The 281677-nt window shown below is 46.8% G+C and overlaps 11 protein-coding genes and 2 long non-coding RNA genes across 18 annotated transcripts; 7 read left to right on the top strand and 6 right to left on the bottom strand.

Annotated features, from left to right (window-relative positions):
* Positions 1-3326: 3326 nt before the first annotated feature.
* LOC137471585 (TOG array regulator of axonemal microtubules protein 2-like) lies at positions 3327-24708 on the bottom strand. 2 transcript variants are annotated; one of them, XR_010997701.1, is made up of 15 exons: positions 24626-24708; positions 23501-23651; positions 22233-22394; positions 19979-20111; positions 18185-18290; positions 17207-17442; positions 15531-15683; positions 14266-14383; positions 13780-13824; positions 13211-13314; positions 11617-11821; positions 10216-10432; positions 9056-9142; positions 6017-6676; positions 3327-5569 (listed from the first exon to the last, which is right to left on the bottom strand). XR_010997701.1 is itself a non-coding variant. In XM_068186029.1 (13 exons), exons 1-13 carry the CDS (start codon positions 24686-24688, stop codon positions 6441-6443), a joined length of 1971 nt encoding a protein of 656 aa, XP_068042130.1. In that variant the 5' UTR covers positions 24689-24705; the 3' UTR covers positions 6426-6440. The 2 variants fall into 2 exon arrangements, 1 of the variants encoding a protein (XP_068042130.1); XM_068186029.1 differs by lacking the exons at positions 3327-5569; positions 13780-13824 and having other exon boundaries at positions 6426-6676; positions 24626-24705.
* Positions 24709-27322: 2614 nt separating this feature from the next.
* On the bottom strand, positions 27323-30794 carry LOC137471584 (uncharacterized). Its single transcript, XR_010997700.1, has 3 exons — positions 30253-30794; positions 28557-28717; positions 27323-28086 (listed from the first exon to the last, which is right to left on the bottom strand). It is a non-coding gene; the product is annotated as an uncharacterized lncRNA (long non-coding RNA).
* Positions 30795-39134: 8340 nt separating this feature from the next.
* ACSS1 (acyl-CoA synthetase short chain family member 1) lies at positions 39135-70010 on the bottom strand. The gene is made up of 14 exons (XM_068186027.1): positions 69691-70010; positions 66410-66506; positions 58082-58281; positions 56788-56963; positions 54715-54867; positions 52958-53105; positions 52538-52675; positions 51860-51952; positions 48030-48142; positions 47518-47644; positions 45892-46019; positions 44367-44430; positions 43670-43788; positions 39135-42282 (listed from the first exon to the last, which is right to left on the bottom strand). The coding sequence occupies exons 1-14, from the start codon at positions 69983-69985 to the stop codon at positions 42112-42114; spliced, it is 2022 nt and encodes a 673-aa protein (XP_068042128.1). The 5' UTR covers positions 69986-70010; the 3' UTR covers positions 39135-42111.
* Positions 70011-76032: 6022 nt separating this feature from the next.
* Positions 76033-185252, top strand: TTBK1 (tau tubulin kinase 1). 4 transcript variants are annotated; one of them, XM_068186024.1, is made up of 15 exons: positions 76033-76275; positions 103432-103590; positions 109158-109305; positions 122924-122997; positions 125796-125936; positions 127184-127288; positions 142668-142733; positions 144353-144445; positions 145134-145259; positions 151192-151346; positions 152065-152284; positions 155671-155846; positions 156495-157053; positions 180300-181903; positions 182654-185252. In XM_068186024.1, exons 2-15 carry the CDS (start codon positions 103483-103485, stop codon positions 183078-183080), a joined length of 4002 nt encoding a protein of 1333 aa, XP_068042125.1. In that variant the 5' UTR covers positions 76033-76275; positions 103432-103482; the 3' UTR covers positions 183081-185252. The 4 variants fall into 4 exon arrangements, with proteins under 4 accessions (XP_068042125.1, XP_068042124.1, XP_068042126.1 ...); XM_068186023.1 differs by lacking the exon at positions 76033-76275 and adding an exon at positions 102484-103295; XM_068186026.1 differs by lacking the exons at positions 76033-76275; positions 103432-103590; positions 109158-109305; ... (1 more) ...; positions 125796-125936; positions 127184-127288 and adding exons at positions 137720-137917; positions 138514-138594.
* Positions 185253-195151: 9899 nt separating this feature from the next.
* SLC22A7 (solute carrier family 22 member 7) lies at positions 195152-210171 on the top strand. The gene is given in 11 exon segments (XM_068186022.1): positions 195152-195865; positions 195867-196112; positions 198562-198665; positions 202661-202815; positions 204183-204351; positions 206102-206219; positions 207060-207169; positions 207264-207478; positions 207946-208054; positions 209410-209616; positions 209800-210171. Coding segments are annotated over 11 exon segments (1629 nt in total). The 5' UTR covers positions 195152-195733; the 3' UTR covers positions 209864-210171.
* A 1617-nt stretch (positions 210172-211788) lies between these two features.
* Positions 211789-224738, top strand: TTL (tubulin tyrosine ligase). Its single transcript, XM_068186021.1, has 7 exons — positions 211789-212198; positions 215830-215908; positions 217586-217818; positions 220505-220640; positions 220733-221002; positions 221882-222025; positions 224311-224738. The coding sequence occupies exons 1-7, from the start codon at positions 212042-212044 to the stop codon at positions 224426-224428; spliced, it is 1137 nt and encodes a 378-aa protein (XP_068042122.1). The 5' UTR covers positions 211789-212041; the 3' UTR covers positions 224429-224738.
* Positions 224739-227825: 3087 nt separating this feature from the next.
* POLR1B (RNA polymerase I subunit B) lies at positions 227826-242085 on the top strand. Its single transcript, XM_068186020.1, has 15 exons — positions 227826-227991; positions 228069-228236; positions 230256-230402; positions 231240-231372; positions 232392-232528; positions 233005-233228; positions 233964-234135; positions 235011-235182; positions 235970-236251; positions 236824-236957; positions 237378-237548; positions 238136-238292; positions 238889-239085; positions 239462-239715; positions 240543-242085. Exons 1-15 carry the CDS (start codon positions 227848-227850, stop codon positions 241420-241422), a joined length of 3372 nt encoding a protein of 1123 aa, XP_068042121.1. The 5' UTR covers positions 227826-227847; the 3' UTR covers positions 241423-242085.
* LOC137471578 (uncharacterized) lies at positions 238152-239475 on the bottom strand. The gene is made up of 2 exons (XR_010997699.1): positions 239394-239475; positions 238152-238507 (listed from the first exon to the last, which is right to left on the bottom strand). It is a non-coding gene; the product is annotated as an uncharacterized lncRNA (long non-coding RNA).
* Positions 242086-242575: 490 nt separating the features above from the next.
* On the top strand, positions 242576-245157 carry PTCRA (pre T cell antigen receptor alpha). Its single transcript, XM_068183012.1, has 5 exons — positions 242576-242627; positions 242772-243083; positions 243322-243357; positions 243688-243826; positions 244947-245157. The coding sequence occupies exons 1-4, from the start codon at positions 242576-242578 to the stop codon at positions 243795-243797; spliced, it is 510 nt and encodes a 169-aa protein (XP_068039113.1). The 3' UTR covers positions 243798-243826; positions 244947-245157.
* CNPY3 (canopy FGF signaling regulator 3) lies at positions 244314-247934 on the top strand. The gene is made up of 6 exons (XM_068186017.1): positions 244314-244467; positions 246158-246281; positions 246417-246513; positions 246915-247037; positions 247223-247340; positions 247450-247934. The coding sequence occupies exons 1-6, from the start codon at positions 244365-244367 to the stop codon at positions 247653-247655; spliced, it is 771 nt and encodes a 256-aa protein (XP_068042118.1). The 5' UTR covers positions 244314-244364; the 3' UTR covers positions 247656-247934.
* Positions 247935-248223: 289 nt separating this feature from the next.
* On the top strand, positions 248224-250547 carry GNMT (glycine N-methyltransferase). Its single transcript, XM_068186016.1, has 6 exons — positions 248224-248524; positions 248680-248807; positions 249122-249235; positions 249733-249875; positions 250027-250148; positions 250243-250547. Exons 1-6 carry the CDS (start codon positions 248319-248321, stop codon positions 250412-250414), a joined length of 885 nt encoding a protein of 294 aa, XP_068042117.1. The 5' UTR covers positions 248224-248318; the 3' UTR covers positions 250415-250547.
* A 1349-nt stretch (positions 250548-251896) lies between these two features.
* On the bottom strand, positions 251897-265845 carry PEX6 (peroxisomal biogenesis factor 6). The gene is made up of 17 exons (XM_068186014.1): positions 264953-265845; positions 264716-264876; positions 263942-264025; positions 263166-263268; positions 262857-262993; positions 262668-262779; positions 259865-260073; positions 259529-259721; positions 259104-259180; positions 258877-259009; positions 256476-256681; positions 256317-256378; positions 255775-255883; positions 254944-255060; positions 254270-254347; positions 252816-252955; positions 251897-252518 (listed from the first exon to the last, which is right to left on the bottom strand). Exons 1-17 carry the CDS (start codon positions 265814-265816, stop codon positions 252382-252384), a joined length of 2922 nt encoding a protein of 973 aa, XP_068042115.1. The 5' UTR covers positions 265817-265845; the 3' UTR covers positions 251897-252381.
* A 3080-nt stretch (positions 265846-268925) lies between these two features.
* On the bottom strand, positions 268926-273110 carry VSX1 (visual system homeobox 1). 2 transcript variants are annotated; one of them, XM_068186013.1, is made up of 5 exons: positions 272673-273110; positions 272225-272303; positions 271842-271965; positions 270777-270945; positions 268926-270150 (listed from the first exon to the last, which is right to left on the bottom strand). In XM_068186013.1, exons 1-5 carry the CDS (start codon positions 273040-273042, stop codon positions 269885-269887), a joined length of 1008 nt encoding a protein of 335 aa, XP_068042114.1. In that variant the 5' UTR covers positions 273043-273110; the 3' UTR covers positions 268926-269884. The 2 variants fall into 2 exon arrangements, with proteins under 2 accessions (XP_068042114.1, XP_068042113.1); XM_068186012.1 differs by having other exon boundaries at positions 270777-270957; positions 272673-273106.
* Between the last annotated feature and the right edge of the window lie 8567 nt (positions 273111-281677).

Below are 281677 nucleotides of genomic sequence, written 5' to 3'. Positions count from 1 at the left end.
TTCCAGCCACTCTGCCCCCAGCCCTTGTGAAACTGGAGCTGGCGCGGCTCTGGCTGGTGTCGTGCCCTGGCTTCCGCGGCGTCGTGCGGCTCCTGGACTGGTTTGAGCTGCCCAGCGGCTTCACACTGGTCACAGAGCGTCCGCAGCTGGCTGTTCCAGTCTAATGCAACTAATTTCCCTGCAGAGGTCCTAAATAGTCCCTCTAAATAAACCCACTGTTTCCCCTTTATCACCTAATTACTCTTGGCAGTTACAAATTCCCAGGAATCAGGTCCAAACCACTGGGAGAGAAGGACTCCTTCCATCCATCTTGCAAAGGCTGGGACAACCACAATCCTGCAACCCTCTCATACGCCTTTGCTCTTTCCTTAAAACACACTTTACAGCAAACCCTAAGAACAATACTCACAGCAAGCAAAGCCAAACAAACCTTATAGACAGCACTTCAAAGTAAAGCGTAAAAACCCTTAAAGCAACCCGGCAAGCAACACCAAACAAGCCCTAAAGACAGCACATGGTAAAAGAGAATATGCAAGGTAAAACAGCCCCCACCCCTTTTGCCGGTGCACAGGGCAGTTTGCTGCAATCATAACTTTTCACACAGGATGGCAGTAATACCTCAAAAATACACCACAGCTTCACTTGGCACCAAGGCGTGGCTCAGGCACAGACAACAACCAAATACAACACAGGTCCGAACTTTTAAGACTCACACACACAACCAAAATAGCAGCAATCAAACAGGAATTCGCTCGGTCCACCCCTAGAACGGCTAGCGGCCGCTTCACCGGTGAGTGAATCCCTTCCCCTGCTGGACACATATCAGACCAACAGGTGATTGCAAGCCCAAACCCACCAGGACCCTCTCTGTGCACTCAGACGTCTCTGAGCAGCTTATCAGTGGTCCCTACGGGGGGCCCCTTTTTAATAGAAATACATACCATTCCTCCACTGCTCAGGAGGTGCAGGAGGTCTGTCCCCAGAGTGAGCGATCCAAGAAGCGGAATCCGTTCCAGGGAAAATCCCAGGAACGTGACTTAAGAAATCTGCCGCTCAGTCAGTCCTGTGGCTGGCAGAGTACATCACATCTGGATTGCCAAAATTATATGCAGAAAGACTCTAAAACTCAAAGACAAAATGAGTTATAAAATAGATATCTATTTTCAGCCGGACAGATGTAGGATTTCTCTGCAAAGGCATGCGTATCTACCTGCTCTCAGCGTTCTTTTTTATTCTCTAAAATGTTACATATACATTAGGTTTTGCAATACATTTATGCATATTCATTTTCTGCCTCCACCTTGTCCTGCTTTGTATGCAAATTAAATTGTCAGCCCTTGCACCTGTGAACTTGTCTCTGGTGGTCCTCTTTGGGGTCCTTGGGGGTCACAGGGTGATGAAGTAAGTAGTCTTCATCAGAGCTGACCTTCTCAACCCCTCTTCTTCTGCATGCTTACTGATCCTTTTGTCACAGTCCAAACCATGAGGTTGGTTTGATCTCCTTCGGCGGTCCATATATAATAAGGAACACAGGCCAACAGCAATTGTTGCTTGGTCCAGAATGGTCTCTCTTAGCGAATTACTAATGCAAACTAACATCCCTGAAGCCCAACCAGCCTGCACTTCTTTCCTAAAGCCATCCTTTGAGGGTTGGATGACATGGTTGCAAAGGCAAGCACACACCAGGGCCAGAATGCAAAGGGATCTGACTGGAATATTAGGGACAGGGCTGGGAGTTCTAAACGGAATTGATTCAGAAATATTAGTGAATAAATTGGCCACTGCTGCAAGTAGGCCAACAACATTAAAACAGCCCTGACAATCATCTTTGTTGGCATCAAGAACCAGTCAGTGGCAGGTTTCAGAAGTGTTACCCAGTTGGGAAAAAGCGAAGGACAAAGACCACGGGTTAATCACAGATGCACTTGCTTATGGCTCAGAGTGATGTATCTTTGGCTTTTAGCTGTATACAGGCACAATTATGATTGCAGTCAACAACTGCCTTAATTATAAGAGAAAGAAGTGAAAGAGCCTTTCCAATTGAAATTCCAAAAGCTGTCTGGGACAATGCTACTGATTTTGAAAAGAAATTTCAATCTTGGTGGACTTTGGTAAATTTTACTTACGATCCTATTGCTAATGTGGCTACTGCCTTTGTACTCACTATACACAATGCCACAGTTTATGTTATTCACCCCATTCTAGCATTAGAATTAAATCATGAGAGCTCTATCCTTTGGAATACAGAGCATGGGCACAGAGAGGGGATGAGAAATGGCAAACTGTGAATCTATAATCCTGTGTTACCTGGAAACAACAAGGGTTTATTTGTGAAAGCAACACAATTGATGCTCAAGACATGTCTTGATACTGAGCAAAGCATTTGCCACTTTGAGATTCACCCAGTTACGAGTCAAAGAACCGTACTTGTATATATTGGTCAGGGCTGTGTGTGTTTGAGGGCTTCATGTACTTTTGTAGAAATAGACAAAGATAATGTAACTTTACTCAGTAATAATCATCCTAGCTTTTGTGCTTGTCATTTTGTTAAGATTGTTGGATGTGACTTTCTGTATTTAGCACCAGTTGTATCCCACCAGCTAATTGGGTCTAACCCCACAGTGTATCACAAATTGTTACCTACACCTGTTGAAAAAAACCTGCAACTGTTGGAAAAAATCCCAACAGTTTATTAACAAGCAGAATGCCTACAAAGCAAGAAAAAAGGCCATTAACTTCTAGATCTCAAACTGTCAGGCCTCACCGTCCCCCCACTGGAACAAAGACCAAAAATGCCGGAGGAAAATCTCCCCGTGACACGCATTGCAAGATGGCGCCGTGTTCTCTCTCGGGAACCCGGTAACCCGGGAACTCAGGAGCTATCACGGAGTAGTTCCAGCAGCAGATGAAAGTTTGGTGGCTCATCCAGCATCAACTTTCTCCCAGTTGCCAAGCTCTATGGAACATTTATGGTAGGTGAAGCAGCCAGGCTGGATCCCCTCAGTGTCTTTTCTCCCCGGTGTGGCTCAGCTCACAGACTTGGGCTGGGAGCAGGGCTGCTCTGCTTCTGCTGGCATGATGTCCATGGGCTTGGGCAAACAGTTTTCTGCTAGGAGAGCCCTGCAGACTATTTCACATATCTCTCATAAAGGCCCAAACCAGCTCCAAACACTCCAGCTACAGCAGCTTTTCAGAAAGGGCTGCAGAAATCCAGGACAGCTGCAAGTATGTGTCAAAAGGCTTTTGTCTTGTTCTTGCCAGGAGAATTCTTGATGATCTGATGCAATTTTATTCAGATGTAACATGAGAACTGAGATTTTTAATAAAATATTTCATGATGAGTAACAAGCCTTGGGAGCATGAGGTACAGGACTGAAGTGTGAAGGCATATCCTCCAAAGTGACCAGTTTAATTGTCCATTTTATTACTCTTGTATTTATTCCACACTAATAAGCAAAATCAAGCTTTGCTTGGAGATAAAAGAGGCATGGGATACACTACGGTCCCCTGCAGGGTCATCAGGGCTGGCAGTGACAAAGCAGGCAATCTGCTTCATTGTGAACCACTACAGAGCTACATCCCAGAGTGTTTTTAAGTAGTACTGTATTACTAAGAGGTCCTTTTCTGCATGAGATACAAAAAGAAGGTCCCAAATTATATTCATGCAAGCATGCAGTAAAGTGATCCTGCTATCCTAATGAAGCTTTGGCTTTGGCAGTTACACTCTTCCCATTCATCTTTTGACACAGACACTTCAGGTTTTCCCCCACATCCTTGCAAGGCTGGCAGTCACTGTCTCCCATTTACTGTTCTTCCCTAGAGCTGGTACAGTGGCTGGTTTGAGACAAAAAGCCCTGAGATCTGGATACCTTGAAGGAGCATGAAATGCTAATTAAATGTTCACACTGGTAATACCCAGGTCTGCACTTCCCAGAGCTCTGAAGCAGCAGCAGGAGGACCATGCATCATTCCTGTTTGTGGATGTTCATGTTTCTGGTGTGCAAGAGCAATGGCTTTGAGGAGGGACAAGAATGCCCCTATTCAAACAGTGGCTGTGCAAGGAGATGTGAAGTTTCACTGCCATTTCTAGGATATTTTTAAAATATCTAAGAGAATATTGTGGCATGGAGCAGGTCCCTGATTTTCTCTCCAGAGAAATCCCCAAAGGACACATTCACTCTGCTGCTGATGGCAACCCCATAAACTCACAGACTAGTTTTCCCTGCAATATGCCACCCTGCCTGGGCTTTACTAGACCATGACTAGACCCATAGCTAAGCAAACATGCAGCCATGTGACAGAGTTTTTCCTTCAGAAAACCTAATTAACACAATCACATGCAGTTTCTTCTGTAACATCAGAAGCTGGCAACCATGAGGACTTTGCTTTCAAAAGATAACAGTTTGCACTGTGCCCAGAAGTGTTTTTCCCTAAGGAAAAGCAAATTGAAATGTGAAGTTTAAAAGCTTCAAATGACTATGAAAGGAAACTGTGGAATAATTTCTGGAAAGGCAGAATTGTCAATCATCATGCAACCCACCAAGAGCTGGAGCTGAATCCAGAATTGCTTGTTCCAGCTATGCAGGAATTCATTATCCTGGCAAGCACTGGTCCATGGGAACAAATGATCCCATAGCCCTGGGCTGAATGGCACCTAGGCTGCGGTATAGATTTCAGGAACCCTTGTCACTTTTTATTGGCCTCACAGTCCACTCATCCTTCTGCAAACAAGTTGCAAACAACACAGTTCGACTGCTGTCCTGGGTAAATATACACAAAGATGTCTTTTCCAAAGCAGTGCATCTTTTCCCAGTGAAATACATGACCTCTTCTCACCCATGAAATTGTGATTGAAGACACCTGTGAGCCAGATCTGTGTGAGACTGCAAAGGAGCAAAGCTTTGGCATTTGGGCACACTCCTCTTGATTTCTTTGCTCAGGCCTTTGGTGAGCACAGAATACATCTACATGGAAAACTTTTGACTATACAGGATCTTTTTGGTCCATTGTCCCCCAGACATGTCAATGGGTGGCCCTGTTGTAATGCCAAATAACAAAGAGCAGCGCAAATGACACAAAGAAAAATGGCAAAAGAGGAAGAGAGGCCCAGTGATGAAAGCAGGTGGTGAGACACTGGCACATCGAGTGAGCTGCACTCCCATAACCTCTAGGCTAGCAGGTCCTGGTCTCACATTCTCCTTTTTGTTTATATACATTTTATTTAGTTACTTTTTCTAAAATCATCAAAATAAAATATATCCAATTAAAAAGATGTCTTCAAAATTTAAATATACAATCAAAACACATTTATTCAAAACAATGAGAACATATGTACAAAAGTAACTATTCTAAAAATATTCTATAAAATTCTATAGAATTCTAAAAATGCTATAAATCCTATTCTTGAAATATTCTTCAGACAGTCGGTAGCTTCTTTCTGAGCTTCTGAGCTTTCCTCCTTCTGAGGAGGAAAGAGAGGTCTTCAGGACTGGAGGCAAGGACTTTGAAGATAAGGGAACAAAGGAAGTGTCCAGAGAAATCTTCTTGGTAATAGTGTAGCCAGTCAGATCTGCAAAGTGGAGAGACCAAGTGTAACTAAGGCCGCAATGCAAAACTAAAGCATATAAAGCTCCATAATTCATGGGACACATTTCCTGGAACCTTCTAAACAGCTGCACAGGGAAGCATGCTCCTGCTGGCAGCCCTTTGAAGCAGCCCACGGGGAAAACCCTGACCCACCTCCACAGAGCTGCCACAGGAACAGCCTGGCCTCTGGGCTGCCCTGGGACAGCAGGGAGCCCAGAGCCCTGTGCTTTCCAGGAATGGCTCAGCTGCACATGCACCCTCCTGCTCCTCTCCCTGCCCCTCAGCTGAGCAGCCCTACAGCTCCACGGGGCACTGGGTGAGCACAGGGGGCACATGCAGGGCACAACTGTTCCCTGGCAATGTGCACAGGCTCTCTGGGCTGGCACAAGACCCTTCCTCCCGCCAGAGATCGGCCCAGCTCCCACCTCACCTCTGTCTGAGGCTGATCCATGCTTGGCCTTCACCTTGTCCTCAGTCCTCAAGGGAATTCCTTCAGGCTCCCCCATGTCACAACTAGGAAGGGCGATGGAGAGAGCGGGGGCAGATGCACACCCTTCCTTAGTATTTTGTCATTTTTGGTACAGCTAAAAAGTCACATCCGGAGGTGTCCAACTCAGCATTTTGTCAGCTTTCTGGAGAGCATCAAACCTTCACCAGCCCAAAATGTTGGAGAGGTTTTCCTGTATGTGTGGAGGCTTGCAGGATGCACACTTCTTCAGCTTGCTGCCCATCACCGTGTGGAGGAACAGAGGCAAGCCTGGTGACAACACTGCGGATGTTGGCGCTTCGGACGGGCAGCACCTTGTTCTCTTGGAAGGACCAAAGCATGGGCAGGGCATAGCGCTGGACAACCTTCACCAGCCCAAAATGTTGGAGAGGTTTTCCTGTATGTGTGGAGGCTTGCAGGCTGCACACTTCTTCAGCTTGCTGCCCATCACCGTGTGTAGGACAGAGGCAAGCCTGGTGACCACACTGCGGATGTTGGCGCTTCGGACGGGCAGCACCTTGTTCTCTAGGAAGGTCCAGAGCACGGGCAGGGCATAGCGCTGGACAACTTCAGGGCTCCTGGGATAAACCCATTCCACAAGCACTGCCAGGAGAGAGACACAGCTTCTTACCCACCAACCTCAATGCAAACAAGGATCTACCTCTAGTTTTGCTTCTTGGAAGCCTTTCTGGCTAAGATTAGTGAAGTAGCACACAGCCCCATGACCCAGAAATGGGCAAAGCAGCTGGTGATCCTTGAAACAGAACCACCAACCCCTCAGGACTAATTTCTCCAACCAGAGCCTTGTACCTGTGGCAGACTTTGTACCTTTACTAAATCATTTCACAATCTGTTTCTGCATGAACAATGAATGAAATGTCAAATTGCCTTTTATTTCCATTAGGAAGTTCTCTAAACCCACACTGAAGATTTGGAAATGCACCATAGGGAGGCAATTGAGTGATTTCTAATAAAAGGGTGATTCAGTTTTTGTAACTTTGATGTCAAGTGCCAAAAATCTAATCTGCCTCTTCCCTTTGCTCAGTGGCACACAGCAAAGGGCACTATTAGAACACACTTCAAAACTCCAGCCCACCAGAGATGGCTGCTGCTCGACAGCTGGATTAGAAACATCAGTGACTAGCTGGTATCTTTGGCAGAATGCTTTTGTGGCTCCCAACAAAGAGCTGTTTCAAACCTCAGCATGTCTTAGAGAATTACCCAGACTCCATTGCCATGGCATTTGAGCATCTTCACGTTTTAATGGCATTTCCCCTCCCAATGTTAATGGCATTTTTTCTTATAATGTCCACTGAAATAGGGACATAGAGAAAGAAAAATGCTACACAGGGGCCTGAAATTTAACCAAAACACAAGTGTTTTCTCACATTGTCCCTGAAATCTGCTCTCTGCTCATTTTCTGAACTCTATCAAACACATACAAAAAATTACTAACAAAAGGCTCCTTGCATGGCAGATTTGGCTGCAAGATCAAAACCTGAAATGCTCTGGAGATCATTCTTATTTTCTGATCAGGTGATCAGGCAAAGTGTTATGTAGTAGCTACTTATTATTCTGCGGTGGAAGAGAATTCATTTTTTTTATGCTGTTAATCCACCAGCAGTCATCAACTCTGAAACAGCTCCTGAAAGTACCCAAAACCAATTCTACTAAGCAGGAAAAGGATTATGGTACACATTTCAAAATGGGAGTTCATTTGAGTTTAAATGCAATTAAAGACATTGGTCACTATGGAACTTGAGAAGAGAAAGAACTGTCTGCTCCCACTAAACCTCAGAGATTACATTAAAACCAATTCTACTAAGCAGGAAAAGGATTATGGTACACATTTCAAAATGGGAGTTCATTTGAGTTTAAATGCAATTAAAGACATTGGTCACTATGGAACTTGAGAAGAGAAAGAACTGTCTGCTCCCACTAAACCTCAGAGATTACATTTGGCCTTTTTAAGTAGTCCTAATTTATGTTCATTCCTTTCTTTGAAAAAGAGATCAAAATAACTGCTAAACTAAATTCCCTGTTCCTGGAGATCTACTTTATTCAAATGCTCTTTTGTGGTGGTTTTAAAGAGCCTTTGACATTCCCAATCACTGAACATGCCCTTTTGAGATTCATAATGAAGACACAAAGTGTATTACACCTTGCATTTAAAGATGCTGGCATAATTAGCAGTGGGTTTAGCCCCAGTTAATGCGAGGCTATCAGTCGTCTTCCCTACTATATACTGAGATTATCATTTTTCCATTCCTTGGCTACTGCTGACATAGCAAGCTCCTCTGAGGAATCAATTATCAGCTGCATTTGTAGCATTTTGGACAGTGCTGACACAGGAAGACACTGTTTGCACACCCTGAAATGCTCAGTCCAATGCCACTTGGGCAGCACCCGCAGGCAGCCTCAGCACTCTGCTTCTGCCCCTGTGCCCCCAAAGGCTGCCTTGTACTAAATCCGTGCAAGGATACGTGTAATAGAATCTGTTAGAGTATCTGATAGAGTGTGACACACTGTGTGGTGAGTTTTGACCTAAGCTGTGACCCCCGGGCTCTGCATGGTTCAGCCTCAAAACTTTTCAAGAGCAAAACAAGAATTCTGTGAGAACAAAACAAACTGATCCCCTGGAACAGCATTTGCTACCATTTTTCCTAAAAGATCACAGATGTCCCTGAGCTTCCAAGAGAGGAGCCAGCTGCGGTATTTTTAGCCCCTCCCGTTCCTGGAGGTGGGTTCTGAGATGCCCCAGTGAGAGCTCAGCCCCGAAGCCGAGCACTGCCCCCATCTCAGATGCTGCACAGCTCTGCAGCAGGCAGGGAAAGCCTGCCAAATACCCCTGCCCTGGCTATTGGGCAGGAGGGACAAGCTCAGCACCTCCTGATGTGGAGGAGCTACTCTACTGTCTATTCCCAGGCATTCCCTGTAAATGCTCCCTTGGAAGACCTCTTGGCTTAGAAGGGGAGGCCATACCTGTGATACGCTCCGTGACTTCCAGCAGAGCTTCACCACTCAGTTGGCTCCATTGGTGGCTGAGTTCTTTCATCAGTGATACTTTATCTACAAGTGAAAGACATGTTTCTGCTGACTCTTCTGCGGTCATAGGAGAAAGGACAATGGGGAGGGAAAGGGCAGGGGCCATCCTATTTTACAAAATAAAGTAATAGTCTGCTGATTTTTGTATCCTTTTCTTCTTTCCTTCCAGCCTACTTGGCAGGGTTTAAAATTCCAAAAGAAAAGCTCTCCTTTCACATTTGTAAATCCAAAGTTGTCTGCGGTACCAGGAGCTATGTTAAAACATTTCACATCAGAGACCTCAAGAGTTCAGTCACATGTAAGCAGTGAAAAGGTTTTGCATCCCAGAGCAAAAAGAAAGAAGCCCATATTTGAGACACAGAGTTAGACATTTCATGAGTTCACAGAGCAGCTGAGATGGAGAAAGTGGAAACTCCCCTTGAAGACCTGCCTCTTCAACACTTCATCTTTCAGGCGTATTACTCCAGTGTGGCATTTTCAGAGCCGACATAAATCTGTGTGGCAAAGGAATTTAGAGCAGCCCTTGCCTAAGTAGGTATTTGCTGGAGTCATCTTGCCCCATGCAAAACAACATGTGGAACAGGCATCATTGACAGCTGGATTTAGACCTGTTTGTTTTAAAGATATTAACTTGGTGAATCATAAGTTCCCCTTTAAAAAAAGAAGACAAAGAAGAAAGGTGGAAAATAGGCAGCTAATGCCTACAATGTAGAGCCTTCCAGGTTGCTGCTCTGGAGAAGCTCTGATGGGCCGGTGTCCCTTCATGCCAACAGCAAAGCTGTTGATTTGGGAAGGCAAACAGGGTTCAAGCAAACTCTAAAACCCCTTCGCCTCTGAATTGCAGGAAAGCTGTAGTCCAGGACTTTCTCTTCAGACCAGCAGTACGGAGCCAAGGGAGCGTGGGACTTTTGGGAAATGCTGATCAGATTCAATCCTGTTGGGGGACTGGTGCATAAGGACTGCAGCTCCACAGCTTCTGGTGGGTGTCAGCTGAAGTGTTCCACAGACAACAACAGTTATCAAGGCACTCAGCATTCTGTTGTGTTGGAGAGACAGAGACACAGTTGAGGAGAGTCCATGCCAGGGCTCAGCCTTACCTAAATGAGCAACGGATTCTTCTAGTGCATTCACAGCTGTGGCATGAACCCCGGGATCCTTTGAGTTTAGGTTCTTTGTTATCCCTTCCACCAAACGAATGATCACCGGGTTCAGGGCATCTTCCAGGAGGCCTATGATTTCTGCCAGCACGTCCAGCGCCTTCTGCTTGACTTTCTTATGTGTGTCCAATATTGTCAGGACAAAATAATCAAAAATCTGTGAAGAGAACAAACAACATGAAATCTGGATTAAAATGACCTTGTTTGAAGAGGGGATGTAGAAATGAGCACTCAGCAATGTAAAAGATGAAAGTGATCCTTTCTGTCAGGTCAGCCCTTGCTTGCACAATTTCAAAGTTTTCCTGTGGGCCACTCACTGGAATGGTTGTGCAACCTCATGCTGGTTGAAAGATTTTCATCTGTTTTTAGAGGTTTGGTTGGGGACAGAATAGTTCCTATGGTATTTCTCTCCACCTATAAATCATTAAATCAATTCCATTTATTAATGCAAAAGGCTACCTTTGCTTTACAAGTATGGAATCAGATATTTACAATGCCCAGTTTTCTATAGAGTTGTCTCAAGTACTGAGGGCAATTATGATTTTGCCAAAACTATGGCTGGAGGAGATCTAAGTTTTATTTTATCTGTCTCAGAACCTGTGTTTGGAGAAGGGCAGGGCTCTGATCAACTCTTCCAGGATTCAGACAATTTCTCTAACTAACAGGTAGACTTCTGAAATGTAATGTGCTGTCCAGCTCTCATTACAGCAGGTTCAGTCCCTTGACAGCCCCATTATCAGGCACCATTTTCTGGAAGAAGGGAAAAAGCATCTACTGGGAGGAGAAAGGATAGATCTGTCCTTAGCTGTTTTCCTCCTTTTCCAAAGAGAAAAAAAGGCCCCCAAGAAGGGTGAGCACCATCTTTACCAAGAGGAATAAGGACAAGGATGGAAATGAGTAGCCAGAGTTGTGCCTGTGCCAGACAAGATGGAGTTTACAGAAGTATCCTTTCAAAAACATTTAGTTGAAACCAACTCAGCCTGAAACTTCTCTTCCCCACACAAACCCATTTTTTCTCTAGAGAATAATTGCCATTATTGCTTTCAATGGCTGGATTCCCTTCACTTAACCCAAATGGGAGTAGGAAACAGCAGCAGTTACACCAGCATAAAATTCTGTTACCATCTGATCAACAGCATCAATAGACACTTGCCAGGCAAATACAGCTGGACTGAAATAACTTGTCCTGAAGCCTGGACCTGAATTAAATTTCTCTGGGAAAGAGCGACCAGCCTGTCCCAAACAGCCAGCATGTACTGCCAAGACACACCAAATTAACTTTACTTCTACAGGCTTGGGAAAGGAGCTAAAGGAAAGGAACAATGAAGATACCCTACATACTTGGACAATGTTAGTGGAAATGAGCCGGGGTTTGGTTTTGGACAGGTCTAGGAGGAGTGCCACTCCTTCCATCCGTGTCTGAAACCCCTTGGCTTGCAGCAGATGGTAAAGCTTCTGAAGCGGCTCCATCTCTTCCACAGCTGCAGGTAACGTGACCTGGGCTTTTGAACGGTGTAGGAGGCGTCCATCAGAGGTAGACTTCACCCTGGAAAATAAAACCAAATTAGGACCTGTTGATAATACCTTCAGTTAATTGTGAGCAAAACATCTTGAGGAGCTTTCCTAACGATGTGATTTCAAGCTAGAAAATCATGAGGTTCTGAAGAACAACATGGACTTTATGACAATAATTACGGGATACAATCTGCAAGTAACATTCTCCCAGTGCTCACTCAGGAAAACCAAGGATGAGATGCATCTGATCTATCTTCAGATGGCTTCCAAGGCACACAGGTCACATTGCTTAGTGGGGAAAGAGAGACACTACTTCCAAGTTTAAATGTCTCCTCATATGGGATGTGTGTGTCTTAGAATAAGGAAACACATCATTCTGGAGAAGTGCCTCTAAAACCAGGCATGACAATCTGGAAAAGTAGCTCCAATGCATCTGAACAGATGAACAGGGGCATATCTGAAGGATCCAGAAAATCAGTAACAGAGATAAAAACAGAAGCCAGACATGCCAGAACTATGCTCACATTTCATTTTTTTCCCTGGAGAATAGATCCACAGCTTAACAAACCCACTGGGAACAATTCTCCTGGATCAACCTGTCTCTTCCATGACCATGGGAATGTGCTAGCCATGCTACTGAGGCATGTGGTCACTTTCCTGCCCCCGCTGAGCATGACAGAGCTAAATAAATCTCCTCTGTTATCAGAGGAGAACAGGTACTAGTAGCTCTGCCACTGGCATGAAGAGACAGCAAGGACCAAATTCCTGTCTTAAATGCTGATTGCAGCACACAAGGAAATAAACCAAACATGCTGTCCATCAAGTAAACTACATGAAGAACAGGAATATCAAGGCAAAAAGTCCAAATTGAGACACCTGTCAAGCAAAACTGCTCAGGAATTGCCTTGCTACTTACTACTCAAACTTCATACTGTTTGACGGTAAAAAAAAACATGAATCAGCCAGGCAAAACGACGTGGATGAGAACTGCATCTCTGGGGAATGGCATCTTGCTTCAAGACTGGGACTTCTCATTAAAATACCCATCTAAAAAAGACAAAAGACTCCACTCGGATGAAAAAAACCCTGGTTGAATTTACTTGTCCCAAGTCAGGCAGCAGAAACTTGGCCCTCTCCTAGCCTCTACAGCACTGCCCTTGCCTCTGCACTGGATCATCTGAGCTGCTACCAGTGGGTATTTTTTTTGTCATCCAATTTTTGAGGAAAGCCCTCCAGAGAAGTTGTGTTCAGCGTAATGCAGAAATAGACATTTTTTATCCTAGAACATTTGTAGGGAAAGGAAAAAATCTCTGGCACTGGTCATCTCCACCAGCAAGATTTTCCTGAGTAAGAGGCATGTAAGGCACATGTCATGTGCTTCGTCACATCTAACAAAAGTGTTCACATTTGACCAATGTACCATTTACTAGAAGGCGATGTGGCCTGGGGGTTCTTTGAGCCATCGTTCCTCTTCTTCACCAGGTTCTTGACAGATGGGCATTCACCCTTCTGGTTTTCCATCCCCTACAAAGACATCAAGAAACTCCATGAATCTTTAAAATATAAAATAGGAAATCCCCTGATTAAAACACAAGTTAGAATCAGGATCACTGCTACCAAGGCTTAGGGAAACATTTCCTAACTTACAAAAATAAATGGACCAGAGATTCAGTGATGACAACTCTTTGTTTACAATAGCCCAAGGCAGGTTATGGGTGCTATCATACTGAGCAGCAGTCTAAAATCCCAAATTCATTAGTCTTGAGCATAAATGGGAATAATGCAAAGTGGTAGGCAACAAGTGCTCTTAAAGGAAGCAGCAGATTTGGACTCTTTGGGGGTTGGCCCACTGTGTTGGAAGTTGATTTGGTTCAACACTTACTCTCCCTGCTCCTGCACAAAGGCACACTCCCTGCCATAATGTAGATAAAAAGAAAAAAATCCCCCCAAACAAACAAATTATTTTCCACTAGATGCTGCTGAATTCACCAAGCTTCTTTCAGCTCCACAGGGCTTGACAGCAGGGCAGTATTCCCAAAACACAGACAATAATTGCAGTAATTAGGATTGACTTGGACATCTTTTGTATATTTGGAAATTTTCTTGGCAATACTACTTCCAGTGTCTTTTGCAAAGCCTCTGTTATCTTCAGAAGCACTATTCTCACTTAATTGCTTTACTGGGGTCAGAGCAGGGAGAGCAAAGTGGGGCCTTACCCTTGAATGTAAACCCATTTTCTCCGCTTTCCCTTTCCCCTTTGTGATATTCAAAGAATTCAAAACCCCACTTTTTCCCTAGTAATATCAGTTCCTCTCTGGTCTGCAGATGAACAGGCTGAGGATTAACAGCTCATTCCCAGGTGCAAAATGATGCAGCAGAAGAGGAATGAGATAAAGACACATTGGGTATGTTTGATCTCATATTAGCAGTGGCAATACTTGCACAAAGGAAATACTTCTTCTGCCAAGCACTTACTTTCTTCTTAATTCTTGTCAGGATATCTTCCAGGTCATGGGTGGAAAGAGATTGTTCCAAAAGCTTTTTAAATTTTTGATTATTCAGCAACATCTTCACCATCTCCTGTCCATAATGCCTAAGGAAGGAAGGAAGGAAATGAAAGAAAAGTGAACAAAGGAAGAGTGTTAACAGAAGAGGCTGATGCCTTTAACTCATCAGGTGCAATGCTTGCATGAGAAGGCATTACCTACTTAGCAAAGAGGGAGATTTACTTCACTCTACACTGCACAGTGTTGTCAGCTAAACATAAGAGGCAAGAGGAGAATGTGGGGCCACAGAAAAATATTTCACTCTGAAACTGTGGGTGTGCTTGTGTGGGATCAAAGTATCCCAGGGAACAAGCAAAACACATCTGCTTTGTTGTCAGAGCCTATTAGCAGTGTCCTTCCGGCATTGCACAATAATTTGCATTTCTTTTACTGGCAGGGAAGCCTGAACAAAACACCTCATGATTGCTGTTGATTATTCTATACTATATGTATGCACAGGGGCAGCCAGTTACTCTGGTGTTCTTGGCAGCTATTAATGGGAATTTAATCATCAAAGTAAGGAGATTTTGGTGGTTTGGGTTGATTTTGCCACTAGGAAACCACAGTTTTCTTCAAGAAGAAATTTGGAGGTCACTGAGCCACAGACAACAGCATTCTAGAAATCTGCAGAAGAAGTTTAGAAAGACTGAATACATTGGCTAAAGACCTTTGGAGTATTTCTAGGGAAGTCTTAAGTTAATGAGAAACAGATGTTTGGGATCCTTCGGTGATGAACATTAGCCAACACTTTGGCTTTATCTTGTGCATCTAAGGCAATCAAAACTGACTGGCTAATCAGAGCTCTTCTGATCTCAGTAAAGAATCCTTCAAGTCACAGGAAGTTGGCAATGCTCCTTCTTGGTGGCCAACCTCAGGTTACCCAGTACAGTCATTTCCCCAGGCAACCCAGAGCAGTGGTCACAGCACCAAGGCTGACAGAGATCAAGAAGTGTATGGACATTTCTCTCAGGCACATAAAGTAACTCTTAGGGTGTCCTGCACACAACCAGGAGCTGAACTTGATGACCCTGATGGGTCCTTTCAAACTCAGCATATTCCATGATTCTATGACCCTTATCCACACAGTGAGGGAACTTATTATTTCCTTCAGTTTCCACTCTTTTGTGGTTTTATGTTTTATAGCCAGTCACAAAACTGTTTTCCCGTTTTAGGAGGTGAAATGAAGATCATTACCTTGTGTCCTGGTGACAGTCCTGTGCAAGTGTCCCTGCCACGTGTGCCAGCATTTCAGCCCTAGGTGTGCCTGCGAGCTTCGTGACTCCCATTTTCTCCATCAAGGACAGGAGGAGTTCGGCTGCACACTTCCGCACCTGGACATAGCGGCTCCTGGGAGGAAGAGAGCAAACCCTGGGGCACAGGGAGAAGGAGCAACAGCAGCACAGGCCTTGGCCAGAGCCTGCTCCCTGTCCTTGCTGGGGGAAGGAGCCTGGGTTCTCCCTGCAACTTCAGACATCTGTTGAAGGTTCTGTCCTCAGATAAACACAAAGTTAGCACTGTACAGCAGGACTGCCTGGAAGGAAGAGGGAGGAATTCAGTCTCCCTGCACTATCTGATACTCAATTTCTCTCCCAAAATTTACTCGGAGTAAGATTAAAGGAATTGATTACATATGAATTATTTAGAAATTAAGGACAATTCATGCTGACCCATTAGAAGGCCCCCACTGCACAGAGCTGCAGCAGGACTGAGGCTCTTTCCACCCATTCATCCCCAAATCTGCAGACCTTTGGAAAAAAACAAATGCAGGGAAAACTCGCTGTGCAGCGTGAAATTGTGGAATATCCAGCAATGCAGCCTGTTTCTTTTCTAAAGCTTGGTAAGGGTTACGTCTGAGTGTTTTTACCCTATTGCAAAGCTGAGGAAAGGGTGGCAGTCAGTTTAGCCAGGTTATCCTGTTCTAGAGAGTGTCTCTCGGGAATTATCAGGCCCAGCACCAATACTTAAGGCAGCATTTGCTTCAGAGGTCCCATTGCACTCAGCCTGTGAAGGTGCCTGTAAAGTGATTCATCATCTCAAGGCTAACATGAAACATCAGTTTGAATAGAAAGTAGAGCTCTAAAGCCAGGACAGTCATACAAGTCCTCCTTTTGGCAGGAGCTGCACCTGCTGTGCAGGCTGTGCCACACCCAGCACATTCTGCCCCATGTGCTCCATGCCCCAGCAAGTACTCTCCTTATTTCTCAGGTTAATGGCATCATGAGGATATGTGGTTTTCCCCAGGGCCTCTGTGCTTAGTGCTGTGAAATACCAAAGAGCGCTCACAGCTGCAATTGCAATTGTCCCTCTTCCCACAAAAACACAAGGCTCTATCCTTGGCCTTTGCAGGCACTTTCACTTCCCCACCGTTCACCACGTCTAGGAAAATCTGACAGACTGGGAGAACTCCAGGAAGCAGCAGGAAGCTGAGTCAGAGGAGTTTCAGTTTGGATATCAGGAAAAAGTTTTTCACCCAGAGGGTGCTTGGGCACTGAAACAGGCTCCCCAGGGTAGTGGTCACAGCACCAAGCCTGACAGAGGTGAAGCATTTGGACAACAATCTCAGGCACTTGGTGTGACCCTTGGGCTGTTCTGTGAAGGCCAGGAGCTGGATTTGATGGTCCTTATGGGCCCCTTCCAACTCCCCATATTCTACAGTTCTGTGATTCTGAGAACTAATAGGCTGCAGGAGGGCAGAAATACGTGACAAGAGGAAAGAAATGAGGTTGATCGGAGAATCAAATCCCTGAGTTCACAGAAGATACAGGAGGATACAGGACCCTTCCCTCCCACTATTCCCATTCTCTCTCTCATCCCTCTCCCCACCCACACACTAGAAGGTGAAGAATATCACTAAAAGAGGAAGAACCTACTTGACTCCACTGTCCATGAGAACAGTCATTGCTCGTGCAGGAGTCACATTCTCCACCATGCTCCCCAGGGCCTGACAGGCTGCCTTCTGAACAAACGCTGGGGAGTTCCACACCATGTGAAGAAGTACCGGAGCAATCTCATCCACCTCGGAATCCATGTCCTTCCTCAAGATCGCAAACAGCTCTCCCAGAGTTATCATTGCATAGTAGGACACCTTTGACCGGAGGTTGGTCACCTGGGGAAGTCATGAGGGGAAACATAAGAATCACCTTGAAAAGAAAACCAGTTTCCTTGGACAAAACTCCCGGGAAATGACAACACGTCTCACTGTGTCCAGAGGAACATAAAAGCACAGTAAGAGGAGAAGAGCCCAAGCACAGAAGGGTACTTACTCTGGCACCAATTTCTGCTCTCAGTCCTGCTTACTGCAGGCATAAAAATATATATTTCACTAAAGTGTTCTACTTTACCCTTCTATAATGTCAACTGCTTTGATTTTAGGGCCCATCGTTTGAAAAACAAAGAAGCAAAATAAAGCAAGGGCTGCTTTCAAACCATAAAGGCATAAGTCATAAAGATAAAAGACTCAGGTGCTCCTGTTCAAAAAGCAACACCTGTAGTTCAAGCACAGCCAGGAAACAGAAAACACAGGCTCAGGTCTACAGACTAATTTGCAGTGTTGAATTACAGCTTGGGCAGTGATTGGGACTCTGGCATATAAGGTCATTAGTGTCTCAGTTTCTGCATTGCATTATAATGGTACCACACTCAAAGATAAGTGTCAGATACCCCACCTACCAGTAAATACAGCTCCATGTACACACAGATCCTACAGATAGCTCACAGACATTAGAAATAGAAGGTCTAAAACCAGAAATGAAGGCAATCCCTGAGCACACATGGAGACGAACAAGCACATACCTACTCTACAGACCCATGTATGAAGATTGGGGAACAATTCAGAACAATGTTCTCACCTCGCTGGTAACTGCCAAACAAATCTCACGAAGTCGACAAAGCAGGACTTCTGAATGGGACTCAGCCAGGTCTTTGATGATGACGAGTGCCTTCTCCTTCACCTCCCTGAAAGGCAAGTAACAAAAATATTGATTTTTTTCTCTACCCAAGAACTAGGCAGCACCCTCTGAAATGACCAGGCTGGCAGCTCAGTCAAACCATGGGAGATGCTTTTCAAGGAGTATTTAATGAAATGGTAAAACATGTTGCCACAGGATGCTGTGGCTGTCAAAAGCATACAAAAATCCAAAAGGCAAAGAGAGGGGTTTGAGAATTTTCATTTGTGGCCTTTCTGAAAATCTCTGGCACATGAAGTCCCTTTGTCACTACTTCCTAGAAGCTGTGAGGCCAGGCCATGCTGTTGTTTCTTGTCACCTCCCTGTACCTGTCCCTGAGACACAGTCCCATTGGGCTGTTACTGGGACATTTTCCTTCTTTGTCAGCCCCAGCAGGCAGTTCAGCAGTGAGAGTCTGCGCTGCCACTCTGGAGCCGAGTTTCCACTCTGTAATCTAGGCCTCTATAATCTACCCACTCCACTGCACTGCACACTTTCCCCAAAAAAGCAGCAGAGTGTCCCAGAAGATTCCACACCTGGGCAAGAACTGTTGAAACTCTGTCTTTTCCCAAAAAACTCCTACCTAAAACAACCCCCACAACAGCAACATGTTATTTAAAAGGTGCAAACAACTCTGTCTCTCAGTACTTGCTTTGTGCAGGCCCTCAGCTACAGGAAGGTATGTGAGGCATCAGGGCTGCAGCACAGGGCTGGTGACTGATCCCACAGGCACCCCTGGGTGTCATCTGGACCCCCCACACCTGCAGAAGCTCTCTGTACCTCACAAGGCACCAAAGAGAAATGGGAAGAGAAATAAGAAGAGAAAGGGCAGAGCAAAGGCGACTGCACAAGGAGATGCATCGTGGCTGATTATTCATGCTTATCCCAGTGTGAATGGAGTCCTTATCCCTGTGCGAATGAAGCATCCCCCAGGGAGTTGGATGCTAACCCAGACATCAAAAAGACAACCAATATCACCTGACATTTGTAGAGGTATCACCTCTGGGTCTCCTTCTGTTTGTGTAGAATTTTGGGACACATTGTGAGTATTGACAAAACATCTCAGGCCCATATGAAGCAGTGAGAAGGAAAAAGTTGAATTCTAAAAATGCAAGATTCCTAGAGGATTTTATTTCTTTTTCCTTCTCTTCTGCCATGAGCCCTTCACGAGTAATGACAGGCTGAGGGACTTGAAAGCACAACTCAGTCCATTTCGCAGAAAGAGGAACTCCCTGGAGCTACTTCTGGGACTTACATGCAGGAGGTCACAGGGAGACCCTGTCGCCTGCCATTGCCATTGTCAGCAGCAGGATCAGAGAGGAATCTTACTCAATCCCACTGGCCTAGTGGCCCAAGGCATCTAAATCTCTACACTCAAAACTGCTGCCATCCTGCTTCTGCCTTCAGTCAAATCATCTCATTCCACAGCTTTCTCTCTTCCCTCAAGATTGCCTTTGCAGCTGCATAGAGCAGCAGGCAAAGCGAGGAAACAGCACGGACCTGCTGCAGCTGGAGCACTGCTGCAGAGCCAGGCCAAGAAAAGGCTGCTCTCAAATCTTTATCCTCTCACTGCTCTGCAGAGCTTTCACCAGTGCCCTTTGGCCCTCTGGGCTCTCGGGGCTCAGAGGCACTAGCAAGACACGCTTCTAACCTGCCTTAACGCTAAGAGGGACACAGAGTGAACGGGGCCTTTCTTACCAGTCATCGCTGCCGAGCAAGGAGAGTGCCTCCTGCAAGGACTGCTGTGGGTCTGATGAGGCGGTGTCCTTCTGCCACTTCCCACGACGCGGCTGATCTCGGCGCTCAGCACCAGTGGCCGTCTGCAAGGTCACTGTAAGGAGAGGGTCGGCCATGGGTGCTGCGGCCCCGGGCAAGGCACGCCGCTATGGAGCGGCCTGCAGCCCCATCTCCCAGCCAGGGTTCTGTGTGGTGCACACTGGCACTGGGTCAGACAATTCCCTGCTGTCTGGCTCCTGGGGCTCCTTGCTTTCTCCCAGCCTCCCCCAGCTGGGCACAGCTCCAGGCTAAACCTGACAACTGCCCCCACGGCGCCAGCTCCCAAGTGCCACAGGTGCCGCAGCCAGCGGCAGGTTCCTGAGGCCGCAGAGCTCCCGCTCCCTGCCAGACAGTGCCGACAGCAGGTCTGACTATCCCAGGAGGGAACCCCTCAGGTGCCTCTCTTGTCTCAGAGCCCTGATTTCCCCTAGCCCTGAGGATGGGGGCACTCTGAAACTCCCTGAGGAAAGACCAGCAGCTGCCTCACGACAGCACCGAGCCCAGCCTGAACAGCCCAGCCCTGCTGGGCCCGGCTCAATCCCCATGGAGCAACGACCAGGGAACAGCGATACCTGACCCTTCACACCTGACAGCGCCTCTGTTTCCACTGACTTCTAATATTCTAGACAGCAGGCAGCTGAGTGTACATACATTTAGCCTACTATTGGGAAGGGAGTAGTTTATGGATTTTGTTTTTTCCAAGCATCATGAACCTTTACTCTTTCAGAGGTGCACACTGGCTGTATTTCAAAGATGCTGAGGTGAAATTTATTTGTCATCAAATGGATGTGTTTGCATACTTTGCAATGCCTAAGATTTCTCTTGCAATTTCCAGTCTAGATGCTTGATAAAAAAGCCTTCCAAATGCAAACTGGGGAAAAAAGCATGCAAATACCGATGCAAATTGTTAGCAGATTCACTCTCTTGATAATCAGTTGTCCTGGGTTTGCTTTAATTGAATATTTGGTAAGGAAAAAAATGTACAAGGTATGAGAAAAATCAGATGATAAATGCATTTCTTATGAAACCCATTTGTTGTCAAAAGCACTGTCAATCAAAAATTTCATGTTGTGCACTCAAAAGCTCATTTTCTAATGTGTAGATGAATACATTTGAGCTGTCTAAAATGATGGAGTATAAATATTGCATAGAATCTTGATGAACTACTCTAGACTGTGTAGGGTTTTTTGCTACCTTGCATGTTCTTACAAAGTATGGAAGAACCATGACATCAAAAATATTCAGACAGGAGCTAATCTAGGTGCCACTGATGTACCCCACTCACTGACATCAGTGATGGCACTGCAGAAGTATGTAGATATACACATCTAGATTTACTGTGAATGGAGAGCCACATCAGGCTAGTTCTGGTCAATTCTGAACATGGAAGTAGCGTCACTAGAAAAGAGCATTCCAAGTATCATTCCTAGCTTCCTTCTTCTTATCTCACCCTACTTGGGATCACAGCACAGGCAGGCTACCCACAAAGGAGAGACAAGAGCCACTAGGGACTATCTGCTGAGTATTTCCTGCAGGCAGCAAACAGCCTGGGAGCACCAGGCAGCCCCTCCTGGCTGTCATCTACTACACACAGCTGCTGTATTTGGATGGGTGACATAGGAGGCACTGCTTGTTCCCTCTTGGCATTGCAGGCCATGAGATGGCGGCAGCGAGGAGCCATTGGGCACTTCTGGGAGCAGAGGCGCAACTGCACCAAGCCGCTGACAGCCATGCAGACACAACCCTTGGTGGGATAGCAGAAAAGCTGCCTGTGGAGCCAGACAGCAGCACGGGCAGAGGGCCTAGATGGTAAATGAGCAACTGATTGTGTTGGCACTCGTAGGTGCACAGTGAGCACACCCTGGCAGACTGCCCCACAGTTCATCCCTGCAGTCACAGCTGCTTCCTGGCTGTAGTTTAGATTATCAGGATGGGCAAAAGCCAGAGCTTGGGCCTTTATCACGGCTTTATTCAGCTCAGCTTTCCAATGGATTTCTAAGAACCAACTGTTCCAGTACTACCAAGCTGGAGTAACTCCAAAGTAGATTTGCTGTTCATTCTCAGGACAGACTATGGACCCAAGATCCCAGCTGTGCTGGCTCAGGCAGGAGGCAGTTTGTGCTCCTTGTGCAAGGAAAAACCCATGCGGGAAAAAGCTGCCACAGAGCAGGCTTACCTGAGGAGTTGCGTGGGAAGCTGCCACCCCCATGGATGATGGGCTTATTGGGCAGTAAGGGCACGTTGTCCTGCTTCCTCATGACCTTCTTCTTCAAGGCACTACCTGGGTGTTTTCTCTGCACACTAGGAGTTGTGCCATCGACAAGTGGTAGGCTAAAGGCTGTAGGGACCAAAGAGGAGCTTGTAAGTGGAGGGTGCTGGACAGGGTGACAATAGAAAGCACCAGGAAACTTGCCGGAGGTGGGTAACATCTCTTTGTTATCCCAAAGAACTCCAAGTATAACAATGGCACACTAACATGGGACAGTGATCACAGAATCACAGAATATTAGAAGAGTTTGGATTGGAAGGCACCGTTAAGCACGACCTAATCCAACCCCTATGAGCAGAGACATCCTAATCTAGATCAGGTTCCTCAGAGTCCCATGTAAACTGGCCTTGAACACCTTCAAGGATGGACCAACAACAGCTTCTCTGGGCAAACCCTTCCGGCTTTTCATCCCCTTCAATTAAAAAAAACATCTCCCTAATATATAATCTAAATCTACACTCTTCTAGCTTAAAACCAAATTGCAGTGATGCTTCCCCTAAGAAACAAGGAAAACCCAGTATTGCTTTGCATTTGTTTTCCTGTTCCAGAGGCTGTCAGGGGAAGTTACCAAAAGAAAGTGGAGATAACCTTGCGTGATACCCTCGGGCTGAGTGCTGCCTCCTAAGGGCCCTGCTGCTACCCTTGAGGCAGTGCTCACAGCCCTGCAGTCAGAGCCCCTCAGCCGGGATTCAGTCAGAATGCTGCTTGCTCCTGGGGCTACAACAGAAGCAGTGGCTCGGGCCTTCAGCACAGCTCTACACTGCGAGCTCCTCAGTAGGGAGCAACAGGAGAAGGATCTCTGGTGTTTTCATTAGAAGGAGTTGAATTTTGTTTCTTCCAGGTTGCAGCCTGGTTGAAAAGCATTCTTTTGGACTCACCTTCCCTGGAGACTACTCTCCAGGAGAGAGTCTGAAGCCCCCGTGTACTTTGCAAGACTGAATTTTCTACTCTGAAAGACTTTAGAGGTGAAGGTGGGAAGCCGATATTCTTTTGCTAACTCAGTGAGGCCATGAGCAAGACACTTCATGCCTCTGTGTTTTTCTTTGGGAAACAGAAATAAATCCTATGCAAGCTTCCACTCAAATGCAAGCTAAACATCCCCCCAGTCTGATTGCAACACTGTGCAAAGGGCAAGCAAGTGGTCAAAAAGGACCACAAGTGTAGCCATCACTTACTTGCTTCAGCTGCATCCCCAGGCTTAACTGTCTGAGAAGGAAGCTGCAAGGATGTTTCATTTTGTCTCCTTCTCTTCAACTCTTTCTGCAAAAGCTCAATTTTCTTCCGCTCTAAGTTCTTTTGAGCCAACTTGCACAATGCAGGACGGACCTAGGTGCAATGGAAATACATCACAGACTGTAAGCAGAGACACACAAACCAGACACAACATCTCATCATGAGTACAGAGTCCGTAGAGTGCCATAGGCTTTAATGCAGCTCCATATACATTCCAATAGTTCCAGAGGAATGTCTTCCGTCCTCAGCTTGGCAATTACACACAGTGAGGTGAAACACTTCAGTGCCACAACCTTTTAGTGCTGCAACTGCAATCTATGTCAGGAAGCCCTGCTTGAAGCATGAAAGTCATAGGAATGCTCCAAGACAGATGAAGAGCTCACATGACAGTGAGCAGTCAGTTCAGTTCCTACAGGCCATGGCAGGAGAATAAAAACCATGTGCAATACCCAGCAAGGAGAGGTAATTAGCTGTTACTTAACACTCGTGGCCAGGAATTGCAGATGTTTCTCACTTCCCACTGGCTTCTGAAGGACTCAGCTCTGAAGGACTCTGAAGGACTTGGTCTCTGAGACTGCGAGACCAAAAGGAGGAGTCATGTGAAAACAAGTTGCAGAAGCACTGATGTTAATGAGCAGAAAACTTGAGAATGAGAGGGCTGTGAGATACAGCCAGAAAGGTAACCAGGAAAAATCAAACTCTCCCATTTTATTTTGCAGTCTTGCTTACACCATTCAACATTAGAATCATTGCTTCTCTGCTTCCGAGGATGCACTTTGCCCACGGTCACTGATGTGTAGCTTGCTCTGCCATTCAGAACTTCTCTAAAACAGCCTTTGCACATAAAGAATGTTTCTGACATGACCTTAGCACCATCTCCAAACCAGTGACATTGGCACCACTGGAAATAGCCAAGCAATTGCTCTGTCGCTATCAAATATATTCCCAAGATAATCCCCATCCCCATCTCCCAAGAGTGGAAGATTATGATTTTCAGTGACATTTTGGGCCAAGCACTAAACAGCCACTGGAAAGGAAGTCTGCTTATCCCTGTCCTTATCCCTTACCCTTCCAAAGCTGTCCCTCAGGTCACTGTCACTCATAAGACCAGGACTGGTGGGATGATCCATCTCCTTGGCTTGGCTTGGTGGGAGGCCTGGTAATGGAAGCAAAAGTTCATGTAAATCTCTGTCAGACTTCAAGCCCCCAAAAACATAATGCAGGGCAATAGCAAGACAGGTTCCAGATTGCAGAGACTGGGATTGAGAGCAGCAAGGTACATATGCCTAGACGCTCTCCCAAAGGATTGGGCTACTGGCAGCAGACATGACATTACTCTGTTGGCCGGCAGACTGAAACCTGCTGCATGATGAAGACCACAGCCCCTGGATGCTGGAGAGCCTCTGTGTTTGATAAAGAAGGGCAGAGATGGAGATTGCTCTTGACAGAGATTCTTATCTGCCCTTATTCATGCTGATTCTAGGAAACATGTTCTTTCCAGTTCCTGAAAGAAGTCCTGGGTTCTAATACCTGTATCCATTTATATCAACATTTTCTTCTCTTTGTTAGAATATTTTAGAGGATGTTGAAAGAAAAGCCTAGGGTTGCAGGAGTGATACTCAAATGTAAATTGTGTTCTTGACCCTAGATAATTAATTTTCTCCAAGGATTTTCCTTCTAAATGGTATGAGATTGGGCCACTTTGTGGCCAGCCTGACGAAAGGCTGATTTTCTTAATGCAAGTAGAAAATGGAGCTCATTCTGGAATACTCTTAAGGAGCTGTTAAAATTGAGATAATTCCTCATTCAATACAACAGTTTCACAGAGGATAGAATCATGTCGCAGCACAGGAGAAATAAAACAATATCATAAAGCATGATTTTTTCACCCCTGCAGAATGTCCAGCTTAATTATAATGGAGAGTAAGATATGGGCTTTGAGGAAGGAAGGCAAATCTCAATGGAAGGAAAGGCCTTGGAAGGAAAGAGCATGTGGGAAGTTGACAGGGAAACTACAGACCCCAGGGTAACCTCCTTGGGAACACTGCAGTCAATCAGGTCAGAAAAATGGAGATACAAATGGTATCAGAGGCTGCGAAGAAAATCTAAAGCATCTGAAGCTCTGTACTTCATGGGACACATTTCCTGGAACCTTCTAAACAGCTGCACAGGGAAGCATGCTCCTGCTGGCAGCCCTTTGAAGCAGCCCACGGGGAAAACCCTGACCCACCTCCACAGAGCTGCCACAGGAACAGCCTGGCCTCTGGGCTGCCCTGGGACAGCAGGGAGCCCAGAGCCCTGTGCTTTCCAGGAATGGCTCAGCTGCACATGCACCCTCCTGCTCCACGGGGCACATGCTCCTCTCCCAGCTCCACGGGGCACTGGGTGAGCACAGGGGGCACATGCAGGGCACAACTGTTCCCTGGCAATGTGCACAGGCTCTCTGGGCTGGCACAAGACCCTTCCTCCCACCAGAGATCGGCCCAGCTCCCGCCTCACCTCTGTCTGAGGCTGAGCCATGCTCTCAAGGGAAGCAGTGAGTTAGGTGAAGTCCCACCTTTACAATCAATCCATGTAATGGATGAGGCGTCCAAGGGGGTTTTTTATTATTCAGATGATCACTCTGTTTCTATTTTTCATGAAACTAGCATCACTACAATTCCTTTAAACTGTATGGAGCTGGCAAGCCAGGGGAGAAAGCTTCTACAGCTTTGCTGATGTGTTGATCATTGCCAGTCCCCTAATTAGGAATAGCTTTCCTTCCAAACTGTTGGCAATCCACACTGGTCACTGGAATTTGACAATTACACCTAGGAAGTGATTGCTTTCCAATGCTAGTTTTCTTGGCCTTTGTATCTCTAACTCCCACTCAGTTCTGAGTTGGCTTTGGTTGGTTGCTTTTCCTTCTCTTCAAAACAAATGAAGTGCTGGCTCATGAACAATGGCACCTCATGTTAGAAGAAGCTTTGCAATCCACATTACATATCCCCAGTATTCAAGGAGTCACTATCTGCAGGGGAAAAAAACTGGCCATCCAATTGTAAATTGCCACTTTTGCTCTGCTTCGTTGTTCCCCAGGTTTTTTTCCCTGCTTTCTTTCCTGCAGCGACACCCAAAAGCAACATGAAACATGACCTGCCGCAAAACATTTCTGATCTTGGCTAATACTGACAATTCAAAATTTTCTTAATGGAAAGAGTGGAGGGCAGGTCATTCTGAAAAACGCTCCAACAGAGCTGTTAACACTCAGAGAACTTATTCTTTACATGGCTTCACAGAGGATAAAATCATGTGGCATCCAAGCTGTAAGAGATGAAGATGTGTCTTAAAACTGGATTTCCTACCTACTCTCAAATAGTAAGGCCAGTAATAAAACAGAGACAGGTAATGATTAATGAGATAGCTCATTCCTAGTCCAGAATTAATCCAGAAAAAATGTCACTTTGCTTAGTGAGCAGTATTTCTCCCTAGGTGCATTAAGCATTCCAGCTGCATATCAGCAATTAAGGAGTCATTCCAAAGGGGCCGTACCAGGATTTGGCAGAACTAACCCTGAGCAAAGGGACCAGGGGATCTGATCCCTTTTTCTGCATCAGCAGAATTATTTCTTCAAGCCTCATCTCTCCTATCATTACACGCCCAGAGATGGCAAAGGAACAACAACAGTGTCATGGAGGCTTTCAACTTGATAGCATTGGCTGACCCAGATGCACCAGAGGCCGCATTTTGTCTGGCACAATTCCGCTTGTCAGGGATCGGGCAAGGCAGGGACAGGGACAAGGCAGAAGGCATCTCCTCCCCCCGCCTCAGCCTGCAACTCTGACACAGGCAGAGACAGCCAGGGAAGAGATTTGTCATTGTGAACCTGCCATAGGGGGCTTGGGGTTGTGCTGGCAGAGGAGGACAAACTCAGACCCTGCCTAGGCTGCATCCACTGGGAAGTCTCCTTCTCCTTCACTGGAGAATTCCAAAGGACTTTCTGTCACAGGAGGTTTCCCTGTTTCTGCCAGTGCAAAACCAGGCAATGTCCATCAATCTCCTTCACATCTCAAAGGGTTCACCTGAGAAACTGCCCCAAGGAAAGGTTTTCTGCTTCAAAAGCAGGAGGAAGGAGTGGGAACATTTCTCATTTCATGTTAAACGCCTTCCTATTCTCTACTAATTTTGACTCTAGAAAGGCTGTAGGGAGATAAAAGACATGTGCAGGATGGAGACGAATGTTTCCTTTTCCTGCACTGCATTTCCAGGGCCGCAAGGTACCACTCCAGCTCCCGCCACTCAGCAATTCACACTGGAGGAATTTTCACTGCACCACCAGAGAACACTCCCAGTGACTGGGCTTTGGGAGACTCCACGGATCCCATCAAGGAATTGAAATTAATTTAAAGAAATTTTCAAAGGAATGGGATTGAACCAAGCTTTCCAAATGACAACTCTGAGTCTGCAATCGTCATTTTAGCACAGACGTGCCCTTTACCTACCTGAATGGTCAGAGTCTTTCTCTTGTCTTCTGCTGCTGGATCCTGGCCTGCAGAAAAAGGAGGACAAAGGAACACATGAGGAGGTAGAAAGAGAAGGGAGGGATTGGGCGTACCATGAAAGGAGGCAAACCTTCTTAGCATGGTAACTGTGATGAAGGAGGAAACACAACACATAAACCCAAGCAGATGCAAAGCTGATTAAATGTCCTTAAGCTTTCAGTTGCTGGATTCACACAGAAGTGGCCAAGCTCTGGGTGAGATAAGAACCATGTCCAGCAGAGGACCCATCTTGAGGTGCTTTGAAGCCCTGCCTCCTCTTCCCCACCACCACCACCACCTCTGCTCTTGGGGCATGGGTGTAGGGTTTCACACCGTGCTGGATCATCATAGATGGGCAAAAAGGCAAATACACAGAGGTTTGCCTAAATACATGGGACAGCTGACTGCGCAAAATAACCACATGAGATGGGAAAAGCGAGGGGAACAGCACACTGGAGCAGCAGGCACCTTGGCTTACCTCATCTCCAGGGACTCCTGGAAATCCAGCTGGAGACAGATTCGCAGAGACCCGGCAGCACTGCTAACAAGGGGTCTTCCTGCCTTGCATATTGGAGACTTCAAAGGCTGTCCCAATGACCCCTTCTTCATATCCCCTTCAGTGGAATGCACCAAGGAAGCCTGGAAAGAGTAGAACAGAGTGCTCAGACCAAGCATCCAGCCTTGCCTCCATTCCTGCCTCAAGACATTTAGCCATGCTATTATGTGGCACCTGGCAGGAAAAGACAAGTCAGACAGAGGGAGCAACTTGGCCCAGGATGGGGAATGCAAAGGGAACTGGTGAGGGAGAGACCGTGTCACACATTCCCCAGCACTCCCCTCCTTCTCACTTCGGTGCAAGTGTGGCTGCATTCCCAGCTGGCATCCACATGTTTGACGTCAAGATGTTCTGAGGTAGCACTACCTCCACTGGCCTTTTGGATGGCATGGGAGTGGGTATAGATCACTATTCTCTCCCTGCCCCTAAGCTACCTAACAGCCAGTGCTGATCTCCAGCCAAGTCCCCACAAAGCCGTTCTGCAGGATGTCAAGGCCTGCTTTTCTCAAGCCCCTCGTTTCTTCTGCTGCTGCCCTTCCCTCCTACCGTTCCCCAGCAGCCTTTGAGCCCACATGCTGCTGAGCTCTCAGGATGCTCGCTGCTCTCCAGCTCCCACACAACCATCACCTCAGGCTCACTGGCATTTAGGAAGTTCAGCAGAGCTCCCTGTCCTGCTGCCCTCTGCAAGGTCTCTGCTGCCTGCCCAAGCTCTTCCAGGGCCCCCATGCCATGGCCAGGAAGGGGGGTGGAGGCAGCGGGGTAAATGCACACCCATCCTTAGTATCCCAGCATTTCTGGGCCAGCTAAAGAGCCAAATCAGGACGTGTTCAAACTGCAGTGAAAGGCTCAGCTCCTGCCAGGGACACATTGGGCCCTTTCTCAGCAAGGCTGAAATCAAGTACCCCAGCCTTTGATTGGACATTCTGCCTATCAAAGATGTTGTTCATCTGCCTCCTCCTGCACCCCACAGCAAACCCAGAACAAGTGCAGGTCCTGGCCCTGCTGCAAAGGCAATCGTGGGTCTGGGCTCTGGGCTGCTTTCCCCACAGCCACCTCCCACTCCTTCCCTCTGGACAAAGCCATGCCAGAGCACACAGCTGCTCAGAAGCTGATGGAACCTTGGAATAGCAGCAGAGACAATTGTGCAGAGGGCATGGCTGTACCACTCAAAAGCTGAGACAAACCTGACTTTGCAGGACTGCCTGTTCCAGCAAAGACCTTTTTCCATCCACAGCAGACACGGCTGACAGAAAACACCACCAAGACATGGAGGTGGTTCACAGATACATGTGGGTTACTAAAGGGAGAAGGATTGCTTTTCCAGAGTGGCCAACTTCAGCTGCTCTGACTGCTTGTTGGTGTTTTCTCAGCCATAAGACAGAGGAGGAACCATGACACAGCCCAGAAACCATTCAGTGACCTCTCCTGTTATTGATGCGTGCTGAGGACATGAAGTCTGCACTACACACCCATGGCAAAGGCATCCTGAAGTGCAGTGTCCAGCTGAGCTCTTCCTTGGCTCAGCTGCCTCCCTGGGCTCACACCACAGGAAAAGGTCTCCAAGCACTGCCTACAGCACTTTAACAGAAAATCTCCCATCTTAGCTTGGTCTCCTTACCTTACAGCTTTCTCCATCTGAGCTCAGCTCCTGGCTGTTTCTTCTGATATCTTTGTAGCCAGTGCTAGCTTTACATTTCTCCTTCTCTTCATTATACATCTTGCTTGGCTTGAAGGAAGAAGATCTCTCTGGGGAGCCAGGAGAGGGCTTCGAGGGAAGGAGTGAAGAGGGACGTATCTGGGGAAGATTCTTGGCAATAGGGTAGCCAGTCAGGCCTGCAAAGTGGAGACACAAAACGTAACAGAGTCCACCAGGTAAATCTAAAGCATCTGAAGCTCTGTACTTCATGGGACACATTTCCTGGAACCTTCTAAACAGCTGCACAGGGAAGCATGCTCCTGCTGGCAGCCCTTTGAAGCAGCCCACGGGGAAAACCCTGACCCACCTCCACAGAGCTGCCACAGGAACAGCCTGGCCTCTGGGCTGCCCTGGGACAGCAGGGAGCCCAGAGCCCTGTGCTTTCCAGGAATGGCTCAGCTGCACATGCACCCTCCTGCTCCTCTCCCTGCCCCTCAGCTGAGCAGCCCTACAGCTCCACGGGGCACTGGGTGAGCACAGGGGGCACATGCAGGGCACAACTGTTCCCTGGCAATGTGCACAGGCTCTCTGGGCTGGCACAAGACCCTTCCTCCCGCCAGAGATCGGCCCAGCTCCCGCCTCACCTCTGAGGCCGAGCCATGCTCTCAAGGGAAGCAGTGAGTTAGGTGAAGTCCCACATTTTTCATCAACACATCTAATGGGTGTGGTACTCAAGGGGAATAATTTTAATTATTGAGAAAATTTATTTGTTTTTATTTTTCAGGAACCAGCCTGTGTTTAATTCCTGTGAGCAGTATTGAGTTAGCAAGTCTGAAGAGAAAGGTGGAGGGATCCAATGATAAGAGGGGAAAAAAAATTCCTTCTTCAGGCTGGCCTTCTGTGAATCCACAGGAAAAACCCACAGAGCTGTGACTGCTATTTCTGCAAACCACAAAGACCTCTCTGTAAGCAGGCAGGCCTCATTGGTGTTTCTATGGCACTGTAATACCATCCTCAATGTTGGGCCCAATCAGCAAGGAGAGGAAGAAGGAGAAATTTATCTGTTGTGACACCCAACATTGATGGCAAAGAAAGCAACAGGACTTGCATCTCATGACCATGTCCAGTTTGTGGTAAGCTGTGGCCACAGTCCCTGTCCTGGCTGTCAGTGTGAGTGATTTGGCCACTGTCAAAAAGGAGAAAGCAGAGTAAACTAATGATAGAATGTTGTGATGCCATGGGTGTCCTTGCAGGGTCATCTGTAGCTGTCAGCCACCTACTCTGACACAGAGCCAGCACTGACCACCATGGACCAGTTTTCCCTGAAATCTGGGGGGATATTTTTCCATTTGGCATCAGCCTTTCAGCTCCTTTCTATCCTCACCTTTTCCTTCAGTGGCCTTTCCTTTTCGGGTAAAGTCCATCTTTGAACCCGTGCTTCTGCCTCGCAGAAGTACCTGGGTTTGAATTTGGGATCGCTCTCAGAGTTGACAGCAATGGGAGCTTGGTACCCAGCCTTAGAACAAGGTTGGGTAACTCCAATCGCCAGCACTCAGCACAGAGAGGCAGAGCCAGATGTGTCTCCTGCCACTGTGGCTGTGTCAACCACAACCATCACAACCCCAGTGTGGGGCTGCCCCTTTGTGATGCAATGGCCCATGGCTCTCCTGTTTCCATGGCTGCAAAACCCCACCCCAACTCCATCCCTTTCCCTTCCCCAGGGCAACCAGCCCTAAGCCCAGCTAGGCCCAGCCTGAGGGGTTTACACTGTCTAGGAAGAAGACCCTTTCCAAAGCTACTTTTCAAGGCCTTTATTTCTGTAATTCCCACTCAGTTCTGGGTTGCAGCTTGTTGGCGTGGGATTTTGTTTATTTCCCTTCACATCAAACAAAGTGGTGGGAAACAATCAATGGCACTAGGTGGTGGAAGTAAAAGAAGCTTTGCACTCCCCAGTAGATGACCCCAGAATTCAGTTGGCCAAGAGCTGTAGGGAACAAATTGACCATCCAAACATTCCACTTTTGCTCTGCTTCATTGTTCCAGGGGTTTATTCCTGGGTTTATTGCAGAGACACCCAAACCCAACATAAATATCATCTGCCTCAAAACATTTCTGATCTTGGCAGTTCCTGACAATTCAAAATTTTCTTAATGGAAATAGCACAGGGCAGGTCGTACTGAAATACTCCCCAACAGAGCAGATAAACCTAATCATGCTTGATTTGGCAGAACTAACCCTGAGCAAAGGGACCAGTGGGTCTCATCCCTTTTTCTGCATCTGCAAAATTATTTCTTCAAGTCTCATCTCTCCTATCTATTTAAAGAGGCTTTGCACTCTGCATTAGATGCCCCCAGTGTTCAGTGGGCTAATACGATCAGTGTATCTGTAGGGTGTAAATTGGCCATGCAAAGTTCTCCTTCATTGTGGCAGGGCTTTACTCCTGCTTTCTTTCCTGCAGACACACCCAAACCCAACATTACAACACCTGCCTCAAAACAATTCTCATTTTGACTGTCCCTGAAAAATCAAAACTATACTCAGAACGTTTCCCAATCAGGTGATGTCAAATACCATCAAATATGTTCAAACGATGCATTTTCCACATTCTGGCAAAATCATGGCTATACAGTCCACATGTTGGAGGCAGACTGCTGTTGGCAGAATGGGGGAAGCCCCAGCAGCTGCTCTCCCCATGGCTGGATGGCCATGGCAGCAGAGGCAAGTCTCTCACTGTGCCCACTGCTGTGGGACCCAGTGCTTTGGAGCTGTTCCCAGTGAACTCAGGCTGCTGCTACAGCAGCAACAGCACCTCACATATTTGATAACAAACAGCTGGAATGGCAGAGAGCGCTTGGCCCAAGAGCTACAAAAAAATTCAAAAATGGGGAGGGTGCAGGGGAGTTAGAATTGTTTGCTCCTTTTTAAAACTAGCGTACCTGGATTTGTGCAGGGACGCTGGGATAATCATACTGGGGACTGGTTTGTAAGCCTTGTCTCTAGCAATTCCCACCAGTTTGCAAGCATTTTTCAGTACAAAGGGGTAGATAAGATTTTACAACACATCCATGAGCATGTCTGAGCCAGAAGTCAAAGCACAAGACAAATACTCCCAAATTTGCCACCCATGGGGAAAGGAAGCAGAAAATCAGATGTAAAGGAGCCTTTGCAGCTAAATTGACTGCATTTATCTCATGGTCCAACCTTTCTGTGCAAAAGCACCTCAATTCAAACATACAGCTTAAGATCAAGGAATAAAGTGTTTTGAGAGCATTAAAATTTAAATGATTACTATTACTTTCAAGGAAACGTCAATGCTCAATTCCTTAAAAACACAAATGCAGGCCTATTTGGGACTGCATCCTTCAAAAGCAGGAATGGACGTTTAGAATTGCAGACCTTTTTCCATTGGAAAAGACCTTTAAGACCATAGAGTCCTTCCAATAACCTGAGACCACTGACACTGCCAAGGCCACCACTAAATCATATCCCAGGACGGGATTCTATTGGCCTTCTTGGCCACCTGGGCACACACTGGCTCACATTCAGCCACTGCCAACCAGCAACCCCAGGTCCTCTTCTGCTGGGCGGCTTTCCAGCCACTCTGCCCCCAGCCCTTGTGAACCTGGAGCTGGCGCGGCTCTGGCTGGTGTTGTGCCCTGGCTTCCGCGGCGTCGTGCGGCTCCTGGACTGGTTTGAGCTGCCCAGCGGCTTCGCGCTGGTCACAGAGCGTCCGCAGCGCTGTCAGGACCTCTGCAACTTCTGGCCGAGCAGGGGCTCCTGACGGAGCCCGTGGCGCGGGGGCTGTTCCGCCAGACGCTGGAGGCTGTGCGGCACCGCACCTGCTGCGGCGTCCTGCACCGCGACATCGAGGCCGAGAACGTCCTCGTCGACCTGGCCACCGGCGAGGCGAAGCTCATCGACTTCGGGTGCGGCACGATCCTCCAGGACACGTTCTACACCCGGCTGTCAGGTGAGCCCAAAGCCAGGGCCCAGCCGTGCAGCAGAGGTTCCCCGCTTTGCTGGCACAGGGGGAAGAGGGGGGAAGAGGGGGAACAGGAAGGGAGGCAGGAAGGGAGGGAGGGAGGGAGGGAGGGAGAGAATGAGAGAGGGAGAGAGGGAGGGGGAAGAGGGAGGGAGGGGGAATGCTCCTTCAGCCGGCTGCAGCCAAGTTGCTTTTCGGCGGGGCAGGGGCTGGCTCTTGTGGAATGGGAGCTGGCTGGGAGGGAGGGAGGGAGCAGCATCGGCCTGATGAGCTGTGCCCATGTCCCATAGGAACACTGGAGTACAGCCACCGGAGTGGATCCCCTTCAGCTGCTGCCGTGGCCAGCCAGCCACCATCCGGTCCCTGAGCATCCTGCTCTATGACCTGGTCTGTGGGCACCTTCCTTTCCACACCAATGAGGACATCATCTGGGGCCAGCTCTTCTTCCCACCCCAGGTGTCTCAAGGTGGCGATGCTCATTCAAGGCACAGGAGGAAGAACGGGGTTGGGAGATGGCAGCTGGCACATAAGCGTCCTGCTCTTGCAGCTAGGGGGGAAGTTGATCTCTTGGGCTTAGCTGGAGGAGGTGGCACATGTGCCTCTGTGCTGCTCTCCTGCAGAAGGGAAGATCGATGAGAAGCTTTTGGGTGCAGCTCCGAGCACTCCTAATGTGGCCTGGGCAGCAGAGAGCATGGAATCCAGGAGAGCATGGAAATGAACCTTGTCTGCTGACCAGCAGTTTCTGGTTTGTCTCTGCAGAGTGCCAGCACCTCGTCAGGTAGTGTTTATCCATGGAGCCCACAGACAGGCCATCCTTGGAAGACCTTTTTGAGCATTCTTGGCTGCAGGACCCCCATGTGGCCCAGGAGACAGCTGAGATCCGTCCCTCTGCACAGTCGGATCCAGGAGCCCAGCAAGTACCAGCTGCACACATCTCGTAGCGCTGGAAGAAAACCCCAGAGCGTTTCCCTGCGTCTGCGGAATGGAGGAGAGAGCGCAGCCGAGGAGATGCTTCCCCTGGTCCCCAGTGAGTTGTGGAGGGAGTGGCTCAGTGCTCCCTGTCCTATTGGAGAACAGGTGGCAGTGCGGTGAAGTTGCCCCGGAATGGGAAAGGGGAAGCATCCCCCTGCAGCTCAATGGCATCGTGATGTCCCCGCAAGCTGAGGCACAGCTGGTGTGTTCTTCTGGAGCACAACGTGGAGCTGGGAACACCATCCTCGAGTTGGCCACTGGCAGGGCAAAGCCAATTGGCTTTGGATGCGGCCCCTTCCCAGAGGACATCTGTGCCCCAATGAAATCAAGATGAATCCCCAGCTGGCAGAGGGGCAGGGGGATGCTCATGCTTCCAGGCATGGCAGGGCTCGGCCTGGCCATGCCCCAGAAGTTCTCAGCTCAGCAATGGTGGGAAATATTTTTCTCATGTCCGCTAAGCTGCTTTTTAGCAGGACAGGGGATGGATGGTGTGGAAGGGGAGTCAGCTCCTGGCCTTGCTGACAGCTTCTGCCAGCCAGCCTGGTGCAGGCTGGAGCAGGGGCAGCCAGCCTGACAAAAGCATCCATCCATGTGGATGGGGGGCAGCAGAGGGGGATCGATTCCAAAGCCATGCCCCAGCTGGTCTGCTTTGCAGGCCCTTGAGGAAGGGTGGGTTTGCAGGTGGGAAAGATGGGGTTTTTCCCCACCCATGGGAGATATAATTCTCACATGGAGTGGTCAGACCCTCCCCAGGCCTGTCATACAGTGATAACCTTTGATACATTTTCTTGTCTTGTTTTGAATTGACTTTCATGCAATTGTTCTTTGCTTTTCCCAGGAAGATTACACCTGATGCCAGGATCAGACGGGGAAGCACCTGCACCGTTCATGGAGCACGTCCTGAGCCAGTGCTGCTCCGGGGGGCCACAGTCTGCGGGGACATCCTCTTCAATAAGGATGAGGACCTTGTGAGGGATCAGCTCCTCTCCTGGCAGCAGTCTCCAGAGGTGGGTACCTGGCTCCATAGCTCAGCTGGCAGAAGGGCTTTGGGCAGACAGCAGTGGGCACAGGGGCTCTTACAGCTGCTGAGGAGGTTGCTGTGCCGTGCTTAAGTGGAGGAGGTGGAACGTGTCCTGCCACGCTGCTCTTCTCTAAAAACAGAGAATGGGTTGGGATGTTTGGGCTCTGAGCACAGCCAGAAGCCTGGCCTGGGCACAGGCCATGGTGGGACAGGGGGACAGGAGCCTTCTGCAAGTGACCGTGGCTCTCTGGTTTCTCTCTCCAGGCTACCAGCACCTCATGCCATGGAAATGGCAACATTCAGCCTGCCAATCTGAGAGGGCTGGAGGGTGGCAGGTGTCCATTTGCTGTCAAAAATAAACTGTTTTGTTGTTGTCATCGTCATCATCAAAGCATTTCTTTCATCCCTTCATCGCCGGGGCAGCAGGGAGGGGTGGCACTGAAGGGTAGCACAGGGTGCATTTCCCCTGAGCAGGCAGGCGGGCAAGCGGTGGGGAAAGGCACCCCGGGGAGAAGAGCAGGCAGAAAGGCCCCGGGTCTCTGGAATTTGGGTGGCCAATCGCCAATTGCTACCTCCTGGAACCACTATCAGGGCCTGTGAGCTGCCAGAGGTGCCAGGCTTTGGTAGTTTATCCCCTTCAGCCGCTTGTACAAATTAACCCAGATGCAAGTGTGACACCCACGCCTCTGTCCCTGTCAGCCCACAGGCTCCCAGAACATCCCCTTTGCTCCTTTCTTGGCCTCTGGGTAATACAATGTATTGAGATTTTTCTATCTTCTTTGCCTTGGTGCTACAGAAAGGATCCTCGGTGTCCCTGCCGAGAGTGGAACCACGGATTTGTTAACTCTAAAAAACCCCATTTTTTAGCAAGAGCAGCTCAATAGACAAGGGCTGGCTGGAACAAGGGAGCCCCGCAGCTGCCTGCTGCCAAGGAATGTGAAAGGCTATCTGGCATCTTGCGTAATAACAAAATGTGTGGGCCTTCCACAGAGAGGGTCTCTAGGTAGCAAAGGGAGGCATGGCAGCAGGGGCCTTTTCTCTGTGCTCTGGCTGAGTTCAGGCAAAAGGCCCAGCAGCTGTAAATGAGGTTGGCAGCACTGATCCCTTAAGACATCCATTTTCCTGAACAACCAGCTCACCCCAGAACCTTGGGACCTCTATTCCATGACCCCATCTGACTGCTGTGAGGTTGTCATTCTTGGGAATGCAGACGACCTTGGTCTTCTGCAGAGAAAAGTAAAATCACATCCCCAAAATTCAATCGGTATAAAAAGAAATTCGAGTCTTCTGCATGCCAGGCGCAGGATGAACACTAAAAAGCACTGGGTTCTACTCTCCCAGCCCCAACATACCCAAAAGCCAAAGTAAGCTGTCAGCTCAGACACCAGGAGTCAAGGCAGATACACAATAGCTATAGAGAAATAGAAGCAAGAGTAAGAATGATCTGCCACAGCAGATTTTATTGCCACTGTTTGTAGGCTGGTAATTTTTGCATAGCCATGATAATTTCCACTGCAAAAGGTGGTTATGTCCCCAAATCCTCCTATCCCAGACAAAAGAGGGCTGGGGTCACTGCCATGAAAAACATGCTTCACCTCTAGAATCAGCCAGAAGACAATTCCATGTCCAAAACTGTCTGTTTTCAAGATGGAAAGGGATCATCTGCTCCTGTGTAATTTAAAACCAGAAAGCTGTTGCTGGAATCAATTTCTGTGGCTTTAATTGGTCACAGAGACAGCCCTTAAATATAATTGTGTTAGACCAGAAAATAGTCTCCATTTTCACCAGTAAATTATCAGTAATAGATCAGAGCAGCTGTAACATTGAGAGACAAAGTGAGGAGATGGACACCTGCTTTTCTGTCTAGTCCTTTCTGTGACTTGCCAGAGGGTTGCAAGAGCTAGAGTGGCACTGGAACCTTTCCAAAAGCAGCTGCTGGAGATAAAAGGCAAACGGTGTTCATCCCCTCATTACACCTATTGTTTTATCCACGGGGTAGGTAGAGGGTGAAACTCAGTCGTTCTCACTTCTTAATGGTCAAGAAGTCCTGCAGAGGATGTGTTTTCTGTCACTTACAAATGATCCAAGGCACCTGGAAAGAAATTCCTTCTCATCTGCTTGACTCTAGAACAGCTATATACTTTCTACACAATGCTGTCTCTCATGTTGCCCACACACACCCTGCTTTCACTCCCTTTCTACTTGTGCAAGGTATGCACAAAGCAAAGAGCTGAACTATCCATAAACAACTAATGGTAATTAAATATTCCCACTCCTTATTCTCTGTTTGCATCACACAGTAAAAAGTGTAAAGCAGTGGGATCTCGGGATTTATAGGAGACGTGCAGCTTATTGACATTCAAACGTTCTTCAACTTTGCTCTTTTTTGCAGCGGCAGTTTTCTGGTATTAACTCATTTCCTCTGAGCTACTGCTTAGAGAAAAGGAGCAAAGCAAAACAGCAGTTTGGATCACAATTCATTCTAATCTCAAACTCCTTTGCCTTTCTTTGAAAGTTCAGAGTACTGAGGAAGTCCCAGCTCCTTGACAGGATAGAAGGTCTGACATCTACAGTGGAAAGCCAACCCATCACACCTACTTCCTTTACTGAAAATATGAATATAGAAATCAATGAAGACACTGGTTTTGGTAAAGGACAAGAAATGTGTTTAAAGCATGATTACAAGTAAATAAAATTCAATTAAAGGCTTAACATTAGACTGTACAAAGCATACTTCTGGACAGATGGTGCTTTCCCTTTACAAAACTGGAAAAAACATGGTCTGTGTCTCCACCTGGGGGGAAAAGCACCATGACCAGGTTTTACTGGCAAACTGAGTGGGGAAGCAAAAGCATACTGGCCCTTTGCAATAAATAGCAACAGGTAAAATTGACTTTGGATCTCTTTTAATGAAGCTACAAAGGCAATCTGACAAACAACCCATACATCACTCATGAACACAAAAAGGTTTAGAAAAATTCAACAACTCTGCTATTCTAAATTAAGCACTTGCCCCCAAGTTTGTCCCACAATCCCAATGATATCTGACCACTGATTGGTGAAGATCAGCTTGTCTTAAGAGCCTTGCTAAGTTTCTGGAGTACCTCAGAAACTTCCTCCTTCCTGGCATTTCAGGTACTGAGGAAACCAGTTCCAATTCTGTGGGCTGAATCCCTCCCTGAGCCACAAGCCTGCTGCATATGAAGTAGAAAGCACTGTCACCACACACCAGTGCTGTTGTTGATGAAAATGCAAAGCTCAGTTTAAACTTGCAGTGAACAAACAACTGCTGCAGCTAGCAGACATAGTGGGTAGAAAGAAGAAATGGGGACTTCTCTGGACAGAAACTTTAAACTCTGGAAGGAAAATGTAAAATTTCGATTTCAATGTAAAGCTTTCTACAAGTAGCCTACTCAGTAAAGCACAGTATCCTTCTTTTCATAAGAAGTGCTCTTTGCAAGCCCTGCCTATCTCTGTTTTTATCAGACTCAGGGTGCCATTGCATGGGCTGGGCACAGGCTGTCAGCTCCAAGAGCCCATGCTGGCACACTGGCAGAAGTGCAGTTTTACCCAGAGACTGAGGCTGCCCAGCACAAGCTGTGTCCACTGCAGAACACCATGTGGGCAGCACAGCAGCACCACGTGCTCTCTTGGAATACCCCAAGCAAACCTCTGAGCAGATGGGCATCCCAAGCACCACAGGTCAGCTGTGGAAATGAGGTTCGTATGGAAAGGACCTCAAGGATCATCTAGTTAAATCCCCTTGCCATGGGCAGGGACACCTTCCACTAGACCAGGCTGCTCACAGCTCCCTCCAATCTGGCCTTCACATTTTCAGGGATGGGACATCCACAACTTTCTGTCTCCACCAGAGCTGTGAATTTATTGTGCTTCTGCAGCTTCCTGGAAGTTCCAGTTAGCTTGGAATCTCCCTGGCAGCCATAGTCCCTAAGCCCATGCAAATTGAGACAACAGGGATGCAGGTGAGGGAGTGCACCCATCTTTCATTTTTCCTGAGCAGAGGAATTGGATGACAAATGTCCCAATGCACCAAAGCACATGGCTCCTCACACAGTGTTTGTGAGACAGTTCAGATTAATTAAATCATGGGTCTGTGTCCACTGGGACAACATACAGGGAAATTTCAAGTCAACAAGCAAGTTCTATGTCCATAATATAAGAAATGCTTTCTTGATTAAAAGGAAAGTGCGTAATCTTGTTCAAAAGTAATTTTCTTCCTCCACGCTGTTATTTCAGACTGTGTGGAGACAACTTGTTTAAAGAAGTGAGTGTATTTTTTCTGTCAAAAACATTAACTCTTGTCTGCCTCCCACCTGAAAATTACTTAAGGAAGCAGGTTGTTTGTTTGTTGTTTTTTTTTTCATTGCAATGGCAATAAAGTAGTCTCTATCTCCTAAAATATCAACATTCTGTCAAACCTTGAAACCTTCTGATCTCCAACTTCCCAGAAGTCCACAGGGTGTCTACTTACCTTATGTAAAATGCATTTCAGTCAGAAGGATAGGATATTTAACAAAGCATGTATTCCTTACTGTATTATTCAGTCCCTAGAGACATTTAAAATAATTTTTTTAAAAAAGAAAATGCAGCTGGTGTCCTCGGAGGAACTCTGGGATCTAAGACAACACACCTGTCTTTAAGAACATATCATACTTCAAGCATCTTGCTTCCCATTGTGGTACCAGAATCTCTGCTGGCCAAAAAACTCCACACACCTTTCCCAGTCCTACAGATCACCTACCCATTTCCCTCCTGCCTTTCCTGCCTCCAGTTAGGTGCACAAATTGTGCTTCTGGAAAAAGCAGTGTTGCTCCAATTAAATTCAGGAATTTACTACTAGCAAATTCTTCTGTACAGCCCAAATGTAAGGAGCGCTTCAAATGGAATGTGGACATGATAAAATGAATCCAGAAATAAAACACTGACTACATTAATTGCAATTCTGAAAGCACAGGAAAGACAAAGGCTGTTCTTCCCTGCTGTTCTATTCTAAGGTTGCTGGTCTAGAATGCTGCTATCACTTTTGAAAAGGCAAGAGGCACTTATTTTAGTGTCCTGTGCAGTTTGTGGGTACCCACATGGCACTTAACTCTTTGGTAAATCAGCATGGCAGCAATGCACTGAGGATATGTAGGAAGTCCAGTCATGGGCTTTGTGGCTCCTTTTTGCAGCTGCAGGTGCTGGTGATGGGTTACGTAGGTGGGACATGAAGGGTCACAGGCTCACCATCTCTGGGAAGTCCCAGGACACATGGTGGTAGGAAAAAATCCATATGAGGAAAGCCAAAGGAGATATTAGAATAATGGGTAAAGTCAAGGAAGAATTATCAGACTAGCCATGTCCTTCTCATGTTCCTATTAATGCATATGAAACATCTACTAGAATACCCAGAATTGCTGAAAAGGCACCACAGTTGCAGTGAAATACAGATGCTTAGACCCAAGCTGAAGGAAAAGACTGAAGAAGTGTTTTCCAGGGCTTCTTTTAAAACAGCAAGAAGTATTGTGTAAAAAACATTTCCCTGTACAGTAACATTAAAAAAGGAACATTCAAAAGAGCATCTGCATCTTGCTTTAGCTCATGTTAAATTTCAGCATAGTTCATGGAAACCACCACCATCTGCTCTACAACAGCCCTGAGTGCAAGGAAAAGGAGTTCACTGATGGTGGAAAACTGCAGACTGCTTCTAGCCTTGTGCCATCTTAAAAAATGTCATGGAGTGGAAAATCTTCTTCCCCCAGAAGGAAACAGTTTTTTAAAAAATCACCAAGAGAGAACTATGTTGTTTGCCTGGTTATTTGAGACCTTCCACATTTCCGAAGGAGAGAAATTCCAGAGCTGCCTGTTATGAGGAACTCTTCTTGTATTTCTGGTAAGCATCCAGTATCTCCTTGACAACACTTGGATCATCAAGTGTGGTGACATCTCCCATGTTGCTTGATTGTTCAGTGACTACTTTCCTCAGCAGCCTTCTCATGATCTTCCCCGATCGGGTTTTAGGGAGGCGCTTTACCACCTGCAAAGAAGGGAAGGATGAACCTTTAACAGAACTTGAGTCCTGCTGGAAACCACAAGGAAATCTGACTGGATTATCCTAAGCCTGGCACACTATTTCATGGCCACAGCTCCCTTGAGGCTCCTGGGAAATAGATCGTGGAGCACACTAGATTATATCCAAGGAAAGGAGTGTCACTAGCCATATATTTTATTCTTATTTTAAGTGGACTTTGTTCCCCACTGCCATGCCCAGACTGCATGCTGCAGGATGCACAGTTCTTTTAGGAATCAGGTCCTGAATATCCTGTTAACTATTAAAATCTAATTACACGCGAAAACTTAGGCACAAATGGTGACACAAATCTCAATGCATTACCAGAACAGACAGAAATATAAATATATATTCAGCTTTACAGAGCAGGAATATAAAGCAAAACAATTCTGCACATCAGCTGCAGGGTCTCCTGCTCAAGGGATATCTCCAGTCTGCTGATGTTTCTCTCTGCCTGGTATCTGTCAGCCTACACACCTTCCTTCATAACCAGAACAACCTTAAATGCCTTGGCTATGCCTCCTGGGATGGACTCAGCAGCAAATTCAAAGGCTTTAGCATAAATGTGAGCATGATGAAGAGTTCTCAGGCACTGAGCAGAGACACCAACAGGTCTCACATTTTGCTACTCAATCAGACCAGTAGGCTACAAAATGCTATAGCATTAACTGACATGCAAGGAAAGAGTTAGAGGACTTCTCTGCAGGACTACTCCAAAACACAGGGAAATGGAGGCATTCCCTTGCACACCTGCAAGCTCTGGAAGCTTCTCCAATCCACTGAGGATATCCTGGGCTGTTCCAAGTTGAAGGAGCCACTCTTGGCTGCTCCTGTTGTATTCTGTTGCCTGTGCCTTGGTGTCCACCTTACATGCATGTGGCTAAAGCAGAGCCCCTCCAAGAAGTATCTAGTCACTGCTTCCAAGAAGAGAGAGATGGATGCAGGCACACCTTGGGGGACAGCTAAGGAGCAGCTTTGTGAACTCTCCCCTAACATATAAAGGGAGCTGCTGAAAGGTGAGGAGGCTTGAGACAGAGCTTGGAGCTCATCAGTGCTTTCAGGGCCAGGCCTGTTGTGCAACAGAAACAGTCAGTGTGCTTTGAGGTCTGATGTTGATTCTAATTATCACTGCAAGCTGGCTGGGCAGTGTCACTGCCTCTCAGTGCCTCTCTCACATGCAGACAGACCACTGCACCTGCCCTCCCCTCCGTGGATCCCTCCAGTCAGCTCTGTTTTCCTGCCTCTTTATCCTGCCAGATCAGGACAACAGCAGCACTGCAGGGTTGCTCGAGGGTGAGGGTTGCTCCATGTGACCATTTCCTGTTGCTGGTACCAGTTTCGGTCTCCCACTTACCAGAATGTGGTCAGGAACAGCATACTTTGCTATCTTGGAAGCCACTATGGTTTTGAGCTCTTCTTTGATATGCTCTACACGAGCTGTCTGCTCCTTTAGCACTATGAAAGCAAAGGCACCTGGAAGGCAAATGAGCAGAAGCCACAAACATCATATTAGATACTGGAAAGATACTTGGTCTGGAAAGACCAAGGACGCTCATTTGTATGCCAAGGAAGGTTTCAAATCATTCCTATGCACAATCTGGAGAGTGACAAGAAAAACATTGATTTTTTTTTTACAAAAGCAAGTCAGACTGCAGCCCTCAAATGATGGCCCAGCCTTTTCTTGGCACCTGTGACTGATGTCAGTGACAATAACAAGTCAACATAAATTACCAAAGTGTTACTGGGATCAAAGGTTGGCCAATGTAAATCAGTTATTCCCCTTCTGTTCAAAGGACATTTCTAAGCACAATCCTATAAAAGTAAGCTCTACCATATACATGAACAATGTATGAAAACAGTTTAGGGAGTAACACCCAGGTTAGGAACATGTAGGTATTTTCATGGCTGTCTTTGTCTCTTGGGGCTGCAGTGCTAGTCAGCCTAAGGATAACTGCCCTCCCATTCCCTCAGCAACTCCTAACATGCAGCCTGAGTTAGAATTTAAGGGAAATATATGCAGATATCATGTCAGGACACTGCTTTTCACATACCTTCTCCTTTGATCTTATGTGGATACCCAACCACAGCTGTCTCAGGGACCTCAGGGTGATCAGCCTTTACAAAAAGTCAAGCAAAAATACACAAATCAGAACTGCTTCAAGCCCAACAGATTTTGTGCCAGTTGCTCTACAAACAAAACTTGCCATATCTTGCTCTCCCCTTGACAGATCCTGCTGAAAGTACAACAGGAAAGCTGGATGCCAACCTCCTGCTGCAGGGTCAGATGGTGGCCATGGCCACAGCCACGTCTCAGGGAGTAACTCTGTACTGGCCCTGCTTTTATACACAAAAATAACTACTCCTAATGCACTGCTAAGCCCACTGCACACCAAGCTGGATTTGCAACAGCTGGAAACCCTCCTTCTCTTTCTTTGTTCATGACTATGGTGTCAAATGGCAACTGGTCACTGCCAAATCACAAGCAAAACAAGTCTTGCAGTGCTCAGTGCTACAGAGAACTGTGGCCAGCAGAAGTAAAAAGTTAAGTTGCCAACATCACAGTCCACACTGGACTTGCATTTATACATGCCCAAAGCACACCAGAAGGCAGAAAGAATTGTATTTCTTCATTCCCTAACCCAAATGCATTTTTGTTACTACGCTACACAACAGTGATTACTTCTGTTGCACTGCGGAGTTTAATTTAACATTATTCTGCAGTAAGAAGCGCACAGACCAGAAAAAAACATATATCTGCATCCCACACCCAAGAATGGATTATGTTACCTTAAATTAGATTAAAATATGAAAGTAAATATCATAGAACAATCTAGGCATATAAATATATTTTCTTTTACACATGTATACACATACATAGATTGTGAGAGGAACTGGATCCTATAGCTATGATCAGCAACTTGCACAGACAAAAAGAATTACTCACAGAGGATGAAGTAGGATCCTGTATTCCATGTGAACACAACTCAGGTTCATCAGATGTCACATTTAAGTGCCATTTGCAAGCAAGGCACATAATACAGAAATAAATATACAGGTCAATTTTTAAATATTCACCCTCTGAGGACTTTTTGTTTTCAATTCCCAGAGATAATATTATTTTCCTCAAAACGACAGGCTAGCTTTGCAGCTGACATAAACCAGTGTTGCTTTATGTTTAACACTGCTGAATTCTCAGGCATACTCAGGTAGTTCGTAAGTAGGAACCACAGGTTTAGGAATCCGAGGTCAGCAGAGGGGAAGGAAGAAATAGGAGAGACCCTTATGAAGTGTCCACCAGCATCCAAAATGCCAACTGCATCACTGAGAGGAAACACAGCTCTGACAGCTCAGTTGCAGGGACTGCCCACAGTGTGGCTCCCCTCACTTGCTCAATTGTTGTCTGCTCAATAAGGGAGCTGTTTCCTCTTGCACCTTTGCTATTCATTGTGCATCAAGCTGTGTCTATGCAGGGGCAGAGGTTCAAAGGCAAGAGACAAGAGACAAAGCTGCTTTGAAAGGGTCACCCTACCCCACAGATATGCCCTGTCAAGGGACCTCCACCTGCTTGGAACTTACCATTGCATCTTCTATTTCTGCCGTCCCCAGCCTGTGTCCACTTATGTTAATGACATCATCCATGCGCCCCGTTATCTGGTAATAGCCTTTCTGGCTCCTGTAAGCACCATCCCCTGTGAAGTAGTAACCTGCAGTGAAGACACAGGGCTGATCAGCAGCAGCAAGTGTGCCACTTTTGGGCTCTGGTGCAGGACAGACCATGCTGTAGGATGGCAAGTTAGGGCAGGGTGCTTCGGGCAGCTCGCCGGCCTTCGCAAGCTCAGAGCTGTGTGACCTGCCTCCCACCATTTCCCACTCCCCTCTGCCATCTCTGCTCTACCTGGGCTGTGCTGGCTCCTAATAAGCACCTGAATAGCACCAAGGTGGTGAAGTTCAGGTCTCTGCCAAGACTGTAGGCAAAGAGCAGCAACCAGTGGCTGTCATTCTGTAGTAAAACCCAGCCCAGCGACACAACCCAGCCGTGCTCAGCTGGATTTACAAGACCAAGAGGGGCTCTCTGATCTCTCTAGGCTGTGCATGCCTACATCTGCACAGCAGTTGTGTGCTCACACCTCTTGGTGCACACAGTACTAAGGGAAAACCACTTCAAATGACATTTGCCATCATGCCACAGGCTACTGGTCAAGCTCAGAACTGCTGCTGGCAGCACAAAGTGGAAAACTACAGCTGTTCAGCTGAAAGGGAGCAGGTCTGTTACACTTTGTACATGGGAACACTGCCAGTTTTTTTTATCACTTACACTAGGATGGATGAAAAGCCATTTTCCCTCCCAGCTAACGAAGATTCAGATCCCAGATAACAGTCACCATCTAGCATGTAAAAGTGAGAGAAACACTGCTAATCAGATTAGCTAAAAAATCCAAACCACCCCGTGATAAGCATGGAGGGTCTAAAACATTTGATGGAAACTGGAAAAGGCCCAGGGTTTCCTCGAAACTCCAGGGTCACTGAGGAACAACCTGTAACACAGATTGTGTTGGCTCTTCACCAAGCCCATGTCTGGATCTGAATTGTTCCAGTGGCACATCTGAGAAGCAGCAGGCATATCAACAAGACATCAGATGCAAATGTAGTGAGTAATAAGAGACTATGTGGTATTCAATTTCTTGCACCAGTTTCCCATTCTTATTATCCAGCTCATTTTGTACAATTTTCAGGATTGCCTGTCTAATTCTTGCCTACGCTGTAGCTTTCAAATCCTTTTCAGTTTCTTCTCCTGAGTGAAGGCAGTTTTCTTGTTGAATGTCCTACTAAAAATGTTTCCCTGCCACTTCTAGTTATTTACCAGACAACTTGACCATATTTTAAAGAGGAAGGTTGTAACACAGACTTAAGATTCAGTGACGCAGGAGGTATTTCCCATCCAATATGTCTTTTTCCAAATGAGATACAAAGCTCCAGAGAAAAGGTACTTGGACTTTAAAGCTTGGGCATTAAAGTTTTCTAGAAAATACATCCCCTTTGACACCTAGAAAGATCAACACTACCTAAAATCATCAGGGCATGCTTGCAACCTGTGACAAGCACCCCAAGCCACCATGGTACAGAAACAGCAGAAAGTACTGCTGAAAATATTCAGTGTGCTTATACTGCAGTGAAACTGCCTTCCTTTGGCACTTTCCTTACCTGGGTAGGCTTTGAAATAGGCATCAATAAAGCGCTGGTGATCGCCATGGATTGTTCTTGCCATGCCAGGCCATGGCTGGGCAATGCAGAGTGCACCAGACACGTCATTGCCCTCTATAACCTTTCCCTGTAGGTTCAAGCACAGGAAGGATGAACAGGTGAACAAAAGAGGAATAATAAAGAGCTTCTGTGTCATTGATCCAGCAAGAGTCACCCTGCTGCTCACTGCAGACTGCCAGTGGGGGGTCACAAGTGGAGAAAATAAATGCAAACAACTCTTCAAGATACTTGCAATGCCCTGTTGGTAAATCTGTACGGACAACTGAGATATGCTCTCTCTCTCTCTATATATATATATATTTATATATAAATATATATTGCTCATCTATTCTACCATTTTTAAGGAGAAACAAGCATCCCTCTGGATCCTGGTCCTTTGCCATCCAAACGGTGATTAAAGCAGAAACACACACCAGCTTCTCATTTGGGCACCCAGCACAGCTCCAACTCACATTCTCATCCATGAGCACAGGCACAATCCCAAAGAAAGGTCTCATAGCCATAGTTGGAACGATCTCAGCTTTCTCCTCTGAGGGCCGTGGGGCAATGCAGATGCCACCAGTTTCTGGAAGAAAAATGAAAAACAAAATATATGTAGTCCATCCACTGCTGGGTGAAAGCAAGTTCCAGCTCTTCTTAGGTCAAGAAGAAAACAGTGAAGCCACCTTGCAAGAAAGTGCCACTGGCAAGAAGCACAGACATTTGAAAGCAGCACAGGCCTGGCATAGGCAGTACTCAGCAGCCCCACTTCCTACCCAGAAGTGACTTTACAGGGAAAACATAAGCATGTCAGGGGATTTATCTCCCTCTAGTGTTTCTACAGCTGTCTAAGGTTAGCAGGAAAAGCACTTCAGGAGTCTGAATTACTGTTATTATAGAGTATGAGATTAACCCACCCCTTACAGGCAGGTTCAACTTATCTTCCAGTCAAAATTGAACCTTTTAATTATCCTTCTTCATTCCTGCTGGGATAAACATTAAATCACTTAATGAGGTCTTTTCTATTCTAAATCTAATTCAGAAACACAAGAGAGAAACAAAAACAAAGGAGAATAAGGCTTTTAAAAATATAGCTCTATAAATAAAGGTATGTTCTGCTACACAGTGAGTGCATTCCTCTATCAGCTTTGCTGAGCTTGTGAAAATTGAAACCGGGGTTGGAATGGCTGATTTTGACCCTGAATTTGCACCCATCTCTGAAGAAGGGCATCTGATGGCCTTAAGCTTTAGATCTGTAGCAAATGGTTTCGCATGTGGCTTACACATAGAAGTATTTCCCATTTCATCGATAGGCATGCATTCACTTCATGTTTCTGTAAATTTTGAAAAGGGGAGCTTGAATTGCTCCAGGAAGAAGCACTCCAGACACCTGCTGTCCTCTGTTTGCACAGAAAAAACCTGCATCAGAACAGGGACCCTGACTGAACTGAAGGTTGCTCTTGCTAAGCCAGCACTCATCCTACACACAGCCCTGAGAGCTGTGTTTCAACATGTTTGCCACATCCTCCACATCCTGCAGCCAGCCACACACCAGGTAGTAAAGTCTCACTCCTGAGGGAGCTGCACGGTAGCAAAGGTGCCTTAAAAACTATTTGCATGGTGAAGATCTATTATAAATTGGTTTAGACATACCAATTTTAGCCACTGACAGATGACATCAAGCAAAACTTCTAGGCTCTACCCTGCCCTTATGAAGCCTTTCTATTCAGAGGCAGAGCTGGCAGAGAAAAGCTGTGTTTCCACATTACCTGTGCCTACACTGTCAACACAGTACAAACCCACCCAGACTTTGGGCAAGGACAGCAGAGTCTGAGCAGGGGATGGGTGTTTTGAACAAGGCACCCCTCTGCCATGGAGAGATCCCATCTGGCAGCAAAGTAGAGCAAGTGCCCCCTGCCACCACAGATAGATTGGAGTGATTGCTTTGGGGGGAATCTGTTCCAGAAGCACCAGCCCAGTCCAAATCAGTGTGAAACAATGCCAACAACAAAAGCTTCCGGAGCATATTCAGAGATGTCTTTCAAAACCAGCTTATCTTCATGGCTGGGTTTTTTCTTTTTTTGTGAAATCAGTGACAAAAGTGAAAATACCTAGTGTCTTTTCTGCATCATGAAGAACTACACCTAAAACTCAAACACAGCTTTGATTCTATTGTTGTCAATCACAATCTGGTATATCAACAACAAGATCCATAGGAATTTTTCATCTGCACACAGCTCACTCTTAAAATTACTTCTCATAATTGCTCTCTCACTCATTCGCCTCATCCAAAGACTTTAAAGTGGATTCTTAAATCACCATTTGAAGATGCCTGCCAGGCTTTATTAGCTGGCAACAGGTTGCTGCTTCGGGGAGCAGTGTCCCGTGGAGGACACTGCACACAGCAGCACAATTAACCAGCTATTCTGAAACTGTATAGGAAAGGTGATACTGAAAGACTACAGCCAGAATCCATTACAATGCTCCTGTGATCTCTTCCCACGCTCCTTTTACGTTTAAATGGCATATATAATCTTTCCAAGATTAAATTGGCTTCCTCTTTATTAAAGTGTCAACTGTAAAAAAAGATTGATTACACTTTCTAATAAAATCAATGTAATGAATATTTATCATTAATTATGCTTCCAGGAGCTGGTAACTGTTTACCTACAAAACTATGCCTGGTTCAAGGCAAGACCAAGTACTCAGCACTAAGAGACTATCCAGTGAGTGTTTTTTAACCTCTCACCTGACAAAATTCCAGCAAAGATACAGTTTAATACAAGATGTAATGCTGTACTTCAGAGGAAATGGACAACACAGCGTGAATACTGCATGCACCAGTTAAATAAACCAAAAAGTGTTAGGGCAAAACTGGATTCTTCTCAATTACATCAATGTGCAGTAATCAACTACTTCTCCATGGTGTTTTCTTTCAGAGCAGTGAGGAAGAAAGCATATGATGAGGAAAGATCTAGCCAGTCATCTTTCCTTCTCCTCATCTTGTAGGAACCCAAAAGATTTAAGAAATCAGTAGGTGACGTAGATAGTTAACATTTGTTAACATCTGAATTCTGAAGAGGCTTTACTTCAAATCTGAAAATTAAAAAAAAAGAGCCTGCAGGTCTGGTCTGGATTAAATGGAACTTGGTTGTATGCCAGAAGAAAATTTATCACACTGAGATAGAGAGCCTGCTAGCAGGAATAAGGATGAAATCGGGAGCAGCTTGACTGGAAAGAGAATGAATATGCTGCTCAATGGTAGTTTAAGACTATTTTTCAGCAGAGGCAGAATGCCAGCAGCTGTGCTCCTGTCTCCATGGCAAACTGGATCTCACAACTTGAGAAGGACATATTGCAAGACACCTCTAGCAACTCCTGAGTGCTGGTGCCCAGAAAAGAGAGGACTGAGTGCTGAGGAAGGAGCCAGGAAGGAGCTGCAAGAATTCTTCAAGCAGAGGGCCCCACCAGGCAGTACAACCCCACTTTGGGTACAGCATGTGGCCTCTCCCTGCTGCTGGCCAGGGAGGCCAGGAGGAAGAGACCAGCTCTGCTCCAACTGGACTGGAGACAGCCAGTCACTGTGTCCAGCAGCTTGTACACAGCAAAAAAACCTCAACTGATGCACACAGATGGGCCTAGCATGTTGCCAATACACAAGTGCATCCCTTCTGAGGCATCAGAGCTCCAGGGCCAACGCAACTACAGAATATCAATTCAATCATGGGAGAAGGTGCTCTTCAGCAGCCCTGCTGGGTGATGGCCACTGTCCTCCAGCCACCTGATGGGCAGCCAGCAAGTCTCCACTCACTCCCTTCCAATCTGCCAGAGCAGTTGCACCAGGTCCCTTTGACTACACAGCTTAGTTTTCCATGCTCCCCCAATCATTCCCAGAAATGAGAACAAAGCACACCTAAATACAGATTGTGGCTATGTGCTGACTATTGCCAGCTTTGCCCAGAAGTTCAGTCTCTGCCTCATATTTCTAGCAGCAATTGGCATTTTCCAGCACTGAAAATATCAAAGAACATTTAGAGGAAAACAAAAAACCCAACACTGCTATTGCTTTTACATGTTGTAAAAGATATTCTGCACATAACATTGCTGTTATGTGCAGAAACCCCCCAGTGACTTTCAAAAGCTTATCCAAAACTCCCCAGTGACTTTCAAAAGCTTATCCAAATGCCAGGAGGGTTTTTTTGACAGACTTGTTGGATAAAATTGAAATGTGTTAGTCCCTCTCTCCCCACCAGCAACCTGTCAATGGTCAGGGTCCCCTATGCCCCCCAAAGCTGCCTCTTACCTGTCTGCCACCACGTGTCCACGAGGGTACAGCGCCCTTCTCCCACCACCTGGTAGAACCACTGCCAAGCTTCCTTGTTGATGGGCTCTCCCACTAGACCAAAACCAGAAAGCAAACAACCTGAGACCCAGGAGACTGCAGGCAGTTCATTCTCCCTCTTGGTGCACAACGAGCTGAACGCATGATCTCCAAGCAGAACGCTCACCACACCTTTCCTGGGATGCACAAAGGATTGCGCTGCACTCATGTAACTGAGGACTGACTTTTTCCAGAAGGACCAAAAGGCAAGCAATGAATATCACTGAAAGTAACTAATCTATGCTGGTCATGTAATAAGAACCTCCAGAATAGAAAATAATGCAAGAAAATGCTTCTTGGGTCACCTATGCCAGTAAAATTCAAAGTGATACCCTTTAACATTAGGTAAATCTTTTTAGTCAAGAATGTGATCCTGCAAAATAATCTAGGAAACAGGCAGTCATACAAAAGTTCAATGGTCCCAAAATGTGATTTTGTTGCTTCTTCTGCTGAGAAAATATTTGAAAAGCCAGACACAGAGCCTGCTTTATCATCTTTTTTCTAACCACATCCCATGTGATCAGGTGAGCTCCTCTGGCATCTTAATTTCACCAGATAGAACCCTTTGTCTTTTTCAGATGAAGATTTCTTGTCCCTTACCTGAACCCAAAACCTTCAAGGAAGATCTGTCATATTTCTTCACCCACTCTTCTCCATAATTCAGCAGCAGGCGTATTGCTGTAGGTGCTCCGTAGAACTGATTAATTTTCAACCTTTGCACCACTTCCCAGTAACGACCTGCAAAATCACAAACCGGCTTTTTATCCTTCCAGCACTGACATACTGCTGCAAATGCTCAGCTGAAAGGTTAACAACCAAAGCTGGAGCTGTTACTACTGTAAGTTCAAAGCAAAAGCAATGACAGCTTTTTTTTCTTACCCTGGATTCACAGATGTTCCAGAATGTTGTATACACATGATCCAAAGCAATGGAGCTTACCTCTCCTGAGCAGTCACGCTGGACAGGTCTCTAAACCTCTTTTGCCACATCTAGCCAAACCTCTTCCCACCACTTCCTCACCTGGGTCAGGGTACACTGGAGTGCTTTCAAACAGGACAGAGGTGGCTCCATTGCAGAGTGGTCCATACACAACATAGCTGTGTCCTGTGATCCAGCCAATGTCAGCCACACAGCCAAAAACATCTCCTTGCTGGTAGTCAAACACATACTGCAAAGATAAATGTAAGGCCAGCTGATTTCCTGATGGCAGGTGCTCACAGGAAAGGTGCTGGACTGGGCATCCAGGTGGGAGCAGGAGAGTGCACGGGGAAAGTGGAGCCACGGCCACATGAAGACGAGCCTGAGGTGAGGAAGCAAGTCAGAGGGACCGGTACCAGGGCTCCCAGTCTCCTGGCACATTTGCAAACATACAGGAAGCACAGCTGTACCAGCAGCTGCTCAGCTGGAGCAACAAAGCTACAACCAAAGCTCAGAGCCTTGGATACCTAAGGTAGCCTCCTCCAGGTGGTCCACGCAGTAGAGCTGATTCTGAGTCACAGGGAAACTGCAGACCACTGAGTCTCAGACCCTTTACCAATATCAACAGATTTCAATGAGAGATCTGGAGGAACTCATAGGTGCCCATAAAACATTTCCTGAGAAATATTCTTAGCTGCTCAGCTTCTCTATATGAGTGCATCGCTTTCCAGATGCTACCTTCTCCTTGCTCATCAAATTCAAGATGAAGATCTTGGAGAACTCATTATCTTCTCTTGGATATGGCAAATGCTTCCCACTGTAAATCTAACTCCTCTACCATATGGTGAAGAGGTCCTGACTCATAAGGAGTCAGGTTTATGGATCAGAACTAAAAAAACCCCATGAGTGTGCGACAAGAGTGTCACATGTGAGTGTGCAAAGACCAGAGATCACACAGGTCAGCTGATCCCTCTACCTAGAAAAGACAATTCTCACCTTACTTTTCCAAGTGCCCTTCCCTCTCATGCACTCTGCAGGTGGAGAAAATGCAGCAGGGTGCAGACCTTCCTTCTGGACTAAGAAAGAGATGCCTTGGTGCTTATACTAGCACTTAGAAAAGCTGATGTAAAAAATGCCCTTCATGCAGAGAAGTCTGACACTTAAACATTCAAATCTTCTAAAAATTCAACCATGTCCGCCAAAAGAAAGAAAACTTTCACATGAATTGTGTGTGATTACAAACAGGGTGATACCACTAAAGCCAGATGGAGATTTTTCACCACAGTCCTCTCCTCATTTCACTGTTACTTTTTAAAATGCAGACCTCAAACCAGAAGCTTCAAGAAGCAGTGCCTTGACTCTTTCCATCTTCATGAGAAAGGAGGTTAAAATGTTTTCCCTAGATCACCCAGAAAAGCAGAACAGAAGTGCAACCACAAGAGGAGAAATACAATTTTTGTTCTTCAGACAAGTACTATGTGAAGGGGCTGTTTTAAGAGTCCAGATCCTCTCTGAAATAAAAAAGTCCAGCATCCCAATGCAAAATACTACAATAATATCCACATTACTAATGCCAGTAAGATACTTTCCAGAGCCAAAATTGACACATTTTAAATGCAAGAGCAGCACTGCCATTTCCTTGCTTTCGTAATTCTATGTTCAGGTTTGCATAGTATCATATTCCTCAGAACAAATCCTGAAGATTAATTACACAGTTCAGATGTTTTCCAGCTTGTTTACAACCAATAAGCCAACTGGGCAGCAAGCAGAGAACACAGCATTCCTCCCTGATCCAGGTCTCTCTTGTCAGCACTGCTAAAAGCTAAGTAAACCTTTCTCAGAGGAGGCAGCTGAGTTACCTTGTGTGTGAAAGCAGCATACAGCAGGTATCCAGCCTGGGTGTGAACGATTCCTTTGGGCTTCCCAGTGCTGCCTGAGGTGTACAGCATGAAGAGCATGTCTTCACTGTCCATGATCTCTGGAGTGCAGACAGAATCTGCCTTGGTCATCTCCTAAGAAAGAAAACGTGGTAATAACAGAAAGACTGGTTATATGGAGCCAACCACCACTCCTTCTGTAAGCAAGGCAACAGTCCAGAGACAGGAGCCACCATTGCTGTTGCCCCTCACAAATGTCCATGGATATAACATAGCTTATATGGGCTCACCTTGTGGAAAGGTTCCTGTGGGTGCATAGCATCTAACATTTCCACCAGTACCTCTGCTGGGCAGAGAAGTCAAGGAGAACTGGCCAGATAAAATAACATTTCTGGGGGGAAATGGTAAGTCATAGCTGCTTAGATATCAAGCCTTTGCAAGCTGCTGCTAGAAATCCAAAATGTGGCTGCAAACACTTGACAGCAGCAGCAGCAAGGCTGACTGGGTACTGCTTTGTACCTTCTTTTCCTCTAAAACCTGCGGTGCTACAGTTGAACTGCATGTTCATCTCCCTTCCCTGGCCCCAGCAGTGGATGACTGTCCTGTCCATTTGATCCTCAAATTCTAATTTTTCTACCCAGAAGAAGAGTGCTTTACTGTCCTGCCTCTGTCACTCTCTTCATACTCCCCTGTTTGGCCATCTGGATGAGATCCTCTCCTCACCCCCACAGTCAGAACCGCAGGAGGGAATAATGCAATGCCCTGCTAGGTCAGAGCCTCTCTCCAGCTCTGTACTGTCTTGATGAATAATTACTGCAAGAATTACTAGGTGGCTCCTTGGAGAAATTTCTTGGTACTGCCTTTTTATGAGAATACACTGTAAACACACTGTATTTACAAGTGAACATTACCATCAGTAGGTCCAGTTGTTTAAAAGTGTCTGACAAAGCTTAATAAAATATGAAGAGTTCACAAAATGCAATTCTTAGCCTCTGAGTTACAGCCCTGTTGCTCATCTCAGGTATTTCTCATGACATTTCAGCACTGCCAATTCAGGTTGACTTGTCAGTTTTTGAAACAAAGATGGAATCCTCATATGCTCCATTGCAACATGAGCTTAAATTTTGCAGTAAGCCATTGCACAAGAGCTGGAAAGTACAGCTGCTGTAAAGATCAGTAAGGACAGTTAACACCAGTAACTGTTTAATTCTTGTTTCGTTTCAGATCCCAAAACTGACAATGGGATGAGCTTAGCTCTTGGATCACTAAAGTACCTCAGGGTGTTTGCAAGGAAAATAATCAGAATGTCCTTTGTGGAGTAAGGAGTAAGACAAACCTGAGTAAACCTTGTCTTCTCTGTTTAACTTACACTAGTACTTCTTCCTATCTCACGTGACCAGCACAGCGACTCTTGAGCAATTATCTTGCCAGCAGATTAGCTTTTTCCAGGCATTATTGGCATGAGTAGTTCCTGTTTACTGCTGCCAGCAAACTGATAAAACTACTTCTGCATTAGGCTGGAATCCCATGTGTGCCAGCTAAACACATAAAAACAACTGCTGTTTTCTTCCCCAGGAAGCACAGGCTCTAAATATTCCTAAGCCATCACTATTCTCCACCATGGGACAACCACAACACTGTTCATGGCTGGATGAAGCCTCTCTAGGAACTTCATTATTTCTGCACTGCCTTTCAGCAGTGTCCAGTCTGAGTGCACATGCAACCATAACACAGTGTCTGAACACAGTAAAATAACAACAGCCACAATGGTCTCCGTGGCCTCTGGGTCTCAGGAAACACTCCTTAAATCTCAGCACTGTTTGCAAGACTTGTGAAATGGAGCAGCATAACCCCTGCCCATGCTGAGATAAACCAGACATAGATTGAGCTGCTTCGACTCACAATCCGAGCAGACTGTAAATACAGGCAGTCCATTTGAGGATGAAGATCCAGATGCTGTAAGGAGCAGAACTCAGGTCCCAAAAGCACTTATGGAGAAAAAGATTATCCTAGCCAACACTCAGACCTAAAAGGAGTTATCCAACAACAACATACCTCTTCAAGGGGAATATCACGGTCACCCATCTGGACTTTGTTATCTGTCCTCTGAGCCACAAACACATGTTTGATGCTTGGACAGTTCTTCACAGCTTCATCCACAGTTGCCTTCAGCTCTATGGTTCGGCCTCCCCTGACTCCCTGGTTGTATGTGATAACTGCTTTGCATCCAGCTAAAAGGAGAAAGAATTAGCAGACATGCCAGCCTGTCTTCCAGGCTAGTATGCACACCCAGCTTTCATTACTTTGGGGGCGATGCATAAGACATGTGTGACAAATAGAACTTCTGTCAGTCAAAACCAGTCAGTGTCACTGATGAAAACACTTTAAATCTGAGACACACAGAGATTAAGGGCAGCTGGGACCTCCATAGGTAATCCAGTCCATCTCCCCCACCTCAAGGCAGGGTCTCCTTCAGCTAAACCACTCCTGACAGCTATCCCTTCCACCTTCCTAAGACACTCCAATGGCATTTACTCTACCCTCTCCCCAGCAGTCCGCTCCAATGCCTATCATGAACGTGAGGAAGTCTTTCCCAACATCCAGCCCAAGTGTCACTCACTGCAGTTTAAATCATCCATCCCTGCCTTGCAAAGCTCATACACAGAACAGCTTCTTCCCATTTCCCTGTGTGAGGGATAGCTAAAACATGTACTTGCTCTCTGCAGATCAATTCCACTAAAAAGAAAAGAACATTACAATTTCTGTAAAACTCATTCCCTCACACTAGCCACAAAGAAACTGATGTGACTGCTAGGACATGAGCCACTGGCTATTTCCCTCTTCTGTTGCTATTTTTAGCATCACTTTTTACCTAATCACAATATACAAGTACATTGGTGCTGAGAACAGCTTTGTCTGCTGGTAGAAGGGCTCACAGAGCAGGGGCAGGCTGCCAGCACTTCCAGTACTATACATAAATCACAGGATCCCAATTGAGAATGCAGAATTAGTTCTGTCCAAGAGTATGAAACAAACACTGCAATTATTCTGCAAAACAACAAATCAGGCCCTATCCCTAAGCTCTGGTTTTCCTTCCAGTTTCATTGCTGTCAAGCAATAACCCAGTGCACACTGAATGTTAAGCAATTTATTAAGTATTCTAAGGCCAGAGGACACTGCACGTGTCACTCAGGAAAAGGCTTCTCACTGCACTCTGCAGGGGAGAGTGAACTGCCCTGCTAGGCGAGAATGAACCAAGAAAACTCTTTCTGCCAAGACGCCACAGGGCTGGGATATGCCTTGGAGCACTGAAACAGAGGCATTTGTTCCCCAGTCTGCATCTACTCACAGTCCATGATTCTCCCAGCCAAGGACTCAGCGCTGAATCCAGCGAAGACCACGGTGTGAACAGCACCAATCCTGGCACAAGCCAGCATGGCTGCCACTGACAAGGGGGACACAGACATATAGATGGCCACCCTGTCCCCTTTCTGGATCCCATATTTCTTCAGGGTGTTGGCAAGGCGGCAAGTCAGATCCTGAAGTTCCCTGTGGCACAGAAGGAACGTTGTCATGTGACTGCACAACCTGATTTACACGGGTGAGCAAAGAAAAGATGAACTTGGGCAGTGTGAGGCTTCATGATCACCTCTGCACCGCATCTCAGCAGTACAGGGCATCTTAAAGAAGGATGGCATGCTGGTAGCCAGGCTGCTCCTGCCATTGTGGAGAGAAGAAGAAAGGGCAGAGTGGTACTTGCTGCAGAAGGACAGGAGAGAAAGCTGCAGGCACTGTCCAGAGCTGCCGGGCTGTAATGTGGCCACAGCAGCCAGCAAGCCAGGTGCTGTCATGCTGCCTCCAGAAATCAGGGTTCACTTCAGTCACTCCTGATGCCTTTTTAACCCATGAGGCTCAGTCAGAAGCCACTGGGAACACAAGTGGGATAAACACAAGGTGAAATGGAAGTGTTGTCCAAAGACTCGTCGCACTGTTTAAGCTGGGCAACAGCTGGAAGTACTCCACTACCAGGAGCTTCTCTTTAAATTGCAAGGGTAAGCAACGCATTTGCATGCACAAGGAAAGAAAGGAGAAGTCTGGAGGCACTTGTATGAGGGACAGATTTTACAGCTGGATCACCTGCAGGCCAACAGCATTTCAGAGCACAAGTACTGCTGCCACTCTTGCACAGAGAAATTCAGGAACATCAAGAACAGGAACAAAGTCTCTTTTCATGGGACTCTGCTATGACATGGTGACAATAGCAAAAATGTTCCTCTAAGGAAAGAAAAAGCACTTTGTGGGCAAGGACTTGCACATTCCCCTATTCTGATGCCTGCACAGGGGATAACACAATCACAGGTACACCTGGGACCAAGATGCTGCCATGGACTGAACAGCTCTGTAGGCCTGCAGTGGAAGGGCCTTGGGAACAAGGGATACTGTGCCAGTTGACGAGTGGTCTCATGCCAAGGGAGGAGGTGCAGCACAGGGTGCTGACAAGGGGCAGCAGAGCACTCCTTGGGGTGCCAATCATCAGCTCAGAGGAGCAGACTGGCAGAATCTGCCAGGAATTGTCCTCTCACAGGGTTCACGGAGTCTGTGAGTACAAAGGCCCAGAGAAGAGAGACATCTTCTACTCTCCACAATGGTCATCATCAACCTCCCACCGTGAACCCTTAGGGGTTCCAAGCTACACCACCAGGGACCCCCATAACTTTTAACAATGAAACTAATTTTGGTGAGTTGCATTCCCTAATAAGCTGTAAAGCATGAATCCTTAAGTATCCTCTTGTCCCAGAACTGGCAATAGATGCAAAAAAAACCCCAATTTCCAACTGGTGGCTAAGCTGCAAATAAAATGAAAAGTTGTTTCTGGTTCATCAAAAATTCTTTTGTTCCTTTTTTAAACCACTGCAGGATGGAAATAAAAGCTGAAGTGCTCTGCTTTGGAAATATCAAAACTATGGGCTGAGAATATGTAATTTATGGAGTGTCCACCCCTTAACTTGTCTTAAACCAAGAGAGAAGACAAGGAAAATGAGACAAATCCAAGGCACAGCACTTCATATTATTTATTCTAAGACTATTCCTGTAGCATCAAGTAAATAGTCCATTTCTGAACTTGGAGAGGTGACCAGATGTGTTCAGTGGCTGTTCTCTGGCAGTATCTGGTAACAGCTACCCCTGCAGAGTGACCACAAGCCTGTAAAAAGCAGGGATGGAGTAGCTGCACCAAAGGCTGATTTCTCCCTAATCCCTTATAGTGGAAGATCAGCCTGAACTCCAAAGCACAACATTGAAGACCTCTTCCCAAGCCCCTCATGACCATGGAAGTGCATAGTCAGTTAGATTTATTATTTTGCTTTTACTGAGTTCATGAGCAATAATGAATTCCCACCCAACTACTGATTTGGTGCCTTGTCCTAAACGGCCACATTTTCAGGTCTGGAATTTACCTGATGCTGCACTGAAGAAAAATTTCAATGTGGATAAATAACAAAGAGGCAAAACAAAAGCTGCTCAGCTACAAAGCACATGAAGGGAAGCAAGCCCCAGAGAGAGAGCTGTGAGAAAGTAAAGTGAAAATTTCTTATCTGCAATGGAAAATACTCAAGTGCTTTCTGAGCTGCAGCCTCTTTCTCCTATACAGAAATGCCAGAGTATCTCTAGCTAAGGTGTGTTTTCTGAGCAACTCCATGATTCTTCTTGTTCCTTTTGCTTATTCAGGACTTGGTGACCACAATGGCAGAAGCTCTCATTGTTTTTTATAATTAACCCCAATTTAACATTTGCTTAATGAGCATGTGAAAGTAAGGTGATAGACAACATGGATCAGTCTTTACCCATAGATCTATTTGCCTCTTCTTTGTATGCTGAAATGCTGGGATAGAAAGGCCTTGGAGGTCCCTTGGAGCTGCAGCACATGGAGGAATGGACACAAAAGCAAGGAAAAGGTGAAGCCAAGAACTCCAATAAAGACATCCACAAATTCCTGAGCAGCAGGTATGTCTTTTGGCTCCTGTGGCAGCAAGTCAGGCTTGCTCTCCAGTTCAAGAAAGCGAGTTAGCAGAAACACTGTGTCAGAAATCCTTCCCTTGACTCCTTCAAGCACATTTTTTTATCTAACAGGCAGGCAGTTGGTACAGGCCAGCAGCGAGTTACACACTGACAGTCCTCAACCCAAACACATCCTGGGGAGGAATGAGCACTGTGCAGAGTCAATGCACCTAAACAAACTGAGTAGGAGGAGACCACAGCCATCATCACCCTTCTCATCTGCTACTACTGCCAAGATTGGCATTGTAGCTCCTCCATCACACAAGGTCAGAAGAGCCAAGAGTAACTGAAACCCTAAAACCCAGCAGTCCCCCACCCCTGACACAGAGGCAATGGCATGGAATGCTGGCCAGGAGGTGCACTGGTAGCATGGCACATCCACCTGCTGCCTGCATTCCCAAGGATTTCAGTGCAGCCACTCAGAGCAGGGCACTGCACTCAGCAGAGGGAGACAGGAATAACCAGCAGAGAGGAACAAAGCCATGGGGCACACAGAGAGTCCTGGAGCACTCAGCTCCCTCTGTGTAAGCAGGGCAGACAGCAGGAGGATCTCAGCAGAGCCACTGCAGGAGAAGGAAATGTGCTGCAAGCAAAGGGAAGTGCCCAGCCCCTCCTGACAGAGACAGACGAGAAACTGAGAAACCACAGAGTCAATTCATAGCACAATAGCCTGAGGATCCTCTGCAAAAGCAAACTGTAAGAGCTGTGAGCAAATAAGAGAATAAATTGGACAAGAAAACACTGCTCCAGTGGGTAAAGTGCCAGAGCAGAGAGGACAAACGGGAACACAGCAACCAGAAGGGGAGACCATTTGCTAAGGAGAAAGAGCAATAGATCTAGTCTGAGCATTTAGAACTAAGCAAGCCAGGAAGATGGCAGAGGCATTAATGAACACAGACAAAGCACCAGAAAGAGACATGTGGACCCACTGCTGGACAAATGTGGGTATCAGTGGTAACCACCAGAACCTATTCCTTTCTGTATGATTTAGGATTTGAGTAAGATTAGAGTGTTAAGGGCTAAAACTAATAATTAACTCTTGTGTCTCCCTCTATAAGGTGTGCTTCCATTTTGTCCATAGATAAGGCTTTGAGCCTGTTGTCTTCCTGACTCATCACTCACAATGCAAGCCTCTCCTCTGCTACCACAGCATCACTTCTAAGCACAAGACCTACAAGGCTGAATCTAACAGACAGCATTCCTCTCCCAGTCCTTACATCTCTGTTCAGGAACTGACAGACCATACTTCTCCCAGATCTCTCCCCAAATACAGCTTCCAGAGCCCATTGCTCAGTGCAGTGTCTGGAACAACTTCTGTAAAACCCATCAGCACCACATGGCACTTCTCTGACGCACTTGAGGGACGCTTTGCAGAAACAGCCTTCCAGTAAGTCTGATGCTACCTTTTGCCACAGCGAGACAGCGTACAGCTTTCTAAACAAAGGAAGACAGTTCCTTTTACATTAAAAAAAAACTGCATCAAGACCTTCTTTGGGAAGCAGCCTTTTGCAAAATTATTCTAGACTTTTTCTTAATACATTCAATGCCATATACAGGCTTTGACAGTACTTGGTTTAGAGCCTTAGCCCAAGCCATGTTCTCTGCTGTCATGGCACAAAAGCTGGGTTGAGTATTTCTTGCAGAAATCAGTTTATTTCCTAGAACCATAGTTTGGATTAGGCTGAAACTGTTTGAAAATTCAGGTCAAGTGTCCAAACTGGGCATTAGAGAAAAAGTGACCAGCCTTCCTGCAGACTTCCTGAACCCAAGACAAGGGAAACCCCTTGTAACCATTTTTAGGTGAGAAAGTGAAAAATCCATGAGCTGTCTTGGATGGGGAAAGCCTGGGCAAGATTTACTTGCAACCTCAACTTACAAAGGCAGCTCTGGAAAAGAGTTTTGCTGCCAATGGTAAGTACCATCATGGCTTCCAGCCACAGTCTTTACTGTGATCTCTAATACAATTTCACCTATTTTAGCTCAGGCTGAGGAATCCATTGGCTTTTTAAAGGCATAGCTGTTATGTTGTTCATGATGTCCAACCACTTCTCTCCCCACCTACCTAGGACCTTTATTTCTGGTCCTTTAGCTTTCCTCTCTCCCTACTTTGTCTTTTGTATTTTGAACTTTCCCTCTGGCAGCAATGTTTTCTGCACCAAAGTGATCACCCTTCTTTTGAGACCTGGAACCTTTTTGAAAAACAGGTTAGCTAAGGCATTCTGCTGGCCAATTCCCATAACTCCCACTGACAACAGCCATGAGATTTTGCACATCCACTGAGTCACAGGTGGATAAACTGTAGAGACCATGGTAAACCAGGGAACACCAGAGAGAATAACTAACTCCATGTCAGACTGGGGGAGGGCTGGCATAACTTTAGCTGCTGTCTTCAACACCTCCTGTCATTGAACTTACAGAGGCTGCAACCCAACAGCTCTGGCCACCAACTCCACCTGCTTTTATAAGGCACAGCTCCTTTAAAAACCCAGGCTCGGCAATGCACTGGGGAATTCCTCTGCAAGGTTTCAAAGGCCCTGAGCCCCGACAATATCCACTGAGCAGGACAAAACACTCCTGGTTTGGTTGGACCCTTCTGACAATAAATTCAGCTGTCAGACCACAGCACCACAGAGCTGCTAAGCCACTGCCTTACCAATGAGCTTTTGGTGGCTTAGCCTCTGGAGAGCCAGAGAGCCTCTTGATAACTGATTTGCATGACCTGTCCCCACTTTGCTGACTGCAGCCACCAAAGCCCAAGAAGGTTGTATCCCCTGTTGTTACAAAGCAGTAAAAAACCAAGTCTCTTGCCTTCCCATTCAAAACCAGAGACAATTTGAAACTCAGCTAAATTTCTACTTGATAGAAATGAAACCCACAGGGAAGAAAAGCAAGAATGGCCAGTGAACTTTTTTTTTCCCAAAAGGCTGAATTGCATCAGCTAGAGAGACAGGACAAAACTCAGCAGTGAAAAAGATCATCACAACTGAGCTTGTAAGGGCAGCCATCATTTCCTGGTGCTAAATCAAAATGTTTCACCTATGGCTTTGGGTATCTTTGTCTACCAGCAGATGTTTGAATTCTTCCCCTAGCACACAGCACTTGAGCTCTACTGCACAAACACAACCCACCTTGCTGACAAGTGTGCACAGGGATTTGGGCTGGCTGACGGCACAGCCCACCAGCTCTTTGCCCACAGCAGAGGCAAACTGAGGCTTTTATTTCTGCCAAGGATGAGCTAGGTGGGATAGCACTTTCCAGTGCAGCTGTGTTTCCTGCCAGTGCATGGAGGACATCCCACTGATGAAGGTTCTTCCCCTTCCTCAGGGAGGAGAAAGCCTGTTCCAGCCCTTTTCCTGCACATCCACCTTCTTCCTTTGGAGGCTGTGATGGGAACAAGGCCAGCACTCAGCTGTTTTCTTGTCCCTGACAACTCCCCAGAGGAGAGGGCAGAGGACCAAGTCAGCAGCTCCATCTTTCCTTGTGTTGCCCAGGGCTTATCTCTGAGGAGAAGCAGCTCACAGCAGCAAGCTTTGCAGAGTAGATAATGCAGAAAACCGGAGCCTAGCAATGTTGCACATAAGCCCTGGACAGCTCTCTCCCAGCTGAATCCACGACCTCGCTCAAAGCTGGTCCATAAGGCAGGGCCCAAATAAAGTCTTTGTTTTCCTACAGGGCTAAGTCCTTACTCTAAGGCCACTGTGCCATTAACAGGGCATCCAGATGCTAAGGAAAGGGGCATCTCTGTTCTGCCAAGACATGTCCAGCATCCCTCTCATTCCCCCCTTTACCCTGAGGCTGTATGTGCTACAGAAGGCTCACCAAGACTACCAGCATCCCAGCTTCCGGGCCACTTCCTTCTCTGATTTGCTTGCCCTCACAAAATTTCTAGCTCAAATAAGGCACTACTGCAAAAGGTTTTCAACTAAGCTCTGTCTCAAAGGGAAGTCAATGCTAACACACTGTAGGAAAAGCTTCCTGACCCATTTAAAGCCTGAAAAAATGTAGTCCAAAGACCATAGAAAAGGCAAAATACTCAGAGACTATTGCTGTTTTCAACAAAGCTATTCCTGCCTTAATGAGATAAGCAGAGAACCAAGTGACCTGTTTTACCACGTGGTAGGACCAAAGTCTCTTGAGAAACTCAAATGCAATCACATCTAACCCGCAGTATCAGGCACATGGCTCTCAAATACAGGCAGAAGTTTGAAAATAGAGATTGCCAATACATCTTTCACTTGGATGTTCTCCTTTCTGGTACCAGTTACTGTATCTCTGTAAGGCTGCACAAAGAAGGGTTCGGCTTTCAGATATAGGTTACTTGTCTTCATGTCACAGCAATCACAATTCCACAGGCTGAAAATACACTTTCTTTCAAATGCGCTTGGGCATGGCCAGGGGAAAAAAACAGTCCTGTTGCTGCTCAGAAAAGCCTGTCCCTTATCTCCAGAGATTGCAGATAAGATGTTTGAGTGTCTGCAGCAGCTCAGTACATTTCAAGTAGCAGCCTAAGGGGGAGGTTAGAGCTGCCTTGAATGAGGCTGCGCTGTCTGTTGGGCTTATCATGTTCATCTGAGCACAACTGTCACCTCTTTCTTACCCCTTGTTTTCATGCCTGAGGTATAAAGAGAGAGGTAAAAGTGCACAAACCTGGGAGAAAAACATAACATACATAACATAATCTGGGAGAAACCTTTGGTTTCATCTCCATGTTTGCCACCAGAAAGGCAAAATACAAAAGCACTTAGCCAAGCTACCCAGCTCATTACAACATATTTATATCATAACAGGCCTAAACACCCTGCCAAATAACAATACCAAGATTAAAACCAATGCACTCCTTTCACAGATTTATATCAGACAGTGTTTATTTCTGTTGTATGGAGCACTAACCTCTCAAAGTTATTTCTACACCTACTCCTGCCTGCTGACCACTTTCCTCACTTGAATGAATAATGTCTCCAGGAGCTTTCATAAATTTTGGAGATTAATCAGACCACTAGAACATTTTCAGACCCAAGGAGCTCTAGGAATCCCAGCAAGTTCCAGAAAACATTCTGTAAAAGTCTGATACTAGGGACATTCTTCATCTCCTCTGCTTTCTGATCTAGCAGAACAAACATCTGGCTCCCTAAGATTCAGCAGCTCAAAGATTTGGCTCCCTAAAACATGCACTGAGGAACATACAAGTCTGGGAAACACTTAAATCTCATTAGAGACAGAGATGATGTAAAAGGCAGGACTGTCTCCTAAACCAGAGCACATAGCAAGCAGAAGAGAAATATGCTTAAACCTGCCATATTCTAACAAATCCTGCAATCTATAGCATCAATTGCAAGTCAGTGTCAATCAGAGCAGCCTCAAGGTTGTTCTGAACTGCAGTGAGGATGGGAAGAGAAACATGGAGAGCTTAAAATCCCCTTCAGCCAGGGCTCAGTATCAAACAGTTTACCATCAACACAAGATGTCTGCACCAAGACATTTGCTATTCTTCTGAAACCAGAAGCTATGCACAGAAATTTTCCCCTGTGTATCTCCAGCAAGCAAAAAGCAAACTGTCAGGTGAAAAAATCCCATTTCCTGTGTCCCCCACACTGCCAGGCATAGTGAGAAGGTGCCATACCTGTATGTGACATGCACTGCAGTGCCAGGTTCATCTCTCTCCCAAATCAAAGCCACTCTGTTTGGAGACTTTTCGACGTGCTGATCCAAGCAATTTACTGTAAAAAAACCCAAAGGTTTAAACAAAGCCTGAACATACAAATGGTGCTTTGTAAACCTAGCTTGGTCAAGTGCAACAGCAAGCAAGTGCAAGACGAAACATCAGTTTTTGGGTTGCTAGACACACGCTAATGTGTAATAGGGGAACTGAAAGCATTTGCATCTCCAGTAAAGCTATACAAGAAATTCTACACTTAATTGGCACAGTGGCCTTAGAGATGGATACCCATGAGAGGCCATGGCAAATTCAGATACGGGCTGAATTCATGGCTCAATTCAGCCATTTAGCTCCACTGGCTAAACTTAAGCCAGGCCAAATCCTTCCCCTGCTCCCAGCAGCACAAAGGCAAGGCACTCTTTTGATGTTTTTGCTCCCCAGAGCAGCATTTCACTACAGAACTCAGACAGTCTTCCCCAGCTGGCATATTTAGCACTGCACCGTTTGGATTTTCTAATTAAAGCTCATGTGAAACATTTTTATTCCAGGGTATAAAAAAGAGCTGGACCTCAGCTAACTGAAAATGTCCAAAACTGTAGGATCTATAGTAAACTCAAAATTCAGACATCTACAAGTTATCAGACCCATGGGAAAGATTAGTGTGTCTCAGGCTGTGTATCCCACCTCCTAAAATTTAAAGGTATAAAATTCCCTTTTAAAGGTGCACTCTCCCCCGCAGCATCTTGAAGTGGAGGACTTAGGGAGAGCACCCAATCTGAAGAAATTTATAGAATCCACAAAAGAAACGTGCTTGCATGTCCAGTAGCAAGTCACCTGATAGTCTGAGAACATCCTTGTTAAGTATTAATTCCAAGCCTATATGACACTTACTTATTGCATTGTAATCTTTCAAAGGCAGTTACTTTATTTCAACAGGCAACTAGTCAGGGACGCTGCTGTATAACTCAGAGAAAACCTTTTTAAAAATTGCTGGATTTCAGATCATATTTTCTGGAAATATTAATACTGATGGAAAAGGGTTTCATTTTTCCAGATATATTAAAAGAAAACTGTGTGCTGTAGTAGCTTTTGCTGTTCTGTGATCACACCATCACACCACCACAGGGGGTGGGAATGAGTCCCTAAAGGTGCACAGAGAAAGAAATTCCTCAGAATTTAACACATTTCATTGCAAGACCAAGTGTTAGTCTCAAAAATTTGAAAAAGCACTCTCCAGCTGTTTAAAGTCTTTTATTTTCAATGCAAAACCCTGCAGCAGTACTATAAAAATAAGACAAAGCCATTTCTCTAAGCCATCCTAATATGATACAAGAGGACAAATCCCTAGTGGGGATTTTTTAAGCAGTTATACACTGGTTTCCTCTACCTGTGGCTTGGTCCACAAGAAGTAGCAACTCCTACCTCCAAGCTCCTCGCAGCTACACCCTCGTATACTGTGCCAGGCTACAGTGATTCACAAAATGGCATTCATTGCCCAAACAACTTTTTCTACTCATGAGCAGCCACACGGGCCTTCAGAGGGAATTTCTGCTGCAGAAAGCCCTGGCTGAGCCAAGGGGGAGCTTTAGCCCTGTGCTCTGTAAGAACCAGCAGATGAACCAGAGCCAAGTGCTATTATTTCCTTCCTGATCTTAGGCTTACATGAGCCTTTTGCTCATTTTACAAAATAGAATTTAGTGACCTTCCCCTTAGTACTACACCCTAGTGGTTTCTCCATACGTTTTCTCGCTTCCTTGACTGCTCAGAAACAATTAATCTCAGTAAGAAAAGTTCGTGAGAATGTGTCCTGGTGGGAAATGCAGAAGTCTGCCAGGTTATTCTCCTGGCCAGGAGGTACAGTGCGAGAAATCCAGAAGCCCTGAAGCTCATAGGTCCCCAGAATCCTACTGCAAGGGCCCCCAAGCAAAGAGCATCAGATGACTCAGTTGCTCATGGTTCAGCTGTGCTGGGAGACGTGCACACAGGATGTTCTGGATCAGGGACCTGAACTGTTGCCATGTTTCTGCACAGACAGTGTTCAAATCAAGAGGTGAAAGGACAAAATCGGAGTCTCCTAACAGAAAAACAGCCACTTGGCTGTGGCAAAGTACTGCCTTCATCACGCCTGAAAAGAAAACTAGCAACAGCAAACCTGTTTAATTCTGTGCATCTGTTTCAAAGGCCTAAGATTTTTTTTTATGTATGCAAAAAAAGCTAAGTGGCATTTTCTGTCTGCTGAGGAACCAGACCCAAGGCCAAGCAATATCTGGATATCAAAGATCTGACATGGGATCCAGAAGAAAATGTTGACCCTACTCTACAGAGGAAAGAAATAGATCCCTGATAGGCTGTGCTCAGACAAGATCTTCCTTTCAACAGGAATTAATGACAACAAAACTCTGGCTAAAATCCTCGGATTGCTGGGTGCTGGGCACAGGGCTGTACACACATCTTCATAAGCTTGGGATTCACTGCTGGGCATCATCCCCTGGGAGGAGCCACTCTTTTATGCTCTCTGAAAGACCTGAGGAGGGTTTCCTCTTTTGGCTGTCAAAAAAAAGTGGCCAGAGATGTTACAGTTACTGCACTACTGAACCGGTGTCCTCCCCGAGGAACAGGAAATTAAGGTCAGAAATGTTCATCCCTGTTAAAAGACATCACCACTGAGTGGTACCCTGGATGGGGCTGGGGCTCACTCCCACCTGATGAAGCACAGCCACAGTACACAAGAGCCTTCAGGGCAGACATGGCATGGACAAAACTCAAAGGCAGTCAGGGCAGCCACGGCAAAATTTACTCATTTCATGTTGAGCGGTGAAATTGGAGGAAAATACCAAGATCCTCGTTTAAAAGAAAAGAAAAAACAACCCTGCCATAAAAGCCTGGGACCGTTCCCCATCTGTGGATCATCCTGAGCCACCACGGGGCCGGGCAGCACCCGGCAGAGCCCAGATTTGGCATCCCATCCCGGGCCCATCTCCGCAGGTCGAAGGGCCGCCCGCGAGGCAGCGCCCGGGCAAGAGGCTTAGCCAGGGTTATCCCAGCTTCGGATATTCTCCCCGTTTCTAGCATTTCGCAATTCCTGGCTTGTTTCCTCCCAGCGCCGCCCAACCGAAATCCTCGTTTTCACCCCCAAAGACGGGCGATGGAGAAACTTCGCCCCGCGGGTCGCCTCCCGTCCAGCCCGGCGGCAGCCGCGGGCGGCCCCGCCGGGGCGCGGGGGATGCGCGGCCGGGACGCCTTACCCGAGACGTTGAGGCGGCCGCCGAGGAACCAGCGGGCGGAACCAGCGGGCGCTTCGGGCTGGCAGGCCGTGTGGAAGGGACTGTCCCAGCGCAGCCACCCCCGCGCCACGTCCGCCCAGAACCCGGCGGGGTCGCGGGCCGCCCGCTCCCGCCAGGCCCGGTACTCGCCGGGCGGCAGCGCCCCGGGGGCGCCCGGCTGGCTGCAGCAGCTCCGGGCCGCCGCCGGGACCCGGCCCGGGGGGCGCGGGCGGCTGAGGGCGCGCAGAGTCCGCGCTCGGGCGGCCGCCAGCGCCATGGGGACACAGCCCTGCCCCGCTGTCCCCGCCGCACCCGCCCGGACCGGGAGAACGAAAGGGAGCGAACGAGCGAGCGAGAGATAAAGACCGCCTGCGGGGAGGGGCTGCCCCGGCGGGGCGGCTCCGGGAACGCCGCACCCCACACACCCCGCACCCCCGGGAGCACTCCGCAACCCCGGGAGCACCCTGCGCCCAGGGACGCCCTGCACCCCTGGGAGCACCCCGCACCCAGGAACACCCTGCGCCCAAGGACACCCTGCACCCGGGAGCATCCCGCACCCGCGGGAGCACCCTGCGCCCAGGGACGCCCTGCACCCCTGGGAGCACCCCGCACCCAGGAACACCCTGCGCCCAAGGACACCCTGCACCCGGGAGCATCCCGCACCCGCGGGAGCACCCTGCGCCCAAGGACACCCCGAACTCTGGAGCACCCCGCACCCAGGAACACCCTGCACCCAAGGACACCCTGCACCCGGGAGCATCCCGCACCCGCGGGAGCACCCTGCGCCCAAGGACACCCCGAACTCTGGAGCACCCCGCACCCAGGAACACCCTGCACCCAAGGACACCCTGCACCCGGGAGCATCCCGCACCCGCGGGAGCACCCTGCGCCCAAGGACACCCCGAACTCTGGAGCATCCCACACCCAGGAACACCCCACACCCAGGAACACCCTGCACCCGGGAGCATCCCGCACCCGCGGGAGCACCCTGCGCCCAAGGACACCCCGAACTCTGGAGCACCCCGCACCCAGGAACACCCTGCACCCAAGGACACCCTGCACCCGGGAGCACCCCGCACCCAGGAACACCCTGCACCCAAGGACACCCTGCACCCGGGAGCATCCCGCACCCGCGGGAGCACCCTGCGCCCAAGGACACCCCGAACTCTGGAGCACCCCGCACCCAGGAACACCCCGCGCCCAGGAACACGCTGCGCCCAAGGACGCCCTGCACCTGGGAGCACCCCGCACCTGGGAGCACCCTGCGCACAGGGACACCCTGCACCCAGGGACACCCTGCACCCGGGAGCACCCCGTCCCCAGGGACATCCTGCTACCCCCTGAGAGCACCCCGAGAGATACGCCTGCACCTGGAGGGACCCAGCACTTTCCCCTGTGGGGATATCACCTGCATCGATGTATGGGCTGGGCTGCGCCCCTGTTCACATCCTCACAACCACAACAGGGGTGCCCAGGTATAGCCAGGCCCTTTAACATAAAAAGCAGCTCTCGGCACACACGCACGCTGTCGTATCTACAGGTGGTGTCCAGCACCACGCACCCGGACACAGCAAAGTGAACACAGTGGCACAGGCCTCATGCACAGACAGTACTTGTGCTCATGGGTAGGTGGCAAACACCTTGTGCCTTCGTACACCACCATCCACAAAGCTGTCATAACCCTGCCCCCTCTGCTCAAAATGGGGTGTCTCTAAGCGGGGTACACATCCTATCTTGGCAGCCCTGTGAGCACCATCATTACCATAACGTGGAATTCCTGCCTTTGGTATCACAACACTTCTTCCTCCATATTAATCTATGGACCAGATTTCACCCTGACTTCATGGTGAACCCTCAACAATGAGTAGCAAGGTTTTACAGCAGGTAGCACAGAGTTTATTCCTTGTCTATAGCACAGACACGCTCTTTTCTGGCATAAGGAAATGAATTATTTTAGACAGCTTGGTTCAGCCTCCCAGCACGGAGTCTAAAAGCTCAAAGTGGCATGGTCTGGGCATCCTTAAGAAGTGCCAAACTACCAGAGCACCAACTCTACTCACCCCAGGGTTTGAATAGGCAAAGCACATTTTGTGTTCAAAATTAAAAGCTTGAAATAACTCTATATGCTATGAAGCTTCTTCTAGCAGTGGTAGAAACAAATGGTGTTTTTCTGTTCTAAATATATCAGCAGGCACTTCTTTGTGTGAGATTTTTCTGACACTGCTGAACTTCCTACTGTGTTTTACAGGTAACAAGCAAGAATAAATACAATTTTAATTTCCTTGTAAAGCTGGCATTAGTACATGGCTGCTGTAGTTCGATATCACTACCTTGTGTTTTGACTGTCACTTTCGGTTTGCCCAAGCTCTAAATTCCAAGCAGCAGCACGTGTGCCACCTGGTGCCAAACAGGGGCACGGAGAGCACTTCAGCTTTCACTTGGTTTGCCCAAGGATTGCTCGAAAGCTTTCTACCAAAGATGACTTATATGCAAGTCCTATCCCTTTCAGGATTTCAGAGGAATGCTTTTCATGAAACAAACAATTGAGCTGTCAAAAAAAAGAAAGCATGAATTTAAATTATTTGGCCTTAAAGTTTACCTGCTTCGTTTGCAGACCTTGAAATATGGGAACACTTCTTGGATTTTCTTCCACCAAGGCTGATTCTCCTTTTCTACCAGTAGGTTTTGTTTTCTCATGATTTACCAAAACATCCCCTGCTCTCAAATTTTGGCTGCCTTTTTCCTCAGAGAAAACTATGGCCAGCAGCACAACCCAAATCCAGTCTGATCACCCCATTGAGATGGGTTGCTGAACCCAAGCACAAGCCCAAATCTTCTTTCTTGCCTCAAAAAGAGATGAGGAGAGTGGAAAAAGAGTCCCTGAGATTTTGCAATGTCTACTTGTTCTACCCATGACTTTCTGAACAAGAGAGTGAAGGCTGGCACATCAGGCTATTGACTTTTTGAGAACCAAGGAGTGTTACAGCATTTCTCATTTTTAAGTATTTTAAGTCTGCCAGGAAAATCTGGTGATGGATAAAAGGTCACAGAATTGCTTCCTGCATTCACTGTGTCTCTCTCCATTCTTAGGGCCTTCTGGCATTATGGAGTCCCAACAGGAATGCGACCATTCCCAGCTCTGGAGAAGCCTGGTGACTGTCATGTGGAAATGCCACCTCTGTGTGGCAGCTTCCAAAGGCATGTGGTTGCCAGGGCAGAAAAAATCATTCCCTGCTGCAGCCAAGCTTCCTGGCACAGTCTCCCAGACCAGCCAGGCAATCTCACTGCCCTGCAGGAGATTTTAGCAGGTAATAGGCACAGCTGCTGAATAGCTGCAGATCTTGGCCTGGATTGAGAGTCTTCTGTGCTGGTGTCATGGCAGGCACTGATGAGCAATGCCAGTAGTGGGTTGAGTAGGGGCTGAGATTTCTGCTGACAGAACTACAGCAAAAAAAAAAACCAAAAAAAAACCAAACAAACAAACAAAAAAAAAACCTTTAAAATCCAAAACCCCCTAACTTTCCACACCTTTCCACTTATTTGCCTTATCTTTGATTGCTGTCAGTATATAAAAGACTTACTCAATGAGGTGCTATGTTTCTCGATTGCTCACACCCCCCGCCCCCCCCCCCCCCACCACCCCCCCGTTATTTTTCCCTTAATGACCTAAAAAGAATAATAGTAAAGTTGGGGAATTCACAACTTTCATTTGGTTGTCACTGATCTGCTCCTAACTGTCCTTTCCAATGGTCTTCTCACATGCTGTGCATACAGTTGATATCTGACTCAACAAAGAAAGTAAAAAAAAAACACCACAGAGCAAAAGTACATACTGGTCTGTGTTAGAAATTCTCCCAAGTCACAATTAACCTAGATTTTAATAAAATCTTTTGATCATTTTCAGCCACATTTCTGCCTGCAGATTAAATTGGACATGTTCCCAGGTGGCTGTTCTAGCAGGTTTCTAAGCCCATTCAGCTCCATCTGCAGAAGAGCAGGCTTAGAGGGAGGTTTAGACCAAGGATGAAATAAAGCTAAAATGCAGTTGCTCAGGTACCACTTTAACAGATGAGCATGGACCTTGTGTCCAAAGCAAGGAGAACTGCAGCAGGTTTGAAGGAGCTGAGTACCTGAGCTAATCTGGAATGTGAAACTTTGTCAGATCTGCTCACATCTGGTCACAGCTGAAACAAAGGTCAAAGCTGTGTGAAAAATGTAGATCTGCTGCACTTCCATCTATGAATATGTAATAAATGCCCAATGAGTGATAAGGCAGAAAAACAATACTTAAAAATATCCAGATAACTAGACTGCTTTTGTACAGGCCAGGCCATCAGCTGTCCCATTCTCAAGAGTTTTCTGCTCAAGGCTGGATTTCAAACCAAGGGGATTCAGTGCTGCTGCTGCCATCTATCAACACAGAACTACCCCCCATTTGGCTCCTCTCCTGCATCAGCAGCCCATCCTGGATTTGCTATGTGCTTTGTTCCAGAAAGTTCTTACTGAATCTCCACATCTCCCCTTAGGCAGCACTTGGGGTTGCCCAGCCTGAGGGTGGACCAAAGGCTCCAGCATCAAATCCTTCCATCCCCTCCAGCTTGGTACCATCGCTCAATCCAATTTACTGCTGGGTCTGTGTTTGGTGCTCCAGCAGCACTGTGAAAGAGATATCTGAAGGATGCTGAGAAGTAAAGACAACCTCCTGGGGAAAACCATCTCCCTCACCTAATTTTGGTTTGCCCACTTGCTTTGCCTCTCCAACTCAGCACCATGAACCAGTGCTTGGGAATACAAGTAGTGGAGTCTTGACCTGCAGCACAGAGAGCCCACATGGCAACTGCCAGTCATCTCTCAATCATATACCTGGAGTGACAGGAACCTTGGCATGAGGTGCAACTGCAGGAGTCTTAACCCCTGGGACTGCAGGATGAGCTCCTACAGGGCTAGAGATTCCCTGGAGTCTCTGTGGGATGGATGCTTCCACAGAGCAAGTCCTCAATGCAGGGGCCTCCAGCCAGTGGAGGAACATTGTGGGGGCCTGGTAGCCCTTTTCTCCCTGATCTGAGTGGCTGGAGGTGGCCAGGGTTGTGCTGGGTCTGCCTTGGCACAAGCATGTCTGTCTTGTCATAACAAATCCCCTCTATTACCACCCTGGCCCCAAGGGACTGCTTTGGTGGGGGGGAAAAGTCTTGGCTAGGAGGTATGTCCCACAAGGGATGGGGGAGCACAGCAGCCCTGTGGAAGCTGGTGTGATATCCCACTCACAAGACAGATGAGAACCTCCATCTATGGATCAACACCAGGTTGGATCTGACAGGGACACTCTGATGGGGACAGGGAGAAGGCACCAGTGTGTTGCAGGGAGGATCTGGCAGCAGTGTCCCTTGCAGCATGTTTTGTGAAGGTGTATCAGGCACAGAACAGTGCTCATCCACACTTTGGGACAGAGGCATGAATATGGATGATTTGCAGTGAAAAGGGAACAAGAAGGCACAGCCACGAGCATTGCACAGCACATCTGTAGGAGCCACGTGCTTATCTGTGCTTCAAGTACAGTGTGATTCGCAGTGAGCTGGAGCAGGGAGAATGGCACCTCTCTGGAGCAGGGGCACGGCTGTGCTCCTCAGGTGTAGGGGAACAGGGAAGGTGCCCAGGGACAGGCACACTGCTCAGGGACAGGCTGCATGCAGGGACAGGCTCACTTGTCTGAGCCTTTTTTGGGTGCTGCACCAAGCTGTGAGCTGCTGGGTTTGTTCCCCGCCCTGGCAGGGCAAGACCTGGCCCTGTATGTATAGGGAATGGTTGTGATCCTAGCAGTGCAGCGTCCAGGCCAGTGCTGATGGTGCTGGTCCTGGTCCCAGTGTAGTGTCCTGGCCAGACTGTGGTGATGCTGCCAGTGCCTGTGCAATGCAAAGTCCAGCCTCAGGCAGATGTGCTGGCTCTGGCCTTGGTCCCAACAGTGCAGTCACCCGGCCCTGTGCAGACTGTGCCAGCGCTGGCCCCAGTCCCAGGGCAGTGCAGTGCCCAGGGCCATGCTGGCGATGCCAGCGCTGATGTCACCAGCGCAGAGACGAGCACCAGTCCCCGTCCTGGCAGGGCCCGCGATCGCGTTGGCACTGCCGATGCCGTTCCCGTTCCCGGTCCCAGGGCGGGGCGGGGCAGCGCCGTGCCGCTCCCGTTCCCGGTCCCGGTCCGAGTCCCACGCCAGTGCGCTTCCCAGCACGCGGAGTCGCGGCGCGCTGCGGTGCCCAGCCGCATGTGCCGCCACTCGGTGCCCGGTGCCGGCTGACGGTGGAGGCGGGCCCGGGGCGGGACCGGCCGGGCGGGGACGGCCCGCGGGTGATGTCAGGCTGATGCTGTCGGTGCGGCGCGCGGTGCATTGTGGGCGAATCCCGCCGCCCGCCGCGGCTCCGAGGGGGAGGATGCGCTCGGGGCCGGCCCGTCCCACAGCCGCAGCCGCAGCGCGCCGGGCCGGCGGCACCGCGCCCGACGAGCCGCACTGAAGGGCGTGGGGCATGCGCTGCCTGCGCCGGCCGCAGCGGGAGGCGCCGGCGGCGGCGGGGCCAGGTGAGCTGAGCTGGACCGGGCCGGGCCGCGCCGCGGCGGGCACGGGTGGGGAAGGGAGGGACGGAGGGACCGCCCCGCTGGCGGCCTGCGAGATGCGGGACCGGGGACCGCACCGGGCCGGGCCGTGCTGGGGCTGCGCGCGGGGCACTGCGGGAGGTGTAGTTTACCGCCCCACCCGGCGCCTCCAGCCGAAGGGAGAGAGTTTCGCGCGCGGGACTCGGATTCCCAGCGTGCCCGCGGGGGTGGGCGGGCCAGCGGCGGAGTGACGGCCCGGTGCCACCAATGAGAAGGTGGGCCGGGTGGGGCGAACCAACTGCCGAGAGGGGCGGCGGGGAGTGGGGGGGCGGCGTGCCGGCAGCTGCAGTGCAGGGGCGGACGCGGCCACCTCCTCGGCGGGGGGAGGCGGGCAGCCCGAGGTGAGGGCAGGGCAGGGCAGGGCGGGGCGGGGCGGCGGCCCGGGCCCGGGCGGCGGCCGCCCCTCGCCGCCGCTCCTGCCGGGGCCCGGGAGTCGCGGCGATGCCCGGGGCTGCCGCCGCGGGAGGAGCGGGCAGTGGCCTCGCTGCGCTATGCACGGCAGAGGCGGGGGCGCCCCGAGCCCTGAGAGGCTCCGCCGGAGGGAGCGGCCCCGCCGGGTGGTACCGGGGGACGCTGCCGCCGGTCCCGGTGTCGGGCGGGGGCCGAGGTGCGAAGGCATCCACGGCCTTGTGCCGGGCCGGGCTCTAGGGAAACCCACGGAGGGTGTCCGCCACCTCAGGAGGACATGTGCCGCCCGGGGCTGGGCACGGCATCCTGCCCGGGGCCACCGGGTGCCTGTCCAGCCGCACGGGGAAAGCCAGCCCGCTCCGTAGGGGTCTCTGGGGAGGGAGCGCTTCTGTCGCGTTACGCTGGCATAACTCCGTGGTGTTCGGGTTTCAGGCAGGAGGCTGAGAGTTTCTCCTTTTTGGCGGGGTGGAAATGGTGCTCCTGTGTGCGTGGCCGTGTCTCCTGAAGCTTTGGGGCTCAGAGTCTCCTGCTATGCTGTCCGTATTGCTGGTGGCGCCCAAGCTGGCATTGCTGGATGTGTCCATAGTCGTTGTGCTTTCCCTGCATTCCGGGAGGGGAGGTATCCGGTAACCTGGGTCTGACCCACTGAGGACTCTCGAGATGAACACCATGACCTTGACGTGCATCTAGGATTTAACAGGGAGCCAGAATGCTGCACGAAGCACTGAAGTCACACTGTCTCTCTCACAGCTACTTGTATGACAAGTTCAAGACCCACTGTGTGTTTTGAGGGGTGGGGACTTCAATACCTGTTGGTATCATGTTTCTAAGCAGTTCAAACCAAGCCTGTTTTGAATTTTCTTAGGTTTGCAAGGTGGTTTCATTGATAGAAAGAAAGGTTTCCTAATTCTACCATTTCACATGGTTTTCTTGTAGTGTCACTGAAAATGTTGCCTTTTAGCAATAAACTTCTCAATGAGTCACAACTGAGATTTTCAGCCTGGAGACTTCTTACAAGTGGAATTTAGCCTCGCGTTGTGTTGTGCCACAGGGTGTGCTAATGCTCCCTCAGCTCGTAGGTGCTGTGTCTGTGCAGGTGCTCTGACTGAAGAGTGTCAGTCCTGTCTCACCAGTGTCAGTGTGTCACCACATTCCAGTGTGCTGCCTTGAGAGGATAAAGAGGGGCAGAATAGGAATGATGTGTTAATGTTCTGGCTTTTTTCCTTTGTGTGCCAGTGATCATCCAGCTCATAAGGAGCATCCTCATGGTGATATAGGTGGAATTAGAAACTTTTGAGATGTGGTGCTTATGAATGGTGTATGTGGTATTCACTGCTGTTACTGCTGTGTGCTTTCGCATGCTTTGTGATTATCTCATTCCTTCAGGAGTAGGCTGTGTTCCTCTTCTCTGGCAAAATAAAACACTGGCATCTCTTGTAGGACACCTTTATCATGCCTTGGGGACACATGCCTAACTTTTTTTTTTTTTTAATAGTCCTCAAGGGAAAAGTCAGATCCTTATCAATGCTCTTGATCCTCCAGAAGGGAGTGTCTCTACTGCTAGGAAATTTATTCCATCACCCCCCAGCGTGGTGCTCAAGGCTCATATGTGGATTTCCTTCCCTCTCCATCCCCAGTTTGTTGGTGAAGGCAAGAGGCAGCCTGCAGCTCTCCTCTAGTGGAAGAAGTTGGCATTTTTTTTTCAAAGCAGGAATGATCTGACAGATCCAGGAAGAGCCAAATCCATCTTTCTTCTCTTTCAGTGTGGGAATCCCTTCGTGCTGTTTCTTGCTCTCTCTTATGGAAAGACTCATCACTTTATGGTTTGTCAGGTAGCACACTCCTTCACGTGGGTCTTGCTGTAGGCTCATCTCTTCAATTGTGTCCTTTCAGTTTTTTGCCTTAGTCTTATCTGTGTGTGTATCAATGTGCAGCATCCAGAAAAACACTTTGGGAGCGGTTCCTCATCCTGGGAAGCTCCTAGGTTAGATTTGTTTGCCAAAGCTCCATAGTCACCTTCCAGTAAGGTGATTAGGTTAGATTTGTTTGCCAAAGCTCCATAGTCACCTTCCAGTAACATTGATGCACTTTGAAAACAGAGCAGAGGACAGAAAATAGGTCTTTATGGAGGAATAGGTGTTTATAAAATCTTCAAGGACTTTGTAAACTTCCTTCATTTTTAAGGACGTGTGGGCTTCGTTGGTACCTTCTGCTTTGAGTATTGCAAGGCACAGCCGAATATTTGCTGGAGTGGTTGTGGAAGCATTTGCTAAAAAACTCTTTTAGCTCTGCTGGTTTACTGAGCAAGATACAGAGTGGACATAACCAGTGCTTCCCTCTCCTTCTTCCATCAAAGATAACAAAAAAGCAGGTATTCCTCTGAAACATCATGAAATGCCCTTAAATGTCATTGTAGGACACAATCCCGTTGGAATAAATGTTAAGATTGCTTTGAGAGGGAGGAATAAGGAAGGCCAGCTATGAGCCTTCAGCACCTCCCTCCCTAGTCCAGAGGTGTGGCAAGCACATTTCTCTCTCTCTCAGGATTTTTATAAAGGTGCACAGAGAGAAGTGAAAGAGAAAAACAAGGAGCAGAAACAGAAATTGTTTTCTCTTTCACTTCTCTCTGTGCACCTTTATAAAAATCCTGAGAGAGAGAGAAATGTGCTTGCCACACAGAGGGATAGTGGGAGAATCTGTTGGGTATTTGTTGAAACTTTAAGAATGAGAGGTGAGGGAGATGGTGTGTCGCCGTTGAGGCAGGACGGAAACGGAGAATACTCTAATTCAGAAGGTAAGAAATGAACTGATTTATTTTAAATGCACCGCTCTTATAGGGAACATTGTGCAGACCAATTCCATTGGTCTTGGAGTAAAAACATCTCACGCCATTGGTGCGCTCTGAATGACGCACAGTGGCAGAACCTATCTATAAACAATGTGAACAACAAGAGAGATAGAGAATTAGTTATATTCCTTTCCAACTCTTTCCCAGGTCCTAGCCTGGTAGAAACCTTTCCTTTCTCTCTGACTGAACTGAGAATACCCATAATGGTGTGGCTTTTACATGGTGCATCTGAAAATTGAGACTCCCTTTCATGTGAGTGTTTGCCCAGCTGTGAGCTGGACAGTGGCAATCCTTGTTGGTCAGGCCAGTCCACAGTCTTCTCCACAACAGTGCCCAGTGCCTGTGGATCACACTGTTGAGAGCCACAGCAGTTATCCCCAAAAATATGAAAAATAATCTAGCAACGGCAATGTGTCTTGGACATTAATGTATCAAGTAGTTTTTCACATGAACTTTTCAATTTTTTGGAAACTGGTGGATACATCAATACCTTTGATTCAACAGGGAAAATATAAAACTGCCACAGTAGGTTTTTTCATGGGATTCACAATCCCGTGGTCCCATTTGGTCTTACCCCGTCCCACACTTTTCTGTTGGGCCTTCTCCACTACTCTCGAGCTGCACACATGGGAAAGGATCTTTTTTTTGTAGTTGAGAAGGAAGATGTTGACAGTGTGATGTACTGTAGAGCTAATCAAACAAGATGTGTTTGGAAACCCTTTCCTTTTGGTGTCAAGCTATGTCATCTTTAATTTGGTGAGCAATATGAAAGGATCAAACTGGATCCTGGGCTGGCTTCAGACAGATAGATGCAATGGAGAGCAGGGAATGCCTGTGGGCACAGATTTCCTCTTAGATGAAATGAGGCATCCCAGCCTTCAGAAAGAGATCTAGTGTCAGCTGTGGCAGATGGAAGTGGATTCTTTTGTCTGTGCAGCAGGAGATGTTGTCAGGCCCACTGTCAGCCCAGGAACTGCCTGGATACAAAGCTTTGGTGTCCTCCCAGTCAGACAGGAAAAGACAAAGGGAGCATTGATGTCTGGTGAAAAGGTTTTGGTTACAGGATCATATATTCAGCTGCTCAGGCCAAACCCCTGCATTGCTCCAGTTCTTCCTCTACCAGTGAGCAAGAGGTGATGCTCAAGGAAAGGCTAAGAAGATGGGCACACTGTGCTAGCCCTGGTTACCTTACTCCTCATCACCTTGGTGGTGCAGGATGCAGCTTTTCAGCCTTTTTATTTATTTGCCTGAGTAATTTTCCGTGTACACAAGGTATGACCTGTGTGCTAAGAGCACTCTGTTGTGAAACTTGGCGCTGCATTCCTATGTGTTTTCCTCTCTTTTAGCCAGTTACTAGTTTTAGAGAAACTTTAGTTTCATCCTGGAACATCCTAATTTCCAAGGCCTTTGTCCTGATACCACACACGTGCTTGTTGAGTCTTCCTGAAAGCACCTTGCCTATCCTAATAGATCTATAAATCAGGGCTTCTCCCTTCTGCCTGCCACTTAGTTTAATTTTTAATCTTCAGTTTTCTAAACATGTCTGTTGTGGAAGACTGATTTTCCAGGTCCTCTGCAGAGCTCTTCAAAATAAACAGCAGCCAAAAATCCTTGGTATCTTCTTTCTGATCTTCCCTTCAGTTTTTCTATTTCTTATCTGTCCATCATTTAGCAGACTGGCTGGGTGGCCTCTCATCATGTGTGGGTAGAAAATACATAGATTTTATCCATAAGAATTTATTTAATCTCTTCTACATCATCAGGAAAAAACATCATCACTTGGAATAATTTGTACTATTTTCTTCTTTTGCACACTTCTATTCTAAATACCTTCTGTTGGCCCTTTAAGTCAGAATTAAAATGAAGTAGAAGTTGCACTGGCCAAAGAATTTTCTTTCTTTTATTCTTTATTTTTCTAAAGGTGATGCATTTCTGTTCAACAAAGTGGAATTATTTGTAAGTTGTATTTCAGATTTCATCTTGGTAATATATCCTGATCTGCATGAGGAAACTGAAGTTCCCCATTGCCTCCTGTTTCCTAAAGGCACAGGCCATCTGTTCTCATATGGCAAATCTCTGTTATTGCTTTATGCTGGTCTGATGGGGTGGCTTTACTATTACCTTTTTTCCATTTAGCCTTGATACAAAATAATTTCTTTATCTCCTGTGAATCTGTCTGTTTATTTTGTAGTGTGTAGTACTCCTTCTCCCCTGGAGTGACCTGGCCTTTTTCTGTGTACCTTTTCCATGGAGCACTGGAGAATGTGCCTGGGTAGCTCCATGTTCATCCTTGAATCCATTCATCCTTGTTCCCTACCATACCTCTGAAACCTGTTGCATCTCTTTGGTTTTTTGGGTTCCGTTTAAATACCTTATAATCCTTAAACTCCTCTTTCTCTGTGTGTGTGTGATGTTTCTTCTAAAATCCAGCCCATTTTTTTCCCTGAACTTGTAGTTCTTAGTGAGAATCTGCCTCCCAGCTCCTGCTGTGCCGCTCCTACCCCAGACTGATCTATAGTTTCTTGACATGCAGCTTAAATTCTTGGTACCTGTTCTGCTCACTGAAGTAAGGGTATTGGTGTAGCTGTCCAGTACTTTCACCTTCATAGAGGCATCAGCATAGTGCTTCTCTTGATTGCACACTCTAATAAATTGTCTGGCTTGTTTCCCTCATTTCACGAAAGTTGCTTGTTTGCTTCCTGTAGCACCTCAGCCAGAGAACAGAAGTCACCTTTGTGGTGACATTGTATTAGGAAACTTAGACTTTGTGGTCTAATTATGTCTTGAATTATTTAAACAGAATCTAGCTGCATTAGACTTCTAAAATTTACTAGTTTAGGAGCTGGGCAAGTAATTTGTCGAAACTAAGTGATTTCTTTACATTTTGTTATCCTTGGGGGAAAAAAATAAGATTGCCTCAGGCAGAGTTACTCCAGTGTTTTTAAGCAGAAGGGACTGAATCTTGTCATCTCACAGAAGGCCAAGAGCTTCCTGCTGTGGAGACAAACACAGAGCACAGCTTGACTGAAGCTGACATGGATCTGAGGTCTGCTCCTCTGCTGTGCTGCCACTTGCATTTGACTGACCCTACAGTGAACCAACTCAGGAAGTTCTAGGCCAAGGAAATGCTCTTATATTTATTAGGAAGAGGAGTCATTTTTTCTGCTAGTACAGAACCCATGGTGGCCCACTGGCCCATGGTGGAATCCTACTTACATGAGTTCAAATCTGGAAGGGGAGAGGGGAACTGTTTCTCTTCATTTCAGGCAGATTTTTCAATTGGCTAATAAGTAACCTGAAGCTGTGGATCCAGTATTTGGGTCTGTAGAATTTATGGGGTAATGTGGTATAACAGTGCTCCCATTAATTCTCACCTCTCATTCATTAGCATCTAAGCACCCAAAATGTGATTTTTGGGGGGGTGTTAGGTTTTACTGGTTTTGGGGTGATTTTTTTTATGTTTTTGCTTTTAGTAAAATTGGCAGTAGCTAAAGTGTGCCATCTTAGAGTGCCCAACCTTGGTCTGAAAAGAGACTCCACCATCTTTCTTGTTCCAGATCCTGACCTTAAGGAAAACACCCATGAAAAACTAATTTGCAGTTGTCAGGTTTCAGCTTCTAGCAGAAAGTGAGCTAGAATGCCAGAGCTCTCCAGTTTCTTAAATTTTCATAATAGGGAGGTACTTCTCCACTACATTCCCTTGCTTTTGGAGGTTTCTTTGCCCTAAGTTCCATGCATTTTAGAGAGCTTAGTTTTCAGGTGGAAGGCACTTTCCAGCCTTTTTTTCTGATTCGGGATTTTTAGTAGCCACATGGCACAGATTACTGGACTCTACCAGTCTCTACTGTCTCTCACCAATAGGCAAGGACAGAATTCCCTCCCTTTTTTTTGTGTTTCTCTCTGTAGCAATGTTCTGTTCTGTGTGCATGACCTCTGTGGCTTATTCATAGATACCTAAGCGTGAGTTTGATTGTATTAAGAAGCATTTAGTTGAAGACGCCCTTTTTTCTTTCTGCTGTTCCCCATTTCTATGAAGAAATAAGGAGTGGTTGCTTCTCAAGCACAGACAAGGCTTATGGGGCTTTGTCCATTGAGCCAGCAGGACAAAAAAGAAAATGTAAAAGGTGGAAATGCAAAGGGCAGGTAGTCAAGTAGTTTGTCACTCTTGTGACAGTTATCTGGGGGAAATGACAGGAGCCATTTGGTTTCCAGGGCTCAGAGCTATCTGGTTGCATAGGTCCTGCAGGCTCTTTTCAGGTCTAGTGGCAGCTCAGGAGCTGGTATTTCTGGTGTGCTTGTTGCTTCTTTTGCAAAACACATTTTCTTTAACCTTGATGCCTCTGTTTCTGATTGGGATGAGATTATATACTTTTTTTTTCCCCTTCCAAACATCTCAGGCTGGACTTGAACCAGTAATTGTTCTGTCTGTGAAGTATTTATTATTAGAAGCATTCACCAGGAGCCAGCTTACTCTGGCAAGCTGAGCATAGAATGCACAATTACTCATTTCAGGTTGAGATAGGTTTGAAGAATTGCTATGAGCATTGACCAAGTCACATACAAAATTTACTTTTCCAGTACTTTACTACAGCTATGAATAGAAAATAATTTTTACATTAAAATATGGCATAAGGTTCATGATGCTTTTTTATGGAAACAAGTTCTGACCATATTAGTTCTGTAACAGGAAATTCTCACAATCCAGTTACTTGGCATAGCACTGGAAAATTAAGGATCAAAGTATAAATGTGGGTTATGTAGATGAATCGGTCTAGAAGAACACATTTTAAAGTTTTCTTGGGAGTTTTACTTGTGGTTTTGATTGTTTGTATTGGGGGTTTTGTTGGGTTTTAGGGTTTTTTTTCTCTGACACATCAAGCTAGTGTAAAATCTGATAGCAGAAGGAGAAGGCACATGCCTCAGTCACAGAGCTGCTTAACTCCACAGATAGGAAAACTCCTGGATGGGAAGCAATTGTTTGCAAGTTCTGGGAGAGTGCAGGCAGGTAGTGACAGTTGTGAACTGGATGGTATTCTCAGCACATGTGGAAATGGCTTTTATAGAGGCAGTCCTGACCAGCTTGTAGAGCTCTCCATAATCTTGGTAACACCCTTGTTCCTTGGAAACTGACTCACACAGCATTGCAGAAAGGAATGAAACAGACCACGCTTGCACGTACAAGAATTTTTGTATCTTTTACTAGGATGTTCTTGCATAGACTAAATACCACCACTGAAAGCAGTGCACAGACTGTGAGGGTGCAGTATCCCAGGGATTCCTTTGTTGGAGGCTCTTCCTCAGAGGCACCAGTTGAGCTGTTACATCATTGCTGCACCAACTATTTTCAGAGGAAAATGAGTTGACATCTGTGTGGACTCTCAGTGTGCTTTTGGGTTGGGTCATGCAGCAAGAGTGTTATGGAAAGAATGGGGGCTTTTCATATCAGCAGGGAAGAGTGTGTAGTGGAGAGGAAATATACAATTTGGTAGAATCGGTTCAGTTACTTGCAGAAATTGCTGTGATTCATTCCCAGCCCACACGAGAGGCACTACAGGAATCTGTAGGAATTACCCTGCCCAGTGCAGCTGTAAAGGCTGTGGCCAGGCAGCCTCTGGGACACGGTGCCGTTGTGGAAGTAACCAGAGGCAAAGGCCAAATTTGATAGACTCCAGGACTATGTATAAGAAGGACTGCTCAACAGAAGAAGAGAGACAGTGGGAAAAGTGGGAGGCAACCCAAAATGGTGATGGAGTAGGGACAATTGAGGCAAAACTGATTCTGCCAAAGAAATATTTAATCACTAGCTGGATGGTTTCATGAAAAACCTCCAGGGGGAACAGAGGCAATAGCTAGCAAAGTACAAAAGGTATGCATGGTTCCAGAGAATCACAAACTCTTTAGGTGTTTGGCTAACAGGAACTTAAATCCCAGTGGTGTCCAGCTTACTGGATGCATGTGAACACTTGATCCAGTGTGCTTTCTATATGCACAGAGTTCAAAGAGCAAAGTGTGCTCAGTGGTATCCATCCACTCCACTTGAAATGCAGGTACATTATATACAGCCTGGAAGTGAAGTGTTAAATAAGGCATTCTTTAGGAAATCCAAATTAGAACCTGCGCAGGAAGGTCCATGTGCTGTTTTATTGTGTTCCTAGTTTGCCATTAAAGATTTAGGTAAGGAAAATTCAATATGCCATTCTCACATCAAACAAGGAGTGATGATCAACCAGTTGATAAATTACTGGCTCCTGAGAATCCTTCATGATATTGTATTGGGTATCACTTAAGTATTTGTGCACGGGAATCTATAACCTTGGACTCAACCCTGTGGTAATCTTGTTAGTTTCAGTTCTCTTAAGTTTGTTATATAAGTGGCAGTGTTGTAGAAGGACAATGGTTCAATGCCTCAAAATTGGTTTTTTTTTCCCTTTACTACATTAGCAGGTGAGATTAATTAAGATAAAGGAAGAACTGTTGCGGAACACACCTTGTGCAGGTAGCTGGGTGTGCAGTGGGAGCTGCAGGTTGTGCCCTGGGTGGCAGGAAATGAGGCCCAGGCAAGGGACCATGAACTGGTGCCACCCCTTTGCCAAACAAAGGGCACGGGGATATATAGGGCTGGCTGTCTGGTTCATCCAGAGGCTCTGTGGAACCCAAATAAAACAGGAGAAGACCCCAGACCAAATATCCCCATTTACCAAGAGGCACATGCAAGGGGCACCAAGAGCATGAGAGGAACACAGCCTGTAAGGGCATGAAAGTCCACTGGTGCCAGTGTGACTTCCAGAGTGTTCCTGAATGGTCAAACAGGAAAGTTTCCCGAGCCAGCTGTCTGCATACTAAAAGGAGATGAGACAGAAGATCAGAGAATGAAATTGTAGATTTGCAAGCAGCAGAGGAAGGATGAACCTGCTTCCCTGAGCATGCTCCAGCTAGGGGGAAGAGTTCCTTACAAAAATGGGAAAATGGTTACAGAAGGGTTGTAGAGGGATGATTTAAGTGACTAACAGTTGGCATGATTTGTCATGTTTTTGTCAGTCCCAGGAAACCTCTTCTGTGTAATAACAAAGAGAATATCTGTTGTGATCAGCATTGGGCTTGAAGACTGAAAAAATTTTGTCTCATTTAGACTCATTTAGGCTGATATGACATCAGTGCAGCAAGTGGCAGTTGCCCCACTTATGCTAATTTTTATTATGAAAGTGCTTGGTAATATGAAGTCTACATTGTAAATCTATAAATACATGAATTTTCCTAGCAAAATACCCTGTCTTCCAGAATTTGAATTAAATTATGACATCTCGCATCAGGAACTTACTCTGAAAAACTTTTTGACAAGTTTATTTAATACTTGATGGTTATGGTGACTGCATCTATCATAAAAAAAATTTGAATGGGTAAAGTGAACACATTCTCTGGAATGGAGGTTTAAAATATTTTATCTTAGGTTGTGGGCCCTTTAATAACCTGATATAATAGGTTGTAACAAGACCATTGAGCAACAGATGTTATCAGTTTGCTGTGCACCTGAGTGTTTTTTTTCAAGATAAAATCCTGTTCTTCAAGAATAAAGACTCAAGGAAGGTCCTGTTGACCACTCTGAAATCTGACTTGGAATGGCCACATTTGATGGAAGATGAATAACAGGCTCTGCACAAAAGCAGAGAGAAGGGAGAGGACATGCCTGATGGGACATTCTGCATTACCTGTTGATCTGGTCACACTCTGGTCCAGGATCAGGTGATGACAACATATCCTTGTGTGTCAGGTGTAGGTTGAGTCTGATATCCTAAGTACAACCTATGTTTAGTTCTTGCTTTTATTCAGATAGATTTGTTTTGGCTGCCAGCAGACTACTCAAGCTTTTCAGTAGTGATTTATATTGATTTTGCAGGTACAGATACTTAAGCTGCAGTTAAATGCTCATTGTAAGCAAACCATAATGCTTGCCTGTTAAATTAGTGGAGGTTGAGTTGGTTATGATATCAGAGGGATTTCCTGGAGTTGGATTTAATATTCTGCTTGTTTCAAATTTGGAGCAACTCTGTCAAGGAGATTGGTGGAAGATAATAATAGACTTTCCTTTCAAATTGTCCGGCTCCCCATTGTTTTGCTTTTACTGCTGAGATGTATTTGGGGAGGATTAGGATCACATAAACCCCTGGCAGTGTAGGCGTGCTTATCTGGTGTGCGTTCCTAATGATTTGTTGTCATAATTACCTGTGCTGATTCTCCCTGCAGATAGGTGGGTTTGGCACAGAAATTACTGGTGTGTCTGACTGCTCTGTAATGTGTGTGAATGCAGTCTCTGGCAGTGTGGTGTTGTTTGTTTAGAGGTTTTGTTTGATTTCCTCTAGTTCTATGCTGTTGCTTTCACTGTGCAGGCAGTGATAATTCAGTTGGCTGTGCAACTGGGTAGCCATAATAATGCTGTCAAGGTGCATCTGTTACTGTGTTTAATATGTATGTTCTGCTCAGTGCAGCCTCGTGTTAGCAGAGAATCTGGACCTTGATTGATTGCAGTCTGTCTTGATTGCAGCTTTTTTTGTTTGTTTTTCCCAGTTACTCCTTAATGGTCATAAACCATTCAAAGATGACAAATTGTCCTAGCATCTTGCAACCTCACCTTTAGATGTTTTGATTTTTACAGAAGTGAAATGCTGTGAACAGCAAGCCCAGTATTTCTAAGGCTGGTGCCATTCCCTGCCTATGAGAAGAATATGCCACAGAGAAGGCTTTAGGCTGCAGCTGACAGGAGTTGAGCCTGCTGTCTAAGCGGGGTTTGCTGCAGCAGGGGCAGGCAGTGAAGGGAGGTGTCTGCAAGGAATAATTCAGAACCTTACGAGCTCCTGCTGTCAGACCTACCCTAACAGTGTATGGCTTGTTTTTCATTGCTGTTTCAAGTTCAGCAGGGAGTATGGTGTATTCCAGGGCTGAGGGGCTGTTAGTCCAATGCACTGTATTTTTTTAAATCAACTTCTTTTCCTGTACTGTTACACATATTCCTACCCTGATAACAGAATGCTAGTGCATGGTACAATGATGTAAGGGTTTTTAGTTTGTTTCAATGTGAGTGATTTCATTTTTATGGTTGGTATTGTGGGCTGGAAGGAGATGATGTTGGAAAAACAGTGAGGAAGACTGAGTTCATGCAGCTACTGCTGCCATTAACTGAGCCCTAGTGCTGCTGAGCAGTGGCACTCAGAAACTCCACTGGTTTTTGTTTTCTTACTTCTAAGCATTCTCAGTCCTACTTGTTTCATTCATATTCATGTGGGGAACAGCTAAATTATGCTTTAATTCTATTTACAACTATTTTTTTGTTGTTTCTCCCATGCAAGTATTGGACAGGATATTGACCTGATTTCTAGACTGCAATTTTTTGGGCTACTTCTTTTGGTTTTGCAGTTATCCAACTTTGTCTCACCAAAAAAAAAAAATAAAAAAATTGTAGTTTACATCAATGTTCCTTAACATCTCAGGGATCCACTTTTAGGGTGGATCATGCTCCTGAGCTGGTTCATGATGGGGAATTTGATCAAGTAAAAAGGGTCATGGGTTACAGCAATGAAAATTGTTCTAATTTGTAGATTTCCAGAGGTAAGGATGTGTCCTGAAATGAAGTGGGATATTGCAATTCCTCCACAGTGAGATTAAGACCCTTAGTAATGTTATAAACGCCAATCACTTGTTTTAAAAATTTATAAAAGTTTACTAAAAATAAAATGGAAAAAAATAATACAAGTATAGTAATAAAGATTAAACAATTAGAGTTAGGACAATTAAAGAGACAATAACAGCAAAAAGTTACAGCCCGGGCTGGGTACCTCTCTCTGGACAAAAGTGAGCCAGGAGAAGGACCCCGATAAAAAGAATTCCCTCCTTAAGAGGGGTAACCTGTTGCATACACAAATCACTTCATGAATATGCATATATTTATTTAAAACAAGAAGTTTGTCCGGTACTTGTTGAGGAATTCTTGTTAATCCCAGGCGCCTTGTAGTCTAAGTCGAGTTCGGAGAAGTTCGGTTTTTTGTTGATAAGGAGAGCCATAAATTCCTCTCCTCTGGAAGATTTAGGGGTTTTTGTAATTGTTATCTCTGTGTGAAGAATTCCTTGATTATCTTCTTCTTCTCTTGAGCAAAACGAATACCACACACACATATTTTCTATTTTAACTACTGAAGCTTAATTTCAATTACAAAACTACATTTACTATATTATTAAAATGTTACTACAGCATAACTTTCCAACCTAGCATAATACATATCGTAAATATCTGCGTAGAGCCATACATTCTGCATTTTTCACAATCCTTCCTCTTTCTTTTTATAATTATTTTGGCTCGAGCAATATTTACTGCTTTCTAGTCTTCACTTTTCGTTCATTTTCTTCATAAATCAATCTAGCCTCTTGAAAGGGGTCTTCTATATTATTTTGTTTCTTTAATACCATAATCTTTTGCACCGTTTTTGTTGTATCCAATTTTTGATCCATGGTCACTAATTGCATGCTTTGAACTACACTGGTGATGAGTCGAATGAAACAGGGGATCAAACAAGGAAGGAATATTAGACCAGCTGTAGCACATAACAGAAAGAAACCTAGCTTTTTCCACCATTCTATTCCCAACACGTTATCCCACCAGCTAGTATTTAGCATTGGTTCCCACCTTTGAACTGGTACATGGGCTATTTTTCTGATATCATTGACTATATCTAGGACAGCATCCCCGTTATCATCTATTTTCAAACAGCAATCTGATGTATTGAATTTTCCACAAACACCCCCTTCTTCCGCTAATAGATAATCCAAAGCCAACCTATTCTGATACACGGCTGCTCTGATTTGGGTCTGTTGTCTTGACATTAATGCCATTGCTCGACCAGTTTTGTTTGTTATTATTTCTACAGCGGCTTGGAGTCTTATAATGCGATTTAACATGTAAATTGGGGTTCGATATCCCCAACTCCCATCTTGTGCCCAGGTGGCTGGCCCATATGTTTCCAATATACGTTCAGGGGGCCATTCCTCGTCTCCCCATGTTTGGAACCCTCCAATTAAGTCTCTCTTGTTTCTTTTTAGATCCTCATAAACTGGTATCCCTAAGTGATCCCCTTCAGGCCCTGGCAAAAGAAAAAATCCTGGCTGTATGACTCCCAGAGTACAACTCCCTTTCCACTGAGAGGGAAGTTTTGGGTATGCCTTTTTTCCGCATATCCAGAATAAGCCATCTGGAGCTTTCCAATAGTCAAATGTTTGCTCATCTATATTCTCCCAAAATTTAGAAATCTCTGGGATGCCAACGTAAGGATTTTTTCCTGTATCATTACACTGAAAAAGCCTGATTTCATTATTATACTCACAATTTCCTTTTTTTACTTTTTCTTGGGTCCAATACATGGTAGGTTCTTCTGGGACCCACCATACAGAAGTTCCATTACTGACCTTATATCTTTTACAGGGAGTTTTTCCTACTTCATGAAGGAACTTTTTCCCATTGCGCCAAAGACATTCTTCCCCTATGACTACTGAACTCAAAACCCACCCCTCTGGTCGGTTTTCTCCCCTTATACTTGTCTGGTTCCACTTAAGGAGCTCAATTGGGCCTAAGCTGCTGCCTTTCCATGGCCATTCTTCTGACATCAGAGCCCCTCCACAGACCCAACAATTGGTTATGTTAAGTTCCTTACTTATTCTTTCTCCCAATTCTACAAACTGATTTTTACCCATCCTCGAAATATCTATCTCTTTTTCTAATTGTTGTTCCAGTTTTGTATACAAATTGTCAAGTGAGATTGGTACAGGTTTAGGTGGTGGTGCCAGCTTAGCTTTTTTGGTTATCAATTGCTCTTTTACTAAATCTTGTGCTTTATTCCCAATAGCGTATGTGAAACAAATCCATTTTTCCCCTTTTGGACATTCACTTCCCGCCCTGTTACCACTTATTCCTAGATTCTCAGTAATCCAGTACTTTTGTCCATTGTGCATGCAGTTTCCTAATTTGGATGGGTTATAACAGTGACTGTTGACATGAGTGTGAGAGATAAAGAAGGAACCTCGGTGTCTTTCCATATACAGCTTCTGGTAACACCTGTAGCATGGCTTTGTCAATATCCCAAAAGGGAAAAGACAGAAAATGAGTGACAGAAAAAGGAGAGGTCCAGTATGGCTTATACTCCCACCTCCCATGCCTATGGGGTTGCAACCCACAGCAGGTGTATGTGATCTTCTTGGTGGCGATTATAGCGGCCAATCTGGTCTTGCCCTCTCTTCTTTTGTCACTTTCTCTTAGCTAATTTCCAGGCAAATCGTTTTTGACACTCCTTAACGGTGGTCTCCCACTGTTCCTCAGCTATTTCCCATTCAACAGGCACTAATAATTCCCATCCACAAAACAAAGTTATTATTTCAGTTGTTTCAAGCTCTGCTTGGATGGGGGATCTAGTTGACACTCGACACTTCTTGCAATGGGGGCGTCACTTGTGTGAACTACAATACCAATTATTCCCACAATTCAAACATTTACATTTAACCCAACTAACATGCCCAGTATTTGGGTGAATCAAACAGGGTATATTACGTGGCACTGATTGAGGTTGTAATCCGCCCTCCTCTTTGTATAAATCACAGGCTAAGGCCAAAATACAGGAGTTTTTTTTTTTTTTGTCCGAAACAGTCCTGATCCTCCTGTCTGTGGTGGCAGTATTCCTTCCCAAGGAGGGTACCGGAGGCACCTCAAAGTTTGTCCAGGCAGTATTTGAAACTACTGATGTAACTCGGTCTTACTTCCCAGTTAGGTGTGATCCTGTGTATATTTCTTGGATCATTCAGGTCTTCCCAGTTCATTACCACCCATTCCCCGTTTAAGAGTCAATTTTGTATCACCCGGTTCAGAGGTTATCGTCCACTCTTTAGGTTCTTCCACAGGTCCTTTGATTCTGCTGGCGTGGATCCACCCTCGTTCCCTGGTCCGGATCGCAGCCTCGGTCGTCAGCAATACCTGAAAAGGACCTTCCCATTGTGGAGTTAAAGATTGTTCTTTCCATGTTTTTACCAACACCCATTCCCCTGGATGAATATTATGGATTTTAAAGTCTAAAGGTGTGGTTTGGGGGATTATTCCTTTTAACCTTAAATTTTCAAGAGTTTTGGCAATAGTGTTCACATATTTTTTAACATTTTCTTCCCCTACCTCATGGGTAGCATTTTCATGTAGAGTAGTCAAAAAAGGTAATCCAAACATCATTTCATAAGGTGACACTCCCAGGTCTGACCTGGGTTGTGTTCGAATCCTCAGTAAGGCTAAAGGTAGGCATTGTACCCATGACATTCGGGTTTCAACTATTAATTTAGTTAAAGTTCTTTTTAAAGTTTGGTTCATTCTCTCTACTCGGCCAGAACTCTGTGGATGCCATGGGGTGTGTAATTCCCATTTTATCCCCAAGGTCTGAATTAATTGTTGTAACACTTTTGACGTAAAATGTGTTCCTCTGTCTGAGTCTATCCTATTAACCATTCCATATCTTGGAATAATCTGTTCCAAAAGGGTTTTACTTACCACGTTGGCTGTGGCCGTGGCAGTGGGAATCGCTTCCACCCAATGAGTTAGATGGTCTGTTATTACTAATAGATACTTCCATCTTTGAACTTGAGGGAGTTCAGTAAAATCTACTTGAATACTTTGAAATGGCCTAAGAGCTAATTCCCGACCTCCCAATGTGGTTTTTCTCATTACCTTTTTATTTATCTTTTGGCAAGTTATACATTTTTCAGTAACCTTCTTTGCTATCCCAAAAATCCCAATATACCCATAGTTCCTTAGAAAGTGATCACACAGAGCCTGAGTACCCCAGTGAGTTTTTTGATGCATGTCTTCTAATATCCTTCTAGTAAGTATTTTATTAAGTAATTGTCTTCCATCAGGAAGTTTCCACTTCCCTGATTCATCTTGTAAACCTCCTATTTTTTTAAATTCTTTTTCCTCTGCTTCACTAAATTTTGGAATTTCCAATTTCTCCTCATTTGGAGTTAATATTAGCATAACTCTTTCAGTTCCATTTTCTGCCGCATCCTTAGCTTCCTGGTCTGCCAAATTATTTCCTCTTACTTCTGGAGTCACTCCCTTTTGGTGACTTTTAATATGTACTACAGCTATTTCTTCTGGTAATCTTAATGCTTCTAAAACCTCTAAAATGAGCCCCTCATGTACTAATCCTTTTCCCCTTGAATTAAGCAATCCTCTTTCTTCCCAAATTTTTCCAAAGGTATGTACTACTCCAAAGGCATACCTTGAATCAGTATATATAGTTCCCTTTTTGTGTGCTAAATATTCTAGTGCTCTTTTTAGAGCATATAATTCACAGGTTTGAGCTGACCAGTTTGAAGGTAATTTCCCCTTTTCAATGGTTTGCATGTTTTTCCCATCCACTACTGCATACCCTGACATTCTTTTTCCTTGTAGACACCTGGAGGAACCATCCACAAAAATTATCTCCCCTTCTGAAAGGGCTTGTTCTTCAAGATCTTCTCGAACCTTTGTTTGGTATTGAATAATTTCTAGACAATCATGTATTAGATTATCTGTTGGTTCCCCATATAAAAACTGAGCTGGATTTAAACTTCTGTTTACTTCTAGTGTTAAGTCATCACTGTCTATCAAGATTGCTTCATATTTTAACATCCTAGAGTCTGTCAACCATTTTTCAGCCTTTTGATTTAACACATTTCGTACTGCATGAGGTGTGCACACAATTAGTTTGCCCCCAAAAGTCAGTTTACGACTTTCTTCCACCAGGATTGCAGTAGCTGCTATAGCCTGAATACATACTGGCCAGCCATGACTCACTGGATCTAACATCTTTGATAAATAAGCCACTGGTCTCTTTACCCCCCCCCACTCCTGAACCAGAACTCCATGAGCCACCCCCTTTTCTGCATTCACATACAGATGAAAGGGTTTTTCTAGTGAAGGTAAGCTTAAAGCAGGTATTGAGGCCAGTTTTAACTTCAGTTCTCCTAATTTATCATCATCTTCCTTGGTCCATTTTATATCATCTCCCTCTGTTAATTTTTCATACAAAAACTTTACTGCCTGTGTGTATCCCTCAATCCATAATCTACAATATCCCAATAACCCAAGTAGTTTTCTGATCTCCCTCTTGGAAGAGGGAGGGGGAAGGGATAAAATTCCGGCAATTCTTTCTGGGTTAAGCTTCCGACTACCTTTACTTATTAAGTGTCCAAGATATTTTACCTCTGGTTCCACAAATTGCAGCTTTCCTTTTGACACCCTTAATCCTTTTTCTCCAAGAAAATTCAAAAGTTTTATAGTAGCCTCCCTGACTTCAGCTTCAACTTCCCCCGATAGTAAAAGATCATCCACATATTGGAGAATTTGTATCCCAGGGGGAGTGGGGAAAGCTTGTAATATTGTTTCTAAGGCTTGTCCAAATAAGTTTGGGGACTCTGTAAAGCCTTGTGGTAATTTCGTCCATCTTAATTGCTGCTTTCTTCCAGTTTGTGGATCCTCCCATTCAAAGGCAAAGATATCTCGGCTCTCTTTGGCTAATGGGCAAGCCCAAAAAGCATCTTTAAGATCCACCACACTAAACCACTGATGCTGGGGAGGGACCTTACTTAGGAGAGTATAGGGATTTGGTACCACTGGGTAGCGAGTCCGAGTTCTCTTGTTTACCTCCCTTAAATCTTGTACTAGTCTGTAACTCCCATCAGACTTCTTTACTGGGAGAATAGGGGTATTGTGAGGAGACATACAAGGTTCTAATGTCCCATCCTCTATTAGCCCTTCTATTACTGGCTTCAAACCTTCTCGTCCTTCTAATGAGATAGGATACTGACGCACACGTATGGGACAATCTTCTCTCTCAATTGTAACTTTTATAGGATCGATATTTAATCCTCCCCTATTTCCTTCACCAGCCCAAACTTCCTTTTTAATCTTCTTTTCATCCTCCTGGTCTAATTTTAGCACTTTAGCTGTCATCCTCCCATCTTCTGGTATAACTCCTATCCCTAATTTCACTTGAAAGTCTCGTCCCAATAAATTACTACCTGCTCCTGGGACTAACAAGACATCCCCCATCCAAAATCTAGTTTCTCCCTCCATTACCACATTTTTGATGACAGGAACAGTGAAACTCTCTCCTTTTGCTCCTGTTACTTTTACAGTATCTTTACTTACACTATAACCTTTTGGAATATTTAACAAACAGGTTCTTTCTGCTCCTGTATCTACTACAAATTCCAATTCTTCTTCTTGGGGACCTACTTTTAAAGTTATCACAGGCTCCAGATGGTATCTGTCCCCTAGAAAATAGAGCCTTTGACCCCCCTATTCTTCTTCTGTGCTCATCTCTTTGAAGATTTTCAGATCTTTTGCCCGCTTAGGACAGTCCTTCCTATAATGTCCTTCGCCCTGACAGTAAAAACAGACATTCCTAAAATGCTCCTGAGGTTTGGTTTGTATTGGGGTTTTATTCTTTTCTGTTCCTCTGTCTCTACGACCGTTAGGGGTAGAGTCTGTGTGGTTTTGATTTTTCTTGTACTTGTTTTCTCTCATGGTGACTGCCATAATTTTTGCCTTCAGTTTAGCTTTTTCTTCATCTCTCCGGACATAAACTTTCTGAGCTTCCTTTAATAAGTCATTTAATGGTTTATCATGCCAATCCTCAATTTTTTCTAATTTCTTTCTAATATCTGGCCAAGCATTCGTTACAAAGTTAATTCTTAACAAAGCTTTCCCCACATCAGTTTCAGGATCTATTCCTGAATATTGTTTTATATTTTTCCTAAGTCTGTCTAACCATTCAGTTGGGGTCTCTTCTTTCCCCTGCTGTGTCTCAAAAGCCTTTTTAGCATTTTGCCCTCGAGGTGACGCCCCTTTTATTCCCTTGATTATTGTATTGCGATAGTCATTCATAAGTTTTCTCCCTTCCTCACTATTTTGACTCCACCCCGGAGGTTCAGTTGGCATTATGTCTTCTCCAGAGGGCCCCTGTGGATGTTCTTTATTCCAGGCTTTAATGCCTGCAACTCTTATAATTTCCCTTTCTTCCTGAGAAAATAATATCTTCATTATAGACTGCATTTCTTCCCAGGTATAAACGTTTGGACCTAAAAATTGGTCAAGTTGTTCAGCTGTGCCGATGGGATCCTCTAAAATCCCTTTGATTTCCTTTTTAAAATTTCTGACTTCGGAAGAAGTCAGGGGAGCATTCACAAATCCAATCCCACCCCCTCCCATCGGGACCTCTCTTAGTGGAAATAGACCAATTTCTTTATTCCAATGTTTTTCTGCAGCTTTATTTTCGTGTGGTGAGGAAAAATCAGGAGAAAGCTGCCTCCTAACTGCACCTCTAGTATTTCTATAAGGAGCATCTTCCAGGGACAGGGATTTCCTTGGAGCCGGAGCTGCGGTTTCCAAGGGAACGGAGCTCCGGGCAGGAAGGGCGGTGTGAGGAGGACATACCATAGAGGCCAGGTCCTCCAGAGGCGGAGCACGGGCGGGGTTTGCTGCCGGAGCTGCTGAAGGGGGCAGCATGTCCGGGGGATACCGGATGGGAGTGCGGTCAGCCTCCACGTGGCTCATGGCGGCTGAGCCGGCCGCTCCCGGCAGAGGCAAGGCAGCGGCAGCAGCGCCCAGTGTAGCCGGAACGGGCAAAGCCGCGGGGGATGGGGCCGAGAAAACCGCTGCGGGAGAAGCGGCCAGAGACGGGACAGCCGGGACCAACGGGAGCCCGCCGGGCGCGGCCAGCGAACCAGCCGCGGACAAACTGGGCAGGATGGGGGAGGGGGCCGGCCGGGCAGCCGCGAGCAGCGAGGCGGGGGCCGGTACCGACGCGGCAGGCGGCGAAACAGGGACCGGGAGGGCCGCCGCAGGCAGCGGGGCGGGAGCCTGCAGAGCCGCCGCCGCGGGCACGGGAACCGGGGCAGGAACACGCGGCGAGCCAGAGCCCGGGGTGGGCGCAGGCACCGGGACAGGCACTGGCACCGGGGCCGGCGGAGCTGAGGGGAGCAGCTCGCTGGGACCCAAAACCGGTGCTGGGGCCGCAGGCGGTGCAGGCGCGAATGGGAAGGGAGGAGGTAACATTTCTAAAGGATCCCATTCTTTTTCTTTTCCTTTTTTTTTCCTTTCTTGTTTTGTTTCGGGGATTTCTGATACCTTAAAGATTTTTACTTTCCTAAAATCCCCTGTCCAACACGTGGCATATTCTCTTTCTTCTGAATTAAACGGTTCCTTTGAGTTTACAAATACATTTAAAGCCTGACAAATCCATTTCTCAAAAGAACCATATCTAGGCCAATAAACGTGGTCAGATCTTATTTCCTTTTTTGGCCATTCAAGCATACAAAATTGTATCATCTTTACTTTGTCTTTATTTCTTGTACAAGGGTTTTTTTCCCAGTTGGCTAACATAACTCCTAGGGGACTATCTTGGGGTATCTCTGTTGATAATTTCTTACTGGATTTCTGTCCCATTTTTCAAGATTTTATCTACTCACCCCCTGCCTCTGTTCCACCTTCCTCTCCCTACTTAAATACCACTTTTCCCTCGACTACACTCTCAAAAAAAAAAAAAAAAAAAAGAACAACTCCTTTTTCTCTCACCACCCTTCAACACAACACACTTTCCTCCAAGGAACTACAACAAAGCTTAAAATAAACAATCTGCATTGCGTATACTTTCATTTGTCCCCATTCACTCAAGTTTATTTTTCACTTACTCACACACACAACAAAACAACCACAACAACAAGGTACCTTTTATTTTTCAACACACCTATTACACTTTTAGGTGTCCCTGGCCAGTCCCGGTGTTCTTGGATACCCCTCAATCCGGCTGCATTGTTACCAACCCCAGATTCTCTTGGGTGTACCCTCACTCCGGCAAAATTTTACTCAGTCCTGGGTGCTCTTGAATATTAATATCTCAACCCAGCAACAACCCTGGGTGTTCTTGAAGATTAATATCTCAACCCAGCAGACTTTTAATTCAACCCTGGGTGCTCTTGAAGATTAATATCTCAACCCAGCAGCAACCCTGGGTGCTCTTGAATATTAACCCCTCAACCCAGCCCATTCAATTCAACCTCCCTGGGGGGGATTCTCTCACTCTTTTATCATTCGCTTCGTCTCTGTACTGGCCGCTTTTCTCGCGAAAAAGACGGAAACGCAGCATAGGAGACTACCGCTCTCACTTAGCAGGTCTGGGGTAACCAGCCCGCCTCTCATTCACACACATTCATCCCCCCCTTATCCACCCCATTCACACATTCATCCCAACAAATACTTACCTATCCGTTGTCCTTGGGTCTTTGTTCTTCGTGTACACTTTGGTCTTAGGGGCTAATTACCGCGGTTTAGGAATTCTTTCCCTTTTCTTTGCTTTATTGTCTCTTTTTGTCCATCGGATCGTAACCTGCGGTCTGTGGTCACACCAGGGGAACAGAGCGAGACTGCCTAATCAGGGCAGGACGCGCCTTCTCACTCTAATTCTCCTACAGCACCCACAGCGAGGTATTAGGAACCATCCTCTGCTACCATTTGTTATAAACGCCAATCACTTGTTTTAAAAATTTATAAAAGTTTACTAAAAATAAAATGGAAAAAAATAATACAAGTATAGTAATAAAGATTAAACAATTAGAGTTAGGACAATTAAAGAGACAATAACAGCAAAAAGTTACAGCCCGGGCTGGGTACCTCTCTCTGGACAAAAGTGAGCCAGGAGAAGGACCCCGATAAAAAGAATTCCCTCCTTAAGAGGGGTAACCTGTTGCATACACAAATCACTTCATGAATATGCATATATTTATTTAAAACAAGAAGTTTGTCCGGTACTTGTTGAGGAATTCTTGTTAATCCCAGGCGCCTTGTAGTCTAAGTCGAGTTCGGAGAAGTTCGGTTTTTTGTTGATAAGGAGAGCCATAAATTCCTCTCCTCTGGAAGATTTAGGGGTTTTTGTAATTGTTATCTCTGTGTGAAGAATTCCTTGATTATCTTCTTCTTCTCTTGAGCAAAACGAATACCACACACACATATTTTCTATTTTAACTACTGAAGCTTAATTTCAATTACAAAACTACATTTACTATATTATTAAAATGTTACTACAGCATAACTTTCCAACCTAGCATAATACATATCGTAAATATCTGCGTAGAGCCATACATTCTGCATTTTTCACAGTAAGGTGGTGAGAGACAGAATTCATTCCACAGCTTTGTTCTGCTGTTTAATAACCACCTCATGTCTGATGAATTTTGAGCTCGATGTGAGTGGGTTGTATTTTGAGACTTCCAACTGTGGTGTACTGGGACTGAAGCAAGCCAACATAGAAAAGATCTCATATATTCATTAGTAATTCCTACAGGATATGCTTGGTATTTATAAGTTTAATTTGAAGAATGCTATAATCCTGTAAAATTAGGAAATATTTTTATTCCAATAAAGATGTTTAAAATTTTGCTTACATGAAAGAGAACCTTGTAAAGGTGGTTGGGCTGTGTATATGAGACTTTTTCCCATTTATTCTTTATTTTTTGTTCTCTGGTCACCTTCAAGAGCTAAAGAAGACATATAAATTGTATATACACTCCTGCTGCTGAAAGTACCTCACCAAAACACAAGTTGGGCCATACTGAGTGATACCACAGGTCCATCTAGGCCAGTATCCTGACATGAGTTGGCTAGGAATGGGTATCTAGGATAGAGAGTAAAAGCTGGAAAGTCATATAAAATGACTCCTCAGACTGCTCTTGCCACTTTCACTAAACTGGTGAACATGGGGTTTTTTTGCATTTCTTTTATTATAAATGCCAAGACTAAATTTATAAAGCTATAAAGTTTATATGTTTGTAAAGTTTATACAGTTGGCTGAAGGAGATATCAGTATGGAAGAGCTGATTTCACACTTCTTCATGCTGAGGTTGGCCAAGAGATGGAATTTGGTCCTACTGTTGTCACTGTTTATTTCTCAGCTGCTTTCCTTTGTGCTTCACTTGCTATTTCCAGGAAGGCAGTTTTAGATATCTTAGCCTTGCTCAACTCCCTTGCATGACTTCATGGGACAGGGATACAAGAATCTCTTGACATCTTGTCCATTTCCTACAGGAAAAGACAAACTACAAGATCTTGTTTTCACAGTCACTGTACTTTAAATTATGTCTCTTTATAATCAACAGTGGATACATTTCAAAGGTAAGGAGAGTGGTGCAGCATCTGGGTTAAAGATGCTTGGGTTACATTTAACATGCAGAAATGATGCTTTCTGCTGTGTACTGGGAAGGAGAGGTGCTGCCTTTCTACTCTCCCACTGACCATCTCTTGCCCCTTCCCTCCTGTGCTGGTGGTTTCTGCACAAAGGTACATTTCATTGCTTCTTTTGCCCCTTGTGATCCACCTGGGTTTTTAGCTTGATGTGTTACATCTTGCTATTGATGTAGGTAATGCTTGGCCCAAATGCTTGGTACAAATGCTTTCAGCAGTGTTTGTACTACCTCAGGAATAAAGTTTAGATTTGTGCTCCTACTGTGATCTAAACCAGCTTGGAATTTATTTCAGACTATAATCAAATTGGCATTTGCTTTGGCTGCATTACTCTGGTGATACCAGAGCATATCTATAAACTTAGTTCTGTAATTCCATATTGCCAAATGGCTGCTATTCATGGTATTGCCCAGGAGGATTTTATTCTATTTCAAAGCCAGGTTCCTTTAAATAACAGACATGATATCTTTGTACACATGTATTAAAATTTTGATAAAGGAAATTGGAATAGTGCACCAGGGAAAGCGATTGTACCTCGCCTGGCTTTGAGTGCTCATGGACTTTCATGCTCAGTCTCTCCTCTAAAATCGTTCCTTGGGATTACCTTCCACCACAGTCACCAGACTGAAATCTTACTATGCGTGTGCATCACTAAAGTGATGTGAAGAGACCTTCAAGAGTAGGGAGGGAATACTTGTTTCTGTGTCTTATTAATGTTTGTAATGTTAAAAGTTTGGGGCAGTCTATAAAAATTAACTCTAAACAGTTTGGAGCAGTCTATAATTAACTTAACTTTCTTTAAATACCAGGAGAGAAGACAACATGCAGGGAGATTTTTGCAGGGGGTCTCTGTCTTATGCCTCCTGAGGTGATGTGCAGGGAGATTGTGTGCTCAGTGCTCACTGGTAGTTTAGGGATGGCTGGTTCAGGTGTTCTGGTGAGCATAAAGGAACTTGGGAATAGCATTCCACTTGCTCATTAGAAGAAGAAGCACAAATGTTGTGCCGCCAAACACAGCGGGTACTTTCTCTTTCCAGTTCCCTACTTCTGTACCTGATGATTGAAAGCACAGCTACCCCATACAAATGCAGGACTCCTTCATTGAGAATTTGGAACATTTTGCAGCACTTTTCTTCTGAATCTCTTTAATACCTAGTTTTTTCTTATTTCTTTTCTATTATTTTGATTGTCCTTTAGCAGATGTTGGATTGAACATTTCTCAGCAGCCCTCTTGCTGAGTTAGTCTGCTGCTCTTTTTTTCAGGTAGTTATCTTCTATATCTGGAATGAAATCTTCTTTTGTGAAGATTTTTATAAGACCTCTTTGGGGTCTTTTGTTCATGTTCTGTTTGATCATCCTTTGTCTTGCACTTTTGACATACTTCTGTCTGCTGCTTCCTTGTCACACTACATGCTGGCCCCTTCATAGCCTTCCGTCTCAGTCCTTTTATTGCTAGGGAATGAGTTATTTTCTCTATTTGAGCTCATAATTAATGGGTAACTTTTTCCCCTTTTTCTTTGGACCTGAAGAAATGTGATGGTTGAGTGACAAGCTCTAATGTTTTTTTTAAATTTGGTATTTATGTTGTTAATCAAAGTTTGCAACCAGAGTGCTACAGTAACAGTCATTTTTAGAAAGGAAAATATTCATAATTTTGGGGAATGACAATAGCATTGCCAAGATCTGTACTTAATAAAAGATACAGCCTACTTCTAAAGCCAGTAAAATATCTGAGCAAGATCTCTTATTAGGCCTGTTTTATTCATTTTCTTCTAGGAAAGCCGAGTTAATGTGTTTCTGAAAGTAATTTTTGCTGAAGATTGATAACAAAAAACCCTTAAAATTAATATCAACATAGGCTATCTGGAACTCCATATAAAAGCATGAAAAAGGGGCAAGATGAATACCACAGGCACAAGTTATCTCTCTGTATTTTAATCTGATAATCTTTTGCACCATGTGTAGGGTATGAGGAGGATTAACTGTGCTGGGCTGAAGCCTTTTCTAACGTTCCCCATCTGCTCTGCTTGGCTGATCATTACAGTGATGTGTCTGTAACCCTGGCCCTGTACAGTCCTTCTACCCTATTCAGACTTTTTAGGCTTATTGAATGCAATACCTGGCAAACCTTTCTGATTTGTGTTGGATGTCATCCAGTGCAAACCATAAAAACTGCTGAGGTAGCAGCTGCTCTGCAAAAGCAAGACTTGTTCGCCTGGTAACAATAAGAACCCTTGCAACATTTTGGTGTTGGATTCTCATTGCATTGTCAAGCCCTAGAGCCCTGGACTCCTGCATGGTGTAGCTGGTGATTGTCACCCTTTAGTTTGTGCTGCTGACTTGGAGCAGGGTTGTGTCTGTCAGGTTATGCATGGAGTGAGCTCAAGTGTTTGCAGGGTGAGTTTGCCTTCTTTCCTAAGAGGCTGGTTTTGATTTAGTCATAAGCAAGACCTGTGGAAATGCGGCATGTACTTGTACTGCGACCTGTAATAATTTTGTCATTCATTCCCCCTGCCCCCTTTTTTTCCCCCAGATAAATGGCTCATTTAAACTGGGAGCTACTGAAATACTCTCTGGCTGGCAAATGCAGTGCCTAGCAGCAGTCATCAAGGACGAACCAAACATGAGTGGTGGAGGGGAACAGGTCGACATTCTCCCGACCAACTACGTGGTCAAAGATCGCTGGAAAGTGGTGAGTAGTGGTGATTTTGGGCTTTAATGGCCTAAACAAGCCACCTCCTCCTCCTCCTGAAGTAGTACAGCAACTTCCCTGCTTAATCCTGGCCTCTGGCAAGCAACAGTGGAGTGGTAGGGTTTGACATGTCAGCAAGATACTGCAGGAAGAAGGGTTTTAGAGTGTTATTTTCAGAAGGCTAAATCTGCCAAGGATTTTTATGTAGGATTGAAATGTTGCAGCAGACTGAATAGTGTTTTAGTAGGAAATTTAGATTTCAAATTACTGTGGCAAAGAATACTACAGACATGTCTATAAATAAATTGCATTACAATAAAATGTAAAACCAAATGTTTTGGGTTGGAATGTCAGCAACTTCAAGAGTCAGAAAGTCCATGATTCAACTTCTGTGTAAATTTATTGTAAATTTATTTATTCTTAAAATTATATCATCATATGTTAAAAGTTTTAGTTCTTATCTCATCCGTTGTGCAAGCTGGACAGGCTTTGCTTTTAAAATGCTGAAAAAACATTTAAATGCCATGTATACAATTGTCTGCATTTTTAACTGGGATTACCAGCACTCTCTAAATCATTAAACTCCCAGCAGAAGCCTTACTAGTTTGAACTACAAGTGATTTGCAGTAATAGCATTGAGTTGTTCTTTATGTTGACTGGCTGTGGTACAGTGGCCCTGTGAGTTCTGCAGAGGTCTAAAGAAGCTTGGGACTCTGAATTCACTTCAGTTCCAGGCTGTGGAGAGGTTATTTTTCAATAGCCCACTTCAGACAAAATATTATCCTTTCATTAGACCCAGCCCTGTTCTTGTTGCTCCCCATTGCCTCTCTTCAATTTATTCCAGCTTTCTCCTCAGCCTTCACTTTTCTGTCTGGACAATTGCTGAACAGCCTATTTATATTTAAGCAATTCAAAATGTTCTTCATTCTCCTGGCTTCTTGAGAGCAGATGGAGAAGCTCAGTTTTCTCTGTGACTAGACACCAAAATGGAGACAACCCCTTTGCCCCTCCCAGAGCTTTCTGTCACAGCTGAAGGAAAGCTTTGCTGTGCTTCTGCAGCTCTGGACTGGAACACATGTACAGAATGTGCCAGCCGTATGGTCCAGTCTTTGCTGTGGGGGATGGATCCTGCTCAAGCAGGTGTGTGGCATATTTATGTGAAGCTGGGGTGCAACTGCCAGAAGGTCTTTTGTGTAATTTGTCCTCCCAGTGTCTCTTACTGTCTCTGGCTGGGCATCTGCTTGAACCTTGTAGCTCTTAGTGCTGGCATACTTCCATTATTAAGCTGATTTCTAATTTTAGATTGGTGTAATGTATTCCTTGAATTCCTTTCCTTCTTTCCTCCTTTCTGCTGGCTGACAAAGCTTTGACAAATGAAGATGCTAGTTCTCTGCAGTTAGCCTGTTGGTCATTCATTTTCCTGTCACTTGAAGTCAGTAAAGTTTGGCTGTCTGACAGCAGTAACATTTTTGTTCTTATTTATGAAAAAAGATATGGACAGGGTGTGCTTATGGTTTTTATCAAAACTTGTAGATTTAGAAGTATTCTTTTTAGCAATCATTCTTTACTTGCAAATACTTTTGATGCTTTGACTAGATGAAATTTAGACAGTACTGGAACCACATGACTTTTGCTGAGTCCCCAGAGGGTCTTGATCCACGTGTGCTCTGAATGATGTGAACAGTTTTGTTCAGGGGAGGGAACAAAGTGAAACGTAACTTGTACTTGCTTTGAACTAGGTCTGGATGTTAAAGCTGAATTTTGATGTATCTCTTTATTTCACATAAATGCCTTTTACTGGGGATTCACAACTGACACTTATTAGCAAGACAGAGTTGGCAGCTCCTGCACTGAGCTTTGAACACAAGTGATGTCTCCTGTACATGTTCTTTTCCTAGGTGCAATCCATGTTTTGTTTCTTTCAGGTTTCTGAGCTTCTTGATCTGAAGCTCTCCAGTTTACTTTGGAAACCTTGCCAGAAACCCCACAAAACTTCAGTGGATTCTTTACCTTGTCTTGTTTAGAAAGGCAATTTATAATTCCAAGAGGGAACCTGGAACAAGGAAGGTTCTTTCTCAGACTTAGGGCCTGTTTTGGTCTCACTCTGAATTGCTTTAAGTGGGCCTTGATAGATCTTCAGATGATTTAGAATGTGGCTGGCTGAGCTCTTGATTGGCTTCTCTGTTCATACCTGTTTTACATGAGTTTGTTTCCCTTGAGATCAGATCCAGTCCTCTTAAACAAGTGTAGTGGACTCTGGAGAGTTCGGTGAACAAGGGTCAACTCTTCCTCAGCTGTTAGGTCAGATGAGGCCTACTGGCCTTTTCTGGATCAAGTACTCCATTGAGTACTTGATTGAGTTGGGCTGCAGGAGTTGCAGGCTTGGCTGTACAAGTGCTCCTAGAAGACAACCACAATGGTCACTGTTTGACCTTGTCAAATCTTTGAAGCTGTGGATGACAGCTTTGACCCTGGCTGAGTTCACTAAAGGTTGTTGGCTTTCCATTCAGTCCCTTGCCCTGGATTGAGAGTGCACATCTCTTTACACTGCCACCAATCCTGACACCAAACCATTCCTGCCTTGGTCCTGGAATATTACCCTGGGAAGGTCTAGTCTTTATATAATATCCTTGGAAGGCAGACTTTGTTTAGAGCAGTGCTGTCATATATGCTTCTGGAATAAAAGATTAAATTTGTATTCAAGCTTATTTTTGGCTGGGGTTGTGTGTTGCCTTGGTTTTTTGAACTGTGTCTGAAAGTACTGATTTTTGCTTAGTGAGAAGGCTGCATGTTGCTGTTGTTGTTTTGGGGTTTTTTTAGTAGGGTTTGGAAGATTGTGCTACAAGAGTCTTTTTCAGGATAAATCAAAAATATTTCAGAATATTTAAAGGGGACTTCAAAGGGAGCCATCTGTGTCCTGTGTAACTCTTGATTGTCTGTGTCCAAGTCCAAATACCTACCTGTTTGATCAGATGAACTATTCACGTGATTCCAGAGCCTGGAATAGACACCTGGACACCCAGCTCACACAGGGGCTTTGAAGTTAGGTGGAATGAATCCTGCTGGTGTTGGCAGCCTTAATCCCAGTAAGTGGGCTGTAGCAGGACCGGAAGAGAATATCCCCAGGGCAGTGAGGCTTAACATGGGCTGATGACTCATGATTACCACTTAGGAAATTCTAGTTAGATGTTTCATTCTCTTCCTTGACTTTGTGTTTGCAGTTTCATTATTGGTTTGGGGTTTTTTGAGTGGTATGTGCCCATCTCTCCTTTGTGTCCAACAGAAGGCTATCCCGAGTTCACCTTAGAAAGTGAACTCCCACTAAGCACCCAGACAGTGAGGCAATGGATGTGACATAAGCCCCTGACCTCAGCCAAGACCTTGACTTACAACAATCTTGCTCTGGAACAAAGCAAAGGAAATGGCTGCTGATGGCCTCCCCATGTGGCTGAAAACTCAAGAAGTATGGCAGTGCTAGTGGTGATGTTGAATAGATGGTACCATCTGGTGTGCTGGGAAAAGTATGCCAGAGAATAATTTCCATAAGAGTGTGAGCAAGGATGCAAGGAAACAAAGATTTGGCAGCTTTCCATTGGCTGGAATGTGTGTATAAAATCAGTTTTCTGATACCACAGAAGCTTTGATCTTGATCTTGTGTGATCTCCCATTTGTTTCTCTGTAGTCCTCCAGTTTAGCTGTTTTGCCAGGTGTGCAGTCTCAATATTGTCCCTCCAATTCCAGCTTACCTTTTTGCCTTCTGTAGCTTTTCCTGTCCCTTTCCCTTTCTTGTTAATATAACAGACAACAGAAGATCTTGTGTACTGAATCCTTAGGTATTAGCTGATGCGTTGTTGCTATGCTGAATGTAGCACTGTTTTGAAAGAAAGATTTTTAATAGCCAGCTCACTTAGTGTGAATTTCCAAGTGGAAGTAGGGCTGCACTGTAATAATGTATGAATAATCTGTGGTGACCTAGTTATTGGCTGTTTACTGCATGAATATGCCTGTTTAGCCCTGTGGAAGTTCATGAGGAAAAATGACAAGTTGCTCCGGACAACAGCTTTCAAAGGGTTATCAAGTAATAGCTTCAGAGACGAGGCTGGCTGTCAAGCTGTTAATATGGAAAACACTTCCTTCTTCATGTGAAACTGTTTTTCTTGACCTGAGAGCTAGAAAAGCAAATTATTTTGGTCACCTTTGGGAGGAAAAAACCCTGCTCTTGGAAGGCAGGGCCCTTTGTTCAACGAACTGGACAGATGCACAGGACAGGCCTTTGGTGGTACAGAAGACACTAAAATATCATCTAAACCTCATTAAACATTGTGTAAGATCCATGTTTGACTGTGTGTGACTGAAACTTCTTTTCCTCTCTTAAGTGTTACTGCTGCTGTTAGAAAGAAGTGGCACTCAGGACTTCCAGAGCAGTTGTTAATAGAGGGAACACAAAATGCTGAAGGGAAAAGCTGCAGCTTGGTTCAATGAACAAATGCTAAGCAGATCAAGGGAGCCCTGATCTATCTCTGCTATAAACCTGAATTTCCTCCTGGGCAGCACAGTAGGCTTTAAATATATCTAAGAGAAACAAATATAACATTATTTTCCTGGCGTAGACATTGACTCTTGCAACACATGAGGAGGCTGTATTATACATGATTATATATAACTATGTGTACATATGCTGTCAAGTCTGAGCAGAAGGAGGATCAAGGAATCACCTTCCAGGAAAGGCAGAGGATCCTGACTTGCTCTCTGAATGGGAGGCTACTCTAGAACAGTCAGACAATCTGTCTCTAGGAGGTACATATCAAATATGCTGAAACTTAGATATCTTTAGCTTTGAGTTTATGTCAACTGAAGTAATGGATTCCTATTGTGAAACAGTCTTTAATTTTGCTCAGAGACACAAAAAGCATAATTTGATTGGGTTTCAGACTAAAGAGAAAAAGAGACTGAGAAAGAAAGGAGTTGTACTGGTGGCTTGTACACAGCTGTTTTGAGGTAATGCTGTTAGCAGTTCTTTGAAATGTAACACTGAAATAACTTCACTACCAGAGCAGGTAAAGCATCTTGTAAAAGATTCCAGTGGATGTTCTGTTCTGTTTTAAAAATCCTTTGAATGAGATGTAAACATAATTTAACTTATTTCTTGAAAGATTAGTTCCAACTGCCATGGTTATGTTTTACTGCAGAGACATATTTGTTGTGGGGGAATGACAGTTTGCATCTATCATGGTCTGGACAGTGGTTCTGCTATCTCCTTGAAGGGTTTTTCCTTGAATTTTGGCAAGAACATCATGGAGGCAATAGGCATTATAATTTGCTTTTTAAAGTATCACCTGTCATTGCTTGCTAGGTTTGTTCTTTTTTGTTAGAGCAAAGAATTTATACATAGCACAGTCAAGTGGGTAGCTGGACTTTTGCCAAGCTGTGCAGTGAAGGGATTCAGGCACAGCACAGATTGGGAGCTGGGCTTGTTCTCCCTACGCAGTCGAGGAGCTGGCTTCATGAGAGCCAGCTTGCTGTTCCCTCTTGTGTACGTTGTACCAAACCCCTTTGTACTTTTCCAGCTGAAGAAGATCGGTGGAGGTGGCTTTGGGGAGATCTATGAGGCAATGGACTTGCTGACCCGTGAGAATGTGGCCTTGAAGGTGGAATCAGCTCAGCAGCCCAAGCAAGTTCTCAAAATGGAAGTGGCTGTCCTGAAAAAGCTGCAAGGTAAGGCAAAAAGCCCTTTGGAAGTGCTACAAGTCACTGTGCATGTTAGCAGTTAGAATCCAAAGTTGTAAATGGTTTTTATAGTCTTCAAGCTTCCATTTATATGTGATGTCATGTTAAGCTCAGAAAGTTCTTACATTCTGCAACTCAAGTGAGATCCAACAGCAGGGACTATTTTGTCTGCTAGGATATAAGGACAATGAGGAGACTTAGACTGAACTATTGGTCCACTGGTCTGTGCAATCTAGTGATACTGATTAGAAAATAAGGAATAGAGGAAGCAGCATCTGACTAAAAAATGAGATTACCTCCCAGAGGACATGGAGCACTGAAGCATGGCAGTGTCTCCAAGTAAAATGGTTGACTAGTAGTGAAGTGCAAAAAGTAGACAACAGGAGGTGTAGGGAAACTGACTATTAGCTAGTTTTTAATGCACCTCACTTTCCTGAAGACAAAGCCTGAAGTGATGTGCCTATTCTTAATGAGAGTGGAAATGATGCAGTTGGTCCTGGCTGAAGGAGGGGGGCTTCTACTAAAAAGATTGCTATGGAGGGATGTAAACAAGGAATTTCTAAATCTGCCTTTGAGGAACTAAGAATTGCTGTTCACTGAAGGGCATTGTGCATGGATTTCCTTCTTAAGGCAAAGCCAGCTATTGCCAGGTACAGTTTTTATGTTATACTATAATATACATTTTTAGGGATGTTCCTTTCTGCAAGATTCCCACTTGGGCTGAGGAAACACCTGCTGAAGCAGTGAGTGGGATCCTTATCACCAGGGCTCATGCTTCAGAGATAATGTTGTGGCCCTATGAGTCTATACCTTTGCCTTTGTACAAAATCTCCAGAGACTGAATTGAATTCAAGGGTGAGACTGTTGCAGTCCTTGTGAAATGAGTTACTCAATGTTTGTGACAGATTGCCTCTAGGTAAAAGCCAGTGAATTATTTTTGAAGGTCAAATAGTTTTCCACATTTCAGCTCTCCCAGGAGAACTGATAAGGCCTCTTTTTAATACTCTGGATTGTAAAAGGTGTAGCTGAGCTGTGTAAAGGAGAAATCAGCTCAGGTCATTATGAGGACTCTTGTTGATCTGTGAAAGGCCTGGATACACAAGATCCCTGAGAATAGCAGAACGGGTGTCTGAGGTCTGAACACACTGCCATGAGGGCAAGTAAGGCTGTGATTGAGATTTTTTTGTTTGGTTGTACACTTGAAACTGCTCTGAATTGAGTGAGGGTATGACTGTGTGGAATGATGGATTTTAGAGTACCATGAGACAATGCTGTCATGCTGGCCAGTGTCAATAGGTGCTGTATCCAGGGCAGGGAATGCTTGAAAAGCATGACCTGAAATCACTAAACCAGGACTAGCATCAGAAAATGTGCAAGGTGTTGACTAATACTTGTATTTATTTCTGGAAGATTGTTGAGAATACCAAATACTTGAAAAAACACCCACATTTGTGTACAGGATGATGCTGGTAACTGGGGAGAGGGAGTGGTAGGAAAAGCCCCTTGGCAAAGCAGTTAGTAAATATTCAGGGAAGGGACAGAAAAGACAGAAGAAGCAGAATTGGCTGTGCATCAGCTATCCTGCATGTAAGAATGACACATTACTTCAGCCATGTTTTTACAAATCAAGCTGTTCTGTGAGGAATTTAGCTTTTTTTGGTTGAAGGTTAATCCCCAAATGCTTTACTGAAATAAATGAAAAAGTTAAAATAAGAAATTGGGTTGAGAGCATGGGGAATCGCGTATTGTGTATGTTTTCACTGTGTTGCAAAGAGGTGAGAAACATTTCAGAAAGGGAGATGCTGCCTTTTTCCAACAGTTGGTGTGTAGAGTAAGTTTTTGGTATTACCATAGGTGATACAATCAATTCATGGATTTCCAGATGAAAAGCAAGGGAACAATGTTGTCTAAAATTCCTCTGTACTTTTCTGGTAGAATTGAAAATTGCAGTCCTTCTTAAATAGTGCAGCTTTGTTGTTTTCTATTTAGGTGTCACACCAACCTTAAGGGACTAATGAATGAGCTGCTGCTCTTTCCAGAGCTTGTGATCAGAATCTTGCAAGAGCTCAGCAGAGTTTGGGATAGAGAAGGTTGGCCATTGGCCCATACTGCAGACCTGGTTTGGGTACAGCCTGACCTTTGAGTGCAGTAGCTCCTGGTTGGTGTGGACTGCAGGCTTTTGCCAACAGTTAGGCTTTCTGGGACAGTTTGTGGAATAGCCATGCGGGGAACACAGCTGCAGGTAGGTCCCTCACAATGTCCTTCCTGCACTAGCAATCCACACAGAGCAGCTGGGGAACCAGCCAGGTAATGACTCCTCTAGAGAGTCTCTGAACTACCTCCATGTGTAGTTTCGTTCTGTGAAGGTGGTCATGTGCTGGAACAGGTTACCCAGAGAGATGGTTGGAGATGCTAAAAACCCAGGTGGTGTGACCATGGACAACCTGCTCTAGCTGTCTCTGCTTGAACGGGGGCGTGGACTGGATGATCTCAAGAGGTCCCTTCCAGCACAAATGGTGTGAGATACTCGAGCTTGGCTGTGTAGGATCACTGCCATGTCAGTATCTCTCAGCTGCTCTGTAGAGAGTTATTTTGTTTTGCTCATACATACTTGATTTGCATTTTCTGGGTGTATAGTGTGTTTTCTGCATCTGTTTAGGTATTAATATGTTTCCCAAAGGCAAAGTTCTTTCTAACTTGCATTATTAATTGCAGGGATCGTAAGTTATCTTCTGACCAAACTCCAAATCTGTTCACTGTCTTGAATCTGTGAAACACCAGCAATGGTGCCCTTTTATGCTTCAGGTGAAACACAATTGAGAAGTGAGCTTATGGAGTTTCTTGCTCCAGCAGATGATAAGCTGAAGCCCTCAGTTGTCCTGTTGTTGCACCTTTACCCAAGAAGTTTTTAGCAGCATTTGTGTCCTTTTCTTGCCTTCCATAGACTTTATTAATCAAAATCAAAACCTTCTGGTCCCACAAAGTTGCTGCAGAATACTTCCTTGTTCAGGCTGGATTTGTAGGGCTCAGGACATTCTGTCTGGTGCTACTCTATCTGGCCAATTCTAATCAGAGCAGCACAGGATAGCTTTTTATTTTAATTATTTTGAAGCACTGTTTGCCTTACATTGTCTTGTTGCTTCTAGAGAAGTTAGTAGAGAATTACACTGCTAGGGTTGAAAATATTACCAATAACAAATTCAGAACCTGTTTCGGGGATAGTTAGGGCACATCTGCACAATGAACTTGTGCATGAATACAGCTTCTCTGTCAGAATACTATTTTTGTGCCAAGCCCTCATATCAAACCTTAACCACTACTGTAAAACTATCTTTAAGTGAGGGGTGTGTGTGTGTGTGTGTGTGTGTGTGATTGTACTATTTGCACACAATTTTAATGTACTGGGATTTTCTACTTTACAGTCAAGCATTTTGAAACCAAGCCTAAGCTGCACTGGCAAAACACTTCCTGCAGATTGTCTCCAGCAGAGGAAGTTACTGGTTTAGTTGGACCTGCCAGTGTTTTGCTGTGTAGACAAGCCTTTGGATCACATACATTAAAAAGTAAATGGAAATAAGATTTGTATGGCTAAGTGAAGGAGTAACTTTCCTATCCAGAGAGCAAGAATAGCTTTGGCTGGGTTTTCTGTGTTTCAGCCTCTTAAGCAATGTCTCCATTAGTGAGCAATGCAGTACCTGCAGATCAGTGAGAAGCAGCAGTTGGTCGTGCCTATACATCTCCAGCAGATATGCCTTGGTGATTTTACACTATAAACTTCATGAATTTGGGGGATTTTGCTTTGGGTTAGTTCTAATCTGCCCTCCTGTCTGAGGGTGTATTTGTTTGTTTGGATTCTCATTTAGGATTTGGGGACTACTTGGTATGCTCCTGAAATAGAACTTCATGGTCTGTTTGCTCAGAGGAAACCTTACATGACCCAAAGCCACTCTGGGAACACTAACACGTGGTAGTTGTGATGATTTAAGGTAGAATGGGGGCTTTCTTTAAAACCTCATTGCTTCTATAAATCAGGACTCTGAGGCTCCTGGTTTTTTGAATCATGAGGAGAAAAAATGTGATGGTTTCCTATCATTAAACATATGGAAGGGAGAGTACTATCACATCTGGATAAACAGATGTTTTTCCATCTCTTCAATGTTTTTCTAACCCTTTGAAATACAAATGGACAGTGACCTGCCTGCTCTCTCTGTGATTTTTTTCCCAATGCTGGATTTGCTGTGGAGCAATACTCAGGTGGCAAAGGAGCATCAGTACTACATGGACTTAGTTTCCTATCTATGAGATCTTTGAGGTTAATCAGAATGCCACGTCTCTGTGAGAAAAGCTCTGGCATAGCTTTTGAGATGCTTGGCTTGGGCTGTCCCTGTCAGTCTGCCTTTCTAACAGAAACCTTAATTGCACAAATTGTAAACCAGTATCCCTGATTAAATCCAGTGGGCTGCTACAGAGAGAGGTTTGGAAAGTATCTTAGGTGCCAAACCAGGATTGTGTTCTCTCTAGATGCTCAGCTGGGGCTGTGTGAAGCTCAGAAGCAGATGCTTTGCATTCAAAGGTATTCTCCCTGTCCTTACCCTCTTCTTGATAGGTTTCTCTGGGAGCACCCTGGGGACCTGTGAGACCAAAGCACTGCACAAGGATCTCTCACAAGGAGTGCAGTTTGTATGCTTTCTTGTCCATAGGCTCTCTAAATATGGATGTGACCACAACATTCAGTCTCCTATGCTGGGATTCTCTTTGGAACAGCCTAGCAGATTGTAATTTAAAATGGCCAGATTGTTTTTGTGATGAGCATTGTTTTCTGCAGTGGCAATGTTGCCCTGGTGTGAGGCTACAAGGCCCTAAGTATTTGCTTTTGATCTCCCTTGGCTGCTAGATATTGCTAAGCTGTCTTCAGTGTGTTGTTTTCTTTGTAAATGCCTTCTTTTCAGTGTAACCAGTTTCATTGTGTAGGACTCTGATTAATATTATTCTGCAGTGCAGAGATCTTCTGCATATTGAGTAGTTGTGCAAGATGCAGCCTGGTCACAGACAGTGTAGTTTTTTAGTACCTGATTTTGTTACAGCAGATACTGTACTGCTTGTTCCCTCTTTATTGCTGGGCTTGGACAGATAAGAGTTTCCTAGCAAAATAATGGAAGAGGAACCATGCTTTTCTTACTTGGCAGTCCTAGGGGTTTTTGTTCTTATTACATGTGAGTTACATGTGAATTACATTACTCTTATTACACGTGAGTTTTTTCTGTTAAAGTGGTGTCTTAATGCTCTGTGATTCAGTTTTTTTTACTTTTGTAGACACAGTTTATAAGTTTCTACAATATTTTTCTAGGTGGATGTAAGCAAGCTATCTGCAAAGATTAGAAAGCAGAGTAAATTGCCCTTGTCAGGCTTTTAGGCCATCACAGGGTGGCAGATTCACAGACTTGCTGTAACTTGAGCCTCTACCCAGCACTGCATTTTTCCATCTAGAAGTGTTTGAATGAACTTGCATTTGTTACACACTATTTTCATGCTAACTATGGTGCCATCACCTAGTTATCAGCTAGGATTTAAACCACACTTTTTTAAGATTGTGTGGAATTTTTGCTCCAGCAGTATTGTGCCTTGACCTGTGTGGGATCTGTTATCAGTACTCCTCTTTAAGTTGTTAGTTTTGGGAAACAACTAGAGGAAATTATGCCATGCAAGTTTTACCTTTAAATGATTAGGGGACAATGACCAACCTTTTGGGTTTGTGTCCATTAGTTAATTGATTTATTACAGAAGCACTAGCAAGCTTACCCCAGTTGGTTAAATCCTAGCTGATCACTGTTGAGTAATGTAGTTATTTAAGCCTTACTTCCAGTAGATTTTGTCTTCTTTCATGTTCAAAACTCCTTTGTCCAGCTGAGTTGACAAGTCCCTGAAGTCTGGCTGGTTTGTCTGGCCAGAGATGAAACTTGGTAACTGCAGAGGAAAGAAGTCTATGTGAACCAGCTCTGCCAAGCTAAAGGCAGCATTTCCAAGTAAAGTTGGATGATGAAAATAACTCTCATTTCATTTTCTAGTCATGATGAATCCTCCATTTCTTGACAATATTTGTACAGAAGTGATTTCAATATCCCCATAATACAAAACCTGTGATAAGCTGATAAACCTGACACTGACAGGCAAATAAAGAAAAGGATGGCTGTAAAATGTACACTATAATATAGAGCATTGAGAAACAACTGCAGCTTTCCAAATACCAGTGAGAGCAATTGTACAGCTACATGTCCATAGCTGTGCATATCATAGAGACCCCAGCAGTGCCAAGTGCTCCAGCAAGTTATGTTATGGTTAGTTGACACAGATCCAGAAGAAAATTTAGGTTCTCTGGAGGTCTCTAGTACAAGCTTCAAGCAGAAAATAAATAGATCTGATTGCTCTGGGCTTTTATCAGTTTTGAATAACCTCCAGAGATGGAGATCCCACAGCCTCTCTGGGCCCCTGTTCCAGGGTTTCACCATCCTCATGGAGAAATAAAGAAATAACATCTAATAGGAACTTCCCATATTGCAGCTCATGCCCAGTGCCTCTCTGTGTGCCTCTGTCATGGGTTAACCCTGGCTAGCACTAAGTACCACACAGCTGCTCACTCAGCACCCCTGCCCCCATGGGATGGGGAAGAGTGGAAAAATATAAAAACCGTGGGCTGGGATGAGAACAGTTTATTAATTGAAATATGAACAATAACAGTAGTGATGAAAAGGGAGATAAGAAAATGAAAGGAGAGAATAAAACCCAAGAAGTACAAGCAATGCACCACCCTCTGAGAGATGCCCAGCACATTTCCAAGCAGTGATCTGTGGCTCCTGGTGAATCAGCCCCAGTTTTTATACCCAGGATAACATCCCATGGTAATCAGTATCCCTTTGGCCCATTCAGGTCAGCTGTTCCAGCTGTGCTCCTGCAAGGCCCCAAAAAACTCTCTCAATGAAGCTTTTAACAGGGCTTATGGTTGTTCATGCACTTCTTGAGTTAGACACACAGGAGAAACACCAACAAGATCTTCTCAGGAGGTCTAAACAACAAAATAGCTTTACTGGTAGCTTTAGAAAATCAGAGAACTTTGGCAAAAGGCTAGAAACAGCATTCAGTCAACACAAAACACTTCTCAAAGCATTGACTTAGCCCACTCAACTTCACAAACTCTAAGCCTGTTTAATTTTAAGTTACTCAAAAAGAGGGAATTAGAAGAAGAAAAAGAAGGACCAAAATGGTACAGAGAAGAGCACATACACCTACCAGCTCCTGGGTTCCAACAATGTTCAGCTGATAGAAACTCCAAGAGGTGGTAGGGTCAAGACATGTGCTTGCCACGTATTTGGCCTTAAATACATTTTGGCCTTCCTGGGCCCTTCCCCCAGATGGGACTTCTGGTCATTTGGCACTCTAGGGGCTCCAGGGATAGGGTGGGGGGCATTTTCTCCAGTGTGACAATTGGCAGCTCTCCCAGGCTGGGATGCTGGCTCTAGGGGTGCACTGCCAGGGCAAGGCCCAACCTGCTCTTGCCCCACACACATTCCCCCCAAAATGTCTTGAGATATTAACCTTTCCAGTCTCTCACAGCTCTCTCCTGGCTTCTTGTGCAGCTCCTCACAGGCAGAGCAGGGGAACACTGAAAAGTCCTTGACTTAGGGTGGGGACTACTAAGCAACAGCCTAAACATTCATGTGTTATCAACACTGTTCTCATCCTAAATTGCAGCATTGGAACACACAGCATTGGAACAGCTACTAGGAGTAAAATGAACTCCAGCCCAGCCAAAACCAGGACAAGCTCTGAGAAAAGTCAGGCTTCATTTTCTTGGCACTCTTGTATTAGGTGGCTTGGACCAGCAGATAGTTTCTCTTCTATTGCCTTCCTAAAGGCTGAACAAATCCAGTTCTCTGGCACTTTTTGTTAATGTTGCATTTTCCTTTCCTTTCCGCCATCATGGTGACACTGCTGAACTCTTGATGTTGGTCTTGTGCAGGAGAAAATGGTAAGAATTGGGAAGGTAACAGTAATAAGAGTAACAATTTGAGATTTATGATAATTCATGCAGAAGTTACTTCAGTGTTTTGGGTGAACAGATAGGAATGAGACAGCTACTCCATGGAGATGAATCACAGAATTTTAACATAAAAGTAAAAGATTAAATTTTTTAACTTCTTTGTGGAGAAGAGTGGTTACTGGTTTTCTGGTGAAAACACAGGAAATACGGAGTCTGTTAAAAGGCCAACTTCAAGTTTCAACAATAATGTCACATATTTCCTTCTTAGTATTTATTTGATTCGTTTCATCGCTGCATTGAAAATACATTAGGGATATTCAAGAACTTAAATGAGTAGAAGATTGGAATGAATATTGGTGTCCACCAGTTTGAAATTGATCTTTGTGAAAAAATAGACTCAAAAAAGGATCATAATTTAGGTTATTTTAGGGGCTGTGTAATGAAAGCTTTTCATGTAATGAAAGTTTTAAAGTATTCAAATGGGGACTTTAATCATATCTCTACAAGGTGATGAATATCTCTCCAAGGGTTGAAGGGGTTCTTATACATGAGAACATAATTATTGACTGTAATTTTTAAGTTTCTTCAGAAAAAGGAGGGTGAAGACTATTTCAGTGACTGAAATATTTCTTACCCCATATTATATGGGACATTATATTCATTGTAGTTAAAAGACTGCAATAGAAAGAATATTTTTCTATGGCTGAACATTAAAATTTTGCCTTAACTAAATGCTTGTGAACAAAATAAAACACTCTGAAACTTTTCTCAAGTCGGTGCTTATGAACATCAGGCTGATGTATTCCTCCAGTGTTAGTTAGTTAACTGGCCAAATCTCTTTATAATTTATTGCCACATTTTTTGCTTTGTTTTAGTAAAAAACAAATGCAGATACAGATCATATTTTCTATGGTATAACTTGTGACCCTCTGGTATATCTGGGTGACTGTTGAGCAGAGCTGTCTAGCAAAGGAGCAAGTGTCATCTGGCCGTTAGTGCAGTAAAGTGGTTGTGAGGCTTCCCATACCAAGTATACTTTGGGAAAAACAAAAACATTCCCCCCCACTTCTTTCTTTTCTGGGTTCAAATATGCTTTGCTGCTTTCTGCTATGATCTTCATGCTTGAGGAGGGCATGTGTGAGAAGAGAGGGCTATTTCCTGCTGCCTTAAAGGGAAGTTCATGGATGGAATGACAGTTCCATCATCCTGTCTGCACAGGAGGTTATTAACATGATTGTTTTTGTGCACTTCATAATTCTGATCAGCCTCAGGACTGAGCTGCAGGAATCCCAAAGTCACACCTGACTGTCAGCCTCCATCTGCCACCTCAGCATGGCATGAACTGCTCCAGGAGAGCTAACAGTTGTAATCTGGTGCCTCCTTTAGATGACAAATGAGTGAAAGCTAACAGTTGTAATCTGGTGCCTCCTTTAGATGACAAATGAGTGAAAGCCTCTGGGAGCCAGAGGGTTTGATGCTGCAGGCATTTATCCCACCTGTATGACTGGCTGGCTGTACATGCAGCACTTCTAAATGTGGCCTGCCTTTCCTACACTCTGTTATATTCTTTTTGTTTCATGCAGAAATGGGCACAGTTTTCCCTCACCTGCTTTCTTCTATTTTCCTGGTGTTGCTTGTGTTGCACAAGAGTGCATGGCAGAGCTGTTCCAGGGAGAGCCTAAATCCCCAAGACCAACAGGCCAGGTTCAAGCCTGTTTTAGACTGGAAAGGAGGATTCAGTATAAAATTAAGTCAGTTTGGGGATGCACATAATCAAGAACTTTCAATCCATTCATAATTTTCAAAAATTACAGTAAGCAGAAACACATTGTCATCTTAAACAAGCAAACAATTCTCAAAAATAATAAAAACTAAAATGCCTTTTCTTTCTGTAAAATTTTATGATCCAGAAAACAATGGTGTTATGGAGGAAACTGATTAAAAATATAGTTTAGAATTTAGCAAGGATGTGTCTTAAGTCATATCACTGGACACTACCCCTCTGGTTTCACTGAAATTAGTGATTTAGGTGGGCAGGTTCTCCCTGTCAGAGGGTTGGTTTTTAATGCTCTTGTCTGTAGTTTTGCAGCAACAAAAAGAATGTGGTGTCCATGCTTTGCAATTATTTAAAACAATAAAAGCATGTTTAAAAAATGAGTAATTTACCCTTTTCACCACACATTAGCTCTCACTGTCACTAGAAATAGTCACTGTGTTTTGGCTTTTGCCTCAATATCCATCCCCTGACGCTCTGAAAGGCAAACAAAGCAAAGTGGGACTCACAGTGTGTCTGTGCAAATCTGTGAATCATGGCCGGGATGAGTGTGGGCTTGCTCCTGTCCATCCTCTCTGCCCCCCATGTGGGTGGCCAGTTTGCTGAAGCACAGGAGTGTGATGAGATCCTAAAGAAACAGAACTAATTCTTTCCAAGGTTATCCAGATATGTTGACTTTGTAGTGACAACTCTGGCTCTGAGAGTCGCTTCACGTTGGCAGGCAGCACAGCCATCCCTACTGGGACATGTGGCAGAAAGGTGGGTGGGATATCTGAGGCATCCTGGTCGTTCCTTCTTGGTGATATCCACACCAGGACGTGTTCTGTATACACACAGTATCTCAAGGGGTTTCCTCAGGAAACCAAAAACCCGTCAAAATCAACACTGAATTTGCAATTAGCTTGTCAACAGCAGAAAACCAGTGGCACCCAGTATCTGTAGGCACACTCAGGCCAGGGGCCTGGTATGTGAGAAACAGGGTCAAGGAAGAGTGTGTCCCAGTGGGAGCAAGGTCAGGTGACATGGGAAAAATACAGAGATGCTGCTTGCCACTGTAGGGAGAAAATTCATGCAGCCAAAGCTCAGCTGGAGTTGAAGCTAGTCAGAATTACAGGGGACAATGAAAAAGAGTTTTTTCAAATATCTTAATGGAAATAGGCAGTGTAAAAATAACATCAACCCCTTGCAGGATGGGGATGGTCACCTCACAAACAGAGACAGGGACAAGGCAGAGGTGTTTAACACATTCTTTGCCTCTGTCTTCAACATGGCTGATGGACCACGGGGGTCTCAGTGCCTCAGGTCCTCAGAGCTTGGAGGATTGTGACTGTGAGAATAATCAATTCCCAGTTGACCCTGAAATTATGCAGTCTGCTGCTCCAGCTGGGTCCCTACAAATCTGAGGCTTAAAGGGATTCAGCCAAGAATCAAAGAGCTGGCTGATGTCATTGCAAACCCTCTCTCAATGATTTTTGAGTGGTCTTGGGAATCCAGAGAGGTTCCAGCTGACTGGAAGCTGGTGAACATTGTCCTGATTTTCAAGAAGGGAAAGAAGGAGGACCCCCAAAACTACAGGCTTGTCAGTCTCACTTCAGTGCCTGGTAAAGTTACGGAGAAGATATTCCAGGAGGCATTGAAAAACAGCTGAACAGCTGGGGCAACCCTGGATGTACAGACTGGAGAATGAAATGCTGGAAAGCAGTGCCATGGAAAGGGACCTGGGGATCCTGATCGATGGCAAGTTGAACATGGGTCAGCAGTGCCCTGTCAGCCAGGAGGGACAGCCCTGTCCTGGGGGGCATCAGGCACAGCATCTGCTGGGCAAGAGAGGGGATTGTCCCCTCTGCTCTGCACTGGGGCAGCCTCACCTCGAGTGCTGGGGGCAGTTTTGGGCACTGTAATACAAAAAAGATAAAAACCTATAGGGAGTGTCCAAAGGAAGGTGATGAGGATGGTGAAGGACCTTGAGGGGAAGCCATGTGAGGAGCAGCTGAGGTCGCCTGTTCTGTTCTGCCTGGAGGAGACTGAGGAGAGACCTCACTGCTGTTACAACTTCCTTGTGAGGGGGAGAAGAGGGGCAGGCACTGATCTCTTCACTCTGGTGACCCATGACAGGACCTGAGAGAGCTGCCTGAAGCTGAATCAGGGGAGATTTAGGTTGGATATTAGGAAAAGGTTTTTCATCCAGAGAGTGTGTGGAACAGACACCCCAGGGCAGTGGTCACAGCACCAAGCCTGACAGAGTCCAAGAAGCATTTGGACAACGTGTTCAGGCACATGGTGTGACTATTGAGGATGGTCCTGTGCAGGGCCAGGAGTTGGACTCAGTGATCCTTGTGGGTCCCTTCCAACGCAGAAGATTCTGTGATATACTGAAGAAGATTCTGTGATATACTGAAGAGAGTACTTTCCTAATCTCTGAATGTCTTTTCCTGAAATATGGTGGCTTGTGACATTCCTTGATGGTTTCAGCATGGTCTTGCACATTCAGTCCTGAGACTGGATAATGTCCATGCCAGAGTCATGAAGGATCTGCAGATACATAACGTTGTTCATCTAACCAGATAGAGGTGGATACTAGGACTTGCGTGTGTTTGTTTGTTTGTCTTAAACCTGTTCTTCCAAAGGTATTAAGGAGCAGTCAGCATCTGTATTCCTCCTGTTCTGGTTCCCAGCAGCTCTGTTACCTCCTTATGGTAGGAGAGAGAGTGTGGTTGTTCTGGTGGGATGCTGCTGGGCCCTAAAGGGCAAGCTCTTGATGCTCTTACTGAGGGTCCTGGCATGGAGCTCCATGCTCCACAGCTGTGTGTACTGCTCTGGTCAAAGCTCTGGTTCTCCAGTGAAAAAGCTGCTCCTTTGTCTCCTGCTGCCCTCCATGTCCCTATTCTGTTATGTCTTGCTGTCCCCAGCGGTTTCTGATGCCCTGGGCCTGTGGTGCACACAGTGACAGCAGTAGCAGGGCCCTGAGGGTGCTACAGGCAGTACAGTTACTTATTACTCTATGTGTTCATGTTCCTCCCTTTTTTCTTTAAAACTGGGAATTATCAAACAATAAGCTTTGGTTTAAAAACTAATTCAAATCACCATTGCTCAAGTGCTACAAAGAAACATAGGGCAAAGTTATGCAATGATACTCACACCCTTCCCTGCTTAGAAGTCCCACCAGAAACCAAGAGTTGACCATTGTGGTGTGCATCAACCTTCACTCTGTTATCAGCTGTCTGCTATTAGGGGAATTCATGCCTCATCCTTCCCCTTCCAAGAATCCAGAGAGCAAACCATCACAAATCCATTACAGGTCAGGGTCTGAAACCACAGCCTCCACTCTCCCCCGAGGACCAGCTGAGTATTGTGGGGTGGCTGAGTTAGTTTGATTTTGCCTGAATAGGTGTAGTTTGTACTAACATCAAGCCAGAACTTAACACTGAATGGCCCCGGTTTTTTTCCTTCTGTTGTTATGAAATTGCTTTACTGTTTAAATGGAGTGTTTCCATAAACATCTTTGTTTTCCAGGTGTCTCTGACTATAAAAATCAGGGTTCATTCATGTTGAGGTAGCATTAGTTTAGCTGTTTCAGGGTAAGCAGTGCTAGTAGGTAAGTGTGGTGGTGGTGTGTACAAGTCAGCTTATACTGACTAAAGTTGGTGTAATGAGCTGAGCTCAGTTTTTTATGAATAGCTCCTTACCTGATACCATTTTATGGGTACCAGCCCTGAATCAGAAACCATTTCTCTAAACATCATAATCTCAGGGTTGTTATCTTGTGTTCTATTCTGTTCATTTCTGTTTATTTTCAGGGAAGGATCATGTTTGCAGATTTATTGGCTGTGGAAGAAATGAAAAGTTTAATTATGTGGTCATGCAGCTTCAGGTGAGTTCTGTCCTTCGCCTCTCCTGTCTGTCCAATAGAGATGGCATCACTGGGAAGGATTAACACTGAGAGAATAAGGCCAAGCACTGGTGTAAAGACTTGGTTGTACACAGAAAGAGGGTGTAATTGAAGACAGTGAGAAGGGCTGGTGTTGCTCTTGATATCCCTTGGGATGGCTCCAGTTGTCAAGATGTGCTAAAATATTTCATAGCTCTGCTTTTCTGTTTAAGATGGCTTTCTGTCAATTTTCTGGGGAAAGCACTCAATTCAGAATGCTCACAGGAGCAACCCACTGCATTGTGGAGCAGGGGCAGCTCTTTGAAATACCTCCTGCTGAGCTGTGGTGCAGCATTCAAAATATGTCTTGTATCAGAGCTCAGAGTGAGCCGTGGTGTCACAGCAGCAAGAGAGTTTCTCTGTGAAAGGCCGTGATCTCTGGCTCCCCTGTCTCTCCCAAGCTCAGCAGTAACTCAGCTTCTGCTGTGGAAGTGTTTACTCCTGTTTGAACACTGCTGATACCAAGTCATTAAGGGCAAATACTTGGGTAGCTACCACGTGGTGACTGCACTGCTAGGCAGTAGGTGAAGTAAAACAGGTACCAGCAGATCCCAGTACTTCTTTAAAATAAACTTCTGATTCTTTTGTAGTTCTGCTTTGCAAGACAGTTGTATAAAACCAGTAAATTCCTGGTGCTTGGGTTTGCCTTTTATGTATTGTTGGCATCCCAGCTGGTGTTATGGATAGAAAAAATCCCTTAGCTGTCTAAACAACCCTGGCTACTGCTGCTGCTGCACTGTGAGTATGAACTCCAGGGGTAGCCTAGAGCTCATGGAAGAACAAGGCTTCTACCCTCCCAATCCTGTCCTTACCAAGCCTGATAAAAGAGACTTTATCTTGGAAAGAAATTTCTCTGCATGGGTTCTCTTAGTTTCTAGTTTGTTCTTGACTATGTGACTGAGCTTGTAGAGTAGGCAGAACTAAAAATAATTTCATTATTTGCAGATGAAGATGTTGATACATAAGACATTAGTTAGTTCTGCACCATCACTCACTCTTCAAGCTAAAATTCTCCTTGAACTTCAAGACCTGCTGAAACATGGTTTATCAGTGTCCCTCTGACTGTTGTGTACTGGAATTCTCCCTTTCTCTTCAGTCACCAGGACTGAGGCTTCCACTCTCAAGCTGTGCAACTCATTGTATCTGCACTGTTCCATAATCAGCCTGACAGTGTTTATTTGGAAAATAATGCTCATTTTGTGTCTTTTCCTGGCACCACTAGCAGCTGGGGAAACTTATAGCACATTTCAGCATGCAGCCCTGAAAAAAATGAGCCTTTCCATGTTACCATTGGATAAGAGAGCTGGTGTGCAAGGAACAGCTTTATAGTGGAAAGCAAGATCTGCTGTCAGTTCAGTAACTTGGATGTTTCTGAACAGCAATGACAAAGCTGTGCTGCCTCTAGTAAAGTGTCACAGAAATTCAAGAGGATAAGCACTAGAGAGGTGGTTCAGTTTGATTTTGTTCATGTTAAGGAGCAAACCTGGGAGGACTGCTGTGGCTTGGCTGTATCTATGAGCTGGCCTGTGTCAGTGTGATTCTTCAAGGGTCCAGAGCCTGAAGTGAAACACGGCTCAAAACAGTTTGAGAGACTTGTCATATGATACATGAGCGAGCTGGTACCTTTATGTCTGTACATGACCTGAGAGCTGGAAATAAGTGGATGAAGAGATGGCATTTGGAGAGCAATCTCTGTTTTTTCCTCAACTGTTTAGAATGTTTTATATATTTGCTGTTGGGAATTTTGCTTGAATTCATGTGGACTTGTATTATAAGCATATGTCTTCTGTGGATATGTCTTCTAGATATGTCTTTACAAAAGCAGAATCAAGAGATTCTAAAGCATAGTAATGAACAGAATGTCCCTATAGCTTTTGTTCCTTTTGAGTGTTCTCTGAAACAGCAGGCTCTTGTTCCTAATGTTTTTAATGAGTTGGTAAATGCATTCGTTCTGTGGGTTAGAAGAGCACTCTGCCATAGAATACCATGATTTTAGTAGCTTCTCTTTACAAAGATAAAGAGGTATAGACAAAACTGAGATGACAGACATCAAATAACACTGGGATTTTTCTTGCATTTACTCTGTCCTTTTTTTCTTTTTCTTTCCTAAATTGTCTTGATTTTCATGCATAGCTGGTAGCCCTTTTGTTTTTCCTCAGAAATTTAATTAACTGGAGGTAAAATAGCAATTTGTTTTGATAAGTACTAAGTCAGTGGAAAAATCCTCCCCTCCTGATTTTGGGTATGATTCTCTTGATAGACAACTTTCCCCATTGTGGTGTTGCCACAACAATGCTGGCTTGAGCTTGAACCAGACAATGTGTGCTAGGAAGTTTCTGATAAAACTGCAGCATCATGACCTGCTTATCGAATTTGTACTGCTTTAATCTTTAGAAGGCTCAGAGAGCAGTCAGAGGTTGTTCTAAAATCAGCTTCTCTATGGTCTGGGTTTAACAGTAAGGACATGCTGGTCTCTACAGTCTGAGGCACTGCTGTCCTAATGTACAAATAGTGACCAACTGACTTCCCGAGACAACAATCTGGTATCTCCTTATCAGCAAATGCATCACTTAAAAACTAAAATGAACTACTGGAAGGTCTTACACAAGAAATACAGCAGACATGACATGAGCTCCTCTCTGAGCAGCATGTCTGCTGTTTTGGGGTTGCATGTTAGAACTCACAGCTGTGAAAGGCTCTGCTTTCCTGTGATGGTTTAAGTGTTCTATTGACTGTTTCAGGGCCGAAATCTTGCAGATCTCAGAAGGAGTCAGCCTCGAGGGACTTTCACACTGAGCACAACGCTGCGATTGGGCAAACAGATTCTGGAATCAATAGAAGCCATTCACTCTGTGGGATTCCTGCATCGTGACATCAAGCCTGTATGTTGTTTTGGAAATTTTCCTTTTCATTTTATGTCTGTCTGTTCTGCTTGAGTCAATAAAGACAGTCTGAGTAGGGGCAGGTCTCAACAGATACATTTAGGCTTCCTTGCACACTCCTACTGTCTGACATGTTTGGTATTTTCTATAGGTACAGAATAGTAATATAGTGTTGTCCTTCCTTTAAGTGCATAGCAAACCAGCTTTTATTGGCAGAGGCTGCTCCATTGTGGTGGGTTGGTAGCTGTCAGTCATACTTACACCAGTCAAGATACCATGATGAAGCAGTGGTTCTGAATGGTCCTTTGGAGTCCAGCCAATTATCACTGTAATAGTTGTTCAGAAAGGAAGTCTTGTTCTGTGACGCATCACTTGAATAAACGTTAATTCGTGTATTTGACTTAGCTAAATCATGCTCTTAATCCTGTATGAGTGACAGTTTACAGTGTCAGAAGCACAGTCACATTGTTGGTCATCTGCCTAGGCAAAGCACAGTAATTCCAAGTCTCATTGTAGAAGCCAGTCTTCTTCCTACAGCTCTTTACTACTTGACCTGAACACTTGTTGCTGTGCCATACCTGTGACCAACTTGCTTCTAGCAAACTTATTTGCTCTTTTTAAAATCAGGTGCTTTTGGCTGACTGGATTCAGTTGAAAACCAGTCACGGATGTGATTGGCCACAAATCCTTTAGCAGCCACCATTATGGTAAAGGATAGAACTTTAGGATTGAGGTTAAAAAAAGGAGCTGCTTTGTTTGCTTATTATTGGTTTATTTACTAAGAACCAAGCCTGGTGTTTTCTATTTGCCTCAATGTTCAGCTATATCTAGTCAATGCAATGCAGTAGATGGAGATCCTGGGAGGTAGGGCAGAATAATTCATGCTAGCAGTTGAACCATGAACAGAAGCATTTGTCTACAAGAACTCCAGCCTGTTATGCAAGTCATGGAGTTCTCACTGCAGAACTAGTGGTGTTAAATGTAGCTTTTTCTCAGAGCAGCTAAAATTTAGCTAAGCTATTGTGAATTTTAGCAATTTTGAGACTTCACAGTCTCTCATCTGCAAAGTGAACTTCTTGTCAAGGCAGTGATTCTCTAATTTTGTTTAAGGTGCATCTTTAAATTAATCTCTTCGACTTGTTTCCACTAGAGGCATGTGGAGCTACATAATGAAATTTTGCTAACAAATGGCCACTCTTACCCAAGCTGCTGGCATCAATTTGACTTTTCTTTCCTTCTTTGTCCAGTCCAATTTTGCCATGGGCCGCTTACCTTCAACATACAGGAAGTGCTACATGTTAGACTTTGGTCTGGCCCGCCAGTACACCAACACTACTGGGGAAGTTCGACCAGTAAGTACATTTCATGCAGTATTTTTCCATTTCTGCATCTGATTAGGAATGGAAAGGTTTTGTGGTTCTGTTTGTTTTGTTGTTGTTGTTGTTGTTGTTGTTGTGCGTGGTTGTTATATTGCACTGCATTTTCTGCAAGGTGAGAAGCAGCAAGTGACTTCAGCTGAGTTGGGGATCTAAGAAGGGATGATAGATTTTGTCTTAAAGATGTGTGGCTTTTTTTTTTTTCTTTTATTTCCTTTAGGATAATCATGTTTTCCACAGGCTTGCAATACTTACTGAGTACAATACGGACTAACAAAGAGGGTGAGCCCAATGCTGGCCATGTAACTTCTGTAGCCCCAGGGGACTGGTCTAGTTCAGTTCTCTGTGGTCTGTGGAAACAGGTTGGTGTATTCTTAAAGCTTTTTGTGAAAAAGTGTGCTAGAAGTTAGAAGCTGACCTGATTTCTGGGGCTGAGCTTACTGTGAGCTGCAGCCTGTAATGCTGTTCTCACCCTTCCTGGCTTTGGTTTTATGTCTACTGCCTCTGTCCAGATTTCCTAGCAGGGATATTTCAGTGTGCCTGCCTGGAGGGGAGGTAAGGGCAGGGGGCATGACTTGTGCCATGTAATATGGGTTTTATCTTCAGTTCTTTTACCAGCATGGTGTTATCTGGGGTCACTCATAAGGATGTGTAAAGCTTCAAGATCTGTCAGAGAATTCCTAGATTTATTTCAGAACACAGTGCAAGCAGAGAGTGCTCATACAATATCTCTGTTTATCATCCTAGGCTTGCAGCTTTGGATCGGCACACTTTTTCCACCTGCAAGATAATTGTTGTTCTGGAAAATGTTGATAATGTGCTAGCTAAATACAGAGACTCAGTAGTGCAGGGTATGTTTGGGGAGTGGGAAGAAGGCAAAGGCCAGTGAGCAGATTTTGTGTCTCTAGAATATAGCTGGGGAGTTTTTCTTTTTTTTTTTTCTTCTTTCATAAGTTTTTTCAGTTTTCTTTTTCCCTGTAGTTAGGAGCAACTCCAAAGGTTGTGCTGCCTCTTATTCTTAGAAAGACACACATTACATACTACTAGACTTCCTTGTCAATGCTTTTTAGTTTGGGGATAGCCCTTCTCCATATTGCCCTTCACAAAATATAGTCCCATTCCCTTCCTCTTTCTGCAGTCAGAATTCAAGTCCATTGCAGCTTGAAACTGGCATTTGATTTTCTGCAAAATTTCTTCATTTCTTAATGAAATATTTTTTTATGTCTGTATTTTAAGTCCCATTATTTGAACACTGTTCTTTCTTTACAATTCAAGAAATTAATTTTTCCAAATGTCTCTTCTTTTGAATCCTCTATTTTGTTCCTTTCTTACTGTAATTTAAAATTATTTCACTTTTAGTTTGCTCCCAGGCCCTGTTTTTAGAAACAGGTCTACATCCAGCCTTTTCCTGGGAAAAGATTTTTCAGCTGTGTCTTGCAAACTGTGTCCTGCTTGCATTGGTGTGGGTGAGGGGGGCTTTGTCAGAGTGCAGGACTGCGAGAAGGTTTGTCTTCATTCTGCTCAGCCTGGTGGTTCATTGCTTGCTTGCCACGGATGGGTCTCATAGAAGGATGACTGACATATGATCTGTTCCTAAAAACATACATGCCATCCCCAGAGGGGTGGGAGTGTGCTTTCCTGAAGGTGGTGAAGTCTCCATTCATTTGGGATATAGGAGGATCATACAGGGTGAAGTCTCATATACCTAATGTACTTATTCTCCCATGCCACACTTCAGGGAGTCAGGCTTTTTGACAGAAATGATACAGCAAAAAAACACATAAATATTCACTTCAGGGCCTTTTAACATTATACAATAGTCACTGGGCTCTTTGGTGCTTTTGTGTCCCTGCTGCCTGATACCACTTTGAGTCCCACTTATCAGACCAAGGCATTTGTGTGGAGAAGCACAGAGTGATTGCTGCCCAAGTAATGAACTGAGGATTAGGAAGAAGATGGAGGTGAAGGGTGGTATGAAGGCAAGAGAAATGAGACATTTTGTGGTGGTTTTGTGTTTGGGTTTTTCTAATAAGAACTTTATCACTTGTTTCACTGAAGAGATTTTTTCAAGCCAGTAAGGTAAATTCTTTTTTCTCCATTCTCTTTCCACTCATTTATCCATGGAGAATAAATTTTTCAGATTTATAACATAACCATTCTGAGCCTAGTATTTCTGTGGTTTGGTTCTGAGGTACAATACACAAGATGGGTCAGGGAAGGGGCTCACTCCCTTTTTTTGGAACCATGTCTGGATTTTGCTTTCAGTCATATTCAGTGTTTTAGCAGAAGTTTTCTGCTCACATAGGTTCTCTGTAGTTTCCTGCAGTTCAGAAGCATTGTCATACTTTATGAACAATACCATAAAAGTATCAGCTGTTTTCATATCCTCTGAAATTCACAGCCACAATCTTATTATCACCTTTTCAGAAAAACTCTGAGTGACTTTCTAGTAATACAGATAATGAGCCAAGTCTTTAGGATGCTGTAGGTTTGTTGGGTTTTGGGTTTTTTTTAAACTTACCTCTTGCCTCTTACTTTCTAGAGACTGATTAAAACTTTGAAGCGGGATCATTTCAAGGGCTGTCCCAGCAGCTTTTATGCAGGGAGCTGTTACTCTCCTGAGCCTTTGATGAGTGTTGTGGATTTGATCTCTGTGTCTCTACAGAGGATGGTTATTTGACAGTTCAGCTTGATAGATCAGCATTTGTGAAGTTATGGCCCACTTGACATAACTAAATCCAGTTTTATTCTGAATCTGAATTTATCCTGTGCTTCTAGGAAAACAAAACTGATCTCCCTTGTGTGGGATGCTAAGATTAGCACAAATGCTAGTCCTTGGAGAGAAGCTATTGTGGCACAGATTTGCTGTCACAGGAATGGTCTCACCCCTCTACTGCTTGCCCATTGCCACATGTTACAAAGTCTGCTGGGCAACAGTCTGCAGGAACTTACATTGCTGTATAAGGACAGAAGATGGTTGGGACCAGAAGGTGTGTAAGGAAGCGTCAGCAACCTTTTTTCCCTCTGTTGACAATCAGGGAAGCTCAGCTGTTCTCAACAGTCTCATTATTTGTTATATCTCTGTGGGTTGTAGAAGTCGGGCTTTGATAGTTACTCCTTTGGACAGGCAGAGCAGATGTGCATTGGTCATGGAGCCATGTGGTATCTGTGGTGTGCTGGGAGCTGCCTAGGGCCTGGCTGAAGGCTCTTACTTTGGCTACCAGCAGCATTTCTGGCATTTGCATCGCACCCAACATCCTGGCAAAGCAAGGGGGACTCTGCCTATTACAAAAAACAGGACAGACTGCTAGTGGACATAAAAAAAGTATATTTTCAGTATGTTTTGTTTTCAAACACTTGCGAGGACAAGTTTCTGAACAAGGAACAGCAATGCAGCTTGCCAGGACTGCTAGAGGAGTTGCTGATTTCTTGCTGCTCCTCCCTGCCTCTCTAAGCCATACTCTCTCCTGATTACAAGGTGGCAAATTCTGGTTAGGATCTGTCATCTGTATTCAGGAAGGTATGTTTGACCTGAAATTTTTAATGTCTCAAGGGGGTACTGTTAGTGATAAATTCACAAAGTATTCCTGGTTCACTAAGCTTAGTAATATCTTTTGGTGCTCAAGACTTATGTTTTCTGACAAAAGACAGAGAAAAAATTACTCTAGTCACAGTAAGCAGGGCCTTCTGCAGGGCTCTGAGTGTCCCAACATCCCTTTTCTAGGGAATATGTCTCAAGTTTGTGCACAGCTATAAAGCTTAAATGAGAGGGGTTTCAATGTGCCTGCTCCCATTCTGCCTGTGGCTTAAATACATGTGTTTGTGGTATTCTGCTGTCAAGCGAGGAACTCCTATAGGAGAGGAAGCTTTTGAACCTGAAACATCCAAACTCTGGGTGAGTGATCTAATGCTGGAGAGAAGAACCACACACAGATTCACAGAATGGGTAAAGTTGGAAGGGACCACAGTGGGACATCTGATCCAGCCTTCCCGCTCAAACAAAGTCATCCCAGAGTACGTGGCACAGGATTGCATCCGGATGCTTCTTGACTATCCCCAGTGAGGGAGAATCCACAACCTCTCTGGGCAATCTGTCCCAGTGCTCGGGCACTGTACAGGGAAGTTCTTCCTTATGTTCAGGTGGAGCTTCCTGAGCCTCAGTTCCTGCCCCATTGTCCCATTGCCTCTTGTCCCATTGCCCGTCCCCGCCGAGCAGAGCCTGGTCCATGCTCTGGCCCCTCCCTGCAGGCACTGACAGGCATTGATGAGGTTCCTCTCAGTGTCTCTTCTCCAGGCTGAGCAGGCCCAGCTCCTCCAGCCTCTCCTCAGAACTGAGGTGCTCCAGTCCCTTCCTCATCTTTGTCACCCTCTGCTGGACCCACTCCAGGAGCTCCACATCTCTCTTGTCCTGAGGATCCCAGGACTGGACACGGCACTCCAGACTGGCCTCACCAGGGCTGAGTAGAGGGGCAGGATCACCTCCCTGACCTGCTGGAAGTACTCTTCTTAATGCTTCCCAGGATACCATTGGCCTTCTTGGCTACAAGGGCACTGCTGGTTCATGGACAGCTTGTTGTCCACCAAGTTCCCCAGGAAACTGTTTCTCTTCAGTGTTGTCCTTCCTTTATGACTACAGACCTCCATTGCTTGTTTTCTGGTTCTGCTCAATGCTCACAAGAAAACTCCTGGATTGCTTCACCCTGCCATGTTGTCTCTACAATATGTAGATGCAGGACCAGTAGATGTAGGAGTAATCCAAGCCCCATGTGAGTACCAGGGTTTGCAATCGCAAGGCTTTCTTCAGTTTTCTAAAGAAGGTTTCATCTGGTTTTAAGTCTTGATCAGACAGTCAGTAGCAGGTGGTTATTATGCTACCTGTACTGATCACTTACCCATCAATAGTGACTGTCCCATCCCCTGCTCCAAGAAAAGCTTCATACATTCAAGCCTTTCCTGTGAAAATGCACCTCCTTGCCTTCCCTGTCCATTTTTCCATTCATTGCAGCAGTCAAGCCATGCAAGCAGTCCCACCAAGTCTCTATCATCCCAGTGAGACCATAGATTTGCAACGGCACATAGAGCACTAACTGCTCCTGTTTGTTAGACACATGTAGGAGGTTTTGGACAGGCACTCAAGGTGGGCCCTCTGTTGTACTGCTTCCCCAAGAGAGACGTGGAAGCTTCTGTCATCCTCTCCTGGGGCACCTCCTCACAGTCTCAGTTCTTCTATTTCTCTTCACGTTACAGTAATCCTGTCCTGCTGTACCTGCTTTTAGTCCTCCTCACTGATTAGCAAGATGAGATGCCAAGTCTTTGCAAAGATGCTCTTGCCACTGTGTCAAACGTGTCCCTTCTTCCACCAACAGTTCTTTTTCCTCAAAGAGGGAACTTTGGTCATAGAAGCCAAAGCCACATCTTTGACAGCTTGGTGTTGACTTGCACAATGCAAGCTTCTCCCTGGCAGGATTTAGGAGAGCAACCAGACCCCCATGCCTTGAGGTCTGTAGTCACTCTTAGAATATTCAAGGTCACTGCTTGAAAACCAGGCGATTGTGGTGTTCCCATGAATGAGCTGTAAGTGTTAATAGTCAGATGACCACACAAACTTGGCAATCTGTCCTTATTATCCCATATCCAGGTTCCAAACAAGCCACAAAGCTCTTGAGACACCGAGTTAGGTCAGTAGATGGGAACTTTTATTTCCTGCAGGAAATAATCCTTCAGTGACCATCGCTCAACTTTGCTTCCCTGTTCGGACATTTGATTGAGGCTCAGGTATCTCCCCTGGCAAGATTTTGTTCCTCCTCACCAGTTCCCAGGATACCTAATCTATTCTGCACCTGCAGATCTGCATGTGGGGCAGCAGCTTCTCTTCTGTTAACAGCTTTCCCTTCTCTTGGGAATATCCATCTGTTACTCCTTTGAGCATTACCACTAGTTGTCCTTTTTTCCTTGCATTGCAGGGTTCTTGATTTTCCCTTCCAGAGGCTCCATGAGGATTCTGTTGATCTTGTTCATGTGGGGAAGCAGACCCTGTGGCCCATCACCACCATTACTGCAGGCCCAGTGAGGCACACAGTTCCTGGGCAAAGTTCCTGGGCTCCCTCACACCCTTGCTTTGTTAAGTGCTATCACAGCTGCTACAGCTCTGTTAGTTATCAGTTTACTGTGCTGCTTATCAATACCATAAAGAGAGGGGGAAAATTAAATCAAAATTTCAATGCTTTTCATGACAAAGTTTTTGTTAAACATTAAAAACTATCCTCACAGTTAAACTTTTAAAGGAAATCATGTTCTGAATTTGGCTGATTTCAAAACTCCTTGTTTATTGCCTCTTTAAAGGACAGCTATAGTTGACACCACTCAAATGAGAGAGAAACGTGTTTTGCAGTGCAATTTCTTTTAGTGTGGACCTTTTGAGAGACTGGTGTTTTTGAAAACTCAGCTGTACTGTATGGACTAGCTTGTCCTTGCCTATATGCTCAAATGCTGCAGAGAAAACTGTTGGTGATGTGCTGCTACTTTCCCTTAGAAAATCTGTATAGACTTTTTCCAATAAGAAAGGTAGCTATCCCAGTTAGTTACATTTCTGCTGATTTTGTTCTTTAGAAGAGTGTCAAATTTTCATTCTCATATGTGGGGCCTGAACCATCATTATGCCTTTTAAAAATTAGTATTGCACATGCCAGATGAAACAGAACGCATCTGCCCAGCTCCCTGTGACCTACCTGTAGGATATCCAGAAGCATCTCCTTGAGGACTGGAGACAGGTTACGTGAGATGAATAGAGCCAGTGATGCAATTGTTATGGTCCATATGGAATAGGATGATGAAAACTACACCGACTTTTTAGTGCCTTTGTACAAATCTAGATGAGGTAACAGTTGGTGATGCATACAATACCACCCATCCAGTTTCAAAGAAGGTGTTGCAGATCTAAGCAGTGTTCAGAAGACAGTAATGACAAACTTGTGTGAAATGGGATTGAAAAGATTGTAATTATAACACAAACAAGAAGGTGAATGAAAGGAATTTTATTAAAGTCTGTAAAATACTAATTAGTAAGCGCTTACAGTTGCAGGGGATCCTCTTCTGAGAAACCAGTCCAGTTTTTTCTTCCCAATTTTCTCCCCTTCCCTTATTCCCTCCCACCCAAAAAGTCTATTTTGTGAAGAATCCCAAGACCTTTCATAACAAATTTGATGTTACAGGATGTAGTGATCTATTTTAAGGATTTAACTATTATTTCCCCTAGATGCAGTCTTCTGCTGTGGTTCAGATAGAGACACAAGCAGTTTTATTCACCGTGACATCCTGGTTGTACAACCCATCTTTGCCATGCAGCAGTTTCAGTCAGTGCTAAGACAACAGAACTAAGCAACTGGGGAATGAACTGAAAAAAATTTGGGTTCTTTAAATATGTAGAATTTTCTTCTTTAGAATGTGCACAAGTCAAATTTTTCATCTTGTATTAATTTTTATAGCAGAGAGCTCGACTAGCAGAATCTGTTTGATATGGAGAGCTAAGGCTGAGAAGAAAATGTGAACTTGAAGGGAGAAATGAACAGAAACGTGGTTATGCAGATGATGAACAACATATGCTTGTGTAATGGAGGTGTTCTGAGTCATGAAGGTCTTCTGTGCTAATGTAGGTCAGGATTTGGACAAGAACTCCTTGATCGTTGCTGGGCTCTGCCTGTTTTGTCACGTGCAGTACAGAAAGCATTGTGCCTTTCCTCTCTCTGTGCTGCTCTGACTCCAGAAACACATTCCCTGTGGTTCCACAAATATTAATTGCAAGCGTTCCACAATATTCCACAAATATTAATTGCAAGTATTAATTGCAAGGGTTTAGCAGCTTGATCTTAATCATTTATTTGAAAATAGAGGCTATGCTTTTCCTGAAGCCTCTCTCCCATTGCAGGATGTGACAGTAAACTGTTCTGCTCAGCAAGCATTTCATTTTAGCTTAGTCAGCTGCAGCCCATTGATTAGATCTCGATCTCCTTGTGGCTCAGACTGCACTGCAGTAGTTTGCAGTGCCTTGCTGGAGAGACTGCACATGCACGAGGGCGGCTCTGGGAGTCAGTGGGCACAGGGATGATGGTGTAGGCAGGACAGTGCAGAAGAGCGTGAGGAAGGCTGAAGAAATGTGTCAGCTAATTGAGAAAAAGGTATTTATTTTCCAAATGTCTGTGCATAGTGTTAAAAATAAACTTTGCTGCAGTGAGCAAGATATTAGAAGAGGAGATGATGGCATGTTTTTCTACTAAGTAGTTTTCCCCCCACTGGAAAATGAGCTATAAAATAACACAGAGGAGAGGAACTTCTACATCCTAATACCCCAGATATTCAGACAGAGAAGCCCAGTAGCTTTATACTTGCTTTGTACTTGAAATACATGTAAATCTGTAGTATTACATAAGAGATGAACATTTTGGAGTAGAATAACAGATTTGTGGAGCTGTATTACTATATTAGCTTGGGTGGGAACATAATTTTTGTCTCAAACTTTGTATTGTAAAACGGTAATCACAGGAAAGGCTGAAAAACACAGCACAGATACTTGTTCATAGATGAGGGAAAGGAAAAAAAAATTACCTAGGTCTTAAAAACACTGCACGTTTAATATATAATAGAAATGCAATTTCACTGGAAATGCAATTTGTTATAAAATAAATTGTCACAAAATTACATTGTGGTTCTCATTGTTACTTTAATTGCTGGAATAGCAAATTTGGACTTGAGAAGTGAGATTATGTTCTGATTTAAAATGCCACAGTTACAGAAATCCAAAGCTGTTGAAATTAAATGTATGGAACACAGACTAGGTGATGGATTTGAAACTCTCTTAGCAAGCAGGGAATCTGGTATCTTGCTACATGTGGCTGTTTCTCTGCTTTCCTCACCGTAAAGTCCAGGGTCAACGAGGGTGACCTCAGATCATCTGCATCAGGTTGTTGTGGTTTCATTTTACACAGCACCTGCTAAAGGCTTGAGGGAAAAGGAAGGACAGCTCAGGCTCAAATTTTATGTATACCTGCAGGGGACTGAGATCCCATTTTCCATCTCTGAGTGCTTTTACTACCAAGCTGCAGGGGGATATACATTACATCTGAATGTATATTACATCTGAATGTACATTTCCTTCTGGTTGATGCTATTCCACTTGAAGCTCTGATTATTCTTCCCACTGGAAAGCAGAGGGAGGAATCTAAAACTATTACTGTGGCTGGTGATGAGGGAGCAGAGGCTTTGCTCCCTAGGTGAGTGAATGTTGGATTTGAGTTGGATTGCAGGTCAGATTTCCCCTCAGTCAGGTAAGTGCATTTGCTGCCAGGTCATACACTTCCTCCCTCTTGGTAATAATTATTCATGTATTCCATGCAAAAGGTATCATTTCCAACCTGTATGTTTTTAACTTGCATCTCAAAGCACCCTGTGGCTTAGGGATGAGAGTGTACTCTGGAAGGAGGGAGATGGGGTTTACATGTGGGGAGGTTTGAACTTCAGTGTGCTGCATCTCAGTGATTGCCACAGCTGCCTTTTGTCTCCTTCCTTTTGATAGAAAAGAATCATCATCTCCATCTGGTTCCAGGAAAGCGGTTTGTGCTCTAAATCCCAAAGGAGATGTGACTCCAAAACATTTCCATTTCAGTGGTTCCCTTGTTCTGTTTCAGTGGATGAAAAACTTATCTTTCTTACTTAGCACTCTGTTCTTTCTCTGGGGATATTCTGTGCTGCTTTTTGCCTTATGGGACTTTGCATGTAAGAAACAAGTGCAGCTCTGAGGCCAAAGCTCTCTTGTTAACAATCGTGATAACTGAATAATAGGATTACAACTGAAATAAGCTTTTGACTAAAAAAAAACCAAAAACTTGTTCTTTGTTTTTACTCTGAGAAAGACATTCTCATCTTCAGCACAAGTTCAGGTGCTGGAGTCGTGTGTTGCATGCTATTTAAAAAGACAAAATACCTTGGTCTTTAATGATGTTCAATTCATTGTAAGTTTTGAACTCTCCTAAAGTAAAGTAGCAACAATGGCATTTTAACTCACCTGCTTTGAGTCTTTTGATTTGGAAAGAATAGCAGGAGACTTAAATAGCTTTCTCAAAACTAAATTTCATGCAAAATTTATGAAATTCCTAGGATTTGCATGTTTTTAGGAAAGGGGAACAGTGAGACTCAAATAAGAAACTCCATTTTGTGGACTGTTTTTGATTACTTGATTTCTGTTGGTAATCTGTAAGTATCTCTCATAAGTAGTCAGTAAGTCTATAAGTATCTCTCAGTCAAGGTCTTTCCTCAGGTCACTGAATTGAGTTTTAAGGTTATATAATATAATATTAATTTTTACCTCTGATGAGGATGCCCCTCAGATTTCTCTACTGTGCCATTCACAGATACAATGACTGCTCATGTGACCTAAAAGCAGCACTGAGTTTCATCCTGCTCTCTCCCAAACCACCATTCTGCATCCCCCCACGGAGAGTGGAGCACAGCAGCAGTCACCAGGGAAAGGGAACATGCCTGAAGTTGGCAGCTGTGAAGCCTGTAAAGTTGGCAAGCCACTGTTTGTATGGAGATTGATTGTGAGAAAGCAAGGTAGTGGTTGCAGAAAAGAACCAAATGTCTTGGGTGAGAACCCGTAACAATTCAAATAGGAAAAGGGACATTGCTGATGATTTTTAGACCTTATGTGCTAATGTTAGAACTTGCTCTGGATGAAAAGGGCAAGAGATGAGGGAGCAAATCCCCTTGTGGGTTATTAGATCAGTTTGGTTAGGGGAGGAAGGGAGGAGTACACATCAGATAATTGTAGGAAGGAAAACCACAGTAGAAGTGTACAAGTGACCTGTGGTAAGGCTGCCTGCATGGCTACTCTCAGCTTTATTTTTCCAGTTCTTAGCTGTGATATGCAGGCAGGGGAAGGTTTTCCCTAGAGGGCCTCCTTTCACCACTTACAGAGCACTCACAAATCACACAGGCTCATGAAAGCCTTCGTGTCTAAATGAAACTGAGCACAGGATGGGCCAACAGCCCTGGGAAGGGTGATGGGAGATGGCAACAGCTAAACAAGACACAGGTTTCTGTTGGGATACAATATTGAATGTTTTTTAATTCATTTCTGTTTAATTTTTTTTCTCATTTTGTTGGTTTTTTTTATCATGTTTTTCTTTGGGTTTCTCTCTGTTTTACAGTTCTTTTGGGCTCTTCTTTTGAGGCTGTGTTTGATGCGTTGGCTTCCCATCCGCTGCTCGTAACCATCTCTGCTATGAGTTGTGAGTGAGCCATCACCATGCTTCTGGGTTTTCATTTTGGTTTGTGCTTTTGTTATATATGGAAGTCCAAATTATACCTGGTTTTCTTTTTTCCCTTATGATATGTTTGTTTTTCAGCAGGATCGTGGCAGCTACCTAAATGTGATGCAAAAGCCTAGAACACTTGGGATTCTCTCTGAGGGGCTGGCAGATATTTGGGTGGTGCCAGACTGATTTTGTCAATTCTGTGGTTTCAGAGACAAAGGGAAGGGAATTTTATCATCTTACTTTTCTGTCTCCGGCTTCCTCTATTCATTTCTGACTCCCTGTGGGCATAAAATATGATGCAGTCATTAATGATTCTACAAAATGCTGCTGTTTAAATTAAAAAGTCAAAATGCATATAAGAGGTGTGGATTTTGTCCTCACCAGAAGAGGTGGAGAAGCATATCCCTACATCTCCTTCGTGAACCTGTCTGAAGAAGCAGAAGGTTCCTAGAGGTCACAGGAATCTTCCTTTTAGTTCAGTTAAAGCTTTCTTTCACTTTTCCTTCTTACCACAACCTTTCAACACAAGTCATTTCTATCTAAAATATATCTCCAAATGCTTTCCATGATCTGTGGCATCTCCTTTCTCATTACCACCTTCTCTTCAAACTGTGCTAACTTTTTTTCATGTTCTTACTGCTGAAAGTCTTTTTCCCAACTCCAGGGGAGATGGGTTAATATCCTAGATGACAGCAGGCCTGCCAGGGGCAAAGTTTGTGCATCTCATGAGGTGTCTGCACAGGCTTCCAGAAAGCTGGGGAGGAACCAATGGTCATGGTCATGAGAGTACCACAGTCACAAGAAACAGCAGGAGGAAAGTATTGGCATCCAAATACAAGTTTTTAGGAAGGCAGCTAGAAACCAGGACTTTCAAAATATCCAGTTTCCTTTTGCCAGTGAGGCAAAAGGAATAATTTTAATCTCTATGAATGAACATGGTGTGAGGAGAAGGGATTCTCATTAATGAGAAAATATGAGCACTCCTCAAATAAAGGGGAGCGTGCAGGAAAGACAGACTTCATGTGAATCATCAGGGAGACACTGTTGGCACTTGAAATACAAATGATCCTGAGTGTTTAACCTGGAGAATGATGGGTATATAAGAGCACAGTTTGGAAAATGCATCCACTTCATACAGGATTTTGTTACCTAGTTCTGTCTCTGACTGTGAGGTGGTCTACATTGCTAATGCAGTGAAAGGAACACAGAGAATAGATTTTGCTCTGTGGTAGTGATCTAACACATTCTCCCAAGCTGAAACTCATTTTAAACCAAGCTTCTAACACAATGCAGCACTGTGTAGTAAAGTACTTCAGATTTGTGGTAGACACAATATCAGTGAAAGAAGAGATATGCTTTATAACATTTTTATAGCAATACTGATGTGTAAAAAAAGAATCACCTATGGTTTAAAATTGTATTTCAACTTGCTAGCTTATTATATATTCATAATTTGGGGGATTCAAATCAGTTGGATTATATATTACTCCATAGTCTGAAGCTCCTAACTGTTGCAATTTCAATTCTGTCTCAACTGTGGACTGGTGTGGACAAAAAGGAGGCTTTATCCAGACTCTTTTCCACTGCTGGCCAGTGCAGTGGTGGGATTAAGTTTATTAACTGGAAGAAATGAAGTGTATAAAGAAATCATCTGGAAAATTAATGTTTATGAATTCAGAAGAAAAGTCAATAATAGTTGGGTCTGCAGCATGTGCTACAACAAATGCTCAGGGAGGAATTGTTCGTTTGAATGGAAAACAAGGTATCTCCGCAGCGTGGGAAATAGCTGATGGCAATTCCTTCTGACAATTCCTTGTGATTGGCAGGGCAGGCAAATATGGTTAAAAGAGTAATCTTTATGAGCAAAAGACACTATTACACAGTTAGCATCTGCCTGTTTTTTTCAAAGGACTCTAAAGGTCCTGTCAAAGCAACTGCAAAGTCTTGCTCAGTTGCAGTACTCTCCCTTCCCTGAGGTCCCACGTGAGAGAGGAGTGGAGGGAAAGCCCTCAGGGTGCAGGTGTGGAACTGCTGGGGAGCAGCAGGTCATGTGTGCTGTGGGACAGATGCAAGGTTAAAGGCCTGAACCAAGAGCTGGGCTTTGCTTTGCTTCTGAGAGAGGAGAGGTTTGCTACCAGTGCTTGCAAACTGTTTGGCATTGGTTTCAGAACAGAGCTAATTAAAGACTGCACAGATAGCCTGTCTGCCAGAAATAGTAAGTATTGATCTAAAACAATTTTTAGAGACATTGCTGTCATACTGAAGCCAGCACACTTGGTACTTGGTTCAGTACTTGCATGGACTGCAAAAATGGAATAATTTTTGTTCTGAAAACATTACAGGTTACATGTTAGAATTGTTCACAATACACCCTTATGGTTCATTAAAAGTATCCAAACACACTATCTTCCATTCATAATGGAAAAGAAGAATATCTTTTTTTTGTTTTGAATGTGTAGAGCAAATTTATGGTGATGGCTGTATTCCAGTGGGCCAGTATTCTGCTTTTTAGGAGCTCATATCAGTGAATTCTGTGAAATTCTGCAAAATATTTTGCAGTCATTTGTCAGTGGGAATCCTGAATTGCATAGTTCTGAGATGAGGTACATGATCAGAAATATAATATCTCTACTATTACCTGCTGCTAAATAAGTATTTTATAGCTCAAGCTGGTGTACTGCAAGATTAAATGTTGGATTAAGTGCATGGGGTATGCATATGGGTTCTCTTTGGAGAGTATTTGATTACCATGAAAGAGTTGTAAGATAGACTTGCAGCTTTTTTTTTCACTTAGTCTTTATAACTTAAGAGCTGCATTGTACACTGTACAGGTGTGAGTATGATACATGGTGTTGGTGAACTTGTTAAACAAATATTTGAATTTTTATTCTTTCTGAGAATATTGAAATTCAGATCAACTTCCCTGTACCCAAAAGGAAGCAACTGAATTGTACATATTTAAAGTCCCAAAAGGGTGCCCTAGAATAAAAATACAGAGTTTTAGGCCTAGTTCTGGAAGTACAGGCACAGCTGAAAGATCAAACCTGAATCTTCTGACCTCTGTGGGACAAGTTACTGAATTAACTTGTTATTAATATGCTCAATTTTCTGCTGGAGTAGGAACTTCATTTTGAATATGTTTAGTTCTTTGCCCAAGCTTAGTCTTACAATGGAAGAAGTCTGGGCCTGAACCTGGTTTACCACAAGAATTTTGAAACCACTGCTGTTAAGTCTCGTTAACTTTGGTGCTTCTAGTTCAACTAAGAGAATTTGGTGTATGTCATAATTTAAATGCAAGTTTTTTCAGAGTGACATCTGCATTAAGTGAACTCACATGGTCTAATGTTCTTGTGGAGGCAGCAGTAGAAAGAGATAGAACAGTTGCTCAGCCCCCAAAGCAGAGAAAGCCTCCAGATGGGACAAATAAGTCACAGGAGGACTGCCTTTCCACACCCACTGTATCAAGCCTTTAATTCCCAAGGACATGAAAAAGAGAACCAGGGAAAGAGAAAATGAAGTTAGGATATACTGGGAAGAATCTGGAAAAAAACAGGAACTCTGAAAGTGAGAGGTTCATGATTTGTTGAAGTCTTATAGAAGATGCTTACAGCAGTGTCAGCAAACATTTGTGGTCATCTCTCAGTGTAGGTGATCCCCGTTTTCATCCTGACCAGGCCATCTTCAGGCCCTGCTTAGCTCATGTTACTCATGACTCAGTTTTGCACTTCTTTACTAGCTTTTCCCTTGACCTAGAGTTTAAAAAGGAAAACCTGACCCTGGTTAATGTTCTTATCTCTAAGCCTGGACTGTTACTATTCTAACATAGCACTGTAACCACTTTGCCTTCTCTTTAGAGTGAGCTTTCCTAGATATGCAGAATCGGAGAACACTCTCTGTGTAGCTGCTAGAGCACAAGAAGGCAGTAAGAGCCTTGTGTTCCTTGGATGCATACAAAACAGCAATTTAGACAAGTTCTCAGGAGTTGGCTGCACAGGGGATTCAGTCACCCGCTCTGTTTCTGAGATATTTCTCTTGCCTCCCTCCAGCCTCGCAATGTTGCTGGTTTCCGAGGAACCGTCCGCTATGCCTCTGTGAATGCACACAAAAACAGGGTGAGTATTTTGGAGTTATAAGGACTTACCAGTAGGGTAATTCCCCCTCAGAAACCTGTTTTCAGGAGCAAAGGAGCAAGAGGTCTGAGTTCTGGTTTGTTATCTACAGAAGTTAGTATATCAGAAGATTTCCATTAGGTAGTTAAGGCTGTTGACTGTAATATCAAAATTATGCCTCACTTCTTGGGTCCTCTGTAGTTGCCAGGCTTTAAAATTGTAATTATTGCATTACCAGGCACTTTTTGAGGGCAAAAGTAAACCACACTGAAGGAGAAATCTGGTTAAGTTCCAGCCTGCTTGCTGCTGGTTTCTAGCAGAATTTGGCCAGGAATTACCAAGTGCCAGGACCCCAAATCCATTCTTGATCTGTAATTTTTAATATTAACATTGTGCCATCAGGAGAAGAGCCACCTGGTGAAAGCTAGGGGTTTTTTTTCCTGAAAAGAACCATTATTTACATAGTGTCTGGCCTGTTTCATTATAAATGCTTCTAGAAGGCTCATCTAACATTCTTCTCCAAACACTCCTCTCTCCTGTTTCAGTAGTGTTCCTTTGCAGACAGTAAACAGTAAGTTTGGACAATACTCTCAGGCACAGGGTGTGATTCTTGAGGCATCCTGCACAGGGCCAGGAGTTGGACTGAATGGTCCTGATGGGTCACTTCCAACTCAGCATCTTCTGTGGTTCTAAGTTCTGCATTTCTACTGCTAAGTGCCTGCCAGATGGAAACTGTCAGCCCTCCTGCATTGCCTTCAGATTTCTGGCCTTACTTGGAATGAGATTGTAAGATTATCTGTGACATACAAAGAAATATCAGGTTTTTTTTTAGGGAAGGAGCAAGTTATTGTCTACAAAACGTGGAAAGTGTGATGTGGGGAGGGCAGCTGAATGCCATCATGAATTCTTTCTGTTTCTTGAGAGACAAAGAGAAACCTGAGGTATAATTTTTGCAAGAGCTGAGTAGGCCCAGCTGTAGCTGGCATCAGCTGAATGTATATTTAGACACAAAAATTGCTGTATAATGCAGGCTATTTTGAGAAATCATATCCTAGACATTGGAAGTTGAGCACCAGAAATGAGTTCATGTGCTTTGACAATTTCAGCCTTTGTCCCCATGTTTCCATTTCCCATTCACTAACCCAGGTGGAGGGTTGTATGTGGAAATGTTATAAATCTGTAAATTGTTGTGGTGCATGATGGTGAGTCTTCTGCAAAAACCCTTGAGCAGATTCAAAGTATATTTAGGCGTAAAAATAATAATTTAAAATGTCTTGTATTTACAGTTTGGGGTTTTTCTTAATCTAGGTCATTCCATGTCCCATTAGTAAATATGTATCTTTAGCCTTTAATTTGGCTTTTTTAATCATTGACTAATTATTAAAAATAATAATTAAAAATGTCTTGTATATACAGTTTGGGGTTTTTCTTAATCTAGGTTATTCCATGTCCCATTAGTAAATATGTATCTTTAGCCTTTAATTTGGCTTTTTTAATCATTGACTAGAAAGTATGACTTCTCTTCCTGCCCTTTAAAATGAGGTAGCTCATCTGGAGAGTACACCTGGACCCCTGAGCCGTGTGGAACTTTTCTCCTCAGTCTTGGTCTCTCTTTTCTCCAGGAGATGGGCAGACATGATGATCTGTGGTCCCTCTTTTACATGTTGGTGGAGTTTGCCGTTGGCCAGCTTCCGTGGAGAAAGATCAAAGATAAGGTAGGAAAACTGGTGTCTGTGCTTAAGAGAGGGTGCTACATTTTAATTATGACTCTTTGCTATTCCTCCTGCAGCTCAGTGCAGCTTTTTTTCTGGAGTCAAGCCAGAATCTCCTTTTTATCAGGTCTTGCTGCAAGATGCTATCCTGCTTTGGTGTGTTCTGATACATGGGGTGGGCTTCTCTTATTTGGAGTAATTAGACAATTTTTTATGCATATTGTTAATTATATTTGATCAAGTGTTTTTTACCTTTTTCTTGCAAAGTAAACAGTACAAGTGGAAAGACTGAGCTGTCCTTTTGACAAATAAAAAGAGCCTTTAGAAAGACAGGAGGGTAAAGCTTTGCTGTGCCAAACAAGCCAAATGGAATTTGAAATTAGAAAGTTAAACAGAATAAAGCTAAGTGTTCATGTTGTCTTGGAAATACTTTGTGCTAAAGAATAAAATCCCTGGAAAGAAGTAGGTCACCTGTGCAGCAAGTTTCTGACTTAAGATTCCGCTTTGACCTCTGCCTTCACTGCTCAATCTCCCTGTGCCTTGGACAGCGAACAGAAGAAGTGTGTAGACACTGTGCTGGGTCTAGGAAGAGTCTGTGTTCCAGGAATGATAAGTCTTTATAAATGTGAAGCAATGGAAGAGATTCTTGGCTCTGAATCTTTTTTTTTTTTTTAATTGTTTTTTTTTCCAGGAGCAGGTCGGCATGATAAAAGAAAAGTATGAACACCGAATGCTGCTAAAACACATGCCTTCAGAGTTCCACCTTTTCCTGGATCACATTGCAAGCCTAGACTACTTCACCAAGCCAGACTATCAGGTGGGAGCCTATCTTTGTAACCCAGTGAGATTCATGGCACTCTAGATTGGCATTTAGATTTTTTTAATATTTCCATGAATGTATTTATATCTGGCTGAGTATCGGCGATGGAGAGAGATGGGGAAGACTGGTGATCAGAAGCCAAATGTATTGTGGACTACATATGCTTATATACTGTTTTAGGAAGGCTAGTAATGTTTTGCTACAATCACATCACATAACAAACTTACACCTTTTGCAACATCTCTTGCTTGTAGAAGTTGATTCAATTTTCTTTCCTGTCAGCCAGTCTTGAGTCAACCTTCAAAGCTCTGTTTAATCTTGCCAAAGCATCCTCATTATCAGATCTCTTAGGTTAATCAGGTCTAAAGTGCTCTCTGTCTTGTGTGCCCCAATAGCTGAGGAATACCTTTCCTAGAACCAGGAGAAAGAGGCTGGACTCTACAGTTCTTCAAAACCTCAAAAACTCCTTCATCTCCTTCCACCACCTTGTCCAAAATAATCCTGAACTTCACACCAGATAGTTCCTTCCAAACAGCACAAGTATTTTGGCTTTCGTTAAGACACAAAAATTTTGAGGTACTCCAAATGTGAGAAAATTTTGGCACAGCATGCCAAGGTCTAAGAGCCTATATTGACAGCTCAGTGGTGTACACCGACCCCTTTGATTTCTTGCAGACTTATATAGGCCTTGGCCATTATTATGTCTTTCTTTAATATTCATCTAACATAGGGTTTTTCCTCCCATTCAGTATTTGCTGTCAGCCTATAAGTGAGTAATTCAGACTAACACAACAGAACTGAAGCAACTTGATTCTGTGTTGCTTTTTTTTATCACAGTGGTTTTCTCTGTACATTAAAGACAGACAATGGAAACAACATTTTATAAGCAGATCTGTACAGTCTTATCTGAGTGCCTGGTCCTGTTGATAGTGCATCAAATGAGTGGGAAAGTGGTAGGAGGATGTTCCAACAAACTCTCCAACAGTGCCTTTGTGGTTTAGCCATGTACATGTTGTAACATAGCAACCACACATTTTTAAAAAATTAAAAGGAAAAGGCAAATACTTTCTGGATAGTGCAGTGGAAAAATTACATTTGCCACTAAGAGGGAGAGCTACAGAGGGATGGAAGTGGACTGATGAGATGCAGAGGGAACTGGATTTGTTTGTCATGGAGTAGAGAAGTCAAAGAGGGGATCTGATTTCTGTCTTTCACTGCCTCAAAGACAGTTGTGGGGAGAATAGAGGCAGAAAGGGAAATTGTGACTAAATCTAGGGGGGGTGGAAAATTCAGAGTGTGGGTTCCTATATACAAAACAGGTACTTAGAAAAGCTGTGGAATTTCCTTCCTTGGGGATTTCCAAAGATTGGCTGGATGACAAATATGATCTGCCTTTTAATTAGCTCTGCTTTGAGCAGATGGTTGGATTGGAGATTTCCAAAGCTGCTTTTGAACCTACATGCTCATATATACTATTCCAGTTTAAAATAATTGTTTCCTAATGGTACCAACAAGCCATCCTTGAGACTGAAATGGAAGATGTTTCCAGACAGAATTCTGGCAGTACAAATCACAAACAGCTCTTTCACGGTAGGACATTTGACTGAAGCTGTGAACTGCCTTTTTGCCTTCAGTTTCTTGCAGGTGCATCTTGGGCAAGAAGCCTCCAAAAGGGAACTCCCCACAAAAGTCTTGACATCTGCAGCTTGCTACCTAACACTGACTGTTTTAGCTTGACTTGGAGACCTATTCCAGACAGAAAATTCTCCAAGCATCTCAGCTTCAGAGATAAAGAGTCTTTATGTTGATTTATCTGGATGTATTACTCTGAAATATTAAAAACTATACCAAAGGCCAATTGAATTTGTCATTAGTATCAGACCCACAGAGAAATAAAGGAAATTGGGAAAGTGTGTTTACAAATCTATAAAGTCATGGCTTATTTAAAAATCTGAATTGAACTTGGAAGTTTTAGACTCTCCTAAGCACATGTCATGCTGAGTGGCAATTTTATTACAGCTGTGGGCCCCTGAGATGATGTCTCCAAGAGACACATACCAGGCTGTAACAGGATACTAAGTGTGACCAGAGACCACTGCTCTCTGATGGATAGATGACACAAGTTTGCCTAAGCAGAGGAGAAGAAAACAATGGTAGAATAAAATAGACTTGAGCTGTCGGGTGTTGGATCTTATACCCTGTGTTTTTGTATTTCTTGGGCTCGTGTCCTCAGATGTCAGGTCTGTCCCTTTAATGAATCGCTGTCAGTGTTGGTTCATGGTTAGGATGAAATTTTCAGCACTTTCACAGCAGGAGGATGTGGGCGTTAGAGCAGCATTTTGGGGTTTTCTGACTCATTTGACAGCAAGAGGCATGCCTCTTCCCTGGAAAAGTGCAGATAGGATGTAGTAGAAAATATTTTGTACTACACTTGCATACAGTCCAGCTGGTAGAAGAGTAGTTTCAGGTGTGGCTGGGGAGGTGGCTGGCTTTTCTCCCCAAAGATCTTTTTGCAATGAGTATCAGGAAAGTAATGGTGACCTTTGCTCCTGGAAGATTATAGAAATTTAAAGTGCAAAGGCAAGTGCCTGGAAATCCATCCTATTCCCTCAGCTAGGGCATTGTGAATTGCATTTCACTCAAGGAAAAATGATCACATCAGCTGTTGTTGTATGAGAGAATGGCTGTCCCATACCCACCCTGAGCAGGTGTGGAAAGGTAAGTTTCCTATATGGACATCTTCCTTTGGATTCAGTCAATACCAGATATTGTCAGAGCAATTGGGAAAGACTCCCTGTGAACAACCAGTGCTGGGTTGAGTTCTCTCATGCTGACCAAGTGTGGTGGTTTTGGTCCAGCTGGCAGCTGTGTACCAGGCAGCTGCTCACTCACTGTACCCCCTGCACAATGGGATGGGGAGAGAATCAGAAAAAAAGAAAAAAAAAAAAGAAAAAAAAGAAACCACAGGTTCAGACAAGGACCATGAAATAATTGAAACAAGTAGAATATAATAATCATAATTGTAATTAAGAAAAAAGAAAAATATAAAAATAAAACCCAAGAAAAGCAAGTGATGCAAAATACAATTGCCTGATGCCCAACCAGTCCCCAGGCAGCAATTGGTCCCTTCCAGCCAACTTCCCCAGTTTATATACTGGGCATGACACTCTATGGTATGGAATATCCCTTTGGCCAGTTTGGGTCAGCTGTCCCAGCTGTGCTCCCTCTCAGCTTCTTGTGCAGCTCTCCACCAGCAGAGCATAGTGGAGAAGTCATTGAATGAGGGTGGGCACAACTGAGCAAGGGCTAAAACATCAGCGTGATATCAACACTGTTCTCATCCTAAATGCCAAACACAGCACTGCACCAGCTATTAGGAATAAAATGAACTCTATTCCAGTTGAAAACAGGACAGCAAGTTACTAGATATCTTCCATCATAGTCCTATCATTTTCCCCCTAAAAATTCTTGTACGGCTTACAAATCAGGAGCATTCCCTTATCAAAAGGAGACCCCTGCCACTAAAGAGGTGTGCCTGATATTTATTCTTAAATACTTTGTTGTGGATTACGGTGCAGATTAGAAATTTGAACAAGAGCAATTTGCTATGCCCAAAGTTTCTGCTGAAAGATTCCATCTTTCTAGATAATCCCCAAAGAATTCAAGGCTTGAGGACCTGAACAATCCACATGTTTTGGGCTGATGGCCCAGAGAATGAGAGAGAAGCAGCCAACAGGGCACAAATTACCCACTAAGCTGTCATGATGCATCTTGTTAAATGCCTTCTCCTGGCCAAGGCTCAGGAAAGGAATCACAATCAATCCTGAAATATCACATATAAAAGGTACCAAAACAAGGCATGCTACTACATAATGTGCAATTAAGCTTTATGTGCTCGTGGACAGTAACATCTTTAATAGAGAAACATACTGGACCTCTTCTTTATCCCACTAGTGGTTTTGATACTCAGAGTTGGAATTGCACATTGTCTTGCCCAGCAGAAGGAAACTCAACATGGGAGGCTTGCAGTGACTATGGAAACTCTTCTGATTCTTAATAATCTGTCTGTAGGCAGAGGATCCCTAGGCAGGATCCAGCGACTTTTTGCATGGCTTTCCAGGAGCAGTGGTTGTTGCTGGGACTGGTCTGTGCAGTTTTCCACTCCACTTTTCTCCTTGTCAAGCTTTGACCTTTCATCAGAAGTATAAAGGTTTCAGAGAAAGCTGAGAAGACTCTGTAAGTCCATTAAATAGCTTTAGAATAATGGCAGATGAAGATGCCTGTATCCTTCAGCCATGGAAAAAGACCCTACAGGGAGTAGAGTAAAGGGCTGTAAAATCCCTAATGGCCTGCAAAGTCAAGTGTAAGAGTTACAGAATAAGTTATAGCAGAAAGTAAGAAAAGTTGTTTCAACTGAGTGGTTCCTAGAAGGAATGCTAAGAATAAGGCAGCTGAACATCTAATTTTATCATGTGGTTTCTTACTTCAGGCTGCTTCAGTGTCAAAGGAATGGAAGGTGGCAGAAGCAGTACCAATTTTTAAATAGCTTCACAAGCTACCACTCCGTGATACTGACATGTCCATCACAAAGAATCAAAAGCTGTGATAAGACTGGGATTAGTGGACAGATGGGTGAGGATGATCTAATGAACAGAAGCCAGTATGGCTTTACAAGGGCATCTGTCTGCAAATGTGTGCTCTTGCAAGGCGCCTTTGAGTTTGTGAGGATATTAATTTCTAAAAGACACTTGACAGTAATCATTTCCAAAGTAGCAGTCGGAAAACAAATACAATCCTAAGAATTTCCTGTGCCTTGGTCTGACCAACAGCCAGCTCTGGAAATTCTGTTAATCAAATGTAGCACTCCCACAGGAGTGTGCACCTGATTCTAGGGTTCTGGGTCACAGAAAGGAGGAAAAAGTTGGCTCATCTGAAAGCTGCAAATAGGCATTTTACTGCAGTTTGGTGGAAGGTAGTGGGAAATGGCAGGCTTTCCTGTACTTCTGATCATGCTGATAAACAGAACTGGAATATAGTTGCAAATAGGATGTTTGCTAATGCTAAATTTTATTCATAATTTAGTGTTGATTCTACACCATAAGCCAAATGTATTTGCCATCACATTGTCTCTCCCTGTAGAGGGAAACTGACAGGCTGAATCCTGTCAGTTCTGCATTATTTAGCTAAATAATTTTATTGGGAATATAGGACCTCACAGCTCTGTTGGCCTACAGCATCCAGATTCCATTTGACAGCAGAACATCAGATTTCTCTGCTAATGCATTGGTGCATGGAGAACTATTGACAGTAGTTTCAGTCTCTCCTAGAGGATACCAGTTCTTAGAAAAGGAACAGCCATAAGCATTCATACCTGCCATCTTATAAAGACAATTGTATCATCCTTTTTTAGAGTTTTATTTTCTTAGGCAGCCAAGTGTGTCAGGCCACATTGTGCACATTAAACACAACAGAGGGCTCCTGACTAAGCCATATTTGAGCCAGACACTGCAATAAGTCTGTATCCTAGGACTGCCATTTCCTGTTCTCTTTATGTCTTCTGGCAGCCCTTGAACTCTGCATATCAAATGTACTGTTCTGCATAATGTACTGTCTAATCTAGAGGAAAGCTAAATTGAAGTTATGGATTTAGAGTTGGAGAAACAAGCTCACTGCAAGATTTCATTGAATCAGTGTCAAAATGCTGCATGCATTTCTTTTGTAAGTTTGAAGAAGTTTCACTTATGGAGCCCAAAACCAACCTGAGAAACAACTGTTGCAATTTTATAAGTTTTGCTTTCATTTCTTAGTACCTTTCCTAGGCAAACTGGAGATTATAAGATGCACTTGGTCCTTGTGCACATACTTCAGATTTTTGGTGAGAGCCACTCTCACTTACTTACCAGAAATTGTTCTTGTAAATCTATTCCAGCTAATCATGTCAGTTTTCGAGAACAGCATGAAAGAAAGGGGCATCACTGAAAATGAAGCCTTTGACTGGGAGAAGGCTGGTACAGATATCTTGTTGTCCACTAGCACCTCAACTCCACCACAGCAGAACACCAGGCAAACAGCAGCCATGTTCGGGTGAGTGTTGTAGTTGTACCAGTCAGACAGTGGATAACAAGCTCAGTTCTTATTTTTAAGATTTCAAGGCCATTATGATTCTGGGAAGTTGGAACAGCATGGCAGGCACCACTTGATCTGACTTTTTTAATATTAATTTATGTCTGTGGTGGTGGATCGTGAACTGAGTACAGCTGAGTGCGTGCACTGCTTATGCCTCCAACACAGCTCCTCAGCCTGTTTACATTGTGTTTCATGTGCTGCTGCAAAGGTACACAGAGACTGATGCTCAGAGGTACAGATGAGTCCAAATATTAAAGGTTTGATAAGGCCTGGTTTACTGGTCTGTCATGGTGCTTTTTGGGGGGCTGACATTAGGGGATAACAATGATCCCTAGTAATGTTACGGAAGATAAAAACTATAAGGCCTAGTAAGCCTCATTTGCTCATGCAAAAGGAGAGGTTTCTTCACAGCTCAATATGGTGTGATGGGCACTTGTGAAGAAGTTTTCAGCCTGTGTATCAAGGGTCCCAAGATGCTTTCACTGACCATCCTACTGTCTTTGTAATATTCATTATATGGAATCCTCCTGTTCTGATTCAGGATGTCACATCTGAGACTGCCTGTTTTTCAACTAAGTAATACCCTAAAATCTGCTGAGGAATTCCTGTGGGACAGAGTAATAAGCTGCCTTCTTTATATACTGATAATTTTACCTTTCTTTTTTTCTCTTTATAGGGTGGTTAATGTCACTCCGGTACCTGGGGACCTGCTCCGTGAGAACACTGAGGATGTCCTACAGGGTGAACATTTGAGTGATCAAGAGAATGCTCCTCCCATCCTGTCAGGTCGGCCAGTGGAAGGTCTTGGTCAGGCTCCAAACACGGCTTTCAACGAGGGTGAAGTTTGGGAAGAGACAGATGTGAATCGCAACAAACTCAGGATCAGCATCAGCAAAGTAAAGAACATTTCCTTGTCTCCTGTGACTGTTGGATGTAGGACAATGGTTTGATAGACTGCTAGAAGCCACTCAGATCACTGATGTAGCATCCTCTGTAGTAAGCCCAAAAAGCATTGAAGAATTCTCCAGTGGCAAGGGGAAATTACAAGGATTTTTTTTCACAGAGTAAAAGCCATTGGGATTAATTTAAATCTTTATGCAAGTGACATTTTGGGGGCCAGTAATGCTAAAGTGAATTTTTTTTACCATCATATAATTATCTAGGATTTAGATAATTCAAGCAAGGAAATTCTAGTCCTTGCATAGCTGATACAATATTAGAAATGTCCCAGGCATAGAAATTAGAAACCAAAATTTTATTGTGTCCCAACTTCTTGGGTAAATAAATGTAATCAGAGATGTCTTCCTAAGCTGTATTTTTCTATACTTTGAATCATCACTCATTTTTCTCTTCCTTTTTTAAACTTTCCCTTTTAAGGGTAGGAAAATCTATGAGGAGCATCTAACAATGGTTTCCCCCCTATGAAGAGTGAGAGAAACCATTATTTAATATTCTTATATTTCTGCATTCCAAGATCATATTAAGCTTTTTTAACTTATATAAAATGTATACTTCAATTTATTTTGCTCATAATCTCTAGGTGTTTCTCAGTCCTTTCTTGTATATGTTACCTAATTTCTTGGAGGCATCCCCAGTGAAGGTTGATTCCATGATCAATGTCAAGTATAAGAATCTGACAGTTAGTTTATGAATAAGGTTAATTTACATATTGCAATTAAATTAGTATTAGTGGCAGGTCATCAGATACATACAGAATCTGTTAGCAGAGAAGCATTCATCAGACTTAAAATGTTGTCAGGGCCTATCAGATTCACATCACAAATCTGTTTTTAATGGACATTTGTAGACTGGCATTTTAAGTCTGTTAGTCTTCTGGAGCTGACCAGAATTCACTTCAGTCTCTACTACTACAAAGTTAGTCCTTATTTCAGCAATATTGGTATCTCCACTATCCTTAGTCTTATTAGAAAACATTATGCATTGACAAGAAATAATCTAATTTACTTAAAATTCTCCAATGCAAATAATTCAGACCAATGTGTTATCTATATGAAACATTAGCAGGGACATTCTCCAACACTGAGAAATTATGAACCAAGTTCAAATTACTTCTTCATCTCTCACTGGTAACTCTGCATTGCCAGAAGTTTCCATTTGAAGGTAAATGAAATAAGAAAAGCCTGATAGAGAGGGACAGTTCTGTTCACACAATATAATTTTTTTTTAAAGAATATTACAGAAAAATCCTAGCAACTTCTGTGTATTTTCTTTGCATTTCTGCCACCAGGTGCCTTGATGCTCTTCAGTCAGACTTTGCACAGGGGAGCCCTTTCTGTGTGCAAGTTGTGTGTCGTGTCTTAGGTACCTCATTCACAAGTCCTGTCATAACAACAGTTAAAGGCAGGAGAGGTTTCTAGAAGCTCTACAGCACAACCAGGTGACTCTTGTGCTAGGCACTATACAAGTTGTTGTCAGGTTGCTGCCAAAGGAGCTTTGGGAGTTTCTCAGCATGGCAGTGAGCACTTCAGCTCTGACAGGTTCTGTAGCTTACACAGCAGTCTGTGCAGCCAAGCTCAGGGCAGCAAGCTCTCCAAAGCTGAAGTCCTTTCTTTGAGGGTTGTAATCTTTAGTTTGACTCTTGCCTGTCCTTTTGCTTTGCTAGACTTACTATCTTTAGTCTGACTGTTCTCTGAGAGAGGATTAGTTTTTATTTAAGTAACAGTCACCATGTGGAGAAAAGGACGCTTCCGATTTGATACCTAAGGGCACAGCTCTACCTCTGCTTGTAATATGAGGCATTAGAACCACATGGGCACTGGTGTGTTTAAACACCCTTCTGCTATTCACAGCATCACATCCTTCATCTTCCGGTCTTATAGCACTAGAATTAACTGGTTCTCCCTGTCTTGCTTTTTGTATTTAGGAGATAAGTGGAGCTTGCCATGTTTTTTCTCCCTAATAAATGTCTAAGGTGATCCTTACTTCTCTGTGTAGACAGTTCAGATCTCTTTCTGTCCCATTTGTCCCATTTCTGTGTTAAGGACAGAATTACTGTCACTGTTCTCCCACACCATCCCACAGTTCTCTCCTCTTGAATATTACCAAGTTGATGCTATGCAACAGTTACATCAGCACTTTGCTCCCTTCACAAACACATTTGACCTTTGTTCATCACTAACCTTCTCCTGGCCATGACTGGATTACAGATTAAATCATTATCATCTATTCTGCTTTTCCTCTAATGCTTGAAAGTTCTCCTCCACTCTCCTTAGCTTCAAAAGCTCTTTAGTTATGCATTCCAACTCCAGCTTGGGTGGTTTCTGTCTGCTAATTTATGGGCACTGACTGATTTGCCATGTACACATTGCATGCACAAAGGCAACTCTCCAGATGAGCAACGTTTTACTGAGATGCTGCTTGTGTTCAGACCCTCTGGCATTAATGGAGGACAGGGGGATGTAGGGCAGGGAAGGGTAAGCATTCTCCATACAGATTCCCAGACATAGGCAGTGTGTAGCAGGTGATGCTGCCTGGCTGGCAACACAGCAGTGCTGAATGCAAATCCTGGGCTGCTTCTGTAGCCCTTGCATCATTCTGCCTCTGTGCTTTCACCCCTCTCTTCCAAGGAAAATCAGCACTGTGGAAGGCAGAGGGCAGCTGCGTTGGTCGCCTACTTTTGCTCCTTTGTTTGCTGCTAAATTTTAAAAAATCAAATTTAGTAAGGCAATATGAAAGAGGAAATATGGAATGATAGAGTATCCATGAGCATGTTCAGCTCCCTGCATGACCTTAGCTCTGTGGAAAGCTCTTTCAGATGTTGTAGTTGAGTGGATATCATGGAAGACTTTGTTTAAAGGACCAAGATTAAAACAAACAAACAAACCCACAAACAAAAAACCCAAACCACCCTGATAATTAGGAGATGCCTTAGTCAGACCAGATGTTAAAGTTTGTACATTGCAATGTAATGCATGGCCCCTGCTTAAATGAATGTTGACAAACAAGGGCTCTTAGGCATCTTGGATAAGCAGTTAGGGTTTGTGCATGCAGTAGGTTAACCCATGAGAAATCCTTTGGATCAACACTCAGGGTAATAGAAATGCATAGGCCACCTTGTAACAATGGTTAAATATTTGAATTTATTTTAATACCAGCTGATTGCCAGGGCAGAGGGACACTCCCTCCCTTTAGACATTGATTGTGTAGATTGTGAAAATGCAGCTTGAAAGTGTATCCTGGGAGAAAGTCCAGAGCAACAGTGAAGGATGGAAATCAATGTCTTTGGCCAGATCTTGAAGTTCTTTGTGTTTACCCCCTCCAGACTCAGTGCATGGTGGAAGAGGAGCAGAGAAACGGGGTGTGCCCCAGTTCCCCTGTCCGAGTGCCTCCGGAGTCCCCGACCGCACAAGTGCGCTCCCTCCGCTACCGCCGCGTCAACAGCCCCGAGTCAGAGCGGCTCTCCACAGCTGATGGAAAAGCAGATCCACATGAAAGAAGGTTTGTTCACCCTCTGTAGCCTCCTACTGCTTTTAGCAGAGTCTTGAGGATTGACTGTTGAGACCAACTTAATCATTAGATGAGCAGCCAATGCTTGCATCTACATTGACTTTCGGTTCACCTCCTTCTCTACTTCCCCTTTCTTTGTCAAAAATTTTGATGTCTCACACTTGGAAGGCTTTCCCCAGAGAGTGTGCAAGGCTTCTGGATGATCCTTGTTTAAAACACACTGCAGTTGTCCTAAAATCTGGACATCAGATCCTCTAGCTTAATGCAGCAAACTGCTGGCCTGTGAGATAGGCAGAGAAGCAAAGCAAGCAGCAGATGCAGGCCAAATGAGAAACATTGATCAGAACATGGTTTGAGTGTTTTTTTCACAAGCCAGTTGAACTTAACAAAGGGGAAAGGTGTTGTTGGTGGGAAATGGTTATCATCCTGTCTACAGGGGAAAGAGATGCTGAATTGGCTGTCATACTGAAACACTTCTTCACGCCATTGTAGGTTCTAAAGAAATATTTTTGTTTAAGCTTGTCTTTCGGAAGTGTACCAAGAACTGAGTGAGAAGAGCCTATACAGGCTTTCTTTTATGGTCCCTGTCGTTAACCACAAAGCTGATATGTTTTGAATGGCTTCTTGCTGTGTCCCTAGGTCTCGAATGGATATCCCTGGCTCTCCATCACGGCTCGTGTGCTCCTCGCAGCCAGCCCAGATGCTGTCCATCGATACTGGCCAGGCTGACCGGCAGGCGAGCGGCAGGATGGACGTGTCTGCGTCCGTGGAACACGAAGCCCTCAGCAACGCTTTCCGCTCGGTGCCGCTTGCAGAGGAGGAGGACTTTGACAGTAAGGAGTGGGTTATCATTGATAAGGAGACAGAGCTGAAGGACTTCCACCCCGGTGCTGAGCCAAGCACCTCTGGAACCACGGATGAGGAGCCTGAGGAACTAAGGCCTATTGAAGATGGGGAAGAGAGAAGGCGCCTGGGGGCAGATGCTGCAGTGAGGCCGAAGACTCATGATGGGCGAAGTCGGGGTATGCTGCCTGTGACTGAGGAGGACAGTTCCCATAGACATGAAGGACCTTCTCAAACAGTGTCTGACAGTAGACATGAACAGCAGACAGGAAGTCCAGCCCACTCCCCCTTACATTCAGCACCAGCTCTCCGACAAAGGAGGCGAGAATCTGAACCTACTGGTCCTCAGAGACAGGTAAGATCCCTGGGTCTGTACCTTGTTGCCTATCATATCATCATCTTGGGAAACCTCAACTGTGCTGGAGAAGTCTTTGATTCCAAGCATGGATGCTCTTGTAAAACTCTTCTGACAGTGCTGGCAAATGTTGTGAACACCTTAGAAGTGTTCCCAAGAGCCAGTGATGTCCTTCTGAGGACACACTGTTATGAAGATCTTTCAGCCATTTTGGTACAGGGACAAGAGGAGAGCACAGTTGTGATTCGGGTATCTCTAGTCACTCCTTTTATGCTCTCCCACAGAGTTTTGTTAGTAACTGCTTAGCTGTATGGAGGTGTTGCTAGCACATCTTCTCCACATAGTTTCTCAGCAGCAGTAGGAGTGTATTGCAAGAGAACGACCTCTAATCTAGTCACACATCAGCACTGCACAGGCCCATAGCAATGCAAATCATAAAATAACTCCCTAAAATTAATCTTTCTTCTAAATACCTAATAAAAAGCTCAGAGTAGCCCGCACATACATCTCATCAACCTTACTTCAGTGAGAGGCATTGCTGTTACCATGTATTTACTCACAGAAATGTTCTTTACCTATTGTGGTTTTTCCATATAGTTGTAGAGGGCTTTTTTTTCTTTCAGTTTTGCATTTTTCCTGTGGTCTTCTGATGCTATAAAGCAGTTCAGTTTTTAGTGGGAGGTGATTTATTAGATTAGCTGGAAAAATATGATACACTAGGCACAGAGTTCCTGTCATACCTAATCTTCTTTTTTAAAAAGAAGGCTGTCCCAGAGTGTTCAGTGCAAGAGGCAATCAAATTGTTCCCCTAAGAGCATTTTGTATTTATATATTGATGAAAATCTCTCGTGCACATGGGATCCATAAGCACAGCAAAGAGCAGGCAAGTTTTGGGTCATGTACACAGTGATACCCTCCTATGACAGACATTTGTGCAGTCTGCCTGTTCCTGTCTGGAAGATGATAATTTCTTTTCTGCTTCCCTCTTGAGCTTATTCTCCAAGGAAGTGTTCACTGGACTGGAGCACATTAAAAGAACATCCTTCTGTTCAGGTCTTGCCCAGATTCCTCTCTTGTCTGGATCTGAAAGAGATACAAGAAGAAAACCATAAATGAGACAAGAATCTATGTAAAAGGAATCAAAGCAAATATTTGCAAATCACCAGGCAAGGTGTTCCCAGTTAAGGTGTATGAGCCTTTACAGGAAGGATAGAAATGCTGACAGTAAGCACGAGGGCTGTCCTGCTGAGCATGGCACAGAAAGCAGCACATGCTTCTCACAGAGACTGCATTCCAATTGCAAGGTTCCTAGGTTCCTAGGTAGAGGTGTTTGCTGTAGAAAGCCAGCTTGTTGAATGTCCCAGGTCTCTAGAAATTGCATAAGGCAAGATTGGCAGAGTTGGAAGGGTCTGTGTCTGAATTTGCTGTGGTCTGTACACTTGGGGGTTGGTCAGTGCAAGACCTGCAAGATGCAATGAACATGGTAAGAGCCAGCTGATAAGTACCAGCTGTAAACAACAGCAGGGACACTTCACTGACATATTTTGTGTGGCTAAAGAAGGCTGGAGAGGCTTCTTGGCCACAGCACATATACCCCTATGTGAAATGACTGGGGGAGTTGGATACGGTACAGCACAAAGACTTCTTATCACTGCACAGTGATATTTAAAAAGCAGGCAAAAAAAGTAAAATAATGGGATTAGGGGTGATTACTGCTAATATATTAGGTAGCCTTTGTTTTCCAGCATACTGCAATTTTTTTGTTGTTGTTGCTATGTTCCCAAATACCCTGTATTAACTCTGTGGCCTAGTTTTGTACACACAGACCAACACTGGACTTCTTTAGCTGACTGGGATTTAGTTGTTCTTCCTTTGATGTCTGAATCCTTCAGTTACCACTACAGCTGTGCAGTGATACACATATTTTTCCATTTGCTGTCACAAAGCCAGCTATTAACTCTCAAAGGGACTTGGTGCCTAAAGGAAAGTAGAAACCTGTTTTCCTTAGGTGCAGCAAATATGGAGGGACAGATGGCTGGGACACTAATAAGAAGTTGACCAAGAACTTAACTAGTAAAAATCCTGAAGGCCTCATTAGCAATAACAGATGTTTCCTGTAGCTCATGCTTGTGCTTCTCTGGGTTTGATTAAAACTGTGATTAAGTTGTGTCTGTGTGTGTGTGTGTGTGTGTGTGTGTAGGTGAGTAAATCTTCCTTATCTTTAAATATGAACTGAGCCTGTAAGATAGGTAAAAATTTCAGTAAATGCTGAACTACCATGACTGAAGTTGTAGGCTTTGTTGTACCCATTTTTGACCTCATTTTGGTGTCCCAAAAGCTGGTGATCATCCCTTGGTGTCAGTAGCATACTCACTGAAAGCAAATGGGGAATCCCTGCTCTAATGCTTCCTTCTGTTTCTCCATTCTCTGGCTCCAGTCTATGAGCCATCACTTGTAACTGGAAGAAAGACAATGACTTCTGGATTGTCAAAGAATCACAGCTTGCCTGAGGTTGGAAGGAACCTGTAGAGATATCTAGATGGATCATCTAGAGCAGGTTGCTAAGGTTAGTGTCCAGTCAAAGTATCTCTGAGGATGGAGACTCCACAACCTCTCTGGGCAACCTGTTCCAGTGTACAATCGCTGTTACGGTAAAAAACTTTATAAAATGTTTAAATGGAATTTCTTGTATTTCAATTTCTGTTCCTTCCTTCTTTTACTTTCACTGGACATCACTAAGAAGAGTCTGGATCCATCTTCCCATCAGGTATTTATAAATGGTATTAAGAATTCCCCTGAGCCTTCTCTTCTCCAGTCTAAACAATCCCAGCTCTCTCAGGCTCTCCTCAAATTAAAGGTCTTCCAGTCCCTTAATCATTTTTGTGACCCTTCTCTGGACTATCTCCAGTGTGTCCATGTGTCTCTTGTACTGGGCAGTTCAGAAATGGAACACAGCACTCCAGGTGTGACTCACCAGTGCTGAGCAGAGGGCAAGGACAATTTCCCTCAGCCTGCTAGCTGCACTCCTGATGCATCCTGAGGGGCTGTTGGCCCTTTTTACCACAAAGGCACCTTACTGGCTTGTGTTCAGCTTAGAGTCCACCAGGACCTCCAGGTATTTTGCTGTCAAACTGCTTCCAAAACAGGTGGCCCGCAGTGTGTTCTGTTCCTCCTCACTTCCCTTTATTGTGAAGGGGGGAGTGACATTAGTGAAATTCTTTTTTCCCATTTCACCAGCCTATCCAGGCACCTCTGAATGTGGGCAAAACCTTCTGGTGTGTCAGCTACTCCTCCCAGTATTATGTCATCTCTTAATCTGCAGAATGTACACTCTGTCCCATCATCCAGGTCACTGATTAAGTTGTTAAATAGTAGTGGCTGCATTATCAGCCCCTGACTACACCATTAATGACTGGACATTTTTTCTCCAAACATGATAATTTATGACCAGGAGCCCACCCAGTTTTCAGTCTAATTCACTATTTTCTTATCTAGCCCATATTTCATTGTTTTGTCTATGAAGATTTTATGGGAGGCAGTGTCAGAAACTTAAGTAAAGTCAAGATCAACAACCTTTCACCCAGTTGTCTCAGCACAGAAAGCTCTTGGGTTCTTCAGACATTACTTCCCCTTCATATATCCATGTTGACTGCACCTTCATATGTTTGGAAATGCCTTCTTCCAGGAGGATTTGCTCCATGTCCTTTCCAGGCTGACCAGCCTTTAGTTCCCTGAGTTATCCTCATTTAGAACTCAGATGTTTCTTCAAATATGTCAGTCTTTTGGAAGACAGATATTGTAGCTCAAATGTGAGAGATGGTGCTGTCCTTGTTAAAACTCTGTGGGTGTAGGAGGGAGCACAGAATGATCAGATGCTGCTGTGAGGAAAGTCAAGTACAGAGAAGGCTCTGAATAGCCTGGGGGAGTTTCTGACCCAAATATTCTCACATTAGGTATCTCCCAGTTTCAGATGACAAGAAAATGGCTGCAGTGGAGCATAGATCTCATGGGAAGACCTGGTATAAAGGGAGAACAGGAACTATGTCCTGTTCAAGCCCTTCTCTCTGTGCACCACTCAGAACATTTGTTTGACAGAGCTCCAAGGGTTTACTTTAATGTATGTATTTCAGGGATGTCCTAATAAGAGTCAGGGTTTTTTTTTATGCTCTACTGTGCTCTACTGTGCAGATAAAACTATAGAAATAGATAAAGAATGACTGGAAGAAAAGATTGAAGCTACACTTCTGTTTACCTATTAATCCTGACACAGGGTTGCTGTTACTGCTGGAAATAATTTAAACCTATACCTCGCAATATAATTTTAAAATCTGTCAAGTTCTTAAGTATGCTGAATAAATTCACTGAAACTTGACAGGGATTGGAACTTACTGCTGCCTTCTGCAGTGAAAAGACTTACAAGTGTTCATACATGTATGAATTTCAGCAACTATTTCTGACTATGCTCAGGTCTGTGCTCATAGGTATTTCTTGACTCTCAGTCTCCCCTGCTGCTAGTGCAGTCGGCATTGTACAAAATGTTTGGGGATTCACTTGCCTAAAACATACCTGTCCAAATGATGTCACTTCTAAAAAACCACAAGAGAAGTGAAGAATTAAAGTGGGAGATTGTATTTACTCTGCTTTATCTATCCTTGAATATATTTTTGCTTAGGCTGATTCTTACAATCCTAGAGTTCATCTGTTAGAAAATGTCCCAGTGTGAAGAGGCGCTAGTATATTTTCCCTGACCAACTTAGATGTGTAGTTAAAATCACTCTTTAAAATCATCTTGATGCTATCTTCGGCCTCTTTTCTCACACAGCCAGGAGAGTTCCACAAGTGGATTTGCTTAAAATTGTTTGTGTCTCGAGCATGTGAGGGCAGCAGGGGAAAAGGTGCTGTGTGTCTTGGTTTCCTTTGCCTTCTACAGCATCCTCTGTGGGCTGCTCTGAGGGGACCTGAGGGACCATTTCTCAGTGGTGAGAAATGGGCATTGGCAGAGGGGAAGACTCATTGCTCCTCACCCAGTGTAATTCCCATTGGTCTGCGTTTGATGCCTGTTGTAGATGATGTGATTCTTTGACAGTCAGCTCCTCTGTCTTCCCTCCACATGAGAAGAGAAGCTTGTCAGCTGATGGAGAAGAATGAATGTAGAGTTGGCCTCTTACACTTTAGATGCAGGGTCCCTGTCCACCTATCCATCCATGTGTTAGGAATAAAGGATCAGCAAAAGGGTGGTAGTGGAAGTAATATTCACATATATTCTTTATATATATATATGTGTATACATATATATATATATATATATATATATATATCAGGTAATAGCAATCAAAACCTTAAGCTCAGTAGACATTCCTAATTACCTTTTATATCTGTAAAATATACTAAGTTCTATTGACATCACTTTCTCCTAGGACTTCACATACAAAGTGTCCTACTGATCCTGTCCAAACAGAGCAGAATAGGCCTGATGGAAGGTGGTCCAGCCTGATTGCTGCAAAAGGATAAAGGGGACCAGCACCTTTAGCATTGATTGAGTAATTTAAGCATTAAAGCATCAATGAGAAAAGGTGGCATGTCTGTAAGCTCAGCTTCATCCTGGAGGCAGCAATACCAAAGTGCACTTACTGATGGGGTGTTGTAATTGCTTCCTCATGGCCTGGGCAAGGTCCTTGGTCCTGTGCTGTAGAGGAGGTCTCTCTGGGTAGCTGGAGTGATCCTTTGAGATCTGAGTAGTCTTTAACATATTGAGATGATATATCTTGGAAGTCATAAAATATGCTGAACCCAAACATGAAACAAAAATTAGGAATAAAAATTCCAGTAATGCTTAGTTGTGCAGCTTGCAAATAGCACACCCAGGGCTGAATTTCTACACTATCTATGCAAAGAGGAGATGGTTGTCTTTATGAGAAATTAGAGCTGCTGTCTAGATTTTATTTGTCTCTCTCAAGTACTCTGTATGACAGCATTACATTATTATTATCTGAGACTCTGATCTATGCAGTGACATGCAGTACATTTAGGACTGTGAATAATTGCTTTTCACATTTAATGCCAACCACGAACTGAGTAGCTCTCAGGCACTTCTGAAGATAAGATATCTGCCTCAAAGCACTGCAGAGATATTGAAGGTGACAGGAAAGAGATGACACTAGATGACATTTAGCTCTTTTTCTAGTGCAAGGGCAATATCTCCAGTAAGGTAAGGAGAGCAGTTTTGGCTTAAAGAAAATCCAGTATCACCTTTCCACATTTCACCTGCAGAGACTTCCTAAAAAGAAATGCAGCACAAGGAAGGGAATGTATTTCCTATTTTCCCTTCCTTCCTTTGAAAGAAAAAAAGTGATTCCAGGAAAAAAAGTCTGGTTCTGGAGATTGAGACTGCTGACTCTTGTGAAAGGGCTAGTTTCATAAAAGAGGTAGAAAGAGAAGGAAGGGCTTAGCACTTTCAGGGTGAAGGATCTGAAGTCATTCCCCTAATGCCTCTCTCTTCCATTCAGAGCATAAAGGGAAAGTAGGGACTGCAATCTCATCCTGACATAAACTGTCTTCAGTGGGTGTACTTTCTCCCTCTCCTGGCTGTCCCAGGATCACAGAAGTAGAAAAGGAACCTAAGAATGCATCTTCTCCTCATGTCCTCCTATGGTCCTGTGTTTTGAATTTCTCACTGAAAGGAGGATTATACTCTGCCTGCCTGTCCAGCTGCTGTCTATCCACTGCTTACCAAAACTGGAAGCATTAACACTCCCCCTGCAGGTACTCAATATAAAAATGTATCAGGAGGCCAGCAATGCAAGTGTGAGAAAAGAGAAGTCTACTAACAGCCCCCAGACTTGCTTTTTCAAATCCCTGGAGTGAGTTTTAATAAGAGTCATTGAAAGAGCCCCTGAGAATCCCTCACATTCAAATACACATAATCATTTTAGCACTGTTTCACCTTTTATCATTCATGTGGTTTCCAAATGTGTTCAGATGTGCAAGATGTATGAATAGCCTAGTGACATGCCAAGATGAGCATTACCAGTGTAACAGAGAGGTGAGGCATGTGGCCTGAAGAGCCAGAGGAGGGGACAGAATAGCAGAGCCTGGCACTGCTGGTGTCACTCTGGTCCACCTGTGGCTGGGGAGAGCATGGCAGGCCCCCTGTAATGGCAGGCTTCCATGGTGCCCATAGCATCCCTGGGAACTGATAGCCATAGAGAGCAGTAAGTAAGGCCCTGTGTAGAGCGAAAGCATTTTTCATCCGCCAGCGAAGATGTCCGCAGCATGCGCATCACAAACCAGGGGCGAGTCAAGTCTTTGCCTGACACCTTTTCCTCCACTCTTCTTGGTCTTTTTCAGTTGGAGGAGGACAGGCCTTCTCAGCACTCCCTCCCGAGGTACAGCCCCCTGAGAAGACTGGCGTCCTCCGTTTTCTCCTCCTCAACCCTGGAGACAGAACACTACCCTCACGTTGGTGGCACTTTCATACAGCGCAGCCGTTCGGCGGAGAGCAGCCCCGTGCGCATGCCCCACCGCAGGCACATGCCCCTCACGGCAGGAAACCACAGACTCATGCCTTCCGTCCTCCGCATTTCCAGGTCCCAGCTCCAGCAGGTGTGGGCCCGCTTCACACACAAAACATAGCCTGTTCAGGGAAGCAGCGGCCTCCATAATGCAATAATAGATCCCACCCACCCACAATGTGTCACCACTTAATGCAATATTGAATCCCAGACAACACTGGTCTAAGGTACTGTAACTTCCAAAGCCCCTGCAACCAGACCCCACAGAGACTGAAAACATCTGCCTTTCTAAACCTCCCAGCAGCCCGAGCGAGGGGCGGCAGCAAGGCCGAAGATGAGAACGCAGATGGTGAACGTGTGGTGTGTGAAAGAGGTGGATGCCAGGGCTCATCTGAAACAGCCGCTCGCGCGTCCCGCGGCCTCGGGGTAGGAAGTGCAGGGCTGCCTCACTGAGCACATGCAATCGAGCGACAAATGTTGTCAAGTTATGACTGGAATGGAGAGACTGTGGAGGTATCAGCAAGCGTTACCTTCCTCAGCAAATCGGTTCAAGCATCTCTGTCGGTGTCTTACACTGGGCCGAATCTGTAGGCGGTTTTACTCCGCCTAGATATAGGCAGACTCCCACTCAAAGCTCACCTGAGGCAGGACCTCAGGTTTGTCCCTCTTGTGGAGTTACAATCATGTATCTCTTTGTTGCTTTGGCTTTGGAAATCCCCTTGCTTTTGTTGCAGTTTGGTTTCCATACAGTAACCACACATTTCTGTCTCTCTGGCTGTGCCTCTGTTACATGACAGTGGAACTGTTTGTCTGCTCTCCACTCCTAAGCTGCTCCAAATTTTCCTACCTGCCCCCAGAGGCACTGACTGTCAAGTTGGACAGCAAAGATATTCTTACTGATCCAGCTGTAAATTACGCTGTTTTTAAATTCCAGAAATTTTAGGCAACTGCAGCTTTTCAATGGCAGAGCAGTCCTGCTTCTTGGCCTTGCTTGGAAATGCCTGTGATAACATAAGATCTCATTTGAGAAATAAAGTGGCCTCAGCTCCTGGTATACAGAGCCCATGAAGCCCTTTGCTAAAACTGTGAATCTCAAAAGAAAAGGGAGATCAAAGTTAATTTAAATTGTCATAAGTATCCTTATTTCCTGTGTTTGCACAAATATATTGCCCTTCTCAGTAGAATTGCAGTGTAAAACACCAGACTGTATGAGGACTTTCTGTAGTCAAGTGAATGTGGTAACTATTTTCTATTGCCATGAGCCTTTGGTCTCATCTTCTGGGAGAACAGGCAGTGTGGATGTTAAGATGAAGAAAGAAGGGGTCATTGCTGGTGCTCAGGGCTTTAGGGAAGTGCAAGTCCAAAGTAAATTATTGTGTAGAAAGTATACAAGCACAGGATACAGGCAGTAAAACATGCAGAAAGCTCAGGTAGATGTGCAAATGGGTTGGAGTAAGTGTGGGTGTAGGAAGGAAGTTGTGACCTGGAGTTAATCACTGCACAGGTAGGGTGTTTCCAGTGGGCTTTCAAGGAACAGTTCCCCCCGAACACTGCTTTCTGTAGGTACATCTGCCATACCTGAGGCTCCCTTAAGATTAGATTCACCCTCCCATAAGCAAGAGCAGATAGTGCAGCCTCAGACAAGGTGGGTGGTGCTTTCTGAAGTTCCTAGGACCTGGCCCAGTGTGTCTGCATGCTGCAGGACATGGTCTGGCAGGCTGACATGCTGACAGACCATCCTGGGGGGTGCAGGAATGGAGATGGAGGGGCAACACACCCTCCTTGAGAAGATTCGGCGCAGGTATGACCAGCCTCTTCCCACAGTCATTCTTGAATCAGTGACATCAATTTCTTTTGATTTGCCCCAAGAACATGTGTGAACAGGACAGTTTACTGTTCAGACAAAATTTTTATCTGCAATTTTTTCATGAGTTTTATTTTTAAAAAGGTACTGGGCATTGCCAAAAAATACTTGGATTGAATTAACCACTAGCATAATCCTATTTGGCAGTTCCCTTGTCAAGCACGTACCAGAAAAGGCAAGGCTTTGCTCTTCTCAAAGTGACATGAGAAGGGATGTAAGTAGACTCTGCTTTGATGTTATTATTTTTCCATCTTCATTAGAGATTTTAATGGAAGAACAGATTCCAGAAAAAATAGAATTTGTGAAAGCACTAGACTTAAATCAGTAACTCTTAATAATTTTTGTTCATAGTGTCCAAAACACTGATGTTCACTTTTCAAGGACAGTTTTAGGAATCAAAATTACTCTTGTTCTATTTTTAAAGAAAAATCAAACAATTTTTAGTTTCACCAGTCAGAAAAGGGAACAAACTAGATAACTGGGTATTTATAAACTCTAAGCCTTTTGTTCAGACAAAAACAATGACTAGCCAATAAGTAGCTCCAAACATAAATTTCAAAGGTCAGTAATCTGACTAATGCTACTCATCATAATGCTACTCACATAAACTTGATGCTGCTTTTCTAAGTTCAAAAATCTGATTTATAAAGTGGTTGATTTATACAGACTTCAGTAAGACTTTCTTCCAGTTAAAATTATTAATAAATTGAAAGCCAACTAGAAAACAAAACAAAATATGTTTATATGTTGCTATCTCTTACAAGAGGGGCTTTTTCTCATTAGGAGTCCTGACCTCCTACCCTTAACTCAGCACTATTCCATGCCTTTAGTGGCTGTCAAGAAGAACAAAGAAATCACTGAGGAGAAGGTTTGCAGTGACAGAAGGTGGGTGGTTTGATAAAACACTGCTGACAGACCGGCTCTGCAGAAGGATCTGAATTGCTCGATAAATTGCTTGTGTTCAAAGTGATGATTGCATCTACACAGGGACAAGGTCATGCTTGGAGTATGAAAGATGTAAGTCACATGTACAGAATAAGAGAAAGTGTGCCCTGGGAGGTGCTGTCTCCCAAAATGAGGTGGCAGTTAGGTGAAGTAATTAGCTGCATCTAAGTTCTCACTATGCTGCTGCAGGAAAAAAAAATTCTTCTTCGGTGTATCAGCAGGAAATAGAAGATATGAACAGAGGGAGATCTTTTGTGCTGGTAAGATCACTACCAGACATATCCAAGTCTTGTATGGAAATTTTTGTAAAAGATTTTCAAAATCTAAAAGAGAAGAAGGGACACAAGAACGCTTCTGTAAAACCTACCTTGTAGAATAAGCTGTAAGAAATGCAGTCTGTCATTAAATACAAAACTAAAGTGACATGATTGCTGTTAGGTGTCTCTGCCTGAATAGAGCAAGAGGGGTTTTAACCTGCCAGGCAAAGATATGAGTCTAAGTGCTGGAAGATAAAATAGCAAAGGTGAACCTAGAAGCAAGATGCTCATTTTAAAGACATAGGTGTGTGATAAACCACTGAAATACATTATTAAAAGACACTGAATTCTTTGCTGTTCAGTCTCAGTAAGGTGGGATATTGGTTTCTAAACCATCAAATTTGGGCTCTATACCAGAATAATTGGACATGTTGCTGTCACCTGGGTTTTATGGGAAGTCTTATTTCATTATCAATATGTCTTTTACAATTTAATTCTCAACAAATTAATTGGTGCTAATGGCTGGAATCCTGATGTTAAAGTATTATGCAAAAAGTATTAAAAATCGTCAATTTAAAGGGTTTTTTTAACATCTTTATCTAATGCTGTATTAATTACTATGGAATCTACATATTGTTGAGGAACAGTTGGCAAATTAAAGAAATGTGAAAAGAGGGGTTTTTTTTATATATATGGAAATGTAATAAATTAATATTGAAAGTAGTTGCAGTGCAATTCTAAAAAAAACTTATGTAGATTACATTTATATTGCATTTATTTATTTATTGTGTTTAATTTATAATGACTGCAATTATAAATGTAAATATATCCAAAATCAGTTGGCAAAAAACCCAACTGATGGAAGGCTGTTGACATGAAAATTGGTCGTGGGGCTGTGGGCTGAAAAGTTAGTTGCCCTAGTTATTTGTCCTTTTATGTTTGGTAAGGTTTTTTTAGTTCTTCAGATGGAATAAGCCAGTGGGAATCAACACTAGTGAAATAAAATTCCCTTTCAGCATCAGACTCTTAGGCAAATTGGGTTCATCAGAAGGGTCCAAGAACAGGATTTGCATCCTGAGGGAGATACTCTTCTTTTATTTCCCATTGTACATAGCACTTGTTCTCCTCAGAATCCAGATTGGAAATGAGCATTTGCCACTCCCTCACAGAGATCATTGGCATCAGGACAGGAAGCTGTTGCTGGGATCTCATTATCTACTTCAGTGAGCAAATGTTCATCACTTGTATATACATATAAAAGCCATCTTTTTATATCTTGGCCTCTTGGCTCCTTTCACTTTCTTCCTATGCAGAACGGGAGATGTTTCCAATTTATTGCTCTCTCCTCAGCCTCCTTCCCTCAGGAAGGAGCTAATGAGATATGATTTCTGTGAAAATGTTACTGTCAATGCTTGGGTTAAGCTAGCACTGGGTAAATGTGGTTATGCCAGCACACATTCACTTTCAGGGGAGACAGTTCTGGTGGGAGGGGGCTGAATGAAAATAAATTGCACACTCACAGGTGCAGTTCTGCAGATGCCAGTTTTCATTAGGAGTATCCTCTTGATACCCCCATGATGATGAATTCCCTGGTGTGAGCCTGACCTTGTCTACCATTCCCATTATTTTTTCCTACTACTGGGGGGCAGGCATGTGAAAGAGTTACAGTGCATCACCTCTTTTACTATTTAAAGTCTCTTTTGTTGCAGTGATGACAGAAAGTAAGATAGAAATGCCCTGTAAAGCAGCCATATGGGTGATATAACCCCATCCTTATGCTACAGCTTCATGATGAAGTCACTCCTGTCCTACCACTCCTTCTCTTTGTTGTGTGTCTTAACCTGGGCATTGTGCTGGTCAAGGCTGCTGCAGGACCATTGTTCTGAAAGGGCAGGCTTGTTCAGAAGTTGTGTTTGTTGGGCTGAATGGCAGCTGACACCCCCCCCCCCACCCAGGATGGAGGAGCTGTACTTGGACAGTGGCCTCCAGGCTGGATTGAGATAAGGCAGCTGATGTTCTCCTCTGGGATCTCGTCATTGCTCTGTAAGCAGAGACATTGCTCAGCAGCTGCCACCCAGCTTCTGTTCAAATCTTAATCTGGATGCAAGAGCAGCAGCAGTTGGCTATAGCCCCAAGCTGCTGGTAGACTTCACATGCAGAACCCCCTCACCTTCACCTCACTGAGAAGTTCTCTTCAATCTGGTTGCCTCTTTGTTCCAATTTGCCTCTCCCATCTCTTCCCCATATGATGAAGTCTTTTTGCTCTACCTTGGTTTCCTGTGTGTGTCCCACTCCACGCGTTGGTAAACCGCGAGATTTACCTCCATTGCCATTCATGGAATCTCATCCCCCACATCCTTATTGCATCCCTAGATACCTGCACTCCCTTCTGCCTTTGCCTTTCCCAAGAACCTGCAGAGCATGTCTCCTGCTCTGGTTTCTTATGCTTTGCATAGCTCATGGGGCCCCATACAAGCCCTATAGCACTTTGAGCAGCCAAGAGGCCTTCCCTCCCTTTGACTTCCATGGAGGAAATTGCAAAAAAATGGCACGTTTTGGCAACTGGAGCAGTCTCAGCTCTACATGGAATCTCTGTGAAGATCAAACTGTTTAAAGGCATCTTGATTTCAAAAATGAGAATGGAAGATACCTTCCATTTTCAGGGCAGTTGCGTGAGTTTCAGGTTCTGGAATCCTTAGGACTTAGCAGGCTCCCCCCAGTTATTGTCTGCCTCGGCAGCTAAATTTAGACAGTTGGCAATGCTCTTTCCTTTAGCCACAGGTACCATCTGTGTTTGCAAACCATGTAAATAGCTGGCTGAGCACCACTTCTGGTGTTGTGAGCATGTCTCCAAGCTCTGCTTAAATCAGTGCCTGGTCTCTGTGAGTGAGAAAATGTCGCAACTCCAGTTGCAAACTCTTCAAGTTCTTCCAAGTGGACGTTTTTCTGGGCTGGCAAATTGTCTGCCCCATTCTCCAACCTAGGAGCTGGGAGAGTGAGGACGTTTCAAATCAAATAGGGTATTTCAAGCAGCCAGGAGAGGGCAATTATAAGTGCAATGGAGCTGACACTCTTCATTAACTGTAAACTTTAACATACCAGTGTTTCCTCCTGCTCCTGTCTGGAGATATCACAGACTGGATTCTTTCTTGGGGATTGGTGTTCTTTACTTTGCCACATATAATGACTGTTCTTCCCTTATCAAGCCTGTGCCACTGTCATTAAGCCACCAAAGTATCTTGTTGTTTTAAACAAGCTGTTTGTTTCTTCTGCAATTGCATTTGACACCGACATCTCCCCAGCTGCTTCTGGAGCAGCCAGACCCAGGTGTTACAGAAGAACGCAGCATGCCTCTGAGAACCAGTCAACAGTCTTTTTTTTTTCCTTTTTGCTACAATTTTTAGATACAGGACCTATGGAAAGAGGCCTGTTGCTTGAACTGATCAGCCATAATAAACAAAGGTGTTTTCAGTACCTTCCCCAGCCCATTAATGGGCATAGAAGTTGAGTGGCTCTTCAGTAGCTGGGCTGTTTCTTTTCCAAAAGTGGCTCAAAAGCCAGTGAACACACACCTCTTCTAACTCGCCTAGGCTGTGAGAACTTGAGATGAGAAACAAGTGTCATTTGGGACACTTCTCTGCTCTGTGTTTCAAACATTTCTTCCAAAGATTTCACTTTGGAGTGGTTATCTACCTCATTTGTCTTTTATTTCAGTAGCATCGCCAGGCTTTGATACCATCTTTGCCACTGACTACTTTGCCCCAACGTGTGCAGCCTCTTTTGAGTGTCTTGGTGATTTGTTTCGTAGTAGAAGCCTTCTGCAGTTAGAAAGACCATTCTGTAGTCTGGGAAACCAGAGCAAACACCTCAGTTTAGCCTTTCCAGAGTTTATTCAGAAACAACACTTGTGGTATTCATACCTTCCTATGGGCTTTTAAACTCTAAAGATCCCCAAGTGCTTTATTTTTCCCATGAGTCACTTCCTTGCTGTTTTACATGGGGGAGTCAGCAACAAGAAAAGCTTTTTCAGAACATGTCAGGATGAAGCCAGATGTTTGGTTGCACCAAATATTCAGGAGGCTGAATATTTTTTCATAATCTGTAAATTGTCATGACAGTGGGTGGGACCTATATGCCAAATACTACAAATATCACTGAGGTATTTCTTTGACTGCAAATCACCAGGAACTTCTCTTGCTCTCTCGTGGAAAAATGCACTATTTGAATCTGGTGCTGTGATGCTTTGTAAATAAATTAAGGCAAGAAAATACAGCCATTGCTAGTTCACTCCTCTCTTGTAGAATAGCTCAACAATAGGATGCACTGTGAGACTGAACGTCAGAAAGCATGGAAAGATGTGTTCAGTCCTTTTCCTGTTTTCTAGCATCCTTCCCTCTCACACTGCCATCGATCTTCCGTGGTGTGTATATGTGGAGCTTTTAAGAGCTTGACAGCAGCACAAGATTATTCTTGAAAAGAGAAGATTTTTTACTGCTTATCTGGGGGGATTGGTGACAGATACCAACCATGTTTGTCCAGTGGGTCTGGCATGTCTTCCTTAGGAGTCTCTGTGGTATCCAGTTACATTTGTATTACAGCCACATAGTAACTGACGCAGTTCTGCGTCAATGACTAAATTTATTTGTATTGTTAACTGCTGGCTTATATGAATGCCACATTTTATTAATGATTGTCATTAGAGATTTATTCATGACACTCTCAGAACTTTACCTGAAGCTGAGACCATTTTGCTACTTTCACATTGAGTAAGAAAGGGCTCTTTTATCCCAATCTATTCAAAAGAGAAGCTTTTATTTTAATTTTTGCTTTTCTTGTTTCCCTTTGGTAAAAATGGGAAAGAACAATTCGGAGATAGCTATCATATATTTATCTAGCTCTGCTTGGCAGTAACAGATGGGCTGCAAGAGGCTAGCTGAAAAAAACAAAATTGCATTTCCTAGCAGACAAGGTCTGAAGCCTTTAAAATAATGGATAATTTGCAAACCCCTAAAATCCTGTTAGTGTTTATTGTGAAAAAATTGCCTCAGCTATTTCTCATCTGGAGAACATGGAGTACCTTTTTCTTGACCTGCTTCCCTGTTGAGAGTTGCCAGCTCTCCCCAGAGTGACTGGAAGAGAAAATAATGTCTGGAGAGGCTGACCAAAGTAAACCAGATGTGCTTCCTGATTTCACTGTTGTCCCCAGGATGGTGTTGGGATGTTTTATGCTGGAGCTTCCATTTCTGCTTGTCTGTGTGTTTGTGTGTGTGCGTGACCCACGCGTGGCATGCAAACGGTCACACGTGGTCCTGCCTTACAGAAGAGTTTCGGTGCCAGTAGTGGGCCACTTTGCACACCCCCAAATGCTGAAAAGGATATTGCAAAGAACAAATCTCAGACACTTACAGAAAATATCCTTATGGCATCTGGTACACTCGGCATCCTCTGCATGCTGCAGGTCTGATTTCAGCAACCTGGCCCAGCCCAGGTCTCTTCATTCAGTGTGATGTGTATAAATACATATCTTTCCTTTTGCTGTCAGCCAGTGGCAGAGTATTCTGGTGATGAGAACAGTGCTGGCACTTGGGACATAATTTATAGTATGCAAACACCTATTTTGGGTAATATTAAAACATGAAATAAAACATATAAAGGCTGATCATTGTGACACTACCTTGCTTTTTGTTGCGTTTTTATGCCACGTGTTTTGTGTTTGGGTCACTATAACACAAACCTGCATTGGCAGTTCCAGGGGACAGCGCAAAGATTAATTTCTGGGAAATGTTTCAAGGTGTTATTTGCTGTATTGCAACTTCTTTATATCACCTGCCATTGAAAAAAAAAATGATGTTACGATGAATGTACATTTTCAACAAGCTGCTAACCATGTAACCTGGGGATTGGAAGCAATCCCCATCTTACATTCACTTGCATGTCTTCTAGTTTTCAAAAAGAAAATTGCTTTATGTTTGGAGGTTTTATTTTTTCATATGCAAAGTGGTTCAATGAGTTACCTCATCTAGTGCACTTGCCTCGTAAAAATCCCCAGGGTTTCCTCCAACAACTCCAACAAGTTTCTCAGTTTAATTATGAGTGCAATTAATTATCTGGCAACATGAAACACAGTAATGGCAAATTTCCTCTGAACAAGTCAGATAAGGAGGATTTCCATGGGACTCTTGCCCCTTCAGCTTGGCCCTTCCTAGAAAACCCCTACCAGATCAGGTTCTTATTCAGCACTGCTGACTTCTGGTTATTTTTATGGCTTAGGAAGATGTTTAGCTTTCAGAATACTCTTCTTCTTTCTTGCTGCTATTAAGTTGCCTTTACAATTAGGGACTAGAGGAATTTTTGGATTATCATTTCCTTCCACTTTGCTCACTATTTCCCGAGTCTCCAATGAGTGATACAAATGAAGTGGTCCCCGTGCCTGCTCAGACAGGGAGCTCTGTGTTGGCTCTCACTGGAGACACTGGTGGGTACAGAGTTGGAAAACTGAGTGGCAGGCATCCCACCCTTACAGAGCTTTTGCTTCCATCCAAGATGCTAGGAAAACTGGCACAAACCTAACACATGAAAGCACAAACAGGGAGGAACAGAGCACTTATCCAGCACAGGACGGGATTGTCCTATTCACCTTGGTTAAACGAATGAAGAAAAAGGTTGTGGAGCATTGATGGTAAGATGCTGGATAGAAGAACATCTCTAACATTTATGGTGCTGATTCTTGGAACACTGAGATCCTGCAAGTAAGCATGGCAGCTCTAAGACCCCTGCTACTTTTACCTCATCTGATGCTGGATTGAAGAAAAGAGCTGCTTCAGAAACTCAGATTCTAGGGTTTTTTTCCACACACTGTTGTCAATTCTGCCAGATCTCCCAGTCCCAATGAAGCTTAGTCTATGTTGGCAGAGGATAATGTCACTTCCAGGATATGCTGAGGTCCTGATAGTATCCAAATAAAAGCTGTTACAGGGAAGACTGGACTACAGCTCTTGCTGTCTGTGTGCCATCTGCATCTCTCAGGACTAAGGCCTCTTCCCATTCCCAGTGGAACAATTAATGTCATGTTGAGAACTTGATTTCTGCTTCTCAGACTTTTCAGCTCCCATAAAGAATCTCAGGGACCAGCATATCCTTCCTTTGCATTACCTTGTGTCACCTGTTAGACTTCTGTTGCTGCTAAGCAGGAGAGTCCAAACCATATTTAACCAACTGCTACTTGAGTAGGAGGTGAATGTGGGTTTCTGTGGTCGTTGCTACTGAGAGGAGACAAAAGCTGTAGGGAACCTGTTGTGCTTCCTGGTTTGCTTGAGAAGCTCCATCTGCTGGGACTTGAGTTTGCTTGAAGCAGTGGATCTCAGTGCAGTCCCCTTCAAGCAGGTCTCCAGTATGAAGAGGTCCAGCAGAAGGGATTCCTCAAGCTGCCAGGAGTCCTCATGGACTGCTAGGGACAGAAGGTTTGTAGAAGCTGTGGAAGTTTGTCTCAGGGGGAAGGCAGCAGGTAGATGGAGAGGACGCAGCCTGCTGTAGCTTTAAAGGCAGTACTGTGTAGGGATCCGTTTGGAAGGACGTAGTTGACTTAAGGGATCCAAAGCTTGTTTTCCTCGAGTCTTTTTATTCTTCCTTATCTAATCCCTTTAGAGCCTAAGGTCAACCCCTTTTTGTACTGCAATAACACTGTAATATATGCTTGCACTAATTCTTCTGGTATACCAAGCATGCAAGACCAATTTAAAGCTTTTTTTTTTTCAGAAGAAAAAGACTGTATTATTGTGTATATAGAAATACTGAGAGAGAATTTGAATTCTGTCTCCTGTATAAAAGCATGCATTGATTACCTGTATGTAGATCATGCTGTAAATGCTGCAGAGTACTGTAAAATCCTACACTTGAAACCACAATGAACAGGCAATGTCATCAAAAACAAATGAAACAGAAGCTGTGCAATGGATTTTGTGCCTTTTTTAAATCCATGTATGTTAATCCAGACAATCGGGGGGAAAAAAATGAACAAACAAAAAAAAGCTTGTATACTACCAAAACCTTATTAAAGAATCAAAGGCAGCATCTTGTTGATGGCTGGGTTTTTTATTTGCTTGCTTTCTTTGTTTTTCTACCTAATTTGCTCTGGGAAGGTGTCCCCTGCTCATCCTTGGGTATGTGGGAGCACTGCACAGGGAATTGAAGGAGATCTGGTAGAACAGTCCATTATTGCTTACACATGTGATCACTATAAACTTGCAGTTAAGACACAGCTGGGAATAGAAACAAAGTTATGTGACTGTTAGAGATGTGTTTTATGTACTTTGGGAAGGCCACACTGTGATTTCAATTCAAGGCATGTGAAGGCTCTGGTACCTGTGGAAAGGATGGTGGAAATTCTGTTCTGTCCATTTCACAGGGAGACCAACTCTTTTGCAAGATCAGCACACCTCATTTCGGTATCACTGAAAGAGTGGGAGCCCAACTGCAGTGGTGTCTCCACCCCTCCTGGCCCCTTTTGCCATAGATTACAATGAGATCCATGCCCACTGAATCCCCATTCTGTGTGAATAAGGTCGGTTGGGTGTATGGGATGGAGTTGTTGGAACAATCTCCATTCACTTACTAACAATTCTAATACATTCATGTGCACTTATATCATTCCCATGATTTTCCTTTCGTCAGCAGTCCATAAAGAGATCAAGCAATAATGAAAAGAAAACATGGTCAAGGACGGGAGTTATGAGAAGCATGTCCTTCAATTCTAGGACAGTCAGCCAAGTATGAGCAGACCCTGTGGCAGTGTCACCATCTCGACAATGTTTGGAACTGCAGCAGTTGAAGTTGCAGTATTAGCAAAAAACTGTTGACAATCCATGATGAAATACCTCTGTTGGTTTGTTTACTGGCCACACTGGTGAATTATAAGGCAAGTGATGCCGCTTTTTTCCAAATCTATCACCACCCAGTCTTCATGAGTGCTACTGTTGGTAGGGGGCATTCCTTTACATTCGTGAACTCGGAAGAGGGCAGTGGTATTGATGTTTTTATAAGGTTGATAAGTTTTGCAGATTCTGAACACTCCCACATTCTTTCAGATTTTATTTCTATCTCTGGCAACCCAGTTGCCTTCTGTTGTGAAACTCTGCAGAGTTCCACCTGGGAGTTTCTAGGTTTGACAAGTAGGTAGAGTTCTAAAATATTTGTTTGGGCAGCACTCACAAGCACTTCAACCTTAGTCAATAATCTAAGACAAGGTTTATTAAGAGAGTGTTAAAGAGGTGAAACGTGCAGACTTTGTGGGAAACACATGCTCAGACATATGTAATGCCACAGGCATTCCTGGACAAGTGACCAAAAAGTCAAGAGAGAGTCAGGAGTGGAGATCTGAGGTCAAACAGGCAGGAAAATGTGGCTGCCTTAGCTCATGGCATAGTTCCTGCTCACAGGAGAGTGAACCTGACAGAGGGCTGCCAGGATGACCAAGAACTAGAAACATCTGATGTGAGGAGACGCTCAGAGATCTGGGTTTGTTCTGCCTTAAAAACAGGATTGGTTGTGGCATCCTTTTTCTTCCTTGAACTGCCTGGTGGAGGGAGATTCCATACTCTTCTCAGAGGTGCACAATGAAAGGATGAGATGTTATGGACAAAAGTTGCATGAAAGGAAAGTTAGATATAGGAATTAGATCCTAAACCGCCCCACCTTTTTTACCATGAAGAGCCTCAAACTCCAGGAGAGGGTCCCAAAGAGATTGTGAGATTTCCATCCTTGAAATACTAAAAACTCAGCTGGATGTGGCCCAGCACAGGCAGCTCTAAGTTGGTCCTGCTTTGAGGGGTGGTTGGAGCAGAGATCTCCAGAGATTCCTTGTATCTTTTTTATTCTACAGTTTTAAGATAGAGGCTAAGCCTCTTCACTTCTGATCTTCGGACATCTTCCCTCAGTTCCTCCCCATTGGTACAGCACAGCAGAAACGTTCTTCCCTGGCCTTTGGGGAATAGTCCTAGAGCACATGAGTGTGATGTAGTACAAAAGACTGTCAAGACAGGACCCAAGTTTCTCTAGTGAGGGGTTCAAACTGGGAACACTTGTTCAGCAGAGTTTCTTGTAGTTGGATATCTGTGTTCTTTGGACTTTCTCCGCGGTGTGTTTACAAGTGGCAAAGCACCAACTGTCTCAGGCTGCTTCAAGGAGCATGTTCCGGCAGTTTTGGGGCACTGCATGCAGCAGCTGAAGCAGTCCAAGTCTCCCAAAGGTAGGTAGAAGCAAAGCAGTCACTGTTGTGCTCAGGGTGCAGTGTCCATACAGGGAAGTAGAACATACATGGCAAAATTGAAATGACAGACAGAAACACAGTCCATTTCCTAAATACTGCAAGGAATTTGTAGAGGTGGAAGTACATGGGGATTAGAAAGTTATCTACAGCATGACTCAGTGGTAGCAGAGGGACATCAGAGCACAAGAAACAACTATTTTTCTTACAGCAACATCCTGCTGTCCAGCTCCATGTCATACATTATTGCTTAGTGCAACCTCATCTCAGAAAAGCTTTTGATGTCTTGCAAGGGAAAAGCTATTGAGGAAAGAGGTTTTGCTGGAGACAGGGCTGCTGGTGGGGCAGACTGCAGGGCACAGAAACCATATCTCTGGCCTATATAGGATGTGCTCTGCAGGGCTGGATTCAGCTCACCTTGACCGCAAAGCAGAAGAGATGACACAAGCCAATGGCTGGGAAGAGATTTGAAGGTCTACACATGTTCATATTTCACTGTGCAAAGAAAAACAGAAATTGTCCATCTGCATAATCAAACACAGCACCTAGAAAATGGCGTGAGGTAGAGCAGCAAAGGAACTGTCGTTGGGGTTGTGGAACTCTTTCCAATGGGGGGCTTAGCACAAGGCAAGATGTTGGTCAGATCCCATTCCCACTGGGGAGGTGCATCTGTTTGTTTAGGATTCTAGGAATAGCACTGTGGATTTATTTCTTGGGAAAAACAAACCCAGCCAACATGCATCATCCAATCCTAGGCTGTTGAATGAGCTAATTTCCAAGAAATGCCTGAGGGAAGAAGCCATGTGGGTAATTTCCTTTGCAAAGGGCGGTAAGTGCCTCTTAGCAATCCAAACTCCACTTCTGCCATCCTGATACAAAAGGCAGAGTGGGTCAGTGAAAGCCCAAACCAGGCTAATACAGGGCCATCTTCAGGGCCAGGTTTCAGCTTTAATGAAAGAAGAGAAGCAGTTTTGGATTCCAGAGGTATCACCAAAACCAGCCTGTGTTTTAATTTATAAGCTGTAAAAAGAAATATTAACTAGATAACAACTTAGCACCACGCATAACGGCTTGATGCTACCCACCAACCTATTTGAAATGTCTCTGTTGTACAGAAGCATAAAAATAGTACATTTCAGGCACAGCACATGGAGATTTTCTGCGCCATTTTTAATTGTGCCATTGGACTGAAAAGCCACTGAGGTCTTTTTCTCCCCAGAAGAGACAAAAAGATCCATTCCCACAGCCAGGCGAATGTGGTAGCTGTTAGCAGCTCTGGGGCTCACATGGTTAAGTGGGTGAATGTTTAGTTGTGTAGCTTAAATATCCTCTGGCGCTGTCGAATGCCACTGGAAAACGCAGATGTTTGGAGCCCTGCTGTTCATGGTTAGGACTTTTCAAGGATAACATGTGATCCATAATTGACCAGTTGATTTTATGGAGAGGTTACAGTTTGCAAGCCCTAACAGAAGTGTGCTGTAAATGATTTGGTTTAAAATCCATTCTGCAGAGTGGTGCTGATGTGATTTTCATTTGCAACTGATTGTTAATTAGGCCATGCTTGACAGGCATTTCCTATTTATTTTGACCTTGTTTGGTCAAGCGTGTGCATGTGTGCGTGAGCTACTGTTTTTCTGTAGGAACATTTGCAATCATTTCACAGCCTGCTACTGCCACAGGCTGCTGCTGGAGAAACAGTGCCCCCACCACCTGTCCTGTCTGCCCTTCACTTCTCCTGGTTGGACACCCCAGGGTCTGATAATGACACTTTATGTGCCAGCTTTCATGACTTGCTGATGATTTTAGTGGAAGCAGAAGCCTGTAGGAGACAGAATGAGGAGTTGCTACAGGGATGTGGGAGCAGAAGGAGGGATGGACGGTACACCATGGTACACCAGGGGAACACAGTAGCACTACAAGTGTTACTGCCCCAGGGACAATGGTGGATGGTAATGGAAAGTGATCAGGAAATTTATCTAGCCCAGAGGTGCTCCTTCAGTTCACTGCAGCCTGGTCATACAAGTGGTTCCAGTAAGGAAGGAGTGACTATGTAAATACATAAATACTGAAATAAATACATAAACACTGAAGAAGACTGGGAAATGTGAAAGAATCCCGAGGAATTACTTGAAAGTGGTTCTTTTAGGTCCAGGTTAAAGACTGCTAACAAAGGAACTTCTTTGGCATGTTTTGTTTCCTTCATTGATAAGTATCTGTGAATCTCTCTTAAGGTTTGTACGAATCAAATGATGGAGTGATGACTGCTCAGGCATGTGTTCTGGAAGCATGATGGATTAGATGCTTCCCATGGATTCTTCCTGCTGCTGTTGGTCCTGATGTGTTCTGTGTCAATGCTGTGTCTGAATGCTAACTCACCCTCTTCTTTTGTCACATTTCTCTTCCTGCAGGCATACATGCTGAAGTCATTTGAAATAAATGGCCTGCCCAAGGCAGTCCCTTTGAGTTTGCCTTACCAAGACTTCAGAAAAGATATGTGCAACTATTGGGAAAAGCCTAAGTTATCCCAGCGGATAAAGAAAGTTGATTTTTCAAATATTGTCTTGACTGCTCCTTGCAAACCTCTGGAACCTTATCTGGAAATGAATGGAAAAGAGGAGGAGGAGGAAGAAGAAGAGGAGGAAGACTACGAGGAGGAGGAAGATGAGCAGGATGAGGGGGAGGAGGAGGAGGAGGGCAATGAGATTGACATGCACAGTGATTCCAGCAGCAACCTGAGTCAGAAGAGCACGGAGCGCAGCCAGGAGTGCGCACCGTCCACGCTCCTGGCTGATGACCAGAAGGGGTCCAAGGGTCGAGCATCCACTGCTGATGGGGACCTGGAGCTGGAGGAAGGCTCAAAAACATTAGTGCTGTTTTCACCAGGTGATCTGAAAAAGTCTCCAGTGGCCGCAGACTTACCTCCAGAAGTTGATCTGGGCACTCTTGCTGCACTGACACCTCAGAGCGAGCGGCCACAGCCCATGGGGAGCCAGCTGGATGTGTCTGAACCAGGGACCCTGTCCTCTGTCCTCAAATCGGAACCAAAGCCTCCCGTGGCAGTGGCTACAGCTTCTTCCCCATTCACCAAAGTCGAGCGCACGTTTGTTCACATTGCTGAGAAGACCCACCTGAACGTGATGTCTTCCAGTGGGCAGCTGATGAGGCACGAGGAGTACTGCCCCCCAGGGCAGTTTGAAGAGGTCATCATCGAGGAGGAGCTGGAGGACAACCTGGTGCTGGTGGAGAATGGAAGCATTCATTCTGGGCTGGAAGGGGCAGAGACAGAGAGCTGCGTGCTTTCGGCCAATCACGTCGAAACCACCTCAGAGACTGTGGGGGAGCAGCCGGCCCTTCCCAACGGCATGCCAAAGGTTCCCGAGGACAAGCCGGAGCTCTCCGGCAAAGCGGTGCTCTCGCTGGATTTGGAAGAGCCTGACAAGGTGGCTACAAGGGAGCCTGGCCTCGAGAAGGCAGCATCAGCAACAGAACACCTGAAGCGAGCAGAGACCCTCCTCGAGACACCACAGCAGGGCCCCAGGAGGCCACTGGGCTCCCGGTATAGAAGTCGGATACCCATTTTGTTCTCTGAGGAGGACACTGGCTCAGACCTTTCAACTTCACTCTCAGCCAAAGAAAGGCTTTATAAGAGGGCAAAGCAACCCGACCTGGCTCGCCTGGTGATGGAGAAGAGACAGAGCCGCCTCCTCCGGCTGGCCTCAGGCGCCTCCTCCTCAGCCTCCTCCAGCGATGAGCGGCGGCGAGCCTCCGAAACCCTGTCAGCCACTGGTTCTGAGGAGGACACCCATGACTCTGATGACTCCATCCCACGGAAGGGAGAGAAGAAGGCTGCACTGCTGGGGAGAGAAGAGAGAGCCATAAGCACAAGGAGCAGAATTCCTCGTCCCATCATGCCAGTGAAAACGCCGCTGGAGGTGACGAGGTCGGAGAGCTCCGTGGCCACTGCGATGGTAGGGCTGAGCAGCTCCCCACAGGATGCAGCTGCTGCCTGCAGGTAAGACCAAAATGGTGAGAAATGCAAAGAGATGGGCTTGTTGAGGAGACACAGCCAGGGTTTTGCTCACCTCCCATGACTTCATCCTTTACTCGGCTTGAATGCATAGTCCATCCTTGTTTCCTACAGTCATTTCAGCCCACAGGTGTGTGAAATACTCACTTCTCTGTCTTCTTTTTTTGAAGCCTTTCTTTGCTTGACCTGGCTCTGAGACCTTTCCTTTTACAAGCCCTTTCACTTGGTCTGATGATAGCAGATGCCCCCAGTGTTGAGCTCTCAGTTTTGCAGCACAGCCATGACTCTGCAGGGAGACCTGGCCTCCTGCCTGACTTTTGTGATTGGAGCTGCAAGGGCAGTGAGGCTGCCAGCTGGGAATGCCTCAGTTCCATCACAGTTACCATCAGAGGCCAACTGGTACAATCCAACTCATGCCCACATTCCCAAATTGTATCTCCTACCTTGGAAGAGGTTGCTGCGTCCATTCTACACGTTAAGAAAAGTCCCAGATACCATGCCTGCGTGTTGACTCAGAGAGTGCTGGAGGATCAAGACAAACACTTAGCAGTTAACTGCATTGAGTTACAGGATAGTGTTCAAACTGGTGCCCCATCTGGTTCACAGCATAGGTTTTGCCATCCTGGTGCTGGAGACTCCTTGTAATTGCCTGGCAACATTCATGCCAATCCTGCCAGGAGCCCAAGAGTCCCTTGCAAAATTTCCCTTCATTCTCCCTCTTTTCTTCCTCTGCAGGCTTCAGACACAGAGACCAGCTGGAAGTGTCCCATACGAGGGCCGAACAACACAGGTACAAAGTCGGCTTCCTTCATCACCGAGTTCCACTTCTCTTCCTCCACGGAGCAGCTCGCAGAGGTCCAGTGGTGCATCCCCTCGGAGCCCTGTCCTTCCTTCCAGGAACCCCAGCACTTCCCCCAGAAGCCAGCTGCTGCCTCGGAGGGAAAGTCCTTCTCCCTGCCGACAGCATAAACCAGGGACTGCTCCTCAGCGAGTTCCTCCTTCCCCCCGACCTCAGCCCTCAGCTCAGGCCCCGGGGCCTACAGGAGATTCCCTGCCATCTCCTGGCATGGCCAAAAAACGACAAAGAGGAAAAACCCAGACTCAAAGTCCAGCAACCAAAGGAAAGCAGGTGTCCCTGGAAAGTAAGGCAGCTGCCAGATAATGACCTTCTTCTGCGAGCCCAGCAGACTGGGTAACTTCTGCATATAGTATACACTTGAGATGCTGCAGCACAGCCTTCCATGCTGGACCCACGAGTGTATAGCAGTAGCTGTACTTGAATGCTTCACTCACTCTCACCCCACACCGCGATCAGCTCCCAGGGGCCTGGCAGCCTCTGAGCCATGGAGCCTTTTCAAGGGAGACACCCAGCCCGCAGCTCACGCTTGCTAACGCACAGCACCAAACCGTGACCCAGGCAGCCTGCCCAGTGCCTGACCTGCCTCCCTCCCCAGGGATTCCCCTCTCTGTTAGCAATACCAGTCCTCAACACCGACTCCAGCTGTGGAAACAGGAGCAGAGGTGACAAGAGCAAGGCCTGCTAAAGAGGAAGGCTCCTGTCCTTCAGGCAGCTCCTTCCTTTCTCCTTGCTGGGAAAACACCAGCCTTGGTCTCCGCCATCTCCCTGAGTGTTGGCTTGCCTCCCACCACCTGTGTTAGCAAGGGGTTGCCACTAGCTTATTCAAGAGGGATGGATGCATCCATGTGTGCTGAGATAAGAGAAAGGGTAAGGAGGAGAGGGCTCTTCTCTCCTTTCCAGAGATGCCTCTACAGGTGGGAATTAGGAGTCAGGCAGGTCTTGCTGGATGCTCCTACCTGCTCCAGTATGTCCCACAGAGGAGGCTGTCTGGCATTGCTTCTCAGACACTGCTGCTGTTTCAGAGATGCCTGTGTGGTGGGTACTTAGGTGGAAGTAGGGGTGTGTTGGCAGCTTGCTGGGAAATCAAGAGCTCTTGCTAATTAATGTAGAAGGGAGCACACTGCAGCCACATCTGTCACAAATACCAAACTGTGATCTGTGGACATCACATCCCCCAGTAAGGGTGGTTCCTCTCAGCCTGGGTGTGGTTGGTGCCACAGACCTGTAGTCCACCAAACACAGCTCCATGGTGAAGATGTGAGTGGTCACTGGATGCCTTTAGCCTGGATGCCCCTTGCACCTGAATTCCTTGTGTTTTATTGTCACGCTCTTGGTGTATGTGAATTTTGGCACTGTGGTTGAAAGTTCCCCTACACAGCAGGGTGGGAAATTATTATCCTGTAGTATAGCCAAAACCTGCTGCTTTGCAATGAGAGGTTTGCTGGCATGCCATGGCCATGTGCATTTCTATCTGAGGGGACAGTGGGTTGAGTGGCAGAGGTGGGGCTTATGTCTTTTCCTTGGCACTCACCTCTGCCATACGTTGAGGATGAACAATGTGAACGTAAAAGCAAGGGCTGTGCTCTTCAAGTACTATTATCTGAGCATAAGCTTAACACTCAGCTAGAGCTAAATCAACCAACTGTTTAGCCCCCAGACTAATTATGAAGGCTTGAAAGTGAAAGCAAGGAGGACTGGTACCTGTCTGATCTTGATCAGATCTCGAAGTAGACAAAATTCTCCCCACGCCTCACAGGAGAAAACACTCCAGACCCAAATAAGTTATGCTTCGTACCATTGTCATGCCTAAAAGAGGCTTTGCATGAGGTAGAACAAAAATATAGCTGCTCTGTACGCTTATTCCTGCAGTTGCAACTACCTGCAAATATTTACTATTTGCAGACAACAAAGCTTGACAGAAGAATCTGAGCAGTAATAACCTTGATTCATTTGAATATGAATGCAAACAGTCACACTGATGGCCATCGAGTTGAAGGACTTCTAAAGCTGCTCATATCTACCGGAGTCCTGGGAAGGAGTATGAGAGCTGTGACAGGGTGTCTGGGAGAAAAGGGTACTCCTTGCACACCTGAACAGGGAAATGTGTAGAAACAGGAGACAGGAATTGCCTCTTCATATGACAGTCTCAGTGTTGCCAACACTAAGAATTTATTTCACCTAGCTCACAGTGTTTTCCATTGATGTGGCTCACCCTGGTTGAGTAAGCAGCACAGCTTAGTCTGAAAACATGCCCTCATCTTTGCAGAGCAGCACTGGGAACTCAGAGGGAACTCAGGGTGTGGTCTGATGGACTGAGCTGATGTTGCCATCAAAAGCAATATCCCTCCAAGTTCCACCTGTTTCGTTGCACAGTTCTACCACATTTACAGTGCAGCAGCTATTTGATAAAGTGGCTGGAAATGCTGATCCAGCACAATGCAAACTGCTCTGATTTGCCAGTTTATTTTTCATCTGGTTCACCATTTGATCACAAAGCAGTAGGACACACAGAGACTGTGACCACTTCTTCTGGTGGCACTATAACTTTCTCTGAGTTTGAAGAGTGGGTCAGACTAGAACCTAAGCATGCGCTGCAGGTTTAGAAACTAGAAAACAGAATAAACTCAAAGACAGATTCTTTCCAGAAATATAAATCATAATGGGACTCCATTAATTTATTGGAGGTCTATTAATTTTAGAGTGCTCAGATGGTAAGACTTGGTTGTGAAGCCTTTACCAGATGGTCCATCCAGGTCTTAATGCACATGCCAAAAATGACATTGAAAGAGCTTTGAAAGAGGACTACAGGGCTATTAACAGGGTTATCAAACCTGCCTCATCATGGGAAGCCAATAAAGCACAATCAGTGTATTTGTTCAAGAAAAAGTTTAAAGGACAGTTTTCTCTGCCCCTATGTCAGGAAGGAAGTTCCAGGGCAAAGACAAGGCTGGGTTGGACAGGGCCCTGAGCATCCTGGTCTAGTGGAAGGTGTCCCTGCCCATGGCAGGGGGGCTGAAACTGGATGATCTTTAAGGTCCCTTCCAATCCAAACCATTCTATGGTTCTGTGGTTCTGTGGTCTTCCTCTGGCACAGGAAAGCAGGGAAGTCAGAACAGCCAAGAACAGCAGATTAAGAAATCAAGCAGGCTTTTAATTGTGAAGCAACCATCCAGTGAAGTCTTTCACAGGACTATGGGGACTTTCTTATTAAAAGATTTCTGTGAAACTTAGCTGTCTTCAAAGAGGTCTATCTACCATGACCCAACCACAAGGAACAGGCAGGATTCTGGTGACATCAAGGTATCATCTCTCTCTGTGGTGCAGTAGATTCCTGGTCCCACCAGGATACATGCCAAAGCTGGTATATACTGGAGAGCCACCTGGCAGGTCCCACAGGTTTCAGAAAGCAAGGGAAAGCTGGCCAGCACAGAAAATAAAAGCCTGTTCACAGTGCCATTTGACAGGGCTGGGCTGAAGGTGCAGCTGGGTCCAAAGAGATCTGAGACCAGCATGAGTCATCTCTCCTCGTGGTTGTGCTACCAGGCTCCCTGCTCCTGCACAGCCCTGCTTCCCAGCTGTCCCTGGCATGAAGGGCAGCAGGAAAGTGCATCAATGGCATGGTATGCCCCAGGTCATGTCCTCCTGGATGGAGGTGCTCCTATCTGAGGGAGCAGTACACACTGAATTTCCTCTGTGTCCTTTCTTCTTCTGCTGCCCTGCAGGAAAGTTGAAAGGGTACCTGCCATAGCTGGAGCAGACAGAGGAGAACATGTCTGGGGACAAGAGCGGATGAGGCCTCTGATGTTAGGGAGAAGTCAGGTGGTTGAGGAATGCCAGAGGATCTAGTCTGGCATCACAGGACACGGTGGGCTGTCACATCCCAGAAAGGTGGAAGAGGCAAGACCCTGTTGTTCTCTGCTGAGTCTTGTGCAAGCTCTGTCAAGCCTTGAGAGCACACGGGGCTGCTCAAGCACTGCTGGGGGTGTGTGGCTGTGTCCTTGCAGGTGATTTTGCCCGTGTGTGTTTTGAGGGAGCTCCTGGGATAGGCCACCACTGTTCCTTCATCTGTGCGCTCATCTGCGTGGGTAGGGAGAGACACCCTCATCTGCGTTGGGACTACAAGAGTCTTGGGAACTGCCTGGTGCTGTGCTGCCTCTCACTCTGCAGGGACCTTGCCCACCAGCTGAGATGGCACCCTGGCTGGTGAAAAGGAGCCAGTGGCTGCTGGCTGGCCAGGAGCTACCTGCCAAGAAGCACGGATACAGGGGGGATGTGCCACGTGGGGAATCTGAAAGGCAGTTCTCAGCGCTGAGCCAGTGTGGCCATGGATTATATGAGCAGAGGGAGAAAAAGGACAGATGGCACCAGTCAGACTGATAACTGTGGAGAGGCTCAGACACACGAATGGATGGAGCTGCTTAACTGATTTGTCTGGTTGGCAGCACAGGCATTTCTGTTTGCCTTGGTGCAAAAGGTGTTTTAGTAGCAAATATCTCTGGGTCAGTTGTGCTTGGAATCACTGAGAGGCAGGAGACTTTGCTTGCCCTTTTTTACGTAAAGAATATTATAATATATATATTATTACAACAATATAAGTAGTGAAGTGACCATTATATATAGTGACTAAAGGTTAAAAAGGATTCTGCTACCTTCAGAGAAGTCTCATCTGTGACTTCAGATGTGTGCAGGGCTGACTGCTGTGTGCAATGAATGTGGATGGGGGAACAGGATACCACTCTACCAAAGTGCATATGAGCTGTGAGGCTCCACCTGCTTGAGCATGAACCAGGGCTGAAACACACCAGCCTGGGTGGCTGACAGCTGTCCTGCTTGCCACCAGACCTGCAACAGATGCTGGACTGACACACAGATCTGTGGGGCATGGATCAGGATCTGGAGCACTGCTGTTCATGTGGCTGCTCCTGGCTAACACAAGCACTGGGAGTTTGGTGGTGAAACATTTTGATCCAAAGCAGGTTGTGTTGGGGCAAGAAAATCTTTCACATTTCTCCTTTCCAACACAGAGGTGTTTCCTCACTGTAGATCCTGTGTAAGAAGACGATCACTGATAGCCTGGGCAGCTCCAGTAGCATCACAGTGGTCCCTCAGCACACATCTTTCTTCTCTGTATAGTTTATTGACCCATGACTATTCCACATGCACTGACACCAATGTCCACGTAAGGCCTTGCCCCACACATCAGCCACCTGCAGTTAAATTAAACCTGTGAACACAGTAAAAGTCCCATTGTGCACATAATGAGTTTGGTATCAAATGAGTTTCTTCTGGCTGAACTGAAACATGCCCATGCTCCAGCAGTGCTAGGCTGGTTTGACAAAGTCCAGGGGGACCACCTGCGAGTTTGCAAGCACCTTTGGTTCCATCTGTTTGCCAGCTGCATCTCCACATGAGGAAGAGCTTGGGCTGCTGTTCAGGCCCTTTCCTCATGTGGCATGTGCCTGTAACTGGGCTGCTGGGTGGGTGGGAGCCTGTGGGCTCAGTGTGTGCTGGCTCCCAAGATCCTCTGCAGAACCCCCACTGTCTGTGCTCTTCAGCAGCAGCAGCAGCAGCAGGTGCTGCATTCCAAGGGGCTGGGACTATGCTGGCAGTGGCAGCAGAGCCAGCTGAAGTGAAGACCTCCATAAGCATTGGAGTTGGTAGTTTTGCAAGGCCAGGGAATAGCTCTGCCTGCAGGCTGAGGTGAGCTGTAATCCCAAGTATAGCCAGAATCCCAGGAAATGACAGTGATTTATACACCATCACTCTCCTGTCACTTCATTCCTAATGTAGCTCCTCTAGCAAATCTTGTCTTCAAAGTAACTGTACGTTCCCTCCAGGTCAGTCCCTTTTTGCCTGGGGGGTTGAAGCCCTCCTGGATTCTGCAAAGCCTGAGGCAGACTTGGCCATCAGTCTGTGCAGCAGGCCCTGCCCCATACAGGCCATATGCTGGGTCATAAGGAGGAACATTATCCCTTTTGTTTCTGGAGCTGCAAATGGCTGGAAAGCAGGTTTAAAGTAAACACTGATGCCCTCTGTGCTGAAAGGAGGAAGGGAGCTACCAAAGCAAATCCAGAGCTGGGTTCCTTGTTGGGACCAAGATAATAATTTCTCCTGCTCTTAGCTCCTGAACCAGAGGGGCCTCAAGGGTGAGAGCTCTGCTTTGGTGAAGATACTGCAGGACTGGTGTCAGCACCGTGCTCCTCGGTGGCTGCTCTGCCTCTGGCTTGGCCCCTATTGCCCTGCCTGGAGCACAGGGAGCTCTGGCACAGGTTCTCTGGAGGAGGCTGGGGCTGATGTTTCCTCGGGAATGCATGGCACAGGCTTGGGACCATCCCTGCGGAGGGTGGGATGAGCTCTGCAGGATGTGGGGGTATCCCTGTGTGTGAAACCAGTGTTGGCAGGACTGCTGTGCTGTGGGACCTGCTGCTTCTCCAGACAGGAATTGGAGCTGGAAACACAGATAATTTTATATATCTCCTTTTAACACGATAGCATGTGACTCTACACTCAGACGTTGTACCTGGCGCACCAACGTTTTCCTTCGCCTCTGGCACACTCTGGAGACAGGACTTCTGCTCCGTGGTACTGCCTGCCTGGAAATGTGACTGAATCCCAAGGCTAAATCTCTCTACATATCTTCTTTGCATTCTTTAGGAAAGCAGCTGGAGAATGTTTACACACTGCAAACAGAATGTAGGACTCCGACTGAGGAACCACAGTCTGGTTCAACTGCATGGCAAATTTCTTGGCCATAAAATCTGGCATGCATCACAGAAGCCCTGTCTATGTACAGACCCACCTGGCATTTGTCTTAATTTCAGATCACATCTTAAAAAAAATAAATGATTATGCCATTTCTTGTTCATATCAGACACAGTTGTCATTAGATTTGTTATTAAAAGGGGATTCTGGATCATGCCATTAAAAGCCTGTCTACCTTTTCATTGGTGTCTTCTCCCATTTATTGGTGTTGCAAGACACGTTCCTTCACCATGAACCTTGTTTACAATCACACTGCAGGCAGCAGGCTCAGCCATCCACTCCCAAAACAGTACTTGTCAGAGAGAAAAGCCTGCTTTTTTAACAACAATAAAATAAAAAAAATATGCTTTGCAAAGCCTAGATGCCACAGTTAAGATGCCACATTTGTATCCATGTTGGACCTGCACATTAATATGTGGGAAGAGGAGCAAAAGCAAACCAGTAACTTGGCATGGTTTGACTTTTAATACTCTCTGACCATCTGATGTTTAAGCTGAGGACAGTTTTTACAACATTCCTTTTACTGTGCTCAAGTTACCTCGTGCCTTTGGTGTGCAGACCACATCCAGGGGTGTGTAGCAACAGCTTAGCACCCAGCTTTAGGAGAGGGCAGTGGAAGAGGGAACAGAAAATAATAAAAAAATCCTGGTCCCTTGGAAAGATATTCCTGTGATGACAAATTTTATTCTCTCTCCAATAGCCAAAAGAAAACACATTTGACTCTAGTGTAGAATCCAAAATTATGAAAATAAACACTGGGACATAAAAGCTCCTAAAAGTCTATGTCAGGAAGAGGCAGATGATAATTAAAGCTGAGCGGAATCTTTACTCAGAGCAGCTTTTGTTATATTTGGAAAAGCCAAAGAAACTGTTGAGCTCAGGAATCTTCCTTCTGCAATCACCTTGAGGCATTTCAAGACAAGAAAAGCCCCAGTGCAGAGAAGGCAAACCACAGGAGTGCCTTAACACTGCAGTGGAAGCCTGCACTGCAAGGAAATGCTTGTTACTCCCAACCTTGTGTTCATCTCCTCTCTAATGTCAGAGGGAGGCTGCCATGGAGCAGCCATGGGGCTCTGGAGTCAGCTGGACCCAAGGACCCTTTCTCATGCCAGGGAGAAAAAGTCCTTCAAGCCTGTAGCTTCGAGGAAGCTGTCAAAACTTCCTTGAAGTTGCAGAGAGTACCTGGAGACCATGAGAAACTTACAGCATCCACATAGGTTTCATCATGTACAAAAAATGTCAAAAGAAAATAATGCAATTTAGTCCAGCTGTTTAAATTCACTAATTAATGTTTGAAACAGAGGTAGAGCCTCAGATTTAAAATAAGAGGCTAAACAAGCCCAAAACTTTGTAGTGTAATGTCAATAGGCTCATAGGCTAATTCAGGCTGGACGAGACCTCTAATATTTCATTAGAATTTTAACCCCAAAGCATAAATATAAATTGAAAACTGTCAATAAGCAACCAGTTTGGGACAGTGCATCTCATGAGAGTAGTCACAAAAACTGCATCCTCAAACAAGGAATAGGTTGGAGGCAAGAAGACCATCTGGAAGGTAACACCAGATGCCCTACTCTCTTTGCCATGTGTCTTGTTAATGTTGGAGATGGAGTATTGAGTGAGTTTCTTATGGATCCAGGGGAAGCCTGAGTCAGTTCCTGTATTGCTGAAACTGCAAATGCAAAGGATTTTCATTCAAACATAGGGAAGAAAAGTCAAAACTGAAGTCTTGGTCACCCAAGATAGGAGCTAGGAGATGCTTAGATTAAATGAGAAACATGGTGGAACAAGATAATTAGTAGAGGAAGGTGATGAGTGAAGGGAGACAGAGAAGTTCTAACACTGAAGGTGTGGTGCTGTATGGAGAAAGCAGCTTCCCTGGACACTGCAGCTTTTCTTCACTCCTTCTGGGGAGGAGCCTATTGGGAAGGGGAGGAAATGCAGGATAGAGCTGTGGAGCTGTTGGGACCTGACAAGTACACGGCCACATTGGCACAAAAACACTGTCAAGGTGAGCACTGGACCTTGCTTCACCCACTCAGTAATTCCCTACAAATCATTCTCACCATCTCCCCATCTGTACTTTCAGTGCAAGTGTGTGACTGTGTGTATTTTCACTCCCACACCTTTACTGTCTGCACAGGCTTTCCAAAAACACTCTTCCAGCCAGAGCTAAAGCCTGCTCCAAGCTCCCCATGCAGTATTCCCTGAGTTTTTGATGTAAAGCCCTGGCTCTTCAGGGAATCAGGGCCTCAAAGGCATTAATGGCTGTTACTGTCCTGCACCTGCCACCAAGCACCTTCTGCTTATGGCCCAGGACTTCATTTCTGCTCAGGACTGTGTCTCCCATCCATCTGAGCTGTGTCAGATGTGTTCCTCCTGTTCTGGGTGCTGCATGGATCTTGCTTTGTCTTCAGCCCTTCTCCTGCTCCACACCAAGCTCTCTGGAGGGACTCTGATTCTGGTTCATCCTCTCGCTGCGTCTGGGGTTCTTGATCAGCTCTGTGCCACCCCTGACTCTGCCAGCCATGCTGAGACTCTGGGTCTGTGCCCAGTTGAGGAGGACATGGCTGGTCCTGTAGTCTTCCCAGCTCCTGGGTCATCATTCCCTGCTCACGCTGCTCCCTGAACCAGTGGGTTTGTTTTGAGTTCCCTGGCAATGTTTTACTTCACACAGGATTATCTTGTCTAAGTGAGAGGATAATCAGATGGAATCTCACCCCTGAAAATATGTGATCCTGTCTGGACTTCCTATTCCTGCTGCGTCTGTGTTTCCCTGACTGAAAGAGGAGTTTGGATTTGCCCTTTCCTCTGTAAAATGCAGCCAAATAATCTGGGCTGAATCTCTGCCCTGCTACAGTTTCCCAACAGCACCAGTTAGAGGAAAATGACATGAAATTAGTTCCATGAGATAGAGAAAGGGGTAAGAAGGAGCATGAGACAGGTCTGGGGGACCTGTTTGGGAAGCAGGGAGCACACAGGTGCTGGCTGTGGATTCATGATCCCACACAGCAGAAGACATGGATGTGGCTGGTGTCCTTTCACACTAAGGTAGAATCAATGTTGTATTTTTGACAGGTAAGAAAAGCAGCTTTGGCCAGACCCAGTCCACTTACAAAACAGTTGTCATTTGTATAGTTGAGTAAAACAGCTGCAAGCAATGGAAAGCAGAGTCTTGTTCATGTGGCACCAAGTCAGAATGGCATCAACTCCCTTTCTTCTATGACCAAACAAAGATCTTCAGGAGCCCCAGGACCTCTTTGTTGGCTGCACCTTCTCTTTCTCTGAGTGAGCTACAAAATCTGGTGTGCACACATCCTGCCAAGAGCATTTGGATATGCTGCTGCAGCACAGTGCACCTTAGACTGACACTGCAGGAATCCTCAGCTGACACTGCCAGCTCTGTGGCATCTCCCTGTCTAAATTGCCTTTACAAATCAGAGAAAAAATGGAGCCTCCCTCTGTGTGTCACATCTCCCTCCTGCAGGCATCAGAGCCTGCACTGAGCCGCAGTGAGAAGGGGACTCTTCTGCCTTCTAACAGCAAGTCCAGCTCAGCGGCTCTGATGGACACAGATTTTCATGGCACTTAGACATAACTTGGAGAGAACAGTGAAAATTATCATTTAAGCACCAGCCTGCAGGCACTGATCAGATCTCCAGCTACTCTGCAGCAGCTGAGATGCCTGAGGGGTGGCTCCAATTGCTAAAGGAGCAAATCAACTCTTTCGCTCCTTGCACCATCCAGGGTATTACAGCTCCATAGGAGGTGATAGGAAATTACTGCTGGGAACAGAAGAGCTAACACCTTAGTTACCAAGTAATTTAATAATCCACCCCTCTCAACAAGTATTTGGCATCCTGAAAAGGAGCAGAAGGAAAGATTGCAGAAGAAAGTGTTACATGTGTGAAATAAAAAGCAAACTCCTCCTTTCAGCATTATGTGTGACAGCAGCAGCAGAGGAGTCTGACTGCCCTCACCAGGCATGTTCAAGCCGTTTGAGCCAGGTCTAATTAACCGAGTTGTTAATTCAATCAAGTCAGTCACAGACCTTGCATATGTGTTGGTCATTAACTAAAGCTGGTGACTGGTTAAAGGCGCACATTTGGGTTAAAGAAATAGAGCAATGTACATTTTAAGCAATGCAGTATGAGCAGCAGAGCCCCAAGAGCTGCAGAGCAGTGATCCATAATCTCATTTCTGATAGGGAGGCTGGATCTGTTTGCAGTTTAAATATTCAGCAGCACATCAATTAGAGTTTCTCTCCTTTGCTCTTAGAAGACTGGTGATGATAAAAATAATTTGTCCTTTAGTTCAACTTCAGCTTAAACTGTAACCCTAGAGACACAGCATTGTCAGGTGTCCCTACTTCACTCCTGTGTACTTCCTTTGTGCCTGTCCCGGGATGAGCAATGAAATGGCTCATACCATGGCACTGGGGCAGCACATTAGTGAAACATGGGTGGCCAGGTATGCTGCTGAAAAGGGAAAAGGTCTCTTAAGGTCACAGATTGTGGTGTTATTCTGCTCTGTGCCCTCACAGCACTTAATGTCTGGGCAACACATAGTCTGGGCCATCAGCCACAGCAGGGGCCCTGTGAAAAGCTCTTTCGGATCTGCTCATCCCTACCTGCTGCTCTACAGCCCCTTGTCCACAGCCCTTGGCTGCAGGGCAAGGCAGTGCAAACAGGTAGCTCCTGGCAGCTGGCACCCGTTCCAACATTTCCTGAGCCCAGACTCTTGCTGTGCCTGCATCCCAACACCAAACGACCCTGTTTTCATGGTGAATGGCCAAACTGGAGCTGCTTTAAAGCAGAGCGTGTCCCAGGGCAACAGCTTGGAGAAAGGTTGGAGATGATGCATCAGCACCAACCAACACCCAAGAGTGCAGGGCTGGTGGAGGAGGGAGGGCACAGACAGCGTGGAGAGAGGTACAGAGGGTGAAAATGCAGTGGGAGATAACTTAGAGCAAGCTCTCAGCAGCTCCACTGCTGTACTTCTTCAGTTTGTAGCCTTTGCAGGGTGCTGGCCCTGCTTGCTGCGTGATGCTCTGCCCCCTGAGCTTAGGACACAACCTTCTGGGATGTGTTCCCCTCCCGGGCCCAGTCTGCCCAGAGCACCTGCTGCAAGGGAAGCAGGCTCGTGTCTTGTCCCCAGTTGTGAGGAGGGTGTGAAGGGACTTGCAGGAGAAGGTCCTGCAGGGACCCCAGGCAGAGTCAGCCCCTTCTCCCACTGCTTTGAATTTAACTGCCCCAATCTCATCCCCAGTCTGTGCAGCAGAGGCAGCAGCACCCGTGGCCCTGTCAGGTGTTGCACATTCACTCCTTCGGCTGTCACATCAGTCCCCAGAGCCCACCAGCACGGGGCTGGACGCTGCAGAGTATGTCATGGCCTCCAGCATGACAGGTGCAGCCTCTCTGCGTGCCGGCAGCTGTCATCAACTCCTTGCCTTTGTCCTGGGAAAACCCCTTTCCAGGTGGAGAAAAGGACTTTGGGGGGAAACGTTTTCACTTTTTCCATTCTTTGCAGGTCACAGGTGAGCAGGTGGCCCTCACCTACCTTTTCACCCCAAAGGGCACACCTCCCTGCTTGCATCCACCCTGAGACACATCTCCCTTCCAGGCAGCCTCTCAGCCTCTCTACACTCCCTGCTCCAAGGGCATGGCTTGACACAAACCACACCAAAACACACTGAGCTGGTGCTCAGCAGCCAAGCTCGGTGTCCTTGGATGCCCTGACACAGTGGGACACCCCCGCTCTTCCAGAGGCCTCTGTCACAGTCCAGTGGGTCTGGCTGGTGACCAGCTCACACCAGGCAGAGTTTGCTGCAGGACCTTCACATGAGAAATGAGAGTGCTCTCACTGTACTGTCCCCACAGCCTCCCTTCCTAATGTAGTTGTCCCTCTCCAAAACCACAGCAGGAGGAAAGGACTCCAAAAAGATCAGGTGCCCTGTGCTGGGTCTGTTTGAAAGGGATGTGTTGTGGGCACACAGGAAAATTTCTTTGGCTATACCCTAAATGGAGAGTTCCACTGTGACTTTTGACACCTTTCAGCAAGGTCTCAAAGTCCAAAGAGGTGGCTGTATGAAAAGCTACGGGAAGTTGAGCTCCAAGAGCAGAGGCTGCTTTTCAAGCTCATGTTGCTATTCCTTGGTACATAGCTGCTCTGAATGAGCAAACTCCAGAGGAAAGATGAAATTTGAGGATCTCTTGGTGGAAACTGGGGGCTTTGGCAGATTCCAGATTTTGATTTTGGCTATCCTCTGCCTCCCAAGAATCAACCTTCCCATGCATTTCCTGCTGCACAATTTTCTTGCTGCTACCCCCCTCTCATCACTGTGCAATTCCACACCAAGAGGCATTTGTGAATCTCACCATGGAGGAAGTTCTGCTCATCAGCATCCCTCGGAAGCCCGATGGCACTTTCAGCTCCTGTGAGATGTTCTCACAGCCTCAGTTTCACCTGCTGCTCAACTCCTCTCTGCAACCAGAAAACAAATCCATCATCCAGCACTGCCAGCATGGATGGGTCTATGACCGCTCGCAGTTCACCTCCACCATCTCCACCCAGGTAATTCCTGGCCTGTGATTCAGCCAAAATTGAAATTAGCTCTGTGCTTTGAGAAGATGGAGAGGTGTTTGCTGAGTGCACAGAATGAGAGGGGAATCTGTGCATTGTAACCAGTGGACATGACCTGTTCAGAGAAGATGTCCTGGGAGGGGGAAGCTCTCTAAAGCTCAGTATTAGGAGCTAACATTTATTAATATTATTTTTGTGAGCATCTCATCTTGCTTAGATTGATTCCAACATTACTCATTATAATAATCTTAATTTCTCCAGACGATTGAGAGATTCAGGAGGGGGTGAGATGGCAGGGGAAAGATGCAGATATAGGATTTTCTGTGTGTGGGCCACGTGGCATTTGCAAAGGATTGCATCCTGTCAGGGTTTCACATGAGCTCTTGATATCCTTTCTTGGTTTTCCAAACACTTTGTAACTTCTATTCCCTTGGCCACCCCTCCTCATTGATCTTCACCTTCCTTCTCTTCTCCCCAGTGTTGTGCTGCCTCTCTTCTCCTACCACCAATATATCTCTGCCAAATCAAATGTTCTCTCTGAGGGTCTTCCACTGAGATGGAGCTCATAACCAGTCATAACCTTGAGCCTGCAAAAGGTCCCTGCCCATCAAATATTAACCACCCACTTTCTGAAACACTTTTCCAGGGCTAGCAGTGATACCTCTCAGTGTTAATGCTTTACTTTCCTTGGGAAACAGTCCAAATCACACAAGGTCTCAGGGAAGGGGAAATTTGGTCAGGCAAAAGGGGCACAGTTGGATTGGAAAGATAGTGCTGATTGTCTCAGTGGGAGCAGGGAAAAGTCTTAGCCTAGAGCTGGTGTTTCCTTCCCACCACCCAACCACTCCTGCTTTCATCAGGCACAGAGGTGAGGGTCATGTGTGCCCTGGCTCTGTACCTTATTTCTGGACTGAACTGGGGAGAAAGACGTGAAGCAGTCCTGAGGGAAAGGGTAGAAGGAGGTACACAAGGCAGCATGGAGCCTTGTGATGCTGCTCCCATGGGCCAGCAGCCTCGGGACCTGTTCAAGGGACCGGGGCTTTCTCTGGAATTCTGCTTTTGTAGCAAGAAAGGTTGCTCAAGGTCTGGCTGGCCTCATCAGAGAGGCTGCAAGTCTGGTTTGATGATTAAATTTTGCCACATTTGCACACAGAGAAAATTAACTCTGAGGCTTCACCACAGCATTCTGTAGAGATTAGTGATAATTTGCACTTCCAAGACAGTAAAATTATGTTCATTGACTTAATTAGGATGAATGTCCAAACCAACTCTTCTTTAAGAAATCAATAGGTTAGTATTAGGAGTAAGTATTTGACCTTACTTCCCTCTGCCCTCCTTGTTCCCTGCACAGACAACTTCCTAGGAAACTGGTCAGGGTAAGAGGAACTGGTTGTCATCACAACATTCCGCAGTGTTGGCTGAGGGGTGTGACAGCATACTGCAGTGGGACACCCTGCCAATGCCCAGCTCACCACGGAAGTCTCAGGGGCACAACAGAGGGAGCTGGGGGAGACTTGCACCTGGGCAGATCCTGCAGAGGTCAGGAGAAGAAAATGGGGAACTCTCCATGAGTGGTACCCAGGAAAGTTTTCTGATGCCCAACCATGTCCTGGGGTGCATCAGGTACAGCATCACCAACCAGTCAAAGCAGAGGGTTGTCCTGCTCTGCTCTGCATTGCACTGGGGCAGCCTCACCTCAAGTCCTGGGGGCAGTTTTGGGCACCACAGTACAAAAGCTATTGGAGAGCATTCAAAGGAGAGCCATGAGGATGGTGAAGGGTCTGGAGAGGAAGCCATATGAGGAGTGGCTGAGGTCACTTGGTCTGGAGGAGACTAAGGGGAGGCTTCATTGGGGTCTTCAGCGTTCCCACAAGGGGAAGTGGAGAGTCAGACATGGATCTTTTCTCTGTGGTGACCAGTGACAGGACCCATGGGAATAGCCTGAAGTTGAGTCAGGGGAGGTTTAGTTTGGGTATCAGAGAAAAATTTTTCACCCAGAGGGTGGTTGGGCACTGGAACAGGCTCCCCAAAACAGTGGACACAGTACCAACCTGACAGAGCTCCAGAAGCATTTGGACAACAGTCTCAGGCACTTGGGGTGACTTTTGGATTGTCCTGTGCAGGGCCAGGAGTTGGACTCAATGACCCTGATGGGTCCCTTCCAACTCAACATCTTCTACAATTCTGTGATTCTATGAAGTGTTCACAGAGAGGCTGTCACAGTAAGGATGGATAACTGGGACTTTTTTAAGAGGCAGCTTTCCGTTTTCCAGGACTCTGGCACTGTCTGATGTGCAGTTTAGTGCAGGATTCCACCTGTCCATCAGACTCAACAGATAAAAAATGCAAGATACAATGTCTGACCACTGGAACGAAGGAGCCTGAGAAAGCAGCAGAGACTGAGCTGGGCACTGAGTGTCATTTTGGCCTTGTGTTTCAGTGGGACCTCGTGTGCGAGCAGCGTGGGCTGAACCAGGCAACAGCAACCTTCTTCTTCATCGGCGTCACCATGGGGGCCGTGGTGTTCGGGTACCTTTCGGACAGGTTTGACCCCTCCCAGGCTCCTCCTCCGGGTCCTCAGCTTCACAGAAAGAATTCCACACACATGTGACCTTCAATAGGTGATCAGAGAGGTGGGGAAAGGAGAAAAGGCAATTGCAAAGGCAGAATCCAGCCTCTCCCTTGGAAATTGGATTCAAGCCATACTGGCAAGCCATGCAGGGATCCTGGATCAGTGAGCCAGTAAATGCTTCCCAGATCAGAGAAGCAGCTCTGGCCTTGGTTGGGAGTCAGATGCACTGCTGACTGTGGTCAGAATTGCTGCAGGAACAATAAAAAAACAAACAAAAAAATTTCCAGCCTGCAAGACCAGTTTCAGTCCAAAAATAAGTAAGCTGACTGATACAAAGCTGAACAAAAAGGCTAAAATAATTAACTCCTTGCAAATTATACACAAACTGGCTAATGACACCCAAGTGAGGGGCTCAGAGCAAATGCTTACTATAGCTCAAAAGAGTCTCCAGCAAGGAAAATCTGACTGTCATTCCTAGAGAATCGGGGTAAGGATTTTTTTCAAGCAGGGAGGTATTTATTCCTCAAGGAAGAGCTGAAGCAATGAAGAAAGCAAACAAATCTGCTCTCTCTGGATAAATGTTGGGATGTGACAATATAAATCTGAAAAATAAATCCAAGTAATAATCTAGAAAGAGCATCAGATAAGAAACTAAATATTTTTGTCAACAGCAAAACCAGGAAACCCATCAGAGGACAGAGAGTCCAGGCACACAGTTGGGATGTGCTATTCCCTATACACTATTCATTATTGGGAAACTGCTTCCTGATTTCCCTCCTCTGGGAGGAATTAAGAGTACAGCAAGCTGCAAAATCACTGCAGAGGGGAGCCTGAAGTGTGAAGGACCCAGAGACTTTAGTGCTGCAGATGGGAATGTTTATATCCATATCTTTACCCATGGGTACATGGGTATACTTGTACAAGGACTCAAGACAGCTGCATGATTTTCAAACTGTGTGCCTTGGCTTTGTATCTATAGTAGTTTTATAGCACAGCTGGAGGGAGAGAAATTCAGAATTGAGAAAAAGAGCGGGACAAAATATGGCAGAAAATAAGGTAACACAAGCTAGCACAAAATGAAAAGTAATTTGTTTCACAAATGGATTGTGAGAGGGAGGAGCCAGCAGAGGATCAAGGCATAAAAGGAGCATCTGGAAATAAAAAGACTGTAGTGTGAGGCATAAATGAGTGTGCTCACAGTGGAAGAATGTGTAGAGGCAGGTGCTGGAGCTGGAGCTTTGAAATAAGCTGACAGAAGAAGGCAGAGAGAAATACCCCAGAGGAATGCCAGTTAAATGCCAGGAGCAGGAAGATGCTGTTCTGGAACCCTACAGCATCTTGGGGATAGAAAAGCTTTAAACTGGTCTCCAAATAAGATCTCAGGAGTGCCAGGCAGCCTGACCTCTGTCTGCACCAGGCAAATTGGCAGAAACTCCTCTGAAAGGTGAAGACAGAGCCCCAGGGGGAGGTGAGACACGCCAGTGAAGAATCAGCTGGGGCTTTCCAAAAGATGCAAGCCTTACAAATGTACAGGATTTCTTTGCATCAATCAACAGGCATGTCAGCAGAGGAGACACCATCTCAGTCTCCTTGTCAAACACTCTTTAAAAAACTAAGCTGCCCCAGGGTAAGAAGGAAGGTCTCAGCATGACTAAATAAGTAAAAGCCAGGAAGAAGAGAGGACATGCAAGTACTCCATTATGACAAGGGAGCAGCCTGTGCTTGGATTTTTGTGTTTTTTGGTGCATTTATAAATAATCTGGGAAGGGAGCAAGTGGGGAGGTGATGCTGAGTCTGGCAGAGATGAGGTCAGAGTGTGGAGACTTTGCAGAAGAAGCTAAAGGACTCTGTGACTGGATGAGAGAATCACAAGACAGAATTTCAGGGCAGATTAATCTAAAATAGAAAAACAATTTAAACCTCTTATTTAAAATGGAGGTTCTGAGCTGACCACAGCTACTCAGTAGGAAGATTTTGGCATTATACAGCTAAACACAATTTTGCTCTAGGCAAATATCCACACAGCAATGAGTAGTGGCTAGGGAAGCAAGAGGAAAATTAAGAATCATTAGGTTAAACCTCAGATGTCACCCCCCACATCTCCCCTATCATCTCTTTAAAGCTGACCTCCCACTAGCAACCTTCCTTTTCTCTGGCAGAGATGAGATCCCACTTCTTTGCACTAACAGTGAGGCAGAGATTTCATCTCTGGTGCTCCAGGGGGAAAATCATCTGGCATTTTCCTACTGTTCAAGTTCAGGTTTTTTCTAAGCCATTACAGATATTTGGATTTGAGAACTACTCTACTGACAAATTTTACCCAGGTAAACCCTCCAAAAACCTTCACTGTGAACAAATATATGCAAAAATACATATATATTGTTTCTGTTATTGTCTGTCTTCTCCAAAGACTCCTTTTTTACTTTTTCCTTGTACTGAATTGGTTCAATGATGAATGATGCTTTCGCAGACTTCCAGATTGGGGTTTTTTATGAAAATGGCTTTTTTATTAATTTTTATGCTTGTGCATAATTTTTATGCTCTGCTTCCTTTATTGTATTTTCTACAATCTTTCAGAGGTTGTGCTTTCTTACCACTCTCTTTGAAGACATTTTTAATGGCATTATTTCTAGCAGCCTCCCTCTATCCTGCAGTTCAATCCTGACAGCTCACTCCTGGTTTTCCTAGCAAGTAGTGTGCATTTGCTGAGAGTCTAGTAATGGTTCCTTAAATAACTGCCTTGACTCCTGCAGGAAATATTACGGTTTTACATCCTCCTTACTGTATTTTCAAGGAAAATCTTCATTTAAAAAAATATATCTTCTTTCTTGGGCAGTTACCCATTGGAAACTGGATCCAGCTCTGGTGGGTTTCTGGGTGCTTCCTGTTCTGACCCAGGGGCATCAAGATGTCTTTTACAAAATATCTCAGCTTAAATTTCAAAGCAGATCTGGCAAACTCCCTGTACCCAAGCCACAAGTTGGGGGGTTTTGCTAGTAGATTCATTTACCAGCTGCTGAATGAAGTAATTTTTGATTATTTTTGGGAATGCTACTGTGGCATTATGTTCTGGCATGCCACTTTTTCCCCTGGAGCAATCGTTCCTGCCACCATCCTTCTCAGGTGGCCACTGGGAGAGCCCTAATGCTGGGATCAGAGCAGGATTTCAGTCCTTGTGGGCTGAATACCACCTGCTGGCAGGCTTAATCTACTATTGCTGCTTGAGCCTAAACTTTCCAAACATGCAGTGCTGATGCTCATCAGGAGACCAACACCTTGTGCTCCATTTTGATTTTTAGATTTTCATAGGTTGTGTACAAATACGTGCAGACATATTTCTCTGTCTGTGAGAGTGTATGTGTGTCTGTGTGTTATATACACATGCATTTGTGTGCATTTGATGTTTTGTATTTCTCCACACTCTCCACACAGGGCTCTGGACAATGGCGTAAGGAAACCCCAGGGGAATAACATCCTGGCAGATTCCTCAGAAACCCCTTAGGATTTCAGGGCTGTTTGCACATGAGGGAAGACAATTGGATTCCTTCATTTTTCCTCCAAGGAGCAGGGTGAAAGTGTCATGGCTTTGTCTCTCCCTTGAGAGTGGTGGCAGTGGCCAGTCCTGAGTAAGCCGTGGGAGAAGGACATTGACACTGGAGGGAGCAGGGTGCGACAGCCACACGGGATTGGAAAGTGGCATCATTGCTTTTGGTGGTGGTGTTGGCCAGGAGAGCCAGATTTGTTGTTCTGAGCAGTGCTGGTCTTTCCGCTGGAGAGTCACAATGTTTATGGGGTGGGCTCTGCAAGGGATTGCACCACTGTGGCACCAGCTTGAGCCAGAGCCATTTCCTCCTCTCCAGGATGCTGCATCCTTTAATTTTCCTCTAAAATCTCTGGTTTGCCCATTTCAAACCCTGCTCCCATGACAGGTTTCCAGCCACTGTAACCTAGCCTGTGCTCGTGGCAGGTTTGGACGGAAGACCATGCTCCAGCTGTCCCTGGTGTGCTCCGTGGTTTTTGGGATGCTGAGCGCCGCCTCCATGTCCTACACGATGCTGGCCATCACACGGACCCTCACTGGGGTGGCCCTGAGTGGCCTCTCCCTGATTGTCCTGCCTTTGGGTGAGTGTGGGGGGCTGTGGCTGTCAGGAGGGTTTCTGGCAGGCAGGGGGTGGGAAGGGATTTGTCTGCCGGGCAGGGCAGACTTGGAAGAACAGGGGTCTGGAAATTGCTGCGTGTGCAACTTCCCTCTTGCAAGGATCCCAGAATCACAAATTGCTGTTAGTCTAATTAATATTTAACAGTCTACTCAAAATACAACAACCACTTGTTAATACTTCTGTTGCAACAAGCTACCCAATTCCTGTCAAGTATCATCAGTAACACAATAAAAGCCATACTCCAAAGTCTCTGCCCCTTTCCACTCGTACAAATTCTCACCTTTCAAGCACACACTGTTAGGACAATTCAGCAGCATTGCCCTGTCCTCAGCACGAGAGGATGGTGTGTCATGTACAGGGTATTTCTACTTCCCCAGTTTCGAGTTTGCTCACAGTTTTCCTAAGGTGCCAATCTGTATTTTACAATGAGAAGAACTACCAAAAAATTTTTTAAAAATCACACAGAGCTAGGCAAAACTGAAGCTGAAGAATTTAGGTAATTACATAATTAAAAACAAGCTCCAGATTTCAGGATATCCAGTAAACCACTGGATAATTTTGTAAATACAGTTGGGACATACTGGGCAAAAAGTATTGTACCCAAGAACAATTAACATTTGCAGCAGAAATTTCCAGGATTTTTGCAGATCTAGTCAAAATCAAGCTAAAATGGCTTCAGTATTGGAAAAGCCCACACAAGACCTGACAAATCCCAAGGCCTGCTGTGTTTGTTTATGGCTATAAAGGTTGATTCCTGCAAGTCATAATAGAGTTTGGGAGGGGCATTTCTGATTGTTAGAGGTTATAGCAAGATGTCCAAACCCTCGGAGGAAAACTGGCTTTTAGTTCACACACACAAACAAGGAGACCCCCATATGGCTTTACACTTTTGCTACTGTCTGCTCTGGGTGGACTCCATGTGAACAACAATTCTTCTCAATATATTTCTTTAATCTGAAATAATGAGTGGATAGAGAAATGGGAAACTGTGCAGGCAAGATGGTTAGGGGGAAAAAAATCTGGTTGATGAAAAGTGCTATTGGATGAGATTAAAAAAATCTCTATCACCACGACTGGTTTTAGCGCTGTTCCTTAACACATGTCCAGTATTTCTTTTCCTAAAGTTTTATTTTAGTGGCTTACAGCTTTGCAACAGCTTAAGTACTGTGGCTGAATATTTTAAATGTTCCAAATATCGGCCAAACTGTGGAACTTTGTGAAGGAGAAGACCAGGGATCCCTTGCTTTGCCCTTGTTAAAAAGCCCTGCAGGCCCTTCCTTCCTGGAGAAGTCCTGCATGTCCCAGCTGGATGCTGCCTTCCTCTTCCAGGGATGGAGTGGGTGGACGTCCAGCACCGCACCTTCACCGGGATCCTGATCAGCATCTTCTGGAGCATTGGGAACATGCTGCTTGCCCTGGCAGCGTACTTGGTGCGGGAATGGCACTGGCTGCTGGTGGCCGTGACAGGACCTTGTCTCCTGAGCATCGTCTGTCTGTGGTGAGTGCAGCACCACAAAGGAAGCACAGTGGGATTTGCCTCCTCTGTGGATCCTAGGATTCGCTCGGCAGCCTCAGGACAAGTAGGACTCATCTGTCTCCTGTACCTGGATTGCCCATGTGTGGCAGCTCTGGAAATCTGGAGTGGCCTGGTTTTCGCCTGTCCGGCAAGACCAGGAGCCAAGGTTAAGTCACAGTTCTGGGGACAAGGAGGAGGCAGGAATGAGGCTGAGGCATTAGGATGACAGGTGGAAGCAGGATTTGGTGCAGTCAGCTCTGTCAGAAGTGGCTCAGATTAAAGAAAAGAGATTCCGATAAAGGAACACTCAACCAGATCCCAGCTTTAATCCTTGGTAAACTCAAGATAAAACATTTATCCATTCTCTGTCCCCACCTCATTGGGAAGGATACTTTTGGCACCAAATTTTCCATGAAAGCCACTGACACCTTCAGGCTAAGTCAAATTCATTTATATCTGTGCTTCCCAAGGCTTTTCTCAGGTATGTAACCATCCTGATGGGCCAAACACATCTGCTTTCTATGGGCAATTTCCCCCCTGTAGCCTTATTTAAGAATACCTGACATCTCCTAAGCCTTAAAATGGGAGATGGTTCATTTAATCAAATAAACTTTAATTTTTCCATCTTTTTTTTTCACGTGTAGTAATACAAAGTAGAATACAGAGTTGATTCATTGACAGTCTAAAGAGTAACTTCTGGTATTTCACTGATCAAGTCCAACACAACTAAAATACATGTCCTGCTGACGGTTTTAGTTCAAGTTGTTTTGCTCTCTTTCTAGGGCAACCAGCTGTAAAAAACTGAGTCCTTGGAAGTGCTGAAATTCACAGATGCATTTGGACCCACCCTTTTCATCATAACTGTTTGACTTTTCTTCTTATGTTACTATCTTTTATGGAGATTAGTTCTCCATCTAATTATACTCTAGTCTTCAAGCACCCATAAGGTCAGTGATTGCAGAAAATTGAAAGTCTCTAAAGTATGGAATTAAAATCTAATTTAACACTTGGTAGATATTATTGACACAAGGTCACATCTCAGTGGAGACATGAGACAACCAAAAGACATGGTATTACTCTCTAGAGACAGTGGCAATGAGTGCAAAATGCCATCTTTCCTTCTTTATATTTCCCAAGGTTGTAAGCCTGTCAGAAGGAGATGAAAACTTTCAACAAGACCAAACATTTTCTCCAAACATTTTTGCTCTACACATAATTTTCAATTCCTGCTTGAATAGTGACAACAGTTGCTCATTAGTTTTACTGTAATCTGATTTAGGGCATATGAATCACAAACATTGGATTGTAGGGATCTGGTCTTGGACCATTCTAGTGGGAGAGTCCAGTGTACAGAAGGCTTTGATTACTGTGAAAACCAAATCATTTTAGCAAGTAACAAAGTATGTATAGAGCTCACTGAATTCTTTCTACACGGTGGTTTTTAATAGCTGACAACTTCAAAATTTAAAGAGCCCCAGAAAGCACAAATGTGTAGATAAAAACTCCCTGGGGCCAGTTTTAATTGGTAAGAGTTTGAAACTTCAGCCAGCTCAGCCTTCAGGGGTAGAAGAGCCTGTACCTGTCAAAAGGGTGCCCCACTACTCTTCCTATGCACCACAGTTGCTACATTTAGCTGAGGTGGAAGTCTCATGGAGAAGATGCCAGAGCCGTGGATATGGGGTGGACAACAGACAGCTCCAACAGGAACAATCTCCTCTCCTTGCACCTGCAGGTGGGTCCCAGAGTCTGCCCGGTGGCTCATAGCCAAGGGCAAAGTGAAGCAAGCCCACAGGCACCTGCTCACATGTGCAAGAATGAATGGAAGGAAAGACTTTGCTGTCTCACCGGAGGTAAGGAACTGGAGATCCAGACACATGTTCTTCATTTCCCACTTTGTCTCTCTCTGTTTTACTTGTTCGATACCTGGAGTAATGCCTAGCCTGCAGCATGGTCTGTGGGGCACTGTGGGCATTTTTCTCTAGAAAGCAGAAATTCACTCCTAAAGTTAAGGCACTAGCTCAGCTCCCATAAGGCCAGAAATCCTGTCCATTAGGTGGAGTGTCTTTCCACATGTTTCTGCCATGGCAAGAGGCCTCAGTGGACTGGACGCTGGAGTAAATACACAGTGAGTAGAACTTATTAACTCTGCTGGTACTTACTCCTCAATCAATTGCCAAAAAGCTTTTGGACAAGCAGTCTCTTCTTCTTCACACACAGTGAAGAAGAACTTCTTCTCAGTGCCTGACTTTTTAGGTATTCTGTATTTATATAAGTAGATGGATAAATAATTACTCTTTAAATGAATGCACTCCTAATAACAAAGCATGAAGCTCATTGCTAGCTTTTCATACAACAGCAGGCAGCCACATGGGGAACAGGGTGGAACTGGCCAACGCTGACTTTTCCATCTGCCATTTCTCTACAGACCTCTCTGCTACATGGGGCATGTAGGTGAGAGGGAAGAATAAACCATGAGGAGAAAAAGAGGTCTAAAATAGCAGGCAATGTGTAAAGTTGTAGGAAGACATGCCTCTGAAAATGTATGTTCAGAGAATGGTTCTGCAAAGGGAATGTATGGAAAATCCAAGGTGGATCTGAAGCTGGGAAGGGCAAAGTCCCCAGCCTGTCTGGGATCCGCATCCTATAACAGTACAGCAGCTGAGCTATTTCTTTCTTTCCATCTCTGCCAGGCCCTCACAAGGATGGCAACAGACAAAAACATGGGAGGGAGTTACTCCTGCATCAGCTTGTTCAGGACCCCAGTCCTGAGGAAGATCTCCCTGTGTTCTGGTGTGGTGTGGTAAGCAGTGTCACTTCATGGAGGAGGAGGGGGAATTCATCCTGCAGTTCCCAGAGGGATTTCCCTCTGTCCCATCTCCACCCGCTCCTTGCAGGTTTGGTGTTGCCTTCTCTTATTACGGCATGAGCATGAACCTGACTGGCTTTGGGCTCAGCATCTACCTCTCCCAGTTTGTCTTCGGCGTCATTGAGATTCCAGCCAAGATAGTCATGTACGTGCTGGTGAACCGAGTTGGCCGGCGGCAGAGCCAGGCATGGACACTCATCCTGGCCGGAGTCTGCATAGGAGCCAACATCGTCATTCCCAAGTGTGAGAGGCTCTTCTGCTAAAGGGGGAAGGGGTCCATTTTGTGCAGTGCTGGAGAAGGAGAGCCGTGGATTTGTCCACAGGCAATTCTGTGTAGAGAAATCCTCCACGTGGAGGGTGTCCCTGAGACAAGGTCACTAATGTGGGCTAACCCTAATATCGGTCACAGCAGATTGTCTCCAGTCACTGTCAAGTGGCTGCTAAAGGGTCCAGCAATGGCAATGCACAGTGCCTATTTTAATTATAGACTTTGTCCAATGGGAACTGTCAGGACCTATCCTGTCATCAGTTCAGCTCCCACTTGGGCTAATTCATACTAAACCTACAGACACAGCCTTTGGAGACAGCAGCTCCAGGGCCATGAAGCTCCTTGTTTTGTGTGTGGGAGGACTGAACCTTCTGCCTTCTTATACCTGGAAGTTTCTTCCTAGAGGCAGCTCATTGTCATAAATGCCTTTTCTTTCCCCCAGACTTCACCTCCCTACGTTCAGTAGTGGCCATTGTGGGCAAGGGTTTCTCAGAAGCTGCCTTCACCACTGTCTTCCTGTACACCTCGGAGCTCTACCCCACCATTCTGAGGTAAGAGATGCCACCCACCTGAGCACAGCCCCAGGGCCTGGCTGCAGTGCTGCCCTCCGGCCTTGGCCATCGGCACAGTAGGATGTGCTGGTGACTACACTGCAGCACTGGCCCCTTGCCTCTGGAACTAGCAGGTTCTAGGGATTCTGTATACTCACAAGAGAGAGGCAGAAAGCCGCCCTTTTTTTCACCTGGGTTGTGGGTGGTTTGGTTGTGCTAACAGGAAGATGAATGGAAAGGTGAGGAGTATTCTGTGTGGGAAGATCTTTGCACTCCATAAAGCACCTGTGCTTAGTAAAGTCTTCATTTCCTGTCATAATCTGTCAGGAACTGTTAAAAGGACCTGAAAATAATAACTTGAAATATCAAGTTTTACAAGGGACACATACTACCACGTGTTTGAGAGTCTTTTAGACATTGGGTGATATTAAAGCAGGGATTAACCAGCCTTTCGGGAGGAAACACTGAGCTTATTTGACATACCTGGGTAATGGTAACATAACACCAGATTTAGAATTTGCATAGGTTAGGATACAGCTACGTCTGGTGGAGGGAATCACCTCACTGACTTCTTTGTGCAAGTCTGAAAACACCCTCATGAATCACAGCAGGCCTTGTGGCTTACTTCACTTCTGTCCCTTCCTGCCCAGAATACCCTCCTCTGCCATTTAGTCCTTTAGCTTTCAAGGGTCTGTTGCTTGCAGGGAATGATTCACATTTAAACCAAAGTAGTCACACTGATCTTCTACTTCTTATCTCAGATCAATTTGTATCTTTCATGCTCAAAGACATTGACAAAGACAAAATTGTTGATTTCTTCTGCAGTACTTGCTCCATATAAGCACAAGCAGGTCCTGGGATCCTTGTCATGAGTGTGAAATGTCACCCATCCCCTCAAAATTAGGTCTTACTTCTGGTCTCCTCTCCAAGGTCTCCTTCCTTGGACCAAAAATGCTCACAGGTATCTCTAGTGTATGCCATCTGAAGTACCTGGGAGAAGGAGGAACTTGGATTTGCTCTAAGCAGGTTGGAAAACTCACGAGTCTTACTATTAGAAAATGCTGTCAGGGTTTTAGACATTTAAAGTGGAAACAGCTTTAGAGCAGGTATTCTTAGTGTGGAACTGCAGCTTCTTTCTCACTATAGACATAAATCTATTTTTCACAGCAGCTACAGTTGATCTCTGAGAAATATGATGGTTTTAGGAAGATATGAAGAAAGAAAAGGAAAAAATGGCAGAGGGAAAAGCCAGGGGGAAAAAACTCAGCACTTAGATAAAATTGCGGGGAAAAGGGCAGAGGTCTGACATGACACAAGTAGCCCTCTCTTTCCTGTGGTGGTCTGCACCTTTCTAGGCAGAATGGGATGGGGTACACCTCCTTCATGGCACGCCTGGGAGGGGCCCTGGCCCCGCTGGTGTTCCTGCTGGACGAGGCGTGGTGGTCCCTGCCCGAGGTGACCTACTGCGGTGTCGCAGTGTGCAGCGGCGCCGTGGCCTTTCTGCTTCCGGAGACGCTCAACATGCGCCTTCCTGAGGGCATCGAGGACATCGAGAAGCCACAGTGAGTCACCTCCATCCTGCCCTGTACCCTGCACGTGGATTCTGATGAGGAGAGGGGACATCCCTCTCTGCTGCCTGCAATTTCCCATCTGTGGGTGGCAGGGGAAAAAGGGACAACCCAGTGGGGCTGTTGGCCTTCCCGCTTATCTGTCCATCAGCCCAAACATGATTTTTTTCCTTCCAGAGTAAAAGTGCCGCCAGAAGCCAGCGCTCCTGAGGGCGTGCCACTGCAGGCTCTCCTGAAGTGAGGAACCCCATGGGACAGCCACCGTGTAGGACTACACAAACTGAGCTGTACTCTGACCTGCCAGGGAAAGAGCCTTTGCTGCCCACCGACCTCTCTCCCAAGGGAAGTGGAACTGAAGACCCTGGAGGAAAGAGGCAGATCAGGACACCAGCTGGCAGGAGCTAACTCACTCTGTGGTGTGGCCAGCAGCAAAGATGCTCAGGTCTAACAGGGTGTGGAAATAAAGGCACCTTGTGCTAAGCTTTTCCAGTCTTTGGCCTTGTTGGACATGGACCTTTCAGAACTGTGCACAGCCTTCCAGAAACTACTGTCCATTGGTTCATGCACCTCAAGAAACAATGCAGCGAGAAAAATACCGAATGTGAATCGTGCAAACCCAAATAAGCTCTAATAAATCCAACTGGGTGGTAATTTATGGTTTATTTTAAACCATTAACTGTAGCTACAAGTATTTCTTGTATTTAAAAAAGATCTGGACAGTTTTCACACTGAGGCTCAAAGCCAGAAAAAAACACTTGCAGAAGTCCCACTGAGAATGGGTTAACTGCAAGCATTTTTCCTACATACACAAAGAAGAAGAAAGGTTTTGCATTTAAATCTAGTGTGTATGCAAGAATTATACTTTAAGCTGTAGGAAAAAAAATCAAAACCAAAACAAACCAAACCAAACAAAAAACCCAAAACAAAACAAAACAAATAGGCAAAAATCCCAAACCCCAAGCCCAAAATCTACCTTGCTACAGGAAACTTTGCATGGAATATTGAGTAGTCCATTATTGGACTTCATTCTGCTTATTGATCTAACACATTGATCTTAACTTTATGGAATATCTTTGCCTCTTGCACTTGATTATGCAAACAACAGAGATGAGCCACCAAATTATCTATCAGTTGGAATTACTTATAATTTTGAAATCCTGATAAACAGCACATACCCAAACTGCGAAGAGGGAATGGCTTCAGGATCTGAGTCCCAGGTGCTCTGTGATTCCATAGGCTGTGAGGTGTTTTAAGCTAAACTACACACAACACTGTGAAGAGAACACATACTGAGGATGAGTCTGAAAACAGATGCAGAGGCACATCCAATCCCGGGTCCAAGAGCACCTCTTAGTAGAAATAAGCTGCCTGGAGAATTTTTTTTAGCTGCTATGACAGCAGCTATTTTTTAACTTAATTTTTTCCATCCATCCATGAATCACTTAACACCTTACCTTGTGCTGTCAAAAAAAGAAAATGCAATGTGCAGGTCATGACCTATCTGTGTTTCCTTCAGCAAAATGTTCTTTATTTCTTGGAAATGTATCATGATTTATAGCAACCAGCTAGAGTACGCAATGCTGATGTCATTACTCATACAGTGTCTGTAGGAAAAACAGGACATTAACCAACTCAAAACTTCAGAATTCTAATTATTGATAGGTTTGTTAAGACAAACCTGATCTTTGCTGGGGAGGAAATCTGACTTCTAGGCTTTGAATTTGTGAGATGTCTTTGGTCTGCTGCAGGTTTGTTTGTGAGGAAGACAGAAGTGATGGTTACAAACAAGAAGACCTTTCCATAACCAGAAAGATCAAATTAGGTAGTAACGTAGGAGAAGATAAGAGGTGACTGGAAGAGTCAAATGGGTTAGGAAGGAAGAGATCTTCTGGCTCAGAGCTGAGCTGCAACCTCGGGACTGGTGCACAGCACCGACACCCACGGCTGGGGGTGAGCATCCCCCAGGGGCCTTGAGCACCGGAGGGGCGCGGAGCTTGCGGGCACCAAGCCTGTGCTGGGTGACAGGGGACACCCTGGCCGGTGTCACACCGGGGAGCGGCGGAGCCGGTGACAGATCCCGGCCGGTGACAGATCCCGGCCGGCGTCACACCGGGGACAGGCTGGCCCGGCCCCCGGCGGGCATATGGCCCCGCCCCCGGTGGCTGCAGGGCGTAACGGGGCGGGGAGGAGCAGGAGCGGGAGTCGGATCGGGAGCAGGCTCAGGAGCAGCAGGGCGGTTCTGGTTCCGGGTCAGTCCCCGCCTGGGCCGGCTCTCGGGCGGTGCGCGGGGGCGGCGGCCCCGGCCATGCGGAGCCGGGCCGGGCGGCGGCGGCCGCGCAGGGCCCTGCCTGGGCTGCGGCGGGGCCCCATGAGCCGCCGGGGGTAGGGCGGGGAGCCCCTTCCCCCCCGCCCCGCCGCCATGTACACCTTCGTGGTGCGGGACGAGGGCAGCAGCGTGTACACCGAGGTGAGCCGGCTGCTGCTGGCCAGCGGGCAGTGGCGGCGCCTCCGCAGGGACAACCCCCGCTTCAACCTGATGCTGGGCGAGAGGAACCGGCTTCCCTTCGGCAGGCTGGGTAAGGGTCCTCCCCGCGGCCGCCCCGCCGGCAGCAGGGCCTGGCGCTCCCTGGTCCCCCTCGATCCGTGGCCGCGGCTGTGCCCTCCCGTCCCCGGTGTCCCCCGCCGCAGGGCAGCGTCCCCGCGGGTCGCCGCAGCCTCCCGCCGCCCTTGCGGGCACGGCCGGGGCACGCCCCGGCAGAGCCCCCACGGCTCGGGAGGCGGTGTCCGCCGGCCCCGCTCTCCTCCCTGTCGCTGTCCCCGCGGCTCCCTGTCCCCGCGGCTTGGCGGCCGCCCCGGCCTCCGGCGCCCAGACAAAGCTCAGGCACCGCGGGGTCTCCGTGCAGCCGGACCCCGGCAGGGCTCTCTGCGGGCCCTGCTGACGCCAGCCAGGGCTCGAAGGGTCCTCTTCCCGAGCTCCCGGAGAGGGATTTCACCGGGGCCCCCCAAAACACCCCCCCAGTTGAGGCCTAGGCTGTGGAGAAGCAGTGGGAAGGGATGGGGGAGTAACACAGGGATCACCCGGAGACCCTCCTATGACATGCGGCAGACCTCAGGATCCCGGCCCCCGCTCCGGGTGCAGCCCAGGACTGCCTTCCTTGCCCTGCAGCTGTGCCCTCGGGCCGTTTGCGCCACTGCGGGGGGATTCGGACAAGCAGCGAGCCTTTGTGGTTCCAGTGTCATCCCCTGCCTGGTGCTGGGCAGGGACACTGCGGTGCTGAGCTTACGTGGTATGGGGGCGTTTCTGCTGCTTGAGACTGGGGGCAGAACGGGTCTAAGCGAGGCGCGTTCAAACCTTCACTCCAGCGCTGAAGCTGCTGGGGATGTGCCTCTGCAGGGCTTGGTGAGGGTTACGGCACTGTCCCTGCCTGGAGCAGGACGTGGGTAATTCCAGAGGCTCTGTGTGTGTAGAGCCCCCTGCAATCCCTGCCCCACCACCTTTTCCCCTGCTGCCTGACCCCCATTGTCACCCTGTCACCATGCAGAGCTCTGGGAGCTGCCCTGTGTAGGCTTGTCCCCTGCCTGCCGTGCTCGCTGTTGTCCCATGGCACAGCCATCCTGGCCCTCTGCCCCGCTGGATGGTGCAGAGCCCAGGAGCAGGGAGGGAGAGTGCCCACAAGCAGGAGAGCCAAGCCAGGCACTGGCAGTGTTGCGGGGCGTGGCAGGGAGCGGGGCTGCACTGTCATCTTGGCCCTGGTTTCTTTCTTAGGTGATTTTGCAGCACTGCTTCAGGCTGCAGAAACATCAGAACAGGCAGAGCCCCCTCACTCCAGCAGCTCTGGTGCAGGATGGCTTTGCAGCCCCTTTCTTGCAGCGGAGACCCATCTCAGACTGCTCTTAACAATTTGCAAGTCACCAGTTCCAGCACCTCTCCCTTGTCTCCTCCACAGTTGTGAATGGAAAGTTGCCATCACATGGCAATGGCATCTGGTCACCCCCCAGTGTCGGGCTGTCTGCAGTGGGCAGGGAAACACAGGGAGAGGCTCAGGCAGTGAGTACGCTCACACTTGGTGGCAGCAGGCAGACCTGTGCTTTAACCTGCCCAGCATGGAGGACCTGTGAGCATCAGGCCTCATTGCAGAACAAGTGCAGCTCCTTGAGAGTGGGCATGCACAGCACATCCAGCTATGGTGAGCTTGTGGCCATCTCTAACTAACTCCTTCCATCCTCTGAAAGTGTCCTGGGGTGATGGAAGGGCTTCCCTGAGCCCTTCAGCATGTGTTGCCATGGGATGCCCAAAAACTCAAACCGTTTCTCAGGGGGGCGACAAGCAGGAGGGAGCCAAGACATATCTATAACCCATGGAGAGGGGCCATGCTTTGACACTGGCATCATTAAGCCATCCTCCTGTAGCAGGAACTGGTTGCCTGAAATCAGTAGATTCAACCAAAAATAACACAGTTATTTTGGTGCATTTTCCAAAAAGCTCTATCTTCTTTGGTTCATCTTCCTGAGCAACTGTTGCATCAAAACTGGCTTGGTTTTCCTAAGGGCTCTACTCGGTGGAAGCAGACATTAATTCTGGGAACTGTAGGGATTTGCATTACTCAGGGCCTAAGCTGGATCATGGAGAGGAGTGGGGCCTCTCAGCATGCACCACTGCTTCTGCCCAGCTGCAGGGACCTCTGTAGCTCTCACTGATAACCTAATTCCTGGGAAATGGTACCCTTAAGCTGTGTCCTCATCTAGCAGAAAAGCAATTTGTGCTGAGGGGATGGAAAGGAGGAAGATGCTGCAGAGGCCTCACGTAGCAGGGGGTGCTGGGCTCTATGCCCTGCTGACCAGGAGAAGATTGCCACTTTGGTGAGTGCCTTGGCAGCTTTTTAATCCCACTAAATGCATACTATAGACCTCACAACATGCCCCAGAAGTTTCCCCTCCTGCCTTGTGGTCTCTCTTTGCTGGCCACCCAACTCTATGTTGTAGGCCACTGCTCCATGGCAGTGCTCAGGAGCCCAGTGAGGATGCAGCTCCTCAGAATAAACTAGAAATAGAAAAAAAATTGAGGGGTTTTACTATTTTCTTTTCAGTAAAAAAACCTGCCTGTGCTGGCTGCACCTTGAAGTGCCTGAAGTTACAGGTCTTTTCTGCAGGATGGTTTTCAGCTATCTTGTATTTAAAGATTTGTGAATAAAAGTGACCCAGGGCAGGGAAGTGACTTTCAGGCTGAAAATAGATATTCACTCTCTGTGATCTTGCAGCTGCCTGGTGTTTAATGTAATGTTTGCTCCAGGCCTTTTTTCCCAGGCAAACACCAAGAAGGATAAGTAAAACCCTGAATCCTTTTTCAGAATTCTGGTCCCTCCCAGAGAGCTTCCAGCTGAGCACAAGTGTTTCTGTCCTGTGAAAAGGTGAAGGCAGGCAGGCTGTGGCTGGAGTCCAGTGTTGGTAAGGAGGTACCGATCTGCTTAGCACTCTCTTTGTCAATGCTGAGGCCACAGCTGGATACTGGGGCCAGTTTGGGATTTTCCAGTGCAAGGAAGGCTTACACATCTGGAGTTACTATAGGAAGGGCCACCACTATAGTCAAGGGGACACAGCCAAGCACTGGGACAAGGACTTACAGAAGTCAGTATCTGTCTTTAGAGATACTCAGACTTTGAACAAGAGGTTGGAGCAGAGACTCCCAGAGGTTCCTTCTCACCTCAGGTATCCAACAGGTCTTGTTGCAAACTGCTAGAGAGAAGGAAGGTTCTCAAGTCTTTCAATGTTTCCCAGTGTTTTGTGGTATCAGGCCCGAGAGAGAATTCTGCTGTACATGACAAAGAAAAAAGGCCCTTTGCTAATCTGTGATCTTTGTGTCAGGGTGTGTTTTCCTGCATCCTCCACTTGTATTTAAGAGTAACTGAAATCTTGGTTCTTAAAAGCTTACACCAGCAGATGGAGAACACCTGCCATTTCTCAATGTGAACTAGGAAAAAATTATTTTCCTTTGCAAGATGGATGTGTCAGATTAAAAACAAGTGGGTAACTGCATACTAAATGAAAGAAACCACAGGAACCAGTACCAGTTCACAACCTGTTTCTGTAATGCAGGGCAAGGAAACAGCCTCCACTTCTTTTCCCCTACTGCACAGGTCATTTGCACCAAGCAGCTGTTTTGCCTTTATTCATTGAGGAGTTTGTCTGACCTCTGTTTCATCTTCTCAGGCCATGAACCTGGACTTGTGCAGCTGGTGAATTACTACAGGGGAGCAGACAAGCTGTGCCGCAAAGCATCTCTGGTGAAGTAAGAAATTCACTGAAATGTTAGATGGGCATGGCAGAAGCTTCTCTTCTAACCCTCACTGAGTGTTGAACCTGTTTGGAGGGTATTTCACACAACAGCTGCCCTGGGAGTGTCCTAGCATGTGCTGTCTTCAGACTCCTGGGCTGGTCTCTAGAGCTGTTTGTATGCACAAAGGCCTCTCTGTGACCTCAGGGGAAATGCCATTTCCACTGAGTTGTATCTACTTGAAACCATAGAGTGTATTGAATCAGATTAGAGCCAAATCAAAAGGAAAAAGAAACCCAAAGTATCTGCTCTTTTTCCTTGTAGACATTTAATTAAAACCTTCTCCTTTTATTCTCTGTTTCATATAGAGAAGGGACACTAATGTGCCTTTAGCTAATCAGATTTGTTGGTCAAACAAATGCTTGGAGACATCTCCAGGAAGAGCTCTGGGAGTTATTTCTGCATGACCTGCCATGCCAGGCTCTCCTGGGGAAATGTGGATGAACTTTCATGGTAAATAACCTTGTCCTTGTGCAAACTCTGCTCCCACTAGAATATCTTTATGTCAGAGTTCTTGATCTCCTTCAGCAATTTGATTGCCCATTACAGTCTGTGTAGCCTCTTACTAATGCAGTCCTGCAGACTGTGTGTGCTGATCCAAGGCCTCTCCTTCCTCTGCAAAGAGCCTCTTCCCAGTTACTTTCCTGGCAGTGGTGATGGTCTTTGTCAGAAAGTGGCAGAGTATTTTTAAACAAGCACTTAGAGTGCTCCTCAGATGGATTTCTGTTTAGCCTGTTACCTAGAGTGCTGAAAGCACTTGCACACCTATTTTAATATCCTGAAGTTTGGCTGACCTTTTTAACTGTAGGGTCAACCGTGCATCAAGCTACGTAGGAACCCACAGGACAACAAATTATATTTTTCAGGGCTCCCAAAGTGCCACTGACTCACTGCTATCCCAACAGAGAGGCACAAATGCACAGAGAGTCAGCACCTCATGAACTCTACTTTTGGCTTTAAGCAAAGCATAGGCATTTGGAGAGGCAGGCTGACTTTGAAAGAAAACAGGCCTGAGCTCTGCTAACAGGAATTTGCTGCTGTCTCCAGACATTACTGGTAGGGGAGATGTGCCTGAGGGATCCCAGACACCTTGGGATGTTAAACATGTAACTGTGCCCTTGCTTTCTGTGGCTTCCCAGTGGTCTTCATACACAGCTGGGACACCTGATCCGATCTCAATGGGAATGGAATCAAGGGCTAAGCACCAGCACAGAGAGCATTACTGCTCTGGCTTTCCTTTTTTCAGCTGTGATCGCAGCATCCTTCCTGCCCTGAGCCATGTCAGCAAAAATACCTCCTCAGTTCCCTTGTGCAGAGATGATGCAGGGAATGCACTACCAGCTTTAGTTACGTGGAAACTTCTCAGCTATGTCAGTAAAATGTTTAATGAAAGTATGCAGGTTCTGGTTCAAAGAGTAGTGCTTTGCTGTGGGCTGTGGTTGCCGTGGTATCTTTAGGAAAGCCCTAATTTCAAGGGTCTAAGGAAAACAGGATAATTTAGTACAGACTCTCTGTAAGCTGCCGTTCATCATCAAGCAAAAGAGCCCAGTTAATGATGATTTTTCCTTATTTAATAAGTCTTATGCAGGTGGGGACATTCCAGAGATTAACAGCCTGTCTCTATTCACCCAGGCTAATCAAGACAAGCCCTGAGCTATCGGAGTCCTGCACGTGGTTCCCTGAGTCATACGTGATTTACCCAACAAACTTGAAGACCCCCGTGGCTCCAGCACAGAATGGAATTCACCATCTCATAAACAACTCAAGGACAGACGAGCGGGAAGTGTTCCTGGCAGCTTTCAACAGGCGGCGGGAAGGCAAAGAAGGCAACGTGTGGATAGCCAAGTCCTCGGCTGGTGCCAAAGGTTCATTCTCCAGCACCAGGAGCTATTTCTAATTATTCCTCACTCTTTACATGATCTGTAGAATCACAGGTTTTGGCTGAGCCAAGCTGATGTGTGGTCTGTCTATGAAGGGCTTCGCTGACCATGCCAGACAAGCAGTGTGGTGTTCACGTGCTACCTAGGACATGCACGGCAGGGAGAGGGCCTCCACTTCTCTACATGCACCTCAAAATGTGGGAACGTGCTGTGGGGAGAAGGCAGCAGGGACCAGCAAGTGAGGGGAATGTGGAGAGCAGGTTAGAGGGAGCAGAACAGGATACAGGGAGGCAGTCAGCAGGCAGGGCAGCAACCTTCAAGGGCAAGGAGCCCAACTCCCCATGCTGCAGCTTAACTTGCCTTCTCCTGGGTGGAAATCCTGCTTGTCTTTCAACCAGACTCAGATGCCTGGTGCCAGTGGCCTGCCCATGGTCACACTGAGAGCCTGGCTGAGCAGCCACGAGCTCAGTATGTCACAATTGCACCCAAGCCTCAGGGGAAGGTACCAGAGCAAAGACAATCAATGCAGTATCTGTCTGTCCATTTAATCTGAATAGGACAACAGTTAGCCAAGTGATAATGTGTCCTTCATTGTTCCAGGGTCATTCCATCATTCACTCTACAGAAATAATGAGCTTTGAGATAGCTGGACACGGCTATAATGCAGTGCTTTGATAACTGTTCTGCTCTCTTGGCTGTGTCATCAAGAATAATTGGAAGAGTATCCTTGTTTTCATCAGGAACCAAGGGGAGATGAGTCCTTTTGTTATGCCAGTGCAGGAATGCATTTCTGAGTGATAAGCTGGCAAAAAAAATCCATCTGGGCATTTGGAAAGGCAGGTGCTGTGGTCTGCTGCAGGCTGAGCAGGTTCAGACTCTTTAGATACTTCATGCACATGTGAGCCCATCTTTTCTGCACTAAAGCAGAGTAGCCTTTTGTATTCATCACTGTGCTGCTGAAAATTAAAGTGGAAAGCAGAGTCTCATGGTAATCTTCTGGAGGGAAGTTTTATACGCCTGGGGATTACTTCTGATGAATAAGAAAGCTTGTTCATGCTAATTACCAAGAAAGATACAGCTCAGGCACAGCCCCTGTCTTGGGACAGGTCTAACAGAAGCTTAGTCATCCATCAGTAACAGGAAAATTCAAGCTTTAGGATGCCCTGACTCAAATGTTTTACGGGTTTGCAGCCTTAAAAGGCTGCAGGGCTTCAGTGGCATGGCTGGAGGCTTTGGTGTTTTCTTCGACAGCTGCCCCACGTAAGCTGCTTTGCTGCCTCACTGGGTTGCTGCCTGGATGCACAGTCAAACTGACCCTCCCCTTGGTTTGCCATCTGTCCAGTGTGGAACAGGTGCCTGCTGATCTCCCCACTGCAGCAGCTTTGCTGGCTTCCTTTCAGTGGAGAGTGCTGGGATAAATGGGAGGACAGTAGGGCTGGAAAGCTGAGCAGAGGATGGAGCTGGAGGATGAAGCTGGAGTACCTGCAGGGCTGTGCTGACAGTGACCTTCAGAAATCACAGCTAGGAGCATTTGTCCTTGGATGATCCTGTCAAGGCCTGCCTGTTCTTCAAACCTCTATTACCCCTTTGATGTCCCCTTGGACAGTGGGGGTTTTTTGCACAGTATTTCCTCAGAAACACTCAGCACAAAATTAAGACTAAGTAATCAGGTTTCATCCAGAAAACTAATGCCTCAGGAATGGGCATAGTGCCAGAGCAGTGTTTGGTAACTTTACCTGAGCTGGCTTATCCCTTATGACACCATGCCACTCCTGTATGAAATCCCAGAAGGAAAATGGTCTCTCTGCAGTGCTCTGCAACAGAAGTTTGCTATTTGGACTCTTGCAAGAGATGAACAGTGACAGCTTCAGCCAAAATGTGGGAGTATTTAAATAGCACAGTTCATTTTTTTAATGAAGAGCTTCAGCAGCAGGAACACTGAGTACATGGATGAACAATTTAAAATAGTACTTTTCCTTATTCAGTGATGATTTTAATAATAACTTAAATGAACTCAGTGAGCAGGGCAACACTGCACAAGTGTGCATGTGTGACTGCCTCTGGCAGCCAGAGAAGCCAGACAGGGAAAGAAAGTCTTGAGTCTGGGATAAGAAATCCCACAAAGCTCCCTCCCCAAATAAAAAACAAAGGCAAAAATCTCTACAGAAAATGTGCCAATCTCCCTGTTCTCTCTAAACTGCTGAAACCCAGGGAAAAACAAAACCGAATTTGTCAAGTGTCAAATAAAAGCACCGCCACACCCTCCTACCCCTGCTGAGCCTAGGTAGGAAGAAAACAAAAAAGACTTAAAAGAAACCAAAATGCCTCCAAGCCAAGCAGCTGCCTCACTGCTTGCCCAGATCCCTGTCTGCTGTGCATCTCCTCACACCTCAACAGGCGTGCCCTGAGCAGGCCGTGCCCTGTGAGATCCCTGTGATTCTCGTTTGCATCAGGCCTGGTTTCTGGGGAACCAGAGGCCCGTGGCATGGCAAGGAAGAGATCCTTCCACAGATCCATTCCCATAGGGTGACTGTGGCATTGCTTGGGCACTGGCTGACCCTGGGTTCTTGCATGTCGCTTTTTGGGCTAATGAGCCACTTGGGGCCTGAAAAAGCTCCAACAAAGGTAGAAGGATCATCTACCTAATTTTGTCTTCAACTTTCTGTGCCAGGGGAAGGGATCCTGATTTCTTCAGAGGCTGCAGAGCTCCTGGACTTCATCGATGAGCAGGGACAAGTGCATGTGATTCAGAAATACCTGGAGAATCCTCTACTTTTAGAGCCAGGGCATCGCAAGTTTGACATCAGGTAAACTTTTTTGCCTTTGTAATACCAGTTTTCTTGCTCATGCTCTTTCTTTGGAAGCCACTGAGACTAGAGTTTGTTCTCATGTCCCCCAGGAGCTGGGTTCTCGTGGATCATCAATATAATATCTACCTCTACAGAGAGGGTGTCCTGCGGACCTCTTCCGAACCATATAATAGTGCTAATTTCCAGGACAAAACCTGCCACTTGACCAATCACTGCATTCAGAAGGAATATTCCAAAAACTACGGGCGGTATGAGGAAGGCAATGAAATGTTCTTCGAGGAGTTCAACCAGTATCTGATGGATGCCCTGAACACAACGCTTGAGAATAGCATCTTACTGCAAATCAAACACATAATAAGGTAGCCAGCTGCCTGGTGCTGAGGAGAGCAAAACCCTGCAGGGACAGGGAGTGTGTATGGACACAGCTGGGGAAGCAGAGCATGAAGGGAAGGGTTTCAATTGCATAAATTCAGGATAAGGCCATAAATACTCCCATGTCACTGCTCAATGAGAAGGTGCCTCCATAAGTGCTGTTGCCTCAGTGGTTTGTGTCCGTGTCTCTGCATTTTGCCAGCTGTGGCTGGTGAAGGGTAGAGTGAAAAGGGTCAAAAGATAGGGCTGGGAGAGGCTGAGGTTAAGAAAGGCATAAAGGTGATAGAGGGGAAGTGAAGCTGGACTCAAGTGTACAGACTGTGGATGCTTCCCCCACCATCAGCCAGCAGCAGCACATGGCTGTTGCCTAGATCATTTTACTCAGTCCACAAAAGCCAGTTCCTTCCTGGGCATAGAAAGTGCCTGGAGAGAGATCTCAGTGCTGCAAAGAATCCCAGTCTTGACAAAGCAGTCCTTCATGAAGGAGTTTGCTTTACCATTACCCCAATCGCTGTTAATTGCACTAAAAAGATGTGGCATAATCTTTGAGGGACTTGAAGGCAAATGAGCATCCAGGGGCAGTTCCATGGGGACCTGCTGCAGTCCTTTGTGGCATTGCACATGATGTTTTCCAGCTTGCCTGACCCAATGGTGAGGGAGGATGCTGGATGCTCTCCAGCTCTTTGAGTTAACTCAGGGATGTCCCCCCATGGATTTTCATGGTCACAGGATCTCACTTGCATGGACCTGGTTACCATGGCAAGTGTTGGACATAACTTGTAATTCGGGAGAGTCCTAGGGCACCCCCTCTTACTTAACGTGTCCACAGCAGCCTTAGCCCTGAGTTTCTGTTTCTCCCTTCACAGAAGCTGCCTTATGTGTATAGAGCCTGCAATCAGCACGAAGCATCTTCACTACCAGAGCTTCCAGCTCTTTGGCTTTGACTTCATGGTGGATGAGGAGCTGAAGGTCTGGTTAATAGAAGTTAATGGGGCCCCAGCATGTGCCCAGTGAGTAAATCAGTTTCTGTGACACCCTTGTGATGCCACCATTCACGTGCCTCACCCAAAACATGGCTATGTCCCAGCTCCAAGTGAAAAAGGTGAAAGAAAGCGAATGGCAAGGGAGTTTTCCAGGTTAACACTGGACACTGTTCCAAGTGCCAGTCAGTTTGGGTTCATTACTCTTATCTCTGTGTTTGGTATCCCCCAGCTTCTTTCCTATGAGAGATGGGGCACTAATCTGGGTTTTTGAATAAATGGGTTTGAATATAACTTGGGTCATTTTTATTACTCTTGGGTTGAAGTTATGTTTGCAGATTTAATGTTTTGGGAGTCAGTTTGTTTCTCAGTCTCTGTTGCAGTGCCACTGGTGGCTGCTTTTTATATGAACACATATTAAATGAGTGGCATTAAGGGCAGCAGCGGGAAGTGAGTGACTAAATTTGCAGGCAGCGGGACCACAGAGCACACTGTGGATACTGCAGATGTTGCCAAATCTCTGAAAACCTAAGGAATAAAGACTCAACACCAATTTAGTGTTAACAAGAGCATCATTTATTCAAATCACATGGGGGATAACTCCTAACCTTATGTGTCCATGTGATTTTACAAGTGTCTTGCTTATATACAGTCACTACATGCATGTTACAATTTGCCCATTACCAAGAAACCCTCCCCAGGTTCCCAGATTAAGTCCTTATTTTGGCTGTGCCTGCATTCCTGAGCCAGATGTCTTCTTACCTTCCAGCCATCCTTGATGGGAAAGCAGATTTTGCATGCCTTGTTTCTCTGCTAAGAGTTCACAGGCACGGTAAAAATTGAATTAACCCTTTTGGTATCCCAGAGATCGGGTTATATCTTCTTCCAGCAGCCACAGGGAGACTGGAACAGCCAAGCAGCCTTGGCCATGATCATCTCTGTGTAGGCACATAGGCACAAGAGGAGGTCCTGTATTACATGACTGAGACAGCTGCAGGAGACCAGAAATTTTTGCTAAGTGAGCATCTGTATCGTATTAAAAAAAACAAAACAGCAAAACAGAGCAGGCTGTAGATCACTGCATTAGAATTTGATCAGATTAGATGTTGATTAAATTAGGTTAGATCATCACTAACAGAAGACAAAAAATGCAGGTCAAACCTACCAGACAGCCTGTTCAGCAGCTTTTTCAGGGCTAGAGCTTGGGGAGCTTTCTGTGTCCAGGATGCCCTGTTCACAATGTGCATCATGGTGCAATGACTGCCTTGCACCTCCTCGTCTTGCTGTATGGGTAGAATTTGGCTGTTGCTGGGTGGATCTGGATTGCAGCAGTGCCCTGTTTGTTTTATGCCTCTTGGAAGAGCAAGGGCTTCGTTGAGCACTTGGAAAATTGAAAGCAGCTAGGTAGGTTTTGGCTATTTGTGACTTCTGTTCAGGGTTATTTTTATTTGTAGCACTTGTGTCACACAGTTCCCATTTAAAGAGGAAAAAAATGGCTGCTGTAAGCAATAACATTCCCAGGAGCTGAAAAAACATCTTACTGTCACATAGCCCCAGTGGCATGGAGTAAAAGACATTGTTAATCCTGGGAAAAACAGGTTTGGTACTAAATATGTCCCAGATGCCAGCACATTCAGGGAGGTTACATATGCATTTCCTCCAGCAGAAAATGAAGCTGTTGTTAACTTGAACACCTTGTCTCTCTTCTCCCTAACCCTGCTGTGCATGAGCTTTGCCATGGTGAAACACATCCCACATGTCTGAGGGTCCTGTGAAGCCCCTGTGCCTGGTCACAAGCTGATGTGTACAGCTGCACCTCAGCACAGCATTTCATCAAAGCAGGAATGGATCCGAGCAGCTCCTCTGGGGCACGTTCCTGTGTGAACAGTGTCTGGTGCACTAAATCCCAACTCCCTGAGTCGGAAGGCTGGTACAGGGAGCCTTGAGATGTTTTCTGCCCCTTTGCATCTTGTGGAGATTCAAGTCTGGGGCCTGAGGGTCCAAAGCCTCTGACTGTAAACATAGATAATGGGTTTTGTGGTTCTTTATGAAGGGAGCAATATTGGGAATTATCACCATGGAAAAAGAAGATATTTGTTGGTGTAAACAGGGAGGAGGTGGAAGAGATACTGCTCTCCTCCTATTTGCCACCCTGAAACTCCTTGTAATGGGAACACGATCTTGTAGATCTTGCTGGGAAAACCCATTTCTACATAAAAATTGGCCAGGCCTCTGCTGGTTTGTCCTGCCTGGGTATCTGATTCTCTCTCTCTCTCTCTCTCTCTCTCTCTCTCTCTCTCTCTCTCATGTCATAGGAAGCTGTATGCAGAGCTCTGCCAAGGAATTGTGGATGTAGCCATCTCCAGCGTTTTCCCCCTCAACGACACTGGGCAGAAGATGAACCAGTCATCATCAATCTTCATCAAGCTGTGATGATGACACAACTGCCACCACTGTGAACAGGGAGAGACTGCACCCCTCGGGTCAGCACAGTTTGGTGGCTTATCTCAGTAACATGCCAAAAAGTGTAGAGACAGGCTTCATATTTTCTGGGACACCACAGGGAAAAACAACAAAACAGGCATCCTCACAGAGCTGTGATGAGCCAGAGCTGCTCAGATAACTCTGCCTGCATTCACCAAAATCCACTTTAGAAACAGCTTCTGTGACTTTGATACCTGAAACAAATCTCTCTGGGAGTACAACAAAACCTTAAAATGAAACCCCAGCAGGGATACTGTAATGCTGTATTAGCTCCTCCTTTTCTATAGAGATAACATTGGGTTTTTTAAGGGAATTGAGTGGAGAGAACGATGGAGTTGTGCTCCTCCCGCTGTGTTTATTCTTTCCTCACCTACTGCATCATTAGTGCCTTAGCTCAGCTCCAAATAGGTGACTCCTTTCCTTTGTTCCTGCTCTGTTACATAGAAAGGAGCAAGCTCTCCTGGTGCCTAAAGCCAGGAACACCAAGAAGTCAGTTTCCTTAGGTCATTTTCCAAGCTGGTTGGCTGAACACCCAGGCAATGGCTGGCAAAAGGGTGCTGAACTGCAGGTGGTGAATTAACCCAGGCAAGGAAGGCAATTTTCTTTATTTATAGCTATCCCTTTTCCTATTGAGATTTGAATCAGTGTCTTTCCCAGTCTGAGGCAGTTGGATTCTGCTTAAAAGAGGTAGAGGGACCCCTTCGAAGCTCACCAGCAGGCTGTAGGATTTCTAGCATCACTTTTGTGCTGAGTGTTTCAAGTAGCAGAAACTGATCCCAGTTTCTTCTGAGGCACTGCAGTGAATTTAGGCTCTTCTCTCAGATTTTCCCTTCATGATTTACTTGAGGCTTGAACCTGAAATATCTACCCAAATCCCATTTGATCCAGCCAGTTTTATTTTCCCCCTTTTGACAAATACTGTAATCTTCTGCCCTGAACACAGTCCTCAACTTGATCTTAGCTAGGGGCAAGGTGGGTGAGGTTTTGTAGACCAGAAGAGACATTCCTGTTTGCCACACATCTGGGAAATCAGGTGCTTTTGGGGGAAGGAGAGGTTAAATTCCTTGAGATCTCTGTATTTCAGAACTAACATCTGCTTCAAGTATGACCTAAATCCCTGTCAGGTTTCCCCCCTTGTGAAGTGTATCTGAATTTGCAGTGTGAGCCCAGCACATCCCTCTGGCAGGAAGAGATGGCCATGAAAAGAAACGGGTTCCTGTTCCCCATAGCAAACAAACAAGAAGACATTGTGGAGATTACAAGCTGCCTGCATGTAATGGGAAGTGAATCCAGCAATGGAATTTCTGCCCTCCTCAGAAGAACCTAGCATTTTATTGTACTCATCTCTGCTTGTGATGGAGATTTCAGAGTTCTTCATGCAGCAGACAATCCTGACGGGAGGGGCTGGGTGATAAGGAGGGAGAAGGGTGTGGGGGAAGGATTGGTTAGGTTTTCTAACCTTATGATAGCACAGAGGTGTCAGAACTTCACTGCAGTCCAGTTGAAGTGTGGTAGTAACTCACCGAGGTAAAATGAAGGCTGTTAAGGGTTGTTACTCAACTTGCAAAGTTCACCACATGCCCACTGACATTTTCATGTTAGCTTAGCTGAGCTTAAAAACTGCACATTTTTTGCCCAGCAGTGGGAAGATCTCACAGCAATTGCTCTCATCCAGGATGTGCCTGAGGTGACAGCTGAGCTTTCATAAATGCTAGGGCAGATGAGAACAGGAAATTTTCCCCATCATAATAAACCAAGACATGCTCATATTCTGGGGTTCTAGACCCATCCTTCTCCTCAAAAGGGAAATTTAGATAATGCTTGGTAGTAGAGCCACAACTACAGACGATGCAGCTATTTATACCCTGCCTTTCCAGCTGGGCTTGGGGGAGGTAGTGTTTCAGGGACACTTGAATCCTCTGTTTGCTGAATTTTTCAGGAATAAGCAACATCCTCCAGAGTAAAAAGTGTATTTTCCACCTTCTCTCAGAGAAGTGTCCCCCAAAGTAAAGCACAGAAGGTAAATGATAAAGGACAGAGAGCACAGTGTGTAAAGTTTTGCCCAAAATACTGGCTACGAGGTGGAGTAGAGGATGTGTGTGGCTGAGGCCTGGGCATTGCAGCCATGGGTGCACCTTGCACGTGATGCTCACAAGCCCCTGTGAGACTTTTGTTTGTTTCTTTTTTTAGGAATATACAACAATAAATGTTTTCTAGTTTATTTCAGCTGAAAGGTCAATAGAAAAGGTCTTACTCTTTTTCCTGAGCTTTCACCCAGGATACTGCTGGGTTTCCAGAAGACACCTACCATACTACAGAATGTCTCCAGTCTTAGTTGTATCCCTTCATGTCGTCCATGAAGAATTTCTGGCCCAGGTGTTCCAGCTGCGTTGTCCAGCAGGGTCTGGCCTCATTGGACTCTGGGTTTCAGGTAACTCCCATGTGGCTTGTTCCATATGAGTTAGTCATGTTGTGCTTCTGCTGAAATCTGGTGGCCACCCAGTCCATGGAGAACGCCAGAGAAGCCTAAGAAAGGCTCAAACGCCGATTTCATCCAGGTGACTGTGACCAGTGCCCTTCAGGACTGCTTGCATGTCCCTGCTCCCAGCATTTCTTGTTCTCCACACGCAGCTCTCTCCCGGGAGAGCAGCGCTGTGCCGTTCATAATCATGCTCCATGACCGTGTCTGCTGTGGCAGCCCTTGGGAAACCCTGGCGTTGAGTCGGTGTGAGGTACACGGGGCGCTGCCGTCCGGCAGGCTCGGGATCGCGTGCCCAGCCGCTCTCACGCCAGCATGTGCATGTGGGGTTGGCGAATGCCTGAGCTCCCGGCTCCCCGGTGAGCTCGCATCTATCCACATCTCTCCTAAACCATCATTAAAACATGCAAACCCCACCGCCTGTGGTGTTTCCTTGGGGCAGCGGGTCCCTGGGGTGCCAGGACCCCGGGAACCGGCCTCACCGCCTGGGCCGTCCCGGCAGCGGTGGGAGCTGGGGAACAGCGGGCTTGTTCGGCATTCCAGGCGTGCCGAAGTGGCGGAGAGTGACGGGGATGGGTGGATGGCCAGGCTCCGGTTCCTGGGGCGCACGTGGCGGGGCGGGGGGAAGGACGTGGGTGACACGGATGCACAGGGCGACCGGGAGCAGGGAGTGCGTGTCGGGAGGAGCGCAGCCCGGGGGACGGAGCGGCAGGGTGGCCGCGGGGCGGGCTCCGGGGACAGCGGCGGCCGCAGGCATGGAGCGCCGGGAAGCGGCGCGCGCGGGGGCGGGGCCGGCGCGGGGCGCACGCGCGGGGCGCAGCGGGAGGCGGCGCGAGCCCCGCACGCGGCTCTTCCCGCGCGCCGCTTCCCGTGAGGAGGAGCGCGCGGCATGGCGGGCACCGGGACGCGGCCGCGCCCGGACCCGCACCGCCTGCGGCCGCCGCGGCGCGGCACGACCCAGCGCGACCTCACCAGCGCCCACATCGAGTCCTTCAACTACGCCGTCAGCGAGGGCGTCTATCGCGCCGTGCAGGTGCGGGGGGCGCGGGGCGGGGGGCGCGGCGCCGGGCCTTCCCCCGCCCCCGCCGCCCTAACCCGGTGCCTTTGCAGGATGTGCCCTCGGTGGAGTTCGCGCTGAAGGACACCCGGCTGGCGCTGACGCTGGTCGGGGTGTCCATCGCCCCTCCCGCCGTGCCGGCCGGGACGGTGTGCCAGGAGAGGAGGGTGTTCCCGGCGGAGTGCCGCGGGCTCCGCAGCACCTACCGCGGCAGGATCACCGTAAGTGCCCGCGCCCCACCGCCCGCCCGCCCCGCACACGCGTGTCCCTGTCCCGGCTGGGTCCTGCACACGCGTGTCCCCGCCCTGTGGGGCTGGCTGAGCCCCGCACACGCGTGTCCCTGTCCCGGCTGGGTCCTGCACACGCCTGTCCCCGCCCTGTGGGGCTGGCTGAGCCCCGCACACGCGTGTCCCTGTCCCGGCCGAGCTCTGCACACGCATGTTCCTGTGCTGTAGCTTTAAAGGCCCCTTCCCGGCTCACCGATCCCACGCGGGGTTCAGGGAGCGCTGCCCCCCGTGGGCTCTGGGGTGTTGGTGGTGTGCGGTCTCGCTTTTTTTCCCCCGCACATCAAGCTTGTCGTGGTCCCGACCCCGCTGCCCTTCTTTCCCGTTTCTCCCTGCAAGCAGCCAGCCAGCTTGGAAGACCTTGGATGGAGATCCGTGTCATCCCAGAGAGCAGCATAATCCAAATCTTGTTTCTGCAGGAATCCGGGTTTCAAAAGCAGCGTTGCTCCCATACAGAAGTCCAGGGCTATAAATCTCTCCTGTTCACAGGTTCATGGTTTTTGTGAAGAGCTCTGAAATTTGCCTGGAGAGGAAGCATCCCCAGCAAATATTTTCCTTTGCAATGTGAAAGGATTGTACATTGCTGTTTTCTATTAAAATTATGTAGTTGTGTTTGAGCTGATTGCTTATGTGAGGCACCTGGTGCAAATGGAGTGCTTGCTTGGAATTTCAGGTTTTTTGCTTGTTTTCGTTTTTCTTGTTTTTTTTTGTTTTTTTTGTTTTTTTTTTGTTTTTTTTTTTAATTTCTCTGAAGCTGTATACCTTGTCGTGATAAAAGTCACTCTAAGTGACCTTATCTGAAAATGAAAGTGGGGCAGTGCAGATTGTTCATAGCTCTATTCCCAGTGGATCTTAGATTTTCCTGAGCTACAGCTGATTTTATTTTTATTACCTGAATTATTTCCCGTCTCTTCCCCCCCTCCCCTGCCATTGTCTGTCTGTTTAATTATTTTTTGAATACTTGGAGCAGTTAGAACAGTTTGCTGTGCCTTTTGTGAAAAGGCATTGCCTTGTGCTGGGACAGGTTAACCTCTCCCCTTCCCTGCCCATGCACAGCAGAAAACAGTCAGTAATCATTCCCTGTTTCCAGTGTGCTGCTTTAGCTCCATTTCCCTCCCTCGGTTCCCACTGCCCCAGGGTAGGATGTGAGCCCCAGTCTCCTGAGCAGCTGTAGACCCTTAGTCATCACTTCAGGTGTAGACCAGGCTGTAGCAGTCCCTGTGTAAGGCTGCCCCGTGGATTTAAAGAGGCACAGTAGTATTTCCCTTCCCTTTTTCAGTAGCTTCTGAGACTCAGTTTACTCATTTTTGCTGCTGCCAGATGTTGAACCCACGTTCCTGTATTGCGGTACCAATGTTTCTTTCCTGCAGGACAGCAGCTATTTCAAAGCCCATCATTCTGCATGTAAAGTTAGGATTCTTTGCTCCCACAGTCTTCCCGCAGACCCACTGCCAGAACTTGTTAATAAATTTTCTTTCCTGCATGCTTTTCTTTCTTGCTTTTAAGATCACTCACAAACACGCTAGGTGAAGAAAGGAAAGGTTTTGTCAGGCCTGTAGTGTGGATGTCTTTTCAGTGGACACTTGCTGTCTTCTGCTTTTAACTGTTACCTTCTCAAGTTTCCTTTCCTGTGGCTGCCTTTTTTTATTTAGGCTGCTCTGTTGAAAGGTCTGGAAGGCAAAGGAGGCCAGACCAACTTTGTTTGCTCACCCAGCAGCTTCTCTACCTGACTCTAGTCTTGTATGACTTTCTTTTGTAAACCCGTGTTGACTGTTCCCCAGAGTGTAATCTTTATGCATGTATCTACTGGTTCTTTTTTTTTAGTTATTGTTACCCTTTTACAGTGATACAAGTCTGTTCAACTGTTTGTGGTTGTATGAAAGGTACAGTTAATATAGCAGGTGATATTAAAAGGGCAACTTCACTTGCTTACTTGTTGGTGTTGTGTTGTTTTAGGCCGACATCAGCTGGTCAGTGAATGACATGCCACAAGGGACTATCAAACAGCCCTTAGGATACATTCCAATCATGGTGAAGTCCAAATTGTGCAACCTCTGTGGTTTTTCTCCACAAGACCTTATGCAGCACCATGAGGAAGAAGAGGTAACAGGGATTTTGAGGGTCAGGAAAGTCTGTGTGTTACCTGAGCAGTCTGTCAGGTCACCTTCTCTTTGCAGGGCTTGAACATTTATATTTTGTTTCAAGTTTGACTTTCCATTTTCTCTTGAAAGCAGATTGTTTATGGGGGCTCAATGAAGCAGCTTGAGAAGTTGCAGCCATGGCTGTTCTTGAACCCAGGGATCTGTTTGGTGTCAATACCTACAGTTTTGATATAGAACCTCTCAGCTGCTACAAAGAACTGAGAGTGCTGTGAAGGGGACTCTGCGGAGAGAAAGATTTGTAGAACGGGCATTGAAAGAGACATTTCCATTCCCAGTTGTCTTCTGCAGCTTTTTCCCTGTCTCCCCAGTAGCATGTTAGCTGTCTGTAATTGAATACAGACTTACTTAGCGCTGCATTTTGAACTCATAAAAGGAGAGAGAGAAACCTACAAAAGAAAATCAGAAAAGTAAGCTTGTATGTGACCAGAGATCCTTTGCTCTGAAAATCCTTCTGGTTTATAAACTCAAAATGAGAACTTCAGAGCGCTTACTTTAAAAAGTTAATGTCAGCTATTCAGAGATGTTCCATTGATCACAAAGGCTTTTTCTTCCTCTAAATTGTGGAACATGCATCCTTTTCCTTGCACTCTGCTACATTTATACTTCATGGGTCCCTGCTAAGGAGTGTAGCCTTTCCAAAAGGACAGTTGAATCATATCTTGCTATTTCCCATTATATGTTTGGGTTTTGTGTATAGTACAGGCATTTTTTTTCTTTTACTCACAATGCCAGTTCTGAGTTTCTAAGTATTTTAACATGGTTTTTCTTCTCCTGACAGGAAATGGGAGGCTACTTTATAATCAATGGCTTAGAAAAAGTAATCAGGATGCTGATTATGCCCAGGCGAAACTTCCCTCTTGCAATGGCAAGACACAAGTGGAAAAACAGAGGCCCTGGTTTCACAGAGTATGGTAAGCTCAGCAGTTTCCTGCAGCATCCTAGTAACAACTGCTTGAGGACAAACAGGAGTGACCATCTGTAGCTGAATTTTGGTAGTTTGTTTTGTTACAGTTCTTGTGTAATGTTAATATTTTTTGGTGCACATAAGGGTAAACACACCACCATGATGGTACAAGCAAGCAGCAGGGACTTGCCTTTTGGGAGCTGTCTGAGCTACCCATGGGAAGCGAGGAGATCTTATTCCAGGCTTTGCAGTACTTGCCAGCTTCTGTTGTGTGGAAGGTGTAACTAAAACCCCACCTTCAGTACAAGTCATTGTGTAATCCACTGAACTAATTTCACTGATATTGTCTATGCTTCATGGTGGTAGATTTAACATTAATGAAGTAAACTAGGTTCATGACTACACCTTCCTTTTGTCAATGTATACTCAGCAAAACCAGTTTAAAATTGAATTAAGCTAGCAAATGTTAACTAGCTTTTTAAACTTAGGTGTTGCCCGGTGCTGATTTGACTGGACCGTGGTGCTTGAGCACACACTGTAGTTCCATGGTAGTTTATTTCAAGGCAGTGCCAGATTAGATGGTCCTTTTTTATTTTATTTTTCTTTGTCCTGCAGATGATAGTGTGGAGCTGGATCAGGAAACACTGCTGTTGCACAGCCACCCAAACACAGAGATACGAGTGCCATTAGGGACACTACTTGTGTGTTACTCTGTCCTACAACCAAAGGTTACAAACAGGATAGTTGAGGCCTGGATCGTTCTTTAAAAACTTTGTGCATCTTCCAAGCCTCTCAGCAAATGTACTGGCTGTCCTGAGACGCAGCCCTCTTTAGCCAAGAGCTGACTTGAGGTCATGTGTTAATTTGAAGTGGCACACTGACAGTGAAGTGAGCGATCTGCCTCGTGTTCTCAGCCATCATGTACCAAAGTTTCTCTCATTAATTGTCTCACACCTCCTTGAACATGACACAGCGATGCAGCCACTTGGTTTTGTGCAGGTTATGGTGATGTTGTGATTTTTGCAGGGGTGGTGATGCACTGTGTCAAGGATGAGCATACTGCAATAAATATGAACCTTCACTACTTGGAAAATGGCTGTGTCATGGTGAATTTCATTTTTCGCAAAGAGTTGTTCTTTCTCCCCTTGGGATTTGCTCTGAAGGTAAGCAGTGAATGTTTGTCATTTCTATATTGAATAAATACAGAAGTTTTGCAAAGCATTTTTATTTTAAGTAACGAGAAGAAGGTAATTCCACTTGGATTATTTTCAATCAGCCCTCCAATTCTGATTGGAGAAAGGTCATCCAAACGCTTAACACTGTAATCAAACACTTGGTCTGCAGCAGAGGAAGTGTCTGTAGGGACAAGAGATAAGGGGAGAGTCACACGCTCACGGTTTTGTAGGATTTTTCTAATGAATGGTCTGGATCGAGATCATTATCAGTGTATGATTATCTCCTGCATTACTCTCTAAACATCTCAACCCCAGTGCATTTTGCAGTTTTCATTGTGGAAGGGCATTGTAGAGCACTGAAAACCTAAATCAGGGGTTAGTATACAGCCTTAGTTCTTTAGCCATATTTTGTAGACAGATGTTATGACCTTATTTTTATGATCTAATACATTTCTGTCTCTCAGGCATTAGTTAATTTCCCAGACTACCAGATTTTTCAAGAGTTGGTGAAAGGAAGGGAAGAGGACACCTTTTATGCGAACTGTGTTACTGAGATGATGAGAGCAGTGGTGGATGCTGGCTGTTTGACACAGCAAAATGTCCTGGATTACCTGGGAAAGAGCTTCAGAGTGAAACTCAACCTGCCTGAGTGGTACAGCAATGAACAGGCTGCAGATTTCATTCTGAGGTCTGTATGTGGCTGAGATCCAGTGCTGTTGTGTTGAATTTATAGGCATATGTGAGAGAGAGTATTATGATAATATGTATTTTAATGGTTTGATACAAGTATTCCCAAAACAGTTTCACGAGAGGGTGGCAGTTTTTATTTAGATGGGATTTTTGTTATGTCATTGATGAAAAACGCAAAGGTTGAGGAAGAGAAGGTTAAAGCTAGCTGTGTGACTGCTTGAGGATCCATTTGGTGAACAGAATTATTGCAGTTTATTGTCAATTTCACACAGTCTCTGTCAGCTCTGCATAATTTTTATCGTCTGAAATGGCAGAAAAGAGATACTTTTAAATCTTTTTCTTTCATGAAATAAGTTAGAAAGCAGTGGAAGAATTGGCTTTGAGACTGTCAGTGTGGCAGGCATTCAACTAAAAAATTCATTTTTCTGGTAAAGTAGGTGTTTGCTCTTCCCCCGGCTTTAGGAATTAGGTGTGGTTTTCCTTTTTTGTTTGTGCTGGACTGTTGCTCAGCCCACAGTTTTCCATACGTGGCTTGAAAGCAGTGGAGATTGGGAGTTCGTGTGGCAGGACACTGATAGTGCTAACAGAAATATTTTGTAGTTTACGTCTACTAGCCTTGTTAGGCTTTTATTTTTTTTAAAAATGGTTTACAATTATTTAGGAGAGACTTGTAGAACATGAAGCTAGCATGAAGAGATCATGGTAGGTGTCATTATTCTTTCTCTTCCTTCAGCAATTGTATCTGTATTCACCTGACCAATAGAACTGAAAAGTTCTACCTGCTCTGTATGATGACCCAGAAGCTCTATGCTTTTGCCAAAGGGGAATGCATGGAAGATAATCCAGACAGTCTTATGAATCACGAGGTGCTTACCCCAGGACAGCTTTTCCTTATGTTCTTAAAGGTAAGGTCATGGATACCACATCTTTACATTTCTTTACAGATCAGAAAGTTGGTAACATGCTTCTGACTTAAACAGGTAACTTACTACTAATCTATTCCAATTCAGTTTATAGGGATACCTCATTTTATGATGCTGGGAGGAGAGTAGTCGTGTTCAGAAGCTTGACTGTCCCATGAAATTCAATGTGGAATAGTAGTTCTCATCCCCTGATAAGATACTTCCCTAAATTATTACATAATTCTTAATATTTTTCCCCTTTAGTAAGAATTTTCTTTAGCATTGTTTTCTTGAAAGACTATAAAAATCTCTCTACTACTTGAGTGATTTGAAAGTAAACTTGGGGAGGCATTTTTGTGCTATGAAAAACAGCTACCAGGAACCAGAAAAGGTTGTTTTCCTGCCTATCCCTTGCTGTCAGATCAGCAGGGGAGTTAACAGCCCCATTTTTTTTAATTCTAAGATCCTAAATAGTCTAAAGCATACAATAGATACAGTGTACACTGTATACAGAGTTATCCTTGTGGTCAGATTATAGGTACTGTTTCTGCTTTGGGTTGTCTGTGCTGTATGAAATTCTCTCATTGTACTTCATTTGCCAGACTCATCACCATTCTGGGTGGAAGTGATTGCCAAGCTGTTGGGTGGGTGTTTTCCTTTTAGTTCTGTGTTGACATATACCATCAGCATCTTGATAGAATTAAGTCAGTGCTGGAAATAAGTCTGGAAAACTGTCAGTGCCTTAAAAGTTGTCCATCATGCTAATTTCAGAGGAGTTCTGTAGCATGTGCAGCTAATGTGCTAGATTAGAACTGATGTTCTAATTCGAGCCTTTCCTGTCCTGTTTTAATTTTAAATCTCTCACTTTTAAACCGTAGGAGAGGCTTGAAACCTGGCTGCAGTCTGTTAGGTTTGTTTTGGAGAAGAGAGCGGAAAAGGCCGATACCAGCCTAAATACAGACAGCCTGGTGAAGGCATTCAGCCTGGCACCAGACTTCACCAAGCCATTTGAGTATCTGCTTGCAACTGGTAACCTGAGGTCTAAAACAGGTAAATCTGCAGGCTTACGGTGCCTTTTTTTCCCCATAAAACTGAATGCAGAACAATGTAAAATTGAGCTCTTAACTGGAAACTACTGTTTGTAGGCAGACATTGTACACTGTAACTGACTTGCTAAAAGGGGTATGAGGAAAGGGATAGTTGAGGAAAAGGGCAAGATTTATGCACAAGCATAGGCATTGTGAATGGTATAGAACAGGTTATGAAAGCAAAGCCTCTACCTAGATGAATAGTTGAAATGAAATTTAGCATTGCTCAAAAGTGACCATAATTTGATTTGCTTTCCCAAAGATTATTTCTTCTTAGAAGGTGCAACTTAAGACAGAGAAGGGGCATTTTTAAATCACAACTGCCCCATTAATCTTATGAGCTTAAATTACGAGAAACTGGTTTGCTGATGTATATTCAGATTTATATGATGCTTCCTTGAAGTGTCCAGTATGACAGTGTTGTAATGGGGTGCCCACTAGAAAATGAAGTTAGGTTAAAAACCTGCAGAATTTTGGTAAAACATACCAGCTGCAAATTCCTATTCACTTCACTGGCAATGACTTCTACATGTTTGTAAAAGGAACTTGATTTTAAGGAATAGCTTGGAATTTAAAGTCTCTAGGTCTCTTCAGGTCACTGAGTTGCCTGTGCACATGCACCTGCCTTGTTGGAATCCAATGTATCTTTAGGGGTTGTCAGTGAAAAATAAGAAACTGTCTTGTAACATCATTCTGTGTTTCTTAAAGCTGGATGAGTTCCTGACATAAATCTCCCCTTTGTTCCCTAGGGCTGGGCATGTTGCAGGCCAGTGGTCTCTGTGTGGTGGGGGACAAGCTGAATTTCATCCGCTACCTCTCCCACTTCCGCTGCATACACAGAGGGGCAGCGTTTTCCCAGATGAGAACCACAACTGTCCGCAAGCTACTGCCTGAATCCTGGGGCTTCCTGTGTCCTGTGGACACCCCCGACGGAGAGCCCTGTGGGCTGATGAACCACATGACAGCTCTGTGTGAAATTGTCACTGAGATGGTGCCCGTGATAGACATTCCACCTTTGTTATGTTCCCTGGGTATGTTTCACTGACCTGATGGTTTGTGTTCTCCTTTCTTACCTCCCTGCCCTGCAGCCCCATGCCTGGGAAGGGTTCTTCACACAGCATCACAGCACACTGCCCAGTTGAGAAGTGAAATCAAGTTTGACCTGTACTTACTGGGCTTCTGCTTAGTGGTAAACAGCACATTGCTTGTACAGGCACGTCAGCCTGTAAAATTCAATGTCAGTGTCTCTCAGCTGTGTGCTGTAGTGTGAGGATGTTCACAGAAGCACAAGGAACTGCACAAGGAATTTCTCACAGCTCTGAGAAACTGGACTAAGCAGTACCTTTGTAATGACTTGAATTGAACTGCAGTTCACTTGTGATTACCACTATAATGAGAATCCTTGCTTCAGTAAGAAAAATGGGAAGAGGAATGACATTCTAAGTTGTATATGTTTTTCATTTTCCATTGAACCTGTCTGTGGCTTTGTCAAGATTTTTTTGATGTCTCAGTCTCTAGGTGTGAACTGAGAAGTGCAGAAATAACTTCTGTGTTTTGTTTGTTTGTTTTGGCTGTTCTGTCCATCAACCCCCTCTTACCACAGGTGTCACCCCCATTGATGCAGCTCCAAGCCAGCCTTACTCAGAGTGCTACAGAGTTGTGCTGGATGGCTCCATGGTGGGCTGGGTAGAGCAGGAGCTGGCTCCTGAGATTGCACAAACTCTCCGCCGTTTCAAGGTTTGTTGTCTTGTTTGAAATGTTTCTTAGCTAAACATCTTGAACATGCAGTGGTCAAAAATAGGAATGTTTTGAACTTCTTAGGCTTCTTTTTTTTTAAATCTGACCCAGTAAGTTATCTTTGGCTGTACGTTAGCATTGGAGTGTGCTCTTGTGTTACTTTTTTATTGATCCATATGTTTCATCTGTTGGCTTACGAAGTTACAGATTTTGAAAGAACATTTTCTTGGAAAAGGCAGGATAAGACATATTCTGTCTTTATTTTTTGGTGGAGGTTTTTCTAAAAGTATTTCTAAGAACTCTTCTCTGTAGCCTTTTATTAGTGGCTACACCTGTGGTTGACATTTTCATTGTGTGACCAGGTGGATGCTGTTTAGTTAAACTTAGTGTTTCTAGACTGTTATTTCTTTGCACCAACAGATAACACAAGAGAAGAGATTTCCTGCACGGGCAGAAGTGGTCCTTATCCCAATGACAGGAAAACCCAGCCTGTATCCTGGGCTCTTCATTTTCACGAGCCCTTGCCGGATGGTGCGGCCTGTGAGAAACCTCTCCTATGGAAGGAATGAATGGATTGGGACTCTGGAACAGGTGGGGTTTGCATATTCCCATGCTACAGAGGTACCTGGCATCAAAAATGGGTTTGGTAAATATTTATGAAAGGAGCTGAGGGTGAGGCTTGTGTTGAAGAGCTAGAATAGGTGACAAAAGGGGGTTTTTCACTCCTGCAAATTGATTTCTGGTAAATATCATAGGTGTAGAGATCTTTTTGAGATTTTGAAATCTGCTCTCGTTATTAACTTTGTGAAGATTTGAGGTAAAGGATTACTGTGTTGTGTGTACTATGTCATCTTGTGTTACATTGTGTTTGCCAAATGGCTCCTGGGCAGTCAGGCAGTGGATTGCTGGGGAGCTCATCCACTTGGAACTATTAAACGGGGAGACAGAAAGGAGGACACGTTAGTGCAATTTTTTATTTCGGGCTTCCTTCCCTTGCAGCTAATCTGTGATAGGTGGGTTACCAGCTGTCTGATTTCTCTAGCTGATAACACTACAGTGCAGGCAACAACCACAGCTAAAACTGAAATGGATAGAAAGCCATCGGAGACAGCTTTGTTTTGTTTCCTTCCCTCTAAAAAAAGGCAGTGAACAAGCATTATCCAATTTGATGTTTGCAGATTTTCATGAATGTGGCCACTCTGGAGTCAGAGGTGGTGCCTGGAGTGACCACTCACCAGGAGCTCTTCCCTCACAGCATTTTGAGCGTGGTGGCCAATCTCATTCCCTTCTCTGACCACAACCAAAGTCCACGGAACATGTACCAGTGCCAGATGGGTAAGTGCTGAAGTACCCAGTGCTGCAAGACCCTGGGCAGAGGGACTAACACCTCATTAACACCTCTAGTTAATTGAATCTCTGACAGTATTATCAGAAAGATGTCCTTAAAACACTACCTCTTTCTCATATTTTTCTGCAAGTAGCAATATGACTGTTCAAAACTCAATTCCCTTGGCAGGATGTTGATGCTGCAGAAGCAAATGCTTTTTGGCCTGGAAATACATGACATAGGCCTCACTCTGGGAAACACTGGGGGAGAAAACACATACACATCTCCCCCCAAAACAACAAAACAAAACAAGTAAACACACACAAAAAAATCTCCAAGTAAGCAAAACCAGAAACACCACGCTAACCTTAGTGGGGATTTTGAAATTGCAGAAAATAAAACAAAATTAGATGTAGTCCTTATGAAATGCTGTAAAAGGCATTGAGTATTGTAGTTCATAGAAAAATTAGAGCTGGGCTTAGGGCAATTATTAAATTCCAAGGGAGTTAAGATTGATAATCTCTCTAAATTTGTAAGTATTTCCAGCTTTTTTCTTAACAAGATACACAGAGGAATAAATCCAAGTTTCCCTCCTTCCCTCCAGGAAAGCAGACCATGGGGTTTCCTGTTTACAACTACAGGGATCGCTCAGATAACAAGCTGTACCACCTGCACACCCCTCAGAGCCCTCTGGTGAGGCCCAGCATGTATGACTATTACGGGATGGACAGCTATCCTGTTGGCACCAACTCCATCGTGGCTGTCATCTCCTACAGTGGCTATGACATGGAAGATGCAATGGTAAGCCACCAGAAGGGAAAAATCCTGCTGTCCTGTGAAGGAATTTGATGTGGGGCACTGGGAGTAGGCGTGACACTCAGCTGAGAAGACCCCGCTTTCTTTCTTTGCTGGTCCTCACACCTTCTGGGCAGATTCAGCAGCACAGTGGTTGTGTTGTTACAGCTGGAAGTTCTGGGAGTAGAGCAGAGCTTCGTTTGTCCAAGGCCGTGGTCTTCCAGCTTTGAAAAATACTGGGGTTACATGAGGCTTGAGCTTTTTGGAATGGAGACTTTAAAAAGGCAATGTTCCCATTTTGATCTGATGCTTACCTTTGTAAATGTTTTCTTCTTTTAAGTTATCAGCAAGTCTTTAACAGGCTTTTGTTTCTCCCTTTTAGATCGTAAATAAATCTTCCTGGCAGAGAGGATTTGCTTATGGAAGTGTTATCAAGGCAGAGAGCATTGACCTTTCCCTTAAAGCCAGCAGGGCAGGAGATAATTTAGTATTTGGCATCAGGCCTGGCGATCCAAACGTTGGCGAGAAGCTGGATGCTGATGGACTGCCTTTTGTTGGGTCTATCCTGCAGCCTGGGGATCCCTTCTACAGCTTCATGAACCTCAACACAGGGGAGACCTTCACTGTGTACTATCCGTAAGTACAGCTTGTCGCTCCTGGCTCTGCTCACCCCGTGGGGAGAGCAGTTGGCCCTTTCCCTGCAGATGTTCCCTTTTCTCCTCACATAATAGTGTCCATGGCATGACAGAGAGCATGAAGTTCATGCTCTAGGTGACTCCCAGGCATGTATCACATCTTTTCTCTAGCCAGTGTGTGCTGCAGAGCTGGCTTATCCCAGGAGGATATTTTTTTGGTGATTTGCCTGTGCTAGTTGTATGTGGACATGATAACAGTTAAGCCTGCAGCAGACCCCTGGTACATGGAATGTCAGGCTGAGGGCTCATCTATAGAAGGAGCACAACCCTGAACAAGGCACTTGTTGTCAAAGCTCACACTTTGCCTTCCCTTTCTGCTCTGAGCTTCCCTCTCTACTGAAGAACTGAATCGAGTTCTTTATTTTGGGATCCCATCAGTATGGTGTGAATTTATTGGTGGTAGGGAGAGGGGCTGCTGCCTTAATAGAAATGGCAGTGGGATGCAGTTTATCAGATACAAAGTGTGATAACAGATGAACCAGGCTGAAATTATCCCTATTTTAAATCATGGGTGGCACATTACCCTATCACCTGAAAGTGGTACCTGAATGGCACTTGGAAGATGCCTTTGTATTGCTTCCTTGCCCTAATTCTTACACAGTCCGAGTTCCCTCACTACTGACTAGTACTTTGAAGAATGGTGGTGTTTCTCAGTTGTTGAAAGGCATATTATAAGTGGCTTAGGTTTTTTGCTTCATTTTCCTTTTGAAACTAAAAATAATTATCAAGCCTGACACCTTTGCTATGCTTATTCCTCCACCTACACAGGAGTAAGGAAGTGGGCATTGTGGACAACGTTAGGTTGTGCAGCAATGACCGTGGCACTGGGAAGTTCAAGAAGGCTTGCATCACTGTGAGGGTTCCCCGAAATCCCACTATTGGAGACAAATTTGCCAGCCGTCACGGACAGAAAGGTATCCTGAGCCAGCTCTGGCCTGTCGAGAACATGCCCTTCACAGAGAACGGGATGGTTCCAGACATCCTCTTCAACCCTCACGGCTTTCCCTCCCGCATGACTATTGGAATGTTAATTGAGAGCATGGCGGGGAAGTCAGCAGCCCTGCATGGGGTCTCCTATGATGCCACTCCCTTCACCTTCACCGAGAAGAAGTCTGCTCTGAAATACTTCGGTGAGACTTTAGCGAGCGCAGGTTACAACTTCTTTGGCACGGAGAAGATGTACAGCGGCATCAGCGGGGTGGAGCTGGAGGCAGAGATCTTTGTGGGGGTGGTGTACTACCAGCGCCTGCGCCACATGGTCTCCGACAAGTTCCAGGTGAGGACGACGGGGCCCCGAGATGCTGTCACCAACCAGCCTGTCAAGGGCAGGAACGTGGAAGGTGGGATCCGCTTCGGCGAGATGGAGCGGGATGCTCTGCTGGCCCACGGCACATCCTTCCTGCTGCAGGACCGCCTGTTCAACTGCTCCGACGGCTCCGTAGCCTACGTGTGCACAAGCTGCGGCAGCATGACATCCCCTGTGCTGGAGAAACTGTCCCACTCCTCTGTGACCAGCAGCAGGAGGTATTCCTGCTCCATCTGCAGCGAGGTGGACGCCATCGAGGTTGTCCCTGTGCCCCATGTCTTCCGCTACTTTGTGGCTGAGCTGGCAGCCATGAACATAAAAACAAAGCTCAATGTGGAGTAGCTTGGTCCTTGGCATGGTGAATAGTTGGAGGGACGGAGGAAGACATATCAAGTCTTGTCCTTGTCCCTGAGTTTCAGGTATTAAGTCAGTTCTCAGGTTCTTCAAAATAATTCAAGATTAATTTGATGTTTGTATTGCAACAGGGTGCTTGCCAAGCTGTAAGGCAAGGAAAGATGGCTCTCTTGGTTTGTTTAGAGTGCCTAAAGGATCACCAGCTATTAAGAGGTGTATGAAAATCAGGCAATATTGCTGCTCTGCCCAAGCTCCTGGGTTGAGAGTGACGGGGTCCTTTGAATTCAGGCTGAAACTGTAGGTATTAAGAGGTCATAAAACAGCATGAAGTGAATGCTGGAAATTACAAAAAAAAATTATTATGTTTCAAGAAAAATCTGTGAAAAACGTATGCCTTAATGATGGGTTAGTGTTGAAGTTATTGTACATGTTTTGTTTTTCTTTATTTCAATACATGTGCCTTGAGTCATAAAGAAGGTGGCACGAAGTTCTGCTGTATGAAGCCACAGCATTGACTGCAAGTAATCAAGGTTGCCCTGCCAGGTGCATCCTGGAAGTGTTTGGTGTCACCAAGCCCAGCAGTGCTGGGGCTTGGGGTTTGTTTTGGTGTGTTTAGTTGAAGAAGAATAAAGCAGGGGCATTTCCAGCCTGGCTTGTGCTTGTGCAGCATGGATATTGTAGGACTGAAGCTCATCCTCCCCTTAAGTCCACAGCAGCTGCCACCCCACCCTGTGCCAACTGTCCCTATCCCAGGTGTCGTTTCCCCTCTGCCTGCCTCAGCCACCGCGGGGCTGAGCGTGTGTCCCGGGCACAGTCGTACCCGGCGGTACGGCCCAGAGTTCTTGTGTAGTTGTGCTGGGCCAGGGGGTGCTCCCGGGGCTCGGCGGGCGGGAGGCGGTGGGGGTGGCCCCGGGGGCGACGTGCGGATGTGCCGCACTTCCCGCACGGGCCGCAGCACCCCCGCGCCCGGGACTCGCTCCCTGCCGCGACCGGGAAGGAGCAGCGGCCCCGGCGGGGCGGAGCGGGGCTGTACCACCGGCACGGGGGCGCCGCGCCAGCCCCGCAGCCCCGGCGGTGGGCGGCGCAGCTGGAGCTGCCGGTGGGGGCTGAGCCCCTGGCGGCCCCATGCGCTGCAGCTGCCATGGAGCTGCTCCGGGTGCTGCTGGCTGCCGCTCTGCTCCCGCTCCTGCCCCGTGAGTACCCCCGGGACAAACCCAGGAGGCGGAAAGGCCGGGTGCCACCCAGCCTGGATGCAAAGGCTGAGCTCTGCCGAGCTGGCAGCCGTGCTGGGTGGGATGTGTGAGGGAAGCAGTGCCCCTAAACCTTGTCTCCCTCAGTTGGCAGGGCAGCTGTGCCACTGCCTACGCTGACCCGGCCATTGAGCATGGTGCTGGCTGGGCAGCGCCGGCAGCTGGTGGTGTGCGTGGTGAGCGACCTGGCCCCCAGCTCTGGCCATGCTGTTTGGATCTCCGGTGGGAATGGTAGCATCCTGCAGTCCTTTGCCTATGGGTCCTCCCAGGAGGATGGTGGCACCGTCTGCTCTGTCTCCCTCCTTTCCAGTGACCCCCCGCGTGAGAGGGAGCTTGCCTGCCATGTGGGGGCCAACAGGACCTCCCCGTCCCACAGCTCCAGCCCCATCCGCATCATGGGTATGACCCTGCTGCCACCCCCTCTGCCTGCCTTGGCCACTGCTGCCCAGCCTAGTGGGTGCACTGGTGGCCCCCGAGGACGGAGGTCGGCAGGGCCTCTGGGGCCAGCAGGGAGCGGGTGTGAGGCCCTAGGGGCAAACGTTGCTGTCCCGATCACAGGAAGGGGTTTGTGGCTAACCCTGCCATGCACCTGGTGCTGGGCTGCCACCGCCTGCCCAGCTGCTCTTTCATCCCACAGGCAACGAGGAGGCAGCAGAGCTGTGTAGCACAGCTGGTGAGTCTCTGGCCCCTACCTGGTGGGAATGTCAGCTGCCAGGGAGAAAGCCCTGGCAGTGGCTTGGCTGGGACTTTGTGGTGGTTGGGATGGGTTTTCCCAGTGTTATGGGACTGAGGAAGAGGGAAGGAAGCTTCACCTTGGTGGGAAGAATAGGGAAACTGGGTCAGAGCCAACCTGCCCTCAGGAACAGCATGAGGGTGACGTGAGGTGTCTCTGGAATGTGTAAAGATCCCGGGTCTGCCCAAACGTGGCCCCATGGCAGGCCTGGAAAGGACGTGGGTGCAGTGGAGTGTCTGTGGCTGGCATCACCTCACCTTTCCATTGCAGTGTCACCAGCCCCTGCCTTGGCAGTGCTGCTTATGGCTGTGCGTGTGGTGTTGCTGAAAGTCTTGCTCTCTGATGCTGTTCTCACCTCCCTTCTCCTCGCCCAGAGCTGAGGGCATGGGCAGCTGCCCACACCTGAAGGGTAAGTCCTCCTGGTTTGGTGTAGGGGTGTGGAAGTCACTGGAAATATTCTGGAGACTAGAGAGGGGACCCCCAGATGGGGGAGGGAGGAGACCCCGTGTTGGCTGGGGGACGTACAGGATGGGAGTCTTGGTTTGGGTGGACAAAAGAGAGGAGCTGACACATTTCTGTGGGTGGCAAGGCCCTGGAATTACCTGGAGGATGGGAAGGGACCCCAGATTATCCAGAGGTAGGGAAGGGGCCCCAAGGTACCTCGCGGGGGAAAGGTTTCCAGAATTCCAGCGGCAGGGAGGGCCCCCGGAGGGTTGTGGGGTACCCCGAGGGACGGCGCGGCCACGTGCGCGCCCCTTCCCACGTGGGCGCTCGGCGGGACCGCCCGGGGGCGGTGCGACGGGGGCCGCGCGCCGCCGGGATTGGTTGGCGGCGGCCGGCGGGGATTGGTCGCGCGGGTCACGCGCTCCTCCGCCATTGGCCGGCGCGGCGGGGTCGCCTTGGTAACGGGGCGTGGCGGGGCGGGAGCGCGCCCCGGAAGCGGAGTCATGGCGGCGGCGGCGGGGGCAGCGTTGCTGATGCTGCTGATGGCGGCGGCGCTGGCGGGGGGCGACGATTCGGACTGGGTGAGGCTGCCCAGCAAGTGCGAGGGTAAGCGGGGCCTCGGGGGACCGGGCTGATCGGCCGCCGCCCGCTGTCTGCTCGGGCCGGGGGTTACTGGTGCGGGGCTGCGCCCCCGTGGGCTGCCCCTCTGCCCGCGGGCATCGCTGATCCCGGCAGTCACTTGATCGCCTGCCGGTTCGTAGCTGGGAATGGTCGCGTGTGCTGCTTACAGTTTGGTCTCCGTAATGCTTCCTATCTGAGTATCCCTTTGGTTCACCGGCAGTCCGGGCTAGGTCATGACGGGCATTTGCTGCCTGGTGCGGTTTCCTCTGTCTTTGTTGTGCAGGCACACGTGGAGCTGGCCAGCAAAGAGAAAGTGAAAAAATTAGGGAGTTCTTTACAAAGCTTTCCCTGACGGGGAAGCAGCTCTGGAGATACTGATGTCCGAGTTCTGCTGTGGCACCAGAGTAACCTCAGAGAAGCATTAGAGCAAGCACTGACCACACTCTGCTCCTTTTCCTGCCCAGGCTTCAAACCTGTGTCGGTGCACAGCAAAAGTTGCAGGAAGCATCTGGATAACTGGACTCAGCACTGGGCACTCCTGGCATGTGTGGGGATACTGCAGCAGGTGTGGTGTGGAGGGGGACATCCTTGAGAGCCGAGCTCCAAAGGTCTGCAGGAAGGATAGATCATCCCACCCGAGAAATGGCCACAGTTGCCTCCAGCCCCTTGTGCCAGCAGAGAAAGGATTTTGCAGGAGGTGTGCACAGGGCTTCTCAGCAAGTGCATGGGAGCTCTGGAGAAGCCACCTCGCTCTCTTCCTGCCTGGGGCATCTCTCAACTCACATAATTGCCTGGGAGAAGACACTGGCTCATTGCTGTCAGATCATTCCTGCTGGAGCTTGGTACTTCTCCTAAAGTGAAGCTCGAAGAAGAGGTGGCTCCTGAAAAACAGGACCCCACAGCACTGGACAAAGTTTTCTCCAGCCTCCTGAGGCCCTATCTTTAGGGGAGGAATGGCCACACCATGCCTGGCTTCCATCCCTCCCCACTCCTGCTTGTAAATCCCTGAGATATTTCTCCTGCTGTCTGTTTCTATAGCTCTGTTGGGCTCTTTACAGAATAAATAAAGCCTTTTTTTTAGTTTTATAAAAATAACCATGCACTGTGTTCTAAAGCTGTTGATGATGTGGTCTCTGCGGCAGGCAGAGCCCCAGGTTGTGTTGCTGGAGGTCATGGCCAGCACCTTGTCCTGTCAGCCAGCTCACCAAGCCAGCTGCTCAGTCCCCCAGTGTCCCCAGAGCACAGCGAGCACAGAACCAGTACCAGGTGGGACGTGCTGTCATCACGAGGAGAAGCTCTGAGCCACACTGGGACTTGCATTGCGAAAAGACCCCTTGCTCTTCCAAAAGGAGGAGAGCAGCTTGTGGCAGGGAGGTAGAGGCTTTGGGGGGAAAGCTGCAGGCAGAACTGAGCCTGTGTGACTTCCAGCTGTGCCACAGCATCTGGTTGACACTGAAACATTGGTTGTGTGCTTCTGCTTCAAGCATTCTCCAGTGGAAGCAGCTGAGCCATTCCTGGTTATTTCTTTGGATGGCCAAAATGTGTTTTGCGCTCACAGCGGCTTTGGTGTGCCCAGTTCCTTGGCTGGTTCTTGCTGCTGTCCCAGGTGCTCTGTCACGCTGCCTGTCTGAACAGTGACACCCCCTAAACTGCTGGTGCTCTCTCCTTCCCACAGTGTGCAAGTACGTAGCTGTGGAGCTGAAATCCGCCTTCGAGGAGACTGGCAAGACCAAGGAGGTGATCGACACCAAGTATGGCTTCCTGGACGGGAAGGGCTCTGCTGTCAAGTACACACAGTCGTAAGTGGGAGTGGGACAGGAGTCTCCTGCTGTTGTCGCTGTCTTCGGAGCTGGGGGCTTTGGGAGGCTCACCCTGTGCCCTGGCTGTTGCTGGGGGCCCACACCAAGCCTGAGCCCTTCCTTCTCTCCATGCAGGGACATCCGGTTAATTGAGGTGACAGAGAACATCTGCAAGCGGCTGTTGGATTACAACCTGCACAAAGAGAGGAGCGGCAGTAACAGATTCGCAAAGGTGAGGGCCGTTCCTCCAGTTCCTGCTCCCAAATGTGCCTCACCCATCCCTTCACTGCCAGAGTGACAAACCAGGTCCATTCTTCCCATCCTCTGGATCCCCTGATAGTGCCTGGCATGCGAGGCCATGCTGCCCCTCAAGTCAGATGTGCGGTCCTGTCTTTGTTGGGCAGGCTCCTGCCTGCATGGAGGGAACATGGGGCTGTCTTCCTCTTGGGTTTGGGACAAGGTTTGCAGAGGGGAACTCGCTGCCACTTGAACTCCTCCCTGGTAACGCTGATGCCCCGGGGATCTGGCTTGCATGTTCCTGCATGGCTGGGCAGGGTTCTGTGGCTGACACTGGGAGGAGAGAGTGAGAGCCCTGCAGGACCTCACCATGCAGTGCTGCTCCCTCCCTCACAGGGCATGTCAGAGACGTTCGAGACCCTGCACAATCTGGTGCACAAGGGTGTCAAGGTGGTGATGGACATCCCCTACGAGCTGTGGAATGAGACCTCCGCTGAGGTGGCTGACCTCAAAAAGCAGGTACCCCGCCCTGTAGGATTGGCCCTCAGTGGCTGCTATGACCTTGTAGGCTGGAGTAGAAGTGGGGAGAGCATCCAGGGCTGCACTTCTGGGAGCAGGATGTTGGCAGGACCTGTGGCAGGAGCCTGGCCCTGGTCCTGCCACACCAGCACACGTCTGGAGCTGGCCTCTCCTCTCCGCCCTAGTGCGATGTGCTGGTAGAGGAGTATGAAGATGTGATCGAAGATTGGTACAGGCACCACCAGACGGAGGATCTCTCCCAGTTTCTCTGTGCCAACCACGTGCTAAAAGGAAAGGACACAAGTAAGTCCTGGCTGCTGCCAGGGGCTGAAATAATGCAGGAATGCTCAGGAGGGCAGGGGAGCCTTGCTAAAGCATGGAGAGTCCTGCCTCTCTCTTCTCTTTTCCCTAGGCTGCCTGGCAGAAAAGTGGACTGGCAAGAAGGGTGATTTGGCAAGCGTGGGGGAGAAGCAGAGCAAAAAAAAGAGCGGGAAGAAGAAGAAAAAGGGCCAGAAGGATGAGCGCGAGGGAGCTGCCAGCCTTCCGGACACAGGGGAGGCCCTGGAGGGGGTCCAGGAGCAGGCTCCGCTCACCCACAGCCCAGCTGATGAGCTGTAGGCACGCAGCCCCTGCCCCCGGGGCCGCCCGCTCCGGGGTTTCACCCCGCTGTGCCTATGGGTACCAAAGGAAAAGGGACTTGTGACCCGGGGGAGACCGGAGCGCCTGGCCCCACCTTGCCATCCTGGGTGCTATCCCGCGATTAGGTGGCACGGAGCCGCGGACCCAGCCCTGCCGCAATCCCTGCCGGAGGCTCCAGCTCCGGGAGGCCGCGAGTGCTGCCCCACCGCCGGCTCCTCGCACGCCGCCGGGACTGTAAATAAAGACGTTTTCCCCAGAGTCGCCGCCGCCACTGCGGGCCCTGCTTCTGCTGCTGCTGGGTGCGGGATCAGCGCTGCCGCGGCGCGGGGAGGCCGGTGAGGGGCGGGCGGGTCCCGCGGGCCGGGCCGGGCTCCGACCCCGCCGAGGCAAAGGTCGGGGCCATGAGGGGGCGCGGCGCGAGCGCCGCCCGGTGGCGCGGATTGGCGGGGCCGCGGGTAGGGGGCGTGGCCTGGGCGGGGGCGGGAGGGGCGCGGCGCGAGCGGCGATTGGCGGGGCCGCGGGGGCGGACGCGGCGGGGATTGGTGGGGGCGCGGGGGCGGGGCGCGGCGGGGGCGCGGCGCAGCGAGGCTGAGGGGCCGCGGCGCTGTCGGTGTCCGGGCCGGTGGCGGTGGCGGCGGCGGGATGGTGGACAGCGTGTACCGGACGCGGTCGCTGGGAGTGGCGGCAGAGGGGCTGCCGGACCAGTACGCGGACGGGCGGGCGGCCCGCGTGTGGCAGCTGTACATCGGAGACACGCGGGACCGCACGGCCGAGTACCGCAGCTGGCTCCTGGCGCTGCTCCGCCAGCACCGCTGCCGCTCCGTCCTGGACGTGGCCTGCGGCACCGGGTGAGGCCCCGCGTCCCGCTCCCGCCCGCCTCCCAGGCGTCCCTTCCCCCTGCCCGGGGCCTCGCTGCCGCGGCCATCCCCGGTGCCCCCCTCCCTCCAAGCCCCCTCCCCGCCCCTTCAGCTGCCCCCGGCCCCGCTGACAGCCATGTCCCCAGGGTGGACTCCATCATGCTGCTCGAGGAGGGCTTCCAGGTGACCAGCGTCGATGCCAGCGACAAGATGCTCAAGTACGCGCTGAAGGAGCGCTGGGAGCGGCGCAAGGAGGAGCCCTTCGACCGATGGGGTGCGGGGGCTGCGGGGGCCGGGAGGGGCCTGCGGACACTGACACTGTCCCCCAGCGCACTGTCCGTGGCCCCTCGCAGTGCTCGGGCCATTCATCTGGCACTGCCGCTGGCCGGGTGGCTTTGCTGCGGGGACCTGACAGTGCCAGATGCTCGGCAAAGACAAGCCACGGTCCTTGCCTGTCTGGCTGCTGGCCAGAGGCCAGAGCCAGCACCCGGAAGGGCCTGGGAAGGGCTGGGTGATGCTGGGAAGGGGTCTTGCAGGCAGGGGAGGCTGTTGGGTGTCCATACTCTCATCCATTTCCCTGTGCCGCAGTCATCGAGGAGGCCAACTGGCTCACGCTGGAGAAGGACCTGGAGAAGCCAGGGGATGGGTTTGATGCAGTCATCTGCCTCGGGAATTCCTTTGCACACCTGCCTGATTTCAAAGGTGAGTTGGGGCAGGGGAGAGAACGGGGAGCACCTATGCGTGCGCAATGCCTTCCAGCAAGCTGAGAACGTGTCCTAAGTCATGGCATCAGTGGGATGGGATTACACACAGTGGAGCTGCCGTTTCATGGCGCATCTCCAGGGAGGGTGGAGCTGAGGCCCCACTGCCCCAGTCTGTGACATGAATGTGCCCACTGGGTTCCATGGTCATGGTGGAGGTTTGTGCATCAATGTCACAGCTCTGGCAAGGCTGGAGGCACACCCAGATTTGTGCCACAAAGGCGGGTGGTGGGTTTCCCACATGGCATGCTCTGCTCCAGAGAGGCTGAGAACATGCCTGAGCTCATGCCATGGGTGGGGCTGTGGGTTCTCCAAGCTGAGATGGGGCAAGATGGTAGGGTCAGGTATCTGTGTGTGCATGTGTATGTGTTTATGGGTAAGATGGGCTGTGCCACGGGGTACAGCCAGTGCTTGGAGACGCCATAGATTCCTCTCCAGGGGACCAGAGTGACCACAAGCTGGCCCTGAGGAACATTGCCAGCATGGTGCGGCCTGGGGGTGTCCTGGTCATTGACCACCGCAACTACGATCACATTCTGGCCACAGGCTGCGCGCCACCCGGCAAGAACATCTACTACAAGGTCGGTGGCTGGCAGGCCCTGCCCCATCCCAATCCCCTCTGCCTCAGCCCCATGCCCCAAGGGGGCCAGGCAGGGCAGGCAGCAGGACTGTGCCCAGGCTGGGGGCCACTGAGTCCCCACAGGACACAGATGTCCTCCTGTGGTCTCCCAGAGCGACTTGACCAAGGACATCACCACCTCAGTGCTGCTGGTAAACAACAAGGCACACATGGTGACCCTGGACTACACGGTGCAGGTCCCCCCCACTGAGGCAGGGGCAGACCCGGAGCTGAGGTGAGAAGAGCTGCAGAGGTGGCTCCTGGCGTGGGGGGGTGGCTGGCACTGTGCCCTGCTGTCCCCCTGCCTCACCAGCACTGCCTCCTTGCAGCAAGTTTCGGCTGTCCTACTACCCGCACCGGCTGGAGGCCTTCACAGCTCTGCTGAAAGGTGCCTTCCAGGGAAAGTGCCAGCACAGCGTCCTGGGCGACTTCCAGCCCTACACACCGGGACAGGCCCACGTGCCCTGCTACTTCATCCATGTCGTGAAGAAGACAGGCTGAGGGGCCTACAGAGATGGGACTGTGGTGGCTGAGAGCTCCAAGCAGCTGTGGGTCCAAGCAGGGGGTGGGGACATGTCTGAGAGCCACCTGGGAAACCTCTCCCCTTAATTAAGAACACTTGTGAGAGCTACCTGAGATCATGGTCCGTGTGTCCCTGTATGGGCAGGGTACGGGGCGAGGGGGACAGCCACTGACTCCTCAGGACTCTGTGGAAGGAGGTGCTCAGCCTGGGGCTGGCACAGGATGGGTGCAGACACTGCTGCCCTGCCAAGTCCCCAGCTGCAGGTGCCAGCGTGTCAGCAGTGTGGGGCTTGGGGGCCCCCTTGAAGCGGAAGGAGGGGTGAGCTGCTCCCAGGTGGTTGCACACCCCAGCTGAGTCCCTGCAGCACCGCTCACAGGAGTGTGCTGGAACCTGTTTTCTCACGTGCACCTCCCAAGCAGGCACTGACTCCTTTTCTTGACACTCCTCAGCCCCATACAGGGATACCCACTCCCCCACTGGAGCTCCCAGAGTGGGGAGGCTCCATGCTGGAGCCTCCACCAGTGCTTCTGCTGTGGCTGCAGCTCCCTCCCTTCCACCCTGGGGAAGATGTGGTGCCCAGATCCAGCAGCACGGAGCAGTGCGGTCAGGGACAGCCCTGCCTGAACACGCTCAGGCACCAGAGCCACAGGGCTCCAGGCATGCACCAGCTGCAAACTCACACATGGAATGCCAGAAGCTGCTGTGGAGCCAACCCTTAGCAGAGGAGCTTCAGGGGGAGCAGGCCCTCACAGCCACGTTTGGCTCAGGGATCCAGCTGTCGGAAGGATCAGTGCCTGCAGCAGGTGGGGCAAAACCTAGCACCGGCAACCCTTTGGGCTGCACGGAGCTGAGGGCAGCTGCAGGCACCTGGCCACAGCAGCTGCCAAACACAGCTCTGGTGCCATTTGTTCAGCACCCTTGGAAAAGGCTGGGAAGCAGGGGATATGCAATGCCGCCAGCAGCTGCTGTGAGGCTGCAGAGGGAGGTGAGACAGGACCTCAGGGGGTCTGTGCCAAGTGGTGCTCAGCACAAATTAGTGCAGACTGGGCAGCTTCAGGCTGTTCTAGACAAGGTTTGAGTATTTCCAAGGCTGAAGCTCCCCTTCTCCCCGTGACAAGATTTTCCTCTTGTCCAATGGGAATTTCTTTGCTGCCACTTGCTCCCATTGCCTCATGTCCTGTCACCCAGTGTCTCCAGCAAGAACTGGGCTCCTTCTGCAGAGGGAGCTCAGCTCACAGCCAAGCAAGTGCCTCTCCCTCAGGACTTCCTCATCCACCACGGGCTCCAGCCATTCTGGCAGGATGAGAGTGGCCCCAGTCTAGGTCACAGGTGTGCTCCCCTCTCTACATACAGGACAATGATCTCTCTGCACCACCCAGCCCACCCAAAAATTTGCAGGGATCTTCCTGAGCCTACAGACACCATCAGAAGCAATAACTTGAGGTCAGGCAGTGAGCACCTAGTGCTAAAAAACTTGTATTTATTCAGAGACTATGTCAAGTCCAGGCCAGGTGAAGCAGCAGTGCCCTGGGTCCCGCTGCCCCTCTGGCCAGCACCTCTAACTAGGGGCTGACAGCCCAACAAGCAGCTGCCTCCAGCCCTACACTTGCTGCCAAACCAGGTGTAGTTTGAGCCTTGCTCCACCACCAATGAATGGCCTGTCACCCATGGAGACACCACTACACTGCCCACAGCTTTGTCCCAGCAAGGAAGTCACCCTGCTATGTTCCCAGCAGCCACAGTGCACCGCTGACATGTGAGGGACTCTTACAGAACCCACCACCTTCCTGGATGAGCAGAGCAGCACTTCCACCAGGCCTTGGCTTGGGAAACCACACAGACACTATTTCCACCCAAGCTCAAAAGAAGGGGGCCTGGGAGGCACCAGAGAAGAGCAGGCAGGTGCCTGTTTGTGCCTGTTCTCCAGTCCCAGCTCTGTTGAGCATTAGGAGGCCGCAAACTTCTGCTGGATGAGTCTGTACCTGAGCAGCTCCTGCTCAGAGACTGATGGCTGCAACCTGGCAGCAGCCTGCAGAAAGTCTTCCATGGTCAGGATCAGAGCAGACTTCTCAGTATCCAGTCCTGCATGAGAGAAACAACATGAAAGGGCTGAGAACAGGGGCAGCTGGCAAGATCCAAAAGCCCACTCTCCAGCCATCAAAGACTGCAAGGCAATCTTGTGTCTCTCTCCTTCCCCCTGGGACCAAGCACTGGAGGTAGAGATGACCACATCTGCAGAAACTGCCTGCCTGGCAATAACCCAGAGCCCAGCACTGTGGTCCCAAAGCTGCTGAGGATCTTCTCACACCCAACAACTCTCCTCTTTACCCTGTGCCGGGCTGCTCCAACAACTGGGACAGCTAAGGGCAGGGCTCCTACCTTCCTCAATCCACTCCACCTTGCGTTTGACAGCACACATCATGGCATCTGAACACAGGGCGTAGATGTCTGCTCCCGTCAGCTGAGCTGGGCATTTTTCTAGGATGGTGGTGAGATTCACAGAAGGATCCAATTTAAACCTGCCAAGAGAGAAAAATGGAGGTGTAAAGGCCAAGAAAAAACAGACCAGTGCAAGTGGGCAGGAACAAGCAGAGTATCCATGTTTAGCCACTTCCAGAATGTGCTCTGCATACTCAGAAAAAAAAAAAAAAGTTTGCTTTACTGTTTTTTTTTTATCCCTGCAGCAAGGTCCTCTCTCCTGCTAAGTAGGATCAGAGGAAACTTTGAATCACAGCACCAGAGCACAGCATGGCCCGAGTTGTAAGGGATCTTAAAGATCATCCAGTTCCAACTCCCCTGCCATAGGCAGGGACACCTTCCACTAGACAAGGATGCTCCAAGCCCCATTCAGCCTGGGTTTGAACATGTCCAGGGATGGAGCATCCACAACTTCTCTGGGCCTCTCTGGTTTCAGGCTAGGAAGCACAAAGGATGCAGGATGAACTCTCTAGATCACCATCTGTTTATGCCACTGGTGCTTGACTTCTCACCTAAATAAATTAAGTGCTGCACATGCCTGGGAACAACCTACAGTCAGGGCTGGAAGAGAACATGTTTAATGACAGAGTACAAACCACTGTAACACCAAACCACCCCATCAGAGCCACGCTGCAGACAGTGAGCCTCCTTCAGCATGACCAGCAGCTGCGGGAGGGCATGGTGGCCAAGACACAGGGTGTGACAAGCTGCTTGCAGCCAGCCCACACTCTCACCTCTCCTACTAACTTATGGTGAAGTTAGGCAGAGGTGATCACAGCTATGCAGGACAGAGTCCCTGCAGAGGCAGTCACAGCCACTCACCCAGCTGTGGTGGGTGGCACTTGAATTGCAGAGCTTGCTTTTCTCCCTCCAGAGATGCTCTCAGGAGCTCAGAGCAGCTGGAAAAGCAGCCAAACCCTGCTGCTCAGCAATCCTACACAACCAGTGATTGGGAAGACACAGATCACCATGTGAACACCCCTGAGCACCACAGGAAGATAGGCAATGAACTGAATGGAGCTGCCTTCACACTTGGATTGGCAAACAGCAGGGGAACTCTTGCAGGAATCAAATGGGAGCTTCCTGTCCTGCAGCTGCACTGCAGTCTCAACTACACCATCAGGATCTGGCTGAGCTCCTTAAGAAGAGCACAGTGGCTGGAAAACTCTACCAACTTCACCCATCTTGTAGAAAAACCAATCCCAGCTCAGCTTCTGGAAATTGCTTTGTCCTCCTGCTCTACCCACTGGCTGTAGCTAAAAAAAAAAGGCAAGATGGAGCACACTAGGCATCAGACCCAGGAGGGCTGTGACCTCCTGGAAGGTGGTGGGAGGACGATGCACAGGGTCACTCACTTCCTGGTGACGGCGCTCAGCACCTGCAGCTGTGACTCCCGGTCCTCGCTGATGCCCACGTAGACCAGCTTGTCAAACCTGTCAGCAGAGAGAAGGCAGCTGGGAACAGGCCAAAGCAAACCTGCCACAAGTGCTCAGCCCTGTGCACCAGGAGCTGAAGGGTGGCCCTGGGACAGCTCCTTTTGCCGTCCAGTTTATGGATGATACAGAGCCTGAAGCAGTCCATGTGCTGGAGGGCAGGGCTGCTCGGAGGACCAGCGGCAGGCTGGGGAAATGGACAGACAGGAACCACACAGGGTCCAACAACAGCAGATACAAAGTGCTGCCCCAGGACAAGCAAGTCACAGGCTTGAGGACTGTGGGGGGCAGCTGTGCAGAAAGGGCCCTGGGGCACCAATTCCTGCCATTGTTTGGTGCAACAGCAGGTCAGCAGGTCCCTCATTGCCCCGCTGTGCTGCTGGAGCAGTAACCAGAGTGGTGGGGGCAACAAGCCGTGGTATCTAACACTGCTTCTACAGCCACAGGCACCAGCCTCCTCTTGGCTTCCTGTGAGCCAGGGGCCTTCACAAACAATCTCTGTAGAGGGAACGTGGTGGGGACACAGTCCTGCTCAGCACAGCCTGAGGAGCTCAGGGGAACCCCCTTGGAGTGAGGCAGGGCAGGATGTGACATACCTGCCTGGCCGTAGCAGAGCTGGATCCAAGAGGTCAGGCCTGTTCGTGGCTCCAATGACAAACACCTCTCTGGTGGAATGAAGGCCATCAAGCTCTGCAAGGAGCTGTGAGACAACTCTGCAGGGAGCAAGACAGGGTACTTAGAACTAGGCCTTAGCAAGTCACCCAGTGATTCCCTCAGTCACCAATGAAAAAAGAAATGAGGCCAGTGGCAGGTCCATTTCTTGGACTTCAGCTCCTATTTCTCTTCCCTGAAGAACCCTTACACAGCCATCCAGACTTCTCCATTAGCACAGCCACTAAGCACGTGGGCTCACTGCAAAGTAGTCTAAATCCCAGACAGTCCTTCAGAACAGAAGACTGGATGAGGACTGCCAGCTTAGCAGAAAAGCAGAGGAGGCCTAGGGAAAATAACCCTGTTTCTGGGTATCTCTAAGCTCTACACTCTTTGCTTCTACCAGAAACAGCTGAAAGGTTTCCCACCACAGGGAAACAGCAGCTAATAGGACAACAGAACAGCAGGGGTGTGAAGGATGACCTTGGAGAGACCAAAGGGAGCACTTGGCAGCCACAGAAGCAGATGGAGGAGACTGTTTTAACCAAATGTTTGCACAACTAGCTTGGGCAATCGGGAACCTGAGGCAATGCAAACAGCAGTACTAATGCTCAGAGAGAAGAGACAGGCCATGCTGAGAGCTGAAGAGAGCAGAGAGGGGAAAAAACAGAGAGAGAGAGGGGTGGAATGGACTCTGCCTTTCAGGGTAATCTCATGCACTGCCTGCAGCTGAGGCAGGAATCCTGCTCTCCCAAGGACACCTGATGTTCACTCACCTGTCCATGACACCCCCTGAATCTCCACTTCGCCCACGACTGGGGGCCAGGGAATCCAGTTCATCAAAGAAGATAATGCAAGGAGCAGCTGCCCTAGCTCTGGCAAACACTGTGAGGAGACAGCACAAAAGGTGAAAAAGACATGGAAGAGCAGTCAACAGCAATAGGATCTGCTACATTCCCAGCAGGGAAGAGCTGTGGATGGAAACCAGATGTCCACTGTATCACCATCACAAACTGCTCCTGCCTGAGTGGCTCAATAGACTGGGGACAGGCAGCAGGATGGGCCCTGAGGCTCAGCTGTGTCTCTGAGGAGCTGCTGTCCTGTCAGGAACACCAGGGACAGGAGCAACAGGAGCAGAGAGAGCAGGAGGGGAAGCTGCGGGGAGCAGGGAACGGACTGTAGGAGACAGCTGGGTTCAAGCCCTTGCTGAGAGCTGTGGGTGGGAGCTGGGAAGGGGGTTTAAGCACTGCCTCCTTCCCTGCAGCACTACAGAAAAGCCCCATCTCCCCACGTGCAGGAGCAGGATGCACATCCTCACCATTGCGCACGTTCTCCTCGCTTTGCCCAACGTACATGTTGATGAGCTCCGGCCCTTTCACGCTGTGGGGCAGGGAGAAGAGGAAGCCCATTAGAGGACACCCATCCCCTCCCAGGAGGAAGTCAGATCCATTGTGTGAACCCCCTTCACATATCTCACCTAAGGAATGTCATGGTGCACGTGGTTGCCACAGCTTTTGCCAGCAAGGTCTTCCCTGTCCCTGGAGGCCCATACAGCAGCAGACCAGAGCGGCACAGACCCAGTGACAGCAGCTCTGGGTGCTCCAAGGGCAACTGGATAGTGTCCAGGATCTCCTTCTTCACCTCCTGCAGCCCACCAACATCCTGCCAGGACACCGAGGGGATCTGCCAAGAGAGGGAGAATCCTTGTCAGCACTTATTCCTGAGCCCTGAGTGTGCCTGGGCAGCTCCAGTATCCACATTTCCCCTCTTCTGAGCTTTGCAAGGGAGAAACCAAACTGTACAAACACGTCCCCAGGCACACTGCCCTCGCAGAGTGCACTTCATCTCCAATCCTCCACTGCCCCTTGTATCATCTGTCAGCAAAAATACCCCAGGGAAAGAATCTGCCAGGGTTGCCAGGGTTGCCTGCAGCTTTGAGGGGAGAGAGCCTTGCTGCAGACAGCCTTTGGGATGCATGAGGAAAGGTAAAAATAAGAATAAAAAATTTAAAAAAGAAATCTGGATCTTGCAACTAAGAGTGACTTGTGTTCAGGACACCTTGTCTCCCACAGGGGTGAGACTGTGCAAGGGCTTTACACCTTGCAGAGGGACAGAACCTGGGCTGCCAGGACCTCTGTGATGGCAAGGAGGATGTGAGGGAGAGACATCCTGCAGGACAGTGTATGGAACACTCACTGCTCTTGAAAGGGGGGGATGCACGAACAAAGTCCATGTATGCTCATGAGAAATAGATAGGGATGGGGTCAGCTGCAGAAATGTGAGGGGTCACAGAGAACAGAGAGAAGCAATCAAACCTGAGACGGATGAGCCAAAGCCTCTTGGGTTATTTTGTGCTGAGCAAAACTATCCCAGAGCACACTGCTGCTCTGCTCACCACTTTAGGAATAGCTGGAATGCCACAGCATGCATGACATCCTCCTGAGAGTCAGAGCAGCTCTCCTGGGAAAGCCCCACACTTCCCCCAACACCTGCCGGCTGTTGGTGCCTGCACAAGTGGGGAGTTCAAAAATAGCTTAGGGCAAAATTCTTCCCCCCTCAGCCAATTTGCATCTCCTTCCTTCACTACTGGAAATGATGTTATTTTATTTCTTTAGCTGTCCACCAGGAAAATTAGGTCAAATAAAATAGGGATTTTCTGAAAAAACCCCAACTTTTAAAGCAAAAGGTCACAGGCCCTTCTTCTGCAGTGACAATGAATGGAAAAGCTGCCCCCCCCCTGCACTTTTGTTCATCCTGCCTCGCTAGAAAGAGTTCTACAGACATGAGCACAGGAGCTGGAAAACTGCAGCAAGGTTGTTTTCAGGGGAGCACTTTGTAAGTCTAAGACATGGTGCAGACACTGCTAACAAGGGGAGGTTTGGAATCAGTTCTCTCCAGAAGGCTCAGGCCCTAAGTGCAGACAAATGTGTGACTAACCAGAAAGTGCAAGCAGGGAACTGAAAGCAAGGTATGTTGAGAGTATCCAAGTCTGCTAATGGGCTTCCTGACCTCAACCAATTACTAAGAAATCAATAAAGGAATGTAAAATACAAACAAAATTAACTCCCATTCACACAGCTCACTGCTGAGCATGCTCTGTGCTTACAGCAAACTTGGCGAACACCATAAAACAGAGCTCACTGCATGAATTAAGTGAGCAGCTGGGGAAGGTGCCAGAGGAACTGCTCCAAGGCCAAGGCTTCCTGTCCTGTGCTGAACTCAGTTGTTGGCACTCGTGGGCATGGAGAAGAGGTTCTGATCACTTTGTTTGGTCCTAACACCACATTAGCTAGGCAAACCAGTTACCCCAAATGCTGCTTCCCTGGGTGCCGAACTGCCAGAGGCAGATCACGCCCCTTCTGAGAAGATGACTGCTGGTTTTCTCAGACTCTCCATGTCATTTTCCCTGAAGAAACCCCAAGTTGTTCAAACTGTCTGTGAGAAAAGTCCATACCAGCTCAAGCAGCATCCAAGGCCAGAGATGAAGTCTCAGACTTATCACACGTGTGGAGAAACTCCCTCAGCAGCCTGTGCCACAGCCTCTCTGTTCCCTCAGACCAGGTGGCTGGGGAGATCTCAGGGAGGCAGCCTTTGCCCTCCAAGAGGCTGAGCTGCACAGCTGGCACCCCTCCAGCACCAGCCAATTAACTCGTCTGCAATTAGCACTGCAAGAGGTTCCCTGGCAAATTCCAAGCCAAGAGGGTGAAAATTGATGGGGGAAAGTCCAGAGGACTGTTTCCCACTGAAAGCTGAGGGAATACATGGAAGGACAGAGCAAGAAGCAACATGTCAAAACACAGTCCTGCAAGATCTGTGATGGGCATCTTGAGCCAAGAGCTCTGCAGAACCTACTCCCTCCTTGTGCCCCAACACCTCACCTTTGGGGCCCCCACTGCCTGTGAGTGGGCGTCATGCAGCTGGTCCAGTGCAGCACTAAAATCCTCCTCAAGCACCGGGAACCCTGCAGTGCAAAAATCCCTCTCCACTTCTTCGCTCAGTCCGCCTGGAAAACTGGTGAGGAGAGAAAGGAAAAGGAGTCGGGCTCTGTCCCACTGGTGGCTGCAGCCCCTGCCCTCCCCACTCCCTGCCCTGCTGCCTGTGCTACCTCAAGGCCTGGATGCGGGTGCAAGCAGCCCGGCTGCTGTGTGACAGCAAGGCACAGAAATCTCCCAGCACAAATCCCTGTGAATGTGGAAACAAAGAGCATCAATTCAGTCCCTCGCCACAGCTACACCTAGGCCATTAAAAGTATGGGGAAAAATTCCTTGCAGAGCTGTTCCTTGCTTAAAGGCTCTAGCTTCATTTTTTTTTTTCTTAGCAGAGCTGAATATCAGCCAACACCTCTGCAAAAGGTGTGGAGTCTGTAGGCACTAGAAATCTGCATTAAAAAGCTGATGTCTGAGCACCAGGATTAACCACTGAAGTTGTCTGGGCTGTGGGAATTACCCCCCTTCTCCAAGGCCAGCTAGGGGAGATTGGCCCAGCACTCCCAGTCTGCGCATCCCCACACGCTGCTGTGGTTTTACTCACGGCAGTCCTGCGAGCCAGCTTGGACAGGCTCACTTCTTTGCCCAGAGGCAGGCTGGCAGTCAGCATGCTCAGCATCAACCTCCTCTGCTCCTCTGAAGGGGCTTCGATCTTCACCTCATGAAGGAAAGCAGTCTGCACATCTGTGGGAACATTCTGGGGCTTGCAGGTTGTGCCAATCACCAGGACAGGGTGGCTGTGGGGAGAAAGGAGACAGTGCATGGTCTCATCTCTGTGGAAATACCCTCTTACATTGTCATCACATATGCCAACTCACTCTCCCTTGGCAGAAGCAAACAATTACCTGGGATGCCCACAGCAAACGTGCAGGGTCCATACCTCAGTGCTGGGTCTCTGTCCAGGAGCAGCTGCCTCAGAGTAGCAATAACCCTGGCATCCTCTCCGAGCCCGTCTCGGTCTCTGCCAAGCACCTCGATGTCTTTCAGCAGGAGCACACAGGGCTGGTACTGCTGGGCCTGCTTGAAGGCCACCTGTACTTTCTCCTCTGTGGCTGCACTGGTGTCACTGCACAAACTGACGCAATCGACCTGCCAGACACACCACACAAGGCAATTGCAACATCCAGGGCTGGGGGGCCTAGGACAACATTCCACAAAGCTTTCCACGGGCAATTTATGGCTCAGAAGAGATCAAACTCTGTATTTCCCAGAGACACATTCAGGTCATATTCAAAATAGGCACATTCTGGATGCCTTAGCATGGATAAATGGCTGTTTCTTGCTTCTCTGCAAGAGGTGAGGTAGACAGGAGGGTCTTATCTGAAAAAAGTGAGGCAAAGGGACCAGAGAAATTGATACAGTGGATATCACAGCTCAGCAACCTAAGGTGGAAGGGAGGTGAGAGCTGTGGAAGACAGGGAGAACAAAATATCTTGCAGAACAGTGCAGTAAGTAGAGAAGGAGGCCCAGGAAACTGCTCAACCAGTGTGCAGGAGGAAGGTAAAGGTGACGGGTGTTTGGGGGGAAGTTATAGATGGCAAGAGGCCCAGACACTGTTTACAAAGCAAACACTTGATGAAGTCATCCAAGGGAAGAGGTGACTGGTGAGCCTTGAACAGCAGCCTGGGAACAGGCAGTGCTGCCTCCTGGTGCTGCGAGGTCGTCCAGGGAGACCCAAACTATCTCTGGGATTCCCTGAGTTTCATCTTCACAAAAGGCAGCCTGAAGCAGGCAGAACAACTCCCTAAAGGGTAAGGAGAGGGACACAGAGCAGAGGAACTCCTGTGCTCCATGTACTACAGAAAAAGCCCAGGAGTTAGGGTTGTGACAGGCCTAATGGCAGCAATATCTATATGCAAGAACTGAAAGGCAGAGAAAGGACAAAAAATTATCATCAAGTGGTGGACATGAGAGTGGGGAAGAATTACTGTGTCCTGGTGGGATGGCAAACACAAGTCAGAGAAAGGGAAGAGCAGGTGGAATGGCAGTGTAAGCACTGCAGTCAGTGAGAAAGGGAGGGGAGAGTGTAAAAGCTGGGGTAGGAGACTAAGACGGACAGAAATTATTTCTGTCTTTAATAGTGTGTTAGTCTTTAAAAGCAGCACACAACCCTGAAACCAGAGCTGTAGCCTTGCACACACACCCCACTAGAACCTGAGGCCACCTGACAGGACATGACAGTTGACAGAGTGCTCCCAAGCACATCCTAAACATGGATCTGAAGGTCCTGTGAAATCCCAGCAATCCTGCATTGGATCCCAAGAGCTGTGGCACATCTTCAGAAAAGTCAGAGCTCAGCACCACAAAGGATCACGTCCAGATAAGCTGCACAGCAGCAGGCCAAGGCACTATCTACCTGCTCCACTGACCCAGTGCTACAGCTTTACTTGGAGAGAAAAGAACAAGAAAAGAGTTTACTCTAAAAATATCCACCAAAAGAAGGAGCAAGCCCACAATTTCCTTCCACAAAAAAAGGAATCTTCCAGCCCTATTCTTTCCATTTTTCTTCTTCTTCCATGTCCTTTCAGAATTTCAGAAAGTCTCCTAGAAAAGTCACAATGTGACTTCCTCTCACTTTTGCAAATGTATCTCTACAGATAAAAAGAAATGAAAGCATTTGTGGGATAATCCTGGACTGTCAGAGTGAACAAAAGAGGTATGCTGGAGGAAAATAGCAATTTTAACAAGTCACTTAAGACTCTGCTGGTTCCCAGAACCTTTTGTGTTGGACAGAGACAGGTGCTAGACCTCATTTTGGCCATCCAGGCACATACCATTCCCATCAAAAGGGCTTTTCCCAGTCAGATGGGGTTTTGTAACAGTAGATTTCTCATCCAAATACTCTGACCTACACAGAGAAACATCTCCTTTAGCTTGTTTGCTCCCACTGGCTTCATCTGACAGTTACAGGCCTCGTGCTGGCACAGAGAAAAGTAAACACCTTCCATGCTCTGCTGACCTCTCAAGCTCTTGTGAAAAATCTCTTTCAAAAAGATCTTGTAAAAATTTTTCCTAAATTCTTTAATTTTCAAGCTGAAGAATTTATTCAGCTTCTCCCCACACAGAAACTGGTCTAGACCCCTGATCTTACCCAGTGTCCTTCTCCAAATTTTTCCAGGTCAATTTTCTGCTTTTGTGATGGGGAGACCAGAACTGTGCATGATATTCAATCTGTGTCGAGACATGGATTTGCACAGCAACAGCACCCACTCTTGAGTTTCTTTCATAAAATGTGATCTGATTTTTTACATATATGGAGAGCAGAGCACAAGTTTCCATGGGGCCATTGACATAAAACTAAATTCTTAACACTGACAATCAGCTGAAACTATATCATATTCCACATAAAACCAGCTCAAGTGAACTTTCACCTGCCACTTCACTGCTCTTGGCTTGGGGGTGGTGGTGAATGTGAACACAGTTACAGTTACAGCAGCTGTTTTACATGCCGAAAGATTTTGAGCCTGGTCTGGTACATGAAACCAAGGGCTGCTTTTCTTCTCCCTCTCAGCTAAAGAAGATCTCAGCATCATTTGCGCCTCACTTGTCTGCATCTGCACATGGAAGCAGCTCCTGGATAGACTCGTGTCATGGCAGCAGCAGGGCTGTTGGCAGGGCCGACTTAAAAAACATTTCTCTGTCTGTTGTAAATCCACCAATCCACCGGCCACAGGAGCAATTACCTTGAAGAGGTGGAGGTTGAGGCAGCTGCACACAGCTCTGACAGCCATCAGCTTCCCGCTGCCGCTCGGCCCTGAGAGGAGAACGCTGCCCACGCCACTCAGTGCACTGGCCCTGTAACAGACAGGGAGTTCTCCCTGTGGCCACGGTCCCACCTCTGCCAGAGCTCACTCCAAGGAATTCTCGCTCACCGACGGTTCAGGTGAGGCCGAAGAGCATTGCAGAGCTGCTTCACGACGTCAGAAAGTCCCGCAGGAGACAAACTGCTCCAGAACTCATTGCTGTTATAGGCTGGGGCAGATGGGACAGTGCTATTTGTTGAACCCACCTGTGAGAAAGCAAAAACACCACCCAAGTAAAGACCAGTGCCAAGTGACAAAATCTGTGCTGAAATGTCATTTTCCAGTGGCAGGAGGCACAAGCCTCCACAGGTACATTTGTCATCCACAGTGCAAGCTCAGCCTCAGATCTCCTCTCTCTGCTCTCTACCAACATCTCACCAGATAGAGAGACGTGTTCTGGGTGTCCACCAGGTAACCCTCGGACTGCTCGCCTTCCACCATGCCTACGATCTTCTTCACCTTGAAATAAAGCTCTGGCCACCTAAGGGGGAAAAAACAAGCACTGTAAACTGCTTAGCCAAGATCTTGAAGGAAAGAACAATACAAATGTCAACAAGAAGACAGCTGATAAGCACGGGTAAGCAGAGACACTCTTGTCCTCTTGCAGTATGCACAAGGATCAGCCAATGTGAATGTTGGGAATGCCACTGGGAGCATCCTGATACACGGGGGGCGTTCTCCCATTTAGCACAACTGTTCCAAAGCCACATGAGCAAAACCAAAAAAGACAGAACTGGTGGCCAAACAGAAAGTTTTTCTAACATGAACTCCTAGAGCTTACATTCATATTTTGTTGTTTGTCACAAGTTGAGAAGCCCAGTTCCCACTTTGCTTTCTTTATGTGGCTCTGACTGCCCTCAGGCCACTCCTTCCTCTTCACTCTTTATTCCCATCAGTTGCTCTAGCTCTTTTTTTTCCTTTCTTCCCCTCCTGACTATTCGAATGAGCTAACTGAGGCCTCCCTCTTAGCTTCAGCACTCCATAATCCAACAAAACCATTTCTCTATTCCCAGTATATTAACAGACAGATAAAACACTAAAATCCAGGGACATATCAGAATGGAATGAACTGTCTGATTTCAAGAGAGTCAACCGTGGAAAAGTATCTCTGCTCTTCTGGTACCAAGTAATAGAGCCACAGTTTGTTGACCTACCTTAGGAACTTGTCTGCATTTAGTTCTATAAACTCAGCATTTCCAAATGTTGGAACGCACAGGATGTCTCCCTCCTGGACCAGCCTACAAAAAACAGAGAGTTTCACCAGTGAAAGAAAGTAAATCCTTCTGGTTGTGTGCCCTCCCTGCCCTGCATCACAAGTGTTTTTACAGAAAAGAATGTAACTATTCATACTGACTCATTCCTTGTCTGTAAATAAAACTATCAATAGCCACTGAAAGATTTAGTACACACTGCATGGAACCAGGCGTATCCAGACTACTAAGGGGAGCCCTTCTGGGAATGGTATGGAAGATGAATGTCATTAGAGTGTCTCATTCAGACAAAATCTCCACCTTTATCTATGGGATAGCTGGAGATAATTCCAACAGATAGCCTTAGCAGCCATATGAAAGATATTCAGGCACAGGCATCAGAAGAGAAGGTGGCAACACATCCAGTTTCCAGACTACTCAGCTGAAAACTGCGATTATAAACACAGCCCACAGGGGAGGTTTGCGGGCAGCACTTGCAAGCCCTCAGCACTGGACGGTGAATCATGAGGCAGGAGACTCGAAGATGACTTCTGAAGGACAGGACAAGAAGTGTTGCATCCAAACAGCATACTCGTGTTAGGACAACGCAAGGGGATATTCTAAAACTACACAGCACTTGCGCTAGGGGTGTCGATGTGCACATTCCAGCGCGTGGCACACACACGCACACTGTGTATCCCACGAGTCTGCCCCGAGTGTCCGCCCCGCACAGCTCACCGCGGTGTTTCGAAGTGCCTGTAGAGCACGCAGTCGTAGCTTCCCCGGGTGCTGTAGGCCGGCGAGCAGACGATCTCCAGGTGCAGCTCCTTGGCGAACGGGGGCACAGACAGCACGGACCGGCTGCCCTTCCCATCCGCGGCGCCGGTCCTTTCGTACCTCTGTGGAGGGGACGGGGCGCACCGTGAGCCGCGGCTGCCGCTGGCCCGCTCCCCGGAATGCCCGGCCTCGGCTCACCTGCAGGCGGAGGTGTGCGGCGGTGGCGGGGTCGCAGCCCAAGTTGAAGGCCAGGGCCGGGGCCAGCAGCGCGGCGCCGTCGGCCAGGCCGCGCCGGGCGGCCCGCGGGTACTCCCAGGGCGGCGGCCGCGCCAGCAGCGCCGCCAGGTGCTCGCGGGCCGCCCCCTCCGCGCCCACCCGCACCCACTCGCCCTGGAACAGCCCCAGCGCCAGCAGCCCGCGCCGGCTCACCCACACCTCCGCGCCGCCGCCGCCGCCCGGCCCGCCGGGCACCGCCCGCAGCCGCGGGCCGGCGCCGGCGGCGGCGAAGCGGGAGACGAGGGGCGGCGCGGCGGCGGCGGACGGGGGGTGGCCGCGGGCGGTGCCCGGCGGGGCGGGCGGCGGGGGCGCGAGGGCGGTGCGCGTCCCGGTGCCCAGCAACCCCTGGAGCGCGGGGCGCGCCTCCAGCACCAGCGGGCCCGGCCCGGGGCCCGGCCCCGGCAGCGCCTCGCCCCGCCGCGCCAGCACCGCGCCGCCCGCCAGCCTCCCCGCCCGCCCCGCCGCCCCCAGCAGCACCCAGGCGAGCGCCGGCGGGCGCCGCACGGGCCACACGGCCACCCTCCGGCCGGCCGCCAGCCCCAGCCGCCGCAGCAGCGCCCCGCGCAGCCACAGCTCCGCGCCGCGCCGCCCGCCCGCCTCCAGCGCCACGGCGCTCAGCAGCACCGGCTGCGCCCCGCCGCGCCCCGCCGGCCGCACCGCCAGCACCAGCGCGCCGCCCCGCCCGCGCAGCGCCGCGCACAGCCCCGCCGGCGCCAGCAGCAGCGCCGTGGCCGGCGACAGCTCGGCCGGCGGCGCGTCCAGCGGCCGCAGCACCGCCACCGCCATCGCGCCGCCGGCACAGGCGGCGGGGGCGGGCCGGGGCGGAGCGCGGTGGCCGCCCCACCCCGCCGATGCCGCAGAGCGGCGGCGCAGAGCGGCCCCAGACGGCGCTGGGGAGCCTGCGCTCGGGCGCTCGTTCCGAGCCGTGCCGGCGGCAGCGACACCCGGTGACGCCGGCCCCGTCCTCCCCGGCTCCAGCAGTCTGCAGCCAGAGCCTGCGGAAGGTGGGACAGAGGGGGAATGTGGCCACAAAGGCGGGCGGGGCTTTTGCTGTTCCGCGCCCCACGCGAGCCTCACGGCCGCACAGTGTGGAATCGCAGGGAAAGGGCACTCGGGGCAGAACCGCTGCCCTCGCCAGTGGCAGCCTGAGGAGATTTTGCGGGCTTAACACGTGCACCTGGCTTAAAAGAATGGACTTGTATTGGTGTTAGTGCTGAATTAATCTAGGAAATCAAAGAATAGCCTGAGTTGGAAGGGACACATGGAATCATCAAAGCCCAACTTCTGTCCCTGCACAGGACCCCAGTAATAACAGAGAATGCCCAATAGTATTGTCCAAACACCCGCTGAACTCTGTCGGGCTTGGTGCTGTGACCGCTTCCCTGGGGAGCCTGTTCCAGCGCCCAGCCACCCTCTGAGTGAAGAAACTTTTCCTAATATCTAACCTAAACCTCCCCTGATACAGCTTTAGAGCCGTTCTCTGGGGTCCTGTCACTGGTCACCACAGACAAAAAATCAGCGTCTGCCCCACTGCTTTAATCGTGAGGATGCTGCATACTGCAATGGGGTCTCTCCTCAGTCTCCTCTTGCCCAGGCTGAACAGACCGAGTGACCTCAGCTGCTGCTCACACGGCTTCCCCTCCGGACCCTTCACGATCTTCGTAGCCCTCCTTTGGAAACAATCTTAATAATTTTAATATCTGTTTTACATTGCAGTGGCCAAAACTGCCCCCAGCACTCGAGGTGAGGCCGCCCCAGTGCAGAGCAGAGGGGACAGTCCCCCTCCTCATCCAGCAGGCGATGCTGTGCCTGATGCACCCAGGTCAGGACTGGCCCGCACCTGAAGCAGTCTGGGGAAAGTCAGAAGCTCTGATCAGCGCCTCTGCCCTCTGCCAGAGGCTGCTCGTTGTACCGAGTGCCTGTTGGGGATGCAAGACGAGGGTAATGAAACACAGACCTCGCAGGATTCTTGAATTCTGCATCCACGGCAGAGGTCCAGACGCGCCCCTGCAGGGGTCTGTGGGAATAAGGGGAAGGAGTGAGGCTTCCAGCTGCCTCTTGGCTCCAGCCAGCCTCCTCCTTTCCTGGGCTGCTCGCCGTGTCCCATCGCCCCGCTCCACACGAGGGAGCGCTTACAAAGCGTTCGGACTCGCTCCCTCTGAGCTCCCAGTCTGAAAGTCCAAGCTGCAGGTTGGGAGGATTGGCCAAAGCAGAGTACCACAGTTATTAATATTGCTTAAGTTGTACAGATATGGCATCATGAGGATGCTTCCGCAAATGCAGCCCTGCAGCCTTCTCTGCTCTGGGCCCATCACTGAGACATAAGAAAAATGTGACTACCAGTAGTTGAAAAATGTGACTACCATTTTATCTCTGCTTTAAAATAAGGGAAATCAAACAAAGAGAGTGGGACAACCCCACCACTGCCTTGCATCCCCCGGGTGCCTGGCAGCCAGCTTTCAGTCAGTGGAGAGATCTGCGTATGCAGAACACTGGCTTTGAATTTACTGAATTCTCTTGCCTGGGCCACTGGGAAGGGATCTTCTGCTTGAGCAAGTCCAGCGCTTGTGACTGGGGGATGCCCGAGGCTCCTTACAAAGGGAAGCTCATGGCACCAGGCCCTGATGCAGTCACCAGGATGGCTGTGGGGTCTCACATGGGCAGCAGTGGAGATGTGTGCAAGTGGCAGAATTGCCTTATGTCAGGGTCACATTCTTGTCACTGGCGCAGGCCTGAACCAGCACTGGCCAAGCCGTGGCTGGGTCTGGCTGCCTCTGATCTCAGGATGGATCAAACCTGAAGCAACAACAAGAACGTGCTGTCCTACTCCTATTGCTGCTGCAAGCAGTGACATTGGAGGACAGTGGGCACTTCCCTGCCAGGGTTAGTGCAGGCAGCAAACAGTCAAGTGACTCCCTGCTCTGAGGAGGGCACCAGACCCTGTCACCAGGAGCTGAGTCTGGGCAGTCACTGCCATCCACCAGCATCTGTATCCCACAGTCACTTCCCAGCACGTGGAAAGTGCCTCGGGCCAGTAGCCCTCCTCTTGGCTCCTCCTTCCCAGCAGGTGGTGAGAGCTGGGAGCTCACCAGGCACTACCAGGAGCTCGAGTGGTCTGCACCCTGTGCATGCTGGAACTACAGTGTCTCCCCTTGTAGCACTCGTGGTGGTGACGTGCTTGCTCTCACAGCGCTGCAGCCAGCACAAGGCAAAGAGCCAGGCCATCTGCACGCAGGCAGACCAAAGGGGAAAAAAAAAAAAAAAAGGATTGCAAGCATCCAGTGCCAGCGTGGCACAGCCCAAATAAAAGGTTTGCAGATGCTGCTCAGGCAGGATTAGGCCTCCAATGTGCTAAGTCTCGGCTCTCAGTGAGCCTAATTGCTGCTGCAATAAGCCCTGGCTGGTCCTTTCCTGAACCGTGCTCCCCACGGCCCCCCCAGCAAACTTTTTTTTTTTCCTGCAAAGCTTGTATTTGCCATGCATATGTTACCCCTCCCCCCGGCCGCCTGGTGGGCTCTGGCCAAGCAAAGGAGGGGAAAAGCAGGAAATCTGCACATGCCACTTACTGCTCTGCTCTTCCCAGGAACTGTCCCCCCACTCTCCCCCTATCCAGCACAGCCTGTGGCTGCATCTGTGAGAGCAGCCAGGCCCAGCATCAGAGGCAGGACCAGGTGGCAGCATCAGTACCTGGCCACACACTCCCTGAGCTGTATTAAGACACTTTCCAAACCGGAATTACTGAGATTTTAATAAAACCTTTTGATAATTTTCCGTTCTGTTTTGGCTGGTAGATGAAACTGGAGGTATTCCAGGAGAGCTGTTGATGCACGTGCATGGGCCAGTTCAGCAACTGCCATGAGATGTGTCAAAGGTAGGTATAAATTGCAATACAGAGCATGAAAACCAAAGATACACCACAATTTTATTTATGGATGTGTAATAAATAAATGGTGGACAATAGAGGAAGAGCCACATTCAAAAATCCAGATTACTAAAGTGCTTTTAGACATAAATATAGGGTGACCAAGAAACAGCTCTGACATTAACACTTTTTACAGACAATTACAAAATATCTTCTTATGTCACTTCACAAAATTGTTTAATTGCTCCAGGGTACTATGGCTTGCTTTTCAAAAAGGTCTGTTCTATCATGCATAGTGTGGCAAGTGACATTCAAGAGTGTACAAAATCATTGCATAAACAAAAACATCCTTACCCCCTTCTCCCAAATATGAGTTAAGGAAGATACACAGTGTAAATCCAGTGATAAGGCTGCATTGGCAGGCTAGATCCTCAGGGAGTAGAAACCTGCCTGTCTGTCAGGTTACACCAGCTTGAGGATGAACCATACCATGTTTAAAAACCCTGCTGCTCCTCGAGGTGGAAGATTTGTGTGCTTGGCATGGAAGGACTCGCACACAGGCGCTGTGCTGGGGTGGAAGCGCTTGGAGAAGGCATATGTCAACTCCTGCAAACTCCTGCAGCATCCTTGCACCTGTGTGTTGGAGGAGGGAGCAACTCCCAGTGTGTTGCTCCTCTTTGTGCTTCTGGCTAGCTGGGGAAGTGGATCCAGCACAGAGGGGAAGGGGGCTTCTCCCCAGCAGCAATCGGTGCTGATCACAATGCGCTCCCACCCTCGCACTGCTCTTGGCCCCTCTGCCACCCTCCACCCTGGCTCTGATGAGAAGTGAACAGCTTGAAAGTGAGGGGGCGAGGGAATGTGTGTGCCCAGTTTTAAAATGCCCTGAATTCAGATAAAAATTCCGTTATTTAAGAAAAAAATATATATATCAATAAATATTATGGTCTCGCCAGGATGCTGTGAGGTCTGGCCTCCTCCGGGGCAGCCCAAGCTCAGTGGTCCCTGTCGTTCTGCTCTGTGGGGGGGTCCCCGTTGATGTACTGCCTCAGCACACCCCTCTTCTCATGCTTGGCTGTCCTGGAGAGGTCGATGGCTGTGTCCTCCGAGTCTTTTGCAGGCCCAAGCTTGTCAGAGCCCTTCTGGGAACTGGCCTGCGTCCCTTTGAGTTCCTCCTCCTCCTGCTCCATTCGCCAGCCATCTGCCAGCTTCTCTTGGCTCTCTGCCTTCCTGCTTACCTCCATGGACTTTTTGTGCATACCTTGCAGAGGAGAGAGAGCAAAGCCAAGGGCACTGGTTGCTTATTTCTGCTTGGGATTGCTCAGAATCAGCTCCTGAATTACTGCTGCCTCCTTCAGTTCTTGCCTGCGTCCCAAGGAAAGCTGTCTCTAACTACCAGCCTTTCCCAACCCAGAGCCCTGCCACCTGCTCTCTGCAGCCCAGGGGGATGGCTTGTGGCAAAATTAGTCTGTACCTTCCCTGTAGCAGGGAAGGCTTACAGGGAGAGGTGTGCTGTAATGACCTATTCCAACCTGGATTTTGACTTTGTATGAGCAGAGGGTAGCTCTGAGGTAGCTCTGAGATATCTTCAGTTTAGGGGCAGGTGGTGGTGACTTCTTAGATGCCTTGCAACTCCAATGCGGCCTGCTAGCACTGCAGAGTGATACCCACCCACGTGCAGGCACCTGTATGACGCAGCAGTAAAAGGTTTTCCTTTTCCTAGCTGTTCTTTGCAAGGAGGAAGTGGAAAACCGAGGGCACTTGGCAGCCTGTATACAGCTCAAGGCCAAGGAGGCCCCATTCCTTTCTGGAAAAAGGCAAGGGCAGCCATATGAAAGAAGAAGCTGAGCCCTGATCCCCACAGCAGCACCCCAAGTTCCCACTCACCCAGCAGCCACGGGGCGCAGGATCCCACCAGGCCACTCTTGGCGGAGTTGATGATGGACTCGGGCAGGGGGATGGAATGCCTCACCATGGCCCCATAGAGGCCGTACTCGGCCATCACGCTGCTCCGGCCCCAGCATTTCTCCCGCTTCCGCCACTTGGCTCTTCGGTTCTGAAACCAAACCTTCAGGGGTAACAGCCAGGAGAGCACGGAGGGGTGGGGTTGGGGACGAGACAGCCCCCGTGGCCGGGTGTGCAGGGCCCATCGGGAACGGGGGAATGTCCATCCAAGGCCAAAGGTCAGCCGTGGGGGTGCGTGGAGGGGTTGGGTGTGCAGACACAGGGTGTGGACACGCAGGCGGCACCGGGAGGGCAGCCAGGGTGGCGTGTGGGGAGGGGTGTGAGGGAGGACACACACGTGGGTGTCAGAGAGGGGAGGAAGGGGGGGAGAGGGAGCACATGTTAACATGAGGCTGATCATGACACAGGAGGGTGATCCCAGCCAAAGTCACCCTAAGCTGCTCCACCTGCCCTGCAGGGCCTCCCTGCCTGATCCACAAAGCACCAACCTCTCCAGAAAAATGGCTACATAATGCAGTGACCAATGATGACAGAAGGTGCTCAAGTCCCTCTTCCCACCCTACTCCTCTATTTGAAGGTTCAAAGGAGTAGATATAACCAGGCTGCTGCCCAGACCACCACCTCATTCTTAAGCTGTTCCATAGGGAAGCAGGATCAGGCCCTAAAATGCCACGTGTCCCTCAAAGGGGCAAGCTAGTGAGCAAGCTCCTGTGTGACAGCTTGGCCCAGCAGCTCCAAATTGCTCCCAGCTCCTGCCTGAGTGGGAGGACAGAGCCAAGTTGCCAGCAATGAGCAACTGCTGGGGCCAGCTCAGTCCCCTGGTTCTGCATGCCCATTTGGAGGCTGTTCCATGCCAGCAGGCAGAAGCTGAGCCTCCCCCCAGGCACCCTTGCAGCGTTTCAGTGCCACCACGTTCCCACCACCTGCACCCACTGTCACAGAGCAGAGGAGACGGCCGGATGCTGGCGGACCTCTGCAGCCACCTACCTGTATCCTGTCCTCCGGCAGCTCCGTCTTCACAGCCAGCATCTCCCGGGCATAGACGTCGGGGTAGTGTGCTTCATTGAAAGCCTTCTCCAGCTCCTCCAGCTGGTGAGCTGTGAATACAGTCCTGCCGAGAGGAGAGAGCATCCTGTCACACCGTCCGGACCCTTGGGCAAACAGCGAGGCTGGCAGCCCCCGCACGCTGAGGTTTTCCTCCGGAAAATCCTCCCCCCACCCCAGCTGCATCACTCCTCTTTCCTCCTTTTCCTCCCTTTATCCCCCTTGGGGATATTGACCGCCCCAGCCTGGGGATCAGAGGAATAGCGAGAGGATGGTGGCAGCAGAGAGGAGGTGAGAACGGGGACAGCCTGGCTCCCGGGCGCTACCTGTGCCGGCGTTTCTTCCTCTTGATCTGGGAGGTGGACATCTTCAGGTCGCTGGCGTCCCCAGACAGGCTGTCCTCATCTGGCAGCAGCATGCGGGAGGGGAAGAGTCACGTTCCCGTCGAGAGCGGGGCAACCGAGCGCAGCTCCCCAAACGCGGTTCCAGCCGCCCGCGGGGAGCGGGCCCGGGGCACGGAGGGGTCCCCTCCCACAGCTGAGCCCGCGGTGCCGCACCGGTGATGCCATCCCGGGGCAGGGGTGGGAGCCCACACTCGCCGGAGAGTCAAAGCTCGGCATCCCGGCGGGACGGGCAGCACGGGAGCCGATCGCGCACCGCCGGGAGGATACCGCGGGTTCCGCGGCCGCAGGTGCGAGGCAGCCCCGGCAGTGGCTCCGGACGGGGGTCCCCGTGCGCGCCTGAGCGGCCACCCTCGACCCCGACCCCGCTCACCGGAGATGTTCTCCTTGTGGCGGCGGGCGGCGGGAGGCGGCCCGGGAGGCGGGCGGGGGCCGCGGGCGGGCAGGAGCGGCAGCGGGGCGGGCAGCAGGCACGGGGCGCCCGGCCCCCCCAGGCTGCACAGCAGCCCCAGCCCCAGCCCCAGCGCCCCGCCGCCCTCGTAGCCACCGGCGGTGGCGGCCGGGGGGGGCCCGGGGGGCGGCTGCAGCTCGGCTTCCAGCCCCAGCAGGTCGGTGATGGCGAAGCCCTTGGCCCGCAGCCCCGCGCCTCCCGGCCGCGCCGCCGCGCCGGGTGTCACCGGTACGGGCACGGCCACCGGCCCCGCCGCCGCGCGTCCCCCCGACGGCTCCGCCCGGCCCGGCATCGCCGCCGCCGCCGCCTGGCCCGGCCACCACCGCCCGCCGCCCTTTTTATCGTCCCGCCGCCGGTCTCGGCTCCAATCACACTCCAGACCGGCGGGGGGGCGCTCCCAATCCCCGGATTAACAGCCTCTGTCCCCCCTCCCGCCCGCACAGGTCCCGCGCCCCTCCCCCGGCCCTCCCAGGCCACCGCCCGGCCCCCCGCCACCCTCTCTCGTCGTCCCTCCCTCCGTCTCCCTCGGCCCCCGCCCCTCGGTCCTCACCACCCCCCGCCGGGTCCCCTGCGGTTCCGCTCTGACCCTCTCCAGGACCCCCACTCTGTGCCTGTCCCCCCCCCGCCCGGTCACCCTGTTCCCCCCCATGCCCCACAAATTCCCCTCACATCCCCTTGGGTTCCCTGACCGGGTTTCCTCCCAGGAACTCCCTGCTGTGTCCCTGTGTCCCCATATCCCCTCTTCCATTGCCCGGCAGTGTACTCCCCAGTACCCCCATTCCAGCCCAAGACCCTTCAGCCCCACATCCCAGATGGGACATCCCACTCTGCTCAGCACCCTAGAGACAGGGATGGGAACAGGCAGGGGCTGTTGGGCAGGAGCCTCCCTGACCCCAGGTGTCTTGTCCCCGGGGCCAGGGTCACCTCGAGGTGCCTGGCCTCTGTGCTCCCTTTTACTCCCAGATTCTTGCACCTGGGCTGCAATTTTTTTCCCTCTTCCCTTCATCTGTTGATGGAAATGATTTACAACCGGCTTACACGGGCTGCCTGATCCAGGCCTTCATTGGACGGTCAGATTAACCGAGGGTCCTTCTGATAAAGATAATTACAAGGGGACTCCGCATTAACTTTGCATTATTAAAGAAAGACCCAAATCTCCCATCGCAAGCTGTTCCCAGGATTAGCAGAACAATAACTTTCATTTAGGATAATTGCCGTGGCCGGCACTGGGGGCTGGCGGGGGGGGACCCTCTGGACCTTCGTGCTTCTCACCAAGAAAGGCAAATGGGTGTGAGGGGAATGGGTGGTGTGGGAGCGTGGTCACACTTCCCAAGCCACCAATTCGGGGTACTTGTGTGCTCAGGATGAAGGGATGCTTGGGCATCCCCACCTAGGGTTGCCCCCTATCCCAACACCGAGCACCCTGGGATCCCCTTGGGCATCTTTGCTTCTCCAGAGTGGTTTTGCTGCAGTTTTGCTGGAATAGGAGACTTTCACTGCTAGGCAGGGAGGATCTGCCACAGTAATTAGAAGTCATAATCCAGCCACCACCCACAACAAATTTCCTGTTCGAGCAGATATTAGTGGTTAAAACCCTAATTTTTGATGTTGTCCCAGAATCAGCTTGATTTCAGCAGTTTACATTGAGGCTGAGCTGTTGGGAGAGATGATGAAGCCTTAAATATGCATATGGCCTAGGCATTTGGAAAGTTTGGGGATAAAGCACGTATAATTGCTCCTAATCAGTTTATGAAACATAAAAGCTCAAACCCAAGAGAAAGCCGATAGATGCAGAAATGGAAATAGCGATTAAATCTCCCCATGCTGGCAAGGTGGCCTGGATATGGCGCTGCTGCCCAGGGCGAGGGTGACCGAGGCCGTGCCCTGGGGGATGGGGACACACCTGCTCCTGGGACAGGACAGTGGGATGAGGGGTGGGGACACTCCTGCTGCACCCCCAGATCCCCCAGCCATGGTGAAGATGGGGACCTCCACCGTCCTTTGGACAATAAATCAGTTAAAGGATATCTTGATATATGCTCATCAGATAGGATTAGCTGGGATTAGACTAATCAGTAAATGTTTCTCTGCTCATTATTTTCTAAGGAAGATTTTCAGCTGATTCTCCGACGCCGAAAGATTATTAATCTCTTAAAGAGCAGAACATCAAACATCGCCCCTTGCTCTAATTTCCCTGGGGTTTGCCCCCCCTCTCCATGGGCAGGGTGCCTGTGCCAGCCGGCCCAGCAGCCTCAAGGTGCCCCAGCAGCCAGAATCTCCATGGGGCTCTACCACAGCAGCCCCAGGCCACAGGACCCCGGCTTCAGTGCCATCCCATGTCCCAGGGGGTGAGTGCTGCCTGCAGCTGATGCTGGAGCACCCCCATCCCTGCTGCACTTTGCAGGATTAGGCACAGAGCAAGGTGGGACAGACCCCACATTGTCCCCTCCTCCCCATGGCTGCTCCACCACGTCAGACACCTGCCATGACCTAGAGGATGGAGGGCACACATGACGGGATGGATGCCTGGAGCTGTCCCACTCAGAGCCCAGAAACAATCCTTGCAAGTCCTTAGGGGATTACAGACACATGCAGCATTTCGGTAGACCCCTCTCAGCTGATGACAACTCCAGAGCCAGCATTTGGTGGGTTTTTGGAGTCCCTGTCTTCACCATGGGCTCAGGGAAAGCCCCAGAATGATGCGCACTCAGCCTACAACCACCTGCTGTAGCAATGAGGAGGGGGCAGCAAGGAAAAGGTATTGAAGGGCCTGGTTTAGGGGATTAGTAATGGGATAAGACAGCTTTCACCTCCCTGGTTTAGATATGAATCAGGTCAATAATAAAGGACCATCTGACAGTTTCAGGCAGCTCAGGGTGGAAGAGGCTCCTGTGCCCCCGGCTGGATGGAGAACCCATCTCCAAAAGCCCAGCTCTTGCCATACACCCATCCATGGTACCTGCACCAGCAGTCACAGCCCAGTGGTCCTCCCCAGCTCCACACCCTGCACCTGCATCAGCTCCTGGCACACCAGCACAGGAGCAGATTGGAGCCTGCTCCCCAGGGATGGTGCTGGCACCACAGCCCTTGGGCGCCTGCTGTGTAGGGCAAGCTCAGCCAGCCTGTTGGTGGCCATGGTGGGCCTTGCATAGGTGCAGGGTGACCCAGAGGTAGAGTGCAGCAGGGTGAGCAGCCAGCTGATGGCAACACAGGAACTTTGGAAAGGAACTTTGGAAATGCTCAATAAGCATGGATGGAAGAAAAAGGGCTTTTCTTCTGCCTCCTCCACATCCTGTTTGGAACAGGGGGAAGTGATGGCTGTTGTGAAAGCATTGTCTCTGACACGTGGGTGAAAAGGAACTGAGAAACAGGCCATAGCTAGGGGAGAAGGCAGCAAAGACGGGGGTGTTGCAGCCAGTCCCATCTGTGTTTTACAAGGCTAAATCCCCACCTCTAAGTTAAAGACGAGCCTCTTCCTTGAAATGCAGGCAATCAAACTTTCCTCAGGCTGCAGCAGAGCTCAGTGGTGGATTGTGTGTGCACTCCTGGCCAGTTAGGAATAGGTATATGTAGTGGCCAAGTACAGACCATTTTGGGGTGATGGATTTGCAGAGGCAGGCAGCGTGAACAGGTTAAATGAATCAGGGAACCTGTGCTCCCTGCACTGTCAGGCTGTGGGAAGTGCTTCATTTGCAGCTCGACAGGATGTTGGTGAAGCAGAGGGCTTGCAGGGTGAGCGCAGTCACAGCTGGCCATGCACCACCTGCTCAGTGCTGTAGCATCACCAGCCCAGCTTACTGCAAGTGTTGTCAGCCCTAATTTGGCACGGGGCGGGGGGGGGTCCCTTTCCTTGTCCCACTCAATGAAATGCCCCAGAGACTTCCCTACTAATTCCTCTGCACAGATTTCTGTCTTAAGGCATTTGCCTTTGATTAAAACCAGAAGAGCAGTCATGGTTTAAGTGGAGTTTAAGAGCAAACCATGTGCCGCTGCACAGGGCGCTCACATCTGGAGTGTCACAGATTTAATCAAACTGCTGGGAAGTGCCGCACGCAGACAGCTGTCACAGCAGCCTGGAGCCCATCTCCTAATTAATTCCTAGCCAACACAGGGCAAACAAATGGCCATCAAGGTGCTACACCTACAGCATCGACTGTAAGCATGGCTGGCAGTTGGTGAGCAAGCAGAGCTCACCCTGTGTATCTCCAAAGAGCTATAGGTGATGTAGCCCATGGAAAGCGCTGTTCCTGCTCCTAGGGAGGAGACTGGGGCTTGTTCCAGAGGTGTGTGTACGGGAACAGGAGGGACAGAGTGTTCAGGAAGAAACACAGATGGAGTAGGCACAACAGTGGTAGCTCTGATTTCTGGTTGCTCCTTCAGCTGCTGTTTTGTGCTTCCCCTTCTTCTTGCTTCTGCCAAACTTGTTGCTTTCTAGTGCCATTTATCTGCCCATCTGACATCCCCGTGGGCAACCCCTCTCCTCCTATACAGGATGTATGAGCTGGGACACAGCCCTCCCTGGAGATGCTCTGCCTGGTGCTAACCAGGGCCTGGCACCTGATGCAGGTTCTGGGCAAACTCTGCTGCCACAGCCTTAAGCAAAATCTGAGCAATGGCAAAACAGGTCAGGCCCAACTCGGTTCTCCTTGGTGCTCATTCACAGCTCATTAAAGCTAATTGAAATGACTACCAAAGCTGGGTCTATGTGGGTGTTTGGAAGCTCTGGGCACAAGGCACAACTAGGCTGGGAATATCCAACTGTGAGGAGCCTCAAACTAGCCGATGGACTGTCCACTCCAATTAGCCCCACAAAGGAGCTATTATTCCTTTGCACTATGCTTGTCTGATTACTTTATCTTATTATTTTTTTTGATCATTCCTCCAAAATGTGCTAATTAAACAGAAATCATCAAGTCAATTAGAGAAACACTCATTAAAGCCGAAAAGAAAAGAAAGTATCGGCAGAAGAAAAACGGCTGTGAGGGTCCCAAACACACACAATAGCTGCCACATTCATTAAATCAGCAACTCCCAAAAGAGGGGTAGACACTGTCCCCTCTGGTCTGCGCCCTGGAAATGAAACTTCCCAAGCAACAGAGTCAGATTCCTCTCCTCTCCTCTCCTCTCCTCTCCTCTCCTCTCCTCTCCTCTCCTCTTCTCTCCTCTCCTCTCCTCTCCTCTCCTCTCCTCTCCTCTCCTCTCCTCTCCTCTCCTCTCCTCTCCTCTCCTCTCCTCTCCTCTCCTCTCCTCTCCTCTCCTCTCCTCTCCTCTCCTCTCCTCTCCTCTCCTCTCCTCTCCTCTCCTCTCCTCTCCTCTCCTCTCCTCTCCTCTCCTCTCCTCTCCTCTCCTCTCCTTTTTCTGCTCCTTCCCATGGCTTTCCCAGCTCCCAGCCCAGGAGTAAAGTGAGCCCCCAGGCAGCACCTTCTCCATGTTCATACTCAGCACCTCACCAAGCAGAAGCCTTCCAGAACAATGCTTCCCTTCACACTTCCCTCCTCTGGCCTGGAAGCAAGACACAGAAAAATCCAGGAAAACATGTTAACCAGTGATTTCAGCAAGTAAAGAAAGGGAGATCACAGTTTGTTCTGACCCCAGAGTGGCAGAGTGTCCAGCTCAGCCTTTGCATCTCCAAACCAGTTCAGCCATGCCTAATCACAGGCACTGTGCTCTGAGACCTAACAGAAGCACTTCTCCTTTAATTAATCTCCAAGTTTGCTATCTGAGTGCTGTGCCATATGGTATTGATTTTTCAGCTTGGTATGACAGCACTTGCCATGAAAGAAACTAACCTAATTAAAGCAGGGGACACCAGCACACAGGCAACTACTCTCACTCTTACCCATAATACGGCTTTCTAGATGGGCTCTCCTGAGTGCGAACAGGTGCTGAAATGGGGCACCTCTGCTTGCAGGTGAATTCAGAGGTTTTGGCTGTGCAAAGAGGTCCAGATCCCTTTCTCAGCACTGGCCTAGGCTTGCTGTGACAAATGGCACCTGGGCTTTCCCAGCTATCTCCACTCTGCAGCTGAGCAGGGAGGTTTTGAAGCATGGCTTCCCAACACAAACCATTTCTTTTCAGACAGACCAGGTAAGTCATTAATGAGTTTCACAGTGTCCTCCCTCTCCCCCATTAACAACTGGACTCCTAAGACACCTACACTGGGGTCTTTTAGCTGAAGACTGATGTGGCAGTCCCACAGATCCCATCAGACATTACATGAGCAAATGACCCTTTACCCAAGCTATGTTGTCCCAAACAGACCATCTAAAGGACCTATAGAAATAAGAGAAAAATAACAGAAATATATTCATGTGCATGGATCATCCTTCCCAGAAGAGTGAAGGCATATGTGCTTGCCTGTCTCATCTTTGCAGGCAACCACATGATTTGGTGTGAGAAATAGAGACACAATTCCTGTAGCTTGCTGCACCCATTTTACTTGACCCTGCAGGAAAGCTGTTCCTGCCCAGCTTTCCTCCACACACCCAGGGATGTGTTTTCCATGCTCTGACACTGCATTCTGCAATTTTATTTTTGCATGCAGAAAGGGCATCTTTCAACACGTGGGGACTTTCCCTTCCTAGTTCTCGCTTTAGAGCTCAGCCTTGCTCTCACTAGTGTCACTCCTACACCATCTACTCGTCTATTCTCTTACACTGGCAGCACTGAGTTGTAAAATTTTCTTTTGTGACTAATGTTTTTTCTATAATAAAGGACAGATTTTAGCACAGAGGACTTTCCAACTTTTCTACCAGCTCCTGGGTTTTGCTTTGACAGGATTCCTCTAACATAGTCAAGGTGGGCCTTGATGCCAAAAGGGAACATACTGTACAAAATGAACAGATTGAATGTTGCTGACAATGAATAATTATTTAATCATCTCCAACAGGACTTATATTATTGGTATTGTCACACTCTGGGAAAAAGAGGAGGAAGAAAAGTAATAAGAGGAAGAAATAAACCTCTCCTTTGTGGGATTATTGTCTGCAGTCTTCCCTTTTGGCTTGAGGTTACAATGGATTTTGAAAGTAAAACAAATTGATTTTCTTCCTATTTAGAAATTGCAGTGAATTGCAGTGAAATTACTCTTTGCAGCAAAATTGCAGTGAAATTACTCTAGTTCCTGTTGTTTGATACCTAGAAAGTTTCCAGTTTCTACAGGGAAAAGATGCCTGGTCACCAGTTTCCTTCAACATCTCCCAGCTCAGCCTCCTTTGCAGCTCCTGCAGAGCTCTTCCAGCCAAAGCACTCCCCAGACTCCTGAGAGGTGAACACACAGCAGTGACAGCAGAAACCCTGGGCAATACCCTTCCCTCTGCTCTTGTCTTCCCAGGGCAGGAAATCTGTGCCTCGGTCCCATTTTGGGGCCATCCCAGCAGGATGCACAGACAATAAGGTTACCTGCATCTCCCCTCCTGGCTGGGAGCCCATCATCCATCCTTCCCTCTCTTTTTAAGTGACTCCCCCTTTGTTTCTTTAGCTCACAGGAGGAGATGTAACAAAGAACCCCATGGTCCTGCACGGTGGCTGAGTGTTCATTTGTTTGGCAAAGCAGCCCCTTTGGCTGGGGGAAGCCCTGAGAGTGCAGCTGAGCTGTGTGGCAGGCTGTGGGGCAGCCATCCCCAGGGGCAACCTGAGAAAAGAGGCAATTAGCCAGCCCCTCACCAGCACAGCGGGGGCGGTTCAAGGGGAAAGAAAAGCCGAGCCCTGGTGGTAATGACATTTTTCCACATGGGTAAATGCATTGATCTGTGACAAACAATACCAGGCTGTGCCTCTGGCTGTGGTGCTGAGGAGGAAAAGATGGGAGAGCTTCCCCATGCCAGATGTTCAAGACAGAAGTTTTCTAGATTCCCTGCACGAAGCTGAATGTCTGTGGAGGACAAGTCCCTGAGGATGTGTCCCCAGACCCTGGTGAAACCACAGCAACCCAGGTCTTGCCCAGGGCCACACTTCCCAGCAGGCTGATCCCATGCTTGTAACACATGCTGAGGTAACACAGCATTTCTGTAACACCCCAACCCATGACTGGATTGGGGCATCTCTCCCAGGGCAATTCCTCTAGGAAAAACCTAATCCATAAAGGGTGAACCCTGGCAGACATGGACTTCTGCTTTGCTTGGAGCAGTTCCTTCTACTTGCCTGCTTCCAAAATAGCCAGGTGACCACATATAAATACCACTACTCAGACAGAAGTGGTGGGATGTCCCAGGCATATCATACACACTCTGGACTGGGCATCCTGAGTGTCTGAGAAGAAACATATAGGAGTGTGTTATTAGTGTCTTGTCATGGAATGGACAAAGTGGTTTAGGAGAGCACAGGGCAAGGCACACATCCTGTCCGAAGAGCTTAACTTCTAAGCTTTAATCAGAAGAATTAGGGCTTTACTTTGGCTCGAATTTAATCAGAATGAATAGCAGAGATGGTCGTGCCATTTCATAGGCAGGGTGCTATCTGCTCAGGACATTCCCTCCTGCCTCACATCAGCCAGGCTGCACCCCTGGGTGATCAGGGTCTGGCTCTGGTGACAGGCACTGTCCCAATGGCCACAGCTAACCTCAGGGTGCCTTGGGTAGCATGAAAGCCCTGTTGGCTCTGGGGGTGCTTCCCAGGCTGGCTTTGCCCTCCTGCTGGAGGTTTAACTCTAGGTGAGCCCCCACGGGGCTGTCCGAGGTCTCAGCCACCTGGCTACACCTTCACACATCCCATGGCAGCTCCAGCAATTCTCCTCCATCTCTGCTCACTCAGCACTCTCCTTTGGGCCAGAGCCATCAGGGAACAGCCCTGGATAGTCGCTGAATTGCCAGCTGGACTGGAGCCTGGGACCTGCTTTAGCCCAGCTTCCATTGCGCGTGCAGTCGCATGGCTGGGCCGTGGGTGGAGCAGGGTTGGACCAGATCTCCCGGCAGCAAGACCGAGCATAA

This window comes from Anomalospiza imberbis, chromosome 3 (assembly GCF_031753505.1).
Source record: "Anomalospiza imberbis isolate Cuckoo-Finch-1a 21T00152 chromosome 3, ASM3175350v1, whole genome shotgun sequence".
Lineage (NCBI taxonomy): Eukaryota > Metazoa > Chordata > Aves > Passeriformes > Viduidae > Anomalospiza > Anomalospiza imberbis.
The sequence above is the reverse complement of the archived record's forward strand: the minus strand, read 5'-3'. Positions and strand labels throughout refer to the sequence as shown.

Bases quoted from the DNA above. Each gene is read 5' to 3' on its own strand.
- LOC137471585 (XM_068186029.1), bottom strand. From the start codon at position 24,688: ATGGATCATCCCACCAGTCCTGGTCTTATGAGTGACAGTGACCTGAGG. The intron at 10,433-11,616 runs GTATGTAGGGTA...TTCTCTTCACAG, and splicing joins TTTCCACTAACATTGTCCAA to ATTTTTGATTATTTTGTCCT. The intron at 9,143-10,215 runs GTAAGGCTGAGC...TTTCACTTGTAG, and splicing joins AGAATCCGTTGCTCATTTAG to ATAAAGTATCACTGATGAAA.
- ACSS1 (XM_068186027.1), bottom strand. From the start codon at position 69,985: ATGGCGCTGGCGGCCGCCCGAGCGCGGACTCTGCGCGCCCTCAGCCGC. The intron at 53,106-54,714 runs GTAACTCAGCTG...TTATCTTTGCAG, and splicing joins ATGCTGCTTTCACACACAAG to TATGTGTTTGACTACCAGCA. The intron at 52,676-52,957 runs GTGAGGAAGTGG...GTGATTTTGCAG, and splicing joins TCCAGTGTACCCTGACCCAG to GTCGTTACTGGGAAGTGGTG.
- TTBK1 (XM_068186023.1), top strand. From the start codon at position 103,266: ATGCATGGAGTGAGCTCAAGTGTTTGCAGG. The intron at 103,296-103,431 runs GTGAGTTTGCCT...TTTTTCCCCCAG, and splicing joins TGAGCTCAAGTGTTTGCAGG to ATAAATGGCTCATTTAAACT. The intron at 142,734-144,352 runs GTGAGTATTTTG...TCTTTTCTCCAG, and splicing joins TGAATGCACACAAAAACAGG to GAGATGGGCAGACATGATGA.
- TTL (XM_068186021.1), top strand. From the start codon at position 212,042: ATGTACACCTTCGTGGTGCGGGACGAGGGCAGCAGCGTGTACACCGAG. The intron at 217,819-220,504 runs GTTCATTCTCCA...TTTCTGTGCCAG, and splicing joins GTCCTCGGCTGGTGCCAAAG to GGGAAGGGATCCTGATTTCT. The intron at 222,026-224,310 runs GTGAGTAAATCA...CTCATGTCATAG, and splicing joins GGGGCCCCAGCATGTGCCCA to GAAGCTGTATGCAGAGCTCT.
- POLR1B (XM_068186020.1), top strand. From the start codon at position 227,848: ATGGCGGGCACCGGGACGCGGCCGCGCCCGGACCCGCACCGCCTGCGG. The intron at 236,252-236,823 runs GTATGTTTCACT...CTCTTACCACAG, and splicing joins ACCTTTGTTATGTTCCCTGG to GTGTCACCCCCATTGATGCA. The intron at 239,716-240,542 runs GTAAGTACAGCT...CCACCTACACAG, and splicing joins ACCTTCACTGTGTACTATCC to GAGTAAGGAAGTGGGCATTG.
- PTCRA (XM_068183012.1), top strand. From the start codon at position 242,576: ATGGAGCTGCTCCGGGTGCTGCTGGCTGCCGCTCTGCTCCCGCTCCTG. The intron at 242,628-242,771 runs GTGAGTACCCCC...TGTCTCCCTCAG, and splicing joins TCTGCTCCCGCTCCTGCCCC to TTGGCAGGGCAGCTGTGCCA. The intron at 243,358-243,687 runs GTGAGTCTCTGG...TTTCCATTGCAG, and splicing joins AGAGCTGTGTAGCACAGCTG to TGTCACCAGCCCCTGCCTTG.
- CNPY3 (XM_068186017.1), top strand. From the start codon at position 244,365: ATGGCGGCGGCGGCGGGGGCAGCGTTGCTGATGCTGCTGATGGCGGCG. The intron at 246,514-246,914 runs GTGAGGGCCGTT...CCTCCCTCACAG, and splicing joins GCAGTAACAGATTCGCAAAG to GGCATGTCAGAGACGTTCGA. The intron at 247,341-247,449 runs GTAAGTCCTGGC...TCTTTTCCCTAG, and splicing joins GCTAAAAGGAAAGGACACAA to GCTGCCTGGCAGAAAAGTGG.
- GNMT (XM_068186016.1), top strand. From the start codon at position 248,319: ATGGTGGACAGCGTGTACCGGACGCGGTCGCTGGGAGTGGCGGCAGAG. The intron at 248,808-249,121 runs GTGCGGGGGCTG...CCTGTGCCGCAG, and splicing joins GGAGCCCTTCGACCGATGGG to TCATCGAGGAGGCCAACTGG. The intron at 249,236-249,732 runs GTGAGTTGGGGC...ATTCCTCTCCAG, and splicing joins ACACCTGCCTGATTTCAAAG to GGGACCAGAGTGACCACAAG.
- PEX6 (XM_068186014.1), bottom strand. From the start codon at position 265,816: ATGGCGGTGGCGGTGCTGCGGCCGCTGGACGCGCCGCCGGCCGAGCTG. The intron at 263,269-263,941 runs GTAGGTCAACAA...TTTCCCCCTTAG, and splicing joins AATGCAGACAAGTTCCTAAG to GTGGCCAGAGCTTTATTTCA. The intron at 259,722-259,864 runs GTATGGACCCTG...TTCTCCCCACAG, and splicing joins GACAGAGACCCAGCACTGAG to CCACCCTGTCCTGGTGATTG.
- VSX1 (XM_068186012.1), bottom strand. From the start codon at position 273,042: ATGCCGGGCCGGGCGGAGCCGTCGGGGGGACGCGCGGCGGCGGGGCCG. The intron at 272,304-272,672 runs GTGAGCGGGGTC...TGCTGCTGCCAG, and splicing joins CCACAAGGAGAACATCTCCG to ATGAGGACAGCCTGTCTGGG. The intron at 271,966-272,224 runs GTAGCGCCCGGG...TCCTCTCGGCAG, and splicing joins AGGAAGAAACGCCGGCACAG to GACTGTATTCACAGCTCACC.